We start from the raw sequence: 221257 nt of genomic DNA, 5'->3' as shown, positions 1-221257 counted from the left end.
ATATATGATTGTTGGGGATTAGACATGAATCCTCAGGAAGAGCAGTCAGTGCTTTTAATTGCTGAGTAGCTGTGTGAAAGGTCACCTGTGTTCCTCTGTCTGTGGTGGCTTGCTATTTTTTAAATTGGTAATAACATTTTATGGATTGACTACAATTTTGTTTAGCTACTCATTTTTGGATAGACAATGGATTGTTTCCAAGTTTAGGCATACTTTTGTTTTTTATCTTATGTGTATAAGTGTTTATTCTGCATATATGGATATGTACCTTGTGCGTACCTCCTGGCTTCAGAAGTCAGAAGAGGGCATCAGATCCCTTGGTACTAGAGTTGTAGATGGTTGTGAGCCACCATGTGAGTGCTGAGAGCCCATCTTCTGCAAGAGAAGCCAGTGCTGGTGGCCTCTACGCCATCTCCCCAGCCCCGAGGTTCAGCATTTTAGAATAGATACAGACATCAGTGTGGAAGTCTGTGTGGTCGCTGACTGTTTTTTGCAGATTTACAAACTGAGAAAGGACCCCCCCCCCTTTACAGCATCCCCTGTGTTCTCCCCTCCAGTGCTCTTCCTGGCTGCTCCTTTCCGTTGTCCTCACTGTGACCCCTCTCCACATAGACAGGAAACTTAATGCTGGGGCTGAGGACCTTATAGGATTTGACTTTGGAAAATGCCACTGGAACATGTGCTGAGATGTGCCAGTCCCCGGATTTGGCCATGGCTGTGGCTAGGAATTGCTTCAGAACTCCACCTGGTCGAGAGTCCGAAGCTGAGCGACCCCAGAACATCCTTCTCAGGAGGTGGGGGAGGAACACCTAGAGAGACAGTTCAAGTTTCCCTATGTGTGTGTCCTTTATGCTTATGATGATTGAGCATTTAATAATGTCTGACCTATCCCCTCCCCTCACTGTTCTGGTCACCCCTCACCCTCTGGTCCCCCGTGACATCTGACTACAACCTGGCATAAAGCCTGACCCAGAGAGGACAATAATTTGTTGGCTGAAAGGTGAGTTCCCATTGAAAGTGGCCTTCCCTCATTCTTAGGGAATAACTACCAGTCACATACAGCCCTAGACAAATATGACTGGATCTAAAAGGTGAGGAAAGAAACGTGTCCTTATTAGAAGAAATAATCCAAATACTAGCACTGTAAGATAACAAAAGTACACCGCCTTGTTTCAGTGATTGTAGGTAGCTTCATTGCCAAACCAAGAATTCTCATAGCTGAGAATTCACTGCTACTGATATACAGGGTGGCTTCTCTTTTGAATTGTGATTGTTGTGGAATTTAATCCACATGCAATGAAATGTACCTCTTTCTGGTGGGTGGTGGCTCTCAGCATGCTGACAACTGTATAGGCCTGTGTGAATACCACACACTCAAGAAAGAGGACCCCAGAAAGCTCTCTCCCCGTGCTGGCAGTTCCCAGCACTCATGCAGAACCAGCCTGCCTCACTCACACTGTAGACTTGTTCATTGAGGGACACCCTTTTCTTTTCCTCAGTATATAGTACTCAAGATTCATACTTACTATTCCAGTCTGAAAAAAGGAGTTCTTAATTGGTCTAAATAATAAAAACCCAGACTCAGATAAAGAAATACTGAGACATCAGAAAGAAGGAGCAAGCCAAAGCCACCTTTACCTCCTTAGCCTCTCAGCGGACCAGAGAGCGAGTTCCTGTTTCTTCCTGCTTATATTCCCTCTCTGCTCAGCCATCTCACTTCCTGTCTGTCTGCACAGACCTCCAGACTTCTATGGTTGGCTAGTGCAAGTTCCATCCTCCGATCTTCAGTCTTTATTTGTACAAGCAAGATATCACCACAGCAGTCTGCATTTTTGTTGCCGGGGAGTAGTCCTGTATGTGGACAGCAGTTTTACTTATTCTTTCGTTGCTGACATTCTTCCTACTTCTGTGAGTGTGTGAGGCAGAACACATATTCATGAACATATACGTGGGTGGAGACCAGAGTCTCAAATGTCCTCAGTAGACCTGCCTACCTCCTTTGAGACAAGGTATTATACAGGACTGTCCTCCAACGCCAACTGTAGCCATCTTCAGAAGTCCAGCTGATCCTGCTCACCAGAGATAACCTCAGCTGGGCTTGTGACCTTTGACCTTTCCTCCTGGTAGGGAGGGCCCCGGGACCTTCAGCTGAGTACCTGACTACTCCTCCCAAGCAGTTGAAAACAAGTGTTCCCTAATTGCAGGTAGCCTCGGGTTCTCAGGGAGGGCAGAGATGATAGAGGTAGGGAGCCAGAAGCTCAACATTTAGGCTAGAGAGCCTCAGGGATCATCCTGTCACTGCCTCCCAGCACTGGGGTTCCAGAAAGCCTGGCATTTTCCCATGGGTTACAGTGACTGAATTTAAAAGTCCTTGTGCTTGCGAGGAAAACACTTCCCCACCAAACCGTGTCCCCAGCCCTTTGTGGACATTTGAGTGTAGGTCTGCTGTGAATGTGCCCTTTTCTGCCCAGTAAAATCCCAGAAGTTGGATGACTGTGGCCAGTCCGTTCTCACTAGAGCTGTTCGTGAGATGCTTTTTCAGTAAACTTCCATCAATTGTACAAGACAACAGGAGGTCACTGTGACATTCCACACAGCATGCACTCCATGAAAAGCCACCACTGCTCCCAACCTATCCTCATGCTTAAGTTACATCACTTAGAAAAATACAAGGCAGGGTTCAATGTGCATCACAGGCAAAGATGGGTAGTTTTTAGTTTAAGTTCTATGCAATATTCAGGGCATGTCTAACCAAGCAAAGTATTTGTCTTTTATCTGAAATTCACATTTGGCCCACCCTGCACTTTTTGCTCTAACAAAATCAACTTTGATTGGACCTAGGTCTCTGCATATCTGTTTAATAATGCAGATTTGTAATAATGATTGTATTCTTATCTTTTATTTCGGTTTTACTTTTATTTATGTGTGTGTGTGTGTGTGTGAGCTTGTCTGTATGTGTACCATGTATGCAGTGCCCAAGGGAGGCCAGAAGAAGGCATCAGAGCTTCCTGTAACTGGAGTCACAGGAGGTTCTGAGCTGGCCAGTGTGGGTGCTGGGAACTAAACTAGGTTGTCTGCCAAAGCATAAGTGCCTTTAACATACCTCTCCAACCCAGGCAATAATAACTTTAAACAATACAGACAAGTACATAATTAAAAGGGAATGTTCTTGTCACGGTAGTTCAACAACTTTATAAACATACCACAAGCCACTCTACTGGACCCTGTCCACCTCAAAATGACCTGAAGCACAAGAGAAGAAAATGGTGTTCTTTTCCAGAGACGCCTTAGAAACCTCTTCACCTGCTGGCCTTCAGCAAAAAAGCAGAAAACTAAAAGCACGTACCCACTTTCCAGGAATGTGCTCTTCCAGTGAGAGATAGAAGGATATCATAGGCATGTTATTAAAGATCAAAAGCAATGGCAATAATCTCTTGAATGCTTTGAACCTGACAGATCATTTGGAGCCTGGGGTACAGCAGGACTACCTTGGGGCATGTGTACGCTTTGAACCAACCATTGAGCAAGAAAGAACCCAGAGAAACCAAAGTTTTCCTTCCACATAGATCCTGTCGGGAGCCACGATGGTGCACAGAAGAGTGAAGGACGTGTTAGGGTTGATGAGGAGGCAGCCTGTCCACACAAGGACACAAGTGAGCTGCTGTGGCACCAGCAGACTGGTAGGTGAGGAAGCATGCCCCAACATGAGGTGTGGGGTTCCGTTGTGTAGACGGGTAATGGGGTCTTGGGTGTGGACAGCTTCTCATTTGGGTCTGTTTCAGGGGACGGGTGCAGCAAGGTAATAGATATGTAAGAGCAGGGTGAGGTAACTACAGTACATGAGGACCCAGCTCCCTGGGCAGCTACAGCGCAAGCAGACACCATCTAACCAAGTGACCTGCATTCCCATGGCAGTGACTGGCACATTCACTCTGCAAAGGATTGCGCTCAGCCTGAACTCTACCAATCTCTCTCAGTTGGCATCCTGTCACCACAGAGAGTCTGGGGCCTTATTTTCTGGTTAAGTGCTTATTCATTTCCCCATGGCAAAAAAAAAAAAAAAAAAAAATCCTCCCACTCGGTTTGCTTTTATGGCCTTCCCACTGCATTCTCAGAGGCCGGGCAGACAAAGCCTGGTCAAAGATAGGAGATGCTTCAGAGGAGTGAGTCAGAAAGAGGCCCATTGCAAGCTGGCAGGAACCACTCTGTCTGGCTCTCACAGTAAATGGATCTGTAGCAACTTCCCTTGCCATTTCTCTACTCTGGTCCTTGCAAGAAGCCCTTCAGTGAAGGCCAGTGAGTTTCTGCTGACCTGACTAAATGCAATATAATGATCTACCTCAGTCTCGTTTACAGCTGCAGTGTCCCATGCCACTGTATGAACCTGCCATAGTTCCTCCTCTCCTTTCTTGACAGAAGGGAGACTTTTGTAGCAAATTACCAACAATTTCAGGGTGCAGAGTTGGACCACACACTCAGACTCACACACTTCTTTCTTCACCGTCCTTACCAAGCACATGACTGCTGAGCTGTGGCTTTTGCATTTTTAAGGAACTTTGCATCATGCCACCATAACATCACCATCGTGTCACACTGTTGGGTTCCTGTGACCATTGTGCAGCAGGCTGGAGAACCAGAGGCTACAGCATCTAGACTGGCATTTTCTTCACTGTCTTCTGCCCCACATGGTAATCCCATGTTCACCCATTGATGTGTCCTCCAAATCAAACACAAAGCTGCGCATGTCTCCGAAAGCTCCAATGGCCTTGTAATTCATCTTGGTCACCTGAGGTAGGGTCCCCCTCTCCTCAGCCTCAGTCCCACCATGGCAGTTCACAGCATTTGTCACTGGTGGTAGCCATAGGGTTTTGTTTGGTTTAGTGAGTCAAGGTCTCACCACATAGCCCAGGCTGATCTGGAACTTGGGGTCTCCTGCATGTTTCCAAAGCACTGGAACTGTATGCTTGGGTCTTCACAAAATATTGTGACAAAAAAAGGAAGGAAGGAAGGAAAAACTTGAACTTTCTGATTTTCTTTCTTCTTTACAGTTGCCCAAGGGTTGCCTGTGACTCAGTCTAGAACCTTCCCTCACCTTTTCCCCGCTTCAGTCCTCCCAAGAAGCCCTTCGGTGCAGCCCTCACACTTGGCACAGGCCAGTGCCTATCTGGTGACCTGACTAAATGCAATATAATGATCTACCTCTGTCTTTCTAGTGGCTGCAGTGTCCCATCCCACTGTATGAACCCGCTATGGTTTAGCCTCTCCTTTTTCAGGGGGAGGGGGGCTTTTGTAATCTTCCAACTTCTGTTCCCCAAAGAGCCAAGATCTAGCCCCGTCCAGAGCCTGTCTTCTTGGCTTTGTCCTGGTGTCTTTTTGGTGAATGGTCCTGATTGCCCCATAGTGCCCTGCTCCTGCGTTAGGACCCATAGCCACCACTGAAGCCATGGCTACCCACTTAGCGGATTTACTAGAGTATGTCTTAGAAAAATGCCGTGTGCCCTTTCTGCTTCAGATACCTGATTCCTTCTTTTTGCCCCTCCTCCTCCTCATCATCATCATCTTACAAAGCTCTCCAGGCCAGTTCATTTCTGACCTTTAACATCATCCAGTGAGTTAAAGCTTGGCTGTATTTCCCATCTCTGCTTAGTTGCTGCTAAAAAGTCTTGTTTTGTTCCAGGGATTGGGGTGGGGAGGGTGGCGCAAAGTCCCTCTCTTGCCTTCATATCCCCAATTGTACCCTGGTAAATGCCATCAAGTGCACTTCCAACTCCATGTCCTACAATAGAAGTTCCCCAACATCCCCCTTCCCACCAAGATCCTACTCTCGCCCCTACCCTGCCACTCACCCACCCGTTTTAACCCTCAGGTTCCTAGGAAAGTTCCAGGGTGTTGTGGAATGCAGTTTCCCTTAGGCCACATTTACTGGGTTTTGTTTTGAACACCTTTCATTTCCTGTCACAATACAAGCAGATTGAACAAGTTCTCTACATTAATAAGGAACAAGTTTAACCAGCGCGTTGCTTCCGGGGGAGGGAGGTGGCTTTATAAGCACTGCACTGTTGGCCTCAACAGCCATCTGCAGAGATATGCCAGGGGAAATGGAAATGGTGTCAGAGTTCCAAGTCTGTGATTAGTGTTCACTTGATTTAGCTCTGCATGCATTGTCGTGTCCTGAAGGAGTGCTTTACCCAGCTTAGATGTCTGATTCACTCGTGACATTGAGAAGAGAGGGGCTTTAAAGGAAAAGCTCCAACTTAGAAGCAAACTGCTGTGCCTAGAGAAATGGCTCACAGTTAAGAGCCCACACTCCTGCAGAGAACACAGCACACCCATCCAGGGACTCACAGCCACCTGGACCCTAGCTGCAGCCCAATGCCTCTGGCTTCCTAGGGCTCCTGCACTCATGTGCACATACTCCCCCCAATGCTCGGATGCACGCATGCACGCACACATACACACACACACAGAGAAACACAAACATACACACACAGACACACACAAACATACACACACACATGCACACACACACACAGAGACACAAACATACACACACAGACACACACACAAACATACACACATGCACACACACACACAGAGACACACACACAAACATACAAACATACACACACACATGCACACACACACACAGAGACACACACACAAACATACACACATGCACACACACACACACGTATAAGTCTACAATAAAGCTTTTGAAAAGTCTTTAATACAGAATTTCTAAGCAAATTATTAATGTTTGAAGCAGAAGAAAAACCAGCCTGGCCTGTGGTCTTTGCTTAATCAAGAGGGAATTTGCATGTTTGCTGATTTGACTTAGATGTTTTCTCACTTAACACTCATGGCATTCAGTTATGTCTTGGTCTATAGTAGACTTTTCTAAAGAACAGTTCCTCTGGGTCTCAGAATCCTGTTCTGGCCAACAGCTCTCTGGGAAGATCCAGGGCCCTGCTTCTTCCTAGTGGTCTGGAGTGAACAGTCTAGCACAGGCTGTGCATGAGGAGACCCCAGAAACCTGGGGACCCATTTTTATACTAGTAGACAAGATTTTTCTTTTTTCTGAGACACAGTTTCTCTGAGTCACTGGATGGGTGTGCTGTGTTCTCTGCAGGAGTGTGGGCTCTTACGTGAGCCATTTCTCTAGGCACAGCAGTTTCTCTGCATTGTTTCAGAGCCTTTCCTGGAGCTCAATCTGTAGAACTCACAGATATCCACCTGCCTCTCCCTTCTGAGTGCTGGGATTAAAGGATACACCAGCAACCCCAGGCTAAGATATTTATGATAGATTAAAAAAATCGTAACTGGCCTATCAAATTCCTGGATTTCATGAATAATGTTGCTTAGGATGTAATGAAATTATAGCTAATGGAGGCTGGGGAGGTGGCTCAGCAGTTAAAGACACTGGCTGTTCTCCCACAAGGCCTGGGTTCAAGTCTCAGCACCCACATGGCAGCTCACAGACATCTGTGAGTCCAGTTCTGAGGGATCTGATTCCCTTTTCTGGCCTCCTTGGGCAGTGAGCACACACATGGTGCACAAACATACATGCAGGCAAAACATCCAGGGACATAAAACAGTACTAAAACTTTAAATATACATATAGCTACTGGGGTTGATGGGATGGCTCACTAAGTAAAGACTCTTGATGTCAAGCCCCAAATTTTGGCTTAATCCTTAAAACCCACATGATGGAAAGAAATGACCGAGTCCAGTTGTCCTCTGACCTCCACATTCTTGTGTGGCACGCGCGTGCGCGCGCACACACACACACACACACACACACACACACACACGAATAAATGAATGCTTTTAAGTATGGCTAGTAGGTATAAAGGTAAATATTGAGTAAAAAGGTATAATAAACCATACGGATGTGGTGAAACTACATGGTTTAAAATAACCGAACTTATAAAGGCCCTGCCCTCTCTCCTGCTGCCTCAACACCGTGTGCCTCATCCATGTGAAATGCCAACGCCGCCCTGTTTCTCGTCCATCCTTTCTTCCACTCTTTGTTAAAGCACTAGGCTTGGCACGGCAAGGTGATTTAGTGGCTGGCTTTCTCGACTCTCATGTTTTTTGCTGAGCTGAGGCTAGGCAAGGACACCAAGGAGGAACTTAGCCGAGAGGCTCATTGTGCCACATTTGGTTATCAGGAAAGATCACTGGGAACCCATCTGCCCCATGGCATTTGAGATGCCTTCGGGAAGGGGAAGAGCATGCCAGTGATGTCTTGCGCAGCCCTGGGAAGCTGACTTAGTGTCACGGGGTTGTGTGGCCTGGGCCCTGCAGGCTCATGCACAGGCAGAGTCCTGTGACCGCACAGAGCTGCACTGTTACTCAGTGTCAGCAACCCTGATTAAGGGAGTGGATCTGAAGCATCTCCCTGTTTTACTGGAAGAGCATGCTTGATCTTGCAGGGTTTAACCTGGCCATTGTAATTTATTAACATAATTATTTTCTGAAAGGGTATGAAATGACTCACAAAACTGCAGTGTGGCTAGGGGTAGCAGTGTACACCTTTAATCTCAGCTCTTGGGAGGCAGAGGCAGACAGATCTCTGTGAGTTCAAGGCCAGCCTGGTCCACAGAGTGAGTTCCAGGACAGCCAGAGCTACAGATTTAGAGCAGAGGCTGGGGAGGCAGGAAGGATAGGAAAACAGGAAACATTTCTGGAAGCTTGTTTTTGCTTTTAATTAAGTGTGTAAGTGGTGGGGGGTATGAATATATAGTGCAGATAAACTCATGGTGCTGGGAAAACGGCACTGTGGACTGCCCAATGGGAATGCTGGGCCAGCTCTGTTTCTCTGGGAAAAGCAGTTTTGTTCTTACCCCCAAACCTTCTCACCAACCACTTGTCCTTTTTATTTTATTTGAAACAAGGTCTTGAGACAAGGTGTAGACCTGGCTGGCCTTGAACACACAATCCTCCATCCTCCCAAGTGCTGTGATTACAGGCATAAGCCACCATATCCAGCTGAGAGGTTTCTCTTGGACATGAAGCTTCTGGGGCCTGTGTCATACAGAGTCCTCTAGCAGAGGTAGAGACGTCAGGCCACAGCGTATATCACAATCATTTCTGTAGGAGACTAAGATTCTGCCCATCAGGGACACGTGTCAGATCTTTAACTTAACTCAGGTGGATTCTGGTGGGTCTCACTGTTAGCCACACCACCATACATGTAACCCGTCAGCAGCTCTGCCTGCCATTCTTAGTAACAAGAGGTCGGGGAACCTTATGCTTCTTGCCCACAGTCCTTTGCTGAACTGAGGTCATGAGCAGGACTGGCTACCACACTTGTCAAGTTCAATGTAAAATGAAACTCCCTTGTTCAAGATCCATGGATTCTGAGATGGGTACACCGAAACATTAAGCCAACTATTGATCCTTTAAGAGTGGGATCCCACAAGTCACCCATGTTTGAATGATAGTCATGAAAACAAAAACAAAAAACCAAAAAACTAAGAGCCTGTGAGGACAGAGGCTGAAAAAGGAACCTCTACCTCCAGTGCTGACCCCAGAGTTGGAAGCAGAGAGAATACCCACACTCTATAGAGGATGTGAGTGCTGGACACAAACACAAGGCTGCTTTCTTTTCTCAAGTTTCTTTTTCACTTCAGCCCTCACATTATAGAACAATGGGTAATTAAGTGAGCAAACAAGCCAGATCTCTGAATGACCTCTGAGTGCGCTCAGTTTGATGATTAGAGTTTTTCTGGGTGAATTCCCACAGAAATTTCCTTCAGGAAAAGGGATGCATGTCCCCACAACCTAACAGTATGTCATGAAAGCTGAAGGAGGGCGCTGGCCTCTGAGTGACAAGAGGTGTGGTGCTGAGAACTGGATGGGGTTTCTTAACGCTTTATCAGTATAGAATTTATATACAGTACTGACTTGTTCAATTTTGGTTTTTTAAAATTACATTTACAGTTATGCAACCACTACTACAATCAGTTTTAGAATGCAATTGTTAACCTCAAGAGAAATCCTACATCTATTAGCAATTACTCCAACCTCCCCAGCCATGATCCTACTTCTGTCCATGTGTCTCTGTGTATTCTGGACACTTCCAATGCATTGAATCATAGAATATGTAGTTTCAAAATCCATCCATGCTATAGCACACACCATTCTGGATATGTTAATTGTAAATGGAATAGGACTCTGCAAGGAATCGTGTGGCTTATTAAAGTCAGGGGAGAGTTGGAATGACAGCGTCATTTTAGACATTTTGTGTTTGAGATGCTTGTTATACATCTAATGGTATCATTCATCCATATATAAAGAGTCATTTATCATTTCCTTCTACCTTACATAGAAGTTGCCTCTAAATGAACCACAGACCTGCAGACCTAAATAGAAAGCTAAAATTACTGTTAAAATTCATACGAGAAAATGTAGGTGACTTGATAGCCGTAAAGATTTCCAAGGTAGAACAACAATAGCAAAAAAAGCATGGAGTTTTTGTAGTAAAGTGATAATTTATACTTTATCAACATTTATTCTTTGAAATACATTTAAAAGAACAAAAAATTTGAGCTGGGTGATGGTGGCACATGCCTCAGCACTCAGGAGGCAGAGGCAGGCTGATCTCTGTGAGTTCTAGGCCAGCCTGGTCTACAGAGTTAGTTCCAGAACAAGCTCCAAAGCTACATAGAGAAACCAAAAAAGAAAAAGAAGATCAGTGGTCCTCACACTGGGAAGGGTGCATCAACAGCCCAGGAAAGCAGATGTGGGCCCCCTTGTCAATGGTTGAGCACACAGGCTGTTGGGTCTGTGCTGGTGGCTGAGTCTTTGGCTTTTGACCAGTGAGAGCTGAGAGGGAGAGAAGCATGTGTCAGCCAGGGGAGAGAGGAGAGTCTGGTGTCTGTCTGTAGCTTGGAAAGGGGTTGTAGGGCTCAGGTTGGTGGGAAGCATCATTGCTGGTGTCCCCAGGCCCAGCAAGACTGGCAGAAGCAGGTGTGGTGGTATCGGCTGTTATTAATAGGTTGAATATTAAGGCTTTGTCCCCAGCTTGTGGATTTGGTCATGTAGAGATGATTAATAAGTCATGAGGGCTCTGACTTCATCAATGAAACCACAATTTGATGGCATTATTGAGGAGTGATAGAGACTTGAACGGAGGGGCCAGGTAGGAGTACATTGATCTTTGAAGCATATATCTTGCTCTGGCCCCTATGTCTGTCTGTCTCTCTCTCTCTTTCTCTCACTAGCTAGTAACTAGCTCTATTGGGTTTGATGGTAACCCAAGAAAGGTGCGCTTACCAGAAGTCTGCAGCTTTGGCTTTTGGGGAATAATGCCGTCTATACTGAAGTATGGGAGTCAAGAGGAGATGATTTTTGAGCTGGGCATAATGGCCTATATCTATCATCTCAGAATTCAGGATGCTTAGGCAGGATTGCCTCAAGTTATGGGCACATAGAAACATTCAGGCTAGTTTGGTGTGTGAGGTTCAGATCCACAGAGACCATGGTGGCCTTGGTAATGAGCAGAATGGTGAGACAGAGACCCTCATTACAGTGCATTCACAGGCAAACGGGAAAAGGATACAGCAAGCGCGCATACTCTAGGCCTGGGGTTGCAAAGTGGCTGGCCAACAAGAAATGGGGACCCTGTCACATGACTGCAAGAAACTGAGTTCTGTTAACAGCCATGTGAGCTTGGAAGACAAGCCTGGGTTTAGGAAGAAATGCTATCCCGCTGACATCCTACCACAGCCTACATTAACCCAAGCTGTGCTAACCTCACACTCACTGTTATGGTTTGAACATGGGCTTACATGGTGAATGTTTGGCTTCCTGTTATCTTAGGAGATGCTGGAAACCTCACACAACACCTTGCTGGAGGAAGGGAGTCAAGGGAGATGCTATTTTGAAGTCTATATCTGGCCCCTGCCTACTCCTTTGCTTCTCACTGCTATGAAGTGAACAGCCTCCTTCACATGCTCCAGCAGTCCAGATGGACCCAGAATCAATAAAACCATCTCTGGAGCTGTGAGCAAAATAAACCTTCCTCCCATGGCTTGTTTCTGCCAGGCATTTCAGGGACAGCTATACAAGATTAATGAATACACTCATAGAGATCATGATAGTGACCTGTGGGCTGAGTGTAAAATGACACTAAGGACTTGTAACTTCCAAGTCAGAGTGACAAGTGTGTGTCTTAGTGACACACACAAAAGCATTCAAGAAGCGTCAGGGGTTTGTTTTAAAATTACAGTGAAGAAAGTATTAGATTTTTTCTTTTTAGTTTGAAAAACTATGGCCAGAAGTTAGTAACTAATTTGTTTCTGAATGAAGTAAGTGAACTTTATTGACAGTGTGCACTCTGGGTCTGGGACTAAACTGGGAGGAAGGGAGAGCCTAGTGGGTAGGGACTGAATTGGGCAAGGGCTCTCTCTGGCAATCAAAGACCTGTCAGAATTAAAAGAAGCCATTGTATGGATTCAGGCATTATGCTGGCCTGCCCCTGTCACCTGGCAGAATGCACTCAGGCAGTACCCTGGTCAGCCCAGAGTTCCATGGTTGGTTGCATAGACTGCACAAAGGACCTCTTTAAAAGACAGACCCTGCCCACTTCCGTTCTCTTGCCCGCGCTCTCTCCCACTCCTCCCGGGGGGGCACACAGAACTTTTCCTGTCTCTTCCTTTCTGTCCTCTCTCTGTCTCTTTACTTCTTTTCTCTTTCCTTCCCCCCACCTTCCCTTTTTGATAAAACTTCTCACTAACCTCTGTCTGCCTGGCATGTTTGTCCCTCTACCTTGGTCACCCTCGCCTGCCATGGAATCTGCCAAGGTCCCCTACGCACTTTACCATAACAGCCTTGGTGACCAGTTGTCCATATGGCCACACTCACTGGCTCTGACCTTCACCAGCAGGGATCAAAGGCTAATCTGGCACTCCATGAGAGTACGCAGTATCTGCAGAATGGGAAGAAGCAGAGAAAAGATGTTAGTAATTATTAAAATGTGTGTGTGCCTCTGTGTGTGGTGTCTCTGTGTCTGTGAATGTGTGGTGCGTGTGCGCGCGCGCGCGCGCGTGTGTGTGTGTGTGTGTGTGTGGTGTGTTGCGCATGTGTGTGGCGTGTCTGTGTGGAGGGTTGGAGGGTGCCTCTGGGGTGTGTGTGTGTGTGTGTGTGTGAGAGAGAGAGAGAGAGAGAGATCTGTGTCTGTGCCGGTGTGGGGCAGCCAGAGAGAGAGGACTCTGTCTTTAAACCTGTCCCCACATCCTCTGTGTTGCTTCCTGGTTGTCGCTTCATCTTATCCTCAAGAGCCTCTTCTGACAGCCGTCTTTTAAAAAGGACGAGCCTGCTAAAAGCATATTTTTATAACCTCTTCAAAGCCTTTGAACGGCAGATCTGTGTGTTGAGTAATGGCCATGAGATAACCAAGCAGCAGCCTCCTCGGGAGGCCTGGCTGAGCCCCCGGGGTGGCAGGGGTGACATGTTGTGGCACAATGGCCCTCATGTGAGCAGGCATGTCTTTCAGGTGCCTGCTGCTGCCAGGCCCAGCTGGCTGTCTACCATTTCAGCCCTCCTTTCCACGTTGGCCCGCCCTTATTTCCTCCTCAGAAACTCTGCCCTTCGCCACACACCACGTGTTCAGTCAGGCCCCATCTGACAGCTGGGACCCCAGCCCAACCCCACAAACACCCAGTGTTCCTTTCACAGGCTCCGGTGTATTCCTGCCAGCCAAGTCCACTTCCTTTACGATCCTTTTCCAGGGCCTCCCTTTCTGGGCCTGTGTACCCAGCCAATGGCTTACACACTTGCTGAAAGGACTCGGGGCTGAGAACTTGGATCAATGGGCTCTTTATTTTTGAACATCAGTAAACAGCACGAATCAGTTGAATGGGTGCAGCCCTGTTCATGATTCCAATGCTTGCTGTGGTCTCCAGCCAGCGTTAGCCCTACTAAGAATGTGCTTGTTACCGCTAGCTAATAAAGAATGTGGCCCTTTTCCCCTAACTTGAACAGACTCCAAAATGTTGGCCTGAAAGATCAGTTTAACACTGGAGAGGCTGAATGGAAAAATCTTTAACTTTCCTTTTGAAGCAGTCCATTGATGTTCTAAATTGTTTTCTTTTCTCTTCCTTTTGGTCCATTCTCTGGCATCGTTGGATCAGCTTGGTGCAAATCTTTTCAAGATTCCGAAAGACATGCCAGGATCGTTTCCACTGACTGAACTACAAATTGTGTAATTAGAGATGAAAAGTTCAGGGGCCTTTAACTTGTGCCTGTGCCTTTGTCGAAATGGACCCCTGTCACTGTGTTTTGGGGTTTGTTCTTGTTTCTCTTGATGTTTGTTTGTGGAACCACTCACAGCTCATTCACTGCCACCAGCAAGGGACACAGCCTCCTCTTTTATTTATTTATTATTATTATTATTTTACTAAAAATAGTCACTGGTGTGGTTAAACCACAGGGACAGTATCCCTTAAAAAGACAAGGTCTAGAGTTGGAGCTAGCCTTGCCTAGTGGGCATGAGACCACACTGAAATAAAAGAATTTAAGGCCCGAAACTATATAATGTCCCCAGCAGAACTGAATATTTATTTAACAATTACCAAAAAAAAAAAAGCATAAACTTTTAAACTTTTGTTCCTATTTGAAATACAAATGGCATATAGGAGGTGACATGGCTTCAGTAGGTACAGCTAACACTTCCCCAAACCCTCTGCATGATAGGAGGGTTCAAAAGCCAGTTCTGGCGGCAGACATCAGGGCTTCAGACCCCAGTCCCAGTACTGAACGTGACTCTGGGCAAATTACTTTCTGTGACCTAGTCTCCTCTTCTGCAAGGTCAGTCAGGGTCCCCAGCCCAGGTTTCTGCCAGGCTCAGGAAAAGCATCCCTGGTTGTCACTGTTGTGCTTCTGGATGACAGGGCCCTTGCAGCCCAGCAGGGTGGCCTTCCCAGCACTACTCTAGAGCCTTCCCCCGCTCCTGCCCACTGCACCTGAGGAAGCCCTAGCTCATCGAATGGCATCTGTTACTCCCCAAATCAAGCTGCCACTACCTCAGTGCCACATGCAGAGCTGCCAGGAAGGCAGCGAGGAGCGGGGAGCCCCAGGCCGCGTGTGAACAGTGCTGCCTTTCAAGGTGTTCTCTGCCTTTTGTCAGTTGCTATTGTCCTCAGTTCATCGTAGTCCTCAATTTTAGGTACCAGTCTCCTTGAGTCACATCTGCCTTCCTTCTACCCCCCCCCCCATTCTGGTCCCAATATCTGTGTGAAAGAGCCACCATTGAATGCAGTGTCTTTAAGTGTCGTAGGGATGTATAAACAGCCCCTAAGCCATCTCGCGTTCCATGCATGATGCTTCAGGGGCAGCTGTCTTTTTTTTAATTATTTAGTTTTGATGGATGTTCATGTGTGTCTGTTCCTGTGCGTGTGTGCGTGTGTGCCTGTGTGTGTGTGTATTGTGTGCATGCATGTGTGTGTGCATGCATGTGTGTGTGCATGCATGCGCGTGTGTGTGCGTGCGTGCATGTGTTCATGTGTGTGTTCATGCGTGTGTGTGCGCGTGTGCGTGCATTGTGCATGAGTGTGTGCGCCCACGTGCGTGTGCGTGCATGGGTGTGTGCACGTACATGTGTGCATGCATGTGCGTATGTGTGCGTGCATGTGCGTGTGCGCCTGTGTGTGCGTGCCTCTGTGTGTGTGTGTGTGTGTGTGTGTACTCTGTTGGGATTACATTCACCATTGCCCCCACCCCTCTCCCACTCTTTGGTTCCCTTCTTTTCAACCATCCCCTCCTGCCCCCACTCTTTTAGCTGTGGTCGTTCAGGTAGCCATAGCTGCGTGATTTTATTTGGTGATGGCCATGTCGGTGTGTCACAGCACCCTCTCTGCCCTCTGGCTTGTACAGTCAGTTTCTACCCCCTTTCCTGCAATGTTCCCTGGGCCTGTGGAGGGGGTGACATCTGTGTCCTGCTTAGGGCTAAGGACTGAACAGCACTGAGACTCCATATTAACAGCTGTCCTCACAAAGAGCTTCTCCGACCCATGCTGAGAGCCGCACTAGTCTATAGATAGAAACATAAAGATTTAGAAAGCACTTTGGCTCTATGTTCATTTAGCAGAGCTTCAGTAGTACCTTCTCCGCTAGGCCCTGCGACCTCCCCAGCCACAGGCTTTTGGTCAGGCTTACAGCATCAGGCTATTTTCCCTCGTGTGAGGTGGACCCCAAACTCAATCGGGATGCAGTTGTTTAACCCACAAACGCTCTTGCCACTATTATTACACCAGCGTGTCCCATCATCTTCCCCCGTTTGTACAGTTGGGAAACCATTGATGACTTTTCTCCCCCTGGCCCACATAGCAGCTTTTGGCTAGCCAATATGGAAGCCTCTTCCAGTTCAAGTCAAGCCTGGTTTTTCTGAGGACATCTATCTTTTAACTTCTGCCTGGAGCCCTGTGGTGTGTGTCTTAGGTTCCATGATCTCCTTACCCAGATAATGGACATAACAACAAAACACCCACTAATACTACATACAAAGTGAAGTCTAGGTCAGATAAAGGACAAACTGTGAACCCTGCTTAGTGCTGCCTTCCTGTCATCCCAGCACTTGGGAAGTGGAAGCAGGAAGTCAGGGGTTCAAGGCCAGCCTCAGCTACCGAGAGACCTAGGAAAGACCTGGAACTTGAGAAGCATAAAATCCCCACCACTCATGTGTCTTCCATTCGAACTGGTTTCCCAGGCCTCCTCCTCTCCTGGTCAGCCTTTCCAGCTGCTGCAGGCTTATCTTTCATGATGACATAAACGAGAGGGAAAAAAACCTTTAAAATCTGTCTGTCCTCTACTTAGTTTCCCTTCCTGTATGTGCAAGAGGGAGTTTCGTTTAGTTTTGTTTTTGTTCTCTAGGCTCCTCCTTCGCCCAGGACGAGTCAGCAGACTACAGCCATGAACTAAATCCAGCTTGCTGGATATTTTAGCACAGCCTGCTAAGAAAGGTTTTTGCTTAATTAACTGATTGAGCGACCCAAACAACTAATGATGCTGTGTGACATGGAACATTTACAAAGCACAACTTCACTATCCTCACAGTTTTACAGTTTTACTGGGCACAGGCTTTGTCACTCTCATGGGGCTAAGGCACTGGGGTCCTTGGCATGGCTGTGCCCATGTCAACAACACACATTCACTCAGACTTCATTGTCTCCCCACAAGTTTGAGGCATACTGCAAGACCTGCTGTTAAGAACACAAATCATTTTAAAGAACACAGGAAATCCAGCAATGTGTAGATAAAGCAATCAACAGATTAATGCCAACTTTTCCTAAGGTAAGCAGTTCATTTTAAAAGAAAATAAAACTTTTCCAATGAATTTCAGGTGATTTTTAAACCCTGAGGCACACAAGCCAGGTGATCATGGGAGGGGGTGGTTCTGTTAACCCTGTTTGGCCTTTACTGATGACAACTGGTGTTCCACGGTCAGGACTCTAGCCGGACAGATTCAGGTGATACACGGTGGTAATTGGACAGCATTGCATGGACCTGGCATGGTCAAAGCTCCTACAAACATAGGCTTGTCGGGGATCGTCAGAGTTACACAAGCAATCAGATTGAAGTATCATAATGATTTATAGCCAAAGAACACAGGGAACATAAAAGAAGAGTCTGGGGTGTAAACAAGAGTCTGGGGTGTAAACACACAGGTTCCAGCGAGTCCCAGAGCCAGAGCTGGGCATGTGAGCCCGGTTCTTGTGAGTCAGAGCCCGTGAGATGCACAACAGACAGCTCCTTTGATATGCCTCACTCACATGCTCCACGGCCTGTTTGTGAACCCATGTAGGCGAGCCTTGGTAGAGGACCTGGAAGGCAAACTCAAATACAGACTAGCAACACAAGCAGCATGACTGCTTACACTAGGAATCTTGGAATCCCCACTTCCGAAGGATAGAGTTTTGGTTTGATGTGTTTTGCACACTCCTCGGACTTTGTGTCACTGGGGCTATGGATAAGTACATTTCTACCTGTGACTTTGGTGGACTATGCCCCCACCACACCCCACCCCCACCCCCGCCACTTTTCAGACTCAGATGTCAATATTCAACCCCTGCAGTCCCGTCACAAACCTGGATGCAATGGGGGCCATCGGGAGCAGTGGTGCACACTGAGAAAGCAAATAAAGCGTTAGTTTTCAAAAAGGCAACTTGTCTTGACCAGTCAAATATATAACCCCGGTTTGTGCATGCTCCCTGATCAGAAAACGGTGACCAGAATGTGTTCAAATTGTTGGGATTTAAGTTTTTGTTCCTGCCACTACCTCTTAGTTTATACAAACTTCTCTCAGAAATTCAGATATTGGACTGGGCATTCTCTGCCTCAATCAGATGATGAAATTTTTGCCAGTTACATAAGTAACATTTATTATAGGGAAGTATGAGTAAGGAACAGGCACATGATGGGTTAACACAATGCCATCCCAGGCCTGTGTTCTCTCCAGCGGCTTCCACCAGGCCGTTCACAAATAAAACTGCATGCTGAAGACATGGCTGCAAGAGGTGTGCTAAATCTCATAAATGGTAAGTCATAAGGGAGGGCAATGCACCCCAACAATTCCACACCCGTACAGCTCACATGTATTGAACTCTTCATCAAGAGCCATTTCCAAGACCCACTATATAACACTATGGGACCAATAGGAATAGTTCTGAAAATGCTTATAGTAACAGCATTGAGAAGTGGTCTTTCTGTTTAAGACTAGCTGGAGGGTTTGTGTTTGTTTTGTTTTTTGTCACAGATGCACTCATGTAGTTATCAAGATTAAACTAGTGCATATTTGTCTTGTTAGGGTTTTCATTGCTGTGAATATACACCATGGCCATGGCAACTCTTATAAGGAAAACATTTATTTGGGGTGGCCTGCTTACAGTTCCAGAGCCCATTATCATCATGGTGGGGAGCATGGGAGCGTGCAGACAGACCATGGTGCTGGAGCTGAAAGTCCTACATCTTGATAGGCAGGCAACAGGAAGTTGACTGAGACAATGGTGGTATCCTGAGGAAACCTCAAAGCCGGTCCCCACAGTGACACACTTCCTCTTCCTCCAACAAGGCCACACCTCCTAATTGTGCCACTCCCTATGAGACTATGGGGACACATTACATACAGAATACCACATTCCATTCCCTGGTCCCCATAAGCTTGGAACAATATCATGATGTAAAATGCATTTAGGCCGACTTTAAAACTCCCCATAGTCTATGACATCTCAACAATGTTTTTTGTTTTTTGGGGGGCTTTTTGTTTGTTTGGTTGGTTGTTTTTTTTTTTTTTTTTTTTTTTTTTTTTTTTTGAGACAGGGTTTCTCTGTATTGCTTTGGAGCCTGTCCTGGAACTAGCTCTGTAGACCAGGCTGGCCTGAAACTCAGAGATCCACCTGCCTCTGCCTCCTGAGTGCTGGAATTAAAGGTGTGAGCCACCAACACCTGGCTCAATAAAGTTGTGTTTTGTTTTGATTTGTTTTGTTCTGTACATATGTGGATCTTTACTATTGCTGTTATTGAATCATTTGAGAGGAAGTTTTAGATATGACAATAGTTCATCTATGTGTACTTCAGTGTATACATTTGTAGATAATTCCTTGTAGAGCCACAATACTATCCATATGTAAGAGAATTAGTGATGGGAGATGTCATTCTGTAAATATGTTTCTCATACTGGTTAATGAATAAAGCACTGTTGGCCAATAGGAGAGCAAGATAGGTGGGACTAGGAGACAAGGAGGAGAGAGGACGGAGTGGGGAGGAGATTCAAGATGGAGGACGGAGAGAGAAGAATGCAGCCCCTCTCTCCGGTAAGATAAGACCACGTGGAAATTTAGATTAATAGAAATGGGTTAATATTTAAAACAGAGCTAGCCAATAATAAATGCTAGTAACAGGTCAACAAAATTATATACAGAGTCTCTGTGTGTTATTTGGGGCTGGTGCGGCTCTGGGTCCGGGCTGGTGGGAAAATCTACTAGTAACAAATTAGTATTAATGTGATGTTATCATCCAAGATTAGAATCATATGAAAGATTTCAAAGTTATACCTAATCTATTTAGTTGTCTTGGCTCAACAGTGTTTTAAAGTTCAAAGTTCAGAGTCTCTTCTGAGATTCATGAAACCTCTTAACTGTAATCACCTGCAAAAAAATCAAAATCAAAAAAGCAGATCACAAACTTCCAACATACAATGGCCCAGGATATACATTACAATTCCAAAATGCAGTGAAGGGAGCATAGGGAGGAGATGCTGGACCAAAGCAAGACAGAAAACCAGCTGGGCAAACTCCGCACCTCCGTGTCTGATGTCAAAACACTTACCAGGTCTCAGTTCTTTCAGCTTTGTTGACTGCAGCACATTTCTTTCTCTTGGGCTGGTTCCACTCACTGTTAGCAGCTCTCCTTTCTTCTAAAGCCAGACCTACCTGGCTGAAACTGCCAAGTTCTGATGTTTGCTAGGGCTGGGACATGGCCTCCTCGATTACACCTTCACCAGCTTTCTGTCCTTCATTGCCTCAGCTGGGCTGTCCTGAAACTTGCTCTGTAGATCAGGCTGGACTCAAACTCAGAGATCTGCCTGCCTCTGCTCTCTCGGTGCTGGGGTTAAAGGTGTGTCCCACCACACCTGCTGTTATTCTTTTGCTAGTTTTTGCCAATGAAACACAAACACGACATTCAATGCGCCCACATGGAGTTTATTGGTGAAAAGAAGAGAAAGGGGGTAGCTGGTGGCCAACTGAAAGCGGAGGGGGGGGGGACCGGAGAAGGGGGGGAGCTTGCTTAAAAAGGGAAAGTCGTGCATGCGTAACTGAGTCCCCTATGCAACCCCATGACAGTGACGTAGTGATGACATAGCCATGCCTGTCCCTGCCTGTCCCGCCCATTGCTAGGGGGCGGGATCAGCAGAATGCCAGTTTCCAACACCTGCCTCTAGACTTTTCTTTAGTTTCTTTCCACAAGTTGCAAATTTAGCTGATGTGGGATAATGGCTCTTGTTCACAGTAAACCGCTCATAGTGGTTTAATAAAACGCTGATCGGTCAGGAGCCAGACAGGAAGTATAGGCGGGGCTACCAGACGAGGAGGATTCTGGGAAAAGGAAAGGCAGAGACACAGTTGACAGCAAGATGCAAAGGAAGCAAGATGAGATTGCCTTACTGGGAAAGGTGTCAAGAATGTGGCTAAACATAGGTAAGAATTGTGGGTCAATTTAAGTTGTAAGCACTAGCTAGTGATAAGACTGAGCAATAAGTCTAATAGTTTATAATTAGCATAAGCCCCTGTGTGTTTATTTGGGCCTGAATGGCTGCAGGGTCGGGCAGGACAACCTCAGTCCACACTTTACTGGGGTTGGGGTCTTGCCCTACGGTCACAACTCCCTTTATTCTGCTCCTTAACCCTGTATCTCCTTGAACCCAGGACTCAGCTCTGTTACACTTCCTGGTGCTCTTTTTCTCCGCAAAATTTTCATTTTGTAATTCACCCTGCTCAGCCTGCTCCTTTTCATTATTAAAACCACACAACAAGCCAGGCGGTGGTGGCACACACTTTTAATCCCAGCACACGGGAGGCAGAGGCAGGGGGATCTCTGTGAGTTCCAGACCAGCCTGGTCTACAAAAGCTAATTCCAGGACAGCCTCCAAAGCCACAGAGAAACCCTTCTCAAAAAACAACAAACAACAACAATAATAAACAAAAATACAAAACCAAAACAAAACCAAAAACCACACACAACAAAGTTTATACTAAGCTGTTATGAGATTTCCTCTGCCAATAGAATTAATCCAAAATTTTTCACTTTAGCCTCAGGCAGACTCTTTGGGCAAAGGCAAAAAACATCCACTTTCTTCACCAAAACATCACAAGGACAATCTCTAGGCACCATACTAAAATTCTCCTCCTCTGAGACCTCTTGAGTGAGCTCCAAAAAATAGTCCAAATAACTCAGCACCTCTGTCTCCCATGCTCCCGCTGGCCTATTAAGAAATGCCTAAAGCATTCCACTGCTTTCCTAACTCAAGGCATCAAAGTCCAAATTCCTCCAAACAAACACATGGTCGGGCCTATCATAGCAATACCCCGGTCCCTGGTTCCAACTTTTGTCTTAGTTTGGGTTTTATCGCTGTAAAGAGACACCATGGCCACAACAACTCTTACAAGGAAAATATTTAATTGAGGGGACTCAGTTTCAGAGCCCATTGTCATCATGGTGGGGAGCATGGGAGTGTGCAGGCAGACCACGGTGCTGGAGCTGAAAGTCCTTGATAGGCAGGAAGCAGGAAGTTCACTGAGACATTGGCATAGGAAACCTTAAAGCCGGTCCCCACAGAGCAGACCACACCTCCTAATTGTGCCACTCCCTATGAGATTATGGGGACACTTACATTCAAACTACCACAGTATTGCTGTCTATGTGTGCACGTTCTCCCCCATCTCAGGCACAGAAGTTTCCACCTTGCCCAGTGTCATAGTGTCGGTGAGAGACAGAAGCAGGACGAGGGCTAAAGCTGTCCCCTCACTGAGTGTGCCATTATCATGTGCATCCAGCCTCGCAAGCCCTCACTTAGCTCAGCCCAGCTGGCCGTGAGGATGAGCCTCAAACGTTGCACCTTCTGGGCTGTATTTAATCCTTCAGTGTCAGGAGAGCACTTACCATCCACATGGGGATAGGATGTAAATTCTTGTTCAATGGCCTGGCTAGATTTTAAAATGAACAAGTAGGAAGATAAGCTTCTGAAAGGTATAAATCTGTGTTTTCACCTGGCTGGCGATGAAGGGAGAGAGAGCAAAGTCTGGGCTGACTGTGCAAAAGTATCTGAGTCACTGGCATCATAAGATATGCTCTGGCTATGACAAACACCATACTATTTTACGAAGGAATTTAAGGATTTAAAACCAAGGGGCCAGCAGCCAGGCAGGCAGGCATGTGTGCCAGCTTTCTCATGTTATGACATCATAGCCTACTCCTGTACCAACCGGCCAACTATGGTCTTTTTCTAAGAGTCTCAGTCTAAAGTTAGGTGTACTTAAGCCAATACTGTGCGGGCTGCACGAGCTTCTGTGCTAATTCTGGCCTCGTGCAACCTAAAAGCCCTTTTTTGTGGCTTTCAAAGCATTCCCTTTCTCACTGGAGTCATTTATTCTTGAATTTATAAATCCCTTATTTTGTTATAAACCATATTTTACATCATATTAGACTCCAATCCAACCATAAAAAGTTAAAAAGAAGTGCACTTCACTATTTTAAGAATATATTGACCAGTAAGTGCTGTCATAGGAAGCCCCTGTAGAGCTGTGGGATGGGAGAAAGGGTTTCCTGTTTGTTTTCTCTGCAAGAGCCAGCGGATCTGTCTTTAAGAACCTAGCCGTGCCTGAGCGGTGATCCTTACACATTTCGTAGTTCCCAGAGTGAGTTAACTGCCTGAGAGAACCAACGGGACTCTGTGGAGGCCAGGAATTCTACTACTGACAGCCCTCTCTCCTTCAGTCAAGAAGTTTGCGGTCAGTCTCGGAATTCACTCTAGAAGGCCATGTCTTAGAGTTGGTGAGCCTCCCAGGGGAAAAGATGCTATCTATACGCATGCAGACACATTATCTACACACATGCACACACATGCACACTCGAGGATGTGTGCATGCACGCGCACTCACACATGTACTCATGTGGTCACACTTATGTGCATGTACTCACACTCCCATGTGCTAGCGTGCACGCACACACACGCGCACGCGCACAGCAACACACAGGGAACTGACTAGAATTTCCATCTAGAGAAGGGGTGGGAAGGAAGAGAAAGAAGTGGGACGGCAAGGATGGGTTCCAGGCGAAGTCCAGCAGGATCCGAGGTGCAGAGGAGACACTAGGCGCAGATTCCCACTCTGCCCAGAAACCTTTACCTGCAGCAGACCCTGGATTCAGTCCACACAGCTGAGCACACTCCAGCCAAGGAGAGTTTTTTACCCTCCATGTCCATATTTAGCCCAAACCCAAAAGCCTTGAGCAAACTCCCATCCTGTTTCCATTGTACGTATACAAGGCAGTCACTGTCCTAACCTAGTGAACCAAGAAATGTGGGAAGTAGAGGGCAGGAAGGAACACTTCCAGAAGGTAGCCTTTCATAGTTACTGGCCTGCTATAACAAGAAAGGGTGTGCTATTCGGTATGTGAACTAAGTATATGTCCTTACACTTGGTAAGCATGCCTTTGTGGAATCACACTGTAAACCTTTTTCCAGAGTTCCTTATATATACTGAAATCAGAACAGGCTTGCTAATTTTTATAGTCACAAAGTATGAATATATTGTATAAATAAGAAGTAATTGTCCCTCCTTATTGACAATTAGTCTCCCAGATTTAATCAGGCAGCAATAATGTCCCAGTTTCTATGCCTTGCCCTGTGTCATACGTACTTTTTCAGTTGGCAGAGTGTGGACCTTGCTTATAGGAAGTCCTTGCTGTGATCTTCACCACTGAACAAAATCTGGCAAAGGTAGCAAACACTTCACTACTAGCTACATAGTAAGTTCAAGACCAGCCTGGAATACATGAGACCCTGTGTTAAATGAATAAATAAACCCTATCATCTTTAATTTATTGAACAAAAATAATACAAAGGCTGTGGGGATATGCAGTGCATTATAAAGAGAGTGAATTCACATGTATGGTATTCCTGCCCCAAATGTACCTAAACAGGAGCATCAGGCCACTCCAGAGTGAGGATCATGCTACAAAAGCTAGTATTTACCAAGGGTGACATGAAACACAATGAGCTGCAGTAACAACATTCCAGATTAAAGGGATAAACATGGCGTAACTAAATTCAATCTATGACTCTGGATATGATCCTGACTGGGAGAGGGGTAAGGCAAAATTGCTCAGTATGCTATTACGATGATTGGCAATATTGGATTACTGTATTATGTTATGTTCCCCAATTTTGCCAATTGAGCTGTGCTAACATCAAGAGCATCCTCCACCTCAGAGACTTCAGCTGAAGATGAGAGTAAAGGCGCGTAATGTGTGCAACTTACAGTTCATTAAAAACGGTGCCTGTGTGTGTGTGTGTGTGTGCTCACCCACGTGCACACACACATGTACATTAGGTGTGGAAATATGCTGAAATATTAAAATTGGTAAGTGTGAGCAGAGTGTGCTTGAATTCTGTGTCAGCCTTGTAACTCCTCTGTGTGTTAGAGGTTGTTTCAGAACAAAGTTGAAAATTGTTGAAATTGTAGGCAGGGGCTCTGCAACCCCAAAGCCCCTTGCGTGAGAGATCATTACTTACCCCCTGACACTGAAACACTATCTTGAGAAAGACACTAATGACTAGTTAGCATCAAAAGCTTTACAACTGAGTTTTGCAAGATGCATTTCCACTTTGAAGAGTGCTGGAGACAGGCAGTCGAATGTGGAAATGGTCATTAAATCAATTATGTGTGATGGGAACTTGGCCTCTGTTACCTCTTTTTATATATCCACTCCTGAGAAATCAGAGGGGAAAAAGGACCAGACATTCGTTGGGGACACTCTCTTTCCACAAGAACTTAGCTGGCTTCTCTTGTGAGCAGGTCACACTCAGCTGCACCCCTCTGTCCTTACCTCTGTCCTCTGGCTCAGTTTCCCAGCACTCACTCTGAGCATCTCAAGCCACCACACCTCAGGAAGGCCCCTGTGTCCCTCCAGAACTGCTGTCCAAGATAATGGCCCCTGAAACGCATGGCTTCTGAGCCCCGACAGTGTGCAGGTCTAAACTGTTGTGCACTGTAAAACACACACCGGTCAGCAATTTGCATGGACTAAAAGAATATCTCATTAATGAAACCATTGCAACAGCTTTGTGTTTGTTTGTTTGTTGTTTATTTTTATATGCATTGGCATTTTGCCTGCATGTATACCTGTGTGAGGATGTCACATCCTCTGGAACTGGAGTTACAGACAGGTGTGAGCTGCTATGCAGGTGCTGAGAATTGAACCTGGGTCCTCTAGAAGAGCAGCCTGTGCTCTTACTGTTGAACCATCTTTCCAGCCCCAACAGCTTCATTTTAAAATGTAGCTACAGGAGTTTTAATTTTTGTGGCTTTTACTACATTGGTGTTAAGCAGTGCCTCCCAGATGGACCTGTAGCCCGCCCATCCATGCTGCCCTGTGAACCTTCACATGTTCAATCAGAGAATCCCCAAACTTCTTCCCCTGACTGGTACCTCCTGCTGGACAGGAGCCGGACTCTCCCGTGTCCCCTTGAGTTTAGCAAAACCCTTGCTGGTCAAGGCTGTTATTGAAGTAATCATTCCTTATTCATGTTCACTGTTTTGTGTGTATGTGCATGTGTGTGTGCATGTGTGTGTGTGTGTGTGCATGTGTGGGGGTGGGGTTTGCATGTGTTTGTGCACATGTGCACGGAGGCCAGTGAACCCTCTTGGTTACCATTTCTCAGCTGACATCCACTTCTTTTTGAGACAGGGTCTCTTACTGACCTGGGATTTGCTATATAGGCTGGCTGGTTGCTAGAGATCCACCTGTCTGTGACTCCCCGGTGTTGGGATTCCAAGCACACCGCCATTCCCCTCCTCATTAACACAGGTGTGGGGATCAAACTCAGGTCCTCATGTTTATGAGGCAAGTACTTTACTGATTGAGCCATCCCCCTAGCCTTAAAAATTCATTTATATATGTGAGTCCCATGACAATATTTACTATTTTAACTCTGTGTGTGTGTGTGTGTGTGTGTGTGTGTGTGTGTGTGCTTGCCTGTGTGCACCCTAGCACACTAGCACCAGAGGAGGATATTATGTGACCTACTCTATTACTCCCTTAATCCCTTGAAACAAAGTCTCCCACGGATCCTGCAGCTTGCATTTTGGCTAGACTGGATATCAAGAGCTCCATCTGTCTCCACATCTTTACCCCCACCTCCTCAGCTCTCGAGGTACAGGCGTGTGGTTGTACCCAGCTTTCTATGTGGGTGCTGGGGATTGAACTCAGGTCCTTGTGTTTGTGCAACAAGCACTCTCACCCACCGGGCCATCTCCACAGCCCCCTTAATTAACCATTTTGAAGTAAACAACTCAAGCCCAGACATGGTGAGGCAAGCCTGTAATCCTAACACTTGGGCAATGAAGAAGAGAGGATTTCAAGGCTAGCCTCACCTACCATCTACATGGCAAGTTCAATACTATCCTGGGCTACATGAGGCCTTCTCTCAAAACAAATATTAGTTGATGGAACTGAACACGCCGGTGGTTTTTTGTTCCCAGAAGTGCCATCCCTTGGTCGCCCCTCTTCCCTACAGTCCCTGGCAACCACCAGCCCACCTTCTGTTTCTATGGATTTGTCTATCGTGAGTATGATTCAAATGGAATTATGTGACTTTTATGTATGATTTCTCTCATTTGACACAATGTTTGTGAGGTTCACCACACCGTAGGGTGTTATTAATATTTTATTCTTTCAACTTATTTTTCTTGGGGCTGGGGTTGTAGCTCAGCTGGTAGAATACAGGGAGCCCTAAGTACAATCCCCAGCACCAGAGAAAACTGGATATGGTATCACAAACCTGGAGTCCCTGCATTTAGAAAATAGAGGAAGGATGTTAGAAGTTCAAGGTCATCCTCAGCTACATTATCAAGTTCCAAGTCAGCCATGGCTGTGTGAGACTCAGACCCAGAAGAATACAGTCGCTCTTCTGTTCATGCAGCCCCTCAGCCTGGCTGCTTTTTCTATATGTGTCTAGGCTTTAGTCAGCTCAACTTATGCAAGAGCCAGATCACACTTTCCCTAGGAACACATCTGACTTTCTTCCAGCCTCTCAAACTCCTGTCATTCTTTCTACATAACTTCATTTAAACCCAATGATATTAGGACTGCCTTAAAAATAATCCAGCAGGGCCGAGTGGTGGTGGCACATGCCTTTGATCCCAGCACTCAGGAGGCAGAGGCAGGCCGATCTCTATGAGTTTGAGGGCAGCCTGGTCTAGAGAGTGAATTCTAGGACAGGCTTCAAATCTACAGAGAAACCCTGTCTGGAAAACAACAACAACAAAAATCCAGCAGGCCGTTGTATAAGGGGTGGGTAGAATAAAAGAAGGAAGGACATGTGCTTCTCCCTCACCTAATCTCAGCAGTTGGCAGGCTAAAACTAAGAGTTTCAGGTCAGTCCAGACTCCATAGAAAGACCCTGTCCTGGGAGGGAGGGACGGAGGGACGGAGGGACGCAGGTTCCAGGTTGCCCAGCTTGTAAAGGTGCTTACCACCAAACCTGACACGCTGAGTCAGCCCCTGGAACTCACAGGTAGAAGAGTGAACTTCCATACATGCAGTGTGGCACACAGACATGCACACCACATAAACAAAATGTAGCATTAGAAGACAAGCTAGCCTCTTGAAAGGTCATGTTAGACTGTGTGTTCCTTTTCTTCTCCTTTCTGAAGACACAGAAAAAAATATTTGGGGGGGGGGAAGAGTAGGCTCAAAGCTCAGTAAGCCTTACAATCAGGGGTTTAATTACTCATTCATGCAGAGAACCACTGGGCAGGAGGGTGTCAAGAATTGGACATAGCAGAAGTCTCTTAGTCATCTGGCAATGCTTAAATCTGAAAACTGTGACTCTGCTCATGACACATGTAAAAGCCCACATTACTGCCTGGCAGTCATGTGGGCTGCCTCTCTTTAGGAGCTGACCCCTTAATTTTAAGTTTATTATTACCTTCCTACTCTGCCACAAGTTTCAACAGGGATGTGAAAATTGGGGGTTATTGTCCAACACCATTCCAATCACCCACCTTCATGATTTCTTTTTTCTTGCAAGCCACCTTCTGGATAACTGTGAGGAAGGGTAATGACCCCCAGACGTGTCTAATACTAACCCATAGGACCTATAAATCGGTGATATGGCAAATGCCAAAAGGTGAGGAATGAGGTTGCATCAAAAGTGTCTGACCACTGACCTTGAGACAGAAAAGGGTTCTGGAACATCCAGGTAAGCCCCATGAAATAAGGGGTCTGTAAGCCAAACAGAGGGCCAGGAGACTCTGCCAGGAGACTGAAACGTGAGAAAGTCTCCATTACCAGCGATGGTTGTTGAGAGGGAGGTTGGCCACAAACCGGAAAGTGTGAGAAGCTGGAGACTAGAGAAGAGACAAGGGAGTGAGCTGTCACTGGAACCATGCTTTGGTCTGGGCCTAGTTGAGACCCAGTTCAGACCTCTGACTTCCAAGGCAAAGAGTTAATAAACTTTAGTTGTTTTAAGCCTCTGAGTTTTGGCCATTTGTTAAAAGAAACTCCAGAGTAGCTAAACTCCAGGGGTAGGCTAAAGAGATGGCTCAGCAATTAACATTACATGCCACATGGTGGTTCACGAGCATCTTCAACTCCAGTTCCAGGAGATCTGATACCCTCCTGTGGCCCCCACAGGCCCCAGGCACACATGTGGTGTAAAAATGTAAGTAGTCAAGACATCCATATACATAAAAGAAAAAACTTTAAGGGTTAGTGGACTAGATTGGAACTGGATTTGTGATCTCATTTTAAAAATAATGGTTTGGACTGAGCAATTTCTAAAATTAAAGGATGTTAATGGAGGGAGCACTGGGGATAAAGGTGAGTCGGTTGGGCGCTTGCCTAGAGCACACAAAGCCCTGGTTTAGCTCCCCGCACTGTGGAGGTGTGGTCCCACACAGTTGTCATCTTGGTATTTAGGAGGTGGAAGCAAGAAGATCAGAAGTCCAGGATCATCTTCAATGTCACAACTAGTTAGAGGCCAGACGGCGCTACCGAGGTCCAGCTGGAACTTTTAGGCTCAGCTACAGCCTGCCACTTTGTGTGTCCCTTTGGGTGTCTGCTTCAGTCATCACATCCAAGGCACAGTGAAAGCCAAGACAGTGGCCACCTGAAGGAGGGACAGCATGCACAGTGCTGAGAGACCCCTGGGGCTATTTCTCTAGAGGTGACTACAGCTCATCTCCCTTGGCACCATTTCTAAGCAGAGTAATTGTCAAAGAGTCCAGATGTTTTCTTTTTTCAGTGAATTATTCCTAACTTTTTGTGGGATGATTTTCTTTTAATAAAACAAGGCATGAATATCCCTTCTCCCCAACAGCCCTGACCTTGCGTACCGCATGTTGCCATTGTCTGATTGTCAAAAGCAGGTTGTCCCGTTTACAGCTCTTTGGAATATAAGCATGCCTGGTGCCTGAGGAGCTCAGAAGAAACTGTGAGACTCCTGGAACTGGAGTTACAAATGCTTGTGAGCCACCATGTTGGTGCTGGGAATTGAACCCAGACACTCTGGAGAAGGAGAAAGATGAAGAGGAAAGAGGAAGTAGAAAGAGAGGAGGGGAGGAGGGGGAGAAGGAGGAGGAAGATTTCCCATTCCAGTTTAATTCCAGCAGCTGACCTTTGATTCCTGCCCGACAGGTTGCCACCTCTCCTGATGGGGCATGGAAGGCAAAAGGTAAAAGATAATTTGATGGTTGCAGCTCCAGAAAAGTTTAACATGTCCAATTTATTTAAACACATATCTCTCACCTCACCAAAAATGCAAGCCAGAACTACATCAGCCATAAAGGACATTAACACCTCAACCTGAGGATGTTTGCTAAATGTTGAAAATGTGTTGTTGTTTACACTTATTGGGGGCTGGAGAAACTGGTCCACAGCTCTTATATGAAGACCAGAGGACTTGAAGTCAATTCTCTCCTCCCACCATGCAGGTTCCAGGAATTGAACTCAAGTCTTCAAATGACAGCGAAGGCCTTTACTTACTAAACCATCTCACCAGCTCCAAAGCTTGCTTTTTCTGTTTGTGTTTGTTCATTTTGTTTTGTTTTTGAGTCAGGACTCGGTGTGTAACCTTAGCTGGCCTAGAACTTGCAATATAAATCAGGTTGGCCTTGAACTCATAGAAATCCAGGTCCCTCTGCCTCCTGAGTGCTAGGATTAAAGGAGTTCACCACAAGGCTTAGTGTTTGTTTTTCATTGAAAAGTTATATGTGTTGTATAAAGAACCCTGTGTATTATTTACATTACATGAACCAGTATTTCCATCTTTCTCTGTGTTGGAGACCTTTGCTTCTTTGTGAATGTGTAGAATCCTCCATTTCTGATTCATTTCCACACACCAGCCCTAGTCCCCATGTTACAATGGACCATTAGTCAGTGTGTACCGCAACCAGGACTTCTCATGCCCAGAAAACAGCCATAGGGATGTGCCTTAGAGGCCAGCACACCAGTGAGGGGCCACACTTCTACACTGTCTATAACCAGAAATGACTTGAGTATATGAAATTTATGTTCCAGACAAGGTTGTTTCTACACTCGATGTTTGCTATATGGTAATATGCAGTGTGCTTCACGCAGTTCACCTGGAATTATGTAACACACACAAACGCTGAGAGCAGTCACAAACAGGATGCGGTTTGTTCTGAACATACTATGGAGTCGAGTGGTTACATCATAAATGGCTGTGGGGTACATTTCCCCACTGCTAAAAGTCTGTGGGTTGTCCCGACCTTGCAATTTGTGTACCAGCATGTAATGTTTGTATCCATGTATTTATAGCACAATGGCATCTGATTACAATGACCCTTTGGTATCTGCCTGCCCTGGGCATGGAGGGAATGCTAGCTGGTGCTGCTTGCTGTCCCAATTCTGGAAAGATGGGTCCTATGAGCAGGGAAACGAGGGCCGAACCACAAAATTCAACAAGGAAGAAATGTCAGAACAGGATGTTAGGAAGCTCCCTTTAAGCTAGGAAAAGGGGAGGGGAGAGAGAAAAGAAAAGAGAGGAGTAAATGTAGGATCACAGAATGAAAATACAGTGCATCCGAAGTCAATAAATAGATGCCAGGGGCGAGTGAGTCATGAACACGAGTTCATAAGAGGTGGGATTCAGGAGATCAAGGCACACGGCTTAAAACATCACATGATCTTTCCCAGGCCCGGTATTTCATAAAACAGAGCGGGGCGCAGGAAGGAGGCTGACACCGTGACTCGTGGTGGATGGGCTTAGGGAGTGAGAATCCAGCCCTGACTGATTGCGGGCGCTCGGACTCAGCATGGAAAGTTTCTTCGGGGTCCTGGGATTTCTGCTGCTGGCTTCAGGACTGCCTCTCCAAGAGGCCAAGCGTGAGTCCCGCCCTCTCTGGGGAATTGCATTGGCTGGTACAAGCGATGGGTCGGGGCACTCGTGTGGAGTTTGGGGGTCCGCAGGAAGCGGGCTCTGTTCCGAATGCTGGGACTGTGATATTTGCTTGGGGCTCAGAGAGCAAAAGCCACGCGGCCACTGGAAACCTTTTCCACCCTGGCCCTATTGTAGCTGGAAGCGGGAGTACAGCCTGTACCCAAGAATAAAGCAAGTCTCCCAAACCGCCCTCTTCTGCTTCCCGCTCACAGGGCGGAGTTCTTAAATGAGGCTCTCGCTAACTGCAGAGCTCCCGAACCCTACCCCCTGCACCCCGCAGGGAGCACTGCGTCTCCAGTGAGGATACTAAGGGACGAACCGGCTTCACCCTAGGTGGGCTCAACGGCAGGGGCCCTACCAACAACGGATGCCCAGTGGCAGGCGGCGTCTTCCGGAGTTGGGCATCCTGGTCCAACATCCTTGGTGTTCCAGCACGCCCACTTGTTCCTGCCGGGGTGTCGGGGTGTGGCTGTCCCGTGCCTAACGGAGCTAATGTGAAGCGGGGGGGGGGGGCACTCCACCTCACTTCCAGGGGACAGGGACCAGCCAGGACCCGCATCTTCTCTGAGCCCGAGTGTGGCCGCCTGGCTGGTGGTAACCCCAGCTAACACAGGCAACCCCCAACACCACCTTGGTCTGGGACAGATCCAGAGGAGCGGGCAACCTCATCCCCTGCCTCCTCTAGTGCAAGCCAGCCCCTCTCTTAGGTCGTCCTGGCTGGATCCCAGGCCTGGCAGAGAGGAACCGCTTGGACCCTGCACCAGACGATTGCCCAGTAAGCCGGCCCGATCCCACCACAACCCCGCCCCGAGTGCTCAAAGCCCTAGACTCGGGGCGCACAGCGCTAGTGGGTTTGGACTCCAAACTCAGATACAGCAGCCAGCGGGGTGCCAGGTGGAATGTCCCACCTTGTGTCTAGGTGAGGTGCCTTCACAGATCCGCGGGAAGCTGACCTTGTGATTGTCGGGTTTCCCCAGACAAGAAACCCCGCCACTGAGAGGGCTAGGAATTCGGCCCGGGTCACACAGATAGCAGATAGAAGGGGATGCTACCATCTCACCCACTGACCTTCCTGCCAGGGTTTGGGATAGGACGGAGTTATGTTCGTGCCAGCTGCTAACTGGGCCACAAGGGAGTTGGCTTCGCTAAGTTTCCTTTTCCTCGTTTGCAAAAGTGGATTCTAGAGTCTTGGGAGATCGGCTAGCAAAGGTGCCTGGCCAGAACAAGTAATCAGTGGTGATTCTTAAGGACCCATCTGAGCGCCCCAAGAAACCTCCCACGGACAGAGTATCAAGAGCCAGGAGTAAGAATAGAAGTCAGAAGTCAGCAGTTAAAGCTCTCTCACCAAAACCCGGCGGCTCTACTCAATAAAACAGCAGTCAAAGCCGTGCTGAGTGGCTCACATCTTTGATGGTCCCAGAACTCGGGAGAGGCAAGTAGATCTCCGTACAGTCTAGTGCACATAGTTCAAGGACAGTCCGAGCAACATAGTGAGACCCTGCTTCAAAAAAAACCAAACAAACAAATAGCTAGAAGCTGTCAGACAGAATAGGGCTGTTAATCAATGTCTCAAAGCCCCAGGCATTCTTGGGTTCATGCTTGGGTCTGGACTCAACATTCCAGACACAAGGAGCAAGTCCTGTAGCAGTTAGCAGTCCTGACTCTGGTATGATGGAGGCAGGTAGTGAGCAGCCCGGGCGGGTGTCGGGGAGCCCCAGTGAAGATAGTGGAACTCCACAACTTCCATTCTGCCCCCCCCCATTAAAGTTTGCTTGCTATTGGGCTTATCTGGTTTTCAGTTGAACTATGTTTTCAGACAGTTGTGCATGCATTCGAATTAAAAGAAATAATTCAGACAAGTTCCAATATAACCTTTACTCAGTTCGCCCAAGGGCAAAATTAGACAAAACACAACCAAATATCACAACCAAGATCCTGATGAGAAGACAATTGAAGTATAGAACATACTCAATGCCACCACAACAATCCAATGCCATTTTTAAACAAACACCTTCCTCTACCCAGCTCCAGTTCCTGGCCACTAGGAATCTGCCCTTTAAATAATCTTATTATTTCCAGAATGGAAATTTTACAGTATGTGACTTTAGACAATGGACAGGGGTTATTGACATTACAGCTGCCTCAATAGGTTGGTTTTTGTTTTGTTTTGTTTTTTGTTGTTGTTTTTGAGTAGTAAGTAGTTCATGGTCAGGACCGACCACTTTAACCCTCACCCACTGAAGGTATTCCAAGTCATGCTGTTCCGAGTAAAGATGCTATGAATTTCTCATGTGTGAATTTTTGTGTGGTTACAATTTTCATTTCTCTGGGATTCATACCAAAGGGTACAATTTAAGACAAGTTATGCCAGGCACAGTGGCACATGCCTTTAATCCCAGCAATTGGAGGCAGAGGCAGGGGATCTCTGTGAGTTTGAGAGCAGCTTTGTCTACAGAGTGAGTTCCAGGGCAACCAGAGCTGCACAGAGAAACCCTGTCTCTTGAATAAGAAAAAAAGGACATGTTGACTTTTGCTAGAATTTAGCAGGTTGGCTTTCACCTTTTCAAGCTCTCGCCAGCATTGAAGTGACCCTATTGTTCTAGTTCCTTGGCAGACACTGGCACTACTTTTTACTTTTGTGGTATTGATCCTCTAGTGTTTGATGTCTGCACATCATCTGTCGTGTGCCCTCATGTGGATTGTTTTTTGTTTTTGTTTTTTGCTTCTCCGCCTCCCACGTGCTGGGATCAAAGGCATGCACCACCACTGTCTTGGATTGTTTTTGTTTTTTTGTTTTGTTTTGTTTTTTGTTGTTTTGTTTTTTGTTTTTGTTTTGGGGAGTTTGGGGTTTTTTGTTTTGTTTTGTTTTGTTTTTTGTTTCTCTGTGGAGTTGAAGGTTGTCCTGAAACTTGCTCTGTAGACCAGGCTTGTCTTGAACTCACAGATACCCACCTGCCTCTGTCTCCCGAGTGCTGGGATTAAAAGCATGCACCACCAATGCCTGGTCTTTGAATTGCTTTTTAATATTGGTGGAACTATGATGTATGCCTAGCCTGTAGCTTTCTGTTGCTTTTTCTCAGAAGATATCACAGAGAAGTTTGTTTATTTATTTATTTATTTATTTATTTATTTATTTTTACTTGAATAAGGGCTCATACATTAGTTTTTCCTTTTATGGATTATGCTTTTGGTGTTAATCTAAGAATTCTTGTCTAATCCTAAACCCTGATGCTTTCATCTCTGCTTGCTGCTTTTTAAAATGTGTCTTTTCTCTGTTGTGGGTTTTTGGTTTTTTGTTTTGGTTTGGTTTGGTTTTTTGTTTTTTGAGGTTTTGTTGTTGTTGTTTTAACCTTTAAAAAGATTTATTTTATTATGTGTGGGGGTGGTGCCTGCAGAGACCACTAGAGGGCGCCAGATCTCCTGGAGCTGGAGCATTTGGGAGCTCCGTGACATGGCTGCTAAAATTCATACTCCTGTCCTGGGCAAGTGCTACTGGCATTTTTAACCACTGAGTCATCTCTCCAGCTCCTCTAATGATTCTGTATGTGGTTTGATCTCTGGAAGGGATGGGACAGATTTGCTGCTGACTTCCCTGCTCCTTCACTGCTCCCGGTACTCCCTCACCCTCCCTCCTTCCCTCCCTCCTTCCCTCTCTCTCTCTCTCTCTCTCTCTCTCTCTCTCTCTCTCTCTCTCTCTCTCTCTCTGTTTTCATCAAGCCAGGGTTTCGTTGTGTGGCCCCACTTTCCTGGAACTCACTGTAGATCAGGCTGACCTCTAACTCACAGAGATCCACCTGCCTCTGTCTCCTGAGTGCTGGGATTAAAGGCTACACCAACACTCAAGCTGTATTTTTCTTTGACTTCTGAAGTTTACAAGCAAAAGACCTATCCGTGCGGTTTTGTCAGTGTTGGGTTTTGTTTTTCTGGTGGTGCTGTTCAAAGCCAGGGTCCCTGCATGCCGGTCAAGCACCGTACCACAGGGTCACACCCCAACCCGAACTGTGCTTCGATTGCATCTCTAGAAACATTCTTCCTCGGGATCTGAGGGCAAAGACTCTGGAACAGTAAGAAAGAAGAGCTGGTGGGCATGAAGGAGGTGAATCTCCTTTTGCACTAGACTGAAGGTGACCTAGTGAAGCCTCTCTCTCTCTCTCTCTCTCTCTCTCTCTCTCTCTCTCTCTCTCTCTAGATGTCTTCATCTCTAAAGTGAGATTGAATGGAAGCAGCTTAATTCTGCATGACAGAGACCATGAACCATGACCTCTAGTTAATGCTGTTTCCCACTGCATATGCCTGTCTGTTGAGAAAGGAACAAGAGGTTAAGAGATGGCTCAATGGCTGCATTGCCTGATTCACAGGCACAGCCTGAATTCCACATGCAGCATCTACAAAAAAAAGCAGGGCATACACAAAAATCTCTTAATGTAAAGAAGGTAGAAACTGATGGATCTGGGTGGCCAGCCAGTCTGTCCTAATTGGTGAGCTCTACACAGCACTTCTGAGGATGGCACCTGAAGTTGTGTACACCAACACTCACACACATACACACCACACCTGGGCAGGGGGTGTAGCCCAGTTTCCCTAACATGTGAGCATTTACCTAAACTGTGAGGGGCCTAGAGTTCCAAGTATCCTGTGCCATCATTCTGCTCGACTTGTAAGAGGTAATATCTTGAACAGAGGGAACAGATTAGTGCATGTATTCAAAATTAATTCTATGAGTATCCACTAAACACCATACCTTATGGTATTTCTTCCAGCATCAAAATCATGAAGACAGTTGCTGGTCCACAAGAGCTCATGGCAAAGATGCAGGGTCATATAAATTGATGAGAAAACAGTTGTAGACTGTGTAGGCAGTGTGGTTAGAGGCTGCCTTAGTCATTGTTCTGGTGCTTTGGGCTGAAATAGAGAAGGCTAAGATTCTTCTTATCCTAACATGCAGCCCAGAGGTAGTGTCTCAGTTAGGATTTCTACTGCTGGGATGAGACACCATGACACAGCAATGCTTATGAAGGAAAGCTTTTAACCGGAGCTGGCTTACAGTTCAGAGGTTGAGTCCATTATCATCATGGTGAGAAGCAGTGTTCAGGCAGACATGGTGCTGGAGAAGGAGCTGAGAGTTCCACATCTGGATCCACAGGCATCAGGAAGAGAGAAAGACAGTGGGCTTGGCTGAAGCATGTGAAACCTCAAAGCCCACCCCCCAGTGACATACTTCCACCTTCAAGGCCACACCTCCTAATAGTGCCCCTCCCTGTGAGCCTATTGGGGCCATTTTCATTCAGACCAGCACAGGTGGGCAGCACCAGAGCAATGACTCAATAATGTCATCTAGGTGGTTATTGTTCCTTTCAAATTCTAATCTGACAACACTGATGTGTGGGCTGTTTCCACATGAGCATATTCATGGTTAAACAGGGCTGTCGTGGTCAAGCATACTGTACCTCTGAAGTCAGTTCTGAAGAGAGAAGGCCAAGGCCATTTCTCATGTGTCTTCTTTGTAACAGAGGAACACTTCCCAGAAATTCCAGCAGACTTTCTCTCAGCTTCCCTAAGCCAGGGTATAATCATCTTCCCAAACTCCCACTGCAGGGAAGCTGGCGAATGGAGCCTTTGGAAATTGTGATCCCTTACAGATAAGGATCTGTTACCAAGGGGATTAAAAGAGGAGTAGGCAGGCAATGGCTGCTGGGTAAACATCAACCAACCTGCTACAATGTTCAAAGTGCATAGAGACCACAAGACCAGCCAAGTTTTCAGGCAAGACCAAAACAAACAAGCAAGCAAAACAACAGCCAAAAAACTCAATTTAAGATTATGAAGAAGTTTCAAAGAATTACAACAAACTTTAGAGAAACCAAAACAAAGGGATATCATTTATAATTCAGTGGTGGAGATAAGATAAAATCCAGTTATTGTCCCCCAAACTACAAAAGAAGGTAGGTTTGGTGCACACCTGATGGGGAACTCAGCCCCACCAGGAGTTCAAGGTTATCTTAAGCTACACAGTTTGAGAGCAACCAGAACCACATCAGATTCTGTTTCAAAAAAATCAAAATATATAAATAAGAAAAAATAAAGATAGTCGGTTCAAATCTACAATCTTTGTCATTACATTAAGTAGACTTATTTTATGTTTACTTGTTTATTTGTATTGGGGTGTGGCATGTGTGGAGGTTGGTGGGCAAGTCTCTGGCATGTCAGTGGACATGCTTCATGCTTCTATGTGAGTGTTGGTGGCCAATGCTGAGACATCTCACCAGCCTTAGCAGACTTCTGGCCTGTAAATCACTATGTACACCAGGCTAGCTTCAGCTTCAAGAAGGTCTGCCTTCCCCCGCATCCCAAGTGCTGGGAATAGTGAGTGTGTGTCACTGCACCCAACCAGACATTTTTTAAGCACTTTATTTACTCGATGCATTGGCTATATAATACACGTGCCTCCCAATGATCTAAAATGAAAAGCTTCATCGACCATTTTCTCTTAGAAATGCAAAGTGAGAAATGGAATGGACAAAAATCTTTTGTTTTCCAAACACTAACAGGATTTCGTGATGTGCTGGGCCATGAGCAGTATCCAGGTCACCTGAGGGAACACAGCCAATTACGTGGCTGGTCTTCTGATGAAACTGAGTGGAATGAAAACCTGTACCCGGTGTGGAAGAGGGGAGATGGCATGTGGAAGAGCTCCTGGGAAGGTAAGTAAGTGGGAAATCCCAGTCCCGGGGCCATGGCAGGAGCCTTGGATTCCAGGGCCCGGGCCCCCATGAATGCCATGCACTAGTTGCAAATGAGCAGCCCCTGGATACGGCCAGTTCCTCCTCCTCACAGCATTTTCACTCTCTGAGTCTCCATATCACCTGGACTTTTAGACATTTGCAAGGTCATTGCTCTTAGAGTATTTTAGAGAGTAAGCAGGTTTGGAGTCAAACCTGTAGGCAACCTCAGAAAAGCCTAGACATGGCCTGATCACCCGGAAGTGTCACTTACCAGAAAGCATTTCATTTCCTGCAGGTCAAGGCTGAGCCTCCAATCAGTTGGTTTCAAGGTTAAAGTCTATACATTTTCAGCATGTGTCTCCTCAACCCAAAGAACAGACTGTGTGTGTGTGTGTGTGTGTGTGTGTGTGTGTGTGTGTGTGTGTTTTGTCTGTGTATATCTGTGCACCAAATATGTGACTGGTGCCATAGAAGGTCATTAAAGGGCATCAGATCCCTTGGAACTGGAGTTACAGATGGTTGTGAGCTGCCGTGTGGGTGCTGGGTTTGAACCAGGGTCCTCTAAAAACAGCAGGGCTGTTAACCTCAGGGCCAACCCTCCAGTCCCTTTTGTTCTTAACTTCGGTGAATATCTTTTCCATGATTAGAAAACCCTTTAACAAGTCTGACTTACTTTTTCTATGGTATTGTACTGTGAAAGCTAAAGTTGGTATCCAGGAAATAAATTTAACACCCGATAGATAGATACTACTTTATTTTAAACTCTTTCGGTGAAGGGCCTTCTGGAGAAATGAGCTCCCTTCTCTGTTGCTCTAGGAGGCCGCGTGCAGGCAGTCCTGACCAGTGACTCACCAGCTCTGGTGGGTTCCAATATCACATTTGTGGTGAACCTGGTGTTCCCCAGATGCCAGAAGGAAGATGCCAATGGCAACATCGTCTATGAGAAGAACTGCAGGAATGGTAAGAAGGCCAGCTCTCCTCCTGGAGCCCCACCCATGGTCCCAATGCTCACAGTTGTTGTCACCGCCCCTTCCTACCCCTTCCTCAAGCTGGGTTACAGGGATGTATGGAGCTGTCCAGCCCCTTCATCAATGCCAACACTACCCATCTCTCCTTAGCAAATTGTGTGAGTGCTGGTGGTGGTGAGGTTTCACTTCCTTTTTAATTAGCCTGTATTCGAGGTACAAAATATTTTCCTATACATAAATCATGGACTTTGATCCTGTCCACCTCCAATTTCCCTCTCCTGTCCCTCCTCCCTGGTTCCAGGTCTTGCCAAACTCCATGAATGAGCACTTGCCTGGAACATGCAGACCCTGGGCTCCATCCCCAGGACTACACACACATTCAAAACTTATATTTCCTCCACCATCACACCCAGCTTGTCCTTCATGTCCATTGAACAGAGAATCATTGTCTACGCTCAGATTCTCATTTTTTACCTGTCTGACCACAAAAGAAATACCGTCTAGGACCCCATTTGACAGGGTTATTTCCATTGACTAAGGTTTTTAAGCAAATGATATTCTGCTAGTACAGATGCTAAAGGCACATGCCCTGATTTTGTTTTGTTCTTAAGGAAATAAGTTTATTGCCAAAGTTAAAAGAGCATAAATACATCAGGGAACCCTCTCTTGTGAGGATTGTTCACTCTGAAGATCTCAGATAACCACTGAGATTACTCAAACAATGAAGATGCCCCTGCATTGTGAGCTGCCTGAGCCATTCATGACCTTGGTAAATCTGTTGATGTGTTCATTCCACATTAATTTTTCTTAATCTCCCTTTGAGGAAAACACTAAATTCTGTATGGATGGGTGTTAATTATTTATCTAGTGGTAAATGTTTTTAATATCTCTCCCACCTCTCTCTCTCTCTCTATCTCTCTCTTCCATCTTTCTATCTAGCCCAGGCTAGCCTCAAGCTCATGATCTTCCTGCCTCAGTCTCCAGAGTGTGTGTTACTATACTATATATAATTAAACGGACTAACAACTAGTAGCCAGATAAAGGACACAAAGGGATTGTTCTAGACTACAGACAATGACCATTCTTGCTTAGAATGGGAAATATTACACATTATGAGAGGTTATGCTCAGGCATGCAGTGCCCACCGTACTGATATTTGCATCACAGCTCACTGACTCGAATTTGAGTTTCTTGTAAGAAATGCAGGAGCTGAAACCCGCAGAGAGCTCCCAGCACCATGTTAGACCCTCAATGCTGCCTTTCTGCACGTTAGTATACTTGTAATACTAAGCTTTCCTTTCAGTGGCACAAGCCATGCTGTCTTACAGTCCTGCAAAGCAAGGAGAATGTCTTTTTAGGATTTATTTTTAATTTACTTGTGTATAGGTGTGTGTGTGTGTGTGTGTGTGTGTGTGTGTGTGTGTGTGTGGTATCTTCAGAAGCCAGCAGAGGGTGACAGATTGCCTGGAGGTGAAGATCTGGCTGTGGTGCAGGAGAGGGATTCTTTTGATCTGACTCCTGGGCTGGGAGGGTGCATGGGCCTTGCTGGGGTGGGTGTGGCCACCTCACTGCAGTGACCTGAGGGAACACTCCCCTTAGGACTGTCCTCTGTTGAAGATGTAGGACTCAGTTGTGATTCAGAGCTTAGCTGTGCTATCAAGTGAGTGAGGAAAGAAGCTGAGGGCAGTGCAGCGCTAGACGTTGATGCCCTGTAGTTTGGTTTGAATAGCACAAGATTGGAGACGCAACAGGAAGACATGTGTTAAGTAAAATCTCCAGATGGAAGCTTCCTGGAAATTGATATTATAATGCTTGATTGAAATACAGCACATGCACAGGAAAGTGCACAAGTCATCAATACACTATGAGTGGATTCTGGCTCAGAGGTTAAGAGCACTGGCTGCTCTTCCAGAGAACTTGTACTCAATTCCCAGCAACCACATGGTGGCTTACAACCTTCTGTAAAGAGATCTGGTGTCCTCTTCTGGCGTGTAGGCATACATGTCTGCAGAACACTGTATTCATAGTAAATACACATAAGAAAAGAAGAAAGGGATGGAGGGAGAGAGGGAAGGAGGGAAAAAGGGAGGAAGGGAGGGAAGGAAGGAAGGAAGGACAGAAGGAAGGAAGGAAGGAAGGAAGGAAGGAAGGAAGGTATTTGCTGAGCATTGGGCATTTGGAAGCCAGAAAACTAGCTCAACCTGTTCGTTTCTTGATTAGATTTGGGATTCACCCCTGACCGATATGTCTACAACTGGACAGCAGGGGCAGAGGATGGCGACTGGGAAGGCAGCACCAGCCAAAGCGAGCACCTCGAGTTCCCTGACGGCAAGCCCTTCCCTCGCCCCCACGGAAGGAAGAGATGGAGCTTTGTCTACGTCTTTCACACACTTGGTTCGTTTTACAGACTCTGCTCTCTATATTTCCACCACACTTTAACAGCGTCTTCCCACACTATAACTGAAACAACACCTGCTCCTCTGTTGGCTCTCCTAACTCGGGTGAATAGTGAGGGAAAAGTGAACTCTTGGTTAACCTTGACAATCTGCAGGGCATCACGGAATAAAGTGAGAACGAACAGGAAATGAATTTGACTCTCTCTAATACAGCAGCAGCAGATTAGTCTAACACAGTACTGTGCAAAATATTTACTTAAACAGTAAATGGTTGCTCATTTGTTTATTCATTAATTTGTCAGTGTTCTAAGTGTATTAGTGAATGTTAAAGAAGGATATTTTCTATGGGAAATTTGGAAACAGAAGAGTACATACAAAACATAAAAATCACCTACAAATAGCATCAGAAATGATTGCTATTAAATGATGCTTTCAGTATTGATGTTTCTTGTTTAAGATCATAATGGACACACATTTTTATTTTGCTCTCATAGCATATGACTATATTATTTAAACTTCCTTACATTGTCTTAATGGCTGCATAATACACCACTGTGTGAGTCTAGAACAATATAGACACTGTTTTTCTCTGGCATAGTCTACCCTCTGTTTTCCAAGAACATAAAGACATTCATTCACTCTGCTGCATTATTAGTGAAGTGTTTCTTTAAGAGGAACAAAATTAATCATTATTAACAAGGCTGCTGAATTCTCAGGACATCACTGGAGTGCCAAGTCTATGGGTCAGTGGTAAAATACATACCCAGCACGTAAAAAGCCCTGAGTTACAAACACACACACACACACACACACACACACACACACACACACACCAGGAGCCAACTGAGGCTGAATGTTTGGAATGCTTCCCGAGCAATCCTAGATTTCTAACGGTTTTGTTCTTTCTCTAAGAGCATCCTTTTCCTTCAGCATCAACAAAGCAAGCCCACTGAACAAGTACAGAATAAGCCAGGCAGCATACCTGTCTGAAACTGGCTTTCCCCTGGTGCCATCATAGCCCTGTTGGTCAGGTCCCCAAGCCTGTCATTCATTGACCTGCCACTTGTGTGGCCACCTGCAGTGGGTTTCAGGGGTGGCTGCAGCAGCCGGAAATGGAGTGACTCAAATGTGTTTGTGGAGGTATTGCCTTTGCATCTGTGATCCACAGTTGCTCCCTCTCTCCTGTCTTGCTTGCTTTAGGTACAAGTACTTCTAGAAAGTGGAGGAATAGTCTCCCAGAAAAATCTAAACAGAGCCATGCCATCTACTTACATCAATTACTTTTTAAATGGTTACAAAAATAAAGTAGATTTGTGAATAGAGAACTTTTTAAAACTCTCCCAGATACCTCACTGTGACAGTAAATAATTTTCATTGAAACTTAATAAAGCGTTCATCTGTAAATTAGGAACTAATTATATTGTCCCACTAAAGAGCTCTTTCGCTGGAACCAGCTGTGTGCAGTTGCCTGCATGCAACTATAGAGTTGCCTCATTGGGTTTTGCATGGAGCCCAGCACCTTCGCCCTCCCTTTCTGGAGCATCCAGCCTGTCCTCTCCTCCAGGCAGCCTTTAACAGCCTTTCAGAAACAACTTTGTTGAGTGATCATGTCATATCGCCAATAACTAAAATGTCCATCTTCCACAGGTCAGTATTTCCAAAAACTGGGTCGGTGTTCAGCACGGGTTTCTGTAAACACAACCAACATGACACTTGGCCATCAGGTTATGGAAGTGACTGTCTTTCGAAGATACGGCCGGGCATACATTCCCATCGCACAGGTGAAAGACGTCTATGCGATAACAGGTGTGTGGTATGAACTCAGATCTGCAGAACACAAGGCATTTGGTCCTTTACATCCGACTAGGAGAGTCAACACCTAGTGTCTGGGATAGGGGAAGCTTACCTGGGCTGTGAGCTAGAGCTGAAATACTGGGTCCTGCAGCACCCCACCTGTTTCCCAGCTGACACACCCTAAAGTTTACATAGGAGAAGGCCTCATTTTAATTGTCATCCGGAATGCATCATTGTAGCCCTCCCCTCACAATCAAGCAACAACTGTTTTCTTCCTTTCTTCTGTTGCATCTTCTAGATCAGATCCCTGTATTCGTGACCATGTCCCAGAAGAATGACCGGAACTCATCTGATGAAACCTTCCTTAGAGACCTCCCCATTGTGTTCGATGTGCTCATTCATGATCCCAGCCACTTCCTCAACGACACTGCCATTTCCTACAAGTGGAACTTTGGGGACAACACTGGCCTGTTTGTCTCCAACAATCACACTCTGAACCACACATATGTGCTCAATGGAACCTTCAATCTTAACCTCACCGTGCAAGCTGCAGTGTCCGGGCCATGCCCCTCACCTTCACCACCTTCAACACCCACACCGCCAACACCCACACGGCCAACAGCCAGCCCCTCTTTAAGTGAGTACTTTCTGGGTAATGTGGGGGTGGTTTTCATTAGTTATTAAATAATTTAGTCAATCAGCTTGAGACACTCTGTAGCCTTGCTGGCCTTGAACTTGATGAATAAGCTGGGCTGGCATCAAACTTGTAGCAATTTCCCTGCTGCTGTTAGATTTTCATTGCCTGTTTTTATTCTTTTATGGAGTGCTTTAAATTGTAAAATCAATTCACATGTCTTAGTTAAAATTCAAACAAACCATGAAGAATCCTAACACAAGAGAAGCCCGCATGTGTCCTCTCCCCTGGCTCACCCTGGTGTTGCTGGCCATGTGTCTGTCCAGATCATTTTCTGCTTGCTTACAAACATTCTACACGGGCACATAGGTTTTTGTCGCTTGGGATTCTATGTAAATGGGTTCATGCCATATGCTCCGTTCTGCAATCTGCCTCTCTTCACTAAACACAGACAGCTCTCAGTTGGTGCTGCATAGAAATCTATCCCACCTGACTGGAGGGTAGCAGTGTTCACGGGTGCACTAACAAACACCCCACGTGCTTGTTGGTGAGCAGCTAAGGGATTCCCAAGTCCAGTTACAAATGTAACCAATGCCGGGTGGGCATTGGTGGGGCACACCTTTAATCCCAGCACTCGGGAGGCAGAGGCAAGCAGATCTCTGTGAATTCGAGGCCAGCCTGGTCTACAGAGCCAGTTTCAGAACAGTCTCCAAAGCAAAGCAATACAGAGAAACCCTGTCTGGAGAAAACAAACAAACAAAAAAAACCAACAACAAAAGAAACAAAAACAAAAACAACAACATCAGGCACACCCAGACAGACAGCTTCATCTCAATGTCTCTAGGAAAACCTCCTCCCTTCTTTCTTGCTTATTCTCCTCCTGTCCCTCTCCCTCCCTCCCCTCCCCTTTCCCCCAAGGTCTCACATAGCCCAGGCTAGCTTCAAACTCCATATATCACCAAGGGTGATGATCTGGGGTTGCTGCTTCTCCTGCCTTTCACCTTCCAGTTGCCAGGGCTTCATGCATGTGCATGGCAAAGTACTCTGCCAGCTGAGCTACATACATCTCTAATCCCAAGAACCAACTTCTTTATCTGCAAGTATATCTTCTTTGTAAATCGAGAGAGCAGCTGTAAAATTCTAAATAAGTTGTAGATGCCTTAGTGTTTAAAAATCTGGTTAAGTTACTTAATTTTGCCTTTTAGAGTCACATTTTTATAAAACCAGATTGCTTTTCTTAGAAACTGTGTCATAGCATTCATCAGAAATATTTCTGACACCAATTTTAAAGGGTATTTTAGTTTGCTGCTATCATTTTCCCTATGGCGTGCTGTAAAACAAAAGCCAGTACCCTTATGTACTCAGCTTTACTAAGCAGGGGAGAGGTCTGTTTGCATGCAAAGGTGTGAACCATAGTCAACTCAGAACCCTTAAAGCAGCTGGGGTAAGGGGAAGGCTTAGAGACAGGGTCCCAAGTGGTCACAGAAGATAACCATGACTTTACAATTTTAATCCTCCGTGTGTGTGTGTGTGTGTGTGTGTGTGTGTGTGTGTGTTGTATACATTTGTGTGGGGGTCACCTCACTCCACACTGCTCCTGTAGGCCAGCAGTAGATGCCAGGTGTCTTCCACTGTGGCTTTTAACCTAATGTTTTGAGACAGGATAGCTTGTTGGACCTGGGGCTTGCTGTGTCAGCTAGGCTGGCGGGTTAGGGAACCATCTGGGATCTGCCTGTCTCCTCCCAGCCCAGGGCTGGGACTACAGATGTGCTGTCAGGTGACTAAGCATGACTTTTAAAAGGATTTTTTTTCCTTAAAGAGCATTTCCAGCTATGTAGACCATATAAGTGAGTTTGCATTCTTTTTAAAAATTTTACCTATTATTATTATTATTATTAGTGGTGGTGGTAGTGGTGATAGTGGTGTGTGTGTGTGTGTGGCATTGATTTCTCCTTCCACATGGGACCTCAGGATCAGACTCAGTTTATCAGGCTCACACAACAAACTTCTTTACCCACTGAGCCATCTCACTGGCCCAGCTTGTATTCTGAACCTTATTATTTGGTAGGTAAGGAAGTGCCCTGAGTTTTTGTGAGTAGCTTCAGGATAAAATTCAGATAACTCAAAAGTCTAGGGCGGGCTCTAGGAATGTAGCTGAGAAGCATCGTGCAGGCCTGGGCTCCACCCCTTGCACTATAACAAATAAACAAGAAGCAGCTTGAAGTCCTGTCTCAAAAATAAATAAATAACCAAGTACAACCCCAGGCCTAAAAAACCATAGCCTAGTTGAAGAGGGCACTAGGCAGCTGACTGAATCATGAGAGCAGGACTTGTGTTCTATTTTTCTATTAAAGAACTTTTTCTTTCTCTGGTTTTTCTTGCTCATTTTTCAGACTTTTGTGAGTAAATCTGAGGAACAGAACAACCTTTGTTAAGACACATGCTGATGAGTGTGATGTCATGTGTGTTATATTAGACGTCACCACGGGCATGCACACACATGCTCACACACTCACATACTCAAGCTCAAAGCACATACATACTCACACATACTTGCTCACACACACGCTCACACATCCTACAATGTGATTTCATATTGTGTACAACTTTCCTACACTCATAATCAACACCTCTCATAGTCACATCACTCTCTGGGTAACAGGGAATTAAGTACTTAGTTTTTCTCACCTGCCCGTTAAGGTCTTCATTTCTCTGCATTGATCCTTCAACAAATCTTGACTTTACAGATCAGACATCTGAAAAGTCCCATGTGCATCTGTATACTTCTACCTAAAGCAGGACCACCGACTTTCATTGTCTTTTTCCTAAAGAAGTTTTACTTTAAAATACAACAGAGTCGTGGTTCTGTACTCAAATTGACAGCTAATTCTGCTCACCCAGAACTTAAACAAAGGGATCCTACAGCTCTTAGGGGGAAAACTAGGATTCTTAAAAGCCTCACACAGACCAGCCTCCTGCTCCAGAGTCCATCGGAAAAGGCTAAGTGGCTGTCTGTGGTCACCTGTCCTGCTGATGAACCACAGTATGAACCCTCTGATGGCAATTGGGCTAGGCGCCAGTCTATGAGTGATATCAGACTAGTAATAGGAATCATGGATTTTTTTTTTTTTTTTTTTTTTTTTTTTTTTTTTTTTGCCTGTTGTGTTTGGTTCTATTTTGGGTCCCTGGGCTATTCAGTCTTGGGGCTCCTAGTGTCAGCATGGTCGCCCATACAGCGGAGTATTCTGCTGGAGTTGTGGGCTGGGATGCTCTCTCTTTTCCCTTCTTCTGTTGTTTTGAGAGGGTCTTACTATGTAACCCCAGGAATTCGCAACCCTTCTGCCTCAGCCTCTGGATTACAAATGTGCAACAAGCCTACTCTTTTTTTAGCCTTTAAACGTTTTAAAAATGAATTTGCTTATCTAGTGTGCATGCTCACTTTGTCTGCAGGTATGTCAGTACACCACATACATGTCTGGCTCCCAATTAGGCCAGAAGAGGACATCAAATCCCCAGGGACTAAAGTTACACGTGGTTGTGAACCACCACGTGCGTTCTGAAACAACCCTGGTCCTCTGGGAGAGCAGCCAGTGCCCTTAACCACCGAAGCCATCTCTTCAGCCCTATTTATTTTTTTAAGATGAGGATCTTTTAAAACTTTAACTCCCTCCCTTATCCTTTCCAATGCCTTGTGGGATTAAAGAGAAGATAAAGATGAGCATTATCATATGTTCCTTTTGGACTTACCTAAAGCTACACCAACAAGTTTGAAATTGTATGACATTAGATTCTTTGCTCAATTATATTCACAACTGATTTGGTCATGTCTTTATGCACACAGCAGCCAGAGGTCAATGACAAATGTCTTCCTCAATTGTCTGCCACCTTGTTTTGAACAGGGTTTCTTACTTAACCTACAGCTTTCCAATTCAGCCAGACTCTGGCTAGCAAACCCCAGAGGTCCTCCTGCCTCTGTCTTCCCAGCACTGTAATTACTGGCTGGCAGCCAGCTTTATGTGGGAGCTGGGGTTCCGAACCCAGGTCTGCACACTTGCATGACCAATGCTTTACCAAATTTGATTTCTCCCTAACTCACTTATTCATGTCTCATGTTAAAACCTCATTCCCATACATCTGCTTATCCAAGTGCAGGAAAGAATTACTTCTTCCTGCATTGCTGAACAAGTAATTGATAAGTGCTTCATATGTGGCAGCCATACGGGAAGCAGAGTTCTGTGAGGTTGATTTGCAATATTTGTTTTGGTTATTGGTTAATTGGTTGGTGTCTTAGTTACTTTTATGGTGATGTGATTAAACACCATGATCAAGACAACTTATGGAAGAAAGGGTTTATTTGGGGATTACAGTTTCAGAGGGATAGGAGCCCATCACTATGGTGATGGGTAGCATGGTACCAGCAGGCAGGCTGGCTGGGCTCTGGAGCAGCGGCTGGGAGCTCCCTTCCCACAGGAAGCAAAGGGCACTTTGAGGGTGGTGGTAGGAAGCTTTTGAAACCTTAAACCCGCCCTCCCCACCCCTCACATACCTCCTCCAGCAGGGCCATACCTTCTAATCCTTCCCAGACAGCTACTAGAGACCAAGTCTTCAAATGCCTTAGGACTTATGTGACTTAGGACTTAAGAGAGTCATCTCATCCAAAACACTTCAGTTAGTTTTGTTGTTTAAGACAAGGTCTCACATGGTAACCAACTTAACTATATAGCTCAGGTTGGTCTCAAACTCACAGCAATCCCTCTGCCTCAGCACACGTGGCAGAGAAGCTTTATCTCACTTCAGTTTAAATTGTTCAACCCAGGAGGACAGTAATGTTAATTCTGTTTTGTTGATGAGCAAACAGAAGCAAAGATGAGTTAAATGGTGTGGAGCAAACGAGGGGTGCTAGTGTGAAGGCCAGGACACCTGCATCCAAAGGAAAGGGACTTCTTACTGTGGCCTGTTCATGTATTCTAATAGGATTTCCACTTTTCATTGCTTCCTGAGTTTAAAAGACATCTGCGGTTGTGCTTTGAACTTGGGTGTGGCTCAGCAGCACAGTGCTCATCTGGTGTGAGCAGTAGGCCTGGTTCCCATCACCAGCTCCACCCGAAGGGAGAAGATATTACGTTGAGTCCTTGCTCTGCCTCCAGGGATTTGACCCGACTAGATGTTGAGGGAAAGAAGACAAGGCAGATAGACGCATACTCAGACAGAAAGCTGAGGTCTGGTAGTCTGGGCTCTCAGATGGAGAAGTCCCATCACCGGCAAAGCTCAGCGTGTTTATTATACACAGGTGAAGAGAGACACAGGATTATTGCATACAGCTGGGTCAAGGGGAATGGTTTAGCTCAGTAGGAGCAGTTGTGTGAAACCAGGGGAGAGGAAGTTGTGATGGGCATTTTCTGCACACACTGTCAGCACTCATGGACTCCTGAGGAAGGCTCTGCATTTCTCGTGGATCAGAGGTGTTGGGGTCCTTGATCTGGCCGTGTCCATGTCAACAGCACACATTCTCTTAGGACTTCACTCACTCAGGGTTTATTCTGCCCCCTACCCTCCCTACAGTTTATTTATGGATGTAAATGGCCATAATGCCTACATATAGGACTCTACACACATTTACTTCAAATGTCTGCCTTAATTTAAAAGTTCTGGAGTTCTTGATGCTTGGTTTGGTTTGGTTTGGTTTTGGTTTTGGTTTTGGTTTTTAGTCCTGGCTGTCCTGGAATTTGAAATGTAGACCAGGCTGGCCTTGAATTTCGTGAAGGGATTAAAGGCATGTGCCACCATACCTGGCTTCTTCTACAGGGTAGATAGAACTAGGAACAGATGGGTGGGTGGCTTAGGCATGACAGCTCACACTTATAATCCCAGGAGTTTGGAAGGAGAGGTTCAAGCCAGCCTGGGCTATACAGTGAGTTTAGACCAGCCTGGGCTATGTGAGTCCCTATCCAGAAAAAGATAAACACCAACCCCCATCAAAACAAAGATGGCAAATGACTTTATTATTATATTTTTTGTTATATCACTGTTGCCTCCACTACATTCTCAGTCCTTATTTACTTTGAACTTGTATCACTTGAACTCTTTTAGTGCCTACGGGTTACAACTCCATGGAGCTGAGTGACATTTCCAGTGAAAACTGCCAGATAAACAGATACGGTTACTTCAGAGCCACCATCACGATTGTAGGTAAGGCTAACGACCAGTGGAGAAGGTTCTAGAACCTATAAGGCCACCCACTGACTTGCTAACACTAGACAGGAAGAGATGAAGGAGCAGAGTCACCTGTCTTGTCCAAGGCGATGCAAACATGGAAAGCAGCATCTCACAGTCTCTGTGCTCCACTCATCCACCTGCCTGCCTTATGCTTTCTGGTAGAACTCTGTCCCTGGGGCAGCCCACATGTGGGCCTCCAGGATTCTCAATGGGGAGGGGGGCCAGCATGGAGTGCTCACTGTCTCCACTGTGACTTTTACTAGTCACCCTTTTCTGCCTGTAAAGGGGGAATGAGCAGGCCACCACACAGAACTGTACACTTCAGCTACTGCCCCCAAGGTCCCAGCAAAGAAAATGGTGGTGCCACGCCCAGCCTGGGCACCCGTGTTTCTCAAGACAGAGCTAGAAGCTTTGGCTGTGCACTGTCTCTGGAAACAGGGTCAGCCACTTATGACTCAGGAGCTAGTCACCTTGTGAGCATGGGGGCAGCATCTGCCCAGCCACCTTTTCCTAAACCAGCTCCCAGAAAGGGGTGCCATCTTCTAACATGCACCAGGCTCAAGAGTAAAGAATCTCAGTGGTCAGAGCAGTTCCGTGTGCCCATGAAAGCATTGCGTGGACACGAAGGCAAACCTCTGGAGATAAATCCCCATGTTTGATGCTTTTCCGTTTAATAAGAAGGCTGTCTCTCTCTGTTTTTCCTTCTCGTTAAGGGGCATCTCTTAGTCCACCTAAGTTTCTGTAGTAGGGTATGTAGGCTTGGGAGCTTATAACAGCAGGGGTTTGTTGCTTCCTGTCCTGAAGGCTGGATGTCAGATCTCGTGCTGGTGAGGAGCATGTCCTGGTTCATGGAAGGCCACCGCCTCAGTGCAGAAGGGACAAGGGGACTCCCTGGGGTCTCTCTATAAAGACACTGACCACATCTCCAGCAGAGGCTTTGCCCACTCACACTATAACAGCTGGGATTTCAACACAGGAAAGGGTCTATGGCAGAATGGTTTCCTTTGGTTTCTGTTGTATTTTAACATTTCTCTGTGGTGGCTGTTTTACCAGAGGGAATCGTAGAAGTCAACATCATCCAGATAGCAGATGTCCCAGTGCCCATGCCACAGCCTGTCAACTCCCTGATGGACTTCACTGTGGCCTGCAAAGGGGCGTAAGTACAGACATGCCAGCAAAGGGCCAAGTGAGGACCCCAAGCCTGAATAAAGGGCTCGGCAGCACCAGCCATCCCTTGGAAGTTGAATCAAAATCCCATGTATTAGAAACCTCAGATGAGCTTGGGTGTAGGAGAAGGAGCGCGTCTGTAATCCCAACAGTCAAAAAGCTAAGTAAGGCAGGAGAGCATGCGCTGTATAGTGAACCTTTCTCTCAAAACAAAGAATAAAGAGGGGGCATCGTAGAGTGCATCTGCACATACACAAGCCCTGGGTTCGATCCCCATCACTGCATAAAACTGAACATGGGGCACATGCCTGCAATCATAGTACTCTAAAGGTGGAGGTGGGACAATCAGAAGTTCAAGGCCGTCTTTAACTACATAGTGAGTCTGAGGCCAACCTGGCTACATGACACCCTGTCTTGAAAGAAAGAAAGAAAGAAAGAAAGAAAGAAAGAAAGAAAGGAAGGAAGGAAGGAAGGAAGGAAGGAAGGAAGGAAGGAAGGAAGGAAGGAAGGAAGGAAAGCTAAAAGCCTGTGTTTAAAACTGTTATTATAAGGCATGCACAGTGTCTTATGCCCATAATCCTAGCACTTAAGAAACTGAGGCAGGAGGATCACCATGGGTTCCAGGCCAACAGTGTGAACCCCCGTTTAAAAAACAGCAAAACCCCTCAATACCACCCCCACCTCCACCAAAGCCCCTGACATTGCGCTGTTTTATCCCTCGTGTGATCCGTGCGCCCTCACCCGCTGCCACGTCACAGCGCTCCCACGGAAGTTTGTACCATCGTCTCCGACCCCACCTGCCGGATGGCCCAGAGCAGGGTCTGCAGCCCAGTGGCTGTGGACCAGGCGTGCCTGCTCTCCGTGAGAAGAGCCTTCAATGGGTCTGGCATGTTCTGTGTGAATGTCACTCTGGGTGATGACACAAGCCTGGCCTTCACCAGCACCCTGATCGCCATCCCTGGCAAAGGTGAGTTTGCTTTATAATTTCCTGAACATTTCCTGCTGCAGTATTCGCCCAATCTTAACGGCCTCAAAGGCTTCACTAGCAATGCTTCTCTCACAGCAAAGTTCTTTGCATTCTTGTTAATAAGGATTTAAGAACTGGTACTAAGCTGCACACCTTTAATCCCAGCACTTGGGAGGCAGACACAGGTGGGTCTCTATGAATTTAAGGTCAGCCTGGTCTACAGAGTAAGTTCCAGGCAGCCAAGGCTACATAGTGAGACTTGTCAAAAAGAAAAGGGAAGGGGAGGGGAGGGAAGGGGAGGGGCCTGTCTAAGCATCCTGCCTCTTTCAGGACAGCACCTGCCCAGAAGCAGGGAGGAAAGAAATACAATGAAACAGCCAGAACTGTGACTATTTCACCGCCCTGACCTCCAGGAGCTGTGGAGCTAGGACTGCCCCAGCTCTCTTTCAGAATTACCTTTACAATCTTAGCTTGCTGGGCTGTGGTGGCGCACACCTTTAACCCCAGCACTTGGGAGGCAGAGGCAGGTGGATCTCTGTGAGTTCAAGGCCACCCTGGTCTACAGAGCAAGTTCTAGAACAGCCAGTGTCCTAGACAGAGTAAACCCTGTCTCAAAAATCAAACAAACAAAAATTAAAAAATAGAAGAATCTCAACTTTTACTCCATTTTGTTTCCTTGTGCTGGCAAACCACTCATCTCCTGCAAGGTTTGCAAGTTTAACTCTTAGCATCTGTGATTTTTGTTCTAGTGGGTGATCACATTAGATATGACCTAAACCCATTATCAAAAACCAAATAAAGGAGATTGAGGTGGAGCGCAGTGGTAGGGTGCTTGCCTGGCATGGATGAGGCCATGAAGCCCTTGGTTCTACCCCCAGCATCATAAGAAATAAATAAAAAGGGAGAAATTTGAGGTATGGAGGGAATGCCTATATTCCCAACACTTAGGAACTGAGTTCAAGGACCACTTGGACATAGCCCATGGCAAAATCTTGAGAGAGAGAGAGAGAGAATTCATGAGATATTTCAATCAGTAAAATGCTGACCTTGCAAGCATGAGGACCAGAGTTCGGATCATCAGAGCCCCCATGAAAAGCACCTCACTCCCAACAATGGTAAAGTGGGAGGTGCAGACTCCTGGGAGCTCACAGGCCATCTAATCTAACAGGCTGGGCCAATTCCAAGCCAAGGAGAAAGCCAATCTCAAACAAAAAGAGAAATGACATCTGTAGCTGTCCTTTATCTCCTCATGTACACTAGTGCATCCACACACACAACCATGTACACACATGCAACCGTGCGCGTGCACACACACACACACATATACACATGCGCGCACACACACACACATCAGAAGAAAAAAACTAATCCAGTGAGTCTTCTAACTTGGTAACTTGAATTTCAAATTCAGAGTTTCAGAAGTAGTCATAGTTGAAAAGAAAGCTGAAATTCTTGTCACTGGCTGACAGTCATCCAGCTATTCACTTTGCTGCCCAGCACAGATCTTTGCACACGACAGTGGTCTCCGCTGGCTAAAGAACAAAACCAGGAAGACCCTGCTTTCCTGAGCAGTAACAGATGTTATAGAAAAATGTTTAGGCCAATTCAATTCAATTTCACAAACTGAGCAACTCTGGAGTCAGAAGAGGCTCAAGGAGGCCCCCATTGAACAACACCCTGCACAGGCTGTCCAGACCCAGGGACTGCCATTGTGGATCGCTTCTTCACTGAGGTCTGGAGTCAATCAATTCAGCTGCTTGTGATTGGCTGAAACTCAACCTGTTTTGTTTTAAAGAGGATGTGTGTGCGAGTGCATGTGTGTGTGTGTGTGTGTGTGTGTGTGTTGCCTGTATACCACATGGCTACAGTTCCTGCAGAGTCCAGAAGAGGGCAGCAAAACCCTTGGAACTGGAGTTAATGTTAGTAGCCTTGTGTAGGTGCTGGGAAGGAAATGCAGGTCCTCTTGTAGAGCGATTGGTGCACTGAGCCATCTCTCCAGCACCCTTGTTTTTTGTCTCTTTACAAAATAGTCTTGTAAGAAGTTGCCATTTGCTCACCTACGAACTTGTCAATTGGGTCAGAACTTAGAACATCTTGTCAGCCTTAAATTAATACAACAGTAAACAAATTAACAAGAGGCTGTTTGAGGAAAACAACTAGGTCAGAGGAGGGAGTAGTGGGCGTGGAGTGGGAGGGGAGGGCATGGGTGAGCACCCTAGATAAATCTTGTTATTCAACGGTACCATCTTGGTGAAGGACCTCCTTGACTAAGACCTAAATTTAAACATTGAGAGCACATTTAGGTCACTGTTAGGGTTGTCGAAGCTTCATTCTGTAAACAAGGGTGAGGCCCTGGCAGGTAAGCTCTTAGTGTATGCACCAGGCCTTTTCTTTTGGACCACCAAGCAGCTCCCAAATCATGAGGTGGAGACTTACTAGTGTGAGTACTTGACCTAGCTTAGGCTCATTTGGGCTAGCTTTTCCCCCCTTATCTGTTTAACCTGTTTCTCCATATTTATGTGCCTTGGGGCTTTTTACCTCCCTTCTCTGTGTCTTACCTCCCCGCTCCCTCCAGCATCTGGCTGGCGCCAGGCTGTCTGGTTTCTGACCCTCTTTTTGCTCCTGGTTCTCTTTTCCTTCCTTTACTCCTTCTCAAGCCTAGATTTCTCCTTCTGTTTATTCTCTCTGCTGCCAGCCCTGTCCTATCCCTCTTCTGCCTAGTTATTGGCTGTTCAGCTGTTTATTAGACCAAATAGGTGCCTTAGGCAGGCAAGATGAAACAGCAACACATCTTCATGTAATTAAACAAATGCAGCATACACAACTGTAACCCATCCTTACACCATTTAAACAAACACAGCATAAACAAATGTAACACACCTTTACACAGTTAAAATAATATTCCATCACAGGTGCACACAATGAAGAGACGATTTTAAGAGTAGGCTCAATGAATAAAGGGAATCTCCCAGGTGGATGGATACTATCAGCGGCAGAGCAGATGAAGGTAGCTACCTGGATACTTGGGGTGGAGACAGAACTGAATGGTTTGCTGGTTACAGAGGTGAGAGGGGATGAAGTCCCTGCCTTTGTGGCCCTTGCAAATCAGGAGAGATATGGAAAGAAGTAATAACACTATGTGATCCAGGCATCAGAAGGGGCAGGCAGGGTAGTGACAGAGGAGGGCTGACCCTCAAGAATGCTGGGAAGGCATCAGAATTGTGGAAAACTGAGATGAAGGGAGGTCCCAGCAGGGGCCATGGAAGTTTCACGGATTCCAGGGTTTTTAGCGCAGGGGCAGGCATGTAGCATGGGACCAGACCAGAGGCTAGCACAGTGGAGCAGAAAGCCTCTCAGCACCCAGGTGCCATCAGCACAGCAGTGTCCTGAAAGGCTGTCACCAGACTGTGACATTTGTCCATGCCTGGCCACTCATTCTCAGCCCACACTCTATATATTGTTTAATGGGAAAGGAACCTAACGCCCAGGGTGCTGCAGTGTCTTCCGAAATAGCCCCCTTCCTCATTGAATGACATCACAAGCAGATGTCCTCCCAACTGACTCAGCTCACGTGCTTTTCTTTCTGCTTTAAGACCCAGCCTCCCCTCTGAGAATGGAGAATGGTGTCTTGATCGCCATCAGCTGCCTGGCTCTGCTTGTCACTATGGTTACCATCTTGCTGTACAAGTAAGTTTCTGATTTTAACATTTTAACACTGTACATCTCTATTGCAGGTAGTCAAAAAACAAGTAGCATTCTTCCATCTGAACATGCCATTTTCTTTTTTTCCATTTAAATATTTGTGTAGAAGAAACTCATCCACTGAACCATGAGTATCAAACTATTAATTTTACTGTGGTGTTAAATTTGTTTGTTTTAAACCCAAAAGTGCCAGTAACCTGACAAAACTGTGTCTATGTGATGTTTAACAAAATCCTCAAGTGGGCACTTCCTGCTTGAAGAGAAAATAGCTGTACTCCCTAAAATGTGGGGGTGTCTCGTGCAACAGACTGGGTCGGCTGGTTAGTTCTTTTGCACCTATCATGGAAAACACTGTAGAAAGGAATTTAGTTCAGCTGAAGATTGTTTTAAAAATCTTGTCCAACACATTGTTTTCAGAAAACACGAGGCATACAAGCCTATAGGGAACTGCCCCAGAAAGACGGTCAAAGACAAAAGCTTGAGTGTTTTCCTCAGCCACGCAAAAGCCCCGTTCCTCCAGGGAAACCGGGAGAAGGACCCACTACTGCAGTGCAAGCCGGGAATGTCCTAAGTCTTCAGCCTTATCTCTGACCAGGAGCTGGCTCCAGTGTGTTTGTGTGACTGGTAACACTGGTTTCCGAGGATTATTGTAAAATGCGCATCATGGTTTAGGAGGTTAGTTAAACGGCATTTTAGAGAAGGGATGAAATTACTTAGTGTTTCCTCCCATGTGTCATGGTGTTTGCAGTTAGTAGATTACACACACTGTGTCTGAAGAGTGAGGGGAAAGTCATGCTCCTGAAGGTCCTAGGTTAACCTGGAGAGGAGACTACATGCTTCCCAGCTTTGCACATAACCATGAGCATGATCCCAGCTAGTCCTGACCTGAAGACCAGGCTCCATCTAACTGGATGTGCCTGAGCTCCTGGCAGAAAGCTAATACAAGCTATTTGAATAGTGTATGTGTGTGTGTACATGTTATACTCATTAAAAAGACAGTCTGGTAAACTGGTGTGGTTATTTTATCAGGGTGAAAACTTTTCCTGTCTAGTTGAATGACATACTCATCCACTCATTTATCCAGGAACATTTATTTACTGCTTTCTGTGTACTAACCATGATGCTGAGACTTGGTCTTGCACTCAGAGTTTGTGCACTTTTGTGTACATCCTGACTCTTGGTGCATGCTGGGATGCATGCAGGGGTGCATGCAGGGGCGCATGCCGCAAGGCATATATGGAATCACATGCTGTGGTTTTCTAAGGTAGGCCATTTTTCCTACCAATTTCTGTGTGAAAAAAAATCATACAGGAAATAATCAAGGATCTCACCTCTATTTGTAAGTAAAATCCTGTGCCATATGTTAGACATGACATTCTTTTTTTTTTCCTTCCTGAAAAAATAAACTATGAGTTGAGATGAGCCCTTGGTGGTGGTGTTATTTTTCTAACGTATTGCTTGCTTTTCAATTACATTTATGATTTTAGCACAGAAAAGTCCCTTAATGCCACCCAGAAAGCAATAATAATCTCATAATTTTTTTAAAGATTTAGTTTATGTGTGTGTTTGCATTCATGTGTGTACATGTACATGTGTGTCTGGTGTCCATGGGAGTCAGAGGACGGTGATATGGGACTGGAGTTAAGGATGGATGTGAGTCACCTGTGGGTGGCTCTCAACCACTGACTTATGTCTCCAGCCCCAATATTTTCTATTTTAAGAGCTGGATATCATGACTCATGCCTTTAATCCCAACACTTGAGAGGTACAAGAGAACCAGGAGTTCAAGGTCAACCTCACCTGCATAGGGAGAGAGAGTTTGGGGCGGGAATGCTGTGTAGCAGCAGAGTGTTAGCCTGGCATGCACAAAGGCTCTTGCTTCTATTTCCAGCACAGAACAAAGACTTTTAATTAAATAAGGGCGGGTTTTTTTTTTTTTTAAATAAGAGGCTTTGTCTTTTCTGATTCTGATTCTGAGTGATCGGTGTCATTATAAATAAGGGGAAAGGGCTAGTTTACAAGTCAGTGGGCTCTTTCTGTGAAGTTTGCCTTTGTGGGTTTGTAGTTCCTCTCCAAGTACTCAGTAGCACGAGAACCAGAGATGGTTCATTACCAAACAAGCACAGATACCTTCCAGCAAAAACTTACTTCAAGAGCACGTGGTAGGCCACATTTGACCCACAAGACACTGACTGTTCCACACCAACAGAGACTTAACAGCAACCAGTGTGATCAGAGTCCAGGGGTGGGAAATGGCCATGAACAATAGTTCAGGGTACAACTGGATAAATCTGGCTACACACCCAAATACTAGATTCTATTATAAAATAACTGTTCATTTTGAGGTATTTCGGGGGACCAACATTGGGTCTGATACTTTTGACCCCTGATGGCCTAGAAGCAAAAAGAAGCTTTTTGTTTGGAAATTGCCCCCAAGGAATGCAAAAATTGCTGGCCAGATATTTATGTGATGGCTGTAGGGCAGGGACTTTCAGCCAGAGGATGCTTAGCCATGTTGGGAGCGATTTGTCATTGTCACAACTTGGGTGGAGTGCTACTGGCATCTAGTGGGGAGAGCCCAGAGATGCTGCTGAACACCCTGAAACCTGCAGGACAGCCCCACAACAAAGGAGCCCGGCTGCAGAGCAATGGAAGATGCCCTGGGCATGGACACCAAACCGAAGCCTTGAATCGGAACCTAACCCTGACACTTCAAGCCAAATGGCCTAGTGCCATGATACTTTAGGAGCCTTTCCCCCCTCTGCCTCAGCTTGCAGGGTATGCTGTCCCTCTCCAACTTACTTCACAGGGCTGCCTCACAGCCATCCGCAAGAATGAATGCAGATAATGCAGATGGAACAGGAGAGATGGACCAGTAATCGTGCGGCAGTTGCATAGCATACAGCTGGCCCTGGACTGGCTCCCACCAATGAAAAAATATGAAGGTAAAGGCACTCTTGATTTGTCTCCTGTTAGATACTGCATGTTGAACCTGAGGAAAGAAGCATTGTGGAGAGGCATGCATGCATTCATTCATTCACTCATTATTTATACAACTAAAGAGCCAGATAATTATTATCTAAAGCAGAACAGTGATTTCAGGTTGCAGCAGAATGGACAGACTGTGGAGCTTCAGCCCCTTGGCTTCTAAGGTGGTCTTGTGGAGGTGGGCCCCATGACTTTGATTTCTAAAAGTCACCTTAGTCACCTTACTCTGCTTGTTCTAGGACACCAGCAAGATTGGGCTTGGAACCTGCTCTCCCTTTCTCTAATCAACAGGGGGCAGCAGAGAACAGCAAATTCCTAACAATCACCAAGGCCACACAGGTCCACACTTTTATCTAGCTTCATCTAACCAATTGTTAATCTAGCAAATAGCAGGAAAGAGGTCTGAAATACTGTGTAGTGTCTATTTATATTGTCCAAGTGATGCTGATGAGAAGTCATTTAACTTCCAATGATATTATCTGCATAATGGAGAAAACAGCCTAAGAGACAGTGGGCTGCTTTGATGGATGTTGGCTGAGAATTGGAACGTCCCAAGGAAAATGAGTGTACAGATAACAAATTATTCCAGGAATTTATTACTCCTAAGACCTTTATAAATGTCTACATTCTGAGTACCTCTGAATCATTCAGAAATATTAATTTTCTGGAGTTGAATTTCTGTGATGTAAAAGTTTGGAGGGCAATGCTGTCAGAGTATTCATCGTACACAAAGCGCACAAAACTCCTAGGCTCAAGTGACAAAGAACAGATGAGTGGACAGTCATCCTGAGGGTGACAGTGACCTCCTTTTGGTGGACCCTGGTTGGGGGAGGGGAGGACAGTCCTTTGAAGGTTTTTGTTGTTCTTGTTATTGATGTTGAAGAGTGCTGCTGGAATTAGGTACCATTTCAGGGTACCTATTCCAAATGTCCACATCCAAGGATCACAGCTTGAAGACTGATTTTGATCACTTAATCATCTTTTATTAAAAGCTAGGGTGGTTTCAGGTCTAGGAGAGAACAAAGAGATGACTAAGAGACAGAAGGACTGTGTTTGTGGTCCTTAGATCCAGACCAGCAGAGTGTGTCACGGGGCCACCATCGGTGTCACTGGGGCAGCACAGTGTGTCACTGGGCATGTAGTCTCTGCAACAACTTCACTGACCTGGGGCCTGGCCAGACTCAGTGACCTTCACTTCACCTGCAAGGGCAACTTCTTTTTACACACCAGTAGCCATCCCTTTATTCTCAAGATTCTAGAATGAAAATTGCCTGAGAGCTCTCCCACAGGCCCCGTGGTGGTTTGAGTGAGAATGGTCCTCAGAGGCTCATATAGCTAAAGGCTTGGTCCCTAGTTGGTGGAACTGTTTGGAAAAGAATAGGTGTGGCCTTGTTGGAGGAGGTGTGTCATTGGGGCGGAAGGGTCCATGCCAGGCCCAATCTCACTCTTTCTAACTGCCTGCTGTGGATCAGTTGTAAGCTCTCAGCCCCATGCCTCCCCGATGCCATGCTTTCTGCCCCAGTGACCATGGACTAACCCCTGAAACTGTAAGCAAGGCCCCAATTAAATGCTTTCTTTTATACGAGTTACCTTGGTCATGGTGTCTCCTCAGGGCAGAAGACCAGTAACTAAGACAGGCTCTTTGGCACTTGCATGGTTTTAATGCTTAGCCAGTTCTTGGCCTGTGCCAAACATCTCACGGTGTCACTCTACTAATCAAAATGCCTCTTACACCCTCAGCACAATCCTGCTGTTGTCACAGCTGCACAGATGTGAGCATCACAACTTGAGTGGCTGAGTCCTGACTTTGAATGTTTGTACGAAATAAACTCCACTTTCCCGGAAAGAGAGGGAGCTGTTGATGAGCACCTGGCAGGAGAGCTTGTGGTTGCGGAGACAATCGTAAAATCTGGCTGGGAAATGAATGAGTTCCGGGAAGAAGACAGGGCTGGAGTGGGGAGGCCTGTGTTCCACCCTGACATCATACTGTCACTAGCAAGAAACCTAGAAGCCTGTCCCTCCCTCTCTGCCCCTCATCTGCCAAATGGAGGGGAGGAGGCAGAGAGAGACCAGTCTGAGCCTTCAGGTTCTGATGCTCTACTGTGGGAAATGAGGACAGTTCACTTTCTCCACAGGAGCTCCGGGAGGCCGGTATTCTACATCAGGTAGATTCCAGTTTCCCTGCCCAAACCACCCTCCTGCTCAGAAGAAAGTGTAGATTTATACTTGTAAATGGTTAGGGGGAAAAATGAAGAGTCAAGGTTGATGTGGGATGCCCTGTATGCTGCGAATATGTGTTGCTTTTGTTAGTTGATGAATAAAGCTGCTTTGGCCTATGGCAGGGCAGAATATAGCTACACAGGAAATCCAAACAGAGCTACAGGGAGTGGAGCAGATCCTTCCAGCCACTGGAGGAGAAAGATGTCTGAGCATCACGGGAAAGCCATGGGCCATGTGATAATACACAGATTAATAGAAATGGGTCAAGTTAGAGCTGGAGAGATGGCTCAGCCATTAAAGGCTAGGCTCACAACCAAAAACATAAGAAATGGGTCAATTTAAATTGTAAGAGCTAGCCAATAAGAAGCCTGAGCCGTCAGTAATATTAAGCCTCTGTGTGGTAATTTGGGAAGCAGCTGCTGTGTATTTGGGTCTGAGGGGCTCCAAGGCAGGAAACTTCTGCTTATACAAGGTAGGCTGTGTGGTTCCATCTCATCACAGGAAGTAAAAGGAGGCAAAGGAAGCAGCGATAGGAAACAGTTCTATTCATGATGATACTAAATAATTATGTGGCCAGGTGGTGGTGGCACATGCCTTTAATCCCAGCACTCGGGAGGCAGAGGCAAGCGGATCTCTATGAGTTCGAGGCTGGCCTGGTCTACAGAGTGATTTCAAGATGGCCAGGGCTACACAGAGCAACAAAACAAAAACATTTATGTGAAATGCAGAGTTCAGTATCTAAGTATTTACTGTTCTCTCTCTCTTCTCCTCCCCTTCCTTTTCTTCTCCTTTACTTCTCCCTCTTCCAGGCAAGATCTCACCATGTGACCTGGGCTAGCCTTAAAGCCCTGGGCTCAGCGGATCGGAGATATCCTCTCTGCCTCCCTACACCTCCAAGCAGGCAAGCCTCAGTGCTTACCTACTGCTGTACTCGCCCTACAGCAGCACAGCTAGGCCTGACGACGTCTGAGAGGGCCTTCAACACCTAAGAACATTTGCTGCCTGATGCTTTACAGAGTTTGCCCAGAGTGACCTAGGGTGGTTCTCAGATCTGAACCGTATTAGGAAAACAAGGATTATGCGGAAAACTTTGAGTATATGTCACTTTCTTTCTTTTTTCCTTTTTAAAGATTTATTTATACTTATGTAAGAGGGGGGACCTTCAGAGACCAGAAGAGGGCATCAGATCCCGCTAAAGCTGGAGTGATGAGCACTCATCTGCCTGACATGGGTGCTGGGACCCAAGCAGGGTTCTTCCCCAAGAGTAATCTCCACTCCAGCCCCCAAAATAGCATTTTCGTCAGTTGTGTTACGTGAGTCTGAGTGCTGACAAGCTGCCCTGTGGGGGAAAGCTAGAGTCCATGGATGGTGAGTTGTTGTGTGGGGATAGCATACCAGGCCTTCGGGAAGACACAGCACTATGGATCCTGTCAGGAGGAGGGAAGGGGAGCCACGCTGCCTTCTAACACATGACGGAGTTGACAGGAAGCCCCCACCCACAAAAGACAACTCTACTCAACAGGAAAAAAAAAAAAACAGTAGTTTTCTGAGGAGGGGCAAACAGACAACCTGGGGACCTGAAGTGTGGGCATCAAGGCTTAGTCTTTGGGGCTGCACATTGGTTAAGAGCACTGGTTGCTCTTCCAGAGGAACTGGGTTCAACTCCCAGCACCTGTAGCATAAATTCTAATGGGTCCTAATAATAAAAACCCAGAGTCAGCTATCGGTGGTAAAAACCTAAGGATCAGAGAAGCAGAGAGGCTAGCCACTAGAGTTCTTACCTCTACCAACACTCAGACCAGAGGAGAGATCCTGTCCTCTGACTGCATCTCAGACTGAATCCCCATACTGCATCCATCTCTACAAATCCTCAGGCTGCATCCTCAGGCTGCACTGAGCTCCTGTCTCTTCCCACATTATGCTCCTCTCCTCCCAACTGCATCAGTCCCATCTCCACCTCCCCAGTGCTGGGATTAAAAGTGTGTGATCTCAAGTGCTAGGATCACCTTTGTGCCAGCTGTTTTTCTTTTAGACCGGATTAGTTTCTGTAGCTCAGGGTGGCCTTGAACTCACAGAGATCTATCTGCTTCTGTGTCCCAATTCTTGGGATTAAAGGTGTGTGTCACCACTGCCTGGCCTTTGTGGCTAGTTAATGTGGCTAGCTCTGCACTCTGATCTTCAGGCAAGCTTTATTTGTGATAGCAAATATCACAAGCACCCACATGGCAGCTCACAACTGTCTATAACTCCAGTCCCAGGGGTTGCAATGCCCTCTTCTGGCCTCTATGGGCACACATGGTGCACAGATGTACACTCAAGCAAAACAAACACACACACTAAAAAAAAAAAAAAAAAAAAAGCCAGTCTTTGGGTTGAAGACCAGCGAATGAAGAAGCTTAGACAGGAGGGAAGACATCCTCCACCCCTCCACTGCCATGCATGATGCTCCTGCATAAAGCCAGGATGCTTAGCAACCTGGAGTGAAACACAGAATACCACACAGAGGCTGAACAGAGACCTACTTGAAAGGGGGTGTGGTGGGGTGTGTGCTGGGCTGGAGGCTGAAGAGAACAGAGTGCCTAACCAGGGTCCTAGTGCATGTGAGCTCAGAAGAAGAATTTTCAGCGTCTAGAGTGGTGGTTCAGCTGTTAAGAGCACTGACTTCCCTCTAAGGGTCTGAAGTTCAGTTCCCATGCCAGGCATCTCACAACTCCAGCTCCCGGGGAGCTGAGGCCCAACTCTGACGGGACCCATGCAGACATTTATACAGACATGTAAATACAAATAAATCTTTTTTAAAACCTCAAGTTAACACAAAAGTAAAAGTGAAACATCCTGTTTAAAGTGGTTCTAAATGCTTCTGGCTGCCTGGCAGAAGCCACGTGAACTTTCCCTGCAGGAATGCCAAGCCACAGATAAAACCTCAAGAACATGGAATTGCAATTAAAAGCAACTCACTGAACATATGTACAAATAATCCTTTATGAAAGAGCCAAGAGAAACAGACTGGCAACTACTGTAGACCCTGAACATAGAGTAAATGTGTCTCATCTGGGCATGGTGGTATAGACTCAGTTCGAGGAGTTGAGGCAGGAGGATTACCAGGAGTTCAGGGCCAGCCTGGGTAATACAGCAAGCATTAGAATTTGAAAATAAAATTGAGCCTAAGTCATACATTTGGGGAAAGAAAGCAGAAAGACCCTGACAGACTGCTAAAGCAAATCAAGAGAGCCAACTTTGTCTTAATGGACCAAAACATGATACTAAAAGTCAGAAACAGTAATTAGTTTTCTGTGCTTGCTGCTTTGGTTTTATTTTAATTTGCATTATCTTTAGTTATAGGCTGGAAGATTTCAAATACAAAACAACACAACCCAAAACTCACAATGTAGCTTCAAATAATTATTCAATTCATGGTGAACCTTATCTAATTGACCTCTTCAGTTCAGTCATTAATTTAGTTTATTGAATTTATTTATTATCAGTGTGTGTGTATGTGTGTGTGTGAATGGGGGTACACATTCAATGTGGTACATGTGTGGAGGTCAGAAGCAATTGTTTAGAATATTGTTTGAAGGCGTGTTCCATTTGTTTGTGCTGTGGAACATTTGTTTAACGATGCAAAGATGTGTTGCATTCTTTTATGTTGTATTTGTTTGACTCTGTGAAGCTGTGTTGCTATGCCTGTCTAAAACTGCTGATTGGCCCAATAAAGTCAATACCAGGGGAGGAGAGGGGACAAGTGGGGCTGGCAGGCAGAGAGGATAAACAGGAGGAGAAAAAGAGAGAAAAGGGACCAAGGAGTGAGGAAAGATTTCCGGAGCCAGCCGCCCGGGCCGCCCGGGCCGCCCAGCCGCCCAGCCGCCCAGCCGCCCAGCCAGCCACACACACTGCCAGCCATGGAGAAAGAAGTAAAGAAAAGTATACAGAACTAGAGAAAGATAAAACCCCAGAGGCCAAAGATAGATGGGATAATTTAAGAAAAGCTGGCTAGAAACAAGCCAAGCTAAGGCTGGGCATTTATAAGAAAGAATAAGTGTACTAATTTGGAAGCTGGGTGGTGCCCCCCCCCAAAAAAAAGAGCAAAGAGCTAAGAGAAAGAAAAACAAACAAACAAACAAAAACAATCAGCAACAGGTCACATAATGGAATTGTTCTATCCTTTCATTTAGTTCCAGGAATCAACACTAGGTCACCGGGCTTGCATGGAGAGTGATGGTCCTAATCACTTTAATTTCAGAAGAAAACCCCAGAAGTTATACCATTTTACTCCAAAACATTTCAGTATATTTTTCTTAAAAAAAAAAATAAGATATTTTAAAAAATATATGCAATACAATGATCTCATCATATATAAAGTAGTTAGCAGTCATTTTTTCTGCCATAACATCCAGTTAGTGCTCAGACTTTGTGTGTTAATTACTTTTTGCATATTTGTTTTAGTCTTTCAAAAGGGCTAAGGGAACCCTGGACATAGCTAGAGAGAGGCAGTGAAAATACACATAAGAAGAATGTCCCCGGCTGTGGCAGTGGAAGGGACAGGAAAAGCCTGACGAGAGGGAGGCAGCTGCCCAGGAGGATGGTTCTGGCAGCAGTAACCCTGCAGAGCAGTAAGAGGAGAAGCCACTCAACAGACAGCGCTCAGGTCCCAGGAGAGGAGAGGATCCTGGCCATGCAGCATGCACAAAACCAGTTTCAAACAGAACCAAGATTTGAATGTGGCAGTGTGTGGTGGCTTGAGTAAGAATGGCCCCCCATACACTGAATACTTGGTCACCAGGGAGTGGGCACAGACACCTGACTCCCGGGACCTGAGCAGGTCAAGGTGGTCTCCTGTGTCCTTGTTGCATCAAGCTCAAATATTCCTGCTTCAGCCTCCCAGACTAAGTAAGACATATTTTATTTACTGAAGTTGGTGGTTTTCTTTTCACTTGAGTTTGTATTGACTTGTTTAGGAAACTCTGTTGTCCAGAAGCTACAAAAATAACCTGTATATTCTTGGGGCTGGAGAGATGGCCCAGAGGTTAAGAGCACTGACTGTTCTTCCAGAGGTCTTGAGTTCTATTCACAGCAACCACATGGTGGCTCACGACCATCTGTAATGAGATCTGGTGCAGTTTTATTTATGTAACGTTCCATCCACACTGTATCGTGTACCAGTCCAGGCGTTGTTTTGAAGGGGCAGGCAGGACTTGCTTGGGTAAGTACAGTGAGAGGCTACTGATATGTAGCTTGCTGTTGCACCTTATATTGGAGAGGCTGTCAAATGCTCAAGTGGGAATATGTAATTGTTATGTAAGTTCGGGACTTGAGACAGGAGCAGACTAGGGTTACACATTGAGAGTTGACAATGGGGGGTATTAGTTGGAGCTTAGCCACTGCCACAAAAATGTCTGAGAAGCTACTTGGGCCTCAGGAGACTAGGATCTTAGGAAATCTCTGCTATTTCAAGCTGAATAAGTCAGGCCAGAGCTCCTAAATTCAGTAACTTCACCCTTCAGACTTTCTTCACCGCTTTGGGGTCTGAAAAGCAACAAGGAAACAGGAGAATAGAACCACTGGACTGCCGGACTTGTGTGAATGAATGTCTAGTGCCAAACCTTTGCTCAGGTGTGATCCAAAGCTGTAGAGTTATCAAACCAAGGTCATCTTGACATCCTCAGGTCCAGGGAGTCACTGGTACCTGTGCCAGCAGCCCAGCCAGCTCCCATATGGGATGAGAAAGATTCCTGTGGGGACTGGACCTGACTGTAGGCATGGGGGCAGGGCTCAAGGGGAGTGAGCTCCTGTGTAAGGAGCAAGGCTTTGTTTATGAGGTTGCCCGCGGGGGTAGACTAGTGTGCTATCACTCACCTCATGAAATAACTCCTGCCCTGACTTCTCTTAGGTGGACTGCAAGCTGTAAGGTGAAATAAACCCTTTTTTCCCCAGCTTGCTTTTGGTCACTGTGTTTTATCACAACAATAGAAAACGAAATAATTAGCCCGTCGGTGGTGGCACACTCTTAATTCCAGCACTCAGGAGGCAGAGGCAGGCAGATCTCTGTGAGTTCAAGGTCAGCCTGGTTTTCAAAGAGAGTTCTAGGAAAGTCTCCAAACCTACAAAGAAACCCTGTCTAGAAAAACAAACAAACAAACAAAAGAAACTGAAATAATAGAATGTTTTGCATGCATGTATGTATGTATGTATGTATGTATGTATGTATGTGTACCATATGAGTGCAGGGTGCCCAAGGAGGCCAGAAGAGAGACTAGGATTCCCTGAAACTGGAGTTCCAAATGGTTGTGAAGCCAGGAGATGGTGGCCTACACCTTTAATGCCAGCACTCAGGAGGCAGAGGCAGGTGGATCTCTTTGAGGTCAAGACCAGTTTGGTTTGCGAGGCCAGCCTGGTCTACAAAGCAATTTAAGCATAGCCAGAGCTACACAGAGAAATCCTGTCTCAAAAAAACAAAACAAAACAAAACAAAAACAAAAATAAACAAATAAATAAATAAAGGTTTCGAGCCACCAGCTGACTGCTAGGAATTAAACCTGGGTCCTCAGCAAGAGCAGCAAATGCTCTTACCCACTGAGCTGACTCTCTGTCTCCCGCATCATTACTGCATTTTGGCTCTGGGAACAAAATGCTTTCTAGATCAGGTATGTAAACCCTATCTCTACAGTCCAGACTGCTCAGGTGGGCAGTTCCCCCTCCAGTGTATGCTGCTGGCCCAGGGTGTCCCTCATCTTACCTCCCTTTAAGGTGGTCATCCAGCAAAGCACAAGGTGAGCAAAACCCCTGCGGAGGATGACAGCCCCTCACTTTTCTTCTGACTCAGTTCCCAGTTCTGTTCGTGTTTCCTCCCTGTGGTGGCTTCTTAAGTGCTGGCAGCAGCTCAGACTCTCCTCTCTGACACAGGGTGCTAGTGTGTGTGTGTGCTGCACCCTGGTTTCTCAGCCTAGGAGCTCCCCTGGCAAGAGCTGAACTTCACCACCTTCCCTCCTCTGTCCTACCCAGTGCCTGGCACATGAATGAGAGCTTGTTGCTTGACACTGGGTGGCAGTGGGGGTGGGGGGTGGGGGATGGGGATGTCCTTAAGGAAGTATGAATCACATACACATGTAGAGTATGGAAACAGCCCCTGCCTCTATTAGTGTGAGAAGAGACAGTCGCTATCCAAAGACAGGGTACCTGAGGCAGACAGGTCTCTAGCCAGCCCCTGCAGGCTAAGAAGGAAAACAATGGCTTGGCTGCTGGACAGGACCCAGAAATCCAGAGACAATGTAGGTGTGTAGAAACCTGAACTCTAGCAAACAAAGGCCCCCCAAAAGCCCAGGGAACCTGCTGCCTGAGGCAAGCGTGGGGAACAGAGCTTGCACCTTGGCTTAATAAAGAAGTGATGAAGAAATGGTAGGAGAGATGCCTTCCCAAGTGAGAACTTCTGTGTGAGAGGTTCCAGGTGGTTCCAGCCACCAGCTCTGTGCTTCCTATCTCAGGCCTGCATGCCCACTCCCTGTCCTCAAGGCACACCGGACATTCCTGGAGCTCACCGGACATGCCTTGAGCTCCAACATAAACCATCTGAGTTGTGGACACCCAGACTCTGCATCCCTTAGGGTTCAGAACCCTACATTTACAATGTACTGAGTACTTTACTTATCTCTCCCTTATGGTGCTGGGTATGGGAACTCAAGAGCTTGGACTTCAAGGGGAGTGCTCTGCCTCTGAGCTATGTCTCTGGCTCATCTCTCTCTTAATTTTTTAAAAGTTTATTTTCTTATTTTATATGTATGTGTGCTTTGCTTGCATGTATCTGTGCACCATATGTGTGGGTGGTGCCAGGAGAGTCCAGAAGGGTCATGAGATCCTCTGGGACTGGAGTCATAGATAACTGTGAGCAGTCCTGGGGACACTGGAAAGCCACCACCACTGAGCTACCTGTTCCCCTTATCTTCCGTTTAAAAGAATTTGTCCCCTGTGCCTGTGACTCTTCCTTGTTACCTTGTTTGGAGTCACCATGGAAACACACTTGTGAGTGTGGCTATGAGGTGTTTCTAGGAAGGTTTAGCTGGTGGTCCAGGCTGAGTAAGAGGGATACAGTACATCGAGCACTGGGGCTTGTTTCTGTCTCATGACTATGAACATAGAGTGACCACTGTGCCTTCCCCACTAGGATGGACTGTGGCCCCTTGAACTATAAGCACAAATAAACCCCGTCTTCCTTAGGATGCTTTTTGTTGGGTATTTGGTAACAGCAAAAAGAAAGGTAGCTACCACACCCTCACTTTCAAGTAGGACTTGTACAAGGTAGGTAACAAAATATTTTTTTCTTTTCTTTCTTTCTTTTTTTTTTTTAGACAGGATTTCTCTGTATAGCTTTGGAGTCTATCCTGGAACTTGCTTTATAGACCGACCAGTCTAGCCTCAAACTCAGAGATCTGCCTGCCTCTGAGTGTTGGGATTAAAGGCCTGTGCCACCACCGGCAGGCACATGACTTCTATCTTATGGGGTCTGGGAATCAAACTCTGAGCCTCAGGTTTGACAGCAAGAGTCTTTATCCACTAAGATATGTTGCTACATCACCACCACCCTTCTTTTTTTTTTTTTAAGCAGGGCCTTAGGGACTGCCTGGTGTCATATACCAGGTGTCATATAGGCTCCGGACACATGACAGAAGAGGTGACTTCCCCTGTGAGATCTCCTGTGAGAAGTGCTGGGGTGACTTCCCCCAAGAAGCTAACATTCCCTGCATCACTCCAAGCTAGATTCCTTGTCCTCACGGTTGGGGCTCACAGCAGAGAATGTGTTGAAAATGCAGTTTCCCACCTTCCCACCAAACTCCAGGAAACACGGTGGGGGAAATTGACCTTGCCATTAATAGGTCATACAGGAAACAGGGTGCACCAGAAGTGTAATTAAGGTCTATATTCAGAAAGGCCTCATAGTCACGGACACTGGTTAATTAATAATCCCCAACTCCTTCAAGGAAGCTACTTTGGGCTTCAACCTCCTTCCATCAAAGCATTTCAAACACAGGGTCATTAGACTATCTAATCCCACCTTATAAAAGAAACTGATATCTGGAAACAAAGTTTAAGTCTGATCATAGCTGATCTGATTCCAAAGGAAAGGGACATTTTCTGAGGTCCTCTCTCAGTGACCAGAATTTTCTTAGTCTTTATATATATTTGCTTTTTGAGACAGGGCTTCTCTGTGTAGCCCTGGCTGTCCTGGAATTTGCTCTATAAACCAGGCTGGCCTTGAACTAACAGAGATCTGCCTCTGCTTCCTGAGTGCTGGGCCATCATTTCATGCTGTAAGAACATGTTGTCTGCCTGAAGATTATTAGACAACAGTCAGTTCACTACATGGCTTCGGCATGTCAGTCATCTTCAACTCAGGAGCTCTGTAAATGCACTTTATCTGTCTTCTTAGAAGCTGCAGGAGATACAAGCTCAGAGATTTCCAGATTGACGTTCTGAAGAGTGTGGGAAAGGCAGGAACTTGTGTGTCATATGAGCAATGTTACAAGGCAGTAAAAGTTCTTTTGTGGGGAAACTTCTATTAGAACTGAAAATGGGCACCCTACACCAGTGGCTAGGTAAGTTACAGAAGAAAATGACTCATATTCATGGTATATAAAAAAAAAATCCATAAAAGGGACCCAAAGCATCTTGAAATGTGTCTTGAGTCTTTTTTGTTTGTCTTGGTTTTTCGAGACAGGGTTTCTCTGTGTTGTTTTGGAGCCTGTCCTGGAACTTGCTCTGTAGACCAGGCTGGCCTCAAACTCAGAGATCTGCCTGCCTCTGCTTCCTGAGTGCTGGAATTAAAGGTGTGAGCCGCCGATGCCCAGCAAAAGGATTGTATGATCCTGGAACTTCTTTTTAATGATTTATTCATTTAGTTTTTAATGTGCATTGGTGTTTTGCCTGTATAAGGGCATCAGACGCCTGGAACTGAAGTTGTAAGAAGTTGTGAGCTGCCATGTGGGTGCTGGGAATTGAACTCAGGTCCTCTGGAAGAGAAGCCAGTGCGCTTAACCACTGAGCGATCTCTCCGGCTCCTGTTTTGAGTCTTTACCATAATGCAATTATCTGTTCCAGATGTTGCCAAGGGCAGAGGTGTCGTAGTTCACATTCTTAGGTTGCAGCTTGAATCATTCAGAGAGTATCACCATGGCTGTGCACACAGGAACTTTACTACTTTCTGCATTTCTTTATTTATTTTGGGACAGGGTTTTACTATGTATCCTTGGTTGGCCTTGAACTTACTAAATAGACCAGGCTGGCCTCTGTTTCCCAATGTGGGACTAAAGGCATATGCCGCTACTCCTGGCAAGTTTTTGAATTTGATAAAACATTTCCCAACATTAATGCTTGATGTTCCTAAGATAAAACAAAACCAAACAAAATAAAACAGTCTGTTGATGGTGGCTTAAGCCTTTAATTCCAGTACGGGAAGGCAGAGGCAGGTGGATGTCTATGAGGCCAGACTGGTCTACAGATTGAATTCAAGATAGCCCAAGGCTACAACAGAGAAACCCTGTCTCGAAAAACAACAAAAAAGAATTACAGCCTGGTTTATAGAGTGAATTCCAGAGTTCAAGGACAACCAGGACTATGAAGAGAAACCTCTTGAAAAACCAAAATAAACAAATGAACAAGAACAACGAAAATAATTAAGCAGGGTTAGTGACCTTGGGGATGTACCTAATACGTGTTTGGCAGAGTTCTGGGTATTGGGGCTGCTCAGGAAGCTTTCTTCTCAGAGATTTGCCTTTTGTTTTCCGTTTTTCCACTCAGTATGTGGCCCTGGTCACAGGGGTGGCCCCTGCACTGTCTGTGTGAAGTGGAAACTCTGAGGGGCTGACCCAAGAACATTTCTTAAAGACGGCCTTCACTCCCCCGCCCCCCCTTTAGTCCAGGATAGTAGATTTTCTCATAGGATTTCACATTTTCAAAGGAATCTGAATAGTTTTAAAGACCATTTACAAATTGACTGATAGGCAACTTTACATATACACACAATGTATCTTGATCAGATCTACTACCACCCCCCCCACTCCTCCCACATCATGGCCTTTTTGTTCAACCCCCGAGTTCAATCAGTACGACCTTGATGCACTTGGGAGTGCAGCCATGCATCAAAGTAAGAAAAATAACTCCTCTTCCCCCATCAGCCATCAGCTGCCAACAGCTCCTCAGCTATGGGTGACGCCTCATGACCCCTTTCCCCTCTGTGAGTCATGTCTTTAGGAGAGCATTTCACACCACACCTTCCCAATTCCCAGCTCTTATGGCTTTCCATCCCCTGCACCATGATGGTTTCTGAACCTTAGGGGAGGGTTTGATGTGGCTGTCCCGTTTAGAGCTAAGCACTCAACATCCACAGAGTCTCAGTACTTTGACTAGTAATAAGTCTCTGTATTTACTGCTACCCACTGCAAAAAGAAGTCATTCTGAAAATAGCATTAATCCATTAATATAAACATTAAAAGGCAGTTTGACAACATGTCCACTTAGCAAAACATTAGTAGTAGGTTTACTCCTAGGGCCTGTAACCTCCCCAGACATGTTTTTATTTTGACCAGGTTTACATGAATTCCCTCCCATAAGGCAGGACTCATGCAATCAGCAAGTGGTTGTCGAATCCCATAAAATCAGGCACCTCCCTATTGCACCAGAAGGCACATCTTTCCCGGTAAGTGTGATCCTTTTCTCCCCCAGTGACCTGCACACCACCTCCTGACACTATGAAAGATGGCCAGCAGGGAAGAAGTTTCCATATTAGTTCCAGCTTGGTTTCTCCATGTCTTGAATAACAATTGCAATAGCCTGGTGTGTGTGTGTGTGTGTGTGTGTGTGTGTGTGTGTGTGTGTGTGTGTGTCCTCCCTGATCAATAAGGTATCGAGGATAGTGTCCCAAACCTGGCACTGAGATTTTAATTTAATAAAATTTCTTCTGGGAGCAATTAACCATGTTGGATTCCCCCGTTACAACTTTTTTTTCCCGTGTTTGAGTCATTGGCTTTTTAAATTTAATTTAACCTTATGTGTTCAGGTGTTTTGCTGCATATATGGCTGTGCACTTCAAGGTCTGAGGAGGGCGTTTGATATCATGGAACTGGAATTACAGATGGTTGTGAACCATGTGGGTCTGGGAATTGAACCCAGGTCCTCTGGAAGAACAGTCGGTGCTTTTAACCGCTGAACCATCTCTTCAGCCCCATGAAGAGTATTTGGACTCACTTTTTTGTTTTGTTTTTGTTTGCTTTTTGGAGACAGTTTCTCTATGTAGTGGCTGTCCTGGAACTAGCTCTTTAGATCAGCCTGGCCTGGAACTGAAAGGCCTGCACCACCACCGCTCCTTAGCAACGACTCCAGAGCTAATCCATCCTAGTCTCCGGTTTTTTTTTTTTTTTTTTGTCATGGCTCCGCCTATGCCATGACGTAGAATCCCAGTGCCGCTCTGAGGGCCCTGCCCCCAGAGAAGTCGCGGCGACAGCCATGAGTGTCAGCTGGTCGCCTGTGTGGCGTCTGTGGCCGCTGCTGTGGCGCAGGGTGGTCGCGCAGCGAGCGGGCCCCGCGGTGTCTTCGGTTCCTCGGCTTCCTCGGCTGGCAGAGCGATGGCTTTCGGCGGGGCCCGCGACGGGCCTGACCCCGAGCCCGGCGAGCGGCCTGCACCATGGGCCTCAGCCAGAGGAGCGGACCGATGGCGACGCTCGCCCGCCACCCGGAGCCGCAGGTACGCGGGCAGGACGGCCAGTGGCCCGGCCTGAGCTAGGCGGCCCTGGGCTTCCCTGTGCGTTTCCGGCGTGAGTCGCAGAACTTACGCAGCGCTAGAAGGGACCTGAGGGGTGGCGGCCCCCCCCCACTTTCCTATTGCATAGCGAACAAACCTGGAGGCGAGGAGACATGGCAGTCTTCCAAACCCCAGCCATGTGCCTGGTCACACGGGCCCTTGGCACCTCAGCCCCAGGGTCCTCACCTCGCCCCAAGGTCTACCCAGGGTCGTAGGAAGTGGCTTTCTGAGTGTGTTGGGGCGTGAGGATTCTGAGCAGCCTGGTGCTCCTGCCAGTGTAAAATTTAAGATGAGTTGGGGTCCAATTAAGACCCGTCAGTTACTGCCAGCGGTTTTAGAAGCATGAGAGAAGGTCAAAACAAGAAGATACTATCTGACAGATGATAGGATATGAGAGGGTGAGCCTTCGATGGACTTAATTTCCAGGTCCTTTGGAGTCTGCTTTGAACTTAAAGTTACAAATTTATACACTCTAGTATTTGTTTTTAGAACAGTGTCTAAATCGCTAACAAAAAGAAAAAAAAACCCAAAAAACAAAACAAGATAACAGCCTAGATTTAATAAGAAAAACATGTTTCAAAATGAGACCCTCTTAAATTGTTACCTAATTGGTCTCAGCAGCTCTAGTCCCAGTAGCCACGTTACTTTATGCCGGTTGAAGGCTGTGGACCAGATAATGCTGGAGAACCCGCCCACCTCACAATTATAGTTCAGTAGCCTTTTGTAGGTGTGATTCAATCCTGCATGCCCCATGATATTGTCACCTCCGCAAGTCGTGTGGCGTCCATGCATTTGCTGCGTGTTCTTTTCAGTACCAGGGGACAGACAGACCACAGTCTTTGCTACTGCTTTGGTACATTTATTACACTTGCTTTGGTAATAGCAAATGTACTCAGTGTCTGTGTGATCTGAGCATACTGCCTAGAAAGCTGAGCTGTGCTTTAAGAAACTGCTGCCCTGGTTCGTTTTTGAGCTGAATTTTGATTGGTTGGCTAGTTGGTCTCAAGTGCAGATGGTATTGGGAATTGGACCCAGGGCCTTGTATGTGTTAGGCAAGCATCCCTCCACTGAGCCACATTCTCAGGCTTTTTAGTTGAGTTTTTAAATTTTTTAGACATTGTCTTGCTCAGGCTAGTGATGAACTTGGGATCCTCCTGCTGGTGTTCACCAAAGCATTTTGGATATAAATACACTCTTGGAGGAGCAGTACCAGCCTCAAGGAGACTTCTGTGTCAGTCTGCTTCTCTGGATACCTGTCTGTTTTTTCTTGGCCATCTGACACAAGTACTTCTACATTTCAGATCACAGTGGCACCAAGTTTGACATCGATATGCTGGTTTCACTTCTAAGGCAAGAAAATGCAAGAGACATTTGTGTGATCAAGGTTCCTACAGAAATGAGATACACAGACTACTTTGTAGTTGGTAGTGGGACTTCCACCCGACACTTACACGCTATGGCCTACTACATTGTGAAGATGGTAGGATGCTATGCTTTGTTTTGAATCTTTACCTAGAGAATACCTTTAGTACATTAGGGTGGGATAAGCCAGTATGAGAGGCTACAGAGAAAGCCCAGACCTTGGCATTTTCAAGAGTCATTTTATGGTTTTGCATAGTGAAAGGCTTGGGAACAAGTATTTAGCTCTGTTGAATCCAGGTATTTCTAATTCTTGTCTTTTGTGATAGGAAAAATTAATACCCTGAATCAAGCCAGAAGACAGTTCATGTCGAGTGTCCTAGAATAGCACCAGTATGATAGCCTCTAGCTACAAGTGGCCATTGAAAAATTCTTAAAACTTATTTAAAAGAGTTAACATTTTTATTTTATGTGTATGCCCCATGCCCACAGAAGTCAGAGGAAAGGGTGTGATCCTGTAGAACTGGAGTTAAAGGAAGTTGTGAGCTGCCATGTAGTTGTTCATATTGAGCCCAAGTGCTGTCAATCTGAGACAACTCTCCAGCCCTTAAAATCATTTTAAGTTAGCCAGGTGTGGTGACCCCACATCTTTAATCCCAGCACTTGGGAGGCAGAGGCAGGCAGATCTCTGAGTTCAAGGCCAGCTATGCCTACAGAGTGAGATTCAGGACAGCCAGGATTACACAGAGAAACTCTGTCTCTAAAAACAACAAAAATCCACTTTAAATGAAATGGATGTGTATGCCTCGGTGTCTATATGCACGAGTCATCAAATGTGGCCGCCAAACAGGTCCTGTGCTAGAGCAACAAGTGCTCTTAACTGCTGAACCACCTCCTCACTTCCAGAAATGGCTATTCAGATGCAGATCAGACTTTGAAATATAGTTCTTCAGTTAAATGAGCCACATTTTAGACAGTTTCCACATGCGGCTCTGATTTCTGCCACCGTGGACAGCCATATACATTTCCACAATTTCCAAAAAGTCTAGGCAATGCTCCTTGTCCTAGTTTGTTTTGTTTTTTTTTGTTGCTATGGTAACAGCCATGCTCAAAAGCAACTTAGGAAAGGTGTTTTGTTTAAAAGAGGAACTCTGCTTTCTACCTTGCTTATTCTTCCCTTGTTCAGCTACCATAGCCCAGGCCCATCTGCTGGTATGTTCTCCAAACACTATGCAGTATTGGGAAGGTAAAAGTGAAATATAGGTAACCCTTGAATTCATGGTGTGAAAGGAAGAGGGTTCATTTTTCCAGTTCAATGCGATTCAGAACGGGAAGAAAGAGTATACAGACTGCAGCTTCTGGCAAACTGTTACTCCGTTCTACAGGGGAACAGACTACTCTTATTAAAAATTGGTCAAACAAGGCAATTAAGAACAGCTGAGGATGCCTAGAGACAGCTCATAAGATAAAAATGGGTTTGAAAGCAACCACTTGCAGTGTGATAGAGTTTGGGAAGAGAGGAAGATTTTTTTTTTTTTTTTTTTTTTGATACAGGGTTTCTCTGTGTAGTTCTAGTTATCCATTCACCCAGTGATGGATACTTAGGTTGTGTCCAGCTTTGGGCTGTTATGACTGCTACTTTAGTTACCTTGTCGTTCCCCTCCTCCCCCAGCTGAGGACCGAACCCAGGGCCTTGTGCTTGCTAGGCAAGCACTCTACCACTGAGCTAAATCCCCAACCCCTATGACTGCTACTTTAAATATGGGCATAGAGCTGCCTAGTCATGTTCTTGGTTTTAATTATTTTGGATGTGCACCTAGAGGTGTAATATTTGGATCATATAGTCATTCTGTTTTTAACTTTTTTAAAATAAAAAGTAATAAACATCACATAGTGAAATTAACCAGACTTAAAAATCTTTTCTTTCCATGTACCCCAGTCTGTTGACTTGGGCTAGTTCCTATGCTATTGATACTCCATCTAGAAATTCTTACTCCAGTGTCTTAAGAGTATTCTGTTTTTGTCTCCTTTAAAATTAAGTAAGCACAGCAGTTTTACGTCTGTGTCCTCTACTATCCCATTGGTCTATAAATCTTTTAAATTTATAATTTTCTCAGACTTTTAAAGTTGTATGCTTGCTTGCATGTATGAATGTGCACCACTTGTGTGCCTGGTTCCCTTGAAGGTCAGAAGATGTGTTTGATCCCTGGAACTGGAGTTACTGGTGGTTGTGAGCTACTGTGCGGGTATTGAACCAGGTCCCTTCACAATCAATACATGCTCTTAAGTACAGGGCCAACTCTCTTGTCTACCTATACCTGTGAAGTCTATCACTATAACTGTGGTATAATTTAAGGTCAGTATTGTTCTTACTCCTTAGGTTTTGGCTATTTGTGGTCTTTTGTTCCACATACATTCCCCCCCCCCCTTTTTTTTTCTTAAACTGTAAAATATGACTTTGGAATTTTGGCAGGTATTGCATTAAATCAGTAAATTAATTGAGGTAATAAAAGCCATTTTCACTCTTTTGTTCTGAGTGTCATCTGTAGTTTTTTTCAGTGTCCTCAAGTTTCTGTTGTAGAGCTTTCTCTTCTTTGGCAGATGCATTCCTAAATATGTAATTGTTTTTGAAGTTTTGTTCTATTGAAATTTCAAGACAGGGTTTCTCTGTGTAGCTCTGTCTTGGAACTCTCTCTGTAGATCAGGCTGGCCTTGAACTGAGATTTACCTGCTTCTGTCTCCCAAGTGCTGGGATTAAAGGCATCTGGCTTTCAGTTACTATTTTTTTAAAATAATTTAATATATAGTGTTTGAGAATAAAAGCCCCTGGAACAGGAGTGAGCTGTCATATGGGTGCTGAGAAATGAACCCCCAGTCTTTGGAATGGCAGCAAGTATTTTTTCCAATTTAGTTACCAATATAATAGTAACATATATATATATATATATATATATACATATATATATGTATGTATGTATGTATGTATGTATATGTATGCATATACACACACACACAGAGTAAGGTTTTTTCCTCCCGCTGCTGGTCTTGTCCTGCCGCCACGCCAGCCCCAATAAACACACCGAGACTCTGTATTTGATATAATGTTGTTGGCCAGTTACTTGTTTCTTATCGGCTAGCTCTGTCTTAATTATTAACCCATTTCTGTTGATCTATGTATTTGCATGTGCTTTCATCTTACCGGAGAGCAGGGGCCAGGGGTTCTGTTCTCTCCCTTCTCTCCATGCTGACTCCTCCCTACTCCTTCTTCCAATCCTCCTCGTCTCCTAGTCCTGCCTATCTTGCTTTCCTATTGGCCAACAGTGCTTTATTCATTAACCAGTATGAGAAACATATTTACAGAATGACATCTCCCATCATATGTGTGTGTGTGTATACACATATATATACACAATTGCTTTGAGAGTACATTGAGAGTACACTTTGTATAGCTTGAACAGCTTGAACTTATTAGGCTCAAGAGTTTTCTAGTAGACTCTTGGGTCTTTCATGTAAAGAATTGTCATTTACAAATAAGGGTTGGTTTGCTTTTTATTTATTTATTTATTTATTTATTTATTTATTTATTTTGAGACAAGGTCTCAACTGTAAAACATTGGGCTGGCCTGGAACTCAAAGAGATCCATCTGCTTCTGCCTCCTGAGTGCTGGGATTGAAGCCATGTGCCACCATACCTGGCATTCTGCTGAATTTTGCCTACACTTTCACCTTCAATTTAGTAACTTTTACAATCACTTTGGAGATTGCCTTGTGAAAGTCTTGGATAGATGGATAGATTTCCTAATCTGTGAATTTTATAATGTGATTTTTTTTTTTTTTTTTGAGCCTGTCCTGGAACTAGCTTTGTAGACCAGGCTGGACTCAGAGATCCACCTGCCTCTGCCTCCTGAATGCTGGGATTAAAGGTGTGCCCTACCAACGCCCAGTGATAATTAAGTCTTTAAAAAAGATAAACGTCTGAATTCTTTCTCATGCATTTCAGTTATCTCTAGTTTCTCTGGGGAGTCAGTGGTTTGGTATAGGTGGTGGCATCATGTTTTATATGTCTGTTAAGTGGATTTGTTATGACTTCCCTTCTGAGCCTGTTGGATATTTTGTTTTATGAAACTCTCCTAGAGGAGCATTTCTCAAATTGTGGGTTTTGATCCTTTAGGGTCAAATGTCTTTCACTGCGGTCACCTAAGACCATTGGAAAACAGATATGTATGATTCACAACAGTAGCAAAACTATGAAATAGTAAGGAAAATAATTTTATACTTGGTCACTACAGCATGAATTATATTAAAAGACTGCAGCATTAGGAAAGTTGAAAATTACTGTGCTAGAGGAATATGTGCCTGAACTTCAGCTGTGTGGACTGGTGAAACTTGGTGTTGATTGCCAAATTGAGTTGCTTAGGCGATCCTGTGTTGGCTGTGCCAGGAGGGCCAGGGGTGGGACTGCACATCACGTAAGGCAGCCAGATGGAGTCTGAACTGCTAAAGGAAGGATACCAAACTTCAAACCCAAGGAAGTCTGTCTACTATCTGGGGGCTATAGTTAGAGGCTAAGGCCCAAAGTAACCTCTGGGAAATAGCAATATCCTCAGGATCCTGCACATGGACCTCAGATACCATTGGAACCAAAGTTCCAGTTTATCAGGGGACCCTGGCTACACTGGAGTTAAAAAAAAAAAAAAAAAATCAGTTTTGTTGTTAGAGAGTTGTTTTCTGCATATAAATTCTTTGAAATTCTTTGTCAAATATGTATGTGAGCTGCAAATCCTGCCATTCTGTGGGTGGTCATTTGACCTTGTGGAATAGTCATTGGATGTATCGTAGTGTCAGTTGAAACCAGGGTCTTGATCATTTCATGCAAACATCATACAACTGAACTATACCCCTAAGCTCCAGAAGGATTTAATTCTCAGGATCAATTGTTCCTTTTTCTTTTGAGTTTTAATTTCCAGTTTTATGCCTAGGTATTTTAATCCATTTTGAGTGAGTTTACTTTGAGAACTATTGGTATATGTATATGTAATGTTTGAATGGGAAATGTCTCTCATTGGCTCAGATATGTGAGCCTTTGGTCCCCAGCTGGTGGTGCCACGTGGGAAGTTGATGGGAGGTACAGCTGTGCTGGACAAAGTATGTCATTGGGGGCAGGCTTTGAGAGTTCACAGCCCCATCCCACTTCCAGTTCACCCTTTGCTTTCTGTTTATGGTTAAAGATGTCAACTTTTAGTGTCACCCCCACCACCTGCTGCCATTCCTCCCCAACTCTTATGGCTTTGAGTAACCAGAAGCCAGAAGGAAAATTTCCTTCTGGCTTGGTCATGGTGTTTACCATAGCAACGGAAAGTAACTAGTATAGCATCTTAACAATCTATGGACATGGGCATCTGTCCATTTATTTACATCTTTTTAGCAGTGCTCTGTGGTTTGCAATGGATGAGCCTGTTTCCCTCCACTGCCAAGCTTATTCCCTTTGTTTGTTGATGGGAGATGTCATTCTGTAAATAAGTTTCTCTTATTGGTTAATGAATAAAGCACTGTTGGCCAATTGAAAAGCAAGATAGGGAGGAGATCCAAGATGGAGGACAGAGAGAGAACGCCAGCCCCTCTCACCAGTAAGATAAGATCACATGGAAATACTAGATTAATAGAAATGGGTTAATATTTAAAACAGAGGTGGCCGATAAGTAACTGGCCAACAGAATTATATCTAATACAGCATCTCTGTGTGTTATTTGGGGCTGGCGCTGTAGTGGGATCAAACTGGAGGGGACAAACTTACCGTAACAGTTTGTTTCTAGAGACAGTTTCTCTGTGTAACAGCCCTACCTGTCCTGGAACTAGCTCTGTAAACCAGGCTGGCCTCGTATTCACAGAGATCCTCTTGATGGGAGATGTCATTCTGTAAATGTTTCTCATACTGGTTAATGAATAAAGCACTGTTGGCCAATGGGAAAGCTAGGCAGGACTAGGAGACGAGGAGGAAAGAGGAAGTAGTAAGGAGGAGTCAAGATGGAGAGACTGGGGAGACAACGGCCCCATTCCCCCGTAAGATGAAAGCACATGGAAATAAGTATTAACCCATTTCTGTTGATCTACATAAGACAGAGTTAGCCCATGAGAAACTAGTATCTAGCCAACAGCATTATATCAAATACAGAGTCTCGGTGTGTTAACTGGGGCTGGTGCGGCGGCAGGACAAGACCGGTGGCGGGAGGAAAAAACTACTCCTTACATCTCCTGCCTCTGCCTCCTGTGCTGGGATTAAAGGCGTGACCCTGCTCCTATTTTATTGTTTTTGAAAAGATTTTTTTTTTTTTTTTCAATTTGGATGCCTTTTCTTTTTTAAGTTTAATTGTTCTGGCTAGACCTTCCAATTGAAGAGGGTATCCTTGTCATGTGTCCAGGTGGCATACATTTTCATTTCCTTTTTCTTACAGTATACATTTGGCTGTTGAGCTGCAGTCCAGAGAAATATAGCTGAGGATTTAGGGATAAAATTATTTTCTCTAGATGTGGCAATCATAATTGCCTGTGATGGCTGTGAGAAATGAATAGCTAGTTCCCAAATCCAGTCCAAGAAACTTCACAGAAACTTCCCTAAATGTATGACCTGCTTTTTTTCCAGTATAAACACCTGAAATGTAGAAGTGATCCGTTTGTCAAGATCGAAGGGAAGGACACTGATGACTGGCTGTGTGTGGACTTTGGTAAGTTACTGTTGTGCCGTTTACACACATTATTTAAACTTTGTTTTCAGCTACAAAAAGATGGCTGGAGTGTGCATATTAAGATTTTTGAAATTTGTTTCAAGTAACAAAAGTTTGATTTAATTACAGCTCAGGTGTTGTCATTCACATGTGAAAGCTTTGCCCAATCCAAGTATTCTATGTGCATAACCACCTCTTGGTAGAAGGCATACTATATGCTGTATATGTAAGGGGCCACACAGATGAGTAACAGTTGTATTAATATGCCAATTTCAAAACACCTCCCAGCCACATATATACTACTAAGGGAAAACAACAGCTATATGCTTATTTGGGGCCAGGAAGCAGGCATCTGAGATTTTAGCCTCCTTGCAAACTGTCAGTCACTATGGCTGTGGTCAAACACCATGACCAACTTGGGGAGAAAAAGGTTTGTCTCACTCACACTTCCATGTACCAGTTGATTACTGAAAAAAGCCATTAGGGCAAGAAGGAACCTAGAGGCAGGACCTGATGAAAAAGCCATGGAGGAGTGCTGCTTACTTGTGGCTTGCCCAGCCTGTGTTTTTATAGAACCACCAGTCAAGAGATGACGTGACCACACTCACTGGCTTGCCTGCTTATGTTATAGTCCAATCTTGAGGGGTTTTCTCAATTTCAAGTTCTCTCTTCCCAGATGATCATAGCTTGTGTCAAATTGACATGAAACTAGCCAGTTCACAAGCTAACAAGTTGCCTTTCCAATTTCATGAAGACCATTCTGAAAAAGCAGTGTGTTTCTTGCAGCAATGGCAGTAACCAGCATCATAAACTTTGTGTGGCCAGATAACATGTACACCAAGAGTCTATGGAGGAGGAGGGCCCATTTGCTGTGCTGTGAGACAGCAAGACTGTAAAATAGGGTTTCTCAGCTTTGTAACATTCATATTTTGGTCAGATGTTTTTGCTGTGGCCTCGGAGAACATCTTGACTACTGCAGAACTGGATGCTTATTAGCAGCATCTACTAACCTCTCTCCAGTTAGGATAATCAAAGATGTTTATAGACACTGAAACATTGCTACAAGCATTGTTGTCCTGAAGACAGAAAAGTAAAACCTGGGAGTCAGTTGATGATACGACCACAGGAATCTGACAGTTCAACTTGTATTCCCTTGGTTAAGGTTAACAACAGTCATCGATGCTACATGTTGACCTCATTTCTGTGCTAACAAAGGCACAGTATTGCTTTGTAGGAAAGGGTATACCATCTGCCCAGAAGTCTATGGTGAGGGACAGATACATTGATAAAAATAAACAAATGAATTTTCTTCATTATAATTTTTATCTGTTCTTGATAGGCAGTATGGTGATTCATTTGATGCTTCCAGAAACCAGAGAAACCTACGAATTAGAGAAATTATGGACTCTACGTTCTTTTGATGACCAGTTAGCTCAGATAGCAGCTGAGACATTACCTGAAGACTTCATTCTTGGATTAGAAGATGACCCTGCATCCCTGACTCCAGTGGAGTTCAAATGACAATAAACAAAGCAATGCCTTTCATCCCTTAGATGTGTCTGAGCCATCTGCTTGGTCACTACAAGTTGTCTAGCTCTTGGACACTCATGCTGATAACGGCTGTGGAGAGACCGTAGATAAACTAGCTCACAGACCAAGAACCAGTAATATAATCCAGTTTTCAGCACACTGTTTTACTCTTGAGATCCTATCTGGGTTAGAATCCTAGTACTGATCTCTAAGATCAAATTTACTAATCTTTACAGAAAACTCGAGTTAATTTGTAGACATGCAAATCTGTAGTTATTAGTTCATATTAAGTAGAATAATCAAGGTTCACTGTAATGTACCAGGCAGGGCTGAAAAAACAACTTATCAGTAGGTAGAGCACTGCCTAGGATAAGATGTATATTGTAGAGACAGATTCAAGAACACTCAACTGAAAAACAGTACAAAAAGCTGTGGCTTATGATGAAAACTTTATTCTGCATCAAGGTACCTGGAAAATGAAGCTGCATTTGGGGCACATTATAGATGAGAAATGATCCATATATGGTGAATACAAAACTCAAGTAGAGCATTACTCTTTGTACCAGGTACTCCACACTACCAATGCTCAAGTGAAAGTGAAACATGATTTGCCACTCTAAAAGGCTAGATGTGAAACATGGCAGAACTGAAACCAGCAGATATAAATGTAGCACCTGTTAGTTTAAAAAAAAACCTGTAGAAACCAAATATCGGGGAAGTCCCCTGGCCTTGAACACATCTCCCCTGAAATCCAAGCGGGAGAGCACTTTTTTTTAAAATCAGTTTAAATCCATCATATGAAAAAATATGAATGCTAGATGAATTCAGTTGTAAAGGGGGCACTTTTTGGTTTAAACTACAAAATAAACTGGTTTTATGAAAATTTTTAGAAAAAAATTTCAAATTGTTTTCATAATGTCTAAATGATATACTTGCTGATGTTCAGTTAATCTTGAAATACAAATGAGGCAAAATGACTTTTTGAAGGGTTACATAATGCCCTCAAGGCCAGTGTAACCACCTTATGAACAAAGTAACAAAAACAATTCAGAGAGCAGCATGGCCTTGAGGACCACCCTTGAGTATCCATACAGGGCTTTGCCACTAAGTGGGGGGAGGGGCAAAGGGTTTTTCCTTTCAACATTCAGGTGTTTCCACAGTCATTTTCCCAAAACCATTTGCTGCCTTCCCTGCCTGTACTTACTGTCAGGTGAGCAGGGTACACAGAAACCCTGCTACATTCCAGATTGCATTTTCAATGAACTTACTTCCACTCCGTAAAAAAAAATCTTCCAAATAGCTTAGTTAGGCTGGCTCATGCCAGCGCCCGGCACAAGGAGACAGCTTTTTGTTGCCTTCACTGTCACAGCACCTGACTCACCCTGGTCTCCACAAAGCAGTTCTCTGGGTGTCTGCTCACAGTAGCACCTGATCTCACTCATGTTAGCAAGCTGAGCATCCTGAGAGACAAACTCAAGCTGATTTTGTTTAAATTCTGCATTTCTCCACTGATGCATTTCCTTTAGGTAGTGACAAAGCATTTATGCGTTCACACGCATAGCTAAAATAAATCCCAGTCTTTCGAAGCTCTTTTCAGACTAGCCATTCCAACGCCCACCACAGCTCTGCCGTTAGTGCCTTCAGCCTTGCCAACTGTAAAGAGGAGTACATGGCATCACTGCTCTCCAACAATAGGCACTGCTTCATTCAAATCTTCGAACTTTATTGGACTTTTCCAACTACTGTCAAAAGGCTCAAAAAAATGCAAAATTAATTTTCCAACTTAACTGTCACCAGCCAGACTAAAATTCTTTCTCAATTATTTGCCTATCAGCTGATAACTGTTAAATTTTATTTTTTTTAAAAAAACGGTTGGAGTTTCTTTATAAAGTATATAAAATTTTCAAAAAAGGAATAATTTTGCTTTTAACTGTATTACTGAATACCTGAGGTAGTTGAGTAAAAATGCACGTTTAATACCCCGCCCGCAGCGGTGGGCACTTCCCTTAGGTTATCCATGTTAGTGTTAGAGAAACAGGAAACAGTTCTACTCTAATGGCTTAACGGCACGTTCCTGTGGGAATTCTACTGTGATCCAATTTCAACAATTGGACTTAGGAACAATCTATTTTTTCTAATTTATTTGATGAATTTAGTGAATGTACCATTTATGCCAATTTCTGGCATTATAGAGGATGTTAAAAATGAGCACATTTGTTATACTCTGATATCACAAGGGAAGTGCACAGTTTTTTTTTTTTGTTCCCTACCCCCACTTTTTTTTTTTTTTTTTTTTTTTTTTTTAAAGCTGGGTGTCATACATTTCAGAGAGCATAAAGTATACATTCTCACAGAGACAGTTCAAGTTGCCTGGTCCTCAGAAACAACCGGCTAGGGAAATGCCCGTGCATGTGATTCTGGATGGGTCAGCACCCGTCTGTTGGTTAAGCAAATCTGTCTTTGGTTTGGCATCTGCCTCTGTGGTGGCTGTCTCCTGAGCCCTTACTTCCTCCTTGACTGAGGGGGTCCACTCTGCAGAGCCTTCTGCTGCTGGTGCTGCTTCACCTGAGACAGGATTTCCTGAATTTTCCTCTGGGCAACCTACAAAAGGACAGACTTCACAGAATCCACATAGTCCAAAGTTTCTAAGTTACTCTATCTCAGAGCATCAAGCTGAAATACTTAGTGTGCTGGCTGAAAGGAAAACCAGATGCACTGGGGCTGGAGAGATGGCTCAGAAGTTAGGAGCACTGACTGCTCTTCCAGAGGTTCTGAGTTCAATTCCCAATAACTACATGGTGGCTCACAAACATCTGTAATGAGAGCAGTACCTTCATGGCTTGCATGGGTGCAGACAGAAAGTTGTATACATAATAAATCCTTACAAATAAGTAAACAACAACAAATCAGATGCACCAAGCACAGCCAGGGACAGTGTGCACTGAGGACAAAAGCTGAAGTATGGGAACCTCTGAGTTCAAGGCTGCCTGGCTAATAGCAGAACAGCATACTTCCACACACCCACCCAACACTTTGAACCCTAAACACCCAAGAGGTTCACATATGAATGTGGAATGGGAAGCCTCATGACAGCAAGAACTTGGCACTTTAGAAGCCACTTGCCTGGCAAGCATAGAAGTGGCCAGTTATTTTGACAACAACTTGGTTATTCTCATCAGGTGTCTGGTCACGGGGGACAACAACTTCAGCACTTGATAAATTCTGGAGTTCATTCACCTAGAATAGAGAAAATCCTATTACTAAGCATTTAAAGCCTGTTTCCAAGCAATTACTATATGCTGGGCACACAGCTCATTTCATCCATTAACCTTTCACTAGGCTACAGTTCCCATTTTAACATGACTAGAACTAAGGCTTGGCCAAAGAAATTCAGTTCTGCTCAGGGTGTGTTCTATATATATTACTTCAAAGCTATACATTTGGAAATGACTTTGTTGAGAAAGTCTGCAAGCTACTTTTTTCAGTTTGATATTTGTAAAATTTCAGTTCCTGTCCCTTTAGGGTTTATAGAATATTGTATGTGTTGGATAATGCTGGACATCCCTTACAAGTTAAGTCCCTGGTCTGAAAAATGCAGAAGTCTCACTAGCAGGTTAGAGTCACAAGGGAACCTCTTCAAACACTAGGGGGTGGACCCACCACTTCTTATAAACTAGCCAAAGCTCCGCGGGTGGGGGATGGTGGGGGGTGGCGGGAAGCTATGTCTGTGTAGAGCCTCCTTGCATCATGGCACAGCCCCGGCTGGGATACTTGCCGTTTTGCCTCCTTTCCCAATGACTCTGCCAGCAGCAAACGATGGCACTCTGATATGAGCTTCAAGCTTCACCTCTTCTTTAGGACTAACGAAGTTTTCTTCTTTAATTTTCCCGTAAATTCTTCCCTGAGCCTATAGATGACAAAATAGCCTATCAGTGTCAGTCATAATTGAAAACAAAAGGTTGGTTAACTTTGAATGCAGCCTAAATCAACCTGGAATATACAACCATAGCAGTGGTACAGCAGTATCTGGGATGAAGACTGACAGCTGCATAACGTACAGCAGCCAGGAGCCCCAGAAAGGGTTGACAGTAACTGTTTCATAGGCAAGGCAAATGAGTTAAACCAGGGAGCAGAGTACAATGATGCATTTGTAATGATGTCATTGTGAGACCCATTCTGCACACCAACTACAAAGAAAAAGCCATATTCTGTTGCAAATTAAGGTAATTAGTAGGACCAACTAAAAATGACTTTATGGGAAATGACCATTCCCACTCAAGCCTCTCCTCTGACAACAAGAAATAGATTGCATTTTTCTTGAGCAAAAGAAACTAGGAAAGAACTACATACAGGTTCCAAGGAGCCAAGGCCATGTCTAAATGGAAGAGACACCACCAACACTGAAGACTTTCCATTTAAACTACTCTCTTATTGAGGTACCTGATTTTAGCTCTATGGAGGTGAAAATGCTGGCATGTGTGTACTTACAGCACTTGGGAGGCTGAGGGGGAGCACTGCTGTACTCTGAGGCCAACCTGGGCTACAGAGTGAGATCCTGTCTTTTTCCTCCCTGTCCCTAAAATGCTGCAGAAATCCAGTTAGTGGACACTTATGGTACTCCACTTACTTGCCCTGTGTACTGTGTACAACTACATACTGTATATAAGGAATCTCCTGTGCAACCATTAATTTATTTTCATACACTTCAAGAGAGAAAGACATCTAAGTTGGGAAGTTATTAGGCTCATCTGACAAGCTGCTAAGACAAACCATAAAATGAATAAAGCACTGTTGGCCAATAGGAAAGCAAGATAGGTGGGACTAGGAGACAAGGAGGAGTCAAGGAAGTAGTAGGAAAGAGGTCCCAGTAAGATGAGACCATGTGGAAATACTTATATTGATAGAAATGGGTTAATAGTAAGACAGAGCTAGCCAATAAGAAACTAGCAACTGGCCAACAGCTTTATAGTAAATACAGCATCTCTGTGTGTTATTTGGGGCTGGCAAGGTGGGGAGCTGAGGAGATAGCTGAGCAGTTAAGAAAACCGGGTATTTTCCCAGATAACGCAGGTTTGATTCCCAGCACTCACATGATAGCTAACAACTTCAGTAGTTACAGTTTCAGGGATCCAGGGATCTGATGCCCTTTCCTGGTCTCTATGGGCATGTACCTGACAGATAAAACCTGGAGGTAAAACGCCCATATACATAAAGATGAATAAGATCTATAAATATTTTTTAAAAAATTTATCTTTATGTGTACAAGTGGTTTGCCTACATGTATGTCTGTACCATATGTGCATGCATGTGTGGTGGGTATCAAGCCTGTGGTTTCTCACATGCTAGGAAGTTTCATACTCATAGCCCAGTTTTTAACATTTCCAATTTGGACTATGAGGCTGCTGGGAGGGGTAAACTTCACCTTGGTGCCTAGGCAGTGGCCATTCAATATATCAAAGCATTTGAGTGCTCCGTTCTCTCTGCAAATGATGTGAAAGCAGCTTTAGATTTTCATTGACTCAATTCTTTAATGGATGGCTTAAACAAAACAGAAAAGAGGGTTTGGGATATAGTCAGGGCAGAGCACCTGCACAGCAAGGCTCTGGGTTAGTCCTTTCCTTCCCAACTAGAGATAGTGAGGTGAGCTATAGGAGGTGTAACAGTGTGTACACAGACAGAGGAAACTAAGTAAGGCCGAGAGTGAATGCTGTTAGTGGACACAGGACCAAGATACAGGTGTTGGGCTGGCGAGGTGGCTCAGCAGGTAAAGTACTTGCCACTGAGCCCAACAACCTGAGTTCAATCCCCAGGACCTACATGGTGGGAGAAGGCTGACTCTAAAATTGTCCTCTGACCTCAGCATGTCATGATTTATATGCTCCTCCCATAAATACATACATGTAACTTTAAAAAAAGAAAAAACATTGTAGGTATTTGTTAATGAATACAATTCAGCAGTTGCTTAAGTCAAGATGTCCCACACAAGTCACTCACTAGAATAAAGGCAGCTGAGACTGTAGTGGCTTCACTGGCTGGCTCAGTGTTGGCCATTACCATGCACAGCACGTGAGACTGTGCTATTGTTTCAGGTACTATTCTGAGCATTGTATATGTTGCTTATACCTTATAGCTAGAATAGTGGTGCTTCTGTCCATTCTGTAGAAGAGGGTCTGGGGAGAATGACAACTCGTCTAAGGTCACGCAAATGATAAATGGCCAAACTAGGTTGGAATGAGGAGGGCCTAGCTGTTGAGTTGTCTCCATCACCTCAGAACATATGAAGATTTTTCAGCTCCAAAGGACCTCAGGTCCCAAAAAAACGTGCAGTAGTTCAAGACAGGCCACATGCCATTATAACTCCAGACTTCCTAACTAAAATCCTAGGACAGTGCTGGTGAAGGGGCCACTATAAACGTTAGAGCACCTCTAAGGCAGAAGGGTTGCTAAAGACATGGTTACAAGGCTCATTAACAGGCAGCTGTAAATGTGAGTGTTAAGGTCCCACCATCTAAATGGTGACAGTAAACCAATGCCACACATGATGGCTCCACTCTAATCTTTAGAACTTCCACTGATGCAGGGGGTAGAGAGGGCAGCAGCAATCTGGTTCCCTCTGGTTTCCGTGGCTTCCACAGCACATACCTTGAACTGAGCTTCTGGCGGTCCAGTGATAATCACCATCCTTACTTTAGCATCTGGTGCTTCAGCTGGAGCAATCTGTAACAGACCCATCAGCAGCCAGTTAGGATACTTTCTGATGTCACTGACAAACCTTAGGCCAACCAGATTGACATCTGCACATGACTAACTGAGCTGTGGAATTAAATGCCTTCTGGAAAGGAATTATGGAGATGCCATGATTAATATGGGCCACTGAGACAGAGCACACTACCTGCCTCTAATGTAAGACTGCATGTACCATCACTGAGCTAGCCTGTACCACATGGGAGCACTAAAGGCTGAGGGCATTAGGGGACCCAACCCATAACTGTAGTGAACAGCCTTGAGAGAGCTGGGTGTGTCCACTACCTGGCTCGTAGCAGCAACTCCACTGGTTGTGAGGCCACTACACCCATTGCATCTCCTTAGCTTTCAGAGGAAATGGTAACGCTGCTATCTAAGCAGCTGCACTTCTCATACTTAAATGGGGGGGGAGGGGAGAAATACAACTAGATTGCTTAAACAATTTGTATACTTTTGTTGCTGAGACTTAATAAATTGCTCCCAAGTCATCAATTCACTGGAAGGGCACAGGAAGTTAACTAATGTTAACCGAGCAGGACACAGGTAAACTCAGACTTCAGTTTTCATGGAGTGTATGAAATCACAAAAGTGCAGGCTAGGGAAACAGTGAAAAACATGTACAAAGAGGGGCCAGCCACATGCCAGAGCTACAAGGAAGGGTTTTGTGACCCTGCTGGGGAAGTTAATTCTAATGAAATTTGGGATGAGGCGATGGCTCATGGCTGTGCAGACTTAAGGACCGGGGTGTGGATGCCCACCTGTAATTCCAGCACTGAGAGTCAAAGATTAGGTTCCCCAGATCAAACTAGGTAGCCAGATAGCCTTATAGATAAACTCTGGGTTCAACTGAGAGACCCTGACAGTTGCTACACATTTGCTATGCAAATAAAACCTAGTTGTTACATTGTATAACTGTGTAAGAACAAAAAAAAAAAAAAAAAAAAAAAGGGCTTAATTCTACAGCTGAAGATATCAACCAATCAAGTCCTGCTTTCTACTCCCTTCAAAAATAAAGCTACCATTTCTGTCACCTAAAGCCAAACTCATACCTAGACCTACTTTATGCATAACTGACTTGTTTTACATCTGAAAAACAAGCAAATAGTTTCTTGCATTTAGCCCAACTAGGGACTGTCCACAGGAAATACTGTAAAGGCACCATTAGCATTCCACCTGGGTTTTGTTGTTGTTTTAAGTACACTCAATGACAGTGGGTAAAAGCTAGGAGCACTCAAACGCTGAATCAATCTATCAATCTATCAATCAATCTATCTATGTATCTATCTATCTATCTATCTATCTATCTCTACTACCCCTCACCCTTTATATCTATCTATGTATCTATGTATCTATCTATGTATCTATCTATCTCTATCTATCTCTACTACCCCTCACCCTTTATATCTATCTATGTATCTATATATCTATCTATCTATCTATCTATCTATCTATCTATCTATCTATCTATCTCTACTACCTTCACCCTTTATATCTATCTTGTCTGTCTGTCTATCTCTACTACCCTCCCCAAACCCTTAATTTTTTTTTTTTATCATTTTTTCAAGACAGGTTTTCTGTGTAGATGTGGCTTTCCTGGTACTCGTTCTGTAGATCAGGCTAACCTCAAACTCAGAGATCCTCCTGCCCCTGCCTCCTAAGTGCTGGGATTAAAGGCGTGTGGCACCACCACCCAGCTGGTTTCTATCTCTGAAAGCATGGGAAAGCCTTCATGTCCTTTGACTAACCAAGGTTCTTTGTATAAGCTTCTGTTAAAGAAACACAAATTGTGTCATTTTACTTATTGTGTGGACACAATAAGCTAGGAATAACTTACATGTCAAATAAGTGAACATAAATGGTTATGATTTGGTGGTACCAAATATCTGCCTCTGTGTCGAGGAGATGGCTGAGTAAAACCATAAGGACTAGAGTTTGAACCCCCAGCACTCACATAAAAAGCCAGGGACAGTTACATGTGCCTATAACCCCATATTAGAAGGTAGAGACAGGTGGGGATCACCAGACACACTGCCTGGCCAGCTTATCCAAACAGCAAGCTTCCAGTTCAGTGAGAGACCCTGTCCCAAGGCAAAAAATAAGGCAGCAATGGAAAAGATAGCTGAGATCCTGTCTATGTGCACACAGCAAACCAAACCAGCCCAGTGTCTGTGCAATGGCATTCACATGGAGGTAAAGGCAACCATATTTCATCCTATACCACACAGTGAAAGAGGCAGCCGCAGACAATGTGTTTTAGGCTTTCTGGAAACGCATTTTTCCAGCCCAGTTGGAAGAACTATGAAGGCAGGAAGAAGTGAGTATGGGCACATTAAATTCTCAATGCAGAATTCCCACAGTCTAAGTTTTCTCTCTCTCCTCTCCCCCCTCCCTCCTTCCCTCTGTCTCTCTCTCTTGTGAGTGAGCATGTGTCAGCGGATAGGGCATACCTCAGTACAGGTGCCCACAGAAGAGGGTGTCAGAACCTGAAGCCTCAGTTAAAGGCCACTGTGGGTGCTGGGCACTCAACTGAGGTCCTCCACAACAGCAGTATATGCTCCTAACTGTGAGCCATCTCAGCCTGTCAAATATTGATTAGCAAAAGCTCTAAAACTAGCAAGGCAGTGAAGACTTTCATACTTCATTGTCCCATGCCTGTTCCTGAATCACTTACTGATTTTAGCTGGATTTCCTTTCCTGGATTTGGCTGTCTGTTCTGTATGTAAGGGCTGTTTCTCTGTTTTGCATTTTTATTTAATTTACACACAACAGAGTTTACCTTCTGTTGCCCAGTTTGATGGGTCGACACATGCATACTCAAGTTGTCTATCACCACAATGAAGTCTCAGAGCAGTCATCACTCTCCCTGAGTCCCCTCAAACAGTTTGCTTGTCCCTGTAGTTCTGCCTTTTCCAGAATTATATGTAAATGGACCCATACAGCTTGGGGACTTCCTTTTGACTGACATTTGTCAGTGGTTTCTAATATGCAGGCTCACTGCTCAGAGGATCAAACTTTATCTGCATGAAGGGCATATGGGGTGGGTACCAATAAAAATGACATTTTCTTTGGGAGAGGGTATGCTGTTTCATGTCTCATGGACAGATACCCAGAAGTGGAATCTATATGTTGTATGTAAAGTGTATTAAATCTTTTTTTAAAGGAGCTTTTAAAAACATGAAACAAAGACTCTCACAGACTGTTTACTGGAGAAATCTGTGAGCATCCAAGTCTGGTAACCTCTGTTTTAAAGCAACAACCCAAGGTTGGGGCACATGGCTCAGTTGATAGAATGTTTGGATCCTGGGCACCCATAAAAACAGCCCTGAGCTAGGAAGAGCAGAGTCAGGAGGATTCCTGAAACTCACTGGCCAAGCAGCCCACTGAGCCAGTAAGCTGGTCAGTGTCACCTATTCAGAAAATAAAGCAGGTGTGGCTGAGGAGACACAGACATGAGCCTGTGGCCTCCATGGACACATATGCATGAGTTCCCTGTGTCTAATATAAAGTTGCTTCAGCACATCAAACCCAGAGCCTGCAGAGCACACAGCGATCTCTTATGATGGGCACCAGCGGCTCACATCTACACAATGAATGCTTAGTTGACAACACAGAACTCCACTTCCCTGCTGCCTCTTCAGCTTTGTCTGGCCAAGTTCTGAGAATGTAATATAGGCAAAGAGAAAAAGGAAAAAAAAAAAAAAAATCCCATAGCAACCAACAGAAAGACTTTACTGTGCCTTCCTGTCCTCAATGGCCAGGTGAAAGACGTGGCTTTTAAGAGCAGTAAACATGGTGATGAGCCAGAGGAAGTAGTAAGTCAAGACCTCAGAGGCGCCCGGATGTTGTGCAGCTTTGCTTCTTCACAGACTGATTATTTCTGGAGTGAGGTGGTCTAACCACATTTAAACACCTGCTACTGTCACACGGTCATCTAACCCGAACCCGGCCTGTCACTTTTGCTTTCTTGTATAATCAGGAGAGCCACAGATGCAGAACAGTACCTTAATCGAAGCTCCTGCAAACCGAGAGAGCTGTTTGATGTGTTGGCCCTGCTTGCCGATGATGGCACCAACTGACAGGGCGGGAATAAACAGGTGCACAGTCTCCGTTTCCGACTGCTGTAAGAGAAGAAAGCCAGGGCATGAATGCTCATTGGCTACCAAAGAAAGTGTTGACACCTCACCTTGTGATGAGCATGTTCTCGCCCCAGCAGGGGTACTAGGAGTGAAAGTGCAATGAATCGACCGTCATTAAACGTCCTCCTACACTTTCAAATGTCACTGAGTTAAAATGCTCTGCCTCTGTTTATTATATATTTAAGTCACAGAGCCTATATCCAAGGTGTCCTGGACTACACATCACAACCTAGACAGCAGCAAAGGATACAGATGGCTGGTTTTAGGCAGGTCATCCAGCCCACCAGTCTGCCTTTCTTCCTTTCCAGAACCGAGGACCAAACCCAGGGCTTATGCTTGCTAGTCAGGCACTCTTCCACTGAGCTAAATCCCTAACCCCAGGCTTTTTTTTTTCTTTGTTTTGTTGTCCGAGACAAGGTTTCTCTATACACCAGTCCTGGCTGTCCTGGAATTAGCTCTGTAGACCAGGCTGGCCTCAAACTCACAGCAATCTACCTGCCTCTGCCTCCCCAGTGCTGGGATTAAGTGTGTGCACCACCGCCGCCGCCCAGCAGGCTTTTATTTCTGAAACACAGAGGGTAAACAACTCTAAGGGGAAAATTCCTACCTATGTACAAACCATACAAAACACCATCATCATCCCGCACTTGCCATACATAACAACACAGTACTAAGAGGGAAACCATTTAAAGTAAAACTTTAAAGAAAGGGAAAAAAAAAAAAAAAAAAAACCCACTGTAAGTAAGACCCTTCCTCCCATGCACTTCCGTGCCCTCCTTGGCATCCTATGTATGATCAGAAACCATTCTGAAAGCTAAATTCTGAGAGGAAATGCACACATGGCCTTATCTGTGCACTTCATTCCCTCTGCCTCACCCTGGTCACGTGTGCCCCCCCCCCTCCAGGGTCTTTTCTCGGTCATTACAGCAGGGCTGAAGGACACAGTCACTCAGAGTCAGCTCAGTGACCGAATTTCTCACAAGGCCGTTCCTAGGTGCAATACCAGTGATGATGAGACTTCTAAAGCAGCAGCATCCCTGCCCGTGCCTTACTCCCTATTTCCCCTTACATCAGGAAGTGTGTTCCAGGGAGATTTGAACCACTGTCAGGGGTTTGAATGAAAATGGCCCCTAAAGACTCATAGGGAGTGGCACTCTTAGGAGGTGTGGCCTTGTTGGAGGAAGTGTGTCAGTGGGGGTAGGTTCTGAGGTTTCAGAAGCCTAACCCAGGCCCAGTGGCATTTTCTCTTCAGCCACCTCTCCAGGCCATGTCTGCCTGCAGCCACCATGCTTCCCGCCATGACAATAAGGGACTAATCCTCTGAACCTGTAAAGTAGCCCCCACTAAATGCTTTCTTCTGTAAGAATTGGTGTGGTCATGGTATCTCTCCATAGCAACAGAAACCTAACTGAGCCACCAAAAGGGTCTAGGGGAAAAGGACACAGGTACCATGTTGGGCCATGAAGATGTCAGAAGAGTCCAAGAAGGTAAAATGCAGGAGGAAGACCAGGCTTCAGGGAGCTGCTAATTTGGAATTAGGGTCTAGGCCCTCCCTCTTGTCTCTAGGTTAAGGGAGTAAGTATCCCTTCATGGGAAATGTGCTCCCAAAACCCTTTTGTGCACCAGGGATACATCCTGGTTCCACTGTCAGAGGTCCCTTAAACTGCTCAGGCCTTCTAACTGAGACCCATGTTCAGGGAGTCTGGGTCGGTCCAATGCTGGTTTCCCGGCTATCAGTCTGGGGTCCATGAGCTCCCCCTTGTTCAGGTCAGCTGTCTCTGTGGGTTTCTGTAGCCTGGTCTTGACCCCTTTTCTTATCACTCCTCCCTCTCTGCAACTGGATTCTAGAAGTTTGGCTCAGTGATTAGCTGTGGGTGTGTCTGCTTCTGTTTCCAACAGTTACTATATAAAGGCTCTAGGATGGCTTATTAGTCAGTTATCAATATCACAAGTAGCACAAACCTTGAGATGGACAATTAATGGGACCACCTGAAACTAAGAAGCTTCTGTAAGGCAAAGGACACAGTCAACAAGACCAAACGGCAGCCCACAGACTGGGAAAAGATCTTTGCCAACCCTACAGCTGACACAGGGCTGATCTCCAAGATATACAAACTCAAGAAACTAGTCACTAAAACACCAAATAACACTATTAAAAACTGGGGTACAGAACTGAAGAAAGAATTCTCAATAGATGAATCCAAAATGGCTGAAAGACACTTAAAATGGCCTCAACATCCTTAGCCACCAAGGAAATACAAATCAAGGCAACTCTGAGATACCATCTTACTCCTGTCAAAATGGCTAAAATCTGAAACACCAATGACAGCTTATGCTGGAGAGGATGTGGAGAAAGGGGAACACTCCTCCACATGCACAGCCATTTTGGAGATCAGTATGGCGGTTCCTCATGAAAATGGAAATCAGGCTACCACAGCAATTTCAATCTTGGGCATACCCAAAAGATGCACATCCATGCAATAAAGACATCTGTTCAACTATGTTCACAGCAACATTATTTGTAATAGCAAGAACCTGGAAGCAACCTACATGCCCCTCAACTGAAGAATGAATAAAGAAGATGTGACACATTTACACAATGGAATACTATTTAGCGGGGAAAAAAAATAATGGAATCTTGAAATTCGCAGGCAAAAGGATGCAACTTGAAGAAACATCCTGAGTGAGGTAACCCAGTCACAAAAAGAGGAACATGGTATGTACTCACTCATAGATGGATTTTGGACATAGAGCAAAGGATCACCAGCCTATAATTCACACCGCCAGAGAAACTTGGATACAAGGAGGATTCATAAACGGTCCCTCACAGAAGGGGAACGGAACAAGAGCTCCTGAGCATATTTGGGGGGGCAGTGAGTAGAGAGGGAGTTAGGAGAAAGAAAAGAACATGTGGGACCAGGAAGGTTGAGTCAGGGGACGAAGAGGAGAGCAAAAAAAGAGATACCATAATAGAGGGAGCCATTATAGGTTTGAAGAGAAAACTGACTCTAGAGAAATGTCCAAGAGATCTACAAGGATGATACCAACTAACATTCTGAGCAAAAGTAGAGAGGCTACCTTAAATGCCCTTCCCTGATAATAAGATGGAAAAGGGATTCTTTGCAGGAAATGGCTAAAATGACTGATACAACACACAGCAGCAGCGAAGTGTGACCTGTGAGGAGTCTGCTGGTCTGAATGTCCTGTGATCTGATGGAAGCAGCAGCTTGGGGACCTGCCCAACAGAACAAGCCAAACTTGAAGCAACTATGCTTTCCATACAGGAGATGGTACCCCAGATCAATGGTCAGTATGCTCACTCTTGGCGACAGCATCTTCAGTGACTCATTGGCTGTGTGAAGCTGGATGAGGTCGTTTCTGAACATCACCCAGCTCCCCCGGCTCCTTCCATTCCCACCAGCCATCTTGCTGGCCATAAATTATTTCACAAAGGAATTTTCCTCTGAAGACACAGGCAGCTTGTGGAAATGTCTGTCCACTTGACCGTCTGGTACAGCGTGTTCTCATATGGAATTCAGCACAAGAAGCCATGGTCTCAGGATCTGAACCAGATAAGCACAGGATTCCATTTTGAATAGCATTTTGAATAGCAGACCTACGTAGACAGGAGGGGAAAGCCTCTTCTACCTACAGATTTAATTAGCCTCTGAGATTTAAAAAAGCCCTTCTCAGCTTCATCCTGACATGCTTCTTGAGTTTATTCACCCTGACATGCTTCTTGAGTTTATGTTCACGGTCCTGAATGCGTAGGAGACCCTTTCCTGGACACACTCTTTGAGGGTGAAGGCTAGTCACAGGACACAAGCTGCTTCCCAGTGGACCGCTGCCAGATGCCTATGGCAAAGCTTCCTTCGGACTCTTGGCAAGCTCTCTGCTGTTTCTTGAAATAACGAGAACAAAGCTGTGAGGCCGAAAGCTTGCGTAACTGGCCAAGTCTGCCAGCGAATAATTCCTAATCACCCGCTATCGAGAAGATACAAGCAACAGCAAACAGTGAGGTTAAGTGTATTTACTTTGCAGGGAACAAAATCTCAGGCATCACAAAGGCACGGAGACGTGCCTGGCAGCCAAGAGATCAGCCTCCAGGAACCTGGCAGGGTGCCAGGGTTTTCCTTTGGCGTGTAAGATAGGTACTTGGGGGAGGGAGGGGTACTTTTTAAGTAGATTTGGGTCTGGAACTAAAACCAAGTTTACTCAACTCTATGACCTAAACAAAACACTGAAACTTTTTTTTTTTTAAAGGAAGTAAACCAAGGCTTCATATGGTGCAGTGATTTATTTTCTTAGAAATGTTTACTGCACCCATGATGAAATTCTTAAGGACAAAGAGACACTACCTGAACTGAGAACAGGGCAGCAACTCAGTCTGTTCCTTGGAGGCTCTGCCTCTGCTCACCTATAAAGAACTGGATCATCTTTCTCCGCATTGCACCAGAAAGCTAGCCACTTCAAGGTTACACTGTCATCTTGGAGCCTTCAGACAAGAGTGTAAAGAAGCTACCAGAAGTGTAAAGGCAGAACCCACAGGTTTATTCCTGCCAACCCAACTGCAAGCAGCCAACATGGCCAGCTAAGGCTGTGCACACACTTCGTCAGCCCCAGCCCTTGCCTGGCTCACTGGCTGCCAATTCTTCCTTCCCCACTGTTCAGGCACTTCTGAAAGGAGCATTTCCTGTCATTTATAAACCAGGGGCTTGCCAATTAAGTACTGAGTCAGCCAGCTGCCAGGCAGGACTAGAGACTTTCTGAAATCTGCTGGAAGATGCAGTGCTTGGCTGTTTGGAGAAATCAACTTCACAGGTTCTAGGAGAGAGAATACTTTGGAAGGGTGAGTGGGGGGGGAGTGAGTGGGGAGGGTGAGTGGTGAGTGAGGGGTGAGTGGGGGGTGGGTGAGTGAGTGTGGGGGTGAGTGGGGGGTGAGTGGGGGGTGGGTGAGTGAGTAGTGAGTGAGTGTGGGGTGAGTGAGTGTGGGGGTGAGTGTGGGGTGAGTGGGGGGTGGGTGAGTGAGTGTGGGGGTGAGTGTGGGGTGAGTGAGTGGGGGGTGAGTTTGGGGGTGAGTGAGTGGGGGGTGAGTTTGGGGGTGAGTGAGTGGGGGGTGAGTTTGGGGGTGAGTGAGTGGGGGGTGAGTAGGTAGAATTCTGGAATGGAAAGAGGCAAGAAGTTTATCCACGGACAGTTATAGTGGCAGTGGCGGAGGTGTTATACCCCCAAAACTTCTTGGGACTGGGGAGATGTTTTACACAGTAAAGTTTAAAACCTGAGTTTGGATCCCCAGCACTTATGGAAAATCCAGGCATAGCAGTGTGCTTCTATACAGGTGAGCTCCAGACACAGTGAGAGAGAGCTCTGTGGGTCAAAGTGCTAGCTGTACAAACATGATTGTCTCAGAAAATGTGGGTGTCTAGACTGACCTTCAGGTGAATTCCACACTTGAGCTGTGGTGTATGTACATGCGATGCACATATAGACACACATCATACAAATAAATACAAACACACACACAAAGATAAGGGAGTAAGCAATAGAGGAAGATCCACGATATCAATGTCCTTCCTCCACATGGACACTGATGCATGTGCACCCCACAAACACACATGCACACCCACAGAAACATGTACATATGTACACACACATTCAAACTCCTTAGTGAGCAATGTGCACAATAAAAGCATTGATTTATTCTTTACCCCACAGGATATCAAAGATTAAGATGATTTTAATAAGCAATTGGAATTCTCTGAGACAGCTAATACCAACATCCCCCCTCCCCTGCTTTGGGGCTGGGCATCAAACTCAGAACCTTGTACAATAAAGAACTCTACCACTAAGCTGCTCCCTAGCCAGAACAGAAAGCTTCTTATCACAAGTATGGTCACCCAAATGTGGCAGGATATAACTATTCCCAGAGCAAATACCTGAGAACCCTGGAACCAACCCCAGTTTTTAAAAATGACAACACAGGCCCGCACCAGCATATTCTTCAACAAGGTAAAAACAAAAGGCAGGAGAATGCTGAGTGTTGGGTAGAACACACACTTTGTATGAGCACAGCCCTGAGTCCCATCCCCTCACAACACAAAACTAAACACAGTACTGCACACCTGTGACCCCAGCCCTTCAGAGAAAGAAGCTGGGGATCAGAAGTTCAGGATCATCACTGGAACAATGTGACTTTGACCTTGTCTCAGAGGGAAGAAAAAAAAAAAAAAAAAAAAAAAAAAGGCACAAAGAAACTGGTAAATTGCCCTTAAAAATCACATTTCCAGGGTTGGAGAGATGGCTTTGCAGTTGAGAGCACTGGCTGCTTTTCCAGAGGACCTGGGTTCAAGTCCCAGCACTCACATGGCGGGCGTTTCATAATCCTCTATAAGTACAGTTCCAGGGGCTGCAATGTCTTCTGGCCCTCTCAGGCACTGTACACATGAAGTACACAGACATATGCAGGCCAAACACCCATAAAATAATAAAATAATTTCAAAAACTTAAATCAAACATGTTTCCCAAAGCAGTGTCCAACCAGACATAAATATTAGGGGCACAGTTACACACACTACTTCCTGCCTTCAAGATGCCCAGTGGGTACCTCAGGCCACCGGTCCTTCAAAACCCTACATGTACTATGAGTTTCCTATAGACACCTTCCTGATAAGCTAGAGCAATAACATAATAAAAACGCTGTATAAAAGAACTCTCTCTCCTTAATAAATACTTTAGGCAGTGGTCAATTGTGGATTAACTTGAACCACAGCTGAGGGATTAGCACATCAGTAATTTGGATTTCTCAGACAGCTATGTGAAAGAGAAGTTTATCTAAGTGGTTTCCACTGACACAGTTCTGAGATGTTTCTCAGAACACCTGTCTATGCTCTGTGTGTCAATAAAAATAACCCACAGCCATAGAGGCTGCAATAGGAAACTTCCTCCCCTAGAATTATGTCTCTTTTCTTTCTGAAAAACCTCAAAGGCTGGCTTTTTTCCTCCAGGTTCCCGAGTTTCCTTTAAGATGTAAAAAGGCTAAGTCCACCTAGACTGCCATGAATGGCTGCTCCAACATCTATTTTCATATTCATGTTTAATGGATACACTGTGGCCCCTTAGAAAGAATGTTTCCCAGCCTCCCTTGCAGCTAGACAAGACTGGGTATTATTTTCCAGCTAATATGGTGCCAGTCAAGGGTTAAATGCTCAACTTATGCTTCAGACGCTGCCCTTAGAGATACTGTCACCATTTATGGCTACACTGAAAACCAATGGCTAGAGTCTGAGTAAATAATTACCTTGGGCTGGAGAACAATGGTGTAAAACAGATGGAATAATAGTCTTAAAGTATAGTAGGCTCACCACCAGCCTTGAACAGTCTACTCTTGAGCTCTTCTTGTGAAAGGAAAACATTTAAGCTGCCCCTATAGCCCCAGAATATACAGGCAAACATGATCTTCATCTACACAGCATACCAAAATAGATTCAGAAGAGTGAGAACAGACACATGGCAGCATCCCACAGACATTTTTTGGCTTGACTGATGCCTAGAGTTTGAATGACAGATGCTCTAAAGATAAAAGGGTAAGGGCGTTTTTTGTTTTCTAAACTGTTCCCTAAAATAAAACACAGAACAGGGTAGAAAGAGAAACACATCCGTGGGAGTGTTTATGCTCTCCTCAAATCTTTTCTCACATGCACTGGGGTGAAAAGAAAATATTCTTTCCATCAGCAATTACGTCCCCTCTCCTGCCCAGTAAACATTCTTGTGGAACAGCTCTTGACAATGAGTGAGCAGCAAGCAATCTCCTGTCCACATTCACAAAGCAGTGGCTGCAAGCTCTGTCCTCTCCCACTGAGACTGGATTCATGAAAGTGGTGCACAGGTCCCCACCTGGTTACTACACAGGGCAGCTGCCTCCAGTGTTCCCTGAGGAGCTTTCAACAGGAAGCTGTGCAGGGTCCTTCCCTGGGGTTGCATCCAGCCAGCCTGGGGTAATTATAATGTAACCACAGGAAAGCTAGCTTCCCCTCAGGCAGGCAGATATTAGTGCTGAACTCCACAGCAAACTGCATTGAATGAGTGAGAAAGGGCCAGCCAGGGCCAGGAGAGCCCATGGGGCAGTACACAAAGGAAGGCTGCAAAAGTGAAGGGGACCCAAAAGGGGAAGGGGAGGACAACCTTCACCCGGAGAGCCACTTTAATTTCCTGTTGACTTTAACAGGGCTGATAAAAACAAAATGTTTATTCCTTTTTAAATTATTATTTTATTCTAGGTGTGTGTTTTGCCTATATGTATACTTGGGGACCGTATGCATGCCTGGTGCTTGTGGAAGCCAGAAGGGTGTCAGGTCCCCTGGAACTGGAGTTACAGGCACTCATGACCTGGGAATTGAACCTGGATCCTCTGGTAGAGCAGCCAGTATCCTTAACCACTGAACCATCTTTCCAGCTCCCTAAAACCAATGTTTCTCAAAGACACCTCCAATGAGATTAGTCAAAGCAAAAACTAAGCTACACTTCCTTCCTAGAGTCTGAGTGTTGTGGCCTTCTTTACCTGTGTTAGTGCTATCTCTCATCCTAATTATCTCATTCCACTGGCAAAAGGATGTTTTTAAGAATATGTAAATCACATGTTTTAAACTCTGCTTTGCTTTGCTTTATTTATTTATTTATTTATTTTTAAACACAGGGTCTGTATGTAGCTCTGGCTGTCTTGGAACTCTATGTAGAGTAGAGTGGCCTTGAAATCAAGAGATCTGTCTGCCTCTGATGCCCAAATGCTGGGATTAAAGGCAAGTGCCACCATGTCAAGCTTGAAAACATAATTTTGAGCATATACCACAAAAGTTTTTTTCTCCCATTTTGGAGAAAGAAGATAGAAAGGAAATAATATGCCTCCTTTTTGCTTGTCTTCTCTGGTCAATGGCAATTCTTGACAGTCTGAGGGGACCGGTACCAACAGAAAGGTGGAGTTAAAGTGATCATGCTACCGTCTCAGCACGCAGGCCTGCCGGACCACAGAGCAGCCTTTGTTCTTTCATCCTTAACATTTTAGTATAGCACCTACAATTTGTAGAAATGTCCACACACATCAAGGACTCTATCTCATCAACGCATGAAGAAGAAAAGCTTCCAGCATCCTGCAAAGTGCGTGAGCAGCTGAAATGCCCACATTTGGTGTCCTGGGAACGAGTGCCTCCTTTGCCTGTCCTAGGAGCCAACCTTTGTTTTGTTATGTCCTCAGTTCTTGCCCCATAGAATACCTACCCTACCTGAGCAGTTTCTGGGTACCCAACCTCTGAGCTGTAACCCCATCCCTCATCTCAGTAGAAGCAAAGGTCTTCATTTCTGTGGTCATCTGCACGCTTACTTGGCTCACATTTACCAGTATCACATTTAGCCAAGCATCTTCAGTCTCTCCCATTCTTAAAACTAATTGTGTAAACCGCCTTTAAGATTTAACGTGGCTTAGGACAGGCAAAGGAAGCACTTGTTCCCATGGGGACCAAACAGAGACATCTAGCTACATGCGTTCTTTGTAGGACACTGGTGAGATTTTGCTCTAGATTAAAAAGGGCTTCAGAATGGAGACTGTTAATATTATCGCAAATGCCTACAACATTGGTCTGTTAACCCAGATGTATGTTTTAAAACTACAATATTAAATCTGAAAACTGGCTACATCTAGAGATCAGTTATGATCTTTTATATAAATTTCAGAAGATTTAAAGTTTTGTTTTTTTTTTAAACTTTATGTGAATGAGTGTTTTCCTAGATGCATGTATGTATACTGTATAAGTACCTGGTACCTATGGAATCAGAAGAAGGTGTCACCACCATGTGAGCACTGGAAACCAAGCTTGGGTCTCCTGAAAGAGCAGCCAGTGTTCTTTATGAGCCATCTCTCCAGCCTCCTTGTTTCTATATTTAAAAAGTAATCATCTAGCAATTTACTTTAGTGTAAAAGACAGATGATAAGAATATTCTATCAGTTTACCATCTGTAATGCATGAGCTTGCTCTATAGAGACAGAACAACCACCACCACCAACAAAACAGTTGAAGAAATGCTTTAATTTACAGCACCTCAATTTACAAATGATGAGCCCGAGCAACGGAACAGAGATGAGGACTTGCCCAAAGAGTGCCAGCCCAAAGAGAGAGCTGGCTTGGGGTGGTGAATAACAATGTCCACCGATAAGGCCTTATATGGCACACTTACTTTGCATAACTGGTGCACTAAGTTTAAGTGAATGTCAGGGATAGCTATAAACGTGAACCTAGTACAAATGTGTCTACCTGTAATAAACTATTGGGCACATCAGAATTTAAACAACTGTCCTAGCTTTCTTTTTTCCTTCCTTTTTTTTTTTGTTTTTTGTTTTGTTTTTTGAGACAGGTTTCTCTGTGTAGTTTTGGCTGTTGTGGAACTCACTCTGTAGAGCAGGCTGGTCTTGAACTCAATAGAGATCCTTCTGCCTCTTGTCTCCTGAGTGCTGAGATTAAAGACATGTGACCCCACTGCCCAGCCCTAGCTTTCTTTCTATTGTGGTAATAGATACCATAACCAAAAAGCACAAAGAGGAAAAGCATATTTGGCTTACACATCCTGATCACAAGTGTATCTGGAACGGAATTCAGTACTGGAACTCAAGGCAAGAACTGCAGAGGTCATGAAGGAACGTGGTTTACTGTCTTGCTCTCAATGACTTGCTCAGCAGGACTAAGGTTACAGGCCACCATGTCTGGACAGCTCTCTTTGAGCTCAAAGCAAGATGGAGGGCACCCTTCCCCAGGCAGGGCTTCCTACTCGCTGCCTGACCTTATTTGGAGACTGTCCCTGAGCCTGGATGCCTGACTTACCTTAGTTGAGACCTGTGACACAGTTCCCTGCAAATGCTCTCTCTGCTGCCGCCGCACAGGTAATCAGGTGCTGTGCTCTGGTTATACAATAGGTTATATGACTAGACATTGTGCTCCAGCCTTGTGATAGGAGAACGCCACCAAATGCAAAGTAGGTGGTACCCTGGGCACTGCCCCCATCCTTTGTACCTCCCTCACTCTGGAATAAAGTTGAGCTGTCTCACAGAAGCTGTCTCCTGGAAAGTTGTTTCCACCATATTCACAGGCCATAAAAAGTCCTCCTCAAGGCATCCACAGACCACAAGAGGAGGGAGACCCCACACTCAGCTTGCTTTTTTATACAACTCAGAACCATTTAGGGGATGGAGGGCACCATTCACAGTGGGCAGGGCCCTCCCACATCAATCATTAATCAAGAGAATCCCAGACTTGCCCACAGGTGAATATGATAGAGGCATTTTCTCAATTGGGTTTTCTTCCCAAAAGACCTTGGTTTGTGTCAAGTCGACAAAAACAAAACTCAATCCAGCACAGTGCTTTAAATGCACTCTTAAATTTCTATTTTAGGCCCTTCACCCTATCATCAATATACACATTACTCAATTCTGCAGACAAAGGAAATATCTGACTGGAAAGGTTTCAGAGATCATTTACCCAACTCAAGTCTCCAACATCCACATTTGCTTTCAAGCTAAGGTCTTACTGTGTAGCCCAGGCGTGGTCCCACCAAGTAGCCCAAGCGGATCTAGAACTCCCAGCAATACCCTGCTGCCCCAGCCACTGGAGGCGGGTATTACAAGAGTCCTCTTCTCTTGTCTTGTGTCATGCCGCCCTGCGCCCCCATTCAGGTTTTTCACTGTGAGAACAGACCCAGGACAGTCAGAGCCTGACCTTCCGTGGCACAAATTAACAGCAGAACTAGGCTAGACATGGAGTGACTCTAGGCTTCTTTCCCCAAGACTACTACTCTCTGAGCACAAACCTGCCATCTACTTCAAACAGTTCCTTTACATGAGCTAAAGGCTTCAGATAATTGGTGATGAGTCTACTCATAGCTATGGTAGCCATTTCATGTCCATTTTTTGGAGACACAAACTCTCCCAGTTTGCCCAGGGTGACTCTCCCTTCTTCAGCCTGCCAAGCAGCTGAAGATATAGGTGCAAGCTACCACATCCAGGGTTTATTTAGTTACCATTGTGAAAGCTTTCCTCAGATTTGTTACATAATTTCCAGGTCCAAACAACTACATAAGCTAGGACAGTTGCACAGAAAGATACAAGATTAGAGGCAGGACCGAAGCAGGGCAGAGGTCATGAGAGAAACAATGTTTCCTGGCTTGCTCCCCATGGCTTTCTTATGTAAAAGCAGAAACATACACCAGAGGGAGACAGCTCACAATGCTTATCAGCCTGATAGGCTCAATGGCAGAAAGGAAATTCTCACTTCTGAACTGGTAGAGCACTAACAGTCTAGTAATTGATGTTGCCTGAAGAATGCCAATGTCAATTTACTTGTGTATTTAATCTGGGTAGTAACAGAATTAAATCTTGACCCGTAACACCTAAACATCTTTGAGTGTGTATGGGAGTTACCATACACATATTTCATGTATTAAGAAAATCAAACAAATGGGGAAATATAATCATGGATGACTCTAGGATGTTGGATATTAATGACTAAAAACTGAATGGTGTTCTACTTTCCTGGATGGATGTCTTCTGGGTTGCAAAGCTACTCTCAAAAACCAGATATCAAAGTAAGACTTAAGAAAAGACATGATTCACAACACTGGAGAAGTAGTACAGGAGAATGAATACGAGGTCAGCCTGGGCTACATACATGGCAAGACTGTGTTTAAACAAATCCCTGTCTCAGGGCTGGAGAGAAGGCTCAGTGGTTAAGAGCATTTGTTCTTCCTGAGGACCTGGGTTCAATTCCTAGCATCCACATGGCAGCGCCCACCCACTCATAATTCCAGTTCTGGAGGATCCAATACCCCTCTTCTGACATCCATGGTTACCAGGTGCACATGCGCACAGACATACATGTTATTAAAATACACATGCCCATAAAATAACATTTAAAAATTCCTGTCTCAATACAAGCTGTTCCATGTTCTGTTGATAAACATAGTAGAAATATGAAGGAAGCCATCTTGGTTCATTGAGCAAGAAAATGAAATACCCAACAGTAAACAAATACAGCCTGTACATGCTGTCTAACACAGTTAATGTTTAGGTAAAGATGAAAAAGCCAGGCATTGGTGGACCACACCATTAACCCCAGCACTTGGGAAGCAGAGGCAGGTGGATCTCTGTGAGTTCAAGGCCAACCTGGTCTACAGAATGAGTTCCAGGACAGGGTCCAAAGTAATACAGAGAAACCCTGTCTCAAAAACAAAACAAAACAAATCAAAACAAACAAAAACATGAAAGATTTTGTTTGTGAGAGAAGGTCTTGCTGTGGAATCCAGATTGACCTCAACCTCCCAATTCTCCTGCCTCAGCAGAGTGCTGCTTAAGGATGTTCACACTGGGTCCAGCAAGGATGTCTCCCAAAACCTCTTCATTTCAAAATGCTAAAACAATGGTTCTCAACCTGTAGTTCGCAAGCCCCTTTGGAGGTAGAATGACAGTTTCACAGGGGTTGCCTAAGATCACTGGAAAACACAGATATTTACATTATTATTCACAACAGTAGCGAAACTACAGTTAGGAAGTAGCTACAAAAATAACTTTACGGTTGGGGGGGTCACCATTGAAGGGTCCTAGCAGGCCCAGACAAGGCAAACAAGGCTCTGGCAGGCCTTGCCCTCCCCCTATCCCCTCTGCCTTGCAAAACTGATTACATTCCTAAAGCTAGCCACTTTTTTTTGGGGGGGGGGGGGCAGGGTCACTTCTTCCAAGAGGTTGACTAGCACAGTCCAGCTATCACAGTACTGAAGTGCAGCAATCAAAAGCCCCTTTTGGCTGCTCAATCAAAACTAACCAACTCATCCTAACACAGAGTTTCCCTTTTTCCCTCATAAACTGCCGTTTGCCTGTGGGCCATGTCTGTCTCCTCTCCATCCAGAGGCAGTCCTTTGTCCCTTGGGGCAAATGTCTCTTTTCCCTTGCTTCTTTTCTCTCCTGTCTTTGTCTTTATTCCCTGCTGTTTGCCCCTCTGGGGCAAATCTCCCCTGTGCTGAAAACTTGGTCTGTGTGTCTTGTGCCGACTCCAGTCCTTTCAAACACAGCATGAGGGACTGTGTTAAAGGGCAGCAGCATCAGGACGGTTGAGAACTCCTGTTCTAAGAAAACCAGTACTGAACCAAAAGATAAAATAACAAAACAAACCCACCAAAACTAATTTTTTTTTTAATTGAAACGGCACATTTGCACAAGTCTACCAACCTCCAAAACTTCAAAACAAGTCATGCTTGTTATTTTGGGGTCGAATTTCTTTTGATAAGTGCTACAAAGCACACACAAGTTCCACACAGCTGACAGATCACACAGCATACAGTCTTGCATGAACATACCGTTAGCTTTAACTGTAGCAGTACTGTGGCATAAAGTCTGATGGAAAGGGCCAGAGAACTTACCTCAAATTGTGGGTAGGGAGGAGTCATGGTTGAAGGGGGCCCTGAGGTGGGAGGTGGCATCCCTGAAGTGGGTGGGAACAGACCCAAGGCATTCAGATTTAATCCAGGAATCAAATGTGCTTGAAGCTGCAATGGTAAAAAGGTCTCTTAATTTTCAATCATAAGTATCAAGGGAGTGAGCATTTATAAATGACAGTATTCAGATTGTGACCTCTTGTCTATAATAAAGACACACACACACACACAGACTCGTTTTTGAACACAGTAGGTGTTCCCACAGAACTACAGGTACTGTTCACATCTCTCAGTACCCTTATACTGAGGGTCGATTTGTCCCGCCTTGACCCTCATCTGTCCTGAGGAGCCTCAAAGGGCAGCAGCTCAGAGCACTTGTGACAGAAGAGCCCTCTGCATACTGTGGGCCTTGCATAAACACACCCTGGAGGTCTTACATTAGCTGAAAGGTAAATAAGTGAGATGTGCTTTCAGAATCACAACAGGTTCATAGAATAAGCATGTAAAATCTTCATTCCTCGCCCTCTGGTGAATCCTCTTCTTCACACTGCAAGCACACAGCTAAGCACACCTTGGAGGTAGATACAGGAGCCATGAAGGGAACACTGTTTGCATTTCATCCTCCCCTCCCCTTAAATATATGTGTGTGGGTGTTTTGGTTGCTTGTGTATCTGTGCACCATGTGCATGCAATGCTCCCAGAGGCCAGAAGAGGGTGCTAGATCTCCTGGAATTGGAAGTAAGGATGTTTGTGACCAGCTCTGTGGGTGTTAGGAATCAAACCCTGGTCCTCTGGAAGAGCAGCAAAGTGCTCCGAGTCATCTTTCCAGCCCTAATTTTATAAAAGTCGAAAAAGGACTGAACTGGAGTATATCTGATATTGTTAACAAGGCCTATGGGGGTGGATAACTCAGCCAGTTATCAAACACTTAGACAAACAGCAATCACATAAAGATAGAGGTCACTATGTGGGATAAAAGGACCAGCATTCTAGGTTCTCCACATTCCCTTCTCAGGTTACTGTTTCACATGACGGGCCCAACTGAAGCCTGCTAAATCATTACCTCATATTTAAGGAGCACCTTTTAAAGCGCGAACTTTTGAAGTGCTCTGTTGTTAGCACCATCCCACCCATTAAACAGTGGTAGGAATTTGCTTTCACAGCCTTTACTACATTTGCCACAGGAAATTCTCAAATTCTCAGGTTTATGTGGCCAACACAGTAAAATTCAAACCTGAGTTTCTGCTTTGTTTTATTGTCCTGCAGAGGAGGAGCTAAGGCATGCTAGGCAAGCACTCTAGCACAGACACTACACTCACAGCCCTGACCTGTATGTTTAAGACACAGACATTCTAAATTGTTCAGGATGGCTTTGATTTTGCAACCCACCCACCTCTGCCTTCCAAGTTGCTGGGCTTGCTTCACACTGCCTAGCTCCTAAGCCTGTTTATCTAATAGTAACTTTTACATACATGGCATGTGTAATCCTAAGAAGCATGTAAAATAGGAGACAGCAGCTATCTGATACAGAGAAGAGAACTGCTGTTCGCAAACAGGCGGCAAGGAATCAAACTAATTCACCTTCCTCCATCCTCACATCCTTCCTGCACTAGAGCCCCTCAAATTAACACAGGAAAGGAGGTAATAAATAACCTTTGGTAGTCAAGTATTAATTATTCCTCCTGCATCAAGAAGCCAAAGGCTCAAAAGCTATGCAATTTGCTAGAAATCACAGAGACAGCTAAGCCCAATGGCCAGGCTTCTGTGTTACCCAGGGTACTTGGGATGGTGCGGACAGCTCATTCAAACTATTTCCCACAATAAAGTGAGAGATCAATGCAGCAAAAGCCATGTTTGAACTCTCCATCAGGACTAACATTCATGGATGCAATGTCATTTTCGTAAGACTCCCTGATCTTCTTCATTATCTCCTCCTCAGCCTTGGCACACGTCTCAACATTGCCTTTAACTGTAATGGTGCGCTCCGGGTTGTACAGCGTCAGCTCCTGCAACCTGTGGGTGGAAGAGGAGAAAATAAGAATGGCAGGAGAAGATGGGCGAGCCCCTAGTGGTAACTGAAACCAAATGGCAGAGCCCGCATCATGAGAACATGACAGATCAAGCCTCAAGCACGAGCTCTAACACCTTCCCTCCTGCTCCTTCAATGATAATGACTGGGCACAGGGGTTCACTATGTCCATGCTTAAAGACACAGCTCGCTCCTCTCTGTCTCGCCGGTTTATTTACTTATTTATTATTTATTTGATGTGCATTAGCGTGAGGGTGTCAGATCCCCTGGAACTGGAGTCACTGACAGTTGTGAGTTGCCTTGTGGGTGCTGGGCACTGGGCCTGGGTCCACTAAAAGACCAGCCAGCACTGAGCCATCTCTCCAGCCCCCAAGATTTGTTTCTTGACCACCTCATCTCACCCTCTGACAGTGAACCGAGGAGAGTGATCTGAAGAATGTACAGTGTTGCCAGGACTCATCTGTATTGGACAATTCTAAGCAGAACCAGCTATTTTGTGCAGGTTCATTTTCTGCAGTAAGCAAGGGAAATACTTCCCAAAAGCAAATCAGCATTTGCATGATGGAACTTAGTTTTCTACGATATTTTCAGAATTTATATTAAAAAGGCCTGAAGGAAGTAACATAATTCAAGCCATCTTAACTACATTTTTAAATTTTTAATTAATTAGTTATTTAACTTATTTTTGGTTTTACAAGACAGGGTTTCTCTGTGTAGCCTGGCTGTCCTGGAACTTACCCTGTACATCAGGCTGGCCTTGAACTCAGAGATCTGCCTGCCTCTGCCCCTCCAAAGTGCAGGGATTAAAGGCATGCACCACCACAGCCTGGTCAACTACATTTTTAAATGGTTCAATGTTGACCCTATTTACACCCCTAAGCAGACAATGACATTAGGAAACTCCTTGCTTAGCCCAGGTCCTGTTGAAGCTTCAAAGCCATGAGAAATTAATTCCATCTGGGTGCACCTAAGCTTACAGTCCTCAGCAGCCTTAGAGGAAAAGCAACATTTACCACAGAATGAGGGCTATGTAGCTAGACTCACAGGACAGAGGGCAGGGACATGATGGGGACTAACCTTGAGCCAGATGGGTGGGTATCATCCCTTTTCTTCATATGTGTATAAAACGTAAATCATACAGTGAAGAGGGGAGTTCTAGAATGGAGCCTAAATTGCCGTGGACTATGTAAGCATATATGTGAGCATAAGCACACTGAATCTCTACTCTCGGGCACCCCTGGCGAGTGTTTCGTACTCGATTTTTGTCATTCATTTTCAGCTCATCACCCATTTGTGGGGTCTGATGATAGAAACCAAGGATCGTTACCCCACAAAAATGAAACCTCTTCTTTATTATCACAGCAAGTGTGTACCCCAGGGGTCGTAGCCCACCTCTAAAATTATGGCCCTTGCAAAGAAATCTACAGTCCCTATATACATGGAACAGGGCTGACTTGTGCAAACCATACAGGAAACAGCAAGTGTGTGAATGCTGAGATTTCATCATGAAAGACATTACAGCTCCCAGCCCCTCTCTTTCTTAGCTCACTCCCTCTGGGAGAGGGCAGTCCTCCACGGTGAGGACCTTCCAGCACAGTACTTTCGATAGGCCTGGTTCTGCTGTCCTAAGCTGCCTGTGGGTCCCTAACCCATACAACAAGCTATGCAATACATGTTGATTATTGTCTTATGATGTCAAACGGTGGACAAGTGCATAACACAGCAAAGGGAAATGAACTAGTTCTACATTCTGACTTGGGAAATAAACGTCAAAGAATAGCATGAAGACTTTGGCTAAAAAATATGAATGCCATGTCAAGTGTTAAGCTCTCCTTGTCACCTCTTTGAGAACACACACTCGAAGATGGTTAGAACAGGGCAGGCTCTCGGTCTGACTGGCGAGCCAAAAGAGATGTAAGGAGGGACCATGCACAAACACACAGCTTAAAAACAGGATCTGAAAGCCTCCTAATCCACAAATAAGACAGCACTTACGGAGATATTGTGATTTTAGTGTCTGTGTCTTGCTCGATTTTTTTAAGGTTTCTTCCTTCTTTACCAATAAGACGGCCTACAAAGTTATTGTGAGCTAATATCTTCAGGGGGATCTCCTCTGTGCTGTAAGTAGAAAAATGGTTATCAAGACAGCGAAAGCAAACTACTCTTGGATTTAAAAAAAAAAAAAAAAAACCAGTGTTCTTTCATTAAACATTTACTCCATACGTACTGGACGAGAAATGTTATCCTTTTTCCAATTTAAAGAGAGCTGGCAATTAACCCACATCCCAGGAACTCATGCAGGGCGGTAAACAACATCGGACTTCATCTTTAAGAAAGTTTTTCTTCACATCAGGGAATATCTACACTCAGTAATGGAATTTCACTCAGAGCACAGGTACAGACCAGAGCAGTGCCATCCTAGGACAGCCCTGAAAACACCGGGGGGTGGGAGAGGGGGGTTTGGGGGGGTGGGAGTGGCTGGCTTCAATCTGTATTCTGTGCCATTGATTTCTTTCTCTCTTGTTTACGTGGCATGTGAGTGCATACACACACATGTAGGCACACTCATCCATAAGTGCATACATGTTGGCCAGAAGTTGATGTGTCACTCTCCACCTGTCTGAGACATGGTCTCTCACTGAGCCTGGAGCTCAATGATTTGCTAGACTGGCTGGCCAGCCACCCCCCAGGACCTGCTGTCTCTACATCCTCAACACTAGAGACACACAAACACCACCAGCACACTCAGTTCTGACATGGGTCTAGGGACCTCAAGCTTACACAACAGACACTGTACCTCTGAGCTACTTTCCTAGTCCACTTTCAGAATTTCTAAGTTATATATCATGCTTTTCAAATGTCACTGGGGGCTCCGTGATATTGGGCTTTCTCTTTATTTTCTCTATACTAAAAAAACTATTGTTCCCATATAAAACACCTATCACTAAAACATATTTATATCATTACAAAGCAAATACAGGCGATGTGGTCCCAGGGTCCCTCCTCGAGCCTTGCTCCTTGTTCGGTGCATCAATTGGCAAAGAAGCCAACTAAAGTTTCTGACAACAGAGACTGGGAGTTTCAATCTGCAGCACCCAACTCAATCTCCAGTTGCCCTTAGCACAGAATTAGGGGCTTTCACACTCCATGCTCTATTGTGGAGGGGCTGGGACTAGAAAGAAACAGAATGCTCCAGGCCTGCTGGTACACAGTGAATCCCCAATAGCTTCTTGGCCCTCCATCGTGGGACTGCCTTTTTTGAACAGCGCTTCTCCCCATTACTGCTTCGTGCTCCATATGCAAGTATGAACGAAAGTGAGTATTTCAGTAAAAGACTTGGTGCTTCACACCACATCAACAGCAGCAAACACTAGCTCGTCAGGATAGCATTAATCCCCAAGAACACGTCAGAGAATCTGCAAGCAAGCACAGAGCCGCCTTGGCAGGCCAGGCCTTGATACTCACAGTTTGGTGTCTTGCGCTTCCTTGTGCATAATCTCCAGAATAGACTTACAAGCTGCGGAGGCTCCTTCAGGGGTAGAGAGGATAGTAATGGGCTTCTCAGCAGCCCCTGTATTCTCCTTACGATGGACATCGATTCTGATGGCAGGTACAAGGGGAAGCAGACAGAAAAAACTAGTCAGTGCGTACTCACCACAAGGAGTCCTCATTTGCCAACTGCAAGCCCCGGGACTTCTGGGAGAACAAGGGAACTCATTTCATTAAAAGGAAAGTCGTGCTCAGCTGTGAACACCAGACATATCTCAGCTTGCTACAAAGGCCCTTGACTTCTGGTTCTCCTGCCTCTGCCTTCAGAGTGCTGAGACCACAGGCATTCACCTCCATGCCTGCTCTCATGCAAACCTGGGGTGCATCTTGTTATGATGGGCAATCTTGACTGTCATCTTGATGAATCACCATGGAGCCACATCTCCACGTGGATCTGAGAGTCTACAGATTGAAGGCACACTCTCATCAGGGGTGGTGCTATTTCATGGATTCGGGATCCCAGAAAGCGGAACACAGGAGCTTTCACCCCTCTGCTTCCTGACTGTGGATGCAATGTGACAAGATGCCTCCTGCTCCAGCCACTACAATGGGCTGTTTCCACTAAAATGTGGAACCAGCATTAGGCCTTACCTCAGTTGTTTTGCTGCAGAAACAAGACACACAACTAATACACTCAACAAGCACTGAGCTACAGCCTCAGCCCACAGACAAATTCCTGTCCCGGGGTGCTCTCTCATCTCAGGCCAACCAAGCATGGACATCTTTTATATGCCCAGAGCCATCATGTACTGTCAAGAGACTGAAATATAGAGAGCTGTGCCCGTCAAGAGAGCCTGAGCCGGTCCCCCTCTCAGACCCGAAAGATTACCAGTCACCCTACAGCACAGTTTACTCACTCACCTAGTTGTTTACAAGGTTCAAGTCAACAACAAATGTGATGAGAATTAAAGAGGTGGCCAATTGGCTTAAAAAAGAAAAAAAAAAAAAAAAAAAAAAAAAAAAAAAGCTTTTAATCCCAGCACTCAGGAGGCAGAATCAGGGAGATCTCTGAGCCAGGGCTACACAGGCAAACTCTCAAAAAAACAAACAAACAAAAAACCCAAACAAACAAAAACCCAATCCAAAACAAACAAACCCCCAAAACAACAAAAACAAGTCACTGATGTTTAAAGCAGCTAGTAATTTATGCACACAACACATACTACATAGTGCTTTGTGTTCTACACCTGTAAATATTTTAAGATGCATAAAATTATCAGTGACAAGAGGGTAATGAGGCAGATCCACGTTTTTAATGGCAAACGGACAGGACCAACTGAAGGTAAAATGCTGACTGATTAAAAAAATTATTCCTGTGGATGATGACATGCCACAATGGTGTATGGGGACCAGAGGAAGCTCACTGCCCCCTCCCATCCCACTCTCATTTCTGACATGCTTTGTGCTCTAGACTAGCAGACCTGCAGCTCTGGTGAGTCTCCTGTCTCCACGCCCCACCTCCCAGCACGAGTGCTGGCTACTAATGAGTCCTGCCACTTGCTCCAACTTTTGTTCTCTCAGGATCAGTTCTGGCCTTCAGGATTGCACAGCGAGCATCTGCACCCGATGAGCCAGCTCACAGGCTCCTCACCATCACTGACCCAACAATTGAGTAGGTGGGCTGAGATGGTACTTCTCACCCTCAACACTCACACATTTTAGGTCAAGGTCAGTCTTTCTGTGGATCCAGAAGCAGCAGTGGCCTCTGCCTATGAGATGACAGCAGGACAACCAAATTCATCCCAGAAAATGCCTAATGTTCACTTGGAGAATCACCTCTGGTCAGAAGTAACTGGTGTGGCAATGCTCAATTGGAACACTATTCTCACTAAGAAAAGAAGACTCTGCAATTATTACCATGCTCCTTAAGATGCAATGGTTAAGTGTCAGCCTGTATGCACCTGTGATACTGCAGAAGGAGCTCGGGACTCTGGGAGCAAGCACCATCAAGGAAACACAGCCCTTGATCTTAAGTGAAAATATTCAAGCATACCATGTGTTATTTTTTAAAGTTACAAGTTAACAGATGCAAACAAGTCCTATATAAAGATACAACAGCCCAAAACTTAACGACCCTGGGTTGACAAGAATCTAATTCACTCTTTTAAAAACTTGCATATTTGTACAATTTTAATTAACCATGAATCAAGTTTGCTGTCGTAAGAACATTAACTACCTCTGAGCGTGTTTTAGGGAAATCTAAACAACTGCTGGGTGGTCCTTTGAGTTTCCTCATCTCTTAAGGACTCACTGCCATGAGAACAGCCCTTCAACAAGGCAGTAAAACTAAGGCTTGCGTCTCGTTTTATTAGGATTTGCCCCAGAATTAAAACCTGTAACTTAAGGTAATGTAGAAACGGTAAGAACTACGAACATATAATACATGAAAGTGTGTCTAGATAACAGCTTCAATCCCAGGGACCATTTTCCCAACCCATCGTAAAACCCAGTCACCATCAGCCATGTGGCCTCCACTAACATGGCACAGCCCCTCCTTCGGGCATCCCACCCTTTTACTGGGCTGAAGGCTATAAAACTCTGATCCTAAGAAGGGACTGTTGCTCTGGTGATCAACACCCTCCCCTGGGACTATTCCAGAAACAGGGGTTCTGGTAATGATTAGTTATAACGGCAAGAATTAATTAAACCCACCGGCAGAGCTCAACAGCAGAATCATCAGATATGACCAACACTCCCTCTGCTTTGCCCCCATCTGTCTGCTTTAAGTAAACAGTACAGCTTAGACCACAGCTCCTTTATCTGACAAACCTCATTAGCAGCTTGCAAAAGAACTAAGTAAGATGCAAATGCAAAGAGCAACCTCGAACTAAGTTACGGAAGGTAAGGAATGGAAGGAGGCGAGACGCTCCACACTTTCAGATGAAAGGCAGGTAAACTGATCCATGTCCCCATTTCTTAAACTATATGGATTACAACCTCATATGGGTTCCATTTCTCAACATGAGGGCTGTGAAAAGTTCTACCACAGAAAAGGTTACTGAACACTGTTAGGTCTCAAGCCAGGGACAAACGGCAGGGGTGTGTAGTTAACGTCCCAGAGTAGATGCTGGTTGTTAGATCCCTACCTGTCACAGGGTAAGGCTGCCATGCCTTCCCTATATAATCCAATCATTTGGTTAACTTTCTTTGTACCTTTGGGCCTCCTGGTTCCAAAGGTCCCTCTGTTTTCCCCACACATGGCCTGCTCAGTGCTGTTCACTGTAAACTCTCCCAAACGTCCCTGTCTCTCACCCTGTACTCACCCACATATCTACGCTAAACCTCCACCATGTCTAGGGGCACTCATGTTTCCTTTTCTTTTCCTTTTTATTTATTTTCATTTAAGCCAAATCTCAAGTGGAATCAGTCAATCTAGTGTTGCTAGAAGCACTCGGACATGGATCATGTAATTTCACTGCAGTCTTGGTTCTGAACAAACAACGTAGGCACTCTGCATTGCACCACAGAAGCCCTTACACAGAACACTGCCTTCAACACCGCACACTCAAGATTCTGTGAAGAACAGCATTTTAACTATCTGCCCAGGGTTTTCTGTTCTCAGTGAAACATAATAGTTTAACTGAGAAAAACAGACTTAACACTTTCCTGCCACCATTCCTCAACATACATCAAACTGCACATCTCTGGATGGTACTGTGTAGGAATACTTGATTTTAGAAATTGCTGGTTTGAGTTTCATTTAAAAAAAAAAAAATCATTAAATAATTTTGGCTTCGGATCCAGACAAAATCTCCAACAACATATAGCAGGGCCTAAATACACTCGTGTCCTTTTATACTAGGTATTTACGTGAAGCAGCAGTGTGTTCAACCCTGGGCACAGAACCGAAGCAGTGATCCATTCTGCAAAACCTGAAGATGCACTGTGCATAGGCGGCACATGCCTTTAATCCCAGCACTCAGGAGGCAGAGGCAGAGGCAGAGGCAGAGGCATCTCTGTGAGTTTGAAGCCAGCCTGGTCTACAGAGTAAGTTCCAGGACAGACTCCAAAGCTATAAAGAAACCCTGTCTCAAAAAGCCCAAACAACAACAACAACAAAACACACACACACACACACAAAAAAAAAAAAAACCCAAACAATAACAAAAAACCAAAAACAAACAAAAAAACCAAAACACCTGAAGATGCTCCATGTCCTGCAGTGTCAACGACTTGGACAAGATTTAATTCTTTACGTGGCAACAAAGAAGGCATCTATCTCATTACTACCAAATCAGTTTTCATCTTTAATCAGTTGCAAAATTACATAAATACTAAAGAACTATTTTTAAAAGACTTTTTAGATTCATTATGCTTGACTTGAACCTTACAGATCATTTTCTGAAAGATGTGTAGATTTTCTCAGGTAAAAAGGGGTCACAATAAAATTTAAGAAACCCTGACTTAGATAATGGTTCAATTATTCTCCCCACCCACTAATTATGAGTTTGGAATTGTCAAAGCTGCACACAGGTACTCAACACTCGGTGTGTCTTGCTTCAAAGCAGGAGTGAGCAGGATAGGACGTCCCAGCAGAGCTGGGTGAACTTACTACCATCTCTATGATACGATTCTTTTAGGCTCTGAATGAAATTAGTCTGCCAGCTCACTGCAGGAAAGGTGCTTCAATGGATATGGGTGCCTTGGAGGCCACAGAACACACCCAGCCACAAGGGACACACAGCCCCATGGCACTGTTTCCAGAAAAAAAAATTCCATGCTCGGCTTCTCTAATCTCACAAAATCCTCATTCTTATTAAACATAAAAAGTAAAACCATTCAGTCATTTTTGTAGCTGGGTCTGGCTGCAAAAGGACGCTGTTTGCACACAACCTCTTCTCCCAACAACTTCATATGAAGCCATCGTGTTCACAGGCAATGACCCCACACACCGGGGCTGTGGTGACACACGACAATAGTTCCTGCCTGACTCCAGCAAAGTGAGCTGTGATGTTTGATCAGGATTTTCCAATCCCTTAAAGCCTGCCAAATGACATTATTAAACATCTTCAAGAAAAAGCCATTCTATTAGTAATGATATCAAATGAAAATAAATACACTGTGTAAAAGACAAGAGAGGGAGGGAGGGAGGGAGGGAGGGAAAGTTATTTATTCTAACTTCAGGACAACTTTAACCCTGAGGACGAACCTATTATTAATTACTATGTCGGTGAGTGATATGTGTGAGTATGGGTATGTGCATGTCTGAGTACACATGGAAAGAAGCCAGAGGAGGGCTGGGAAGATGGCTCAGCAGTTAAGAGCACACATGCTCGTGCACACACAGAACACACATTAATAAATATAATTTAAAACATTTTTCGACAAGTCATGGGACAACCTTCATCACGGCATGCACGGAAGACTGCTGGTGGCAACTGCGCGGTAAGTGCTTTCGCTGAGCGCTCTTGCCAGCCCTCTTTCTGTGCTTATGTTTCACACAGTCTTCAAACTCACTACATAGCTAAGAATGTTCAGGAACTCCTGCCCCTCCTTCCTGAGACAGGTGCGTACCACCACAGCACCTGCGGATAAATTATTCTCCACTGAAGTGAACTCAGGATATAATGCCATCTCCAGGCTGGCTTGGGGGTGAGAGAGTGACCTGTGTACTGCCCTGTAGTCCGCCAGGGCCTATCCCATTATAGTGACAGTGAGTACCACTTGTTTTCCATTCACATGAGAACATGGTGTTTCCTTTGAGGTTTTATACAACCAACCATGCATGATCAGATCACAAGGCCTCCCCTGCCACATTCCCCAGTACTGTAAAGGGGGAGGGGCCCACTCTATGCAGGACACCTAGTTCCTGCACATCGCACCCCGATTCTAAACACAAAGGGAAGGAGAAGACAGCATGGCTACCCATTCCCACATACTCACTTAGACTGGGTCTGCTTGGTGATGTTCCGAATGGTGGCACCTTCCTTTCCTATAATGGCTCCAACAAACTGGGTGGGAACCAACAGGCGCAGAGGCAGGTCGCAGGGTCTCTGCTTAGACACCGATCCTGGAGACGTCTGCCTGGATGAACCCCGCTGTCCTGGCCCGCGGCGCCCTCGGAGCTGCAGTGAGGGGTTTTGCTGTGCAGCCGTTTCATCAGGGATGTAGGCAACCTTCAAGGTGAAGTTCTCTAACTGGAATCCATTCAGTTTGTCTAAGGCTCTGAGAATTCACAAGAGACAAAGGGTGGTAATGGTAGCGGTGACATAGTAACTTTGTACACAGTGGCCACCTATCTCTTCCTCTCAGAACTATCAGTCCCAAAGCTGATGAAGGAAGCCACTGTCCCAGACAAATCCTATCACCACTACACTCTTCTCTGAATTCTGTACTCAGGGAAGGCCAATGGCTTCCAAAGGCACATAACTTCCATCTACCAATGAGAAACAAACAAAAATCAAGTTAAATTCTTTTTTTTTAAACCATTTTATTTTTATGCTATGTGCATTGGTGTTTTGCCTACAATGTATGTCTGTGTGAAGGTGCCAGATCCCCTGGAACTGTAGTAAGCTGTCATATTGGGAATTGAACCCTTGTCCTCTGGAAGAACAGTCAATGCTGTTAACCGATGAGCCATCTCTCCAGCCCCAAGTTAAATTCTTGATTCAGTTCAATCAACAAGTTAGTAACAGCTTGGCAATATACCAAGAGAAGGAGAGTGCGGCTCTAAAGTAACTCAGCAGCCCAAAGGGGTCGAAGAATCGGTGAACACACATCCCTACCAACTGCAGGACCCTGGTTGAACACTAGTAAGATTTCCTGAAGAGCCATGCCTGTTCTGGCATGGCTCTTCAGGAAAGAAGGCAAGGACTTTCACCTGTAGTCATCTGTAGTCCCTCCAGACCAAGAATCAGGACATAGCAGTGTCCCAGAAGCCCCAAGAGGGCCCTGCTTCAGTAGCTCTCACCTCTGCTTTTGCCTTTTACAGAGATCTATGTGAGGACACACTATGCACCCTCTCAGGTCAGCTCTACATAACATAAGCTCCATCCTAGTACAGTCCATCCACCTTGCATACTTTTGATGGGGAAGCTGAGTAATACTTTGGTGCAGTATATAGAGCCAAGACTTCAAATATTCTTAACTCACACCTTCCTAACTCTGCAGAGCACAGCAAAAGATAGGGTGGGGGGCTTCCACTTCTCCTGGGTAACTCTTGTCAGATTCTGGGTGAATGAACTCTGAGCTCAGCTCATGCAGGTGAAAATAAAAGCATAAATCACTCTCTCCTCCATGCGGCCATTTCTGGGTTCTAATTCTACTTCCTTACTTAAACATCTACTTTCTGCCTCTTAGATGTAAACAGGAAGATCAAAGGCAGTCTTAGCACCACTCAGGTCTCTGGGAAGACAGGGCGGAAGGCACACGAGAGCAGCCAGGAGGGCTCATGGTGTCTTCGCACAAAGAATCTGTGTTCCCCCTCATTTCTATCTCGTCCTACATTCCCTAGCACACGAATGAACCCTTGTCCAAAGTACAGCAGGAACAAGGTGCACTGTCACCTTTCCCGCAGCGGCTAGGTGCAGCATCTCTGCCCAGGGCATTTCACAAACATGTGGGTGTGGCTAGCAGCTCCTAAAGCTGTAGTTGTGACGTGCAATGCTCTGTGACTAACTCTTCTCCAGATGCACTGTGTCCTGGGATGCAGCCACATGATTTCATGTCAGAGGGCGTTCTTCACACAAGCAGCAGAGGGCTCACTACCGCTGCCCTGGTGACAGCCCTTATACATGCTCTTTCTCCTCTCCCTTCCTCTTAAGCAAAGGCAGATTAAGGGCTATAAAATATACTGCCCATTTCTGAAGGGAGAAAATGGAGAGGTTTTATTAGTACATTTACTACACAAAACTGAAGCTTCAACAATTATAAAGATTTAAAGTAATTTTAAGCCATATTCAATGTCAGAAATCATTAAAGAAAGTTTTCCCAAAAATCTCACCTAAATGATGGGATCACAACTCCTTCCTTTGTTATTAAATTGGGCACTGCTGGCTTCTGCAGTTATAAGACTCTTTCCATGGTATGAAGCCAGGAAAGTTACAAATAAGTGAGAGAAACAGAGACAACCTTCTTGATGGGGACACACAGAAGGACGTGTATGTTGCCAGATGCTTCTGTGTATTCTGGAACAACCTAAACAAAGCTGCATGTGTCCCAAGACACAGCTCTCAATTTGACATTAACTATGAAGTACACTCTACTGCAATGCTTTAAATGGTGCACTTCTAAAGGAAGAAATTCTTCCAGGGAGGAGGTGAGAAAGCATAAAGTCTTGGTACCATGTTCCAGTTCAGTCCACTCCAGGTAGAGAGAAGACAGCCCCTACATCATGTGCGTCCGTCCAGCTGAGTGTGTGACTGATACTGCTGAGTTTCCCTCAGACCACAGCACTGCGAATGAGGCCAGGACAGAGTACAGGAGGAGTCATCCAGCTAAAGAGCAATGGCTAAAGCTCCCTCGTTTATGGATTTTAAATCAATGGCGTGAATCTTCCTATGCATATGGCTTGCCATTCAGCTCTGTCATGTGGTTGTGGTGATCTGCCCAGTGCATGAAAGATGTGGTATTTTCAGTATTCTTCCTTTAAGACCCCGGAGAGAGGAGCTGGCGTAACCATTCAACAGAACTCAGGAATCTTAGTATTGCTTAGATCCTGCTTCTAATCAGCATTCCAGTTACTCTGTTGCCATTTTACTTGTTTATTTATATTTTATGTGTGAGTGTTCTGCATGTATACCTACCTACATGCTAGAAAAGTGCATCTGATCCTGCTACAGATGATTGTGAGTTACCATGTGGTTGCTGGGAATTGAACTCAGAACCTCTGGAAGAGCAGCCAGTGCACTTAACCCCTGAGCCATCTCTCCAGCCCATCTGTTGCTATTTTAAATCATTCAGAAGATGTTAAAGGGGCCATTGAGATGGCTCAGTGGGTAAAAGGTGTTTGTGACTTACTAGCCCAAGCCCAAAGACCTGGGTTTGATTCCAGTGGAAGACGGAATCAACCCTGAAGTTTTCCTGACTTCCCCACATGCATAGACTTGCCTGCGCCCATGCACACCTGCACACATGCACAGAAAATAACAAATACATTTAATTTTAATAAAAAAATGTGGCTGAGAATTTTTCTGGTTTATAACAACTAACTGTATTAAGTTTACTGAGGTAACAGAAAAGGCCTCTCTAGAATAGAAGTTCAGCATGAGGACCAACGGGAGGAAGAAAGAAAGAAATGGTAACCAGAAGCTGAACTTAACCCCATACAACCATCTGAATGGTAAAGTGGGGGGCTTGTAACTAGCATTCTGTCCAGCTTGACTAACCATGCGACCCAGGGAAACAAAGTTTCGGTTTGGTGTTTGCTGCCCCACATATAAACTGGAGATTAGACTGATGGGTTCTTTCAGTGCCTTGTTCTTCCACAGAGGTGCCACCACCCACTTCTCCCTTCTCACTGCTATCTAGTGTGGACAACAAGATCAAGTTTAACTACCTCTCAAAGGTCATGAATGCATTTTTCTCCTTGTACTATGATACAGTTTCAAGGCTTCCAACAAAACTCATGGTATTTGGAGATGGAACCTTTGGGAGATGAATGCAGATAAATAAGGGGATAAGATAAAGCCCTAATCCAATAGAACTGCGGATTCATTAGAGGAGGTGAAACCTAAGCTAGGATGGTCAGCTTTGTCATACGAGGTTTCCATAGCCTTGGTACAAAGTCCCTACTAGCAAAACAACCCCCCCCCCCCCCCCCGTCAAATCCTCATCAGACATAGTCACTGAATCTTGGCCTTCCTAGCCTTATTCCTGTGGATCATATAAGTCTTTTTATGCCTGCTGTGGCATTCAGTGGCAACTGTAGGAAAACAGGGAGGCATACAAAGAATTAGAGGCTGATAATTGAGCATAAACCACCAAAATCTTACAAACACCAACGCACAGATGCATCTTAATAACAGACAAGCACAATCGCGTACCTACAAAGAGTTCCAAGACTAAGGGCTCAGAAGCCACTTAGTCAGTACAGTGCTTGCCATGAGAGTATGATTCCCAGCATCTACACAAAAGGCCAGGAATGGTAGCACAAACCTGCAATCTCAGCCCAGGGGAGGCAGAGACAGGTGGATCCCAGGGCTCAGTGAGTTTCAGGTCCCAGCAACAGACTATGTGTCTAAAAAACAAGGTGGGGACCAGTAAGATGGCTCACTCAGCCAGTCAAAGTACCTGCTGCCAACGCTGGTAATCCAACACCTTTGGAGAGCTGGAACTGACTCTTGGAAGTTGTCCTGACTTCCACAATACACCATAGTGTGTGTATGCATGTATACATGCAAAAATTAAACCTAAAGTAGAAAGAAAAGCCCCACAAAACACTGCAGTAAAACTAAATTTGAAAGCTATTATATATATATACATATATATATACATATACATACATATATATATATTGTATGAGATGAAGACTACAAAGGTGGAAAATCTTATCTATTTCTGAATGACATGAAATTTGTTTATCTTGTTGCATGGCCTATTTCTTTAATTTCTTCTGAGGTTGTGATTTATTTGTATTGAGGCAGGGTCTTGTTACATAGCTCAGACAGCCTGGAATGAACAGCTCTCTTGCGTCAGCTTTCTCTGCCCTTCCTTTCCCGTAAGTCTACTTACATAACTTTTAAAGTCTAAAAGGGATTTTCCTCCTCATAGCTCTCAGCCAAGTTACTTCAAACACTTGTAATGTTAAGTTCATGAGCTACAAAGCATCCTGCAAGGATGGACTCAAAGCTCTGACAATTCTGGGGTTTTGTTTTAGTTTGAGACAGGGTCTCATGCAGACTGGCTCCCCACTTCCTTTGTAGCAAGGCTGACCTGTTGGGGTTACATGTATGTGCACATCAATTTAGATAGGGCTGGGACTCAAACCCAAGCACTCTAGAAACTGGGATTCATCCCTTTGCCTGGGCTGTGTTTTCTGATAAAAACAAATGAGACTCTAAGCAAAGCTGTATGTGAGGTCCAAATGCCTACACACCTAGTAGGTTCTTTTTCATACACCTAGTAGGTTCTCTTTCACATGCACACCCTCAGAGAGCATATGTGAGAAGCTTTATGTCTGTTCCCTGAGAAAAGAACCAGAGACTTCAGAGTCTCTAGTACAGAAACTACTTCATAATCTCCAAACTTTTATTACACTACATAGTAATACAAGATTTAAGCTTAAAATAAATATGAATTTTCGAAACATGTGCTACAGATTGACTTTTCTCAGCCACAAGGTGGCAGGAAATTTCTAGGGTAGTGTCTTAGACACAGCTGTGTCAGAGGAACCCTCTGATAGCCAGAAGCACAGCACACTGAGGAGCAGCTGGCATGTCCAGCAGCAATGAACATGTGGAGAAATGCACAATGGGTGCTTGATTGAGCTCGTAACACCTTCTAGCTTTTACAGCAAGTGTTCTGGAAGGAACAGATTAGTTATAGCTGCCTTGTGAGCTAGGGTGGAAGTGATTCCCACTTAAGAGATGAGGACGGACTAGGGATGGAGTTCAGTGGTAGAATGTTTTGTTGTTGTGTGTGTTCCCAGACCCTACTTCCTGCCCCAAGACAAGGTTTCTCTGTGTAGCCTTGGCTGTCCTGGAAACCAAATCACTCTGTACACCAGACTGGCCTCAAAGTCAGCTAGATCTGCCCACCTGTGCCTCCTAAATGCTGGGAACAAAAGTGTGTGCCACCACACCCAACTTTCTGATAGAATGTTTAAAGGTTTGTTTGTTTTTGTTTTGTTTTGTTTTGTTTTGGGTTTTGTTTTTTAAAGGCAAAGAAATAAGGTCACCAGAACAGGCATCCCGCAATCTCACAAAACACTTGGGTTTATCTTCTATTTTGCATCCAGCAGGAACCTGGCTCTACCAGGAACAGATGGCTGTAAACGCAGAACACTCTCCTCACTGAGCCCCTCGCCCCCTCTGCTGCTCACATTTCTATCCTCAGTTGTGGAAAGCTGGACACCCATGGCCTCAGAGGAGGCGTTTTCTTGCTCCTCTTACATGACATAGTTAAAGAATGGAATGTGTAAAACATTGACTTTACAGTCCTACAACATAATGCCCAAGGTCATAGAAATGCTGTATTTTTTAAAATAAAGGATATAAACAAGGGAAACCCCTGGTCTCATGAGTAGAGTATAAGGAAAATGGCCGCAAACACTTTCCCAAGGGACAGTGGCAAGGTTTCACAAAGCTCTACTATTCCAGGAGAACGTGGAGGATCAGATATACTAACAAATGCATCCAAGCTCTGTGAACATCACATGACTGAAAATGTGAATTGTGTTTTCTGGGCAAGTCTGAAGAGCTAAGTTCAATGCCCAGAACACACATTATCAGTGAAAAGAGACAACCAACTTCACACAATCATCCTTTGACCTCTCCGTGATCACCAAGGCACACCCCCTCACACACATACCCAATGATTTTTTAAATAAATGTTTATCCTGTGGATACATTCACACATATGTACAAAAATATCTACAAAGCAGATTTTCTAATGGTTCATAACTGAAAAAAAAAAAGCTCATTTAAGTACTCAATTTGGAATTAGTCAATGAGGTCATTACACATCCCTATAATCACATTCTTTGCATTTAGAGAAATAAATTTACAGAGGCATATTTAAATATTTAAAGCAGTTGTTTCAGTGAAAGAAGAAAACCATGTGTATCTGTCTTCCTTGTATGTCAGGGGCCATCAAAATGGTTTCAATTCATCTTGACTTAAGGTCAGAGAGTTCAAAACTATCCTTACTCTTCCACAGTTAAAGTCATAAGACCTAAAGGTCTGCAGGATGTTTGGTTTTAGGCATGTCTTATCTTTAAAACAAAAGCGTGGTCTAAGGTGTAGTTACTTTTAACCCTCAAGGCCAGATAATGAGAGATTTAGTCTAAGGCATGGTTACTAAATGTTGCAGAGTTAAGGAAGTCTGTTACTTCTGTGTATCTTGGTAAAGAAGTCTTCCCCCTTTTGGCTGGGGTACATAAGAATGTTGAATAAACTTGGGGTGTCCAGTATTCACTGGGTTGCCCTCCTGACTCTGTGTCTCCGTCCTTTCTTTCGTATCTTTACCTGCCGTTTCTCAATCCACACTCCCCCTTCTCAGGTACAAACCTGGCAAGTCAGCTAGATCTGACTAGCTCCCCACCTCCCCCAAATCGGGCCACTATAGCTGGCTGTCTCAAAGAGGCTAAGTTCCCTGGCACCATCGCTGGAACGAAGTCAGCACTACATACATCTTTACACCTTTGACAACCTGAGCCAGAGAGGATCATCCAATTTAAGCGTCCTACTTGTGTCATATAAATAACCATCTCCCATCTTCCTCCTTGGCTTCTCTTTCCTTTCCTAGTAACACCATGACTGTTGCCTTCGGGGAAAAACCTAGATGAATTCCCACTCAAAAAGAAAAAAATCTTTGGAATGTGTTAATCTAACTTTTTGAAAGCTTTTAACATTATTTCATGTGACTGCATGCTTGAAGTCACCTGAGGTGTGGCTTCTCCTACAACCATAGTTACAGAAGGTGGGAGCTGCCCCAGGTGGTGCTGGGATTTGAACTCCAGTCCTCAGTGACTGCCGAGTCATATCTCCAGACCAGAAATTTGTTATTTTAAAACATGGTATTGCACTGCATAGGATATTCCCACCCCAGTCCATTCTCCCCTGTAGGCCCCTGTCCCTTATGCTTTCTTACTAATTATTAGTTCCCTTTGGTTCCACAGTGACATTTACACTTTCACATCAAGTATGCATACACATCTTATTTATAAAACCTAGGAACCATGGGCGGTCTATGAGGCCCATGTATTTATCCCTAGTATGCGAATGGACTTTGGGAGTCCATCCCACATAGAAAGATACTCTCTCAGCCTAGAGACATAGGGGAGGGCCTGGGCCCTGCTCAAAATGATATGAGACTTTGAAGACTCCCCATGGAAGACCTCACCCTCCCTGGGGAGCAGAAAGAGGATGGGAAGGGGGTGGGAGGGACAGGGGAGAAAGGGAGGGTGAGGAAACTGGGATTGACATGTAAAGCAAGCTTATTTCAAATTTAAATAAAATTAGGAATATATATATATATATATATATATATATATATATATATATATATATAAAAATTTAGGAACCATAAATGAAAGGTAATATTCATCTTTTTCAGACTGGCTTAATTCACTTAGGATGATCTCTAGATTCACCCATTTTCCTGTAAATCATGTAATTTCATTACTTGACAGCTATAAAAACTTCGCTGTGTATATACACCACTCCTTCCTTGTACGTTCCTCTGTTAGATACCTCAGCATGCTCCACAGTCTAGATATGTAAATAACACTGAAATAAACATTACGTTCAAGTGATGCTCACTTGGAGTCCGTGGCTAGATAACCAAAGAGTAGTAGGGCCACACAAGCCTCCACATTGATCACCATAGTAGCTGAACTGGTTTCTATTTCCACCTCCGGTATGTAAGGCTTCCCCTGTGCCCACTTCCTCACCAGCATTTGATATTTTAATTTTATTTTTAATGAGTGCTATTATGACTGAGGGAAATGGAATTCCAATGTAGTAGGTTTCTTACATTACTACAAAGGTTGAACTTTTTGGGGTTTTTTGTTTTGTTTTGTTGTTCATGTTTATTGGTTATCTTTTGAGAGAGGTCCATTCATTTTATCAGGTCATTTATTGACTGGATTGTCTGGTTTCTTTTTCAGTCTTTTGTTGTATATTCTAGATGTTATCCCCTGTCAAACGCATGACCAGCAAAGATTTTGTACCCTTTGGTAGGCTGTCTCTTGATTAATTATCGTCTTCACATTTGTCAAGGTTTTATGTCTCATGAAGTTCCCATTTGTTAACGGCTAAGTTTCCCTTCTCAGAAAGCCCTGCCCATGACCCTCGGGTACAGTGATGCCACCAGCATTATTCTGTGCTCAGGATTACTTTTGTCTGCCAGGGTCTCTTGTGGTTTCATATGTTATGACATGGATTGCATTAAACTTGAAGGTTTCTTATGGTAGCATAACCAGTTTCACAACATTAACTCACCCAGCCCATCAGCACATGTAGTCTTTCCATCTTCTAGTGTCTTCAATTTCTTTAAATGTTTTAAATTTTCCATTGTAGAAGATTCTGGTTTTCGCTTCCTTGATTAGGTTTGTTTATTCCAGAGTTAGTTATTCATTGGCTTGCAGGTGGGATTATTGCCCTGATTTCTTCCTCACTAAGTCTGTCATTAGTGTATCAGAAGACTACTGATTTTTATCATGTTAATTTGTATCCTGATACTTTACTCAAAGTGGTGATTGGTTTTAAGGGTTCTCTGGGGGAGTCTTCAGCATTTAGAGTAACAACATCTGCCAGTGAGGATGGCCGGACCGCCTTTTTGATTAGTAACCCTTGGCTTCTTCTTCTCTTGTTTGAGTACTCTGGTAAAGACTTCAAGCACTATATTAAATTAAGAGCGGAGAGGCCAGAGGTCTTGGTCATGGTTTTAGTGGAAATGCTTTGAGGTTTTCTCCATTTAATCTGAGAATGACTACAGGCTTGTCATAATATCCTTTATTACACTGACATATATTCCTTTTAGCCCTAGTGTCTTTAGGGATTTTCTTATGAAGAATTGTTAGATATCTGATAAAAACCTTTTCTGAGCTGGGCGGCAGTGGTGGCACACGCCTTTAATCCCAGCACTTGGCAGGCAGGTCCAGGACAGCCAGAGTGTTGAAAGCTGTGCAGCATAATCTCAGATCAATGTATGGATGCCTGTTCTACGGATTTCTCCAAGGCAAGGCCCGTGGAGATGGTCTCTTAGTTGGCCAGGACCAATGGACCATAAGGCAGTGCAGGATTTTGCTGAATTCATGTGGCCTGCAAGCTCTTTTCTCTTTATTATGTTATAGATTCCAGTTCTGGAAAAGAGAGTAAGGCATTCATATACAGCAACTGTTGAGAGTGCGTACCCTGGACACCAAGCATGCAGAATTAATGGTAGGGCCTTGTATGCTCCAAGAGAGAAAAATGCAATGCAAACCATAGTATGGATGCATCCACCTTTACCATAGACAGGAGCTTGTATTGGTGAAAGAATGGTGTGGTGGGATGGAAAAAGAGTACCTTACCAAAACCTGCCTTTTACAGAGACTGAGACACTGGACCTTCTTGTGGAAAAGGAAACTATATAAAAGCGCATCTTTGCAGACGTGAACGGATTGTCTGGGTTTGAATATTGTTGTCCTTAAATCATTGTGCCCATGTCTATTAACTTTTTAACTTTGTAAACCCAAGTAGCTATAGGCTGGCATGAGTGCTTCGAGAGCAGGATGTGTCTGGCTCGATATTTAGTTAAGCCTGCAAAAATACTGAACCCTGTGTCTAGAATAAGGTTATACAGGGGATGGGAAGGTGTATTTGGAGAAACATAAAATGGGAACAATAGGGGCTCTTATAATGACTGATATATTCCTTCAACTATGATGTATTTCTTAGAAGTAAAAAATAGAAGTCAATAATAAAAGCTGTTCAAAACCAAACCAAATAAAACTAAACAAAAAACGTTGTTAAAGTATAAATAAAAATGGTTCAAGCTATTGGGGCATTTGAGTGCAATCCACCTGGTGGTCAGAATCTGTACCGACACACTCCTTCCCCGTCTCAAGACCTGAATGTGAGCTGAGGCTGGACCCTGGCAAAAAAGCCTTTTCTGCAGGTATGGAAACTGTTTAATGACTCCTGTCTTTGAGGCTATTTATGTATAGAATTATTGACTTGCACATGTTGAAGCATTGACACATCTGGAATGAAGCCAAGCTGATCATGGTGAAATATCGTTCTGATGCATCACTTAGTTCATTTTCCAAGAACTCTATTGAGAAATTCTACACCTATGTTCATCGGGAGGAATTGCCTATAGCTTTCTCTTCCTGTTGTCTCTTTATCTAGTTTCAGTATACAGTTAGTACTGGCTTGATAGAGACCATAGCCGTTCTCCTACATTTTCTAATTTATGGATTGGTTTGAGGAGCATCAGTGTTCCTCAAATAGCTGGTACAACTTAGCAGTGGATCGGTCTGGGCCTGAATGTTTTTAGCTGGGGGACTTTCTTATTAAGTATTTCAATCTCACTGCTTATTACAGGTCTTAAAATTTTCATGCTGTCTTAGCTTAATTTTTGTTAGGTCATATGCATCTAGACATTAATTTTAGATTTTCCAACTCAGTGGAATACAGATTTTTTGTTTTAAAGTAAATTCTAATGGTTTTCTGAATTTCAATGGCATCTGTTGTAATGTCCCCTTTCCAATTAAGTCGATTTGGGTTGTCTCTTTTTTCCCTTAGTTTGGCTAAGGATCTGTCAACTTTGTTATCTTTACAAAGAACCAACTCTTTGTTACTATCTTTTTCAGTCCCATTTCATTAATTTCTGCCCTTATCTTAATTATTTCTTTCCATCTGATGGGGTAGTAGGAAAAGTAAATAGAAAGTAAACTCAGGGAAAGGGCAACTTTGACTAAAGTTATAATGAAAAAAAAGTGACATAAACATATCCGCTGGGCGTTGATGGTGCACACTTTTAGTCCCAGCACTCTGTGAGTTCGAGGCCAGCCTGGTCTACAGAGAGAGTTCCAGGACAGATTCCTAAGCCATACAGAGAACCCTATCTCAAAAAACAAATTATCAAAGCACAAAACACACAAAAAAAGAAAGAAATGTAACAAATTAGACAATCTGGAAGGAAAAGTCCCAGCCCTCAGGACACTGAGGCCCCACAAACCATGCTGCCTGCCTTCTTTGGAAACAGCTATCAGAAGGAAAAAGAAAAGAATAGAGAAAAAGGAGGAGGAGAAGGAAAATGGAAGAGAAAAGCACAAAGATACTAACAGAGCAGGGCAGAGCTGGTTTGCTAAACCAACAGGGATATTAACAAAGGAGCAACCACTGTGTGTGTGTGTGTGTGGAGGGGGGAGTCTGAGGAAAGCCCTGTTTGCCATTCAGGGTTTCTGTGCTCTTCCCCCCTTTCCCCGGCTCCCAGATGCCTTCCACGTCTGGCCAAATCTTTGCAAGCTTGGGTCACAGATGCTGCCGCCGCCGCCGCCAGCATAGATGGTCCTCCATTGGTCAGATCACAGTTCTGGTTAAGTCCTTCAGAGAGCAGGTAGGTTGTGAATGCTATTCTTGCTCCTAGCAGACCCTTGCCAAGGGTCATTTTCCTGTCATTCTGGGTATGGCTGGCTGGGGGACAAATGCTAGCCCTAAACCTAGGCAGTCATCTCCAAGCTCCCAGTCACCCACCTGGATGGCTGAGCTACAGGTCTTTCACCAGCCCAATGGAAATGCTGGTCCTGCCCCGCAAGTCCTTCCTGACAGCTGGCAGATAGTCTGGAACCTGAGTCTGTGACCCTGCAGACCTCGTGTCTGATCAGCTTCCCCCTGGCTGAACAATGTTTAGTTCTAATACAAAGTTCATCCCCTTAAGTCTAGAGGCAATCTTCCTGCTAAGTTTCAGGGGATAGCCAATCCTGGGACGCTTGCTCTGAGGCCACTTTTAAAAATCTCCTCCTCCAGATGAGGACCAACTCACTAGACTGTGCCAGCAACAGGGATCCATGATCTGCCAGAAGTCTCCTGGTACAAATCGACAGGTAGCACCCAGTGTAGGTACGCTTCAAGATCTGCATGGGACTCCTCCCCTCCATGCAGAGGCTGTCCCTCAAGTTCACTCTGAATTCTCACCATTTCCCATCTCTCTTTTAGGACTTACGGATGGCCAAAGTGGTCCTTGCAACTCTCCCACAGAAAAGACCAGTCCGTTGGTTTCTGCCCTCTATCTAGAGGTAGATGAGACATCCAGCCCCAGTGCTGGCTGCTGGGTATTTTGTACCCACCCTTGCATTTATGTCCAAGGCAGAGCAATCTAAGGCAGGTTCTGGGAGTCCCTTATTTTCTCTCTCAGTGCCTACAAAATTACCATGGGTTGGTTTGAAAAGCTGTTAGCTCCAAGGTGCGCTGATTCTGTGTCTGCTCACTCTCAGTGAGCTCGGTAATCGTGGCTGACTTTAGGGAGGAAATGCCAAGACTGAACTGCTGTAACTTTAACACAGTCCCCTTACCAGCTGCAGACCAAAGGAGTGCTAAAGCTCCAAAGGAGAGATATGGAGGCAAATTAGAGTCGGGAAAAAAATATTCAGGCCCAAAGCTTTTTGCAAATAGGGTGCAGTTTTAGCTCCAGACATCACTCTGCAAGTGCAGATTTTTAAAAGGCGTAACTGCAGAGTCAAACGTACAAAGTAAAGTTTCCTTTTGTGGCCCACCAGCCCTTCTTCAATTTAAAAGAGCACACGATGTAAGTGACTGAACCCAACCTAGTTGTTAAAGACAGACAAGGCGCTCCCTTCTGCTTACTGTCTAGCTTGGTCCTTACTGGAGTAGGTTACATTTACAACTGCAGTTTCCGAGTCTGTGTTCACTAGGGGAAGAAAGAATGAGAATTGGTTAGTTTTCCTTCCGCTTCCTTCCTTTTATAAATTTGAAAGCAATTTGGAAGACATTACCTTGTTCACAGCTCTCCACCACTCCATACTGGACTAGTAAACTATCCAGCACCTAGCAGGAGGAGAAAGAAAATCATAAGTTTTAGTTTCCCAAGTTATTATTAACCAGAGCAGGAATATATGTTTGCAATCACAAGTGGTCACGATGGACAAGAGTCAAAGAATTGCCTGGGGCATCACACTACAGAGCCACAAGGATCACACCACTCCGCCCGTTGCCTATGGCTGCCCATGCCTGTTCCCAGCTTTCAGCTCTTTGCTGGTGGACACATGATGCCCTCAGCACACAACCCACTCTAGAGGTGGAAGGCAAGTGTTACACATTACTTCTCACACACAAATGCATCATACATCTTCCTTCCTCCATGGATTCGAAGTCATAAGATAAGACAAGCCTACATTGAAGAGTTTTATCTATAAGATGATCCTATATAAAAAAACAAAACAAAACAAAACAAAAAAAAAAAAAAAAACTTCCCTTTTTTTAGCACTACTGGTTCTAGCAAGACAAGATCAGCACCAGGCACACACAGCACACTGGAAGTAGCCATCAGCATGCAGGCACTTAGGAAAGGTGTCAGCCGGTGTGAGCATTTCTAGATCAAGACAAGAGCAAGAAATGTAAACACAATGCTGTTTTCCTCTTTCTCCTGAGCTATAGGCTTTTCTGACAGAGAAAAGCTATTAAAACAGTAGCTATAGGTTCATTATAACAAGAACCATGGCTATGTCTCATCCCATAAGCCAACTTCAGCTGCCCTCAGCTTCCAAGGGATTCCCCCCCTTGAAATGTTAAGTAAATCAGTTTCTTTGTATTTACAGCAAATGCTTATTAATTTAATTGCCAACATATGAAAGGCAGTAAGTAGTCCCTGAAGATGCTCTTTCGGTCCAGGATACAGTAAGCTGTTAAGAAGCAAGCTACATTTAAAGGCAATTCCCTACTTCATCACAAATCTTCCTTCAGAGGATACCTCACCTTCTGTGCATTTCCATGCTTCTGCCGACTAGTTGCCTGGGAGCATGCTGTCTTCAAGGAAGGCTGACTCCTAACTTGTTAACAGAATGTTTTCCTTTCATGTGAGACAGGCTCTCACATAACTCGGGCTGGCCTCCAACTCACTGTGGAGCTGTAAGTTGGACATACTGAAAGCTGAGGTACAGGAGTGGTTGTGGAGGAGGGGAGCAGGCAATAAGGGATAATTACCTATTTAATATGTTTACTTAATCATTCTTAGTTCTTCCTAAAAGCAATTTGCTCGGTAATTAAATATATTAGCTTTCAGTTTCTCTTGTGCCACCTCAACTTTACTACTCCAGAGACAGATCTAAGGCCTGTAGCCTGTACACAGGGAGGGTAAAACCTAACGATAAATAAGCCGGTGAAGCTGACGCTCTCCAAGGGTTCTGCTTGCAAGGGAGTCAAGACTTCCATCTGAACATGTGGTATGATATTCACATACACATGCATGCATACAGAACATACACACACAATTCATATACATGTGCATGCACAAGTAAAATTTGAAGTTTAGGAAATGTATTATCAAAAGTTTACTGCATATTATTTATATCAGGTTTAACATATTCAAAATAGAACTTCTTGTACACTTAATTATACTGTTTTGTTTTTTGTTTTCTTAAAAGACAGGGTTTCTTTGTTTCTGTGTAGCCCTGGCTGTCCTGGAACTTGATATGTAGACCAGGCTGGTCTCAAACTCCGGGATCCACCTGCCTCTGCCTCCTGAGAACTGGGATTAAAGGCATGTGACACCACACCACCTGGCTTACTTAAACATTTAGGCTCAAGAATAAGTAGATGCTACTGGTTACTTAGTACACTATAAAACCTGCTATCTATTATACTCAAAATGGTAAACTTCATGGAATATAAATATAAATTATACTCAAATAAATATAACTTTAAAATCAAACCAAACCAACAAAACTGTAAATTTTTTTTCCTTCCTGAGACAGAGTTCTCTATGTAGCTTTGTAGACCAGGCTGGCTTTGAACTCACAGGGATCCACCTGCCTCTGCATCCCCCCCCCACCCCCACACATGCTGTGATTAAAGGTGTGTGCCACCACCGCCCAGCTTCAAACTGTATTTCTTAAAAGAAGTATGTTCAGCATCAGTCTTGGTGTCTAGGTGTGAATAAATTAACAACACAGCCCGGTACCTCATGAGAAGCTTACATCAAGATGCACCTCAGAAATTTTAAGCGAGAATCTAGGGATAATCATGACTCATAGGATGGGGGAGATGGCCAATGGCCTAATTATCCTCCGATCTGGGCAGGTACAGGTGTGCCTTTAATCCAGAACCTGGGAGGCAGAAACAAGTGAGTTTGAGGCCCATCTGGCCTATATAAGGAGTTCTAGGCCAGATACAACTACATAGTAAGACCTGGTTTCAAAAAATTAAGTCAATAGCTGGGCCATGGTGGTACAAGCCTTTAATCCTGGCACTCAGGAGGCAGAGGCAGGCAGATCTCTGTGAGTTTGAGACCAGCCTGGTCTACAAAGCAAGTTCCAGGACAGCCAAGGTTACACAGAAAAACTATCTCAACAAACAAAGAAATATTTTAAAAAATTAAGTAAATAAAATCTTCACAAATGAAATTGGGCCATAACTGATTATGTTTTTTCAGATCAACAATCACTCTCCCAGAGCACAAGGATCCCCTAAGTCTGACATTTGGGCTCATCCTACATTGAACAGAAGATGTGCTGTGTTCTTATATCTACCACCTAACCCCTGGTTTCTTACATCTTAGCTCCTTTTCATTCAATTTTGTTGAATACCCCTTGCCCATCCCCTCAAATTCCTTACATATTTCTAGCATTTCCACAAATCTCTCAAAAGCCAGAATCCATACTTAAATGAATTCACTCAAGCTGGATTATCACACGCCTGATATCAGAGTAATTGCCAGTACAGTGCGTGCGTGAGTAAAGATAAGAGATGATAAAATGATACTGCTTTCGTTTCAGTTGTTGGGGATGACAGACAGACAGACAGACAGACAGACAGACAGACAGTGAGAAAAGCAGAGGCAGACACTTTATCACCCAGTATTGAATATATAATAGGAGCATGTGTGTTGGGATCACACACACACACACACACACACACACACACACACACACACACACACACAGTATGCATAGCCATGTTGAAGTATGGACAACACACAGCTGTTATTTGAAAACCCTTCAGGGTTATGTAGCTTCTGGCAGGAAGACAGGGTGGGACTGGAAGCAAGCTTTTCACATGGTAAAGGAACAACGCTGGGCATGACTGTCTCCAAGCCAACCCATATCGGACAGTTCTCCTCCATCTCTTCTCCAAACAAAGATGGCTGACCTCTAGGGATGTGAGACAAGCTCATGGCTTACATTTGCTTAGTCCATTCCTAGCTAAGTGAGAAAGCCTGAAACAGAGTAAAAGAAGACACAAAAGAGTATTTGTGTCTACTGCAGTGGTGCACAGCTACAGCCCCAGGGTAAGGAGGCTGAGGCAAGAGACCTGCCCAGAGTTCAGGGCTAAACTACACTAGTCAAAAGCCCATCCAGAAAAGTAGGTTTTTGGAGGCAAGTGGATCTCTGTGAGTTCGAGGCTAGCCTGGTCTACAGAGCAAGTTTCAGGACAGCCATGACTGGTACATAGAACATCCGGGTCTCAACACCCTCTCCCAAAATTTTTTTTTGTCCTGAATGCAAAGAAAGCTAATCTTTGGTTCCATCTCAAGTCAACAGTTGTTCATCTAACAGGAATGCTTGCTACAGAGACTCTGGAAAAAGCAGAGCATGAGGTCACTGTCAGCACCCCCACTGCTGAGAAACTGAAGTACAACTAAAAAAGCAAGGGCCCCAAGTACACCTACCCACCTGGCAACCTTCTGACATTGAAACCAGTTTTACACACCGGGGAAGGCTCACCACAGACATGGATTACTCCTCATGTCAAAGGAGAAGGGAACCACATCAACAGAAGTTACTGCCTTAAGATGCACCCAACATTGCCCTAGGAATAGGCCCGGGGCCTTCGTTCTTGCTCCCCCGCCCTCCTGTGTGTTTCTTTGTTCGCCATCTCTGTGAAAAGGCTAGCTATGTGAAAAAAAGCTGCAGCCACCAGGAACCATTTCTAGTAAATACTGACCCAAATCAAACAAAATAAAGCTATCAACTTATTATATCCCTAAAATATCACCAACACAACACTTTGGAAAAAGTCATATAGCACGTCTAGGATAGCTTTCAGGTCGAGAGGGCATGCACTCATGTCTTTTAGCTGCCCAGCAACCTATTACCAGGGCTTACACAGTGGGCAGTCATTAGAGCAAAGGCATGCCTTCTGGAAGCTAACCTTCAATAGTTAGACCCTCTAACCAGGTAAGGAGGTGGCACATTAGCACTCAGTCATGTGATTAGAAGCAGAAGGAGAGTCACCTCCCTCCACCCCAACCCTCAATGTCATGTGAAAGGGCATCCAGAGCTCCCATGTTTCCACTGGGCAGAGCTGAGCCATGCTTAAAAAAGCCGAGTGAGCAAGTCATACCCTTGACTAAATCCCTAGCAAATACTGGGAAGTCTCTTTGTGGCCCACTCATCCTGTTTTGCATATACAATTCTCTTCAGTGCACCAGCTGTCTTTGGTTATGAATTGTGCTGTCTAAAAGCAGACCTGTCCATCTCTCACACCACACACGCCCATAAAGTAACAGCATCTCATTTTGCAGCTAGATAAACTGGCACGGAGACTTAGGAGTGTTGGTCACGTGACTCACCGACACCCCACCCTGCCCCCACAGCTGTTAGGGGTGGGAGGCTAAGCTCTTTAACTTCCTAGTCTAAGTTGCTTCAATTCCAAGTCCATCTAAACTAGAACATAAGCACACAGATGAAAATGGGTGCAATTCTTGCTTGGCCATCACTTGTGCCAGAGAGTTTAAGCTGCCCTCTGAGGGGAAAGGGCTTTATATAACCTTCTGGCTGAGCCCAGGTCCCAGGTACTAGCACCATGTCCCTATCTCCCTCTTCATCAGACAAGGAGGACACAGCATCGCTCCTGGCCCAGTCTTTCCCAGTGCTGCAGGGTTCCACATGTAAGCAATAGGGTTTGTGGAGGTCAGGGGTCAAGAGGTGGCAAATAGGGAGCAACTTCTGGAAGATTTGGGGGTTTCTCTCAGGGATGATGAAATGGTTCTAAAATTAGTAGTGGTCACACAATACACTAACACCTGATTGTACGAGGTGGTTCATTTTATAAGGTGTGAATTTTGCCCTGTTCTTTAAGAACTGTTTCTGAGTGTTGTCTTCACTTTCACACTTGTATTCCCAGTTCCATCTGACCCCTCCCTGCACATGTGCTCCCACACACACAGCTGGCGTCTCCATTACAGCTGGATGAGCTGGGGTGGACTTCAAGTAACTGGCATTTCACAAACTGGGGAGAAACTCAGGTCTCAGCACTTTGGAGGCAAGCACAGAACCTTCTCCAGCCCTCTTTTAACCAAACAACAGCAAACACAAAAAGATGAAGGGATGCCCTCCACAGTTAGTGAGTGCTGCTAAGAACGCTGCCCACAGATGAGCACCGTGTGATAAAACTCGATGGAAGACTAAGTGAAGGAAAAAGAAAACTGTCTCCTCTTCACACTGGGATTGAACTTAGCATACATAAGAAGGTCTCAGTGTTGCATCTAACTAGTTAAGAGTGCCAGACCACCAAACGCACAATTTAGTACAACTTAAAATTCACCAGTAGTTAGGAAAGTCATAGCAGCTCCAATTATAAAAAAGCAAGGCAAACTAATTGGCCCAAATGATCTCAGCTAATAAATGTTAGAGCCAATATATAGAAGGTCTCTGAAAGAAGCCACACACACACACACACACACACACACACACACACACACACACACACACACACTTCAAGCTGGGTACAGCGGCTCATACTTGCTATTCCAAAAGGCTGAGGCAGAAGGATTGCTGTGAGTTCAATGGTTAGCCTGAACTACAGAATGAGACTGTTTCAAACTTGGGGAGGGGGCGGGGGGAGGACACCGGATGAGAGAGAGGATAAAGCACAATTTAACAATTAAAAATGGTACAAAGTCAGATAGGTAAGTGGTGATGCACATCTATGATTCCAGCCTCATATGGCCGAGGCAGGAAAATAGAGGGTTTGAAGCCAGCTTGGGCAAAAAGGAGAGAAGCTATTCTTTATCTTTGACGCATTAACCTCATTTCTGTTTAGTCAACGTTAAAGAAATCATCGGGAATGTGAGTGAAAATCTATGCACAGACATGTTCATTGTCGGGTCAGTTACTGGAACGAGACTAAAAATCACTCTCATAGGCAGCGATGCGGAATGTTTAGATGATTACAAACCACACAGAAAACAGGGTAATTAACAATCATTATAAACACTTAAAGAGGCCACGAAGATTTTTAAAATGTTAAAATAGAGTTGGCTAAGCCAGAGAGTAAGAGAGATCCTGTCACAAAACAAAAATAAAATGAAGGCATCTGTCTTGCATGCTTGAAGCCCTTAATTCAGCCCCAAGCACTGACCCTTCAGGCTTCACAGAAGGCTTCAAGAAAATGAAGACAGCCATGTGTGTGAAGAGGGATGTGTACACAGCGTTTACAGAACAGGCGTTCCAAATTTTCCACTATCATCCAAACACCGCTAGAAGGAATATAAAATAGTCACTTTGGAAATCAGTCTGTTAGTTCCCTGAAAAGTTACCACATGCCTCACCAGTCTACTCATTAGATACATACCATTCAAAATTCTGAATACCTCTACCCACCGCAAACACAATGTTCCCAGGAACACTCACTCATAGTAGCTGTACGGATGCTATAACCAACGGACAGATTGCACTTGGTACATCCACATAAGCGAAGTGCATGCTAAATATGACACCTTGACAATACTATGCATAGAGATGCCAATGTGAGTGTGCTGATGGTATACTTGTAAGTATGGACTCCAGGGTCTGTGATGGGGGACTGCACACACCGAGCTACTCTGACTACATATGGGGAACCTCGTCTAAAACACCAAACCAAACAACAACAAAGCCAGGCAGTCAAGGCCACATACAGAATCATGTCATTTCCATTACATATCCAGAACAGGCAATCTACAAAGACATAGATAGGCTAGATTTCTAAGCTCAAGGAAGAGGCTGACTAGCAAGCAAGAAGGCAATAGTAATAGCCACAGATTGTTTTGGGGGGCAATGGAAATTTTCTAAAATGAATGGGGATGTTTCTAACCCTGTGGACACTTTTAAAAATCCACCGTATTGTGCACTCCAGAGTGAATTCTTATGTCCTTGCACTCACTCTGTAAACCAGGCTGATCTTGAACTCACACAGAGATCTGCCTGCCTCTGCCTCCCAAGTGCTGGGATTAAAGGCATGTGCCACCACTACCCAGCTCAGGGTGAATTTTATAGTCTATGAATTATGGTTCCAATTTTTAAAAAACAACAGAGTATAAAGCACAACATGCTTGGCCATGCTAAGAAACTGAGACCTTGGCTGAGCAGCACTTGTGAGCCAGAGGCAGGTGGATCTCTGTGAGTTCAAGGCTGACCTATCTACAGAGTGAGTTTCAGGACAGTCAGGGCTAGCTACACAGAGAAACCTGGTCTCAAAAAAGCAAAAGGCATGGGGTGTTGGTGGTGAAGGGAGGGAACAGGGACGGAGGGAGGAAAGGAGGGATGGAGGGAGCCTTCTTCCATTCTTATCTATCACTCTCCCAATTTTCTACTGTGAGTTTTCTAGCGAGGAAAAAGTAAAACGGACAACAAAGGAAACAACATGAACTGTGTTGGTTATACTGACTTTCAGAAATTGTTTTAAGAAACAAGGAGTGTCCAGAAAGCAGGTATGTCTTTCTATTTTTAAGGCTCTCCCTGACGTGAAGGCAGCCGCAGAAGTAGTTTAGCCACCTAGGAGTCCACTTGGCTTGAAGTATACACATCCCTTTCTTAAGAATCCACCTGCACCAGCTGCATGTAATACTCTGGACAGCGGAAGGAGGTTCCCCCACACACCATGGAAATACGAACCATGCCCCCCTTTTGTGCACAGGTTCTATCCAAATGTGTGTGCAAAGGTTCCTGACACAGAGGGTAGGGGCATGAAGTAAGCAAAGGGTTACATAACCCAGACTGTTGATCGACACATTAGGTGGCCCACTGTCACTCCTGACTCTATTTCTTTTTCGTTTGTACTACTGCTTCAGTTTCGAACCATGTGTCTATAGTTCAATTCCCTTGAGGAAGGAGCAGGAACCTGGAAGCAGCCAGTCCAGGCCCTTGAGCCTGGTAACAGGGGCACAATGAGCCACAGGCAGGAATGACCCGGGAATCGGTAGAAAAGAGCAAGCGGCTTGCTTCCCCACCCCACTGGAGTGCTGAGCACACTGCTGGGACATGGCTGGGTTTGGGACAAGGTGCAGTGGAATCCCCACCCTACCCAGCCCCATCATCACAGTATTTGCTTTCCATGAGAGGCCCACCCACATTTTGTCTTTTTTTTTTTTTTTTTTTTTTTTTTTTAAAAAGCCTATGGGCCTGGGTGCTGGGAATTAAGCCCTGGTCCTGTGGAAGAGTAGCCAATGCTCTTAACTGCTGAGTCTTCTCTCCAAGCCTTGTTTCTTTTTTCTGTTTTTTTTTTTTTTTTTTTTGGTTTTTGAGTCTCACATATTTGGCTCTGACTAACCTGGGATTCATGATTCTCCTGCCTCAGCTTCTCAAGTCCTGGGATTAGACCTGTGCCACCATGCTTGGCTTTACCATATGCTTACAACTTGAAATTTACATCCTGTTGTGTACACACTACACATCACACACACACACACACACACTTAAAAACAACAACAAAAGGCCTTCTGTCAAGACAACTCCAGATATAACTTAAAAATACTTATTATGAGGAATGAGGCAATATTTTAATTTCCTAGGTCTGTTCCCCACAAAACAAGAAGCTTAAAAGAGAAATTCATTCTGTCACAGACTAGAAGTCTGTGAGATTCTAAGTCTGAAATCAGAGCACAGGATGCTAGCTGGTGTTGCTGGACCACTCACCTGGTTCTGGTTTAAACCTTTAGATTCTATCTGGTTTGTTGGGAAGAGGGGAAGAGAAATCCACAGACTTTAATGAGGTTGAAGGCTGCTATCAAGCATTATAGCCTCACCTTCATCCACTCTCAAGTGAATTCCCACTAGCTCCTTCAGCTAGAACACACTTTAGGGCCCCTTAGGTCTGGAATGCAGCCCCTGTCACCTCATTCTGGTTAACTCTAACCCTGACTGGTACCTTTTGAAAGGGGGAAGTTTGGACAAAGGCACATGACTGCAAAGACAAGCCTGGGGTGGTGCAGGGATGGCCAAGAAATATTACGGTTGCTGGCAACTCCAGGCGCACATGTGTCATCATTTGTGGTTGCTAATCTCCAGAATTCTCGAAGAGCATACTGCTTAAATTAAAGCCTCTTGCTTTGTGAGCACAGCCACAGAAAACTGACCCCTTGAATCTGCATAGTAACTACCCTGCACCTAACCCAGGGGCTTGTCTGAGTGCAGGTCAACAGGCCGTTGGCTGGTCCATGTCTGGGCAAGAGTCCTTGTTTCCATGCCAGAACTGGCCCTTGCTCAGACGGTCACACACAGGTGAATAAAGACAGGAGAGAATCTCACCTCACCTCTACACACATGATCCTATTTAGTCATCCAGCTGTTTACCAACATGGACACTAAGCCTTTCCTGCTTGAGTCACACGTGTGAGAGCAGGCACAGGGTTTGGGCCCACACAACAGCTCTGGAGCCTTAGCTCACTTGGCTACAGCGTACCTTTTTCCAGAAAGTCACCATCTTGTATGGAATGAGTTCCCCAAAGCACTTCCAAACAAATGATGGGCAGAAACTTGGGGAAATGCCGAGGCGGGTTGACAGTGCAAGTGGACTCGTATAGCCATACACATGTAAAGTCATTCAAGTAAAGGCCATTTTTGAATCCTATTTCAGAAGTTGAAGTTCCAAACTAAAATTAGCAATAATTCTTGGGCAAATATTTAACTCTTGCCCTGCTCAAACAGAACCGTACTGTGTAACACAGGCTACAGACACTCCCCGCGTCACTCTCTGTAAATAGACTGAAAACAGATTCCCAGAAAAGCTACTCCCTATTTGTATCTTATTACTTAGCATGCCATGGTATGTAATGGAAGTCAGAACTAGCTTGCAGGCACTGGTGCTCCGCCCTCCCTGAGGATCCCAGGGAGAGAACTCAGGTCCTCAGGCTGCGCAGCAAGCACCTTCACCTGGTGAGCCATCTCACCAACCCGAGCGTCATCTTCTTTCAGGCAAGCTAGACTTTCTGGGTAAAATGAATTCTGAGCACCAGACTTACTTTTCCAAATTAAAAATTTTCAGGATTTCAATTTAGCAATAAGACTGGGGAGGGGGAATCTCGTTTTCTAGACACAAACAGTAAAAAATAATAAATTCAATAAAACAAAAATGAAAAAGTTCAAGGACTTTATCTGTTAGAATTTCAATTTTGACCAAATGTTTAGCCACATACAAATTTGAGTACATCAGTATGTCACCTGAAGAGTTGATACTCTCATTTTTTAAAACTACTGTATTCACTATGATGAGTCAAGGGAGACACACTTTGAACAGCAAAATGAAGTAGTGAGAAATTATATCCTAAAACAGATATCCTACGGAGGCTGGAGGGATGGCTCAGTGGTTAAGAGCAAACTGTCCTGGTAGAGGAACTGAGGGTGATGCCCAGCACCCAGGATGGGCATCTCAGGATCACTTCAAACTCCAGCTCCTAGAAAGCCCTCTTCTGGATTCAGCAGCCACCTGCACTCTCACATGCACATACCCACACACAGGCACATCATACACACATCATTAAAATAAGTCTTTAAAAACTGATTATAGGGCTGGGCGCAGTAGCACATGCCTGTAGTCCAGGAGTTCTGGACTATAGTGCGCTATGCCGATCCAATGTCCGCACTAAGTTCAGCATCAATATGGTGACCTCCTGGAAGCGGGCGACCACCAGGTTGCCTAAGGAGGGTGAACCAGCCCAGGTCAGAAATTGATTATAGGGGCTGGAGAGATGGCTCAGAGATTAAGTGCACGGGCTGCTCTTCCAGAGTCTTTGGGTTCTCGTCTGAGCACCTACAAGGTGGCTCACAACCATCTGTAACTTCAGTTCTATAGGCTCCAGCTCCCTCTTCTGGCATCCTGGGGCACTGCACACAGGTAGGTCACACACATACCTGAAGACAAATCCCCACACACATAAAAGAAAGAATAAACAGTCAAAGAGGGGAGGTGGCAGGGGGAGGGAGAGAGATTGAGGTTATACCCTAAGTACAAAATGCACAGCCTCAAGCCCCAATGACTAAACAAGGCAGTGCAGACATCTTCATGGACAAGTAACTCTGAAGGTGCTGGGTTCCTGGTTCCTAGACAGGGACGAGTAGACTGCAGGAGAAAGAAGCAGGAAATCTTCACTGCTGAGCCACCTCCCCAGTCCTGCAGGGACATTCTCGTGGGGACTGTGGGAAAGCAAGGAAAGGGACTTTACAGAGAAAAATACCTTCATCCAGGAATCAGGTTGCCAACAAGAGGCGAGTTGTGCTGACTAACAGCAGTGTCCACTTGATAATGACTATGGCTTTTTCTCTCAAATTGATAAGCTCAGTCTAACCAGGAGAGACACCTCAGTTAAGCCAACTAAGACGATTTACACAATACTCACTACCGCTAAAAACTGCCCAGGTCATTAAAAACAATGAAAGTCAAACTACAACAACACCGGAATGAGAGGAAAAATCACGAGAGGATAAGGAGGTACAGGGCCTTGGACAGGTGCAGAGAAGCATGAGAACACCTGAACCACGCAGGTGCTTTGGTTTACTATGATGTATAAATAACTTGTAACCCAGAACTCTAGAGGCAGAGGCAAGCAGATCTCTCAGAGTTTGAGGCCAGTCTGGTCTACAAAGCAAGTTCCAGGACAGCCAGAACTATTACACAGAGAAACACCATCTTGAAAACCAAACAAACTAAAATAAATAAATACATAAATAAAACCAGAACACTGGTTCATTGCATGTACCCTACTAAATCACCTTGTTATAAGACAGTGATGTGCATGGGAAGCTTCTCTACTTGCTTTCCAGTTTTTTCTGTAAATGCCCAACTACTCTGAAATCCAAAATTCATTTCAAAAGAGAAATGAGGCACCAGTCCATGCTGTAACATGCATGAACTCTGAAGAAAAACAAAATGAAAAGACTCAGCTGCAAAATACCACACGTTATAATTCCATGTACAGTTCATGAAACGTCTAGAACACAGAAACCTATAGAAAGGCTGTCCAGGGTTAGGAAGAGGAGACAGCAGGAAGTGAGTTCTTGTTGGTTAGGGCTGCTCTTGGGGGTAATGAAATGTTGTTCTAAAACTAGACAGCCATGCTCTACCACAGCTTGGCAGACACTAAACATCACTGCATTGTATACCCTTCAAAGCCGATTTGAGGGTGAGCAAGACAGCGCAGAGAGAAGAAGACCCTGCCACTGAAACCTAGTGTGTTCAACTCCTGAACCCTCCAACCGACACATATGAGTCCTGACACTCACACATACACTATACACACACGGAACAACTTTTTAAAATTCAGTGATGTTTATGTTATGAGAATTCCTAAACAAGCTGTCTAAAAGTACAGCCAGGTGGTGGTGGTACACACCTTTAATACCAGTACTCCAGAGGCAGAAGTGAGTGGATCTCAGAGAGTTCTAGGCCAGCCGGGTGTACAGCGAGTTCTAGGTCAGCCACAGTTACACAGAGAAACCCTGTCTTAGGAAAAAAACCAAAACCAGCGCATTAGAAAAGCTAATACTGATCTGATATATATGTGGGTGACCTGCTGGTGGGCATAAGGCTGCAGGGTGACCTGGAAGGCAGCAAGGACTGTTACCTTAGATGATAAAATCAATGGACAAAGAGAAAACAAAATTACATTGACTTTGTTGTTTTGCCTACACATTATCCCATGAAGGCTGACACACCGTGGGTGCTTTCTATTATTGTTTTAGCTCCGAGACACAGGAAGTCATCTAGAGCCCACCAGCCAGTTTAGACTGGCCAGTGAGTCCCAGGGATCCTTCTGTTTCTGCCTTCCCGGTGCTAGCATTAGAAGTGTGAGCCGCCACTCGCCACACGAAACCATGCTCTGCTTTTTAATGTGGGTTCTAGAAACCAAACGTGCTCACAAGGTAAACACTTTCCCACCTCAATTCTCCCCCAGACCCTTTCAGATCTAGTTAATGAAACATTTCCCACTTGCCCCAGGGATACCTGGTTCATGTCTGAATACGTTAAAACTGTCATGCTGTCTTTAAAAAGCCTGCTTTGTGTGAGCTTTATTGTTGTTTTGGGTTTTGTTTGTTTGTTTGTTCATTGAGACAGGGACTATGTCGTCTAGATCTGGACCTCATTATGTAGCTCAGGCTAGTTACAAATTAGCAACCCTCCTACTTCACCCTCTGAATATTCTTCCCGCTTTGAGATGTTGGTATTTATCAATTCCCCAGTGCTGCTTCTGCTGGGGGGGGGGGGGTCTCACCACCCACATGCATGCAAGTATTTTTATCTTTGTGTACCTGACTATTATTAATCTATAAACCCTCAATCACTACACCTACACTGGGATTACAGGCATATTCCCTGTGACATGAGACTGTCATTGATTACAAGTGGCTGTTAGGCACTAAGGATGTTTGAGTAAGCGGGAAAGGTGGCTCATGCCTGTAAAGCATTTGCCATTTAAACGTGAGAACCTAAGAGTTCTGATGCCTAGAACCCATGAAGTCTGTGTCCACAGGGAATGAAGAAACATAAGAAAGTCTCAGACAAGGTGGAGGGTGAAGTCCAACACACACAGGTCCTCTGACCCACACAAGAGTGCCATGGCATGACACGAACATCCTCGAGCACAAACACACAGCGTGAATGCACACACATGAATTACAGCTGTCAGATTCTAAGGGTGGGACCATCAATCTAATTCACATGCCAAGGTCTTTTAAATTATTTTTTTTTATTTATTAAAAAAAGGAAAACCACAGATGCAAAAAAAAAAAAATCTATTCCTCAAAGAATGAAGCAACATGACCAAACACAGAAGGAAATCCAGAAAAATTAAAAGTTAAAAATTAATAAGAAGTCAGTAATAATGCTCTAAAAATATACAGCAGGGGAGAGGTGGCCTTAAGCTCAGTAGCAAACACTCCCAACTGAGCCTGCTCGGCAAGGGCTGCAGACTCTGTCATCCCTGCAAAGCTGTCTTCAGTAGCAAAGGGACAGACAGCTTGAGCAAAGGTCCTCTTTCTAAACAAACACGGATTAAACAGCAAGTCAAGATAAAATTCCTATGGCAGAGAAATGAAGCTGTGACTGCTGAAAGACTTGCTGTGCTTTGCTAAGCCGGGAAAAGCCCAACACGAGGAAGTCACATCTTTAAGAGAAAAAAACTAATGAAGATTTTTACAAATCACAACCGTTTGCTCAGCTGAGAGCTGCTTCAAGTGGTGCTTGATGTTCAACCACTCCTGAAGTGCCCAGAGCACGTCTGAAGCCGACGGGCAACAGATCTGCTCAGAAGGGAGAATGTGGAGCAATGATGGACATGAGCTTGTAGGGCTCAACATGAATCTACCTCAACGAGGCTAAATCTGAGCTTTCCAGGAACACCAGAGGGAGGAGTGTCTCTCTCTCAGTGATGCTTCAACTCTTCGTGACTCATTTCAACACTACAGTCAGAGTTTTCCTTAAAAAGAAGACAATGAGCTTAGTATCAAGATGAACTACTATTAAAGTCTAACCAGGGTCTTGTGATGGCTCAGTGGGTAAAAGCGCTCGACACACAAGCTGGATGGGCAAAGTTCAACCCCTGGAGCTACAGTCAAAGGAGAAAACCCCGAGAAAAGCAGCCCTCTGACCTCCACAGACAGAAGAAAAAGACTAACCAAAACCAGAATACACAAGTCCTTAATAGCAATAACCAACCAGAGATGAAAAAAAAAAAAAAAAAATGTGCAATAGCTTGTCCCATGACAGCAAAGGGTTAATATAGCTTATACCACAAATCAAGTCCATCTCCCCTAAAACCAAAACAAAAATTACCTTAAAAGAATCTTTAGTAAATTATTTCTATACTAACAAATGTACATTCTATTTTCTTATCTTTCTCTACCCCCCCTGAATACAAAAATCCAGTGACTAAAAAGGACAAAGGTGGGGGTGGGGGGAGGACACAGGTCAGGACGGACACCAGGCTGTGGAGTCTGTCCATGCTTGTGCTCAGCACTGGGGAGCAAGGGGGGAAAGGAGACTCCCTAGGGCTCGCTGATCAGCCTGTCCTAGTAGCAAGCCTCGGGCCAGTGAGAGACCCTGTCTCAACCACAGCGGATGGCTCCTGAGGTAGGACACCCACACAACTCCGGCCTCTACATACACACACACTCATAAACATATACATGAACATAAATACACACATACAAAAGTAATAAATAAAAATAGCCTATTAAAGAGCTGAATAAGTTTCTGGCTGGGTGGTGGTGGTGAACATCTTTAATCTCAGCACTCAGAAGGCAGAGGCAGGCAGATCTCTGAGCTTAAAGCCAGCCTGGCCTACAAAGTGAGTTCCAGGACATCTAGGGCTGTCACACAGAGAAACCGGGGGTGGGGTGGGGTGGGGGTTTGACCAGGCTGTGTTCTGTGACTAGTACTGTCTTTGGAAACAACATGGAGGAAATACAATCTGCGTTCCCAGGAGCGTGAGAGTAAGAGACAGAGGTCGGAAGACAATGAATCATGAAAGCAGGGAAGCAGGGAGCACTACCACAGCACTGTTGGGCAGAAATCCAGGAGACGGTGACCCGGCAGGACAGGAGGCCAACGAAGGCTTTGCGAGAAATAACAGCTAAGGTGGGAAAAAACACTTAGTGGGCATGAGAGGGTGGAGGGAAGCAGGTGCTCTTGGCAGACAGGCTGTGCTAAAAGCTCCGAAATGAAGAGAGCCGCGCTTGAGGAAGAAGTAAAGCTCTTCACAGCACTCAAGGACTTCCACCAAAAGCAAGCAGCCTTGTAGAAGCTGACTACCTCAGAATACACACACCTGTGTCACTTCTGGAATTGTCTTGGTGAATCCCCTTTACAGACAGAAAAGGGTTCTTCACTGCCTGGACCCTTTGCCCAAAACGTCGTAGTCAGTACACGGCTGCCCCCAACGTACCCAGGCTTGCTAAAGTTTGACACAGAGCCCCACCACCTCTGGGTTCTTTATCATGACCGTACTCTCCAGACTCAAACGGAGAACAGTGAAAATCTGAGCAGGGATCTGGGTCTGGGTCGGGTTTGTTCATTTTGTACAGCCTTGACTTGGATAAGATATCAAAGCTGCCACCCAAGACTGATGACCTCAGTTCAAAGGTCACAATGGAAGAAGAGAACAGACTCCTGCAAACTCTTCTAATTTCCACATTCCCACTGTGGCACAGTTGGGAGTATGCATGCATGTAAACACAAACACAAATAAGTAAATAAATGATACAATGAATTTTAAAGAGGCAGGACACTGGGTAAAGAGACAGAATGCTGCATTCCTGTAACCCCACCATCTGGGAGGCTGAGGCAGAAGGAATTGAGGCTAGTCTGAAGCCAGGTTGGACTATGCAGGAACTGTCCTTTTTTAAATTGGGTTTTTTTTTTTTTTTGTCGATACAGGATCTCACTGTGTTGTCCTGGATTGCCAGACTCGCTCTGGAGCTGCACCTCCCAGCTACCAGAAACCCACCTACTTCTGCCTCCAGAGAGACAGGGTTAAAGGTGTGCCCCCCCCCACACACACACAGCTCAGACAGACAGACAGACAGAGAGGGACACAGAAAGACGCTAAGGACAGATAGGAGCTAGTCTCAAGTGCTGTGATGGGAGAGTTGGGAGGGTGTTAGTCCTAAGAGAGCACCAGGCTCTCAGGCGGCATCAAGTCAAGCGCCAGATCAAAGCCATCTCAGCACCCCTGCCGGTAGCTGTCTCCCAAGTCTCAAAAGGTGCCAGCTGTTCTCAGTCTCACTCACGCTTCACATAGCTGACCATCTGTGGGAATGCACATCCTCTACGCAACGGGACACGACGTATTTATTCTGCACAGGGACCGCTCTAGGCCCTGAAAAACATCATGACCAATCCTTTCCCTGAATACATTTCCAACTTGGGGTTATTTTGACATTTCTATACTGCAGTCCTGCTGTGTTACCAGAGTAATGGGAATCACCTACTACTCCCCGAAATCAGAGAATGCCTCTCCTGTGGCAAGGGCTTTGTAGGTGTAATCAAGGTCCTAGTGTTCAGGGAATTGAATGGCTCTTCCAGGTGGTCTGGCTCACTGTAATCACAGGTGTTCTCATCTGTGGTAAGAAATTTGATAAAAATCTTAAAGCTCTGATGGCAGAAGCAGATGAGACTTTTGTACTCTGAAGATGAGGAAGAGACCACAAGCTAAGGGAGACAGGCAGCCATGAGAGCCCAACCCTGCTGACACCCACTCAGGTTCTTACCTGGGGCTGCAGCCACTGCCTAAGAATGGCTTTCGGTTGCTTTATGCCACAGCATGTGGGGATCTGTTCCAGTCTCCAAAGTAGGCACCATACCCACTACTCTTCTATATTAGTACAGGAAACAAAACATTCTAAACCTCCAGGTACCACAAACATCAAGGAACACTCAATAACTTGAAAGGTTAGATGCCTTAGACTTCTTGTGGTCACATCCTGTTCCTACATGATGGAAGGTGGTGATGGGACCTTTGGGAGGTGATTATGTCACGAGTGCAAAACTTCATGGCGGGGCTGGTACTGATAAAAAGGGCACCCACAGCAGCTCTGGCTGGACTCGACTTGCTGGTGCCTCCCGGCCTCCAGATTGGTGTTTATGAGCACCTGGTCCATGATAATTGGTACAGACCCAAAAGGACCCAGTCAAATCCACACAAAGCCAGCTGACTGGCCCTGGGTCTAACCATTAACACCTGGAGCCAATCAGCCAACACCAAGGGGATGACCCTGTGTGAGCCAAGTCAGCTGGGAGAGCAAGGGCGTTCCCAAGCTATCACAACAACCGAGGTTTGAGGTCTGGGGAAATGGCTATGCAGGCAAGGTGCTTAACCCACAAGCATGAGGGCAGAAATTCAAATCCCTAGAACTTACGTGAAGTATAGAGCAGGACCTGTAATCCGAGGGCACAAGAGGAGAGGCAAGGCTCTCCAGGACAAACTAGACCAACTGAAATGATCAACTCTAGGTCCAGTAAGAGGCCCAACCTAAATATATAAGGAGGATGATGAGGAAGACACCCAATGTCAGCCTTGGACCTACCCATACACCCATACACCCATCACTGGCTGCTACCAGAAGATGGAGGTTCAATTCCCAGCACGCAACTTGGCAGTCCCAGGAGATACAATGCCCTTCCACAGGCTCCAAGCACAAATGTGCTATGCATATACACACGTAAGCAAAATACTCATATAAAACAACATAAATCCGAAAAATAAATAATAGGGAGGAGTCTTAACCAGAAGATGTAACACGTGTCTTTAATCCCAGAGGGGAGGCAGAGGCAGGTGGAGCTCTGAGTTTGAGGCCAGTCTGATCTACATAGTAAGTTCAGGGCAGCCAGAGTTACACAGTGAGATCCTGTCTTAAAAGAGGGGAGGGGAGGGTTGCTGGTATATTATAGCTTGGTAGTGAAGTACTTGCCTCATACGGGCACAGCCTTGGGGCTTGATTTCCAGGCCCACCCACAAAAAAAAAAAAAAAAAAAAAAAAAAAAATCACAGAACAACAGAAAGTTTATTGCTGATACAAAGTTACCATAAGTTAGGCAGATGAGAAAAGTTACAGTGAAGTCCAGTCCACCTGATCCCTAAGAAGAGCTGTGGGGCTGCTGTAGCTAACTATTATTAGCACAAATGATGAAGCCAGGGCCCATCTGTCTGTCAGGATTGCCACGGCTATGAAGCACCATGACTAAGGCAACTCTTAGAAAGAAAACATTTAACTGGCCAGGGTGGCTCAGTTACAGTTTCAGAGTGGTTAGATCCACTATCACCATGACAGGGAGCATGATGGTATGCAGGTTGATGTGATGCTGTAATAGTGGCTAAGGATCCTACATTTTGCAGGTAACAGCAAGTGGACTTGAAACACTGGGCAGTACCCTGAGCACAGGAAACCTCGAAGCCTGCCCCCACAGTGATACACTTCCTCTAACAAGGCCACACCCACTCCACAAAGTCCTATCTCCTGTTATGGTGGACAATTACATCCAAACTACCACACTTTCCTACCTTGCTACTGGAATGTTTTGACCAAGACTCAGAGTATGAAAAACATACAGCAAGAAGCATTCTAAAATCCAGGCCTCAAAGTTCCTGCTTCTCTGTGTACTGGCATGAAGGAACACAGATCTTAAATACGTAAACCAAGAAGAAATAAACCCCAATGATTTATGCCTGTAAAGTGTGTTGCAAATTCAATCATGAATCGGAAGGCATCCCTGAAGGCAAAGGCAGTTACATTCATGTTCATCGTCAGATGTTTCTCTAAAAATGACGGGGTGATTTATGGAAACAAGAAGGGAGCCCAGGTGTAATGGCCCACACCTGTACTCCTACTACTGAGAAACTTGAGGCAGGAGAATTATTTGAGCCTGGGAATCTGGGCTCAGACTGAACAACAAAGCAAGACCCATTTTCAAAACAACAAAAAGGAACAGAGGGAGCACCAGGAATAAAATATGGGCACTTGAGTGAGATGGACACAAAAATCTTTCAAGAGGGAGAAGTTTCAGAAGCAGTCATTCTCTAATAGGAGAACCTGAGTTCAAGTCCCGAGGCACCTACAGAAAAGCTGGGCATGATCTGGCTGGCTGCCAGCTTAGGCCGAGGTTCTGTGAGACCCTGTCTCAAAAGAACAAGGCAAAGAGTGACAGAGCAGGATACTGAGGTCCTTCCCTTGCTTCTACAAGCACGTGGGTGCATGCAAGCACACACGCGTGAACACACACACACCCTGATTCTCCACTGAGTTTAAAGTTTCCTCTCCTAATAATTCACTGTAGTTTTTAAAAGCCAGAGACTGCTTGGAAATTACTAACAGTCCTTCACCACTGCTGGAGAAGAAGGCTCTATTGCAGAAATGAATGAATGAATGAATGAACGAATGAATGAATGAATGAATGAGCAAACAAATATGACACGTGTGGGTACCTGCTTAAGTCAAAAGAGAACAACATAGGACTCTCTGCAGCCCACTGTGGGCGCTGGAAACCAAACTCAGGGCCTTTAAAAAAGCAACAAGTGCTCTTAGCCACTGTGCAGCTGAACTTCTATAACAGTGGAGGTCCCTAGGGTCATAGAACTGAATGCAGAGGTTGCAACAAAATGTCAACAGGAAAGGTTTCTGAAGGCACCATGTGTAATGCAAGTTACTGCAGCCTTGCCTGTGAACACACAATGTGTGTGCACTGTGCATACCACTACACCACACAACATGATGGACATCTCCTAGACCATCCTGGCTCAGATTCGAGACTATTCTGTGTATGACCTGCAGTGTTTATTATTAGACAGTTTTCAATCCCTACAGACACAAAATGGCTTGATTGTAGAGAACAAAAGTTTTACTTTTTCAGATTGTCACCCATCATGTAAGTACCAAATTCAGGTACCCTTGAACTGTACTGTGTTAGTGTTTTAAGAAGGACTGTTTGAAGGGCCTGGCATTAAGCTCAGTGGGAGAGGTGCTCAGCTCATGCAGCACACTATGTTCAATCAACCAACACCCACCCAACCTCCCCCCCCCAAAACGTGCAATTTGGATCAGTGACTTGAACTTCATTTTTTAAAAAAATGTCTTTATGTGAATTTTGACTTGAGATTAGGCCAAAATTCCACACAATTTTCCAAATGGCTTTAAGCACATTCTGCTATTTTTCTGTATCCATGTTTGTATTGAGCAAATGTGTATGTAGATATACATTTACATATGTGTATAAGCCAGAGGCAGATGCTGAGTGACTTCCTCATTCATTTCCCACTCAGGCTTTTTACATGGTGAATTAGTTACTTTTTTATTGCTGTGATAAATCATCATGACCAAGGCAACTCACAGAAAGATGTGTTTATTTGATTTTACAGTTCTCCAGAGGGTGGGGGTCCATAATGGCCCATGGCTAAGGGCTCAACATCTCAAACTGTAAGCAGGAAGCAGAGAGAACCAACTCCTGTCCTCTCAGGGCCTCACACAGGACTCCCCTGCCGTGTGCTGCCTGGCCTCAGTGGCTCAGGAACCCAGCAGGAAGAATGCACAATATGCCACCCTCTCCCCTCTATGCCTCTCTTTAGAGTACTACATGGATGCTGCTGTCAAGTTTGGGTGCCAGCTTGGTGAACCCTTGCCTATTTTGACCACATTAGCCGCAGCTTTCATGTGTTAAAGCAAACCCTTAGACTTTCTCTTTTCACAAACTGAAAGTTTAGATGGGGGGAGGGGTGTCTTTCCCTGGAGGTATCCTTCCCATTGCTTCAGTGCAGATCAGGACCCAGAAACTGCAGTCTCTCCTCCAGCACAAGCCCTGGCGGTAACACTGAGCTTGCCGGTGTTCTTTTCTCTCCAAACTATTTATTTTGTATTTCTTTCTGTCCCACTTGCTTGTTTTCATCATAGATCTGCTTAAGACATTAGTAACAGCCAAGTCACAAACTTAATCTTATTCTGTCTCAAAATTCCCTGCGCCAAAGAAATTAGTCCATTGTTGCTGGGTTTTTGTTTGTTTTTTAAATTTAGCCTCAGGACATGGGCTGAAAATAGTCAGATTGTCAAAATACCACACCAGTGGCTGTTAAAGTCCTGGCTTCCCTTTGAAATCTCGAGTCTGTGCTGCACTCGGTACTGCTGCCTGCCGGGGCCCGACCACGCTGCTCATTAATCTCTTTACAGAATCCACTTGCTTCTCTGAAGGGCAGGATCCTCACAGCAGCCATCCACACTTGTGTACCAACTTTTGCTGAGATAAAACACTGCAACCAAGGCAACCTATATAACCAAGTGGGTTTTTTGTTTGTTTGTTTTGGATATATGGTTCCAGAGAGTTAAGATCCATGATAGTAGAGATGGTAGCATAGCATCATACCACAGAGATGGCAGTTAGAGCCAACTCAAATAGCTCAAGTCCATGAACTCTCAAAACCCAGATGCAGTGACATCCTTCCTCCAACAAAGCCACGCCTCTTAAACCTCCCAAACAGAGCCACACATGGGGATTTTGGAATTCAAGACCCCCAAATCCTTATAAAATCAATCGGGCTGAATGACATGTGTTTATAATCCCAGTGTTAGGGAAGTGGAGACTGGTAGAGATAACAGACTCACTGGGCCAGCCACGCTTGGCAAGTCTCAGGCCAGTAAGACGCCATGCCTCTAAAATAAGTAAGTAAATTCTGGACAGTTCTTAAGGTCACCAGGAAATGTCCTCTGACTTCCACAAGCACAAACACACATGGGTACCTATATGTGAGCAAAGAGAATCAGTTAAGAGAGCTCTGAGTTGGCCACAAGCCATCCTTCTGTTAGCACCAATAATGGTCCTCTGGGGGTTATTTATGTGTGTTCTACCACAAAAACAAAAACAAAAAAACTTGTGTACAGTTTAGTGTCACTCACGTGCTATAACTGCTACCTTCCATCTTCAGAACTCTTCCATCCCACAAAACTGAAACTTCATAATACCAATTAGGAAGGGATTGTGGATATGAAACAACACTAGGCCAAGATCCAGTCTAACAAGATGAACACAGAAACCTCAATCTCAGTTATGGAATGTGGAAGGATATAACATGTCCTCGTTTCAACCAACACTAAGTACCTCCATCTATCAAATCTGAACCACAAACAGAGGGAGCCTGAGAAGCCACCGGTGCACACATACTGACATCCAGGAACAAACACAGAAAATTAAACCCTTCAAGTCCCCACAGGAGAAAACTCTAAACAACAAAACTGCATTTTGCATGAGATAAATAAAGCAGGCCCTTCAGCAAGGTAGAGAAGAAAATGGTAGAAATGTCTTTAGTACTAAGGCACACTTGCCATTCTGGATGCTGCTACTAAACTCAGAGAGACAACCAAACAGGCCACTCTCAATTGATACACTGTCCAAAGCCCCCACCAGAGAACCATCGCCTTCTTCCATGATTAAATCGGAAGCGGAAACAATGAAAATGAGAGCACAATGGGTTCAGACACCCAAACAGCACATGTGACACATATAGCGCTCATGCTGATCAGCCACGAGGACATCCCTAACTCACATCCTAAAAACCAGTTAAAGATCTCCTGGGCCTTATTTTGACCAAAGGTTTTATCTGTAATAGAATAACTGATAGACAGCGTTGTACTCTTGGGAAATAAAGGACTCGGCACATCCCTTTTGAAATTCAGAAGGAATAAAAAGTACATACAGCCAAGGAAACTAAACTTTTGTACCAGGTTCTGCATCCAGACACAACTGAACACGTGGATTCTACTGCTTCTCTCCCTGAAAATAGCTACAAAATGTGAACCATATTAAGTAACAGCTGGTGAAGTGAACCCCAACAGTGAGTGACAAGGTGAGTAGCACTGATTGGCTAAAAGTGTTTCATTTGCTCTTTACCCTATGACCCATATCCATCTAGGCTCAGAGCAATTCAAAACTTGGAAAATCTGAGTGGCCATGAAGCTTAGGAGAGGCCTTGCAGTCCTAGCTTGTGAGCAGGATGTGTCACCCAAACCTCCTAGCAGATACAGTCCCCAAGGACGGTTGAATATTTGTGCTCCTTCTCTGCCCTGTCACTTAAGCTCTCCGAGTCAACACTGGAAGTGTGTGACCAAGGAAAGTGACTTAGACTCAAGCTTTTCTGGCTAGAGGCAGAAAGGAAAGTCCAGGCAAGGCATGGCGAAGTACATACAAGATGAGGGAGACACAGGAGCTCAAAAGTCACTACAAACTTGTGGAGTCACCCCAAGAGCCGGCCAGTCCTTTGCTCAATCCACACTAAAGAGCACACCCGGGATCACAGCACTTACTCGGGGGTTAGATCACTGCCTCGGTTTCAGACTGACACCACCGGGTGATACACAATCAGAAAATAGAACAACAGACACTGGAACCCTGAACCAACCAAGGCTGCTTCCAACTTGCAATATGAGCCCAGCTAAGAGGAAGGTATCCCACAACAAAATGATCAGCCCTCTCCACAGGACTTAAGACACATGCTGAGTTAAAATATCCAAGATACAATCCAAAATTACTAAGCATATCAAGCCAGGGAAATCAATTCACACCGAGAGAAAATGCAAATACCAAGAATGACAAAGATATAAAGTTACCAGACAGATTTTAGAGATGTTTATCATAAAAATGCTTCACAAAGAGTGAGCATTCTCCAAAAGAATGACAAGGGAGACACTGGTACATGCACTGGATGGGCGACAGGAAACTGTCATTGCCCATGGACACAGACCATTCACAGAAAAGAATACTGCACAAACTGGAGAACGGCGGAGACCAATGTCATATCGGCAGGGTCAAAGGAAGAAAAAGGACGCATTTACAGAAAAACAACATGAGAGTGATGGCTAAATGTTTAGCAAACAGACACAGCCCTGAAGCCCAAGGCATGCAGTGAACCCCAAATCTGTCTCCGAGTATAGCAACTAATTACTGAAAGCCAAAGGAAAACCTCAAACAAGAGCCTCAGGAAAAATGGCTTAACCTACAGAGCAACTAGAGGGTCTCAACTAATAGTCTATTTTTTTGGCAATGTCCTGGGGGCGCTTCTAACAGTCAGGACTTGAAGAAGCAGAGGGCTGTGGAAATCTGGTCCACACCACTATGTTCTGTCTTTGAGCCTTGACAAAACACACTTCAAAACAAAGAAAGCTAACAGGATAATGAGGGCATAACTAACAGCTGAGAAAAGTCAGCTGTGTCACCTTTGAAGACACAGCAACCCTGGACCTAACAACCAAGTTTAAAAATACAGAAAGTAAATGGGCAGAGCTGAAGAGAAAGGTAGGTAAGTCTGCCATTGCGGTGTGAGACTCAATTTCACTCTCAAGAACAGGTAAAAACATTCAGAACTGAATACCATCAACCACCACGGCTCTCATTATAACACAAATTACTCAGCAAAATGAGACCATCAAGACATACTTTAAAGCACAGATATAAAATAACTATGAACAGATCTTATAGAATTATAAACATATAAGGATGTTTCACTCCCTATAACAGAGTGAAACTGCAAGTCACCAATAGGAGATAACAAGAATATCTCTAGTCATTTAAAAGTAAAAAGAATATATTCTAAAAAGGTAAAATCAGGAGCTAGAGAGAGAGCTTGGGGGTTAAGAGCACTGGGTGCTCTTGTAGAGAAGCCAGGTTCATTCCCAGCACCCATATCGGGTAGCTTACAATACCCTATAACTCCAGTTCCAATGGAGACCAACACCTTCTTCTGGACTCCACAGGTACCCACATACAAATGCACATATGCACATGGAAATAAAACAAATCCTTTTCTAAAAGAGTAAAATCAAGCCAAGCACAGTGGTGCACATCTTTAATCCCAGAACTCTGGAGGCAGAGGCAGGCAGATCCCAGAAAATTCAAGGCCAACCTGGTCTACATAGTGGACAGCCCAGACTATGTAGAAAGACTCTGCCTCAAGACAAAAAAAAACAACCAAAAAAGTGAAATCAGGCTGTCAAGATAGCTCAGCAGGCAGAGGCACCTGCCACTAAGTCTAACCATACATCCAGTCCTTGGGACCCACTAGGTCGGAGGAGACTGAACTTTTGAAATATGTCCTCTGACCTCCACAGGTTTGCCATGGCATGAGATTGGCACTACCCCTACAGACACAGTATAAATAAAAGTGCAATAAATTGTTTTCAAAATAGTAAAATCAGTGAAACTAAGTACTTCTTCCTTTTGGTGCATTATCAGAGATGGAGGTCAAACAGAGACAGAGCAATGGCTGCTCTTGCACAGGACCCACATAGCAGCTCACAATCACCCAGGGAATCCAACACACTCTTCTGATTTCTGTTGAGCACTAAGAACACATATAGTACATATACATAGGCAAAACAGTCATACATATAAAATAAATCAAATCTAAAAAATGTCTACCAAGACTGACAGAGATTTAAGAGATTTAAGAGAAAGACATTGAGGTAAGCAGTGTCAGGATTAAAAGAGACAGGACGACAGATTCTACAAAGTTTTAAAGGCCAATAAAGGAATGCTACAGAATATTGTGCACCTCTATTCATTAACTTGGTCAAATAAACCAATTTTTCAGAAACTGTCAGGGCTGGGTATATAGCTCAGTGATACGGCAGGGCTCTACAGCAAGCACAAGGGTCCAGGTGTCATGGCAAAAGAGAAAGGAGAAGTCAAAGAACTCTTAATACCACACCCAACGTGAAACAATAACAGAGGAGCCTTGTAACCACTGAAAGACTGAGTTCTGTTTATGTGGCACTGTGGTTAATTTACTAATCACTTAACAAAAACAACTCATTTTTGCTCAAAGTCTGAGGGTACTGTCCACCGTGCCAAGAAAGACGAGGCAGCAGAATCGGGTAGCAGTTGGTAACCTGTGCCCACAGCAGGAAGCAGAGAGAGGGTATAAGGTGAATGCTGCTGCTCAGCTGCAGCAGCTGAGCATTCGTTTCCTTCAGGTCAGGCCCTGCCCACAGAATGGTCTCACCACATTTAGGATGGGGTTTCCCATCTGTGGTGGTTTGAACAAGAATGGCCCCACAGGCTTACATCTTTGAATACCTGGTTCCCAATTGGTGAACTGTTTGGGAAGGATTAAGAGGTGCGGCTTTGTAGAAGATAATGTGTCACTGGGTCATTGAGGGTGGGCCTTGAGGTTTCAAAAGCCCACACCAGACCTAGACTGACTGTCTCCTCTCTCTCTCTCCTCCGTCCCTGTCAGGTACTTCTCCAGCACCATGTCTGCCTGCAGCTGCTCTCCCGGCCATGACCATGAACTAACCTCTGAAACTGTAAGTAAGCCCCCAATTAAATGCTTTCTTTTATAAAATGCTTTGGTCATGGTGACTTCTTACAGCAATAAAACAGTAATTAAGACACCACCTTAATTAACTCAATCTTAAAACTACTTGCAGGTTTGAATCCATGATGATTATAAATCCTGTCACGTTAACAATTAAAATGAACAATCATGGGTGGTTTCTATAAAACATTTAAAGGCGGTGGTGGTTCACGCCTTTAATCCCAGCACTTGGGAGGCAGAGTCAGGAGGATCTCTTTGAGTTCAAGGCCAGCCTGGTCTACACAGTGAGTTGCAAAACAGCCAGGACTATACTGAGAAACCCTGTCTTGAAATACAAACCAAAAACAGCAAAGACTTGCAGGTAAGGCTACGGAGAAATGAGGACACTGGCACATCACTAGGAATGTAAAGTGGCATAGCTCTGATGGAAAGACAGTTCATCGGAGACCCTGAGGCGGGGGAGGGGCTGTAAATCAGTCGGTAGAGAACTTGCCCAGCATGCATGCAACCCCAGCACTCAGGAGGCAGAGACAGAGGACCAGAAAGAAACTCCCGGTCAGTTTTGAATACCTAGTGAGTTTGAGGACTCTCTGGGATACTGTCCAGATTATTGCTTATTTTCTTGTTTTTAAACTGAGGGTGGTGAGATGATGTGTTAGGTAAAAACACTTGCCACCAAATCTGGTGACCTGAGTTTGAGTCATGGTACCCATGTGAAAAAAAGATAAACTGACCTCCACAGGTGCATTCCCCCTTCCACCCCACCCCAGACAAGTCAATAATAAAAAAGGGTTCCATTAAAAATCAGGGTAGAGATCAGGTGGTGGTGGCTCACATCTTTAATCTTAGTGCTCAGGAGGCAGAGGCAGGAGGACATCTGTGAGTTGGAGGCCAGTCTGGCCTACAGAGTGAGTTCCAGGACAGCCGGGGGCTACACAGAGAAACCCGGAGGGAGGAAGGGAGGGAGGGAGGAAAAGAGGGGGGAAGGGAAGAAGGAGAAGGGGGGGGGTCAGGGTATAGCTCAGTGGCAGAGTGCTTGCCTAGCAAGCGTAGAACCTGAGTTGCATACCCAGAACTGACAGAGTCAAGGTCAGTGTGATGGGCTTGCAATATTAAACTCCTACATAAGATAAAGCATAATATGACACAGAGAGGAAAAGACAAACTAAGCCTACAGAAACCAAGGACACAAATGTTCCACAGACTAGTAACCCTGGGAAAGCTGGTGGCTTGGTCCTAAGAGGAGAGTGACTCTACCGTGATCACTGTGTATCATTCATTTCCTAAGCAATCAATTAGGAACAGAAAACACATGATAAACCTGGGGCTTGTGCTGGAAAGTGAGGTAAGTAAGCCAGTGCTGAGGTGGCATAAAAACAGCACTGGCCTGAAGAAGTCACCATATTCGTTCCAGGGTACAAACCCTGAAAAAAGTGACTCAAATCTGAAACCTGGAGATACCTAAACCCCTGAGTTTGCAGTCATGCACACGAAAACACACTAGCTCTGATAAAAGGTACTGAACGACTGGGGAGGGATGAGCATCGGTTCTGTGTTTTCTATACAAAAAGTGAATCATCAAGTATATGCTGAAGACAGGATCCTCTTTACCCCATTGCAACCAGGGGATGAAGACACGTTAGAACCTGAAGGCGACCATCTCAGAACCACACCGTAACAAATATTAGGAAAGACCAATGCCATTCACATCAGAGACAGACACCATCCATCCACCTCTTAATGAAAGAAACACACCATGTCTTGACCAAGCTAGCAAAAAAGTAAACCTCTATCTAATCCAAGTTCCATGAGGGTCACTGGAATATGTTAAGTGATCATACATGAACACACTTAGCAAAGTAAGAATGTATAAACTAACTAGTATACAGGGAAAGGGAGCTGGGGATTGAACTTAGGTAGTTAGGCTTGGCAGCAAGAGTCTTTACCTGCTGAATCGTATCGCTAGCCCTTTTTGTGAAAATCTAATTTTAAAAAGCCCTTTTTTTTTTTTTAAATTTAATGGTATCTACTCCCCATCAAAACTTTGTATGATTAAGTCCTAATTCCCAGTTTCTCAGAATGGGACCTCACTTGAGGTATGGTTGCAATATGCGTGTACAGAATATCTAAACCAGAGCAACTGCCTGTTTATAAAAGTGGGATCTGGAGACAGAACACCACGTGAAGGGGAGTTGTGCTGCCACAAGCTAAGAACCACTAAGAACCGGCACTTCCCTCAGCCTCAGGAAATGACAACCCTTCAGGCACCTTGTCCTCTTGGCTTCCAGCCTCCAGTAGGACAAGGCGGGTTGAGGCAGCAATTTCTTGTTTAGATTTGTATTATGGAAACTCTGGTGATCCAGAACAGAGACAGTATCTTTTGAAGACATGAACTGAAATATCCAATAATGCTGTGACAACGAATTTGCTGGGAGGCAGAGGCTGGTAGATCTCTGTATCTCTGTGAGTTCCAGGCCAGCCTGGTCTACAGAGCAATTTCCAGAACAGGCTCCAAAGCTACAGAGAAACCCTGTCTTGAACCTCACCACCACCACCACCACAAAAAAAAAAAAAATTTGCTTCGAAATAACCTAGAAAGGGAAAAGAGCACACATGTGTACACAGAGCAAAACTAGCCGACTACATATTGATAGTGGTAAAACTGAGTTATATAATAAAATAAATAAGTTATGAAGATTTTAAAGATCTCAGAGCAGCAGCAGCTGCCACCCCCACAAAACTAACAGCCAGGCATCATAGGGCATTGCAAATCCCTGAAGGTAGGTAGCAGGAACCAGCCACATGGACTGGAAGCCACCCCTCACAGACACACCAATCACCAGATCAATTCTAATGATCTTAAGAGCAACCAAGTATAAAGAGCAACCCAAGCCAGATGGTGGTTGCACATACATTTAGACCCAGCACTCAGGAGGCAGAGGCAGGTGGATCTCTTGAGTTCCAGGATAGCCAGAGCTCTTACACTGAGAAACCCTGTCTTGAAAAAAAGGAAGGCAAGAAGTAAAAAAAGGAAGGCAAGAAGTAAGAACAGGAGGTAGTGGGGAGGGGAGGGAGGGAGGGAGAAAGAGAGGGAGGGTAGTTTTCTAAAGGTAAGAATTTCCCAGTAACAGCCCCCAACTAATCTATGATCATTTGTCACTCAAAATGGCAGCCCCCGCCCCATGGAGGATGCTGCGCCTCTCAGTCTCCCTACCCAAATTGCAAGGGCACGCTTTTTGTTGTTGGTTTTGAACTTTTATGTGCAGGGGTATTTTGCCTACATGTATGTCCATGTTCCATGTGCATGCCTAGTGCCCACAGAGGTCAGAAGAGGGCACTGGATTCCCCTGTAACCAGAGTTACAGACAATGATCTATCTCCCCAGCCCCTCCCTCTGTTTTGTTTTGTTTTTTTAAACAAGGTTCTACTATACAGCCCAAGCTGGTGTTAAATTCAGTAAGTGCTGTGAGCATTTATCATTTATTATATTAGTAGCAATTAATATTCTAAGTATCAACTCCAGAATATTACTACAAATTTGACTGTATGTAGAATGTATATTGGGTGCTTTGTTTTCTCAAATGGGCCCCAGAGAAAGGAATTTATTTTCACTGGGCATCAGTGGTAAGAGCTGCTGCCTCCAGATTTCACACATAGCCTTAGTTTTCCTCTTTGATATAGGGCTGAGAAGCCCTCTTTAATCAGTTAACGGCACCTGTTGAAAGTCATGTCCAGGGGAGGAATGTGAGCACTTTTCTCAAGATCCTATCACCTTCCTGGCTCTGAGAGATATGCATGCCCTATTGTCAGAGAGTCGTTAACCGTATCTGTGGATACGAAAACTAGAAGTCTTGTGGTATAGAAGGCACTTTTAGAGAACTTATAGATCTTAAGAGAACTTTGAGAGCTTTTTGAGAGAGAACTTTTGGGAAGAACAGTTTTGAAGAATAAAAAGCTATGAGAAGAACGATGCCTGTGTGACACGATTCATCAGCCCTCAGACGTTTTAGCAAACCCCAACCCGCCTGTTATAAGCTCCTGCCTGAACCCGTGATGAGTAAGTAGCACAGGCTGGCCTCAAACTCACAGAGCTCCTCCTGCCTAGGCCTCCCAAGTGCTGAAATCACAGATGTAAGCCAGCTTCAGATGAAACAACAAAGTTGGGAAACTAAGGGAAAGAGGAGCCTGGTTTTCCGCCAGTGACCCGATTACCAGCAGAGACCCTAGCCCTCTCCAGCTTGTGGACCTAGAAAAACAGTTAACTGCATCTCCTCTTAAGTGGGGACACAGGGCTGCTATGAAGACACAATGGCCAAGAGGTCAAAGACAGGGCACCGTGAAAACGAAAACCACTCACACAGGAACCTGGCTTATCTCTGTCTACTTCACTTAGAAGTCTACCCAGAATTCTGGAAAAGGCAATCTTTACTGGTCAGCTATGGGGCTTGCTTGAGACACAGAGGTCCTTGTACTCACAGAGAAACACCAAGAGAACCGGGGATGTCAGTCATACAGGGGTGATTCCTCAATGGGGAAGGTAAAAATCCAATACCTCTACCCCATCCAGAAGCTGAGGGTTACCTCACCTTCCTTTGCTATAGAGTCAGACCTCACCTAAATTCCCCAGGGTGATTACCCAGACTCCCCTCCCTAGACCACTGTCCATCCTTAGGGGAGATGTCACATGTACTTTATGGCCTGCTGACCTCTATGCTATCGGTCAGTGGCCACACTAGATTCCCTTTTAGCTATAGAACGTAGGCGGTGTAGTGACCCTTAAGCTTTATTGTATACTTGGACTTGGACTGACTGTTGCCTGGAAACCTTTCCCCAGATTGTACTGTGTTTTAAACATGCTGACAATGAGCTGTCTAGCATTACGCTCCCTGAAGTCTGATCCAGGTTGACAAAGTCAATCTGTCCCAGGTTTTCGTCTTTCGATTTGACTAAAATGTGAGCGTCTTTCCAGCGTCAGTCCTTCCAAACAGAAATCAGGCAAGATTACCGAAAGACTAACAGTGGAAGGAGGCTCTGCTGCCTTCCCCCAGGCAAGCTTCCTAGTGGTGAGCTTGTCAGACCCAAAATGTGTGCAAATAAACTGGCAATCAAGATGCAAGCCTGTGGGTTCTAATATGGCTTTCTGTGAACTGGTTTTCAGGTGCGCAATTCCTAAGACAACGAGCCAAGCAGAACTGCTAAATAAAATAGTCTGTGAGGGCAATCAGGGGGCTCCCTTTAAAGACTCCTACAATGTTGCCCTAGAATTATTCAAACTCATTAAAAAAAATCATTGAGACAACTGTGTTGGGGACAGGAGAGGAATGGTAACAGTTATGTTTCAGTTTACACCTGGTCCCCTCCTTTATTTTCCTGCACTGGTTACGTAGTTTCTACACCTAACAGCAAGGCTGATCAACTGGCACACCAGAAACCTGGATATAATTAAATCCCACACTTTACCCCACTGTTCAGACCAGGAAAGTTTCCACTTAATCAACCACAGCAGACAATGAACTGGGGGAAAATGGAGCTTATGCTATGGAAGTTTCTTTAGAACTTCTTAAGATGTTCATCTCAGATTAAGTTTGGGGGAGGGTGTAGAGTCAGACACCCAGGCTTTGAAGTAAAGCTAAAAGACACTGTAGGGTTCTGGGGCTTTGTTGTTGTTGTTGGGGGGTTGAGACAGGAATTCTCTATGCCTGTCCTGGAACTCAAGTTTGTAGATCAGGCATCCTTGAACTCAGAGATTCATCTACCTCTGCATCCCGAGTGCTGGGATTAAAGGCATGTGTACCACCACCGCCTGGCATCTGTTTTGTTTTATAAGCAAGGCTGTTATTTTAAAGTAAGATAGCTCAGTAGATTAAGGCATTTGCTACCAAGCCTGGCATGGTGAAAGAGAAAAGCTTCCCTCAATCTGTTCTCCAACATTCAGTCATGAACAGTGGCATGCACGTGAACACTCACCCACACACACATGAACAAAAATCATGATTTAGGTAGACAAACGTAATAAATAAAGTACACATTCCCTGAAGTATTTGTCAGACTATATAGTCTACCCTTTACCTCGGAAAATCTTAGTCATCTCAGCCATGGGCAGCACCAGGCCCATCAGCACAGGGAGCCTGAAGGTACAGATGACTAACCATGCCTCAGATCTGTTTCCTACCTACTCTGAAACCTGGCCCTCCACTCACCACAGAAGACTCTAGCTTGTTCTTTATTCTAAAACCGCTTCACTCCCACAGTCAGGGATTTATGGGTTTCCTTCTGCCTTTCATAAATGCTGCTAGTAATTCTTATTCTTCTGACCAGAGAGCAACAGTCAGACAATCAGGAAGTTCTCACAAAAGGTCTTTCCTAAGACTATGGAGATTAATCTCACATATGAACCTTCCTTAAATCTAACAAGTGGGGAGTCACCTCAAAAAAGAGTATAGTGAAAGAAAAGAATCCAAGTATGGTATGTCAGGTCAGTCCCTGTCCATCCTCCTAAGAAGGGGGCACCCAGTACTCATGGCATTCCCCCGGCAAATGATGAGGAGGTGAAGGAAGAACAAGAGAATTCTGCTTCTTGTGTGTATCCCACGTATGGAGGAAAAGCTCTCTTAGTGCTCCAGCAACAGGTCCTCCAAAAGTTGTTTCCTTGTATCTTTATCTGCCACAGACACAAACAGTGTGGACCATTCTCGCACCACAATGTTCATGATGCTTTACAGCATCAAATGAAATCACTAGTAACCATTAAAGCCATAGTGACACACAGTATCAAAGGATGCTCCCCAAAGGAGCTGAGAGGAACCTCCTTCTCATCTCTTGGTTAGAAGAGGAAGGAGGTCACACAAGAGTCATGCCGAAGGAAGATGACAAGACTAAAGCAGGATGGTGGATAATGCTAACAACTCTGGACAGCGTCTACCAACCAGCACACAGTGCCTTGATGGCAGTGTTGCCAGCATGCTCTGATTCTGTCTGGAAGTCATGCCTGGCTCACAAGGTAAGTGGTAGAATGCAGGCTGTTACTTTATGTTTCTAGGTTAGAACATCAACAGGATAAGAACAAACTCTCAATCCCAATTTACTTTCTCTTTGGGATTCTGGGAACTCCTACCATCCCTTTTCCCAACCTGCTCCCTGTGAGCTTCTGACACAGAGAGGGCTGCCAGGCAAAGGGAGGCTGGGGGCGGGCCAGAGGGAGGCTGTAGGATGAGCTTCTAGTCCAGTTCCCATCCCAGCAGTATGCTTGAGCCTTTGATGGCTATGTGCCTCCAGAAACAAGACTCAAACTCCAGCTATGAGTTTGCACCACTGCGAGAACCCAGTCTCAGCTACTCTGGCTCTTACTCTGAGTTCTAGTATCTGAATGTCTGCTCCCCCTCAGTCACTACTCCTATCCCTGTTGTTCTTTAACCTCTCAAGTTCCCATGGGTTCTCCACATCCAAATGCCCTGGTGAGGGCCTAGTGTATGCACTGTGGGACCAGCTAGACCTGACAGCCATGAAACCTTAATCAAGGCTGGGAAGTGATGAATTTGTTCTATCACACACATAATGTGTAAGATGCTCACACAGACCAAGGACTGTTTCTAGGGCTACGGGAGATGTGAATTTTCTTTCTTCTGAGGCAGGGTCTCACTATGTAGCTCTTGCTGTCCTGAAATCCACTATGTAGACCAGGCTGACCTCAAACTCCCAGATCTCTGCCTCCCCCGTGCTGAGAAAGCTATCTCTTCAGGTGTGATTCTTTTAAATGATACGAAGTAAATGAGTAAGGTGGCTGCTATCATCATCTCTGGGTTAAAAATGAGAAAATGAGTGTCAGATATGTTTCAAGTGAACTCAGGGCTTCAAGATGGCTCAGTGGGTAAAGGCACTTGCTTCCAAGCTGGTAATCTGAGTCAAAACCCCTGGAAGAATGGGCTCCAAGTGCCACATGTATGCCGTGTGTGTGTGTGTGTGTGTGTGTGTGTGTGTGTGTGTGTGTGTGTGTACATATGTATGTAAAAACCCCGTTCAGAAAATAAAGTCATAGTGCTAGGCTACAATGTAAGTCTCCCTACAAACTGCCATGCTTCGTGTACCCTGTTCCACTGAGCTTGTACATTGCTCACAGCTTACTTCAGGCACGTGCACAAGTCATGTTCCAGAAATCTCCTTGCATTTGTCAGCCCCCTGGTTGTCTAACAAAACAGCATGCTGATGCTGTGAATGGCCTCATATCACAGGCTTGGTTATCATTCAATCTATACCCTATTATTCATATTTCTTGCAAAATATAATTAAAGCAGAATGTATGTAGTCAAATCTCTTTTTTAGGCAGGAATATTTTGTCTGGGCAATGCATTGACTTCATCCAATCATGAGTCACACAATGTCTGGCAGTTCCATTCTCTGTGATTCTCTGTGATCCTAAAATTAATCAGTGGAATCCAAGTCTAATCCTTGCATCATAATGGAAGCTGGACTGTAAGTGCACAATTACCATCGTCTACAGTAAGGCTCTGGCAAAGACAGTCAGCAAACCCAGGGTGCACAATGCAAATACATAAATGACCTTTCCTGAAGGGAGGGGCAAGCTGCACTATACAAGCCTTCAGGGGAAGGAAATGCCAATCACTCTACTCTTAACAATCTGTTTCATAATCACAAATGCTTGTACAGGCTAGGAATTCCAGCACTCTGGAGGCTGAGGCAGGAGGACTGTGTAAGTTTGAGGTCGGTCTTACAGAAAAAAAAAAAAAAAAAATAGTTATGTTAATCAATGTCAAAAAAGTTTAAGAGGGAATCAATGCTGAGGATTCTAAACTCTAGTTCTAAGCTTCCTCCATTCTCCTGTAATTACTTTTTCATTTCATTTGCCCTTTAAAAAGAGACCATGGGACCAGAAGTGGTAGTACATGCCTGTAATCCCAGGACTCAGAAGGCTGAGGGTCCTAAATTTAAAACCACTCAGAAATACATAGCAAGACATCTCCAAAAAACAGAGATTGATAGAGGCAACGGTGGAGGGGGCGAGGGGGGAGGAAAAGAAAATGAATCATGAAGAAAAAATTAGGGCAAATAAAAGCTTGCCTATTATTGGATTTTACTCAGAACAAGGAGAAAGTACAAGAAAGAAAACCACCATGACAAACCATACAATCTCAATGAAAACTATGCTGCTAGCTCCAGCAGATATGACAAGACTTAACTGTTCAGTTGCCTATTTTTGACCACTGTATTTGACGATCTCACTGACAGTTATATCATACTAGATGTGATTCCTGAGTAGAGTATCTGATTAAACCATAATTATTATGGCCTTCTTAAAACAGGGGCAGTTTGAGGCCCACTCCTCAAGGTAATGAATTTCCTAAACAAACATTACTCTAAAACAGGAAATGTATGCCATTTAATCTCTGAAGTCACCATTCAACTCACAAAGTTGTTTTTTATTATGTAACAAAAACATTTAAAATATATTTTAGAATATATTAAGGAATTAACCATCCTTCCAAGATCAGATGCAACAGCTGTGTAACAAGACAGCGCTGTGTAAAATATTCAAAGCACAAATGAATTGACACTGTCAGGGATCTTGGGAGTCAGATCTCAGAACACTTCCCTCAACTCACTGCCAAAGAAACCCTGAAATCATACTTTGCATTTTAATAAGGGCTCTGATTTAATGACACAGCACATTCATTTAGAAACCTAATCTGAAACCACAAAACAAGTCGTTCTTGATGTTTATGTTCTAAGGACACAGACACTGAGCAAAGCTTTCCCTTGCAAAGCTTCAAGGTGGGTTTTTAAAACCTTTCAGGAAAGCCAACAAGATGGTTCAATCCATAAAGGTGCTATTTCAGTCAAGCTTGAAGACCTCAATCCTTGGGTTCCCAGGGTGGAAGGAGAGAACCAACTCCTGAAAGGTCCCCTGACCTCCACAAGCATTGTACAGACACACACAGTAAACGTAATAAAAAGATTTCAATTTTTTTCAGAGTTCATGGTCTGAAAGAGTTAACAATTATTTACTTTCACCTCTTCAACTACTGGTGTCTCAAATTCTCACCATGACACGGTCGGTTGTCATGATGCTGTGGAAATTGCTGACACAGACTGGTCAACTGTGCTCATAAGTTTTGCTGATATACAACCACTGCAGAGCCTTCAACTAAGCAAAAGAAGCAGAATCACATTTTTAAATAAAGTATTAAGTAGCAGGCATTTGTCTGCCAAGGAAGGAATGGCATATTTAATTCCAATGGGCAACAGATGAACAGGACACTGAATGAGGAAGGTAACAGTTACTCTCAACTTTTGGACATTTCAGAAAATGTTTCAAAGGACAGAGTTTTAAGGGGTTTAATTCTACAAACGAAAAGTCCACACCATAACCATAAGGGAGAAGAATTAGGTTCTAGCACATCTTAGAACTAAAGGAAGGGGAAAAAAAAAAAAAATCTTTGGAAAAACAAAACACTAGGTTCTGAAACTAAAATCTTAGTTGAAATATTTAAGGTCTTACCTCCCATTGTAAGTGAGGCGGGATATTTCGTATCTGAAGTTTCCGAATCCTGCAGAAGAATTAAAATGTTTTAAGGAACAAAACATACAAAAGCAAAACACTCCAGTAGCCAACACAGAAGCTTAAGAAATACTTAAAATACAAATTTTAATTTAACTACACACCAAAATGTAATGAGGAAATGTAGCCCGTGGAAAAGGCAAACTAACTCCAAGGTGAGGCCAGACACTTGGACTAGGTACTGTTAAATGATTGCTATTTTCTTTTTCTTTTCCTTCCTTCCTTCCTTCCTTCCTTCCTTCCTTCCTTCCTTCCTTCCTTCCCTTCCCTTCCTCCCTCCTTCCTTTTGTTTTTTTGAGACAGGGTTTCTCTGTGTGGCTTTGGAGCCTGTCCTGGAACTCACTCTGTAGACCAGGCTGGACTCAAACTCACAGAGATCCACCTGCCTCTGTCTCCCAAACACTGGGATTAAAGGTGTGCACCACTGCCACTAACACCCAGTTTGATTCATGTTTTCTAAACAATTAAGACAGACAGACAAAGTAAACTTGTCCTGACCACTATGTGTAGCACCTAGGCCTCCTTCCCTCCCAGGGCACAGACAGAGCCTAAGTCCAGATGCTTTTGTTCTGAGATCACAGCCAGGGGCTCACAGGAGCTTTCAGGGAACTTGGGACTGGAGGAAAAAGGGAAGTGCACATATTCTCACTACTTCCTGACTGTAACATTCAACACACTCTTCTTCAGAGTGTTGGTAACAAGCCACAGGACCTGTAATTCTCATGCCACAAAAGGTGCAGTGAATCTTTTAAACATCACCTGGATTTAGGGCTGTGAAATTTACCATGTTGCCAAAACTTATACATATAAACACAAGCATGCATGAGTACACATATGCAGACACACTCATTCTCATGTAGACTAGCCTGGAATGACTTGAACTCCTGAGCACCGGGCTTACAGCTATTGCCATCACACCTCCTTCATGTGGTGCTGGGCACTGAACCCAGGGTCTCACACATGAGGAAAGTACTACCAGCCGAGACCTGTTCCCCAGTCCCCCACGATTAAACTGAAAAGCATATATTACTATATTGTAAGTTAACACTGTGCCAACTGTATGGGTTTTATTTTCTCTTCTGGAGACAGGATCTTTTGCTCTGTGTCCCAGGCTGGCCGGGAACTTGTGGCAATCCTCTTGCCTGAGCAGGCTTGAATGAACATACCATGTTTTGCTAACTGTATTTTGAAGTAGTTTCTTTAGCAATCCTGTGCATTTAAAGGCATTCTAAGACTGGGGAGGTAGCTTAGTCGGTAAAGTACTTGTGCACAAATATGAAGACTTGACCTCTATCTCCAGCACCCTTTTAAGAAGCTGGGCACAGTGGTGCATACCTTCAATGCCAGCATTCAGGGAACAAATAAGGTTCTGTAAGTTCAAAGACAACCTACACAATGAGCTCTAGACCAGCCAGGGCTACACAGTAAGACCTTGTCTTAAACAAGGAAAAAAAAAAAAAAAATTGAGAAAGCCACTTTAAGTTTGACCTCACATTCATTCATATGAACATATAAACATTAATAATAATGATGATGACAATACCGGCATTTGAGAGGGTGAGGCAGGAGGATTACCATGATGAAGGCCAGCCTAGCTTCAATGTAGAACTTGAACCCCAAATAAGAAGTTAGTAGGTTCCAGGCTAAGAAATCCACAGCACTGAGCACATGAGGAATCTTCACCTCTGAACCTTTTGTGTGGTGGATGAAGGGTGGGTGAATAAGGAGACATGACACAGACTGAGTCTGCTCTACAGGCACTGTAAACCAATTAGTCTCTAGCTGCTGAAACAGCAATGCCTGGTACAGGGATGCACATCTGTAATGCCACAGGGACACTGAAGCAGGAGGGTTTTGAGGTTAGGGCAGCCTTGGGAACACATGCCTTCATAAAGCCAAACAACCGTGAGAATAACATAGCAACTAAGTTTGACAAATCAAGAAAGTATTTCAGGGGCTGGAGAGATGGCTCTGCAGTTATGATCACATATACTATTCCAGAGGAGCTGAGTTTCATTCCCAGGAACTACACAGGTGACTTATAAACCACCTGCAACTCTGTAGACCAGAGCCTCTATGGGCACCTGCACTCATGTGCACATACGTACACAAAATTAAAAATAATAAAAAAAGAAAGCAATTCAGTTGTTTAACTCACAAAACTCAGAACCCCAGTGTACTTCCTTCTCCCCATCAAACAGCCGATGTTTGAAGTAGACTGCAGTGAGTTATTTACTGCTTTCCTTTCCCACAGAGCAGAATAGATGCCATAGCCTACTCAAAGACACCAAGGGAAGCATGAACTCAGATTAGACTTCCTGCTCATCACCCACATGGAACAGAAGGGAGATGCATCCAATAGTTTTTATCACAAGTAAAACAGCAAAGCATCAGGGAGAGCAGCCAAAATAGAGGATATAGTGTCAGTGGGGGGGGGGGGGGATCTAAGAACACACAGAGGAAACGATGACTCTTGTGTCAGGCATGTGAAGAAAGAATGACTCTCATGTAAGGCATGTGAAGAAAGCATGTAGTCCCAGCACTCAGGGTGCTAAAACGGGAAAAGCAGGGACCTGAGGTTATCCTGAGCTACAAAGCCAGATTCAGACTTGAAGAACAAAAATCACCATCATCATGTTGATCACAACTCATGCCCATATTGATACTAATTTTGGATAAAAGGATTAAAACTATACCCAAAGGCTAGGAGGTGGGTCAGTGAGTGAAGTCCCTGCCTCACACGCATGGGGACCTGGAATTCAAACCCCTGAACCCATGTAAAGCCAGGCAGAGTAGCTCAACTTAGAAATCCCAGAATTGTCCTTGACAATACAGGAAACTCCACATGTGCTGTGGTCCAGCTAGCCTGGTTTAGACAGCAGAGAACAATAGAAATGCTCTATCGCAAACAAGATGGAAGGCAGGAACAAATGCCCAAAGTTGTCCTTGACCCCACATGCACACCTGCATTCACACAAATCAACACAGTTGAGTGGGTATACTTGTCCATGTTAACATGTGTGGACACACATACACCCTAATAAGTTTTCTAATATAGATTTTGGATATGCTATAATTTGCATCACTTACACTGTAAATATTTACCCTGGGTAACCAAGGAGAGAATGTGAAGATGTGAACCTATTTTACTCCAGCATTTGACAGGCTTGCAAGCAGAGTGAAGAAACTGAGTCTCTACCCACTCTGGACTCATTGTGGGGAATGGACATCTCCATAAAAATTTCCCTAAGTCAATACATAAGAGTGCATATACTCACATTATAAAACCAATTGTCCAAGAAATTCTTTAGGGTACTATCTTTGAGAAACAGCCATGTTCTCAAGGATGATTTAAAATGGACACAGCTCTCATTTACCAATTAAATGTCCTTCTGGAATAATCATTTTCTAAATGTCTGTCCAATTCCCTAGTCAACCAAAGTTGTCAACCATAGTCCGTTAGCAACCAAACTACACTGCTCATCATATGCTAACTGTCTCCAGGCCAGCTCCTAGAATGGCATCCTATCTAGGTTGAATTCTAAATGTCGAAGAGTCAAGTAAATATTGATGTTTACAGATGGCTTCTGCCAAATGTGGTGATACACACCTGTAATCCAAGCACTCTGGAAAGCCAAGAGTTCAAGGTCAGCCTTGCCTACATTCAGTATTGGAAGCCAGGAACCTGGGAGACACTTCTATATATATGCACGCGTATATATATAACAGTTCAGTTCCAATTATAAGTTAAAATAGTGTTTCATTTCCTCTGACATCTCATATTGTCTCATTTAAGATTTTTAATGCTGTGATTATGGCAACTCATAAAACATTTAATTGGGGTGGCTTACAGTTTAGAGGTGTAGTCCATTATCATCATGATGGAGGGAGGTTAGGCATGCAGATGTGGTGTTGGACCTGAGAGTACTACATCCTGACCAGAAGGCAGCAGGAAGTCAACTGACCACCACACTGAGGGAAGCTTGAGCAAAAGAGACCTCAAAGCCCGCCCCTAAAATGACACACATCTTCCAACAAAGCCGTACCTCCTAATAGTACAACCCCCTTTGGGAGCCATTTTCTTTCAAACCAACACACACACACACACACACACACACACACACACACACACACACACCAATTACATACATTAGATATGGGATAACAGGGTTATCTTGGGAGTATGGGACAGCGCTTGGCCCCAGGTAAGTACTCAACAGGTTTAAACATATATTTAGTTGATAGAAGGGAAAGAAAACCCAATGTGCCTGTAATCACAGGCAGGAGACAAAAACAGGAGGTATAGAAAATTTGAGGCCAGCCTGGACCACACACAGGACACTTTCCAGACCAACCTGGGCTATGTATTTCAAAACATCAACAGAAACTCCAAAACAGGAAGAAAAGCAAGAAATTAACAGGAATTGGCATTTCTTTTGACTTGCTTAAATCTTACACAGGAAAAAAAAAAAAAGTCACCACACTTAGTACAAGAATGAAACTAGAGAATCACTCAATTATTTAAGTACACAAATTATTAAAAAACAAAAATCAACTTTCAACACAACCTATTTATAAATTGAAGAGATTTCTCCACTGAGGGGAAAATGGGTTTTAAAAGCACCTACTTACATGGCGCTGGGAGGGATATGGCTTGGTGCACTCACTCAGGGCACACACTCAGCATGTGCAAGGCCCTGGCTCCATCCCTCCAACTGGGGAAAAACATTCATATACTGAAATGTTTGCCATGAAAATTCAATTAGTAATATCTTTTAAAAACCCAGTTCAATCACAGGATAAAGAGACTCAGAAATTGTAAGCAGCACCTCCAAGATCCTTAGTTAACTGATAAGATTTTATACAAATTTCCAAATTGACACCAAGTTCTTTTTCATGGTGTCTCCTACGCAATTGGCTGTCAAGACACCACAGGCTGTCAGCACAAACTTTGTAACTCCATAGATTCTATGGGAAGTGCATGGCCACAGAAGTAGATTTTTCCAAGCAGGGTATCTTGACCCATGGCAGATGCGCCTGCTCTTGAGTAAGGCACAGTCTTGCTACAGACCAAGGAGAACTGATGAGAAGCACAAGTCTGTTTGGGGCTGCATTGTGGGTGCCAATCTGAGTGTTCTCAACTTGGTTACTGTTTCAAAAAAATAAGTGGGGTGTGTTTGTGTGTGAGGGGGGGGGGAAGGGAGAGAAGGAGAGAGGAGCAGGGCTTGGTGGTGCACATCTTTAACCCCAGCACTCAGGAGGTAGATGCAGATGGATCCCCAGTTAGAGGCCTGCCTGATCTACAGAGCCAGCTCCAGAGCAGCCAGGGCTACACAGAGAAACCCTGCCTGGAAAGAATGAATGAACGAACGCACAACCGAGGGAATATTCCTGGACTGACTAATACTAATGTGCTGTGGCAATCGGGCCACAAAAGAGCAAGCAGAAAAGTTTTCAATCACTCTAAAGATGATGATGTCAGAAAGCCCTTAAGCTAAGAAAGACGTTCAGAACCCAAACACCCAAGATTCCATGTCTTATTATTTCACCTGTCCTGCATCACAAACACAGCCAACATATTGCTCTAAAGAAACACACTAAGAACAAGGAAGGGACTGCAGAATATACTCAACTTTTAGTCAAAAATGAAGGAAGCTAAAGAGAAATGCCAAGAACAGATTGTCAAGAGTTAGCGGCTGTATTTGCTGAGAGCTCCTAAATCTAAATCCAGTCAAAATTAAGCCTTCGAGACTAAAATAATCAAACCTTAAATTCCAAACAAACAATAAAAACAATTGACTTAAAAGTAGTAAAACTAGTAAGACAAGCCCCTATATTTCCATTCCCGATTCAGCGATCCAGTTTGATCTAGATCATGTTCTTTCTACACCTTGCCTCCTCCAACAAGCCTAAGACAAGGGCTGTACTCAACATGGTCACAACTCCATCATTGCACAGGATGGACTAGCCAAGACTCCCCTTAGTCAATACCCACTCAGCGTTTACTCCCAGTTGCTCAGAACCATCACCTCCAGTTGGTTTGTTCACATCAAGGTCTTACATTTACTTGGCACAGTCCCAGGTCATAAATCCTATCTGGTTCTAGATTTTGCCTATGGGTTCCCCTCTGCCCAACATCAGTAACTATTTACTAAACTGAATGTGATATACAAGGGTAGCATGAAACACCCATAAACTCCCCAAATTACCAAGAAATAGACAACTCAAGTGGCACAGTGGGGCACTTCTATAATCCCAGCATTAGGAGGAAAAAGCAGGAAGATGGGAGTTCAGAACCAGTCTACACAGCAAGACCCCATCTGCACCCCCCAAAAAAACCATAGGCAACTAAGTTGCCCTCACACTTGCTCCCGCTCTTCCTCCCTGAGTGTAATCATTTCATGATAGACTGATTTATTTATAAATACATGTCTTCAAAAATGCTTTCGGTTGGACATGGTGGAATACACCTCTTGTCCCAGCAAGCAGATTTCAACATAGTGAATCCTATCCAGGTCAGCCAGAGATACAAGAGAGTCCCTGTCTTAAAAGACCAAAAAAAAAACACACCTATCTCAATAAAGACATTAGACTATCAAGCATTCAAGCATGGTGGCTCATGCTTGCAATCTCAGCTAAGGAAGGAGATTCAGCCAAACAAAAGATTCAAGCCAACAGAAGACTTAAAACAGCTGAGTTCAGTGAGCTCAGACCTATAATTCTAACACCCAGGAGGCAGACATGGAAGGATCCTGTTCAAGGCCATCCTCAGCCACAAGGACAGTTCAAAGCCAGCCTGCGACATTCATAAACCTGTCCACCCAATTTCTATTCCCAGCATTTCCCCAGATGACTTCAGAGAAAATGTCATTATCAAAGTGAGAACTCCGACGGTCCAGATGATTTGGTGGGGAAACTGGCATTTGCTGTCAAGCCTGACAACCTGAATTTGATTCCTGCATCCCACCCAGGAAGAGAGAACACTTTCACAAGATGTCCTCTGACCTTCACATGTGCTCCATAGTTCATCTGTGCACACACACCAATCAACACAACAAAGACGTTTTACATTAACAAAAACCAACGTTAAATGTGTAACTTGCCCACGTATTATTACTGGGATGTGGTTATTGGGTTTAAGGAAATAGATTGTCTCCAGAATGCTCAGAGGAGGTCCTTGACCCTGCTACACATGAGCTATGTGTATTTAAAAATCAAACTACTTCTGCCTTTGTTTCTTAACTTATAAAACGATGACTGTGAGGGTTGAATGAGAGAATGTGTCATGCGTTGTTTGTATTTCTTCACCTGCTATCAGCTTTATCCCTAGATGTAAATATCAAAGACTTTCTGCAAAATGCTTACAACCTAAAATTTGAATTAGAAATTATCAATATGAATACATGATGTGCTTCTGTCTCCCCCCACCTTCTGCCTCTCAGCTGGGCTCAGTCCAGGTGAAAGTTTAGTGGTCAGATTATAGACTACTGCTGATGGTCAAAGGAGATCAGTATCTCATGTAGACTACAGATGGGAACAAGAAAAGCACACACAGTACTTGGGAGTATTATAAATGAAAGCAAGAGATAGAGGCTTGCCTAGCACAGAGCCCCAGGTCCAACTCTAGTATTTGCCCCCCACCCCAAAAAACAGAAAGCAAAACTGCTCTTGAAATGGAATTTTATCCAAAAGTTGTAGGAACCAACAGGAAGAGGCCGTTTCAATGACCAAATGTGGGACAAATTGAGCATCAGAAAGAATTAATTAGATCAGTTAATATGCAGAATGCTGGAATCCGCCTTTGTAATTGTGCTGAAAACATTTGGTCTCTTTAGAAAACAACAGGGCGCAGCTCACCCTGAAAAGTCGGGGGGGGGTGCCCATGGAGCAGGGGAGGCTTATTTCCTTGAGCCTGGATTGCTCTGGAGGACATTTAAGAAGCCACAGATGAGCAAGCTGAGCTAGCAAAGTGAGTTTGGAGGGCAATTCCAGGGCGTGCTTTACTGCAATGATTTTAAGAAAAAGGGATTGGAGATTAAAAAGATGCCTCCCAGCTTCACCCATCTGGCCTTCATGTGCTCCCCTCCATTCCCTACCTGTAAAAATTGTAGAATAATCTCTTTTAAAAAATAATGAGTGAGCCAGTCAGTGGTGGCACATGCCTTTGATCCCAGCACTTAGAAGGCAGAGGCAGGAGGATCTCTGTGAGTTTGAGGCCAGCCTGATCTAGAGTTCCAAAACTGGCTGCATAGCTACTGAGAAACTATCTCAAAAAACTGGGGTAAAAATACTGAGATTGAATTTAGGGCCTCTGCATGCTAGGGAAGCAGACTGATTTAAAAACCAGCAGGAAAACTGCCACCACCATCACCAACAAAACAGGGCCTCTCTATACAGCAGTAGCTGAACCTAGATTGCAGAGATTTGCCTGCCTCTGCCTCCTGAGTGCTGCTATCACACCACACCTAGTTCTGCAGACTATTCTTAAGAGTTTCAGTTTTCCCCGCATCTCTGAGCTTGAGTCTCTTGAGAAAGCACTGATGTTAAAAATCAAAAACGTGTGAATTGCTGGAACGAGGTGGGGTTAACTTAGTGAGTGGCTTCAGTGACCTCAGAGGCCAGAGAGGCATGTGATAAAAGGCATTCATCGTCTACTGTGGTGAGGAGAGAGTTAAAGGTTTATCCTGGTTTTTCTATACTCACTGCTCTTCAGACTGTTCAATTGTTTTCTGAGGCAGAGGGCTTGATAATGTAGCCCAGGCTGGTTTAGAACTTACTATGCAGCCCAGGCTGGCCTCTTAACTGATGGTGATCATCCTGCCTCCTCCTCCTGATGTGACAGGTACCATTCCTATCTATCATTCTGTTTGTGAATGATGTGAACTCTTACCGTGGAGCCCAGGTTGGCCTCTAACCTGGAATTCTCCCACTTCAGACTCCCAAGTTGCTGGGATTATAGGTATGGTATAGGTATGGTAATTCTTCTTTATGAAAGAATTCTAGCTTAGCCTTAATGGGAGGCTTGGCAGAATAAGAACGTCATGGGTTCAACCTGAATAGAATAATGAATGTAGGTAATGACCCCAGTATACGAGGCATCCAGAGAGCCAGGCGTGTGGAGGCAGTTCGGAGACTGAGGTAGGATGGAGACTTCCAGGTCAGGCTGGGGCATGGTGATGCAGGCCTTTAATCCCAGCACTCAGGAGGCAGAGGCAGGAGCAGGCAGATCTTTGTGAGTCTGAGGTCAGCATGGTCTACAGAGCGAGTTCCAGGACAGCCAAGGACTGTTACACAGAGAAACCCTGTCTAGAAAAACAAACAAACAAACCAACAAACCAACCCCCCCAAAAGAAAGATTCAGTACATGATATTTGTATACCAGGAAATACATTTATAGTTTGACATAAATTTGTGCTTCCGCTGTACTGTTTCTAATTCTAGATCTAAAATGAAATTTCATTTTTAATCAGACCTGATACAAAGGATATTCACTTAGAAATTAGTTACTATCTACTAAAAAAACTTGCTGTGAAAATCACAATGTGTAGATGTTTTGGAACTGGTAAGAGGCAAAACTGCCAGGTATGGTGGCACATACCTTTAATCCCAGTACCTGGAGATAAAGGCAGGTGGATCTCTGATCAGGTGTATATAATGTTCTTGCCTCCTTGTTATCGGTATATAATAACCCCATGCCATAGGTCAGCTGTATGCAATAAACCTGCCCCTTGCTCAATTGTATATAATAAATACAAGCTGAGCTTCCCCATCAAAGATCCAGCCAACACCAGCTTTCCTATCCATTGCCTGTGTGTCCCCACAGCTGTGCTGGACAAGGCTCCTGAGGACCTGAGTTCAAATCCCCAACACTCATATAAAAGTTGAGTATGGCCACAACTGTGTTATCCCAGCTTCAGGGGGTGAGCACAGATGAATCATGGAAGATCACTGGCAAGTAAGTCTCTCTAGTTACATGCAAGCAAGGCAAATGACACACAGCAGGACACCCAAAGTCCTCTCTCCTCTACATGCAAAGGAAGGGCCTAGAGGTCCAGACAAAAGAGATTCACTGAGCAACTCACACCACATGCCAGGCAGGGTGGCACATACAATCCAGTGTCTGCAATCCCAGCATTCAGGAGGCTGAGGCAGGTATCCTGGGCTACATAGTGAGTTCCAGGACAGCCAGGGATATAGAGAGAGACTCTGCCTCAAAACAACAACAAAATAATCAAAATCATGAAGAAAGCACATTATAAAAGTTTCTCCAAGAGCAAACAAATGACACAAACATTACTAGAGATGAGGAAGGAGTTTTAACTAAAACACTAGCCCACGAAAGTCCTGGCCACTATCATTACAGGCAATTTATAGCAAACTCTTCTAATTGTTAGGAGGGAAATAAGCCACTTCTCCAGCCTACAACAGAACATTAGCACAAACCCAGAGAAAACCCAGTTGAGAGCCCAATGGTTCTAAATGGCATTATAACATCAGCCCACAATTCTAAACTTAGCAGAAGAAATCGGGCATCTTTAAGACAGTTTTAAAGAGTGAAATGCAGAGGGTCAATGAAATGCAAAGGAAAGCATCCCCTTGAGAGGGAGGAGCCCAGGCTGGAAATACGTCACCCACTGGATTGACAGGGCACCTTGAAGAAAAGGGTGGTGCTTAGCTGGGAATATAGCTCAGCTGGTAGATTGCTTACCCAGCAGGCACAAGGCCCTCAGTTTGACCCCTAGCACCACACCCAATAATCCAGGCCTGGTGACACATGCCTATGAATCTAGCTCAGAAGTGGAAACAGAAGGAGCAAAAGTTCAAGGTCATCCTCCACCACATACAGCCAAAACTGAGGCCAGCCAGGGGTTCCTGAGACCTAGTCAGGGTGGGAGGGGAAAGGAGAGCAGGGAGGGAGGGAGGGTGAGGACAACACACTAAAAGAAAGGGGGAGGGGGAGGGGGAAGGGGAGGAAGGGGAGGAAGGGGAGGGAAGGCGAGCTAATTGAAGGACTTAGAAAAAGACCAGTAGTCACCCTCACTTTCTCCTAGAACTCCAGTCCCTCACCCCTACCCCCCACCCCCATCCCAACACTGCACATAAGAGGCAAAGCTCAGTAAGTAAAGCACTTATCTTGCAAGCATGGGGATCAAAGTTTGGACCCCAGAACCCACACATTAAAAAGAAAAAAAGTTCTACTGGAAATCAAACCCACAGCCTTGAACAATCAGGTCCACACTCCAGAACTGAGCTACATTCTTAATTATCATGCTTTTCTTTGAGGGCACTAAATGTTCTCTCAAGGTAGGGGTAGAGAAAGTTCTCCTATTTCCTTCTGATACATGCAAGGCAGTACACAGAATACTACTGAAAAATAGCAGAACAGCAGGATGATCAGAGATAACATACTCTACATTCAAACAGCTCCAAGAAATGACTGTAAGCACCACACAGAAACTACAAATGTCTGGGGAAGAGAGACAGATTGAACCTGATATGAACATCGCACAATATACACACATGCCTGGAAGTAACATCTTATTCATACAATTTTGTTGTTGTTGTTTACGTTTTTCAAGATAGGGATTCTCTGTGTAGTCTTGGCTGTGCTGGAACTCACTCTGTAGACCAGGCTGGCCTCGAACTCAAAGAGATCTACCTGCCTCTGCCTCCCAAGTGCTGAGATTAAAGGTGTGTGCCACCACTGCCCAGCTATTCATACAATCTTTAAGTTTTTAATTTTAAAATGAGTTTGAGGGGCTGAAAATGTGGCTCGATGCTTACCTGAAATGCACAAAACCCTGGGTTTCACTCCCAGAACCACTAAAGTAGAGGGCTAGAGAGAGAGTATGCTTGCTGAGGACCACACATATAAAAAGCCAAGTATAGCTACAGTAAGTACCTCATTGGCCCAGAGGTGTAGGTAGCAGGAACCAGTCTGATACTGCGGCTTAGGGACACCAGCTAGGTAGAGGCTCAGTGATAGGGCCTGTCTCAAAGGAATAATGCAGAGTATGAAGAAGCAGGACACCTGTCATCCTGCTGGCCTGGGTGCACAATGACACATCCACATACATGTGTACATAAACCATACAAACACACAAATAAAAATAAATGAGATTTATTTTTCTAGAGATTAATCCAGTGTTTGTGACTGGCATATGAATACAGCAGCAATTCCAACACTTGGGGAGCAAGGTCCAGGCCAACCATAGCTACAGAGCCAGCTCCCAGACAGCCACAGTGACACCTATCTCAAAAACAAAACCAAGCAACCAAAAATTAGCTTTGAAGACAACAATTGAATAGGGCACCAACTGACCCTGTAACCTAAGATTCTGTAGCTGTCTATTGACAGAGCTAAGACTATGCCTCTAAACAAGTCACCACCGTGTGCCAAGTCACCACAGAAGATCAGTTGAACACCAACACTACTATTTAAAGCTTTGCTGCCCATGTGAATCTAAAAACAAGCTCCTTCTGAAGTCCAGCAAGAACACAACACAGAGAACCTCCTCCACGGTCTCAAGCACGTCAAGCAAATACTCTTCTTACACACCAAGCAATTACTCTTACTTGAACCTTAAAATACAGTCCCTGATGTTAAGCATATTTAAACATCATATATAATTTTTATTTAGTTAAAATAATTACATTTCTTCTACCAAGATACAGCATACTTTTAACAATGATTTCAAAGGCTATCTCTTCTGTGTGGGTATTAGTAAATGAAATATAGCTAGCACAAACAATCATGGAAGTATAAAATACACAATGAACTTAAAGACTTAAAGTCTCCACTGACTGTGGTAGTGCATGCCTGCAATCCTAAAACCCAGAAGCTGAGGGGAAAGATTGTGAATTTTTGGCCAATCTTGGCACAGTAAGATTTTCTCACTCTCCCCCACTCAAAAAATATCTTCAAATCAAACCCTGAGCTTGTTGGTGGCATGAGCAAAGATGGTCTCAGAAAGTATGGTTTCTGTCCCTATCTGGAAGGAGTTCTGACAAAAACTACAATCCAATTATCATTTCCCATACTGAAAACATGAGCCACTCCTGAGATGACTGCCTTAGACAATAAATATCCCATCTCCTTCTCCTGCTCAGAAGACATCGGGCTTAGATTCATTCTGCTAACTACAGTAGAACTTCAAATGGCATAGTCACAAAAAATATTATTCCAAGTGGGGTGTGATAACATGTGCCTTTAATCTCACATCCAGGTGGAACTCTGAGTTCCAGGCCAGACTGGTCTACTAGTTTACATACCAAGTTCAGGCCAGCCAGGGCTAATAGTGAGACCCTGTATTCAAACCCCAAACACACACCCACCATAAAAACCTAAAAAGCAACAACAAAGTACATTCCATAATGATACAGGTGTATTATCTGCACTGTTCACGTCAACAGAATTCTTTGTTAATTAGGGTAGTTCAGCCAAGGAGCGCTGAGAGTGAGGAGCACGCAGTCCAAAATCAGCAAGGCCAGCCACCTCTAGACAATCTGACCTAACAACCACTTAAATTGTGGGGAGGTGGAGAGATGGCTCAGTGGTTCTCCCAAAGGGCTGGATTTGATTCCCAGCAACCACTTAGAAGCTTACACCTGTCTATAAATCCAGTCTTGGAATCTGGTGCCCTCTCCTAGCCCCCAAGAACACCAAACACACAGGTGCTACAAAGACATATACACAGGCAAAGCATCCGTGCACAAATAAATAGTTTTTTTTTAAAGTATAAATTGTGGGCTGATGAGATGGCTCAGCAGGTCAAGGCACTTGCTGCCAGATTTCACAAGCTGTCCTCATCATCTATAGGTCTCACACGCACACTCACACACTCTCTCTCAATGTAATAAAATTATTAAGAATAATAATTTTAATCCCACCAACTCAAAGATACTGAGGCAGGAAGACCACAAGTTCAAGGCCAGCCTAGGCTATACAGGACATTCAAAAACAGCCTGAGTTCTGAGAAACCATCTCAAAAATAGATACTAATAATAGATAATAATAATAAAACACATAAGAATAAACTTTAAAATTTTATCAATACTTGGAATAAAATTTCCTGCAATAAGTTAGTATTTACTCAAGGACTCCTTAACAGGTAAAGGCTGTGCTAGGCATTTTACTCTTAGCAAACAGGCAGGTAAACACAAAGGTCCTCATGTCACAGATTAAAAAAAAATAAACTAGCCAGGCAGTGGTGGTGCCCAACTTTAATCCCAGCATTTGGGAGTAGAGGCAGGCAGATCTCTGAGTTTTCGAGTTTGCAGCTAGCATGGTCTATAAAGCAAATTGCAGGACAAGCTACACAGAGAAACTCACAAACAAAAAAAAGCTCTTGGGATTGTTTCAACCTTTCTTGTACAGCACAGACCCCCACCTGCCTAGGAATGGCATGGCCCAGACAGAATGAGCTGGCCCTCTAAACCAATTAGCAATTAAGAAAATCCCCCTCAGATGGTGGTGATAAACTGGTTTAATTCCAACACTCAGAGGTAGTGGCAGGCAGATTTCTGTGAGTTCAAGGACAGCCTGTCTACAGAGTGAGTTCTAGAATGCCCTCTCAGATGTGCCCACAAGCCAATCTGATGGAGTAAAGTCCTCTACTGACCCTTCCTAGACAATTCTAGTTTGAGTCAAATTGACAAAAACACTTGCTAAGCCATCTCACCAGTCCATTGTTTTAAAATTCTATTATACGTATTTATTGTGTATTTGCACACCTGTGGAAGTCACACAACAAGGCACAAAAGCCAGTCTTTCCCTCTACCATGGGGTTAACAGCAAGTGCATCCACCACTGAACCAATCACAGGGCCTGAGATCATCATCCTAAAACACAGTATTGGGGGACCCCGGTAGTGTTTCATACTAGCACCCAGGACACAGATGCAAGAGGTGCTAAGTTCTGCCAACCAGGGCCACAAGAGATAAAAAAAAAATAAGCAATCAAACAAACACATTATTTGTCTTTCAGCTGTCTATCCCAGGTGGTATCTTTTCCCTTTAAAATGTATCTTTAAAAAAAGTTATACAGGATGTAGATACTGTTGAAGAATGAAACTGTAGCTTGATAGCATCCCATTTACCTACCACTTGATGTCCTGTATTGTATCCAAAAGCAGTTACCTATTGTTCTTATTAATTTATTGTTATTTTGTCCCTCTGTCTCAGCCCCTGTTGCTGGGTCAAAGGCATGCATCATGGCTGGACCATAGTGTTCAGTTTTAAAGGTGACATCATAGCTAGTTGTGTGTGGTGTGTTCATTCAAGAGGCAGAGACAGAAGAATTGTTTCAGACCAGCCTGGAATACACAGTTAGACCTTATCCAAAATTTTAAATTATATATATATATATATATATATATATATATATATATATATATATAAAGAAGGTCTTGCATGGTGGTGCACACCTTTAATCACAGCACTTGGGAGGCAGAGGCAGATGGATCTCTGTGAGTTAGAGGCCAGTCTGGTCTACAAAGTGAGTCTAAGAACAGTCAATGCTATTACACAGAGAAACCCTATCCTGAAAAAACAAAATGGCCGGGCATCAGTAGTGCACACCTTTAATCCCAGCACCGGGAGGCCAGAGGCAGATGGAGCTGAGTTTGAGGCTAGCCTAGTATAGAGAGTAACCAGGACAGCCAGGACTATACAGGGAGGGGAAAAAAAAAAAAAAAGGCCCAGTGCGCCTATAATCCATCCCAGCCACTGCAAAGGCCGAGGAGAGAGAATTACAAATTCAAGGCACCTAGCAATTTAGTGAGCTTTTCTCAAAATAAAAAGAGAACTAGAGAGAGCTGGCATTTGCCCAGCATGTTCGCTGCTCAAAACACACACACACACACACACACACACACACACACACACACACACACACACACGATGTTAAATAATGTTAATACTCCCATCTCTTGGGCCTTGGAGATGGTACTGTCTCACAAGCCTGATGACCTTCAGGAGAGCCCTAGAGCCCACACAGAAGCCAGAGGCAGGAGGGCATATCCCATGTCTATAATAAGATGGGACACAAAGACAGGAAAATCTCCCATGAATTTGGAGACCAGCCAGCCTGCAGGAAGGCATTTTGAAAACTCCACGTCTTCTGACAACAACCCTACCTGACAGTATGCTTACAATCAATGTGACTGCAAGTGAAGCTCACACCTCCAGGCCCATCATGGTCTGGTCTTTCTTAGTCTGCTTTCAAATGCTGTGATAAAACACTGACCAAAAACCACGTGGGGAGGCGTCTTACTCATCCAAATCACCGGCCATCAAAGAGGAAGCCAAGGCGTGAACTGAAGCAGGGCAGGAACTGACACAGAGCCCAGAAGGAACACCCTCTGCTGCTTCGTTCCTGATACAGCTTGCTCAGCCTACTACATAGCTGTCTATACAGCGCAAACCCTCAGGATGACAGCCCTCAGTGGGCTGGGCCCTCCCACTTAGGTCATTAACCAAGAAAACAACCCACAGGCCAATCTAATGGGGACACTTTCTCAACTGAGGGTCCCTCAGATGAGTCTGAGTGTGTCAAGCTGAAAACACACGCATTCTAAAAACCCAACTAGCACACCCATAAGGGCACAGTTCTCTCAAGGAAACTCGTGGTCTTCCTTGCAATATTGATATAATTGGCCAAAACACCAAGAATTGGGAGAGAACTACATACAGCACTGAGAACTAAAAGCACAAAGCACAAGGGCTAGCTGTCCTTTGTACAGACCTTACCCTCAGGCGCATCAGGCCATTCACCTGCCCTTGGGCTTCCTTTCCAACAGACACCAAGGTTTAAAATGGTCGTTCCTCATTGCCAAGGGTTCTAACCCTTTTTAAAGCTTTACAATTAGAAAAAGGATCATAAACTAAATCTGTAATTAACAATCTGTTCAGGACATTAAACTTTAGTAGGCTGGGCTTTAGACCTTAACACCTTGTAAAAATGTTAGAGTGTTTGGGAAAGGTAGCCACTTTCAAGAATGTGTTAAATGGCCAGGAGGTAAAATGACAGTCTCAAGATTGGCCTGTAAGAAACAACAACAAAATGGAAGCTACCAGAACAGTCTATCCACAAGGGGCGTGGGACAGCACAGCAGGACACTGGCCCCTCCTCCTCACCAACCATCTGTCCACAGGGGCATTTCAAGAATGCTTTTCTGCAGCTGAAGACATCCCTAAATGAAGTTTTAGATCATTTTTGCCAAATGCATGGGAGTAAATTGAGTCTACTGATAAGTAGACATCTTAAATTTAAGAATACAATCTCCAAGACAAGCATTTGAGATTCTAAATCCCTTGTCTAGCTATGTGGTGGTTCAAGCCTTTAATCCCAGTACTCAGGGGGCATAGGCACCACCATCACCCAGCTAGAAACTTGTTTTTAAAACATTATGTACTGATACAAATACACAAAGTTATTCTAGTAAAATGATAAATCAGCTGGATGTGTATTTTACCCCCCTCCTCCCCACACACTTTTTGTTTTTGGTTCTACGTAATTAAACAATTAGTAGCCATCAGTAATACAACTCATGGGTAAAAACATCAGTCATACAAACCTGGTGACCTGAGTTCAAACTCCAGAATACAAGTAAATTAGGAAGGAACTGCCTCCAGGAAGCCATCTTCTGATCTCACAGGTACACTATGGCACATGGACCCAACACACAATAATGAATGAATAATTAAAAAACAGCTCATAAAATGCTGAGTTTAAAATGAACTCAAGGTTTAATGTTAAAGACATGCAACTAATCTTGGGCAGACTAAAGCATTAAATCACTACCTATGAATCCATCATGAGGGTTCTAATTACATCTAATTACAAATTTTATTGGAGAACTGTTAAACAAGTCCATAAATTCAGAATCATTCAGGCCAAGGTGCAGTGAGTGAACACTTTGGTCTTCCAGCTGGAACTGGACACATTACTGTTTCGCTGCTTCAAAACGTGTTATTTACATTCATTTTGAAAATCAAGTGCCTGGGGCAATCAAGACAATCAGTAAGCAAAGGCTCTCACCATGCAACCCTGGCAACCTGAGTCCAGCACTCAGAATGTTCGGAGAAACCCAGCTTGACAAAGCTGACCTCTGACCTCTGCATGTAGACCCGGGCATTCACACACATCATACGCACATTGCAAATGAAAACAAAGTATTCTAATACTTTAAGATTCACAGTTCTTTCTTTAAAATCATGCCTTCATTTAAGCTTAGAAGTCAAATTTTAGTATTTGCAGCTTATAGCTCTTTCTTTAAAAAAAAAAAAAAACACAAAATTTTCTAACAAATTAGAAATTTAAGCATTAAACAGCAGATTTGGCACCCAAAAGTAAGCTTGAAAATAATGTTAAAAAAAAAAGGCTGGAAATGTTTGCACACATCTTAAATTCCAGCACTCAGGAGGCAGAAACAGATGAATCTCTGAGAGTTCAAGCACAGCCTGGTCTACATAGGGAGCTCTAGGACACATCTCTCTACCTAACAGACCCATAGGGGCTACAGTGATGGCTCAGTGGTGAACAGCACTTTGCTGCTCTTACAAAGGACCAGAATTCAGTTCCCATGTCAAGTGTTTCACAAGTACCTGTAACCCTGTCCCAGGACATCCAATCACTCACTCTGGCCTCAGCAGGCACCAATGCCCACATATGTATACACAGACATAAACTAAGCATGAGAGAGCCAGTGAGCTAGGAAGATAGCTCCCTGGGTGAAGCATTTCCCATGAGAGCATAAGCAGCTCAGTTCAGGCCCTGAGACCTAGCACTCCTACAGTGGGATGATGTATGCAAACAGGTGAATCCCGGGATGCTCACAGGCCAGCAGGCTTGTGATGGAAACGGCAAACAAGATGGAAGGCAAGGACCATCACTCAAGGGTATCCTCTGACATGCACATACTTCCAAACTGTGCACACATACGTTGATTTAAATAAAAAGGGGGAAATATCAGAGCTGGAAAGATGGCTCAGTAATTAAGAAAACATACTGTTGTTACTCAGGACTTAGGTTGGGTTCCCAGCACCCTATGGAAGCTCACAACTGTAACTCCAGTCCCAGAGGATCTGATGCTTGCTTCTGACTCCCTCAGGAATTGCATGCACACGGTTGATAGACATGCATGAAGGCAAAAAACACTCAGACTCGTAAAATAAAAATAAATAAATAAATCTTTAAGCAGAGGTGTAGTGATATATCATTTATGATTTAATAAAGCTTAACTGAGGACTCAGAAAAGCAAAGTCAGCATCAAGCTGTAGAGATCAGGCAGTGGTAATACACCCTTTTAATCCTAGCAGCCAGAAGGTAGGAGTTAGTAGTACACACCTTTAATCCTAGGACTCAGGATTAAGAGGTAGACAGATCTCTGTGAGGCAGTCCAATGTCACCCAGATCTGACAGGAACAACACTGGTTTCTTTTTGAATTTAGCTGTTAGCAACACAGGGCTAGGAAGGCTGGCTGAGATACATCAACAGCTGGACCTTCGGTTTTATGAAATCACCTGCACAATCTTCAGCTTCAAATCACTGAAACTGTCAACAGTTTATACACCCTGAGGGCCTAACTAATACTAACACTGGTACCATGGGCTGTTCATTTCGCTGGGCATGGAGGCTTCGTTCTGCTGAACTTGAAGCCTGACTGAGTGCCCAAATGTCTTAAGCCCCAGTCACAATTTTATTTTGTTGAAGATTTATTTTTAGGGTCTCAGAGGGTGAGTCCATGATCATCAAGGAATACATGGTGGCTGGCAGGAACTGGAGCAGAAGCTAAGAACTTACCCCTGATCCACAGCAAGAGACTGACAGCGCTAACTGTGAATGGCATGAGGGCATGAGCAATGGGATCTCTGTGATGCACATCTTCCCAAAAGGCCACACCTCCTAATCTTCCCAAATAGTTCCACTCCCCGTGGCTAAGCATTCAGTACATGAGCCTATGCGGGGGCACTGAAACATCACACTTGGACACGTGTTCTGGGTTGTTGTTGTGGTGGTTTCTTTTTGCTTTATTTTGTTGTTGTGTTTTGCTTACATGTATGTATGCACACCATGAGTGTGACTGGGGTCCAAAGAGGTCAGAAGAGGGCTTCAGATCTCCAAGAACTGGAGTTACATACAGCTGTGAGCTGCCATGTGGGTGCTCGGAACCAATCCTGGGTCCTATGCAACGGCAGTGAATTCTCTTAACATAGAGCCACAGCTCCAGCCCTCACACTTAAGTTCTTTTTAATTAGACTAAATATTTTTATGCATTGAGATTTTTTTCCTCTTTGTGTTTGCTGCTTTACATTTCTGCCTTCCACATGTGTTTTTTTGTATGAAATCCCCTACCATGCAGTTGTATAAAAGCTCACTTGCTCTCTCTTGCATCTGCCACCATGGTGTAAATGCACGTTCACAAAGAACACTGATCCAAGCACTGTCAAAGTACACATTAGAGAGGAGTAGTAATTCCCAAAGTACAGCCTGCACACCCCTGGGGTTCCCGAGGTGCTTTCAGAGGGCCAGAGCAGTCAAGACTATCATTATGATATTGCTAGGATGCTGTTCTACCCCTGTCAGAGTGTTGACGTCTGTGTTGACGGTGCAGCATGAAGCAACGCAGGGGCTCTCCACTGTCTGGACCCTGTATGCCTCACCAGCACCTGCAATAAAGAGTTAGCTGTGTTTGTCGTATAGTGGCCTTAATCTAAAAGTGCTGAAAAGAAGTTTTAGCCAGCCTCATCTCTGAACTGAAAGCAGAGGTACACACAAAACGCTTCAGCTCTCTGCTATACAGAAGCCAGGCGACTGCTGGAGCAGCAGGGGAACGAGTCTTGAGTTTTCTCTGAGACAGTTTTACTGTAGGACTCAGAGCTGGCCTAGAACCCCCAGTTCTGAGTGCCAGAATCACAGTCCTACACCATCAGACCTGGGTCAGTGTCTCCTCAGGAAAGCTATGGCTGTTTATGCTTGAGTGCCTGGTAGACAGTCTCAAAAAAGAACCGGGTGAACACATCACTTAGAAAATGGTTTTCCTCACATATTTATTTTCCAAATGATTAAATCTGAGCTTTAAGCCAAAACTAGAATTTTGAAAAACTTATACCCTTTACCATGACTTCAATTAGTTCCTCAATCTTCACAGATAACTATCTACTCAAAACACAAGGGAAAGCAATGGACCTGAATGTCATGGTGCCCAGAGTTCACCAACATTTCAGATTTCAGTCAGCAACCTTTCTGCATAATCTAAACACTGCTTATTATGTGACTTAAGGAGGCTAGAGAGATGGCTCAGTGGTTAAGAACACATATTGCCCTTGTGGAGTATCTCGTGGAAAGTCAGAATCTGGAAACAATAGGCTGATGGATGTTTATTCAGGGAGAAATCACTCACACCAGAAACAGATGACTGCTGCAGGTTCCTGTCCCAAGAATGCCTCCAGATGCTCTCTGTCTCCAACCAGGAAGTAAGAGAGTGAGCTGGGGTCCAGGACCCCAGACCTAGCCCCCAGGTCAGGCCCACACCTGTCCCCACGCCCCAGTGGGTGTGGTCAGTGCAACAGGTGCGGGCGGAGTGATGTCTCACTACAGCCGAGGACCTGGGTTTGGTCCTAGCACCCACACAGTGGTTCACAACCATCTGTAACTCTAGTTCTAAGGAATCCAACACTTCTTCTGAATTCCATGGGCACCGTGCATATGTGTGGTGTACATACAAACATACAAGCAAAATTAAAAAAAAATAAAATGTGAAGCCAGGTGATGGTGGCACATGCCTTTAATTCCAGTATTTGAAAGGCAGGGGCAGTTGGATCTCTGTGAATTCAAGGCCAGCCTGGTCTACAGAGTGAGTTCCAGGACAACCAGAGCTACAGAGAAACACTGCCTTGAAAAACCAAAACCAAAATGAAAACAAAACAGAAAACATAACGAGTATAGTGGTGTGAAAGAGAAGGGTCCACTATAGGCTCATGTTTAAGTGCTTGTTCAGGAAGGACTTGGCAGTGTGGTCTTATTGGAGGCAGCGTCAAAAGCCCACTCTAGGCTCAGTGCTCTCTCTCTCTGCCTGCTGCCTATGGATCAGAACATAAGGCTCTCAGTTACTGCCCAAGACCCTGTCTGCCTGTGTGCCACCACTCTGCCAAGATTATAAAGCCCTCTGAAACGATAATCCCTCAACTGAATGCTGTTTTCTAAAAGGTGCTGTCTTAGTTAGAATTTCTATTACCTCAGGGAAATACTATAACCAAAAGAATTTGGGGAAGAAAGGATTTATTTGGCTTACACTTCCACATCATAATCCACCATTCAAGGAAGGAAGTCCATCATTGAACAGAATAGGAACCTGGAGGCAGAGGCCATGGGCGGGTGCTGCTTACTGGCTTGCTCCCCACAGCTTACTCATACTGCTTTCTTATAGAACCCAGGACCATCAGCCCACGGGTGTCTCCACACACCAAGGGCTGGGCCCCCCTCCATCAATCACTAAGAAAATGCACTACAACTTTGCCTACAACCAGGTCTTATGGAGGCATTTTCTCAACCGAGTTTCCCTCCTTTCCTTGGTCACGATGCCTCTTCACAGCACAGAACTGTGATTAAGAAAGAAGCTGGAACCAGGACTGGGGCATTGCTGTGACAGGCCTGACCATCCTGCTTGGTGGCAGCATATGGAAGGCTTTGGGATTTTGGAGTAGAAAAGCAGTTGAACTCTTATGTAGGGATTCATGGGCCATCCCAGGAGGCGTCTGGAAGACGGCAGTGCTAAGAGCAATGGGTCCACCTCAAGGTGTCAGGGGGGAAGAACACTGACAGCTGGCCACTCTAGTTATATCTTGGCAAAGAATGTGGCTGCTTTCTGCCCTTGTGCAAAAAATTTTGAAAATTCTGAAATCTAAAGATTTTTGCTTGTTTTGTTTTGCTTTTTGACTATTGAGATCATAGTTCAAAGACTTAGGTTTTAGAATTTGCAGATTAGGAATGCTCAAAAAGTTCATATAAATATTCCCAAATCCCAAAACTCTCAGATCTGTTATACTTCTGGTTCTAAGTATTTTAGGTAACAGATACAACCTGTACTGCCATTGGAGCACAGGCCTGCCGTCTGCCAGCATGCACTCTGGTGGTAGGGACGCGGCTTCCTCCACACTCCTGCCAGCACTTACGCTTCATCTTACCCAGTCTTCTCCAACTTGGTAAGACAGGAAATGCCACTATGACTGGCATTCCCTAGCTAGTAAGACCTGGCATCTGTCCTACAGATGGCCTCCCAGATATGGTCCTTAGAACCACTACTTACCTTTTGTCTGGATTCCTTTACAATCTGGAGGGATAATTTCACAACTAAATACACTTTGAGGATTCAAAAATCTATGTATCTGGATATAAAGTAGAGATTCTTAAGCTTTCCTATGCATAACCAATATTGTACATAGAAACTTAAAACATCCTCTGTCGCTGTACATATGCAAGACATAAACAACAGGATGATGCAGAGATCTTTCTCTATCACCATGTGGTAAATTCACAAGCATTATTGCACCAACTCCAAGTAGATGTCAGTTAACCCAAGAAGTCCTCTATGGACATCACTGATTACTAACAATCGCCCCTTTTTATAGACACCGAAACTAGTAAAAACAGAGAAAATTCCATCAGACTGCTGAAGACCACAGGGCTACTAGCAAGGACTCCCAATAGCAGTTTGTGCAGCTCCAAACCAAGATGACCCTGGCCATCCTCCCTGCGCTGAGCTGCGGTCCCTCACTTCACTGTTGGTAATATGTGCGCATACAAGGGCCAGGCATGTCTTTCTCTAAAGGCTCATTACATCATTTGTAGTGTCTTTAATAAAAATCAAATAATACCAGGAGCTTTAATCACCACTATTGACAACTGTCTTGCCATAACCATTAATAACATGAGCACAATCATCCTTATTACAGGCTTGGTAGCCCTAATCATACCTTACTCTAATTACCCTATCAGAAAGTTACCCTAGAATGGCTTTGAAAGCCATGGAATGTTATGAGGCACAGCCATTCCCATGAAGCACTAAGAGGCAAAAAGCAGCTCAACAGGCTCTTGGGGGAACAGATCCCAAAGCTGAACCAGATACTAAGCTTTCCACAATAATCCCAAATCACCATCAACCAAACAGCATTAACTAAACTGAGAGCCCCTGAGGTCATACATGCAAAGTCACTGGGAGAGAGACACCAGTTCCACACCTACTCCTTCCCAGCCTGCTGTCAAGGTCATCCTCCCTATGCCTTCACAGTTAGTAGTTTGTCTCCCAGCTACTGTGCCTGCTTGAGCATGCACATGTGCGCACGCGCGCGCGCACACGCGCGCACACACACACACACACACACACACACACACAACCAGGATATTGCACAGTTAAATGCCTTGGGTCCTGCTGGCCCCTTTGCCTGCTTTAATAAGACAGAGTTTCTCTGTATTGCTTTGGAGCCTGTCCTGGAACTAGCTCTGTAGACCAGGTTGGCTTTGAACTCACAGATATCCACCTGTCTCTGCCTCCTGAGTGCTGAGATTAAGGTGTCAGACTACTTTTAAGATCACTCTTACAACAAATCATTGAAGCTACTAAATAAAAACTGGGGGGGGGGGGGTGGAGCGATAGCTCAGGGGTTAGGGGCACCCTCTGCTCTCAAAGGAAGCTCACAGCTGTTTTAACTCCAGGTCTAAAAGATCTGATGCTCTGATCTCCATAGACACCTATATTCACTTGTACATACCCCTATGCAGACACACACACCTATATGTAACTAGAAATAATAAAAATAAATCTGGAGCGGGCAGTTGCAGTATATGCCTTTAATCCCAACACTTGGGAAGCAGAGGCAGGCAGATCTCTAAGTTCAAGGCAAGCCTGGTTACAGATTGAGTTCCAGGAAAGTCAGGGATACACAGAGAAACCCTGTCTTTTAAAAAAAAAAAAAAAAAAAAAAAAAAAAAAGAGCACCTTGAAAAATATAAATAAACATCCAAGCAATTTAACTAGAACACAATGAGAGCAGCTGTACTGTGGGTATTTCTCTTCAGACAAGGGTGTTTTCTTCTTTCTAACCCATAAAACCAAACAGAACTAACCATTATGTGGTTGCTGCTCTATATGTGTGTGGCCAGAACAATCCATTTATGAAATCAAAAAACACAGAAATAAGCCAGGCATGGTGGCACACTTTGGACTGTATCTCAGTCCAAAGCCAGCCTTGGTTACATAGTGAGACATGATCCCCCCCTCCATCCTCCAAAAAGAAAGGAAGGAGGTGAAAGAGAGACAGGAGACACAAAGTACGAAGCCCCCGGGGGGAGGGAGGGGGGCGGAGAGATGCCTCGGGGGTTAAGAGCACTGGCTGCTCTTCCAGAGGACCTGAGTTCAATTCCCAGAACATGGTGGCTCATATATGTCTGTAAGGGATCCAATGCCATCTTCCGGTGTGCAGACAATACATCCATATACACAAAATATTATGAATCAATAAATCTTTAAAAACACCCAAGGGCTAGCAAAATGACTCACCAGATAAAGATGAGTACCTTTAACTCCACAAAGCCATCCTCTGGCCACCACACGTGTGCTACAGCATACACAAACCCACACACATCATACACACAATAAAATTTAAAACAATAATTTAAGCAAATAAGGTCTACATTTGCATTAAGCTTGCCAATCTTAAAAGGGGACAGGGTACCTGGAAAAATGGCTCAGGAGTTAAGAGTGCTTGCTGCTCTTCCAGAGACCTCAGTTTTATCCCTAGCACCTGTATTAGGAGGCTCTCAAGCACCTGTAACTGCAGCTACTGGGGATCTAACGTCCTCTTCTGGCCTCTGTGGGTACCTAACACAGGTGGCATACACACGCACACATATAGGAATTAAAAAATACATTTTAAAAAATAAGAGTAGGGGCTAGAGAGATGACTTAGAGATTAAGAGCCCCTTGCTTTTCCAGAGGACCTATGTTCAATTCCCAGAACCCACATGGTGGCTCACAACCATCTGTAATGAGATCTGGTGCCCTCTTCTGGCCTGCAGGGATACGTGCAGGCAGAACACTATACATACATGATAAATAAATCTTTTTTTAAAAGTTAATATGTACAGTTAATAAGTACAATGGTGCAAACCTATACAGTTCCAGCCATTCAGGAGGCTGAGTTCTGTGAATCCTACAACTTGAGGCCAGCCTGGGCAACATAGCAAGACCTCCCATCTCAAAAGTAAATGAAGTTAATTAAGTTAAATTAAAATAAACATTTGGGAGTCACTAGGGGGAACGCAATCACTTGCCAAATTTAACAACATCACAGCCTCTCATAATTCAGCTGCTTGACCATTATCCCCAGCTGGGTACTACCTTCTTTTCTATTGTTCCAAGAAATTCCTGGACTTCACTTTTAATTTTTAAGATACACAAGTAAGTATAACTACACGAACTAAGTATCAGTAGAAAAGACCCATTTAATGGTCAAAGTTAGGTAAGCTGCGAAGTGGGTGGTGGGACAGCGGTACCACCAAGGGACCACAGACAAGTCAGCAGGGTACAAACAGCACCATCTCCACCATGGAAGATGATTTAATACAGCTCCCATCATAGGGATCTCTCGATGCCTTCCGAGATAAAAACTTCAGGGTGCTAGTTAAAAAAACAAAATAAAAAACCCTCAAACTTGAGACACTCAAGGGATAACTCACCAGACTTAATTTTATAGTTTTCTTTCTTGTTTATATATACAAAGGACAAAAATTAAAAGGAATCAGACTTCTTAGGGTGAGCATATCATCTCTGATAAAGAAAGCATTTCTAAGATCACACAGACTCAAAAAGATGGGCTTGATTTTGTTTGTGGTGCTGCTTGCTTTGTTGCAGAGACCTCACTAGGAAAGGTAGGTCAGCCTGTCTCAGGCCCTGCAGCGCCTTCGGGGTGTGCCCCCACATCTCAGCAGCCCCTGACCCAAGGTCTCACCACAGACCATTCTCAAGAGGCTTTGTTGTCAGCCTATGAGTAATCCTGTCAGTAATAGAAATGTCAGTTTCATGGGCTAAAGACAAGGCTCAGCAGTTAAGAGCACTGACTGCTCTTCCAAAGGTCCTGAATTCAGTTCTCAGCAGCCACGTGGTGACTTGCAACCATGTGTAATGAGATCTGGTGTTCTCTCCTAGTATATAGGCACACATGCAGGCAGGACACTATATGCATAATAAATAAATGCATCTTAAAAAGAAAGAAATTTCATGGTTCCACCCCCATTGCATTGCATTTACAAATTTAAACTTTTGTTACGATTTTTGTGTTTTGTTTTACTGAGACGGTATCACCTTGTATCCTTAGGTGGTCTGAAACTCACAGAAATTTGCCTGTCTCGGGCTCCAAAGTGCCAGGTTTCAGGCACCATACCCAGCTAAATATATTTTTTTAATATAACAATTCCTGACCTAAGAACTCGTGTTATAAAATTTTCCAGACTAAAAATGGCATGGTGATATATACCCACATCCCAGCTCTCAGGAAACCAGACTGAGCTACACAGTAAGATACTATCTTTGTCCTGGACTATGGTTACAGTAGTGGTTGCCTAACATTAAAGTCATGAATTTGAGCCCCTAGCAAAACAACACAACACAACTTGAAAAATTTCTAGAGAGTCCAATGATACATATACAAGGGGGTGAGTAGAGATGGCTCAGAGGTTAAGGACACTGACTGCTCTTCCAGAGGACCAGAGGTCAAGCCCTAGCACCCACATGGCAGCTCACAACTGTCTGTAACTTCAGGATCCAATACCCTCACACAAACATACATGCAGGCAAAACACCAACGTGTAAACACATACACACACAGAATATATGACTGATGTTATCATGAAAAGCAATTAAACTGTATAAATGCACTTCACAACAGAGCTAGCTAATGGTTAAATCTATCCATACTACAGTTAAAGAGCCTTCAAAACATATAGTAAAGGCACCAGGTAAGATCATATTATAAAGTTTTTTTTATAGCTGGGTTGTGGTGGTGCAGTCCTTTATTCCCAGTACTTGGGAGGCAGAGGTAGAAAAATACACATACATACACAATTAAATGTAAGGATGTCTCACTATGAAGGCCAGGATAGCCCACAACTCACTATGTAGACCAAGATGGCCTCAAATTCAGAGATCCAGTGGTCTCTAAGTGTTGGAATCAAAGGCATTTCCACCATGCCTCTCTGAAAATAAATAAAAGGACTTATTTTTCCTTGTGGTTGCTTTTTTTTTTTTTTTTTAACCATTTATTTCCATGAGTAGCACACATGGAGGTCAGGGAATGGTTTATGAACATCAGTTCTCTCCTTCCATCACATGGTTCCTGATCAAACTCGGGTCACAATGCTTGTGACCACCCTTGTGACTTTTCATCCACGGAACCATTTCATTCACAAGCCCTTACATATTGTTATTGTTTTTAAATGAAGATGTTTCTATCTTTATCTTTATTTATATGTATGCGTGTTTTGTCTACATTTAAGTCTATTCTTCATGTGCACGCCTGGTGCCCTTGGAAGCCAGGAGAGGGAGGGCATCGAGTCCCTGATTATAAAAATGTGGGTTCTGAGAATAGAACCTAGGAAGAGGAGGAGTAGAGGAGGAGGAAAGAGAGAAAGAAAAACTTTGAGTTCATTTTTCAGATAGGATATCACTTTGTAGCCCAGGCTGGCCTCACCTCCCAAGTGCTGGGATCCCAGGTGTGAGCTGCCACACCCAGATGCCAGATGTAAATGAGTAGGTGATAAGAAACACAACATTTGCCATCACCTCCAAATCCAATCTACCTCCATCCAGTTTTCACCGGGCCGGTATGACTGTGCTTTACACGAAACATGGTCCCACAGGAGCCATGGAGGAAAGAAACCCTCTCTGGCCTCCACTTTCTCACCCAGAGCTAGAACATTATCTAGAGAGTTAGGTTCAGAGCACTTGCTGCTCTTTCAGAAGACCCAGGTTCAGTTCCCAGCTTCACGACTGGCTGTAATTCTAGTTTCAGGGAGTCCAATGTCCTTTTTTTGGCCTCCAAGAGCACAACACACATGGTACACATACATACATGCAAAACATTCACACATACATATATAATAATAAATCTTTATTAAGAAAGAACGAGAAAGAATGAAAAAAAGAAAGACAGACAGACTACTATGCCCCTTTATTACATGGGATTAGGATTCAAACCCAAAGCATATCCCACATCCTTTAGGCTATACATACTACAGTTACAGGCTCTTGAGACTCTTCTCCAAGGCTCCTAACCATCAACAACAGTAGGAATTAAAGAGACAAGCCAGGACAAACAGGCACCATTTTATATCCTAAGAACATATTCCCGCAGTCACACTCAAGGGAAAAAGTTGGGGTTCTCTATATACCCTATTCTCACTCTCAGCTGCTACCCCTGGTTTGTTGTTGTTTTGGGGTTTTAGAGACTGGGTTTCTTTATCTGAGTCCTGGCTGTCTTGAAACTTGCTTTCTAGAACAGGCTGGCCTTGAACTCAGGGATCCACCTCCCTCTGCTGGAATTAAAGGCATGAGCCGCGATGCCAGACTTTGGTTTCCTGCCTGCTGTCTGAGCTGGGTGTGGTAGCACTCGCCTATGATCACAGCGCTGGAAAGTGCCAGGCATTCAGGGCCAGCTATGGCTCCATGAGCCCCTGTCTCCAAAGCCAAACAAACTAGAATTCCTGAATGTTTTCGCTCTGTAATAAACTGTGCTTCCCCACTACTTTGAGCTCTCGAAAGGAAGACTGTAACAAGCCAACCCTTCAAAGACTTCCAAACTTCAGAAACAGCAAGAAAGCAGATGTCTCTGCCCTGACTTGTCCCCACAAACACCATAGGGCTGCTGGAAATCCTCAAGCCACTTGAGGATTTGGGCAACTTCATGGGGAGAGTGATGTCAGGCTAGGCAGGGCAAGGGGGTCAGTGGGGGTATTGTGGGCTGGCCTCCTCACCCAAGGCTCCGTGGAGAATCCTCTAGTAAAGCAACTAAGCACAGAATTTACTCTGCATCTCTTTAACTTTCCTTCCTGAAAACAGAAGGTGTCTAATACACTGAGAAAGTAGCACTTTTTTAAAAGCAGATTTTTTTAATTGTGTGTGTGTTGTGTAAGTATATGCAAGTGCATGTGGAGGCAGGAGTTAACCCAAGCAGCTGGAGTTACAGGTGGTTATGAGACCGAGTTGAGAATCGAATCCGGTCCTTTAGAAGAGTGACGTCTGCTCTTAACCTTGTAACTGGCAAGCCTGCTCTTCAGCCCCAAATAGCATCTTACTGATGAAAGAACTTACATAGACAAACACAAGTCTTGACAGGAAGCCAAGTTCCTCAAGAGCTAAGTAAGGAAGCACTTCATTCGGGCAGCTAAGGTGGCCATTAAAGACGGAATTCACAACTGAGGAGCCTGCTCTCATCTAAGATGAGTTTTCAAGGATGAAAACTAAGGAGGAATGTGGGCACTTTCAAAAGATCGTATTTCTTGTGCTGTAAGTTTTATGAGTAAAACGAAAAGAATGCTTAACTTCTCCCAGCACCCAAAAATAACCAAATGATTAAAGTGTTTTAAAGAGCTAGGTATGGTGATGCATAGCTATAACCCCAGCAGTAGGGTAGGCTGTGACTAGAGATTGTAGAGTCCTAGGCCAGCCTGGGTAACAGAGTAAGACACTAACTTAACGAATTATTAAAAACTATCTTATTCTACCCATAATGGCTTGAACAACAGTTTCTATCCCTGCTTGTCAAGTCATTATACTCTATAGTAGATCTGAACTTGACCTCAGTCATTTGTAACCTAAGATAGCATTTGGAAGATTTTCCAATGTATGTTAATAAAAAGGAGCATGATTTGTCTGAGAAACTGATCTCACAGCCACCTGAAATACACCAGGCAACAGGTCCTGGCCAAATGTCACAAACAGGTCTTGTCTGTTGAGCAAGATGATCTACTAGAGTTAGGGAACTCTTCCAGCTCTAACTCATAAATTATATTTCTAGAAATTAGGAAGACAACCCAAAAGCCTATTAAATGAAACCTGGAAGAAAGGCAATTTTCCAGATCATTGTCATAAATCCATCCACTTATAGCACTGCCAGAAGATTCATTTATTTTGGTTAACTGGATGTGGTTTTGATGTCTTTAATCCCACACTCTGAAGACAGAGGCAGGTGGATCTTTAAACTGGTCTACAGAATGAGTTCCAGGAGAGCAGAGCTACATAGAGAGATCCTGTCACGGAGAAGGAGAAGAAAAGATTTTATTTTGGGCCAAAGAGATGGCTCATATGCTGGCTCACAACCATCTTTGATGGGAGATGCCATTGTGTATATATGTTTCTCATACTGGTTAATAATAAAGCACTGTTGGCCAATAGGAAAGGAAGATAGGAGGGACTAGGAGACAAGGAGAAAATAGGAAGTTGGAAGGAGGAGCAAGATGGAGAGTCAGAAGAAAGCAGTATGCCGCCGGCTCCCCGGTAAGAGAAATACATAGATCAGCAAAAATGGGTTAATAATTAAGATAGAGCTAGCCGATAAGAAAATAGTAACTGGCCAACAGTATAATATCTAATACAGAGTCTCTGTGTATTATTTGGGGCTGGCGCGGCGGCAGGACAAGACCAGGCGGCAGGCGGAAAAACCCATACACGTTACACATCTTACATAATTCTTTTACATTTCTTTATTTTATGTATGAATGTTTTGTCCACATATGCCTATGTCCATCATATGTGTGATTGGTGCCTATAGGTCAGAATGAGGTACTGGAATGATGGGTAATCATGAGCATCATGTAGGTGCTGGGAATCAAACCCAGGTCCTCTGCAAGAGCAGCAAATGTGCTTAACTGTTGAGCCATCTCTTTAGCCCCAAAGGCTGAGATTTACCACCATCTCCACTCACATCTTCATCTACATCACAAAACTCTTCAGTAGTACCCAACACAGGTGATTACACCCTCCTTTGCCAAAGTCTATTTTACTTTTCCTCAAAACACTACAGATCATGGTAAGAAGAGGTTTTTTGGGTTTTTTTTTGTTTGTTTGTTTGTTTGTTTTTTCTATTAAAGGTACTAAGCCTAATAAGGATCCTGAAAGCTGGGCATGGTAGCACATGCCTTTAACCCCAGCATTCGGAAGGCAGAGGCACAATTTCTGTGAGTTCAAGGCCAGTCTGATCTACAGAGCAAGTCCAGGATAGGCTCCAAAGCTACAGAGAAACCCTGTCTTTGGGGGTGGGGGAGGAGTTCAGTACTGCAAATTGAACCCTGGACTTCTATATGATAGATAAACTACCACTAGGCTACACCTTTGATCCAAATTTCAGATATTTTATGTTCCAAGCACTTGAATCCAATAACCCTCTTTAGCAGAAATGGCATCAATTTCAAAGTATTTACCAAATACATGTTAAGACCCAAGATAATCCTGAGTCACACAGCAATTTTAAAGCCATCCTTGGAAGAAAAGAAGAGAGCCTATCCAAAAAAACAATGGTCTGAGATATAGCCCTGAGGTAAATAGAGCACTTTCTAGACTGACTGCAGTCCCCAGCAGCAGGACAATAGTGTAAAGACCACCACTGCCCATCAACTCCTCCCTTGATGATCAAGCACACCTTCGCCTTATCTTTCTTGCATCTAGTCTGGTCTGGTGAATTGCCCTAATTAATGGACTGAGGCAGAGACAAAAATGTGGCAATCTCTGGGGGGGGGGGGGGGCCTGTGGCTAACTCCATGAGATAGCACCTGGACAAAGCTCTTGCAGGGATAAGCACCCAGAGGCCAGGTATGGGAGTGACTCCTCTAGGACTGTTTTACCCAACTTCAGTAACCACCCAAATGACATGTGGGGGAGAAGCAACCACACAACAGACCCAGGGAGACACAGGAAAGATCAATCGTGCTGAGTGTTGAGGGCATACACCTGTGAACACAGAGTCCCAAGAGGTTAAGGCAGAAGGCTCTCCAAGTCAACCTGCATTACACAGTGTGAGATTCTATCTCTTAAGAAGCTAAAGAGGGCTGTGGATGGGACACACCCATGACTAGACTGCTTGCCTAGTGCACACAAAGCTGTGGGCTCAGCCCCCAGCACACAGACAGGCCATGGTGGCAGATGCCTATAACCAGCATTCGGGAGGTAGAGGCTGGAGGATCAGAAATTCAGGACCATCCCTCTGCTACACAGCAAATGTGGACTGAGCCTGAGAAACAAGAGATGCTATCTGTTCCCCCCCCCCCCGGAAATTATTTGAACAAGTAAGCTTCTCTATAGTTTGCTGGGCAGAATATGCAATACCATGACTGCAACATACTCTACTCCCTAAACAATTATTAAGTGACAGTAAAGTCAGATATTTTAAGAACTTCAATCATGCATGTGGAAATACACCCCAGTATTCGAGGCCCCCCGGGAACCCAAGGCCAAAAAACTTAAGAGTCTGCAGCCAGCTTGGGTTATACAGCAAGATTTGGCTTCAAAAGAAAAACCAACAGCACTTGATCCTTTCTCATCTTATCTACTACAGTTTTCTTGACAAATTCAAACTGTTTCTTAATCAAGTTAAATGGTCTCAGGATAATTCTCTAAAACATGTATAGTTGTTGCAGTATAAGTCCGCCCTTTAGAACAACAAAATTCACAGGCCATGTTAATATTTGCTGCTATTTATGCACCAATACTAAGCCCTTACAGGGCAGGGTATCAGGTCATGATAAATTACAATCTTAATTTCAATAGAGCTTTCCAAAGTTAAGCCTGCCACCAGCCTTCAAGCAAATCCTGGCAGTACAAGCCACTTTGTAAATATTGGACGTGTGGGGCAGAATTCCTAACTAAGAATGCCAACCCTTTGGTCACTGCTACCACAGTGCCACCTCCTGTCTTGTGACTCTGGAAGCTTGAATCAGAGGCAACAGTCGATAAAGGAAACAGAGCTAAGAATAGCAGGGCTACACCATCTTTCCGCCTCTCCTTCCTCCCAGACCAAACCAACTGCCAGAGTCAGTGAATGGATAATTCATACCTTTCAAAAATTAGCTACTGCTAGGAAAGCTGCTGTCTGAATGCTGCTAAAGGCAACTGCAAAAGAGTCCCTCACAAAGACGGAGGTGGTTCAACAGCTTCACTTTAATTCAAGACCCCAGCCCTGTGACACACAAACACAGCAGCAAGGCTCACAAAGGGCTTCAAAGCATGGTAAAGATAACTTCCCACTCGCGGACGGCCTGAAAGTGGTACACAGGAAAAAGGCGGGGACGCTACTGAACTACAGAAAATGTCAAGTCAAGCTCCTCAGAGAGAAAGCATCACGTTTCTGTAATTCCAAAGGCATTTTTAAATTGTAAGCCTATCTGAAAGCCCATTTGCTTCTAGAAAAGTGGCAAAACCCGAGAACAAAGTATGCCCCTTGGACTTTGTCCCAACAGCACCTGGCCTGAGCACAGAGTCTCAGTAACCACACAGGTCAAAATCAAGAGCCAAAATCAGAAGCCAGGCCCCCAGCTCCCACTGGCTCTGGAAAGTGTCATTATCTCACTAACAGCTTACTCAAGAGTTGCTGTGAACAAAAAACATGGGAGAAGCGTCTAGCGTTTCGTTTCTAAAAATTCTGTTAAAGCCAAAGTAAGAAATCAAACTGTATCCAGCAAATAGGAAATTAAAAATAAAAATTAGAAGAAAAAAATCCTACAGCCACAACCACTGAACTAACAGTCACACGCTGGTAATCTTAAGTTATGCACTCAAAAGATAACTGCTTAAAAGTTCTTTCCCAACCAAGTTCCTTAACATTAAACCTCAAGTATCTACATGTGTGAGAAATTCCACAATTCAAAAGTAAGGCTTATCTGTTCCACGCTGCTAAGGAGGAACTCTACCTGTGTTTAAATGTTCAGCATTGAAAACAGCTTTTGCCCCACAGTCAGCAGTTACCAGGCCCACCCTCCCCACCCCTACCCTCTACCCCTCCCCCCCACAAGGGGTATGCTGCCTCGTCCCATACAAAAGCAATATGCTAGCTTTTAAACAGCCACTTACAGTGTGAATTTAAAACCCAGTAATTTCTATAATGCTCTACTCAACTGACGTCATGAGCACAAGCTTCCAGTATCAAAGTGAGTTGTTCCCTTTATCTTCTTATTAAGAACACGAAGTGCCACAAACTACTTTCCTGGACCCAGCTTGGTGCACATTAACTCCAACATCCTATAATTTCTCTCCTTTATTCAAATGTTCATAACTGAGGTTAAGAACTAAATCACACGTTGAATAAAGTATGAGTAGACTATGAAAATATGAAAACTCTCACAAGTCTGTAAGGCGTGGAAATTGAACTGAAACCACCGTGTCTCGGATCTGCAGCATCAGCAACTTTACCATTCCTTCCCTGTGCCCAGCAGCCCACAACATAACAAAAACAGGGCAGCGGTGCCATTTATATAAGCACACAGGGCGTCCAGAAGCCCTCAGAAACCAGTGACTCTTACAAACATTCTTCTACAGTCCTTCCTAGGTAAAACTATTTCCTCACTCACGTCATGTCCAAGGGGGGAAAAAAAAAAAGAGTCCTGCTCTGGAAGCTACCAAGCCTTCCTAAGCCTTATCCTTAGAATCTGGGTCTGATGGTGTAATACCATCTCCTAGTCCAAAGCAATCTTCTCTTCTGGAGACAGGCATCCTCAGGCCCTGTGCACTCTGCTGTAATCTACAACAGAGGGGCATCTGAATGCAGAAAAGCCACATTCCTTCCACATTCCCTTGAGACTTCAGTAATGGGGAACTAAGCTTGGTTTGAACCAAACTCAACAATACCCCTTCCTGAAAGGGTCCCGCCCAGCTCAGCTTGCAGTGAGAGCTAGGCTAGCCTGCAAAGCATCCAATCACCTCTGTGCTTGCTGCTCTCCTGTTCATCCATCTCAGAGTGCTGCCAGAAGCATTCCCTAGCAGCCGCCTTCCCAACATGCCTTGCAAACAGGTATAAAGGTATAAAGGCCATTACCCTACAAGTGGGCGTGCCTGCCTCAGGTGTCCATATCATGGTGAAAAATGACGGCTAAGCACAACAAAGTATCCCAAAGTTCAACAGGCTACCTTGGCAATCTATTGATCTGACTGAGCTTTGTAATCAACTCACTATCAAAGTAATCCACACCAGAGCCACCTCTTAACCTTGCCATAGGTATGAGCATGTGGCTGCCAGGTCACTTCTTGGCCTTCTTCCAGAGCCCAGGGAGACGATGGAAGAGTCCAGATAAAGAAAGCTGCACAATTTCAAGGTTCAGTTAAAATGAGTCCTAATATAGATGGAAAGTAAATTCCCATGCAGATTTAAAAAAAAAAAAAAAAAGTAGGCTCTTCTTAAGGCATTTCAGTAAAAGATTTCCAACACTCAATTGCTCTCAAGTCAGAAACAAAATGTCCTCAGTTTCCTTCCCTGTGCTAGCAATACAGAATTTTAAATCCTAAGCCTTTTGGGAGTTGGGGGGGAGGGTGAGGGGAGAGTAGAAAAGCTCCTTTTGTTAACAAACTGAAGAAGCTTCCAGTAAGCATTTGTTCCTACTTGCTACATCTGTCTGGGACCTTTCTAAAAGAGGAACCCTGCACATTCAAAAGTAACAAGTAACTATTTTCAGTCTAAGTAAAGCTTTCAGGAGTAAGACTAGCAGTTGTTACCAAAGTTCCTAAATCAATTCTCCACACCTGGGAAGACATTAAGAAAAGCAGAGGGCACAGCAAATGGAGTCCAGGACATTAACTGTGTACCAGAAAAACTCAAGACATTTAATGTTTTCAATTCCAAAAGGTTCCTTTGATTATAACCGTTTGCCCTTCCTGGCACTGGAACCCAAGGCCTCTGGCACGGTAAACAAGCATTCTACTACAGAGCTACAACACAACACCAATCTTTTTGCTCACTTTTAATTCAACAATTGACAAAAACCAAGAAGTGGAGATGTAGTGCCTGCCGGCATAAATGAAGCAAGCACTGGACCGATCCCAAGCACAGAGGGGAGAAATCAGCAAGAACCAAGATATTTTGGACAAACATGAAACCAACTAACACACGTACAGTAATTTTCATTTTTTTCAAAACAGCTGATTCACAGGCTAGGTCTCTAAACTTAAGGGCACATGATTTGTTCCTCAATTGTTTAAATTCCTATGAAGCCAACATCAACTTAATACTTCTCACCCACACCTATTTTAGAAGATTTAAAAACAAACAAAAAAACTTTTATTCTACTACATGAAATACCTTGACCCCTACCAAAATTCCTTAACCGGAACTAAATCAGGTTGCTCAAGTATCTTTCCAGTTATCTTAAGGGAAATTAAACAAGTACTTAAAGAATATCTACAAATACCCACTCCAGTTTATTTCTAAAACCAGGAATGTGAAATGATTCGGGTGGAGAGATTCATTCAAAACAGTCCAGAGCATTCTTCCTGCCCTCCACCTCTACGGGGCAATCCATCCCCTTCTGTCTTCCAGAGCACACACTCACAAATACCTAACCAGACACACAGTCCTGGTTTAAATGAACTCCAGGCTTATTGTTTGGTCCAGGTTAGGAAGGGGATGGCGGGCAGAAGGGCAAGACAGGAACCCTAACCCCACCTTGCAAAACCCAGAAGGGCATAGGGTTACCTTCAGCCTTTCCAGTTCAGAGTTGGGTCCAGAACTGCCCTGTGCCAGAGCAAAGAGAGCCATTTCTCCCAAAAGTTTCAGTAGTTAAAACTGCCTGCAAATATTTGTAAAGTTGGCAGCTACAGATGCTCTCAGAGAGATCCCACTGAAGACTGATCTCCCAGCCTTCACTGTCTCTGGTTATTTGCAAGCAAAAACACACCAAAGGCAGGAGCTGAACAAAGGCGCTGTTTGCAGAAACTTTGGAGTGTTTGAAAGGCTGCAGGACGCCGGCATGGCATTCACTCTCTGTATTCCAATGGCCGCAGGCTGGCGAGTGAACCAGGGCAAAAGCAACTGTGTTCCTCCTCTCCCAGAAGCACCCACCACTGCGGACTAGACCCCCACATCCGTCCTGGCCCTGCCTCCTAAATCCCCTAAGTTCCCAAAGACTGTTTTGCCCGTTGAAACTCCGGTTTCCTATTGAAGCGAGTAGACCTGCTCTGACAAGAAAATGTAGCTGCGAGAGCTTCCTTGACGAGCTTTTATAACAGCAACAATAACCCAGAAGCAGGGGCCATAGACAAGCCCTCGATTACTTCCCAGAATTATCAACGCGCACACACACCTGCCATAACTTTAATGCAAAAGGAAAATCAGCAAGCTCAGCCGCGGCCCCTGCGTGTAAGCCTGAGTGGTGCTAGTTTTCATCTGTGTCCAGTGATTTCTCTCTACAAGGCGGTGAGAAAAGGGTAAATCAGCTCACCTCTGCCTTTTGGGGACCGAGTGCTCAACTTCCATCGGCTTCCCGTGCAGTTCCATTTTACCTGTGGACACACAAGAGGCGAGACGAAAGGCTAGATTCAGCCGCTCTCCCCTCCTTGAAACCTGCAGTCTTTAAGAGAAAACAGCCCGCTTCGGGGACCTAGCGTGGGGCCCCAAGATTCCCAACCGGCTCAAGGGCAAGGGAGGAGCAGGGCACCCTTAGGGTGGGTGTGGCTTTTTAACTTGCAGAAGGCTAGGAAGGGAGACCAATAGTCACACTCACCACTTGGGTTGCATTTTCGATTCCTGACCCCCTCAGAGGGCCACCCAGCAACCCAGGGTCTGCAAAAGGGACACCCCCCCCCAACAGACAGCCTGCGATGGGGGCACGCGGCCTTCTTCCTGGTCCACGTCCAGGCTGGCCTGGAGTATTGGGCGGTGGGATGGAGGAGCCCGGGTGCCAGGAGGGGCTGGGGCGGCCGGGGTGCTGGTCAATACGCGCTGACCAGGCAAGGCGCCGGCCTCGAGTCCAGCTGGGAAACCGAAAGGCGTCCGCATCGGCTCTCCCCCTCGGGCGTCCGGGCAGAGCGCGCCCGGGCCCGGCCCGTGGCGCCGCGCGTGGCAGGGCTGCCGTTCTGGCGACAGCCGGCCGCCGCCGCCCACCTGCCCCTTTCGCTCCAACGACCCCGCGAGGTGGACGCGGCTGGGTGGAGCGGGACCCCTGGACGCGGCCTCCCTCGGGCGTGGGGCGAAGGCCACTTTCTGTTCTCCACCGCCGGGGGGACAGAGAGGGCCCGCCGGGCGTCCACGCTGGGCCCCGAGGCCCGCCTGGCCCGGCCTGCAGCACGCGCCGCGCCCCGGCGGCTGACAGCGCGTCGTCCCCCCCTCCCCGCAATCCCGGCCCCGGATGGCAGCTGCGGGATGGGGACGCCCAGACCACGCGCTCGGGCCCCACCTGAAAGCGCCTCGATGGCCTTGAGGGCCCAGCCCTCGTCCGGGCAGTCCACGAACGCGTAGCCCGTCTTCACCAGGAAGGGGCCGGCCACCGGGATCTTAGCGTCCTTGAAGACACTTTCCAGGTCCGCGGGGCCGGCATGGTCGCTTAGATTCCCGATGTACAATTTGTTCATTGTGAAGACGGGTTGTTTTAAAAACCGAGGAAAAGGCTAAATTAAAAGCACCCACGGCGGTGGATGGAGCCGGTGGGTTTTGTTCCTCTCTTCTCGCCTTTCAAACCCACACACAGTGACCTGAGCACGGAAGCGGCGGGCGAAAACCAGATCCCAGGGTCCTTTTTCCTCTTCTGGGTATTAAAAAAAAGAGAGAGAAAGAAAAAGCCTAGCGACGAGCCCAGCGTCGAGTCTTCCTAACTCTGGGGAGGAGGCGGGATTAGCGAGAGAAAGGAGGAGGCGCGGGGGGAAACTACTTTTTGTCTCTTCCTCCCCAACCCCTTTGGCAGCGGCCAGCGGGCTGTGAAAATATCACACTACGTGGGGCAGGCGCCGCCTCCCCGTAAAAAAACCCCGAGGGGTGACTGGCAGCGGCGAAGGGAGTGGGGCGGGGGCAGCCGCTCCGAGTGTCCGGCTTTTTGAATGAGCCACGTGTTCAAACTACAAATCAACGTCTCACGTGAGGAATCCCAGCGCCTCAATTAGAGTGGGTTTCGGAGAAAAGGAAAAAAAAAAAAAAACCAACCAGAGAACGAGAGGAAGAGGGGGAGGGGAAGCGAGATTGGACGAGGGACCCCGAGCCGGGGAGGGGGCGGAGAGCACCGAGCCGCAGCCGCCGGCGCGGGCCGCGATTGGCACGGCGAGTTTCGAAAGGGTCCTAGCCTCGGAAGGGTCAGACGGTCGATCCTTTTTTCTTAGGGCGAGGAAGCGGTTAAGGGGTCCCGCCGTTGCAGTTACCGTAGTTTCAACCATTCGATTTTTGAAAATATGGGTCACTTAACAACGAAACCTGGATGGCAATCTCGAACTCGCGCGGTGGCTTTGATGACGAGGGAAAGTGGAACCCGGAGCAGAGCGCAGCTCCCCTCGCGGGCCCCGGGCACCGAGCGAGCGGGGCGGCCCGGGCCGGCGTGGGGGAGGGGAGCCGGCGTCCTGGGCGGGTGTCTGCGCGACACCTCCTCCGCCTGCGCTCCGGGTGGCTCTCCGCCTCGCCGTTCATTGGCTGTTCGGCTGCGAGAAGGCTCTGGATAAATGAGGCCGGGGGCGGGCTGGCCGCGTGGGGGAGGGGCGCGGGGCGGAGGCTGCGGGGCTGGGGTGGCCGAGTGGGAAAAGTCGGTACTTAAAGGGAAACCCTCGCTTCCTGTGGTTTCTCGAAGGGGGAGGGTCGGGGAGTACTGCTACTTTTATTTAAATAATTTTAGTTAGAGAACTTGGGACTCTCATAGAACCCCGCTCAGCGTCAGCCCTAGGTGGTGGCCGCGCTAGGGAACTGTTTCTCGGCTCTTTCTGCCTTCCGTTGACCGTGCGAGCCATTCATTATTTTCCCTGTAGGTAATGAGCACAATGGTGGTTGGGGGGTTGGGTCTGGGCCCGGTGGAGCCTTCCTGAGCCTACAAAATGTGAGCTGGAGAACAGGGATACGGAAAAAAGCCAGTGCCCCTGTCCTTGTGGGCACCTTCGACCGTGTTTTAATGGTTGTGTGCTCTACTCAAAAGGTGTCACAAGATAACTTGTGATATATTTTTAGCAGGTATTTTATGGAAAAGATAAATTGGGTTTTGATGACTGAAATTAAGTTCTGTGTAGCCTGGAAACATGGACAAAATTCTAATGTTTTGCTACTTTTACTAATAGAAAAATGTGAACAGAAAATACGTGCTACATACTTCAAACTCTTCAGCAATTGGTAATTTGGTATGGTGTACTTCTCTTTGTCAAAAACCTTATTAACACTAAAGTGAATCTCTCAAAGAAAACACGAGTAGCAGTTTATTTTTAAAACGTGGAATTATCGTCAGAGCTAGATTATTTGCATTTTGTCTTTTAAAAGGAACTTACAATTTTGTGTTAAGTAACCGGAAAGTGTCAGACCATCCATTTTAAATGCAACTGTTCTTTCTAACAGGTTTTTCTTTCCTGCCAAGCAAACCCAACTGTATAAATGTAAACATATTTTAACAGTATTTTCACCTAAGCTTAATTTAGTAAAATGGTCTTTATGAGATGGGGCAAATGTGTACTTCTCACACAGTGTTAGAATTATTGGAAATCTGTAAAGAACACTTTGGAGGTGAAATTATTTTTTTGGACAAGTTTAGCTATTTAAAAGAGCTCTTCTTTGCCTTCTTGCTTTTTGAAAGAGTAACAGCTCTCAAGGAAAATAGGTATCCCTTTAGCTTCTATGGCATTCAAAATGTCAGTATAAAATTTATGAATTTGTTTTTTGTAATACTTCATTCGTGTAACTGAAGCCTAGCTGGAGAAATGTTTTTATTCGTAATACTAGCTTTTTTGAAATCCCTTTAAAAGAATCTGATCATATAACCTAGCAATTTTTCCTAACAACAAATTGGTCAGCTTGCTACCAAGTTGTACTGTTTTTCTGGATTAGCTGTATTTGGTTTGATTAAAAATAAGAACTAACGAAATAACTTATTTAAAAACATGGGATAAATCACTTATTTTTTCTATAAATATTACCCCATGGTTGTCTGTCATTGTCAAACAAATATTAACAGCTGGAATTTAAATCAAGTGTGTGGCGTTTGAATGAATATGTTCTGGGCTCCTGTGAATTTAATATTATTGTAACAAACTGGATACTCTGTCTAGGACCTTAACACTCCAGTAGTAATAAGTTGAGACAATAAAAAGAGAGGTGGAATATAGCCCACTTCCAATCCTCTAAGCATTTGAGCGGTAAGTATATACTCTGGCAAAATTAAAAACCAAAGTAAAGCAAAAAACTAGCTAATTGGTAATTAGCTTTTCGAGCGCAAACAAACAAACAAAAAAAACCTTTGAATTTTCCAGAACCAATATGAAGTCGGTGTAACTCTTCAAATTCGTAAATTGTGTCGATACTTTGACTCATATTTTATGTAGACGACTCCAGATTCTTCAGCAATTGTAGCTTCCTAATATTAATTCCACGAAAGAAGGACCCTCACCCATGTATTTACCCATTCGACAGCTACATCTCTTCTACTGACCTGAAAAAGTAAAAGTGTTTGATTTGCCTGGAAGGTTCGTTACGGTTGCTGTATCCACAGGTTGTGAGCTGAGGCTGGGTAGGCAGAGCAGAGGGCGGCCCTGGGGCTCCCCTGCCCCGGCCTGACACCCTCACGCCGGTGGGCATCTTTCACTCTTCCCGAGAACCGCTCCCCTGATCCCTATTCAAACCAGTGGCGAGAGCACTAACTGCTCTCACTCCAGAGTCTGTCACTCCTATCTGTATTAAACATGGTGTCCCGGAGCTGAGGAGATGGGGTGGTTTGTTTCCCTTCTCCAGCTCGGTGCAGAGAGGGCGAGCCCCTCGTTGGCCGCTGCCCGCCCTGGAGCCCTGACCATCCGACCGCATCCACGCGTGGGGCCTGCGTATGACCCTCGAGGAAGGCGAATGCTAGAGGATGCTCGGTCTCCACGGAGAGGGAACGAAGGCTGTGTCTGCTCCGCAGGGGCGGGACGGGCTGGGCGGCCGCCGATGGCGCGGAAAAGCGGCCTAGGGCGGAGCTCCGACGCGGAGCCACACCCACCGCCCCGCAGAACCCAGGCCCGCACCCGACGCCGGGAGAGCCCCGCCCTCGCGGGAGCCGCTCGGCGATTGGCGGAGGCAGCGAGCCTATGGTCGACAGCTACCGCCTCCGGAATCTTTGCTGGTCTCCACCCATTGGCCCTTGGGCCGCCCCTGTATTTGCATATTTTGTGGCGCGAAAATAACCCTTTGCTCCCTTGTTGGCTGTGCTGTGGGTGAGGGGTGGGCTTCCGCTCGCAGCGCCCTGGCCTTTAACTGCTCGCCCCCAGGCCCGCTGCGCGTGGTACGCGCGGCCAACTTGGAGGTCGGGGTTTCGCACGCGCAATGCCGCTGGACTTTTCTTTTAGGTCTTCGAATATAAACGTGTTTTTTCCTCTTTTTTTTTTTAACTTTTTAAATTTTTTTTTTCATTTAAAAGAACCACACAATCAAACGTTCCCAGGTGCCTGAACTTAACCAATCCTCTAGAGAACTCGTCCAGCCCCCTCCCTACCCAGCTCCCTTTGTGGTCCGCAGGGTTGTTTCAAGCAAAATCAAACCACCTCTGCAAAAAAAAAAAAAAAAAAAAAAGCAAACGAAAAATTCCGGGTAAAATCAGCTATTCCACGACCACGTTTTCGTTGAAGCTGCCCTAAGACCGGTGAAGTTGAGACCGACCTTGAAGGATTAACGATTTCTGTAGCTGAAATGTACTAATTTCACTGAGGTTTGGTGGAGACGGTGAGAAAATTTAAATACGAAATTGGCTTGGAAAAATACGAAACAAACGAAATAATCATATTTAACTTCAGTAGCCGAGAAGGTAAACATACACAATGTACGAGTTAGGTGCTGGTGGGATTGTTTACAAATAATTTTTTTCCCTCAAAAATACAAAGATAAGAACTGGTTGTGACAGAAAAGGAAGTATAAATTTTTTTTTGATGTGTCTACACTCACAAAATACTTTTCCAATCTTTGGAGAAAAACGAACCAATCAGAAATATAACAAATTTATCCACAAATAATTTTAATTATTTTAAGTCTTGGCAAGAAGGGGAAACAAACTCAGTTAAAAGTCGGTAAAAGATTATTCTTCAGCAAATATTTAAGACTTTAAAGAAATCGGTTTAAATCAGAATGTTCAAAGGATTTTCTGTGTATTGTTAACTTTCAGTTGTACTAAATCACATTTTCAACTGCTTTTGGGGAAACTTTAGTTCTTTACTGTTTAGATCTAGTCTCTAAAAATCGAATTAAGTTAGTAACAAACTATCAAGCTACCATTTACCACAGTCTTGAAGCAATTATTTAAACAGCTTTTAAAAACAAATTTTAAATAACTGAGTTGGTCAAGAACTTAAACAGAAGTAATCATTACATATTTTTTTTAGATCAACTGCATGTCACTAGTGTGGTTAATAAATGATGTTTTTAAGCTTTTGTGTAAAATCACTCAGTCACAAACGGTTTGAGATGAACAAATTAATTAAAACTTACAGACTGAATTTAAAGTACAAAGCTCAAAATCTTAGTAAAAATCTTAAATAAGCCCATAAAGCTTTAAACGTAAAGATATGGTTACATAAGAATGATTTAAGTTGGGATTTATTTTTTGCATTTTGAATTGGTGTAGTATACCAAAAAAAAAATTTAAAGAATTTTAAAAAGAAAGTTGCATTTGTAAAATTCCAAAATTAAACTAGACAATCCAAAACTCTAAAGCCTGAGATTATTTTCACATGTTTTCTCAAAAACAAAAGTTGTTACAAATACTTTTCTTTGATCTGGTTGAGAAATGCATTGTTTTATAGTTTCATCTTTAAGTCAAAAATTGGGATTTCATCTGTGTGTAAACTTTATGTAGAACTGTGAAGTAGCAGATAGCAGGATTCCTATTTCTGCAACTGTATCTTGTTCTATACTGCTTCCCATGGGTGAAAACTGTAGAGTGCTCTTTCTTCTGGCAGCGGGAGAATTAGACCTTTCATGAAAAGGCTCGGTGGGGCTTGGCGAGTTCCTATGTACTTCTAGAACAACCATAGAAAACAAAAGAGCTAGGCATTTGTTTGTAGGGGGAGGGGCCTGAAGGAGCTGGGGAGAGTTGGGCATTTAAACTTATTTATCAGTTGCAACTCATTTACTGTGCACATTTCCTTGCACAACAAAAGTGCAAGGAAGGGTTGAGGAGAATGTTTTAACTAAAGATGAAATGAGACAGAAATCCAAGCATAGAGTCCTTTGCAGACAATAGTCCAAACCTAGGCTTCCTCACTAAGGTACCGTGAGAGCTGGGGGGCACGGGTGCTCCCCACTGCTCAGCATTTCTAACTTGTGTAATTCAAAGACACATCTTGGGTTACTGTTTTCACTGTTGGGACTGTTCCATCCCAGAAATCTCTTCCCCAAACCGTAGGAATTAAAGTTCCCTTAATGACAGCACAAAGCCTCTTCTAGCTAGCCTTCCAGGCCAGCAGATGAATGCCCCATGCTGTCAATACACAGGAGAAGAGGTCATTTTTAGATTTAATAAAGCAGACGTTTTCTAATTCCTTGCTTGCCAGAATAATGATGGCTCATTACCATGTCCATTTTACTCACCGAAATTCATTGTCTCTTGAGTTCAGTTGTGTTTTGAACCTGAGTCTTCCTGCCTGATGTAAAGGGGAAGCCCGGCATGTGGTGCAAAACTCCAGCATTTTGTTTGATTTCAGAACATTTCAGCTGAAGTTCATGAAGAATATGACGCCATTAGATATAGTTTAAAAACTAATTTGAGATCTTTGTCAAAACTGACCCAGGACATTTCTAAAACATTTACTTTTTTTTTTTTAAGCATTGTTTAATAATTTAAATGTTAGTGGCAGTTTTTTGGGTTTTTATATTTTTTATCAACCAAAGTATACTGTTTTTTTTTTTGTTTGTTTGTTTGTTTTTTTTTTTTTTTTGTATTTTGTAGCCAGGCTGACTTTGACTTGGTGATTCTCCTGCCTCAGCCTCCTGAGTATAGAGTTTACAGACATATACCAGTGAGCAGTTAAAGTATACCCCTGCCTTCATAAAGAGAAAACTTTGCCTGAATAGAGGTTTTGTTTAATATCAATAACTGGAACTGTTTTATGTACGTTTTACTTGGTTTTTGGTTTTTGAAAGTCTAGTGGCAATCATTAAGGTAATTTTCCTATGTCTTTAAAAATATTTTTCTTGAAAAAAAACAAACTATTTTTCCATGGTAAGGTAAACTATTTCTATCTAGTTACAATCTAAAATGTTTTTCCTAGGACTTCCAAAGACTGGAATTTTTTTTTTTCATCAATTTAGAAGCAACTAAATCTTAGTCTGTAAAATTCATGAGGACTTTTAAAGATATGTATTTGATATCAACAAAAGTAAAACATGTTACTATTGAAAAATCCCCATTTAGCTAAAATAACTATTACTCTTATGATCATTCTAATTCTAATTCAGCCACTAAAACCTAATTCACAAAAAGTACAAGAACAAAATAACATATAATCAAAGTCAGTCAGAGAAAATATCAGAAAAGGGTGTGCTTTCTGTCAGACGGCAGTTATGGACTGTTAAGTCCAGGGAGATGTCACAGCTTTTGTTTTTGTTGAAAGCTACTCAGAGTTTTGCTCCTTGGCTCATAGTTTCTTTACTTTTATAATTCTATGCTGCCACAATCCAAATCAGTCTTTGTTTTCCACTGAAATATATGGCTATGTATAAAAAGCCAAACGTAAAATAACCTTTGAAAAAAAAAAAAATCAGAGTAAGGGCAACCATAGAAATATATTCAAATTCAAATTTTAGTTTACACCAGAGCCAATATTGTAACTTTTTTTTTTTTTTTTTTTTTTTAATAAAGCAAGCTGGGTTTCTGATGGCAGGAACTTCCAAGCTAAAGGCAGCAAGCATGCCTCTGTTCCCTCAGCAACAAGTTCCCTGGTTGGTGCAGTGTGACCCGGGATGGACTGCAGTCAGTTTCCCACTGAATACCCGGTGCTCTGCACATCCACTGAGGAGCCTCTGGAGAGGTCTGTGAGGGTGTGAAGCAAGCTGGGACTTGTGTTCAAATCTGAGGCTGCAGGTGAAAACAGGTGAGGCAACGCTTCCAAAGAATTTTCCTCAGCCATCAGAGTGTTTTCAAACCAGGATGTTTTCAAAGCTGGGGGGATAAGAAGTGAAATTAGGGGCTGTCAGGACCTCCAATGCATAATTACTAAAACAATGCGAATATCTTTTCAAGTTTATAGCTTCCTAAACCTGTTTAAAAAAAAAAAAAGATAATAGTATTACATTTGTAAAATATCCAATATTACTAAAGCATAAATATAATTAGCTTTAAGACCAATAAAAGTAATCCTTACTACATATTTTGTGAACGTTAAGTTTACCCACAAAATGTGAAGTCATCACAATTCCTTTCTCTTGGCTATGTGTGAACAGCCTAATAAAAGTAAATAGAATTATTACCAGTCGATCGTGGCACATGCCTTTAGTCCCAGCACTCAAGAGGCAGAGGCAGAGGCAGGCGGATCTCTGAGTTCAAGACCAGCCTGGTCTACAAGAGATAGTTCCAGGACAGCCTCCAAAACCACAGAGAAACCCTGTCTCCAAAAAGCAAAAAGAAGTAAGTAGAATTGTATAAAATGCCCTTATGGAAAAAGTGCCAAAGATATTGGTCTATTTTTGTGAAAACAATTTTGAAACAATAGAAAATGTTTTAAGCAAGATTTGAGTCCTGTAATTTACGTTCCCCCCGCTTGATTTGTTATATTTTTACTGTGTTAAAGGGAGCTGGGAATAAATGTTGTTCCCAAACAAAGTTCTTAGTGGTTAGAAATGAAGAACGAACCTGGTCAGCCTTTAGTCCCAGCACTAGGGAGGCAGAGGCAGGTGGATCTCTGTGAGTTTGAGGCCAGCCTGGGCTACAGAGGGAGTTTCAGGATAGCCAGGAGAACACAAAGAAACCTGTCTGGAAAAAAAAAAGCAAAAAAAAAAGAAAGAAATGAAGAATGATTTTTCCTTCCAATGATAGCCCCTCGTTGTATTGCTATAAAGTTCCTTTAGTTATTAAGTATTTATTAGATTATTAATTACTAAATGTGCCTACTTTATTTCATTACTAAGTGGAGGGGACAGTCTTACACCATGAGGGTAACAAGCATCTTAACACATGGACCCTTTAAACAGATAAATGACCACTGCTTTTTAAGCAAACCAAATTATTTTTGCTATAGTAAGTAAATTTGCTTCTTTTTTTTTTTTTGTTTTGTTTTGTTGTTTGTTTGCTAGTTTTGAGACAAGGTTTCCCTCTATAGCCCTGGCTGTCCAGGAATTCGATCTGTAAACCAGGCTGGCCTTGAGCTCAGAGATCAGAGTGCTGGGAT

The 221257-nt window shown here is 44.5% G+C and overlaps 3 protein-coding genes across 4 annotated transcripts; 2 read left to right on the top strand and 1 right to left on the bottom strand.

The window, feature by feature from the left end:
* Positions 1 to 31946: 31946 nt before the first annotated feature.
* On the top strand, positions 31947 to 57476 carry Gpnmb (glycoprotein nmb). Its single transcript, XM_051202893.1, has 11 exons — positions 31947 to 32127; positions 38731 to 38883; positions 39721 to 39864; positions 42093 to 42266; positions 43916 to 44074; positions 44361 to 44699; positions 50787 to 50885; positions 51966 to 52068; positions 52838 to 53046; positions 56640 to 56733; positions 57166 to 57476. Exons 1-11 carry the CDS (start codon positions 32058 to 32060, stop codon positions 57317 to 57319), a joined length of 1698 nt encoding a protein of 565 aa, XP_051058850.1. The 5' UTR covers positions 31947 to 32057; the 3' UTR covers positions 57320 to 57476.
* A 16954-nt stretch (positions 57477 to 74430) lies between these two features.
* On the top strand, positions 74431 to 84373 carry Malsu1 (mitochondrial assembly of ribosomal large subunit 1). The gene is made up of 4 exons (XM_051202962.1): positions 74431 to 74683; positions 76042 to 76220; positions 82740 to 82825; positions 84165 to 84373. Exons 1-4 carry the CDS (start codon positions 74446 to 74448, stop codon positions 84340 to 84342), a joined length of 681 nt encoding a protein of 226 aa, XP_051058919.1. The 5' UTR covers positions 74431 to 74445; the 3' UTR covers positions 84343 to 84373.
* A 1827-nt stretch (positions 84374 to 86200) lies between these two features.
* Positions 86201 to 213257, bottom strand: Igf2bp3 (insulin like growth factor 2 mRNA binding protein 3). Of its 2 annotated transcripts, none has more exons than XM_051202872.1 (15): positions 212134 to 213257; positions 211180 to 211240; positions 172649 to 172697; positions 134876 to 134927; positions 134727 to 134790; positions 121156 to 121437; positions 115189 to 115323; positions 113719 to 113841; positions 111572 to 111707; positions 109680 to 109805; positions 95097 to 95213; positions 90994 to 91068; positions 88127 to 88258; positions 87475 to 87588; positions 86201 to 86952 (listed from the first exon to the last, which is right to left on the bottom strand). In XM_051202872.1, exons 1-15 carry the CDS (start codon positions 212306 to 212308, stop codon positions 86854 to 86856), a joined length of 1740 nt encoding a protein of 579 aa, XP_051058829.1. In that variant the 5' UTR covers positions 212309 to 213257; the 3' UTR covers positions 86201 to 86853. The 2 variants fall into 2 exon arrangements, with proteins under 2 accessions (XP_051058829.1, XP_051058830.1); XM_051202873.1 differs by lacking the exon at positions 212134 to 213257 and adding an exon at positions 211842 to 211959.
* Positions 213258 to 221257: the final 8000 nt, after the last annotated feature.

This window comes from Phodopus roborovskii, unplaced genomic scaffold (genome assembly GCF_943737965.1).
Source record: "Phodopus roborovskii unplaced genomic scaffold, PHOROB, whole genome shotgun sequence".
Taxonomy (NCBI): Eukaryota; Metazoa; Chordata; class Mammalia; order Rodentia; family Cricetidae; genus Phodopus; species Phodopus roborovskii.
Note: the sequence above shows the minus strand (reverse complement) of the source record. Positions and strands in the feature narration are given on the sequence as shown.

What these genes read in the sequence shown, in the direction of transcription:
- Malsu1 (XM_051202962.1), top strand. Translation starts at nt 74,446, where the DNA reads ATGAGTGTCAGCTGGTCGCCTGTGTGGCGTCTGTGGCCGCTGCTGTGG. An exon ending in CCTACTACATTGTGAAGATG is followed by an intron (nt 76,221 to 82,739) that starts GTAGGATGCTAT and finishes CTTTTTTTCCAG; the next exon opens with TATAAACACCTGAAATGTAG. An exon ending in CTGTGTGTGGACTTTGGTAA is followed by an intron (nt 82,826 to 84,164) that starts GTTACTGTTGTG and finishes CTTGATAGGCAG; the next exon opens with TATGGTGATTCATTTGATGC.
- Igf2bp3 (XM_051202872.1), bottom strand. Translation starts at nt 212,308, where the DNA reads ATGAACAAATTGTACATCGGGAATCTAAGCGACCATGCCGGCCCCGCG. An exon ending in GGTGGAGAGCTGTGAACAAG is followed by an intron (nt 134,791 to 134,875) that starts GTAATGTCTTCC and finishes TTCTTCCCCTAG; the next exon opens with TGAACACAGACTCGGAAACT. An exon ending in TTGCAGGAGCTTCGATTAAG is followed by an intron (nt 91,069 to 95,096) that starts GTACTGTTCTGC and finishes GGTCTGTTACAG; the next exon opens with ATTGCTCCAGCTGAAGCACC.
- Gpnmb (XM_051202893.1), top strand. Translation starts at nt 32,058, where the DNA reads ATGGAAAGTTTCTTCGGGGTCCTGGGATTTCTGCTGCTGGCTTCAGGA. An exon ending in GTGGAAGAGCTCCTGGGAAG is followed by an intron (nt 38,884 to 39,720) that starts GTAAGTAAGTGG and finishes CTGTTGCTCTAG; the next exon opens with GAGGCCGCGTGCAGGCAGTC. An exon ending in ACTGTGGCCTGCAAAGGGGC is followed by an intron (nt 52,069 to 52,837) that starts GTAAGTACAGAC and finishes GCCACGTCACAG; the next exon opens with CGCTCCCACGGAAGTTTGTA.